The sequence below is a fragment of the Bombina bombina genome, chromosome 7, assembly GCF_027579735.1.
Source record: "Bombina bombina isolate aBomBom1 chromosome 7, aBomBom1.pri, whole genome shotgun sequence".
In the NCBI taxonomy this organism is placed as follows: domain Eukaryota; kingdom Metazoa; phylum Chordata; class Amphibia; order Anura; family Bombinatoridae; genus Bombina; species Bombina bombina.
The window spans coordinates 390,199,575-390,487,932 of record NC_069505.1 but is presented as its reverse complement, the minus strand read 5'-3'; the positions used below and the strand labels follow the sequence as shown (position 1 = coordinate 390,487,932).

At 37.8% G+C, this 288,358-nt stretch overlaps 2 protein-coding genes, 1 long non-coding RNA gene and 1 other non-coding gene across 4 annotated transcripts; 2 read left to right on the top strand and 2 right to left on the bottom strand.

Moving 5' to 3' along the window:
* Positions 1-63,003: 63,003 nt before the first annotated feature.
* On the bottom strand, positions 63,004-78,143 carry LOC128635937 (uncharacterized). Its single transcript, XR_008398625.1, has 3 exons — positions 78,053-78,143; positions 67,421-67,523; positions 63,004-63,427 (listed from the first exon to the last, which is right to left on the bottom strand). It is a non-coding gene; the product is annotated as an uncharacterized LOC128635937 (long non-coding RNA).
* A 20,170-nt stretch (positions 78,144-98,313) lies between these two features.
* Positions 98,314-202,405, top strand: LOC128666496 (uncharacterized). Its single transcript, XM_053721124.1, has 6 exons — positions 98,314-98,574; positions 117,691-118,044; positions 119,396-119,746; positions 190,319-190,672; positions 201,500-201,619; positions 201,707-202,405. The coding sequence occupies exons 1-6, from the start codon at positions 98,427-98,429 to the stop codon at positions 201,751-201,753; spliced, it is 1,374 nt and encodes a 457-aa protein (XP_053577099.1). The 5' UTR covers positions 98,314-98,426; the 3' UTR covers positions 201,754-202,405.
* Positions 202,406-209,759: 7,354 nt separating this feature from the next.
* LOC128666495 (galactosylgalactosylxylosylprotein 3-beta-glucuronosyltransferase 1-like) lies at positions 209,760-280,497 on the bottom strand. The gene is made up of 4 exons (XM_053721123.1): positions 280,343-280,497; positions 223,883-224,268; positions 213,773-214,066; positions 209,760-212,384 (listed from the first exon to the last, which is right to left on the bottom strand). The coding sequence occupies exons 1-4, from the start codon at positions 280,431-280,433 to the stop codon at positions 212,304-212,306; spliced, it is 852 nt and encodes a 283-aa protein (XP_053577098.1). The 5' UTR covers positions 280,434-280,497; the 3' UTR covers positions 209,760-212,303.
* Positions 280,498-283,812: 3,315 nt separating this feature from the next.
* Positions 283,813-284,003, top strand: LOC128636813 (U2 spliceosomal RNA). The gene has a single exon (XR_008398735.1). It is a non-coding gene; the product is annotated as a U2 spliceosomal RNA (small nuclear RNA).
* Positions 284,004-288,358: the final 4,355 nt, after the last annotated feature.

Here is a 288,358-nt window from a genome sequence, read left to right as displayed (position 1 = left end):
TTTCCTCCACAAACTTACCATCTACATTACGGGACCCACATATAACCATACCTATTTTCTACAGAGATTAAAACTTCGGGACTGCATACCCCACTCTGTAAGATCGGAGTTCCGACACGCCCACTGGCTGTCATCATCATCCTCTCTAGCCATCTATGGGTTTTCTCCCTATGTCATCTGCATCAGGGATCCTTGCTCAGCCATAGCTTTACCTACAGCCTTAGAGTCATCGGCAATCCTCACTCAGTCGCTCAATTACAAACAGCCTCAGACTGAACAGCTAATAACATGTGTTGGTTTCCCTGAGTATCTCTACTGAAGTACGTTACTAGCACTGTCATCCTTGAACTACTTAATCTCAAGTAAATTTAATACTGACTCAATTTATAAACAAGAAGTTGATACATGTTACACTCCTTGTTCAAATACTCACGTATCAAATTCACTTTAAGCAGCCAAAGATCTTGTGGATACATTTGATCTATTGCCAAGTGATACATTTAACCATTGCAAATCTGCAGTTGTGATCCACAAAAGCATAGGAGTTAAGAATAATAAAGACCTATACTGTACTTACAAAAGGAAAGAACCTACAACCCACCATGAGAACAGATATAATTACCTACACAGGAATAAGGACCTAACCACCTAAAATGAAGATCCATGACCCTGGGTTACACTTTAATAGGATGCCTAAACCTACCCTGGACATTATACCCTCCTCCTAAACCAGCAAACCTATTGACCACTCTTAGAAACTATCCGTTGCTCATAACCTGTTCCTGTTATAATGTTCAGTTCCACTTCAGATATATCTCCAACTTTGAACTATGCTTGGTGAGGACAACTGACCTCTCACAAGTTCCTCTATCCATGATCACCAAGCCACAAACTGGACGCTAAGTATCCTTTCTGCATATTTTCAAATGTTTATAAATTGTTGTAATTCTGGGGTTTATCATTGTATTGACTTTATTTGTAATCCTGAATTATCTACATATAGGTTCAATGTACCTTAAGTAACGGAAACCTCGTCTATTACACAACATATAATAATCTAGTGAGGCCTTTCTCATATAACAACTCACCACCAAACCCAAACTATATTTACTCAACACCTATAACCTCACACTAGGCAGTACACACATTTTACAAAAAGCCCAGACCCGAACATCGACAAACATAAGAGACATTTACATTTCTAACATCTCTCATACAGAGGAAGACAGGAGAGGTTACTCCTTTTGATGCAGATACACACTCATCAGACAATTACAACTTTTAGCTCCAGTGTTATCCTAAAAGGATTCACTAACTTACAGGACCTTCAAACACATATCTCACCTCTGCTTAGCCCACACTGGTAAGCACATTCTCTTTATGATATTGATAATAATAACCCACTCCATTCACAGGATTCTGTTGCTCTTTGGTTAGCAGGTCTCATACTGCCTCATTGTTGTCAAGGTTGTGTTTGCAATAACTTTAATATACATGTTTTCCAGTTTGTATGTATTCTTGTGATGCAACCTAATTAATGTCACTGTTAACCATAACATTTCTCTTGATCTAGTTAACCCTTGTTCCTATGAAAATACCGCCTCTCCTTGAACTTGATACACCCACACGCACTAACTCCCATCCCGTTCTCATAGCATATCTACAATCTAATTTCTAGTGGAGATACCCTGGCACCCCCTCCCTATGACCTAGCTAAATACTACCCGCCAGTTAAGAGATTCTATCTCTTACCCCACCTATCCATATAGTCCCCCCCAATACTGCCTACTTATTAGTAATGCATAGAACTTGAACTACCTTATTACTTAATATCTCATGAACTCTCATATACTTTTAATCTTTTATCTCTTTCAGAAGCTCCTTCCCCCCCCTACCCCTTATAAACCCTTATAATCTAAGAGCAGCTCTTGTCTGCTGAATACCCCCCCCGCTCTAGTTACCTGATACCTATTAACTGCTATTATTGTTACTAGCCCACCTATTTACAATTTTTTTTCTATAAATAGAGGCATTTCGACTAATACCCTACCAACTAAGCTTCAGAGAACCCTTTACACCTTTGCCCCCTCTCCCCCCTTTTTTACCCTACATCATGACGGAACTTCGCATTATGACACTTAACGCTAAAGGCCTTAATTCCCTCGACAAAACTTAGTCTCCTGATAAATCTCCTCCAACGCTCCAGAGTTGATGTGGCATTCCTACAGGAAACTCATTGGCTATCCCCTACATATACTCCCCATACTTATAAAAAAAATCCCAGTAATTGTAGAAGCCTCTTATGAGACCAAAGCCAGGGGAGTAGCTATCTTTATTAGCACCAAAATATTCAAATATGAACGCATATACATTGAATGTGATCCCCAAACACGCTTTATTGTTCTTATTTGCAAATTAGATGACAAACTTGTCACTTTAGTAAATGTGTATGCCCCGAACGCTAGACAAATTAAGTTCCTGAAGAAGCTCCTGGAGTCAGTGACGGCGGTAAAACAAGGTGAACTAATTCTTGGAAATTTAATTTGGATAGACTTTAATAATGGATAGACTTGGTCCTAGGATCCCCACTCTAGAACGATTTACTCATTCTCTTTCTCAATATGACCTCTACAATGTCTGGAGAGCTCTCCATCCCTCAGACAAAGAGTTCACCTTCTACTCTCATCCTCACAAATCCTATACTCGAATCGACTACCTGTTCATGAGCTCACGTGCATTACACCATATTTCTTATGCCAGAATATCCCCTGTCTCCTGGTCAGACCATTATTCCCTTTTAATTTTTATAGGTCCACACTTCAACACTCCACTACCACCTACTTGGCGCCTCAAAGACTGGCTAATCACTAATCCTATCCGAAAATTAGAAAACCAAGAAACCATCTCTGAATATTTGAGATTTAATGATACCTCACAGACCTCGGTAGAAAATTTTCTATCTGTTACTACCCCTATCACCATAGAAGAGGTTCAGACTAGCATTAAAGACCTTAAACTTGGTAAATCCCCGGGGCCTGATGGCTACACAGGTCACTTTTATAAAACATTTCTGCCTCTGGTCTCCCCCATCCTTTGCAGACTATTCAATGAAATAATGTGCAAGGGCTCTTTTTCCAAAGAATTTTTAAAAGCATCAATAACTACTATTCTAAAGCCTGGGAAGGACCCTAAAGAATGTGGCAGTTTTTTTATTTTTTTATTTTATATTTCTTTATTACAACATACAAAGAAAAAACAAAACTATGATAGAATCTTAAGTTATATAAATAGTAATATCAATCAATCAGTGCAATTGTCTCCTAATTCCTCTCTTCTCTCTAATATATTAAAATTACCATTTTTAATAATAATCCATATATAAGTGTATATCAAGTTCATAAATTGCCTACGAGAATTTTTTTTTTTTTTTTTTTTATCCTAATCTCCCCTTCCCTCAACCCAGCCTACCCCAGTGGAGATGGATAATTTTCTCTATCCGGGTTACAAAATTCACTCCCTGATATTGGTCAAAATCTCCCCAGATCTTGCTAAAGGAGCTCCCCGCCATCGTTGATCTAAAGTCATAGGAAGCTATTATTGCAGAATTTAACAAAAGATTTTTGCTTCACTAATTAAGGGAACTCTAGTTTTAATAAAATTACTAAAGTTTAGTTTTCTAAGAATCAAAATAGCTGTTAAAACAAAATTACTATCTTCAACCCAAGAGTCATGAAGTGCTTAAAAGAAGAATATATTCTTTTGATAGTTAAACTTTTTTTTTTATTATTTGAAAAAGAAAATGGCTACTCTTCAACCAGAATTGATTCAATTTTGGGCAAATCCCAAAACAGATGTCCTAAGTCTGGCTTGGCCTGAGAACATTTAATGCATAGATTTTTAACTTCTTTATTCCACTTGGCCACCCTTCGTGGTGTGAGGTAATCTCTGTGTAATAATCTGAACTGAGATTCCCTTAGATACATAGAGGAGAAAAATCTTAAACAGAGAGAACTATTCTGGATTTATACACTGGGTACTATGTGGCCAGGAGGTATGAATAGGGAGATGGATTGGAGTATCTTCTAAATGACTATCCCTTTAATTTATGTGAGAAAGATAGCATAAGGGTTAAAAAATGTTTTTAGTGATATAAAATCACTAGATACCCCTGTTTATTGGTGTCTATCCTGTGTATATATGATGATAAAGAGAAATGTGTTCTTGGTATCTGTATGAAAAAAATCTTTGGTTTATCTGTATAGTATAATGAACAATTGGTTTGTGCACACTAGAGGGAGCTAGTAGTAAAAATTGAAGTAGGTAGGTGAAGACAGGTGTTCTCTGTAATTAAATGGGAGGGGCTATGGGTATATTAAGCCTGTTTGTGTGAGTGTAATTTTATACATGATTAAGGACATTGGTCCGAAACGTTGTAGTAATTTTTGGGCTTAAATAAAACCTTTTTACACAGTGCTGCTGCAGCTTGGACTTTTTCATTTATTGTGGAGTTCTGGTATAGACCCTAGCAGCCTGCACGGATAAAAACCTCACTGAGTGCTGAACAGTAATTTGTTGTTATTAGATACATAGAAGGATATAATGATTGAGATCTCCTAAGGCTTTTTACCCAGTAGCTAATCAGTTCTGTTAATATTTTTTTCAGTTCTGTTGCCCTAAGAATTTTATAAATTGATGACAATGACCATTTTCAGGATTGATTACATTGATTAATGGACGATCTAACCATAATTGAGGAAAGTTCTGTATCAGATTGTGAATATAACTCTACAATTGAAGAAAGTAGAACATATGTTTTGTTTGAACTGTCGGTAAGGTATACATTTTCCTAGTCCGCTGATCATAAATATCTTCAATAATAAAGGATTTGGTAGGTGACCATTTATTAAATATATTCACTGTATTTCCTAAAGGAAACTTTTTATTGCCCTGTATTGGTAGCCATTTAGAAATATATGGTACAGTATTATTGTCCTGAAGAATATTGGAAATATTATCTCTATACTATCTTGCTGGGTTGACTGACATTTTCAAGCCCAGGTACTCCAAAGACAATCACCTAGATTACGAGTTTCGCGTTCGTGTTTTAACACTGAAAAATTTGTCATTTCAGCGTTAAAACAGCACCGCAGCCATTACAAGTCTTGTCAGTATAGCTGTACCGCAAGCCTTTTAGCCTGTAACGCAACGTCAGTCCCGCACTCGTAAAAATTAACGGCTAGATTACGAGTTGTGCGTTAGGGTAAAAAAAATCAGCGTTAAGAGGTCCTAACGCTGCTTTTTTACGCCCGCTGGTATTACGAGTCTTGAAGGTTTAGGGGCACCGCACACTTTTTTGGCCTTACCGCAAAACGACTTACGTAAACTTCGTAAAGTCTTTTTTCTATGGGACTTCCATAGCGCCAGAATTACGAGTCTGTCCTGGGAGGCCAAAAAGTGAGTGGTACACCCTCTCCTGTCAAGAGTCCTAACGCATTTAAAAGTCAGTAGTTAAGAGTTTTATGGTACAATGTTAGTGATAGGTTTTTTTAAGTTTTTTTTTGGGTGTTCTAGATTAGTTTTTTTATTTTGGGGTGTTTTTCTTTTTTAAATAGGTATTAGAATAGGAATAATTTTTATTATTTTTGATAATTTGTATGTTATTTTGTGTAATGCATTTTTTCGTTTTGGGGTGGGTTTTTATTTTTAGATTAGGGCTTGGGCATTTCATAAAAGAGTTGAATACCCTATTAAGGGCAGGAAAAAGAGCTAAATGCCATTTTAATGGCAATGGGTAGATTAGGTTTCACTTTATTTTTATTTTGTGGGTTTGGGGGATGGAGGGTTGTATACTGTTAGGGGGTGTTTGTTTTGTAGCAAAAGAGCTGTTAACTTTAGGGAAATGCCCTACAAAAGGCCCTTTTAAGGGCCCACAAAAGGCCCTTTTAAGGGCCCTTGGTAGTTTATTCTAGATTAGGTTTTTTTATTTTGGAGTGTTTTTTTTTTTAAAGGGTATTAGAATAGGAGTAATATTTATTGTTTTAGATAATTTCATTTGTTATTTTTTGTAATGGTAGTTTTTTTATTTTTTCAATTTTAGTGTTTTTTATTTTTTGTAATGTTAGGTTTTATTTCACAGGTAAGTTTGTATTTATTTTAACTAGGTAGTTAGCAAATAGTTAATAACTATTTACTAACTAGTCTACCTGGTTAAAATAAATACAAATTTACCTGTGAAATAAAAATAAATCCTAAGATAGCTACAATATAACTATTAGTTATATTGTAGCTAGCTTAGGTTTTATTTCACAGGTAAGTATGTATTTAGTTTTAAATAGGTATTATTTAGTTAATAAGTGTAACTTTAATTTAGCTCTATTTTAATAATATTAAAGTTAGGGTTAGGATTACGTTAGGGTTAGGTTTAGGTTTAGGGTTAGGTTTAGGGGTTAATAGTTTAATTTAGGTTGTTGCGATGTGGGGGGCTGGTGATTTAGGGGTTAATAGATTTATATAGTGGTATTGATGTGGGAGGCCAGAGGTTTAGGGGTTAGTAGCTTTATTTAGTGGTGGCGATGTCGGGGAGCAGCGGAATAGTGGTTAATAGATTTATTATAGTGTGGGCGATGTTGGGATGCAGGGGAATAGGGGTTAATAACTTTAGTATAGTGGCAGCGATATCGGGAGCAGCAGATTAGGGGTTAATAGATTTATTTAGGTGGCAGCGATATTGGGAGCAGCAGATTAGGGGTTAATAACATTATTTAGGTGTCAGCGATGTCAGGGGCAGCAATTACGGAATAAAAAGCGCCGTAATGCAGCCCCATTGATGTCTATGGGGGAAAAAAAGTAACGTTTAAACCTAACACCCTAACATAAACCCCACGTCTAAACACCAGGGGTCGTTTAGACGTGGGGTTTATGTTAGGGTGTTAGATTTAAATGTTACTTTTTTTTCCCCATAGACATCAATGGGGCTGCATTACGGCGCTTTTTATTCCGCAATTGCAGGTGTTAGGTTTTTTCAGACCCGCTCTCCCCATTGATGTCTATGGGGAAAGCGTGCACAAGCATGTCAAAACAGCACTTGTATTTTGTGCGGTATGGAGCTTAAAACCACTATATCGCACGCACAAGCCGGCTGTTTCAAAATAATAGTTGCGCTATAGATGGTTAAATAACGCAACTTTTGTTGTGTTAGTTTATTTCCCTATAGCGCGCATAACTTGTAATCTAGCTGAATGTTTCTATAAATTGATAAGATTGAAGATGATTTGTTTTTTTCAACCACAATATTTTAGATTTTGTTAAGTTAGTTTCATAGCTGGTTACTAAGCTGTAGTTTCCCAAAAGATTAAGAATACCTTCAATATAGTTCTTTGTATTGAGGATAAATAAAAGAAGGTCATCAGCAAATAAAGATGTTTTCAATGCCGTTTTACCTACTGTGATTCCTGGTAAAATCTCCCTCAGTTTAATGGCTAGTGGCTCCAATATCAGGTGAAATAAAAGGGGAGATAGGGGACAACCTTGGCGGGTGCCCCTGGACAATCTGAAAGAGTTTGAGATGCCAATTAAAAGAGATGCTTTAGTCTCAGAATAAATATTACCAATTAAACCCCGAAAATTGCCCTTGAATCCGAATTTCTTAAGAACCTCTATCATAAATAACCATTCTACTCTGTCAAAGGCCTTCTCTGCATCCAAAGAAGAATGTGGCAGTTACCGCCATATCTCTCTCCTTAACTTAGACACCAAACTATACGCCTCTATAAGTCCACCCTGATCAAGTGGGCTTTATCCCTTTGAGAGAAGGGCCTGCCACTAGGCACATATTTAACATTCTCACCAAAGCCTCAAAAGAGAAAGCACCCCTCCTTGCTCTGTCTTTAGATGCTGAGAAAGCCTTTGAGAAAGTAAGGTGGGAGTACCTCTGGGAGACCATGAAAGCATTTCATTTTAAGGCCCTGTACTCTTGCCCCTCAGCAAAAAATAAGAGGAGTAGGTTTTCAGTCCAATTCCTTAGAAATAGTGAATGGAACCAGACAGGGTTGTTCCTTATCACCGTTATTATTTGCACTCACAATAGAACCCCTAGCCTAGGCTATTAGATTAAAATTTGAGATCTCTGGCAACCAGGTAAAAGGCCCCAGCATAAAATATCACTCTATGCAGATGACATCACCCTCCTTTTAACCTCTCCATCCACTTCCATCCTGGCAGTCTTTAAATTACTCGCATACTTTGACTCCCTAAGTCACTATAAATTATATCTGACTAAAACTGAAGCCTTCCCTATCAATATTCCCACTAACGAGCTTTCCCAACTACAGAACATATAACCTCCACTGGTCTGCGCAATCTATTAATCTTCTAGGGATTCACATTAGAGCAAACATTTCACTGATTATTTCTAAGGACTTTTCAGATAGACTCCCAGAATTTAGAAAACTTCTTGAGTCATGGGACTTTAGGGAAGTGTCTTGGACAGAAAGGATTGCTGCCATTAAAATGTTCCTTCTACCCAAATTGACTTACTTATTCCGATGTATCCAATTTAACATAACAAATATTATTAAACCAATGAGCGCAGGGTGAGAAACACCAAACTCCTGAAAAAACCTATGTGTTCCCAAAAATAGGTAATAAGAAAATCAGAAAAGAAGAGTATATCAGGAGCGCTACAGCTAAAGGTGCTAGGAAATAATACTATATAAATGAAAATGGCAAAGACATTTAGCGTATCTTAAAAACTAGCATAAATTTAATGCACAGCAAAGAATACACAATTATGAATAAAAACGGACGTCTCCGTGAGTAAAAATCCTTAAGTTGCCGCCATATGATAATTATAATAGCAGAGAGAGTTCGTAGTACAAATAAATGATAGTCTTGTGTACACTTACAGTCTCCTTAATGGGTGTTGGTTTGCTAGCAAACAGGGGCTTACCCCAAACTTTCCACTCGATGTCCTCCGTGAACTGGCTACAGCCGTTAGCGTGATGACACCGCTAATGTGGGCGCTGTCTCAGATAGGCTCTTCTGATTGGTCCAAACTCGGACCCGGTCAGCAACAGACAGGGACTTACCCCAAAATTTCCACTTGGTGTCCTCCGTGAGTCGGTTAAAAGCCTTTAGCGTCATGACAACGTTAATGTGGGCGCTGTCTCAGATTGGCTTTTCTTATTGGTCCAAACTCGGACCCGGTCAGCAGCAGTAGTGGTGACTATTACAACTAAAGTGTAGCAATTGTCCAATGAATAATACCTGCTCTTAGTGCTAACTAGCACGCAGGTACAAAATAAAGATGAAAACAAGCTTGGTTATCCGATGAAAAGTTCAGAGAGTTAGTTGCAAGTCTTTCCAATCACTAGTTATTATAGCGATATTGCACAATCCTCAATGAACACTGTGGTAGCTCCAGCTTCAAATAGTAATCTCAGTAGTAGTTGCAGCACATTGACGCGTTTCCCCCTCTACAGGGCTTTCTCAAGATGATTAGACTGCAACAGGTATGTCTTTATTTGAAGGTGTAGTTTGCTTCTCATTGGTTGTGAAACACCTGGGAGTGTTATCCAAGGCGGTCTTAGTATTTAAGGTGGTATTGGCAAGTGACCATATAGCTTAGGTAGCTTCATATCTATCATCACTTATATAGTTGTAAGGTGGTTTCTATTACTAGATTTCACAGAACTCCCTTAAAAGTGATATTAAAAATTGATATTTTGAAATTGATACTTAAAATTAGTGTATCTATTTCTAAATCACTTATGTTAAAAATTATTAATCTATTTCTAAATCACTTATGTTAAAAATATTTAACATTTTAACACTTTAAAACTGTACACAAGGGTAATACTAAAGATCTAAAATATTGGGGGATTTTGCATGTGAAACAAAATTGGAGGGGGGGTAATATAGAAAAATTTCTAAAAATAAAAGAGGCAGAACTGATTTACAGACATAACACCCTGTTCCCTGCTGGTCTAAATTCGGAATTAGACATCTCTCCATTTTTATTTGACTAGACATTATTATGTAATGCACAATCTGTATCTCACTATATGACATACACAATATTAATTTAGATTCTTAACATGATTATTATTTTTAATTAGTTTTAATCATTTTTAAGCATTTATTCCTTTTTAGCAAATAATTTTTAACATAAGTGATTTAGAAATAGATACACTAATTTTAAGTATCAATTTCAAAATATAAATTTTTAATATCAGTTTTAAGGGAGTTCTGTGAAATAGTAATAGAAACCACCTTACAACTATATAAGTGATGATAGATATGAAGCTACCTAAGCTATATGGTCACTTGCCAATACCACCTTAAATACTAAGACCGCCTTGGATAACACTCCCAGGTGTTTCACAACCAATGAGAAGCAAACTACACCTTCAAATAAAAACATACCTGTTGCAGTCTAATCATCTTGAGAAAGCCCTGTAGAGGGGGAAACGCGTCGATGTGCTGCAACTACTACTGAGATTACTATTTGAAGCTGGAGCTACCACAGTGTTCATTGAGGATTGTGCAATATCGCTATAATAACTAGTGATTGGAAAGACTTGCAACTAACTCTCTGAACTTTTCATCGGATAACCAAGCTTGTTTTCATCTTTATTTTGTAACTGCGTGCTAGTTAGCACTAAGAGCAGGTACCATTCATTGGACAATTGCTACACTTTAGTTGTAATAGTCACCACTACTGCTGCTGACCGGGTTCGAGTTTGGACCAATAAGAAAAGCCAATCTGAGACAGCGCCAACATTAACGTTGTCATCACGCTAAAGGCTTTTAACCGACTCACGGAGGACACCAAGTGGAAATTTTGGGGTAAGCCCCTGTCTGTTGCTGACCGGGTCCGAGTTTGGACCAATCAGAAGAGCCTATCTGAGACAGCGCCCACATTAGCGGTGTCATCGCGCTATCGGCTGTAACCAGTTCACGGAGGACATCGAGTGGAAAGTTTGGGGTAAGCCCCTGTTTGCTAGCAAACCAACACCCATTAAGGAGACTGTAAGTGTACACAAGACTATCATTTATTTGTACTACGAACTCTCTCTGCTATTATAATTATCATATGGCGGTAACTTAAGGATTTTTACTCACGGAGACGTCCGTTTTTATTCATGATTGTGTATTCTTTGCTGTGCATTAATTTTATGCTAGTTTTTAAGATACGCTAAATGTCTTTGCCATTTTCATTTATATAGTATTATTTCCTAGCACCTTTAGCTGTAGCGCTCCTGATATACTCTTCTTTTCTGATCCAATTTAACATACCTCAACCGATCCTTAATACATTAGAAGGTATGATCTCTACCTATATTTGGAGAGGTAAAAAACCTAGAACATCTAGACAGACCATTCAAAGAACAGTCATCAAGGGGGGCCTAGCTTCACCTAACATAATCCTTTACCATAACGCGGCCCGCCTCTCTCATTTAATGAGTTGGAGCTGTGCAGATTACTCATCGCGCTGACGCAAAATTGAGGGATCGTCTCTATCAAAAGGCATTGAACTAACTGACCTACCATGGATACCTACACCATAGAAGGGACCTTGGGATTGACCACCCCATAATTCTAGAACTGTTACAGTTCAGGGATCAGATCAGACATGCCAATGAGATTTCCCCTCATCCTTCCCCTTTCCAGACAATAGTAAGCTCTATCCATTGCCTCCCATATTCACATACCTTATTATGGTGAAAAACTAAAGCTCTCTATGTCTCTGACTTTTATGAACACAAGAGATTGATGTCACACCCCAGACTGGGCATTAATTTCCAACTACCACATAGCTTTAGATTTGAAGCCTTCCGCCTCTGCTCTCTTCTGAGAGCATGGGGATTCCCAAACAGAAACCTAAGAGATCCCACACCCTGGGAACAAAGATGGTCGCAAACAAAAAGATTTAAAGGGACCCTCTCTTATCATTATAACCTATTTTTAGATTCACAAAGCTCTCATAAAATTCCCAAGTATTATGCGTGGGAGAGAGACCTGAGTTTTGCCGCTGACATTGACTCTTGTTACAGAGAGATAGCATTCACCATAAAAACAAAATGTATGCTTATCTGATAAATTTCTTTCTCTTGTGGTGTATCCAGTCCACGGGTTCATCCATTACTTGTGGGATATTCTCCTTCCCAACAGGAAGTTGCAAGAGGACACCCACAGCAGAGCTGTCTATATAGCTCCTCCCCTAACTGCCACCCCCAGTCATTCGACCGAAGACAAGCAAGAAAAAAGGAGAAACTATAGGGTGCAGTGGTGACTGTAGTTTAAAAATAAAAAACACCTGCCTTAAAGTGACAGGGCGGGCCGTGGACTGGATACACCACAAGAGAAAGAAATTTATCAGGTAAGCATAAATTTTGTTTTCTCTTGTAAGGTGTATCCAGTCCACGGGTTCATCCATTACTTGTGGGATACCAATACCAAAGCTTTAGGACACGGATGAAGGGAGGGACAAGGCAGGTACTTAAACAGAAGGCACCACTGCCTGTAAGACCTTTCTCCCAAAAATAGCCTCCGAAGAAGCAAAAGTATCAAATTTGTAAAATTTGGAAAAAGTATGAAGCGAAGACCAAGTTGCCACCTTACAAATTTGTTCAACAGAGGCCTCATTTTTAAAAGCCCATGTGGAAGCTACCGCTCTTGTAGAATGAGCTGTAATTCTTTCAGGAGGCTGCTGGCCAGCAGTCTCATAAGCCAAACGGATTATGCTTCTTAGCCAAAAAGAAAGAGAAGTTGCCGAAGCCTTTTGGCCTCTCCTCTTTCCAGAGTAGACAACAAACAATGCAGATGTTTGACGAAAATCCTTAGTAGCTTGCAAATAAAACTTTAAAGCACGAACCACGTCAAGATTGTGTAACAGACGTTCCTTCCTTGAAGAAGGATTAGGACACAGTGATGGAACAACAATTTCCTGATTGATATTCCTATTAGATACTACCTTAGGAAGAAACCCAGGTTTGGTACGCAAAACTACCTTATCTGCATGGAAGATCAGATAAGGGGAATCACACTGCAAGGCAGATAACTCTGAAACTCTTCGAGCCAAAGAGATAGCTACTAAAAACAGAACTTTCCAAGATAACATCTTGATATCTATGGAATGCAAGGGTTCAAATGGAACCCCTTGAAGAACCTTAAGAACTAAATTTAAACTCCATGGCGGAGCAACAGGTTTAAACACAGGCCTGATTCTAACCAAAGCCTGACAAAACGCCTGAACATCTGGAACATCAGCCAGGCGCTTGTGTAAAAGAATAGACAGAGCAGAAATCTGTCCCTTTAAGGAACTAGCCGATAATCCCTTTTCCAATCCTTCTTGGAGAAAAGATAGTATCCTAGGAATCCTGACCTTACTCCACGAGTAACCCTTGGATTCACACCAATGAAGATATTTACACCATATCTTATGATAGATTTTCCTGGTGACAGGCTTTCGAGCCTGAATCAAGGTATCAATGACCGACTCGGAGAAACCACGCTTTGATAAAATCAAGCGTTCAATCTCCAAGCAGTCAGACGCAGAGAAACTAGATTTGGATGTTTGAATGGACCTCGGAGTAAAAGGTCCTGCCTCAGCGGCAGAGTCCATGGTGGGAAGGATGACATGTCCACCAGATCTGCATACCAAGTCCTGCGTGGCCACGCAGGTGCTATCAAAATCACCGAAGCTCTCTCCTGCTTGATCTTGGCAATCAGACGAGGGAGGAGAGGAAATGGTGGAAACACATAAGCCAGGCTGAAGGACCAGGGCACTGCTATAGCATCTATCAGTGTTGCCTGGGGATCCCTTGACCTGGACCCGTAACGAGGAAGCTTGGCGTTCTGACGAGACACCATCAGATCCAGTTCTGGTTTGCCCCATAGTTGAATCAGCTGGACAAATACCTCCGGATGGAGCTCCCACTCCCCCGGATGAAAAGTCTGCCGATTTAGAAAATCCGCCTCCCAGTTCTCTACTCCTGGGATATGGATAGCTGAGAGATGGCAAGAGTGAACCTCTGCCCATAGAATTATCTTGGAAACCTCCATCATGGCCAGGGGACTCCTTGTTCCCCCCTGATGGTTGATATAGGCTACAGTCGTGATATTGTCCGACTGAAATCTGATGAACTTGGCCACAGCTAGTTGAGGCCAAGCCTGAAGAGCATTGAATATCGCTCTTAGTTCCAGAATGTTTATCGGAAGGAGGGCTCCCTCCTCAGTCCACGAACCCTGAGCCTTCAGGGAGTTCCAGACTGCACCCCAGCCCAGAAGGCTGGCATCTGTCGTCACTATAGTCCACTCTGGCCTGCGGAAACTCATTCCCCTGGACAGATGGACCCGAGATAACCACCAGAGAAGAGAATCCCTGGTCTCTTGATCCAGATCTAACAGAGGAGACAAATCTGTGTAGTCCCCATTCCACTGGTTGAGCATGCAAAGTTGCAGTGGTCTGAGATGTAGGTGGGCAAACGGAACTATGTCCATTGCCGCTACCATTAGGCCGATCATTTCCATACACTGAGCCACTGATGGCCGAGAAGTGGAATGAAGAGCACGGCAAGAGGTTAGAAGCTTTGATATCCTGACTTCTGTCAGAAAAATTTTCATTTCTACTGAATCTATTAGAGTTCCTAGGAAGGAAACTCTTGTGAGAGGAGAGAGAGAACTCTTTTCTTTGTTCACTTTCCACCCATGAGACCTCAGAAAGGCCAGAACAATGTCCGTATGGGACTTGGCGATTTGAAAAGTCGACGCCTGAATCAGACGGGGATAGTTGTACGCTTAGCTAGGGTAGAGACTGCTCCCTCAACCTTAGGGACCGTCTGCCACGAGTCCCGCATGGCGGCATCTATGGGAAACATCTTTTTGAAAGCAGGAGGGGGAGAGAACGGCACACCTGGTCTATCCCATTCCTTAGTAATAATTTCCGAAAACCTCTTAGGGACTGGAAAAACATCAGTGTAAACAGGCACTGCAAAGTATTTGTCCATTTTACACAATTTCTCTGGAACCACAATGGGGTCACAGTCATCCAGAGTCACTAAAACCTCCCTAAGCAATAAGCGGAGGTGTTCAAGCTTAAATTTAAACGCTGTCATTTCAGAATCAGACTGAAGTAACGCCTTCCCTGAGTCTGAAATGTCACCCACAGATAGAAGCTCACCTGCCTCGGCTTCTGAGTATTGTGAGGGTATATCGGACACAGGCATTAAAGCGTCAGAAAGCTCTGTATTAGTTCTAGCCCCAGAGCTGTCTCGCTTTCCTTGTAACCCTGGCAGTTTGGACAATACCTCTGTGAGGGTATTATTCATAACTGCCGCCATGTCCTGTAAGGTAAAAGAATTAGACGCGCTAGATGTACTTGGCGTCACTTGAGCGGGAGTTATAAGTTCTGACACATGGGGAGAGCTAGATAGCATAATCTCCCTTTTTTCAGTCAGAGAATCCCCTGAAGATAAATCTTTAAGCGCCATAATATGGTCTTTATAGTTTATAGAAATTTCAGTACATTTGGTACACATTCTAAGAGGGGGTTCCACCATGGCTTCTAAACATATTGAACAAGGAGTTTCCTCTATGTCAGACATGTTTAACAGACTAGTAATGAGACAAGCAAGCTTGGAAAACACTTTAATAAATGTGAAACAGCAATTAAACAAAAACGTTACTGTGCCTTTAAGAGAAAAAAACTAACACTTAAACTGCAAAACAGTGAAAAAATATAGTAAAGTCTTTGAAATTTTTACAGTGTGTGTAAGGGAGTAAAGCAGCATTGCACCCACTTGCAAATGGATGATTAACCCCTTAGGCCCCAAACCGGATTTAAAAAACATTAAAAAACGTTAAAAGTCAGTTGAGCATCCTCAACTGCTGAGGCTCCTACCTGCCCTCAAATACGATTTTGTGCAGAAATAAACCCCTTGTTATGGTCTTCAGGTGTCAGAGGATTCCTCTAGGGAAGCTGGATGTCTCAGTCTGAATTAAAACTGCGCATTTAGAGCGCTAAAATAGGCCCCTCCCACCATGTACTGGATGCCAGAGGGGCCTTTAGAAAGTACTCCTAGGAGTATCTGATTAGCCATGTGGAAACTAGGCCCCAAATAAAGAGTTATCTCCCTCAGAGAAAAAACGTCCTATTTATGAAGTCATGTAAACGTTTTGTCACTAAGTAATATAAGTAATAACATGAGTATTACCCTGTTTTGTAAGCATGATCCCAGTCGCTGTTAAATCACTGCATCAGGCTTACCTCAAATACACAAGGCTCTGTCAGCATTTTCTAGAACTTATTCATCGCTCTAGAAATAAAAATACTGAACATACCTCAAAGCAGGTAATCTGCAGACCGTTCCCCCAACTGAAGTTGTCCCATACTCTTCAGTTATGTGTGAGAACAGCAGTGGACCTTAGTTACAAACCGCTAAGATCATCAAACCTCCAGGCAGAACTCTTCTTCTAATTTCTGCCTGAGAGTAAAACAGTACAACGCCGGTACCGTTTAAAAATAACAAACTCTTGATTGAAGGTAAAAAACTACACTAAGTCACCACATATCTCTTGATACTTCCTTTCTTGTCGAGAGTTGCAAGAGAATGACTGGGGGTGGCAGTTAGGGGAGGAGCTATATAGACAGCTCTGCTGTGGGTGTCCTCTTGCAACTTCCTGTTGGGAAGGAGAATATCCCACAAGTAATGGATGAACCCGTGGACTGGATACACCTTACAAGAGAAACATCTACACTGTGCTACTCTCTGGGAACTACATTATAAAATTCTGTTTAGATGGCACTTGGTTCCCTCTATCCTACATAAGATTTTCAGTAACCATTCCCCCTTGTGATAGAGGGAATGCAATCAGATAGGTACCCCCTCCCATACTTGGTGGTTCTGCCCTAAGATCAATCCTCTTGATCTCTCGACTCTTCACTATCTTCGCTCAACTTAACATTAGAATTCCATTTAGCCCCCAAAACATTTTACTTCATCTAGATCTCCCAAAATTATCACCATGCATGTAAAACTCTCACTATTTACTTACTAACGTCTATCAAATTAGAAATAGCCAGAGCCTGGAAAAGCAAAACCCCCCATCCCTCTCACAAGTGATCTCCACGATAAAATATATCAAACAAATGGAATCTTACCCCCACTTAGCACTAGATAAAATGGACTTCCATAGAAACTTGGCAACCATGGACAGAACTATACCCTGACTGAGAATTTAGACTTCTGAAGACAGAGAATCCTCCTCCACCCCCATTTTTTTCTTTCCTTCCCCCCCTCTCTCCTTCCTGAAGCTTCTCGTATTGCTTTATAACACGTGTCCACCTTTACACCTCTCTCAAGGCTACATGTGTTCATTCAATGAGATTGGTATACTACAAGGTGTAAAATCAGATAATGATGACTATTTTTTTTCAACCCTAGGCATCACTTCTTCAGAATCTCCTTTTTTATAGATAATAATTATAGTTCATCACTCGAGTTTATTTGTTTATAAGTTTGTTACTTATCTTAGTGATGAATCCAATGCAACTTTTAGATTAAGATTTACCTTTCCTTATGGTTGAACACCTATTGCTATGTACTTATTACAATTTTCCCTGTAGGGAAACACTGTATCCTTTATTATGTTAATTTTTGTCTCTAATTACCTCAATAAAAAAAATAAAAAAGTAAAAAATGACATGCTCTGTCTGAATCATGAAAGAAAAAAATTGGGTTTAGTATATCTTTAAAGAGACAGTATACTGTAATATTTTTTCTCCTTAATCAGTTCCCAAATACTTGTTATACTAGCTGCAGAGTAATGAATGTATTGAAATTGCTCTTTAGCATAATTTTGGTATTTTAAATAGCTACTTTTGCTTACTAAACACAACTACCATTGTTCTAAACAACATGTCTCTTCTTATCGTATCTCACTCTATCTAGACACAAAGACAATACAGGTGGCCCTCGGTTTACAACGGTTCAATTTGCACAGTTTCCGAATAACAACCTTTTTTTTCAGTCATGTGACTGCTATTGAAAAGCATTGAGAAGCAGTGTATTGATTAAAATAGCCAGTAGGTGGAGCTGTCCGCTTGTGTTGCAGCAAAGAAATGCAAGCCAAGCAAGCTGAAATTAATCAGTTTAACCAGACCTGAGCTATCGAGCAGATTTCAAAGGAACAAGATCTTCCTGTCTATAAATCAGTCCAGATTGGAATGCATAGAAAGAACTGGTTGCAGAAAAATGCAAGTAAAGTCTGTGTTGTGTGATTATTTATTAGGTTTATAATGCTGTTTAGCAAATGTTTATATTCATTTAATTATATATTCTGTGTTGTGTGATTATTTTATTAGGTTTATAATGCTGTTCAGCATTTAAAGTCTTCATTTCAAAGCTTTAAAAATAATGTATTAGGTGTTACTTATGCCAATTTTGCGAGGGGCCTGGAACCTAACTCCCTCACTTCCCATTGACTTACATTATAAACTGGGTTTCAATTTACAACGGTTTTGATTTACAACCATTCCTTCTGGAACCTAACCCCGACGTAAACTGAGGGCTACCTGTACTTTAAATACTTTTTAAATGTTTAATTTATGTGTGGTTTCAATGAACACCCTGTGCTATCCAAAGAGCTCCACTTGTAATTTAGGTCTTTAACTTTAAACCCGCAACCACTGTTCCTTACATTCTCCAGTAATGTGCCTTCCCATCACTCTAGGCCACGCGCCCAAATAGCTATTCTCCTATCCTAAAAGGAGGTACCCACAAGCCCACCTCAGCTGTAATATAACCTGCACAGAATTACCTGGGTGGGAACTTCTCTTCACTATCTTGCTCCAGTTGGGAAAGAACTAGACCCTTTCATTTTGGGGGTTATAATCCCCTTCCCCTGCCCAACCCCTTGCCCTCTTGCCATAGAATAACGTATTAGCCAAATAGCCAGTTCTAAACATTAAAAAAAACAACAACACCCACCTCCTGCCTTATTTCAATGAGCCAATACATGCTTGATTCAGAAGACAACAAGGCTAGCTAAGTCAATATGTTAGAATAAAGTGCATTGTTTTGCTGTGCTTATCTGCTAAATCCAATTAGGGAAAAATATGTAGCAGGGTTAGCCTTGATAAGTTAGCAGGGTGTTTTTCCATCTCTGAGAATTAGAAAACCCACAATTTTCAGAGCTAAATTTAATGAAAAGGGGGCAAAATAAATAATGAAATATAGTGCAAAGCTGTTTTACCACGCATAACTAATAGCTCAAGTTTTAAAGCTATACTACAAAATTACACTAAAAAAATAGATCACCACAGCAATTATGCAAATGGAGGAGGTTGACAGAATACTGCAAGAAGTTATTTAGGGATAGGGAATAGTTACATTACTGACCATGTAGAGAGAAGTGAAAGAGGAAATTAAAGATAAAAGCTGAACACCTGTGGCCATTTAGTAGTGAGCTAAAAAAAAAACAACAGAATGAGTATAGAAATAATTATAATCATTAAAAAAAAATGCAGTAAATAGGGAGTAGAAATAAGTTCCTGGCTGTGATGATACATGTAAGTGCTTGTCTTATGCTTGTCTATCACCATTTGTGTTTTGGTATTAGGGACTCAGGTGGTTGAGGGGGATTGAAGGTGGGGAAATGTCAGGCGTGGCATTGTCATGTGTCAATAAAGGGTGGGATCGTGGAGGTGCCTGGTCAGTTAGTGGACGTTTCTGCGTAATTCATGAGCGTGTCTGAGTGGTCTGTGGGAGGGGAAAATGGAGATACTGCAAATACGGCTTTCTCAGAGGAACAGTGGGACAAATTTCAGAATTAGGGAATGTTCCTCTCAAATAGGGAAAGATGGCAGGTTCCAGAGTACCTTTAAAGATGCACTAGGCCAGAGGTTTCCAAACTTTTCATGTTGGTGACACACTTTTTCGCGACACAGTAATTTAGTTGTACTAGCAAAAAGGAGGTTAAACAGACACAAACATAAATTATATAATAATGAAATGTATTTACAAGTAACAGTATGTATGTGCAAGAATTAAAAAAAGTTTAATAACACCAATAGCTACTTACTATTAATTAATGGGATGTATGAGGTTGATGGGATGAACACAGTTTCGGAATATTTGGTGGAATATTAGATAAAGACACTCGCATTTCATCATCAAGCATTTTTAAGCTTCCACTTCCTATCCATATATCAAGAGCAGGAGCAGCAATGCACTACTGGGAGCTAGCTGCAAAAAAAACCTACTGACTTCAGCTCAGCGTTTAAGCTGCCGCCCTCAGAGCTCGGTGAGTTCGTTTGACTACTGCCCACGCTGCATACATACTGCTGTTCCACTCACTGACTATACATGCAGTCACAAGCCAATTAAGTAGACTACACGTGCAGTCAGGAGCCAATGTGCTGTCAATGGGAATAGTTTCAGTTCCCACTGAGCTGCGCCAATAGGTTAAGATGATCTATGTCCCCCTAGGTATCAATCACGTGTCAACCATGTGATATGCGTAGCAGGCAGGCGGAAAGTTAGAAACCAAAAAAAAATTAAAAAAAAAATTGTGCTGAAGCAGGGACACACCTACACACTGCTGCCGACACACTAGTGTGTCCCGACACACAGTTTGGAAAGCACTACACTAGGCAATAAGCCTGCCAAGCGGGAAAAATACAAACCCCCAAGCTAAATTTACCAAAAATAAAAAAGTAAAATGACAGAAAAAAATAAACAAAGCTATCTAAAATAAAAAATGTAAACCTAAACTAATACCCCTATAAAAATAAAAAATCCACCCCAAAATAAAAACACCCCCTAATCTAATATTAAACTACTAATAGCTCTTAAAAGGGCCTTTTGTTAAACAGCTCTTTCACCTATAAAAAATACTAAGTCCCCCCTAACAGTAAAAATCCCCAACCCACCAAACCCCCCAAAATAAAAACATAACACTAAAAAAAGTAAACTACCCATTGCCCTAAAGGGGCATTTGTATGGGTATTGCCCTTAAAAGGGCATTCAGCTCTTTTACTGCCCTTAAAAGCTCTTTTTCTAGCCCAAAAAAACCCTCATCTAAAAAGAAAACAAAGCAAAAATTAAAATAAAAAAGCCTAAACCTAAGCCCCAAATAGGTACTCACTGTTCCTGAAGTCCTGCGGAGAAGGTCTTCTTCCAGATGGATCCATCATCTTCATCTTCATCTGGAGTGAAGGTGCCTGGATCCTCAGCGGCGGTCCTCGGCAGCGGCGTTGCTCAGTAGCATGGAGGCTCCTCTTTATCCAATGTCCGTCGTAGACTGAAGATTGAATACAAGGTACCACAATCAATTTGGGGTACCTTACATACCTATTGGCTGAAATTTTGAAATCCGCCAATTAGATTAGAGCTACTGAAATCCTATTGGCTGTTCAAATCAGCTAATAAGATTTCAGAAGCTCTCATCCTATTGACTGATTTCAAAAATTTCAGCCAATAGGAATGCAAGGTACCACAATAAATACGGGGTACCTTGCATTCAATCTTCAGTGTGCGGAGGACGATGGCATGCAGAGGAGCCTCCACGCTGCCGAGGACCGCCGTCGCTGAGGACTGCCTAGGACCGCTGCAGAGGATCACCACATCTGGAAACACCGCTCTGCTCCTTCGCGCCGCCTTTGCTGTGGATGAAGATAGAAGATGATGGACCCTTGTATTCAATCTTTAGTCTACGACGGACATCAGATGAAGAGGAGCCTCCATGCCACCGAGGACCGCCGCTGAGGACCGCTGCTGAGGATCCAGGCACCTTCACTCCAGATAAAGATGAAGATGATGGATCCACCTGGAAAAAGACCTTCTCCGCCGGACTTCAGGAACCGTGAGTACCTATTTGGGGCTTTAGTGTTAGACTTTTCTTTTATTTTTTGAGGGTTTTTTTCAGATAATGTTTTTTTGGGGCAATTGAAAAATAACTGTAGGCTTTTTTAAGGCAATGAAAAAGAGCTGAATGCCCTTTTAAGGGCAATGCCCATACAAATGCCCCTTTAGGGGCGATGGGTAGTTTAGGTTTTTTAGTTTTTTTTTTTTTTTTTTTTTGGGAGGTTTAGTGGGTGGGGGGGTTTTACTGTTAGAGGGAGGACTTAATATTTTTTTAAGGAAAATAGCTGTTTAACTTAGGGCAATGCCCTACAAAAGGCATTTTAAGGGATATTGGTAGTTTATTCTTAGATTAGGGGTTTTATTATGGGGGGCTTTTTTATTTTCATAGGGATTAGGTTTATTTTTTTATTTTTTTTGGATAATGTGGTTCATTATTTTCTGTAATGTTAGCCTTTTTTATTTTGTGTAATTTTAGATTAATTTTAATTGTAATGTAGTATTTTATTATTTTATGTAATTAAGGCGTTAATTTAGGGGTTGTTAGGTTAGGGTGCTTAGTCATTAAATTAGTTATTCGCATTGTGGGGGTTGGCGATTTAGGAGTTAATAGGTAAATTAGGTTTAATATGTTGTGGGGGGTTGGCAGATTAGGGGTAATTATTAGGGATGGGCGAATGTGTTTATATCCGAATTCGAATGTTAGAACGAATGCTATTGTAGAAATTCGATTTACATAATAGAATGTTGATAAGATGAATATTCTTAAAAATTCGATTTTCGAATATTATTTACAGTTTTCCAATGTCACATTCGAATTCGAATGTCACATTCGAATTCGAATGTTACATTCGAATGTCACATTCGAATTCGAATATTACATTTATAAAACACAATTGTAGACTAGAAACACTATTTCGAATGTCACATTCGAATCAAATATCACATTCGAATCGAATGTCACATTCGAATTCGAATATTACATTTATAAAACACAGTATTAGACTAGAAATACTATTTTGAATTCGAATGTCACATTTGAATCGAATGTCACATTCGAATCAAATTTCACATTCGAATTCGAATATTACATTTAAAACACAGTATTAGACTAGAAATACTACTTCAAATTTGAATGTGACATTCGAATTCGAATGTAGCATTCGAATTCGAATATTACATTTAAAACAAAGTATTAGACTAGAAATACTACTTCAAATTTGAATGTGACATTCGAATTCGAATGTAGCATTCAAATTCGAATATTACATTTAAAACACAGTATTAGACTAGAAATACTACTTCAAATTCGAATGTGATTTTCGAATTCGAATGTCACATTCGAATTCGAATATTACATTTCGAAATTGAATGAATTACATAGCTAAACATTCTATTATTCGAACAAATATTTTCGAATTTTATTGAAAAATTTGAAAACGAAAATTCGAAAATAGAATGTTAGAATGTTATATAAACATTCAAAATTCGATTCGAACGAACAAATGTATCAAAATTCGTTTTAAAATTCGAATTTTTAGAAACATTCGCCCATCCCTAGTAATTATGTTTATTAAGTTTATTGCGTTGGTGGTGGATGGCGGTTTAGGGGTTAATAAAGTAATTATTTCATTTGTGATGTCGGGGAATGGCAGATTAGGGGTTAATAGATGTATTAGGTAGTTTGTGATGTTGTGGTTAGCGAATTTAGGTGTTAATAATTTTATTAGGTAGTTTGTTGTTTTTTTTCTTCTGAATACTTTGTGCGAGCGGGTTATTTTTTTTTTAATACTTATTGTGGGCAGTTAGCATTTTTTTTTAATACTTATTGCGGTCGGTTATTTTTTTTTTTTAATACTTATTGCGGGAGGTTAGTTTTTTTTTTAATACTTATTGCGGGCGGTTGTTTTTTTTTTTGTAATGCACCGTTTGCCTTCGCTGCATCCCGGCGCATTCCGAAAATGGCTTGTGTAAATGCCGCCCCTTGCAGATTCATGGCCAATCGTCTGCTAGCAGGGGTGTCAATTAGCCCGACCGTTCATGATCAGGCGGATTGCTGTACGCCGCCTCAGAGGCGGCATACGAGTTATTGAGCAGCGGTCTTAAGACTACTGCTTCTTAACTCCTGTTTCCAGCAAGCCTGAAGGCTCGCTAGGAAACAGGGCGGGTTGGCGCCATTCGGGGCATAGTAAATCAGCCCCTGTATCTCTAAAGATGTATATCTCTAAAGATGCATATTACTAAATATGTATGTCTCTAAAGATGTATGTCTCAGTAAATATGCATATTGTTAAGTATGTTGTCTCTACGACTGCAAATCTTTCAAGTTACATGTCTATATAATGTATGTCTCTATGTATTTCTCTAAACCATATCTTTAAACATACAGGTGCATATCTTTAAAATTGCATATCTCTATGAAGCATGTCTCTAAAGATGCCTATTTTTGAAAATATAATATGATTTTAAAGGTAATTTTGTAACATTTTAACTATAATTACAAGGATCAAGAACTTCCAGTTTTCTCAATATACATCTCCCTAGAGAAAGAATATAGCAAAATAATTCCAATTATTCTAGCTTTGTGAAGGAATAATCTAGATTTTATTAAAGAGGCAGAGACAAATATTTTGCTTAACCTTTTCTTTTTATTGCTCACAGCACTTAAAAGCAATTTAAACATTAACAGGAAAACACAGTAAACCAAGAACACAGATAATAGACCAATGAAAGAAAGCCTTGAGTGGTCAGACAAAAAAGTGACCAATGAGAGTAGTCCAAATATCCATAAAGAGTCCAGTATGTCTGTAATCCTTCTCTTTGATCTTTGATGCCGAACACAGAGAAAAGTTCCAATCAGAGAAAACTTGAAATCCAACAAAGAGAACTAATGAAGAACGAAGACTTGAGAGTAAAAGTGAAGAGTCGAGAAAAAAATCCAAACTGTTAAGATGATGCTCAGAAGATGAATGGAATTGTTGAATCAAATCAAGCCGATTCCGTGTCTTAGATTCCTGGATTGGGAAGAATGGAAGCTGAAAAATATGTTATAATAAATGTAAATATATGCATTACATTCTAGAAGGGAAAGGGAGGGAGGAAAAATATTAGTCTCTGTCTCTTTAAAAAAAAATCTAGATTATTCCTTCACAAAGCTAGGATAATCAGAATTTTATTACAAGGACAGAGACTTCATATTTTGCTAGTTCAAAGCCAAATAGGTCATGATATCAAAAGAGTAGTAATATTATTGAAAGCTTAAAATAAAATTGGCGACAAATAGAATCAGAGGACCAATCCACTGCATTCAAGATCTCTTGAAGAGAACACGAATTGGAAAAAGCTTTTGAAGCTGCAGCACCTCTGATAGAATTTAACCCACCTAGTGATGGTAGTAGAGGAAACAGGAAGATGAGGATGAGTAAATGAAATCAGAAGTTGAGAAGGTGTAGAATTTCTGAAAGAAGCAATTCTACGTTCATACTCCTTGAGGCACAAAACAACACATAATTTAGGAAAATGAGAAAAATAAGGATAGAATAAAGTAGAAGAAAAAGTTTTGGTTCTTCAAGACGGAGGGAAAATAACACCTTGAGCAGAGAACATATTATTATTGTAATCTATAGCTTTAACATCAGATACCCTTCTGCAAGAAAGTAAACATAAAAGCGTGGCTAATTTTCCTGAAAGCTGTTTAAGAGAGAGATTAGAATTTTCAGGCCATTTGTTGAAGAGGAAAAAAAAATAAGTTAACGTCCCAAAAATGAGGATATTTAGAAGATGGGGGAAGTTTAAGTTTAATATATTTCCTCAGACGACAAACAGATAAATGTTGTCCAATAGGAGAATTCTGAAATAGGTCATGACCTGCTGAAATAGCTGATCTAGCTATATTGATTGATCTGTATGCCAAATCAGCTCCTATAGTGAAGTCAAAAAATTCAGCACTTCATTTATAGGAACTGAAAAGGGATCCAGATGTCATTGATCTCACCAACCAGACCATTTTTTCCATAAAGAGAGGTAACACTTTTTAGTTCCTGGGGACCAAGAGTCCTGTAATAGATTTTTTGCTTCTGAAGAAAGTCCTTTGATTGACCAGGAACCCCTGAAATTTTCGATGCAATGAGATTGAGAGAACCTATTCTGACAGGATTGTGAAAATTTCCTACGGGATCTGAAAGAATGTCTATTTGATGAGGGAGCAGAAGAGGTGAAAGGTAGGACATCTCTAGAAGAGATGGGTACCAGGGTTGAGAAGTCCACCAAGGAGTTATCAGAACTTGGGAAATCTGTTCTCTCCTGATCTTGGCAATTGTTTGAGTAATCATGGAGAATGGGGGAAAGGCATAAGCTCCCTTGATTGGCCAAATCTGAAGAAAGGCATCTGTTGCTAGAGCTTCTGGACCCAGTCTCCAACTGTAAAAAGGTTTTAGCTGAAAGTTGAGACAAGATGCAAAAAGGTCCAGACAGAAGGGGCCCCCCAAAGTTAAAATATTGTGAAAAAGAAGAGGATTTCAGTCACTTGAATCCAGCAGGTATCTGGAACCCCAATCCGCTGCCACATTCGCGAGTCCTGGAATATTTTCCGCCTGAATGAAAATGTTCAGAGAAAGACAATAATATATGAATTCCTTGGCCAAATTTGAGAGGGATTTGGAATTGGTACCTCCTAATTTGTTGATGTAACGGACTGTAGATATATTGTCCATCCTGAGACAAATGGTCAAGGGAGTCTTCAACTTGGAGAAGCTCCTCACTGCAAAGGATCCTGCTAAAAGTTCAAAATTGTTGATGTGTAATTGTTGTTTCCCAGATAACCAATTGCCTCCATTGACAACAGAGCTGCTCCCCAACCTGTTTTGCTGGCATCGGATTCTATAATCAAATCCGGAGAATTGCCGGATTAGGATTTTTGTAAATGCCCATGGAGCAGAAGATAGGCCAAAGGGAAGACAGGTAAACTGCCAGCCTGATTCCTTCCAGAGGAAAAGAAGGAATTTTTTGAAAGACTGATGTTCAGGGATCGTCAAGTAAGCATCTGTCAAATCTAATTTTACCATCCAATCTCTGTCCAACAGGCAATCCCTGAGAAGGTGAATACCCTCCATTTTGAAATGATTGTATTCTAAAAATTGGTTTAGATTTCTTAAATTTATAACTGGTTGCATCGTTCCTTCTTTTTTCTTTACAGAGAACTTGTTGCTTAAGAATGAGTTTTCTATTGATAAAGCTAGTTCTATCGCATATTTTTGTGCTACATTGGAAAGCTCTGTGTCTAATAGGTTGGAACCCTGTAAGGAAAATCTAATTGGGTTGAGTCTTTTGTGTTGGGAGGGGGAATAAATACAATTTAAATGGAGACCTGAAATAGTCTGAAGGACCCAAGGATCGAAAGTAATTTCCCCCCAATTGTGAATAAAGTGTTTTACTCTTCCTCCCACTAAATGTGTGGTAGAATTGGTAAAGGGAAGAGAGGGATTTAACTTGAAAGGGTCTTCTTTGGGCTCTGGAGTGAAAACCTCTGAAGTTCCATGTCCGAGCTCTTGATGGAAAGAAGTTTGTGAGTTAGGTGGAAGGAGGGGGATTGTTTTGAAATTGAGATCTGGGGACAAATGTGCCACCGGGAAAGTGGCCTCTACCTTTACGGGCCCTGTCAAAAAAAATTTGAGGAGGGTAAAAAATCTTTTTTGTATTTAATTTAATTTTATTAAGAGAATTAAACAAATTCACATAATTATTTAATTGCTTAAGGCCTTGCTAAAAAGTAGGCCATTAGCCAAAGGGCCCCTCTCTCTCAGAGCAAAGACTTGAATTTTTGGGTCAATACGTCTTAGGACCAACCTTCGTCTCTGAGTGGCAATTGATGTATTTGCGTGACCAATCAAATACACAGTCCGTTGAAGCCATTCCCTAACAATATAAGGATATAGGGAAGCTTCTTTAGAGATAGCTTTCTCTGAGAGTTCAAATAATTTTGTAACTGGTCCTAAATTATCTAAAACTTTATACTGGCAGGATTTGAGAAATCTATCTAGGCCTTTTCAACAAATTAAAGTTTCTATTGCCTATAAATTTTAACAAGTTATCATAAATATTTGGAGTAACATGAGTATTATTAGGTAGCTCAGGTCTGGTGCACTCCCTATTTGAGGGTCTCCATAGTGAAGATCTAGGATGGAGAAGGTCATCTGGATCTAAATATAATTGACTTTGGCTATCTATGAGTTTAGGTTTGGATTTATCAAATTTTTTCCTCTTTTTAATTTTAGGAGAATCACCATCAGAGGATGAGTCAGAAAATTCTGGGGTATATAAAGAATCCTTTGAAGTCTCCGCTTCACAACCCATTTCCATATCGGAGTCAGATGACTCTATTGTAGAATCTGCGTCTAAGTGACTTCTGCTTTTAGTACAGGGTTGTATGTCAATTTCTTATTCAGAGTCTGAAGAGATAATTTGTCTAGATTTTGCAGAAGATTTTTTTCTGATCTAAGCAGACGTTTATTGTACATAATTAGGCCTTTAGAAGCCTTAACCTTAGATGGTTCAGATAAATGCTTCCTATTTTGAGCAGTTTTTTATGTACATCAAGTTGAATGTCAGAGACAGACTGCGTTACAGATTGTAATTGCATATTAGACTGCTGCTTTAAATTATTAATAGAACTTTGAATCATATTCTGTTCAGATTTCTCTGATAAAGAATTCTCTTCAGACATATTAAACAATAAAAAATATATAATAATATATATAATTAATATATATATATATATATATATATATATATACAACAAATAAATATAGAATTATTTGCTAAATTAAATTGCTTATTTTAAAAAAGAAATAAATTTAATGTAGCATTAAATCATTGATAAATTAATAATAAATAATTTAATAAAAATGACACCAGATAACTGAAAGTTAATAAATACTAAAGAAAAAACATAATTTATGTAAGAACTTACCTGATAAATTAATTTCTTTCATAGTGGCAAGAGTCGATGAGCTAGTGACGTATGGGATATATATTCCTACCAGGAGGGAGCAAAGTTTCCCAAACCTCAAAAAGCCTATAAATACACCTCCCACCTCACTCATACCTCAGTTTAACGTGTAGCCAAGAAGTGAGGTGTAAATGAAGGAGTAAAAAGCATACAAAAAGAGGAACTGGAAAAAATAAAGTGCTTTATACAAAAAATCATAACCACAAAAAAGGGTGGGTCTCATGGACTCTTGCCACTATGAAATAAATTAATTTATCAGGTAAGTTCTTACATAAATTATGTTTTCTTTCAAGTAGGTGGCAAGAGTCCATGATGTATTAGGATATAATCCTTAAAATGTGGAAATCCACGAGTCACTAGAGAGGGAGGGATAACAACAGCTAAATCCACTGAGAAATGAAATCCAAAATAATTGGTTTCTTAAAAAATTTCAAAAAAACTAAAATCAAAAGGCAATAGAATCAAACTGAGACAACTGCCTGAAGAACCTTTCTACCAAAGGCTGCTTCCGAGGAAGCAAACACATCAAAATTTAAAAATTTAGTAAAAGTATGAAAAGAAGACCAAGTTGCTGCTTTGCAAATTTGATCAACTGAAGCTTCATTCTTAAAAACCCAAGAAGTGGCAACTGATCTAGTAGAATGAGCTGTAATTCTCTGTGGCGGAGACTGCCCTGCCTCCAAATAAGCTTTGTGAATCAAAAGTTTCAACCAAGATGCCAAAGAAATAGCAGAGGCTTTCTGACCTTTCCTGGAACCAGAAAAAATAACAAATAGACTAGAAGTCTTTCTGAAATCTTTAGTTGCCTCAACATAATATTTCAAAGCTCTTATCATATCCAAAGAATGTAGAGACCTTTCAAGAGTATTCTTAGGATTAGGAAGGATCAACAGTTTCCCTATTGATGTTGTTAGAATTCACAACTTTAGGTAAAAATTTAAATGAGGTCCGCGAAACAGCTTTATCTTGATGGAAAATCAGATAAGGAGACTCACAAGAGAGAGCCGACAACTCAGAAACTCTTCTAGCAAAAGAGATAGCAAAAAGAAATAACACTTTCCAAGAAAGTAGTTTAATATCCAAGGAATGCATAGTGCTAATCACTGAGTCAGAGAATCCTCTATGATTAAGCACTAAGCGTTCAATTTCCGTGCCTTCAGATTTAGAGATTTGAGATCCTGATGGAAAAACGGTACTTGAGACAGAAGGTCTGGCTTTAAAGGAAGTGGCCAAGGCTGGCAACTGGACATCCGGAAAAGATCTGCATACCAAAACCTGTGAGGCCGGGGGGCGTGTCCAAGTCACTGAGATGGTCGGTCGCATTTTCTGAAGCTCTTCCAGAGATTTATGTAATCTATATATAAATATAACGTTTAGCCGACATATATCTACTCTAAATCCATGGACAGAATCTAGGACCCAAACTGCTCAGCTATATACGCACGCTGTGCTCTGGCAGTACAGAATTAATCTCGGATTGATCTGATCACAGTCTGCGGCCTACAGCAAAAATCTTCACCCCCCCCCCCCCAGGCCAGGGTAAAGTGCCACGCTATAATCATGCTTGCGAGCAGAGACTATTATGATTCAGTGAGCTCTCTTATTGAAGAAATTGAACAAAAGCTCCACCACAACTTAGCTGATATTATTGCGACCCTGCAAGGAGATGATCGGGAGGTTTCTTTGCCTACTGAGCGTGAAATAGAGCCCGCCGCACCAATCAGAGCCCGGTCATATGAGTCTAAAACATTGCAAGGTATTCCAGCAGCAGAACTCTCTCGATGTGGTGTGTTAGGTGTGGCGGAGGAGAGAGAAATACAACCGACAAGTAAAATATCTTTGGAATCATCAGAGACGCGCTGTGATGTCCCAGTGCACCATAAAATGCGCCAAGAAGTCAACACGCAAACATCTACTAGTCTGCTGGAGCGAGCTCACATGCCACAAAACGCAAATATCAGCCCAGTGTTGTCGGCAGGTGAAACAATACTCACCAAATGCAACCGGGTTATTAAGGAGGTCGTGCTCATGGTGACTCTCCGGGGTGTTGCGGCCGGACCCCTGGAGGCTGCTGTGGCTGTCGACTGCTGCTCAAAGGTGATGCCAGTAGCATCTTTAGATGCTCTTGGATACGAGAAATTTATAACTTTATCTACAGCATATCGCTTTGCAGCTTTGAAACTTGTCCTTGAGCCTGGACTGTCATGCCTGGGTATAGTTGCTTTTGACTTTCTCGCCGCAGTATTGCTTGTGACTATGGTCCCTTTGGGGTCCTGGCTATTTGAGTTTGAAATAGTGCTGCCACAGATGCAAATTGCCCCCCCTGATAGTACACTCCAACGTGGTATAGGTTAAGTTTCCTCAAATATCAGATAGGTGGGGGAACTCACTTCATGTTATATCCCAAACTTATTTCTTCTGTTCAGTTTGTTGTTTTACATACACTAATGTTGTTGGATTTATGTATTGGTAGCTTTCCACGGCTCCTAGCATTACTCTCATAAGCATATCCCCTAAATCATTTTTTTTTTTTTTTGGTATATATATATATGTCTTATTGAATGCTTATGTTCAAACTGAACTTAATTCCTTTTGTTTATAAGTCTAAATGGCTCTTTACTTTGTAACATGTTAGGATATGCTTAAAATTATAGGAGATATTGTAGTCCATTTTATGTGTCTTGAGTGTATTTCAGATGTGGTCAGCAATTGATATGTCACTTCTAGATCTGTGAATGTTAAGCTAATATCATTATACTGTTGCTTATTTCTCCTAAATAGGTGGGCTATTATTACTATTATCTACTCTCAGCCAATAGTTTGCTGAGGAGCAGAAATGGGTGCCCTCTTTTGAGAATCTAGGGTGTTTCAATGAGTATACGCTCCCAGAAATGCAGTTCAATACCTTATGCAACCTTCTCCTCTTTTTTTTTTTTTTTTTTTGTTTGTTTTTTTGTTAGTGGAAAAGAGCTATCATACATATTACTAGTATATAAATTCCTAAGTTCATATAAGAAAGATTTCTCTTTTTAAGAGCTCTGTGTAATTAGACTCACAAGCATGATCGGGTCCTGCAGGGACCATTTTCATCATAAGCTAATTTATTAATTTAATATTTACCCAATATGGTGAATTATTGAGCGGTATTAATCCGCTGTTTAATACTTATCAATTTGTTACTTAACCCTCCCCAGTTACATACTCAACCTTTAGGGTACAAGAGTAACCCAGTATGGTTCGGGAGGTTTAACAATTAGTTTTCTATATACTTCAGTACAAAATTGTACCTCTCAATTAAGGTAATCTGTTACTATGCTAAGCTTTTTAAGCTAAAGTATCATTATATTAAGCAGCACTACATGTTAAGGGGGTACTATAGAAACTCTATTTTGGGAAAAAGTACCTCTCAGTTGGATTATCTATTCTACATATGTCAGACGAAAGTATCCTACCAAAGGACAGAATGTTTCACTAAAGAGGTACTATAATAACATTCAGTAAAAAATAAAATAAGGTATCAATGCAAATCTTACCATGTATATATCCGAAGTATGTGAGTAATGAGCTAGGATATACTTGCTTTCAGAGAATTTATCATGATTTATTACTTTAGTCTGTTATACTCATCTTGAAATAATTTGATTTGCTGTTTATTTGTCAATATTGCTATTCTAAAATACCTTAATAAAAATCTTTGATTATAAAAAAAAAAACCTGTGAGGCCATGCTGGTGCTATCAGAAACATTTGAGATTCTTCCATTATAATTCACACTTGGAAGAAGAACCAGAGGCGGATAAGCAGGTTGTTAAAACCAAGGAACTGCTAAGGCATCAACCATCTCCGAGAAAAAACAGAAGCGCCACATGGCCCAATATTGTTTGTTCAGAGTTGAATAAATCTTAAGGTGATGAGTAAACTCACATTTACTAGAGCACCTCAATTAGTGCTAGATATACGGTCTGGGATCTATAGGGTCACCCAGAAGACCAACCTCCTGCACAGGAACTGATGTCTAAATAGGCGAGAGGAAGACACAGGTGCCAATATGGCCTAGTATTGCTGATGCAAAGGTTTCAATACAAGCAAAGAGAGGAATAATACTCACAAAGTGTGAAGCACCTCTTGTGGTGCTATAGAGGCATGAAGGGGTCAATTCAGTCACCCAACAGACTTCTAGCCAGAGATACAAATGGATCCAAAGGTACAAAGGATCCCACAGCTGGTCCAGATAAACGAATATTCCTCCAGAGAGGGATAAAAGATATATGTCCCAAAGAAAAATGCAGCAAGTGTTCAAAATATTAAAAGTTGATTTTAATAAAAATTATAAAATAATAACAGGCAACGCGTTTCTCAGCAGATAGCTGTTTCATCAGGCTTCATAAAATGTTTACTGAACACTTGCTAGATATACCCTAAACCTAAACTGGTTGATATTAAACAGGTGATGGTGGGATGGATCCACTTAATCAGTAATCAGGTCTTAGGTTAGGATTGGTTAAGACCTGATTACTGATTAAGTGGATCCCTCCCACCATCACCTGTTTAATATCAACCAGTTTAGGTTTAGGGTATATCTAGCAAGTGTTCAGTAAACATTTTATGAAGCCTGATGAAACAGCTATCTGCTGAGAAACGCGTTGCCTGTTATTATTTTATAATTTTTATTAAAATCAACTTTTAATATTTTGAACACTTGCTGCATTTTTCTTTGGGACATATATCTTTTATCCCTCTCTGGAGGAATATTCGTTTATCTGGACCAGCTGTGGGATCCTTTGTACCTTTGGATCCATTTGTATCTCTGGCTAGAAGTCTGTTGTGTGACTGAATTGACCCCTTCATGCCTCTATAGCACCACAAGAGGTGCTTCACACTTTGTGAGTATTATTCCTCTCTTTGCTTGTATTGAAACCTTTGCATCAGCAATACTAGGCCATATTGGCACCTGTGTCTTCCTCTCGCCTATTTAGACATCAGTTCCTGTGCAGGAGGTTGGTCTTCTGGGTGACCCTATAGATCCCAGACCGTATATCTAGCACTAATTGAGGTGCTCTACTAAATGTGAGTTTACTCATCACCTTAAGATTTATTCAACTCTGAACAAACAATATTGGGCCATGTGGCGCTTCTGTTTTTTCTTCTCATAGATTGCCGCTCCTGGATCCTGGCCTGGATCATCACAGATAGCTGCCTCCCATCCCAATAGAGACTTTTCACTTTATTACCATTGTGTTTGTATGATTGTATAATATTTGTTTCACTTTGTATTACATTGTCACTAATTTTTTATGCATAATATTGCACATTTTTTATTATTTACAACCCTTTATTCGCATTGATATTGGTATACACAGTATATTATATTGATATCCCACTATTATACTTAGATTTGTTAGCACTATATTTATAACACAGGTACTTAATATATAGACATATAAGTATAGATTTATGTGGTTACATTCCCTCTCTTACACTTAGGGCGCCCCCTCTCTATCTCTTTTTTTGGATCAACCATCTCCGCCTGAAGATCCCTGGACCTGGAAAGGTATCTGGGAAGCTTCTTATTTAGACAAGAGGCCATCAGATCTATTTCTGGAAGACCCCACATCTGTACAAGATGAAAAACACATCTGGATGGAGAGACCACTCCCCCGGATGTAAAGTCTGATGGCTGAGATAATCCGCTTCCCAATTGTCTACACCTGGGATATGAATCGCAGATATTTGACAAGATTTGGATTCTGTTCAAGAAAGTATCCGAAAAACTTCTTTCATTGCTGAAGGACTGCGAGTCCCTCCTTAATGATTGACATATGCCACTGTTGTGATATTGTCTGTTTGAAAACGAATGTAAAGTTCTGTCTTCAATAGAGGCCACACCTGAAGAGCTCTGAAAATAGCATGGAGTTCTAAAATATTGATTGGCAACCTCACTTGTGCTGTCAGATACCCCCAGACAGCTCCCCAACCTGTAAGACTTGCATCTGTTGTGGTCACAGTCCAGGTAGGACGAACAAATGAAGCCCCTTGAATAATAAGGTGATGGTCCAACCACCAAGTCAGAGAGAGTTGAGTGCTGGGATTTAAGTATATCAGTTGTGATATCTGAGTATAATCCCTGCACCATTGGTGCAACATGCAAAGCTGTAGAGGCCTCATATGAAAATGAGCAAAGGGGATCACATCTGATGCTGCAGTCATGAGACGTAAAACTTCCATGCACATAACCACTGAAGGGAATCATAGAGACTGAAGGTGTAGACAAGCTAAAACTAACTTCATTCGTCTCTTGTCTGTCAGAGAAAGAGTCATGGACACTAAATCTATCTGTAAACCTAAAAAAGGTGACCCTTGTCTGAGGAATCAAGAAACTCTATTGTAAATTGATCCTCCAACCATATCTTTGAAGAAACCACACTAGTTGTTTCATGTGAGATTCTGTTAAATAAAAAGATAGAGCTAGTACCAAGATATCATCCAAATAAGGAAACACTGCAATACCTTACTCTCTGATTACAGAGGCACCAATAACTTTTGAAAACATTCTTAGGGCTGTTACTAGGACAAACAGAAGAGTGACAAATTGGAAATGCTTGTTTAGAAAAGAGAATATCAGAAAACGATAGTGGACTGGATGAATCGGAATATGAAGATAAGTGTCCTGTAAGTCTATTGTGGACATGAAATGACCTTGCTGAACAAAAGGCAGAATAGTCCTTATAGTCACCATTTTGAAAGTTGGAACTCTTACAAAATGATTTAGAAATTTCAGATCCAGAATTGGTCTGAACGAATCTTTCTTTGGGACAATGAATAGATTTGAATAAAAACCCAAACCCCATTCCTGCGGAGGAACTGGAACAGTCACCCCTGAAAGCTCCAGTTCTGAAATGCATTTGTGAAGGTTTGTTAGAACATGAGAAAGAAAGAATCTTCCCAGGGAGGTCTTATTCTGAAATAAGCAATATTCGGAATTCACTGGTTCTGAACAGAGACTGTCCAAATGTGTTAAAAAAAATTCAATCTGCCCCCCCCCCCACCAGTTGAACTGGATTGAGGGCCGCACCTTCATGCAGTTTTAGGTGCTGGTTTAGGTTTTTGAAAGGTTTGGATTTATTCCAATTCGGAGATGGTCTCCAATTAGAGCCAGAGGCCTTAGAAAAAGGAGAGGTTTTTATTCTCTATTTTGACGAAACAAACAAAAACAATTGGAAGCTATAAATTTAACCTTAGATTTCTTATCTTGGGGCAAAAAAACCTACCTTTTCTCCGGTGATAGTGGAGATAATAGAATCCAATTGAGAACCAAATAAATTATTACCCTGAAATGATAAAGGTAGTAATCTAGATTTAGACACCGTGGGGGGTAGTTATCAAGCCGTCAACCTCAAATACGCTGGAATTCCACAGCGTATTTGTGGCGAGGCTGATTCGCCTTAGTTATCAAGCTCTAGATACCGCAAAAGTAGAATTTAGTGACGTAAGCTTCGATCCGCCGGACTCAGTCCGACACAGATCGATTCTTACGTCACTCCAGATGTGTGGCACAATCTGACTACTTTTGCTAGTTATCAAAAAACTAGCAGGTATCCTCGGCACTTTTCCGGCCCAGCGTACCTGGTTTTCAAACCGCCGCCCTGGAGGCGGCGGATCCTATAGGAATCAATGGGAGTCTGACCATAGTGAAAGTTCATGTTTGCTGCTGCCCGACATCCCATTGATTCCTATGGGAGCTGTCTATACCTAACACCCTAACATGTACCCCAAGTCTAAACACCCCTAATCTGTCCCCCCCTACTTTGCCGCAACTAAATAAATGTATTACCCCCTAAACCGCCGCTCCCGGAAACCGCCGCCACCTACATTATACCTAGTAACCACCCCCTATACCGTTGCCACCTATAATAAAGTTATTAACCCCTATCCTGACGATCCCGGACCTCGCCGCAACTAAATAAATAGTTTAACCCCTAAACCGCCACTCCCGGACTCCGCTGCAACCTATATTAAACTTATTAACCCCTAATCTGCTCCCCCTACACCATCGCCACCTATAATAAATGTATTAACCCCTATCCTGCCCCCCCTACACCGCCGCCACTGTAATAAAATTATTAACCCCTAAACCTAAGTCTAACACTAACCCTAAAACCCCCCTAACTTAAATATTAATTAAATAAATCTAAATAATATTTCTCTTATTAAATAAATTAATCCTATTTAACACTAAATACTTACCTTTAAAATAAACCCTAATATAGCTACAATATAAATAATAATTACATTGTAGCTATTTTAGGATTTATTTTTATTTTACAGGCATCTTTCAATTTATTTTAAATAGGTACAATAGCTATTAAATAGTTATTAACTATTTAATAGCTACCTAGTTAAAATAAAGAGAAATTTACCTGTAAAATAAAAACTAACCTAAGTTACAATTACACCTAACACTACACTATCATTAAATAAATGAATCCTATTTAAAACTAAATACTTACCTGTAAAATAAACCCTAAGATAGCTGCAATGTAATTAATAATTACATTGTAGCTATTTTAGGATTTATATTTATTTTACAGGTAACTTGGTATTTATTTTAGCTAGTTAGAATAGTTATTAAATAGTTATTAACTATTTAATAACTACCTAGCTAAAGAAATACAAAATTACCTGTAAAATAAATCCTAACCTAAGTTACAATTAAACCTAACACTACACTATCATTAAATTAATTAAATAAATTAGCTACAAATAACTAAAATTAAATTAAATTAAAAAAACTAAACTAAAGTACAAAAAATAAAAAAAGCTAAGTTACAAAAAATAAAAAATAAGTTACAAACATTTAAAACATATTACAACAATTTTAAGCTACTTACACCTAATCAAAGCCCCCTAATAAAATAACAAAGCCCCCCAAAATAAAAAAGGGTTAATACATTTATAAGAGTTGCGGCAGGGTCTAGGAGCGGTGGTTTGGGGGTTAATAACTTTATTGAGTTGCGGGGGTTTCCGGTATAGGGGGTAGAACAGTGTAGTTAGTGTGGGTGCTTAGTGACAAGCTAGCAATAAAGCTGGGAAAAAGCCGAAGAGCAGCGAGATCGGATGAGTGATAACTCTCACAGTCCGCTGCTCATCACCCCGTACTTGGTGCGCGGCTTTTTGACAGCTTTATTGATAACTTAGGCGAAATTTTGCAGGTCTGCGGCGGCGATGGTAGGCGAGCTTAGGCGGGCGTATTGAACCGGCGAAGGCAGGTAAAGTAGACGCGTTGATAACTACCCTCCCCCATATCAGCATTCCAAGATTTAAGCCATAAAGCTCTTCTAGTAAGAAAAGCTAAAGACATATATTTAATATCAATCTTAATGACATCAAATATAACATCACAAATAAAATGATTAGCATGTTGAAGTAAAAGAACAATGCTAGACAATTCAGGATCTATTAACTGTTGAGCTAAACTGTCCAACCAAAAAGTTGAAGCAGCAGCAACATCAGCCATAGAAATGGCAGGTCTAAGAATATAGCCAGTATGTAAATATGCTTTCCTAAGATAAGATTCAATCTTCCTATCTAAAGGATCCTTAAAAGAAGTACTATATTTCATAGGAATAGCAGTACGTTTGGCCAAAGTAGAAATAGTCCCATCAACCTTAGGGACTTTTTCCCAAAACTCTAAATTAGCCACAGGTAAAGGATATAACTTTTTAAATCTAGAAGAAGGGTTAAAAGAAGCACCAAGTTTAGAACATTCCTTAGTAATCATATGAAAAATAGCATCTGGAATAGGAAAAACTTCAGGAGCAACCTTAAAAGTTTTAAAAACAGAATTAAAATGTTTGCTATTACTAGATTCCTCAATACCCAAAGTAAACAATACTTCCTTTAATAAAGAACAAATATATTCAATCTTAAAAAGAAAGGTTGATTTATCAATTTCAGACTCTGAAGTAGGATCCTCTGAGCCAGAGAAATCCTCATCAGCAGAAGATACGTCAGTATGCTGACAATCAATACAGGCCTTAATCAGATTTATGAGAAGTAAGTAGAGACATCTTACGTTTATTTGAAGATGGAATAGCAGTCATAGCCTTCTCTATGGCTGCAGCAATATAATCTTTAATATCTACAGGAATGTCATGTACATTAGACTGTGAAGGTTTAACAGTAGATATATTTGTACTTATAGAAACATTATCAGCATGTAATAGTTTTTCATAACAAGGGCCACATATTTGAGCTGAAGAAGTAAGATCTGCTAATTTACAACATACACACTTAGCTTTCGTGTAATTGTATTCAGGCATCTTAGTTCCTATAGTAACATCAGAGGCAGGATCAGTCTGAGACATCTTGCAAAATGTAACAAAAAAGAAAAAATAACATTTAAACAAAATATCTAATTTCCTCAAATAGCAGTTTCAGGAATGGGAAAAAAAGGTTAGAATAAAATTTTTCAAACCGTTTTATCAAGTCTTGATAAAACGGTTTGATACCGTGAAACGTCGTGACTTCTTTGTTTTTAAATAAAGTCTTTTATTTTTTAGTAATATTTGACTAGCCACGGACTTTTATCTTTTCATATTCAGTTTTTTAACCAAGATATACACCACTTTTGTGTCTGTCGGATCATACCGACCTACAGAGGTATTTGTGGTTACACTAATATCCAAGAATATACCGCATACGTGTTTGTCAGATATACTTTACTGACATCCAGAGGAGTTTGCGGTTTTATTATATTCCGTATTTCCAACCTGGGGCTCCATGTACTAAGCAGTCAGCGAGCTACCCGCAACAAATCTCGCGTCAAAACTCGCAAACTGATATGTACAAAGCCGTCAATTATGTTAAAACTCGCATCTTTAAAATTGCGAGCGTACTTATCCGCCAAACTCGCTACCTCTCCATTTTTTACTGTAATTAGACACATTTGACCACCAACTCGCCAAAAACAAATGTTCTAAAAAATCTATTTGTCCGCTTGCGTCAATCTCCGCCCCCACCTCGTTATTTTTGCCTCGCCACCTTTTAGGTGGCGGGCAAGGTACAAAACAATAGGAAAGTCACTCTAGACGCCAGTCTAGACATATATAAAAGGCAGTAATATCAGCATTGTACTTACATTGTTCATTTCAGCAGCTATGGAGAGAATTCTGTTTTTGTTTATTCTCCATGTGATGCAAATCCGGGCTAGAAGACAGAATACTGGAAATGTAGCTAATCGTATCATTAGAAGAAGGAGAGTTCGTGTCCCCCGTGTATTCCTTCCACGGGTTGGTTTGCACTGCCTTTCTGACCGAGAGATCATACAAAGATTCCGGCTTGATCGTGAATCGATATTACACCTGTATCGAGAGATTGAAGATCATTTGGAGCCGATGACTGCTCGTTCACAAGCTATTCCGGGACTTCTGAAACTATTAGCTGCATTGCATTTTTTTGCAACAGGCTCCTTTCAGGCAGTTTCTAGCGTCATTATTGGAATGAGTCAATCTGCTTTTTCACGCCACTTATCCAAAGTAATAGGGGCTATGATGGATATTTTTCATCGATATGTTTGTTTGCCATCTACCCCTGAAGAATGGCAATCTATCAAGTCAAATTTCTATAGGATGGCTGGGATGCCCAATGTCCTAGATGCCATAGACTGTACCCATGTTGCTGTAAGACCACTTCAAGCTCGTGAGGAGATCTATAGGAATAGAAAGCATTTCCATTCCTTGAATGTCCAGATGGTCTGTGACCCCAACATGAGGATTATCAGTGTCCATTCTAACTTTCCTGGCTCCTGTCATGATTCTTACATCTTAAGGCAGACTGGGTTATACCGGAAGTTCGAGGACGGAAATATGCCTGAAGGATGGCTTCTAGGTAAGCATAACTGGCGTCTAATTTGTCTCTCATTTCAATGTACAAAAATTGCGCCCAATTTGTCGACTGTAATCTGTATAGTTTAAATTTGTATTGTATAGTTCTGAATCTTTATAATTATTCTTATATTAATATTTATATTTATTATATCTTCTATTAGGAGATGGAGGGTACTCATGTACAGAATGGCTGTTGACTCCCTATAACAACCCACAGACCAGAAGTCAAGTACGTTTCAATTAAGCTCACCGATCTACCAGGGGGATTATTGAGAGGACTTTCGGTCTTTTGAAAATGCGGTTTCGATGTCTTGATCGTTCTGGTGGTGCTATGCAGTATGCACCAGAGAAAGTTGCAAAAATTATATTGGTTTGCTGCATACTGCACAATATAGCAATTAAAAGAGGCTGTCCATTAGAAGATGAAGATCCAATAGATGCTGATGATTTACCAGAAGAAATATGTGTAGAACAAGCTAATAGGCGTGGAAATGCAACAAGGGACATGGTTTCAGAACAATATTTTGAAGATTAAAGTTTCAGTTGATCAATAAAAAACTTTTTTTTATTAACTTGTCTCCATTTTTTTTTAATAATTAAGGTTATTAAAAATCACTCATGATAAACAGTTAAATACATAACAGTTGTTGCTCTTCAATTATCAAAGGTTTCAAATAAATAAAGTTTATGATCAAAGTTATTACAGACAATATATTATAGGTAATACATTGTCTTTGTGACATCACACTAGTGTCTACAGCTGCTCTCACTCTTTTACATAATGTGATTAGTGTAATGTAATCCCTCCATAGCTGATGCTAATTCATTGTATTGTGTCATTGAATTGTAGCTGTAACAAGCGACAGTATATTCAACAGTGCTTTATGTTTTCAGATAGGATTTTTGAGTTAAAAAAGACTTGCTAATTTTATTTGTTTTATTCTAACCACAATTTTTAACAGCTACTAGGTTTTCCCATATTCAAATAAATACCTTAAGGGCTTACTCTTAACACTTATTTTCTTATCCTTAATAATATATTTTTCCATTCAAGATTTGTTAAAAGAATAGTGGCATATAGAAAATAATGGCAAATAAATTATTTTATTACAAAATTACAATCTTTAAACATTATATATTAACAACTGTAAACCAAAGTAACTTTTAATACATATAAACACATATGAAAAAAAAGAAAATGTTTAGAAACAAAATAACAATTGTAAACCAAAATAAATTTTAATACATATAAACACATATGAAACAAAGAAAATGTTTAGAAAAAAATAACAATTGTAAACCAAAGTACATTTTAATACATATAAACACATCTTAAAAAAATAAAATGTTTAGAAACAAAATAAAAATTGTAAACCAAAATAAATTTTAATACATATAAACACATCTGAAACAAAGAAAATGTTTAGAAACAAAATAACAATTGTAAACCAAAGTAAATTTTAATACATATCAACACATCTGAAACAAAGAAAATGTATAGAAACCAAATATAATTTGTAATAACTATAAACATCGATATTTACAAACCTTCATAAAATACATTAATCTACATATACATTATATTTTTTTCAATTTTTCGGGGATACATATCTATATCAATGCGCTAATGATTGACATAACGATTAATCACGTCATCGTCAAACATGTCGCGTCCTGAACCTTTTGGTGCTGGAGAATTGGTGATATTAGTTTATGCCATGGATAAATATTTCCCTAAACGGATTGGTGGTGTGAGGGGAGTGAGACAGGAATGCAGAGACAAAATTATATACGAGATGCTGAGAAGAATGCATCGTATTTCAAAAATTAAAAGAACAAGACGACAGTGTCTTAGAAAATATAGTGATTTGAAGAGAAGAGAACCAAAGTACTATAAATCGATTCGAAGATTGATAAGGACATGTAAGTTTTAAAATTATATATGAAATATTTTTTTATAATATAAAAAAAGGGTTTATTTTTGAACTGCGTCATCATTGACGAATCCAGGACAATATTATTTTCTGAGTGTTACTTTGACTATATTAGTATATACAATTGCAAAAAGTTACAAAAGTAAGCATGCAGAACTGAGTTAGTAGATTCAAATTTAACTATATTACTATATACACTTAAAAGGTTAGAAAAGTTAGCATACAAAAATGAGTTAGTAGAGTAAAATATAACTATATTAGTATATACCATTGAAACATGCAGAACTGATTTAGTAGAATAAAATATAAATATATTACTATATACCATTGAAACATGTTAGAAAAGTAAGCATGCAGAACTGAATGTTTTGAAAACAAAAAATTACTTGGAATAATTAAATTTATTTTTTTTATTCCAAATTTTTTATATATATATGTTTATAGATATGAGAAGTAGGAGAATGAAGTGTGAACACCCACCACACTACCTAAGGTCAATGTTGGTGTAAACACCCAGAAGTGAAGCTCTTTCTCCACCTTTGCCAATAACACTATTGGATATTGAATTATCTCCAAATCCATATGAAATTTTTCATAAAAAGACACAGACAGGTAATGACTTATTATTTAACTTTTAAATCATATATTTTAGGTTTTGGCTTAAAAAGTTTTAGCATGCAATATTAATCAAGTTGCTAATTTACTTCTATTATCATTTTTTTCCTCATTATCTTTCTATCTTTATTTGAAAAAGAAGGCATCTAAGCTAAGGAGCCAGCCAATTTTATGTTGAGCACCATGGACAGCACTTTTTGATTGGTTCTGTCCAATTAGCAAGTACAACACAGTTGGTTCACCAAAAATGGGCTGGCATCTAAACTTACATTCTTGCTTTTCAAATAAAGAGTCAAAAAGAATGAAGTAAAATAGAAAGTTTATTTAAATTGCATGCACTATCTGAATCATGAAACTTAGAAATTGGGTTCAATGTCCCTTTTAATGATTATTATTATAGTTTTAAATAATATATCCTAGGTTTTTGATTTAATAGTTTTCTATCTTTATCTTTGTAATTACGTTCATAGATATTACCATGGAAGACATGGAAAATAGTATGGAAATGGAAGAATTTCAAAATTCTGATAGTGTGCCAATATTTGAAGCCTTGAGTTCAGATGATACTCAACCAAGGATAGAAGTTTTACCAACAATGATGGTAGATAAAGGTATGTTTCATACTCAGTAATCTTAAATCTAAGAAAATCAAAGTTTTAACTAATACATATTGTATATTTCAAATAGGAGTTGGCTCAGATGAAAGCTTTAAAGGAGTGGACATAAGTGTAGAAGCTAATATAGTAGATAACCTAGATAACAGCACATCAGGAGGTAATATTTGTGATGAAAAACCCTATCATACATTGCATATGTATATGAAAATTGAATTAAAATTTGCTTTGCATTTATTTTTCTACAGATTTATCTTCAACATCAACTATTGAAACTGCAGACAAAAGTACTCAGAGTTGTCTTGAAGATCATGTTAAACAAAAAAAATTCTAAAATTAGGGCAACTTTGGGAATGTTAATGGAGCAAGTAGATTTTTTATACCGTAAATATGTTATTTGATTTCATTTTTTGTTTTGTCATGATGATTGTCAGGAGAATGACAATTAATAACTGAGAAAAACTTTTGTGTTGAAGAATCAAAAGTGATTTGGAATTTATGTAAATAAACTTTTTTTTTGGGCATAAAAAAATTTGTCTTTATTAAATAATAACATTTTAAACTTAAAGAACACAAAAACTAACTTATTAAACAATATATCGATGAAAAAAAATTAACAGTGACTAATATAGTGTTATAAATAATAAATTAAATGTTCACTCCAGACGTGGCCTCTTTGGGTCTGTTGTACCCTCCCTTTCACTGACAATAGCCAACAGAGATTGTAATGTCCTTTCACTGATGGTTAAAGCTCTGTTAATTTGCTGGTTTTTCTCTTCATCCATCCGCCTCTGCCACTGGAACATTTCTCTTTGCAGCTGTAATTTCTGCATTTCAATCTCATTCCTTTGCATTTCTAGTTCAACATTTTTTTCTGACAGAGCAGCCCAGTGGTCAATATTAGTGTTAATAATATTTTGCATTTCTCTGTGGTCCTCTCTGTATTGCCTTGCAAGTGTCAACATTTCCCTCAATCCAACATCGGCCAATAGTCCTTCTGCCGGTGTATTGTCAATATTTAGACCACCTGTTTGTAGTGCAATTGGTGGTGCCTGTGTTTCAACAGGTTCCTCAAGGTTTTCCGGTGTGTGAATTTCATCTGGTTGCGCATCTCCAAAATCTTCAAGAATATCTGGAGTCTCACTTCCATCAGGCCCTCCTGGTGGTTCATCTTGAATGGGATTTTCCACTATCGGCATGAGATTGATAGTGATCTCCCTTGATGAGTTTTCTTCTTCTAGATCAAGACATAACAAATTGTTAGTAAATAAAAATAAAATGTTCTAAAAACACTTGCAGAAATAGAATAGAAGGAGAGAGCAGATACAACCGTCATACACCAATTTAAGTTATATTATATATATATACATATATGATACATACCATCAAATAATGGAGATGAATGTCCAGTCAATCGCTGGAAAAGACGTCCCAAATCACCTATAAAAAAATAAATAAAATAAAAATAAATAAATAAATAAAATAAAAAGTTTTTTTAGTCAATGTAACCATATATTCAAACGCTATTACATTCAGTGAAATTTCTATTTGGAAAATTATTAATGGAAATGTACTTTACAATTAACTGGACACTGAAGCAAAAATAATATTTTTGAGAATAAGATATATAGCATGGAATTTCAATCAACTTTCTAATGTAATACTATGATCAATTCTCAAAAAGAAAATAATGATAACATTTAAACCCATTAGAAAGTTGCTTACAATTGCATGCATGCTCTACACAAATCCTCATTTAAAAAAAATTGTACAGTGTCCCTTTCATGAAAATCTATGATCATTGCTATTTGTCCTTCAAATTACATTGCATCTGTAAAAGATCTCGAACTAGAATATGTCAATAATGACATTTGACATTTAAAAAAAAAATAAAAAATAAAAAAAATTGATAGATGAAAGAGATAAAACACACAACATTGAAATTATTCATTTGTAAAGTACTTACCAGTTGCTCTACCAACACCAGTTTCTGGAGTGCTGGTCCTTACATCAGGAAGTGTGTCCGCCGAGGAAGTTGTGTGTGTAACATTAGATGTGGAGCGTATTAATTGTCCATGTGTAAAACTGGCCGAAGGTCTGGAAACAGCTGAACTGGGTGGTCTGTAAACCGCAGAAGATGAAGTAGAACAAGTGGGCACTTCGTTACTCCTCACAGGCTCTGCTTGTGTTGTTGGCTTTGCTTTAAAAAAACCCAAAAAAAACCCGTTAGGTTTATTTTTATTTCTAGTTGAAACTGAAAGCTAAAAGTGTTAATAATAATAATCACAGCAGTGAATGAAGGCTCAATCATTAAAGGGACATGCCACCCACCTTTTTTATTTTATGATTTAGAAAGATAATGCAGTTATAAACATATTTATAATTTACTTATATTATCTCATTTATTTTATTCTTTTGATATTCTTTGTTGAAAAGCATTTGATTGCTGCACAAAGAAGCCTCGTGTGATTGGCTCAACATGTGTATTTATTTTTCTTCAACTAAGAATATCTAGAAAATGAAGCCAAAGAAATAATGGAAGTAATTTGTAATGTTGTTTAAATTTCTATTCTCTATCTGAATCATTAAAAAAAGATTTTGGGTTTAGTGGCCCTTTAAAGGGACATGAACAAATAAAATTTCCTTTACAAATCGCATAAGAAAATGCTTTTTCAAAAATATTTAATTGTATTATGTTTTTGCCTTCATTGGATTTTTATACTTTGATGAAAAGCAAATCTATACAGGCACAGTAAATGATCATTGGTTGATGCACATAGATGGTTCATGTGACTCAGTCAACTATGTGCATAGCTATATCTGAAAAAAGTATATGTTTATAAAGCGGAGAACAATTTTGAAAGATGTTAAAAATAATATTCTATAGTCAAATAACGCAACATGGAAGTCAATAGATCAGAAATTTAAGAAGGCATGTGATCTGGGGTTAGTCTCATGATTAATGTCGGACATACCATGTTACACAACATCAATATTTTTTTAATAGTTTCAAATTACATTATTTCTATTGTCATTATCTCTTTAAGGTTTCTATGCAATACTGGTTTGAAAATAAACACATGGGTGTTATCTTTAGGGATCACTATATTAATAATCAACAAATCTATAGTTCCGTTAGACCTTTAAAAAAAAAAGGCAGTATAACAACCCTATTATTGTACAATCCCTTATACATATATGCAACATAAATGATTACAGTATTTGGGGCCTAAATGGCTTGTACAATCCCTTATACATATATGCAACATAAATGATTACAGTATTTGGGGCCTAAATGGCCTATATAGATTCAGATACTGAAGCGTAAGAAGTCAGATAATGTTATTTTAAAGAAATATATATTGGAGACAATGACCTATCATAATTTAAAAAAAAAACATTTGCGTCAATTATGCTGTACATTTACCTCTTAAATCACTGTCACAATCATCCGTTATGCCAGTGATGATCTCTGGTCCCAGACGCTGAACAAGCTTCTGCTCATAATCATTGAGGTCTGCCACATATGCTGGTCCACCTCCGGTAGCACGTGCCGAATTTTTTTCTCTGGCCAATTTAGATTTGGCGAAACGTTTAATGTCGTTGTAACGATTCTTCAGCTGATCGACATCCTTTTTTCCTGGACCCTGGGCACTAACAGCGTCGCTGATCCTTTGCCAGATCTGCTTCCTCCTAGAAAAATTTGTCTGTTTGACACGACATCCAAACAAATAATCATAAGAGTCAATAATCATGTCAATCAAAACGACGTTTTGCTGATGAGAAAAGTGAGGATTCTTGGATTTTGAAGCAGTTTCAGATCCAGATGAAGCCATATCGAATTTGTAAATAAAGATCACAAAAAAGAGCGCTCTGTAATTACTCTCCAAAAATTTTGGAACAATAATAAAGTTGTTTAGAAATGTTGTACATTTATAGGAGCAAAATTCTATTCCCGCGACTACTATGACGTTCATGACACCTTACATGTCACGTGTTAACAATTGGCCAGACAATTCAACTGAAAGTTAAGTACATCAGCTTAGTCGCGGCGAGCGAGGCGTCAAATTTATCAATATTCCGCCACTGCTCGCGGCGGGCTAGACGTGTCTATTTATTGTGGGATTATTAGTACATAGCAACAGCGGACACCATTTCGCCCGCGGCGAGTAACGGCGAGTTTAGCCGCGTCTAAAATGACGGATGAATTGACGGCTTAGTACATGGAGCCCCTGGTTTGGATACAGTGAAAATCTTGCCCAGAGGGCCCGGAGGAGCTGTATAAATACCCCTTGGAACAGTCGACTGGGTGACTGTGAGAACCCAGACTACACATATAGCACTTTAATAGTGCTTGGAAATCCTGTAAGTACAGGCATTTGAAGTGGGGAAAATATCTGATTACTTTTGACCCTACGCTATGGTGGCGCCTTCTCTTTTTATTTCATCTTTACATCTGTAGGAGTGTTACCCAACGAATTCCAGGAGAAGCAGCCTGCCACGATCTTCAGTTTTAATGAACCCTCACCTATACATTTTCCTCTGTCTATGAGACAACGGACTAATGGAGGATTCGTCAATTAGTTTAACATTGCTTGATTTCTATCAATATCGCATTTGTCAGTTTAACACCTGTTGGTCTATACTTGCCGCTTTTACTTAGGTGTTTTCTAGATCACGTTTGGTTTTAGGTGTTATACACCACATTATGCCGTTTTTTCATAGGTGGTTCATATATTTCCTTTGTTATTAGGTGCTACACACCACTTTATATATATATCTCATATATTACCATTGATATCATATATATAATTTATCACTTATATTATATGATCTTGAACTATACACTATAATTAATTATCACTTGGAGAGCACTCTCTTGGTAACCCAGTGTACACACTGATTTACACCAACACTAGGTGTAGTAGATTTGTTTATTATATATTTGTTAGGCGCATCCGATTTAACATTTTTGTTATTAGTAATATCAGCAGAGGTAATGGTAGAGGAGTATACTGTAATGTCAATCTGTAAAGGGAGGCAGAGATGAATCTCTGGGACCGATTACAGAGAGCCTTAGAATAGATTTCCCATAGGTGAAAACATGACATCATCAGGCAATACTCCCTTCACATCCCTCAGACAAACACTGTACTCAGAGACGAATTGGGCTTCAATATGCTTAGAAACGCCTATCATAGAAGAAAATCAAGCACAACTTGCTTCACCACCTCCACAAGGAGGCAAAGTTTGTAAAACCGAGGTATGAGTGAGGTGAGGGGTGTATTTATAGGCATTTTGAGGTTTGGGAAACTTTGCCCCCTCCTGGTAGGAATGTATATCCCATATGTCACTAGCTCATGGACTCTTGCCACTTACATCGAAGAAAATTAAATGTGAAACTTAAACCTAAGGGGAATTGAACCCAAGCCTATTAGGTCTGAGGCAAGTGACAAAACCACTAGGCTAACTTAGCTTTCTAACTAAAGTAGCATTTTAAGTTAAATATCTAAAATGTCTCAAATACAAAACATTATAATTTGGGAGTAATGGTCTGAGTCTGAGGCGGTCCGTGAGGTAACAGAGGGCGGCTAGAAGGCGGGAAAGAGGAAGTGTTGATGATGCAAACAGGGGGCGTGGCTAATGTCCGACACTGTAGTTGAAATGTCGGATAAATAATAGAAAGGTGAAGGATGATAACGGCCACCCCAATTATAGATAAAACGAACTTGTCAATGAAATATAACAGTACCGGCACAGCAATAAAAGAGGGGAAGACAGTAATACACATAAATGGGAAAAAAATTAGCATGCTATAATCTAAAGGAATAACTATACTGAAATTAAAATAAACCAAAGGATAATAAATAATAATAAACCAAATGATAAAACAAAGGCTATAACTAAAATATAAAGTTAACACAAAAGCTTAAATAAACTTTAATGTAACAAAATAATGAATACAGTATTATGAACTTATCTCTTGGAGCAGCAAAGAGAAAAAAGAAAGATTACAGACTTACTGGTCTCTTTATGGATATTTGGACTACTCTCATTGGTCACTTTTTTGTTTGACCACTCAAGGCTTTCTTTCATTGGTCTATTACCTGTGTTCTTGGTTTACTGTGTTTTTTCTGTTAATGTTTATATTGCTTTTAAGTGCTGTGAGCAATAAAAAGATAAGGTTAAGCAAAATATGAAGTCTCTGTCCTTGTAATAAAATCCAATATATAACATTCCGTTAATATTCCCATTCAAAAACAAGAACATTCACCTCAGTTATTTGTTTAATTGCTTTGCTTAAATGAGTTAGCTTGTCCTATTTCCACATTTTCTGTACTAAAATTGGGTAACTAGTCATAAACCTATGTATTTAAGGAAATGTTTTCAGAAATACAAGCAATACAAGGAAGCAAAAAAATAACCTGCCAATAAAAAATAAATTATGCAGAAATTGATTTATTATGTGTGTTTAGTTGAGTTTTCTTTTAGCTTTCATGAGATGTACCATAAACTTTGTCCTGTAATTTTGTGTTAATGTGTAATTAACATTTCTATAACATCCAAACAGTAAAGTCAAAAGGAAATGTTCATGGTTTAGATAGAGCATGCAATTATAAATAAGTTTTCAATTTACTTAAAGGGACACTCAAGTCAAAATAGACTTTTATGATTCAGATAAAGTACTTCCATTCAGTGGCGTCACTGGGGGGGGGGGGGGGCGGGCTGCACCCGGGTGACACCCTCCAGGGGGTGACACCAAAAAAAAAATATATATTTTTTTTTTTACATTTTATTGAAATTCAAAGAAATACAATGTTGAGATGCAAAGATTTTTTTTTTTATTAGAGGGGCTGGCATTTGTGAACATTGGTGGGACTGGGGAAGTTGTAGACACACAATTTTTTTGCCCCTTGAGCCAGTGCTGCAATTTCAACAAATAGTTTTCCCGGCTGCTTTTGCTTGTTTGTACTTTGCTTCTCCCCTGCCCAATTTCGCTATGAATGTTGTGGGCATGCCGTGGGGCTTGCAAAGTTGCGCTGCTAGCCTAAACCTTCCTGCCTATCTGTGCTCACTGCTCAGTGACATGTGGAGCAGTGGAGTCACTCACTGCTGTGCTGTCTCTCTAAACGGGAACTGGCAAATCATGAGGGGATGCCTGGCACCTGACCGCATGACTGTTTGACATTGTCTTTAAAGTGAAGGAGCCACGTATGATGCCCACCAGACCATTACGGTTACGGTACACTAAGTGCACACTGAACAGGTAGGAGGGCGGGCGGGGGTCTGGAGGTGGGCAGAGTGCAGAGGTGATTGGCCATAAGAAGCGGTAGGCACGCGGCCCGGGGCTGTGCACTGACAGACTTGGAACAGAGTCAGAGAGCAGAATTTTCATAGTTTGCGCCTAAACCTTTTCTTTAGTGATTTATTTTTAGAGTGCTCTGTTTATCTTTCATTTGATGCTCTGCTGAGCCAGGGAGCAGCTCTAGGCATGTGCTTTATAATTAATGCAGTGCAGTTTACATATTTTGTAAGTGTGTGTCTGAGTTTTTGTGTGTGTGTCTCAGTGTTTTTGTGTGTGTGTGTCTGAGTGTGTTTCCAAGTGTTTGTGTGTGCATCTGAGTATGTTTTTAAGTGTGTCTGAGTGTTTGTATGTGTGTGCCTGTGTTTTTGTGTGTGTCTGCTTTCTGGGGGGGGGGGGGTGACACCATAACTTACCGCACCGGGTGATATTTCACAGTCTTTTTATATTTACACTTTCTGGGGAACAAGATCCTATTGAGCATGTGCACAAGATCACAGGGTATATGTATACTAGTCTGTGATTGGCTGATGTCTGTCACATGATACAGGGGGCCGGAAAATGGGAGAAAACATAAATTTGTCAGAAAAAAATCTACTGCTTATTTGAAATTCAGAGTAGGGGGCCGATTTACCAATGTCTGGCGGGCATGATACACTGTAGCGCATCATGTCTGCCAGACATCGCTGAATGCCGACAGCATACGCGGTGGGCATTTAACATTGCACAAACAGTTCTGGCTTTCCAATTCCCTTAAGGTTTTATAAAGTAATGGGTGCTGCCATGTTGGAACCTAGGTTTCATTTATCTAATCTCTTTTGGTGAGGACAATTAGGGACATATAAACTTGGCAAACAATGGTTGCGTGTTATATATTAAACAAATATTAAATAGTTACCTTACTTTTGTTATATTGTATGTAGCCATTGTTTACACATTTAAAGGGACAGTCAACTCAAATTGTTTTATTGTTTTAAAAGATAGATAATCCCTTTATTACCCATTCCCCAGTTTTGCACAGAAAACATGGCTATATTAATACACTTTTTACCTCTGTGATTACCTTTTTTCTAAGCATCTTAGACTGCCCCCGGATCACATGACTTAAAATTTATTATCTATTGATTTGCATTTAAGCCAATTAGTGCTGTGTTTTTAGAATCCACGGGCGTCAGCACAATGTTATCTATATGGCTCACATGAACTAGCTTCTCCTGATATGAAAAGCAAATACAAAAGGATGTGATCATGGGGCTTAGAAACAGACAGAAATTTATGTATGTTAATATAACCATGTTTTTTGTGCAAAGCTACAATTTTTGTGTTGACTGTCCCTTTAAATCTTTACTTTATTGATTGCTAAAATACTTTAAAAAATGCTAAATCTTTGCACTTATATCTTTAGTATTTAACCCCATAATGACTACGACGTACCATGCATAATAGCGACTGGCAAGATGGCGCCTTACTCCTGCAAGCTTGCTAAAATAGCGCTGTCTCGCCGCTGGCAGCGAGAGCGCAACTGAAAAAGACACCTCCATAGAAAGACCAGTGACATACAGGGTACGTCGCTGGTCATTAAGGGGTTAAATAACTAATATCATTTTAAAAAATGTATCTGCATATTATTATAAGTCTAATCTTTGCTTTGTATACATCATCATATCTCACATTTGTTTACTGTTTAAGGCCCCTTTAAAAGAACAGGGAAGTCAAAATTACATTTTCATCATTTAGACAAGACAGCGTATACTTAAAAAAATAAACTAAAAAAACTTTCAAAATAACTTTTGTGATTTCTTTGGCCTAGATTTAGAGTTTGGCGTTAGCCGTGAAAACCAGCGTTAGAGGCTCCTAACGCTGGTTTTAGGCTACCGCCGGTATTTGGAGTCACTCAAAATAGGGTCTAACGCTCACTTTTCAGCCGCGACTTTTCCATACCGCAGATCCCCTTACGTCAATTGCGTATCCTATCTTTTCAATGGGATCTTTCTAACTCCGGTATATAGAGTCGTGTCTGAAGTGAGCGTTAGACATCTAACGACAAAACTCCAGCCGCAGGAAAAAAGTCAGTAGTTAAGAGCTTTCTGGGCTAACGCCGGTTTATAAAGCTCTTAACTACTGTACTCTAAAGTACACTAACACCCATAAACTACCTATGTACCCCTAAACCGAGGTCCCCCCACATCGCCGACACTCGAATACATTTTTTTTAACCCCTAATCTGCCGACCGCCACCTACGTTATCCTTATGTACCCCTAATCTGCTGCCCCTAACACCGCCGACCCCTATATTATATTTATTAACCCCTAATCTGCCCCCCACAACGTCGCCTCCACCTGCCTACACTTATTAACCCCTAATCTGCCGAGCGGACCTGAGCGCTACTATAATAAAGTTATTAACCCCTAATCCGCCTCACTAACCCTATAATAAATAGTATTAACCCCTAATCTGCCCTCCCTAACATCGCCGACACCTAACTTCAAGTATTAACCCCTAATCTGCCGACCGGAGCTCACCGCTATTCTAATAAATGGATTAACCCCTAAAGCTAAGTCTAACACTAACACCCCCCCTAAGTTAAATATAATTTAAATCTAACGAAATTAATTAACTCTTATTAAATAAATTATTCCTATTTAAAGCTAAATGCTTACCTGTAAAATAAATCCTAATATAGCTACAATATAAATTATAATTATATTGTAGCTATTTTAGGATTAATATTTATTTTACAGGTAACTTTGTATTTATTTTAACCAGGTACAATAGCTATTAAATAGTTAAGAACTATTTAATAGCTAAAATAGTTAAAATAATTACAAATTTAACTGTAAAAGAAATCCTAACCTAAGTTACAATTAAAACTAAAACTATACTATCAATAAATTAATTAAATAAAATACCTACAATTACCTACAATTAACCTAACACTACACTATCAATAAATTAATTAAATAAACTACCTACAATTAACCTAACACTACACTATCAATAAATTAATTAAATAAACTACCTACAATTAACCTAACACTACACTATCAATAAATTAATTAAATACAATTCCTACAAATAAATACAAATAAATAAACTTGCTAAAGTACAAAAAATAAAAAAATATCTACAAACATAAGAAAAATATTACAACAATTTTAAACTAATTACACCTACTCTAAGCCCCCTAATAAAACAACAAAGCCCCCCAAAATAAAAAATGCCCTACCCTATTCTAAATTACTAAAGTTAAAAGCTCTTTTACCTTACCAGCCCTGAACAGGGCCCTTTGTGGGGCATGCCCCAAGAAGTTCAGCTCTTTTGCCTGTAAAAAAAAAAATACAATACCCCCCCCCAACATTACAACCCACCACCCACATACCCCTAATCTAACCCAAACCCCCCTTAAATAAACCTAACACTAAGCCCCTGAAGATCATCCTACCTTGTCTTCACCTCACCAGGTATCACCGATCCGTCCTGGCTCCAAAATCTTCATCCAACCCAAGCGGGGGTTGGCGATCCATCATCCGGTGCCTGAAGAGGTCCAGAAGAGGCTCCAAAGTCTTCATCCTATCCGGGAAGAAGAGGCGATCCGGACCGGCAACCATCTTGATCCAAGCGGCATCTTCTATCTTCATCCGATGACGACCGGCTCCATCCTGAAGACCTCCACCGCGGACCCATCTTCTTCCGGCGATGTCCAACTGCAGAATGACGGTTCCTTTAAGGGACGTCATCCAAGATGGCGTCCCTCGAATTCCGATTGGCTGATAGGATTCTATCAGCCAATCGGAATTAAGGTAGGAATATTCTGATTGGCTGATGGAATGAGCCAATCAGAATCAAGTTCAATCCGATTGGCTGATCCAATCAGCCAATCAGATTGAGCTTGCATTCTATTAGCTGTTCCGATCAGCCAATAGAATGCGAGGTTAATTGTAGGTAATTGTAGGTATTTTATTTAATTAATTTATTGATAGTATAGTGTTAGTTTTAATTGTAACTTAGGTTAGGATTTATTTTACAGGTAAATTTGTAATTATTTTAGCTATTAAATAGTTCTTAACTATTTAATAGCTATTGTACCTGGTTAAAATAAATACAAAGTTGCCTGTAAAATAAATATTAATCCTAAAATAGCTACAATATAATTATAATTTATATTGTAGCTATATTAGGATTTATTTTACAGGTAAGTATTTAGCTTTAAATAGGAATAATTTATTTAATAAGAGTTAATTTATTTCGTTAGATTTAAATTATATTTAACTTAGGGGGGTGTTAGTGTTAGGGTTAGATTTAGCTTTAGGGGTTAATCCATTTATTAGAATAGTGGTGAGCTCCGGTCGGCAGATTAGGGGTTAATAATTGAAGTTAGGTGTCGGCGATGTTAGGGAGGGCAGATTAGGGGTTAATACTATTTAATATAGGGTTAGTGAGGCGGATTAGGGGTTAATAACTTTATTATAGTAGCGCTCAGGTCCGGTCGGCAGATTAGGGGTTAATTATTGTAGGTAGGTGGAGGCGACGTTGTGGGGGGCAGATTAGGGGTTAATAAATATAATATAGGGGTCGGCGATGTTAGGGAACCAGATTAGGGGTACATAGGGATAATGTAAGTAGCGGCGGTTTACGGAGCGGCAGATTAGGGGTTAAAAATAATATGCAGGGGTCAGCGATAGCGGGGGCGGCAGATTAGGGGTTAATAAGTGTAAGGTTAGGGGTGTTTAGACTCGGGGTACATGTTAGAGTGTTAAGTGCAGACGTAGGAAGGGTTACCGCATAGCAAACAATGGGGCTGCGTTAGGAGCTGAACGCGGCTTTTTTGCAGGTGTTAGGTTTTTTTTCAGCTCAAACAGCCCCATTGTTTCCTATGGGAGAATCGTGCACGAGCACGTTTTTGAGGCTGGCCGCGTCCGTAAGCAACTCTGGTATCGAGAGTTGAAGCTGTGTTAAAAATGCTCTACGCTCCTTTTTTGGAGCCTAACGCAGCCTTTATGTGGACTCTCGATACCAGAGTTATTTTTATGGTGCGGCCAGAAAAAAGCCGGCGTTAGTTTTTCGGGTCGTTACCGACAAAACTCCAAATCTAGGCCTTTATGTTTGTATAGTTATTGGGGTCTATTTATATATATGTGGACAGACATGATCTGCTATAGCGAACCATGTTCGCCGCACATCGATAAATGCCGACAGCATACGCTCTCTGCATTTACCATTGCACCAGCAGTTCTTGTGAACTGCTGGTGCAATACCGCCCACTGCAGATTGGCCGCTAGCAGGGGGTGTCAATCAGCCCGATCGTACATGATTGGGCGGATTGCTATACGCCGCCTCAGAGGCGGTATATAAGTTAAGGAGCAGCGGTCTTAAGACCGCTGCTTCTTAACTCCTGTTTCCGGGGAGCCTGAAGGTTCACGTGGAAACAAGGGGAACAGGGGCCATTTGGCCATTGTTAAATAGACCCTAATATCTGCAGTGAAGCATTAGATAGATTTTAAATTATTTGCACACAAATTATTTTCAGACAGATAGTTTTTTTTTTATAAAAAATTGCATTAGTTTGCAGTCCAGCGATGCATCTCTTGAAAAGTCTGTTAAGTATGTTTATGTTAACTGCTTTGCTGTGGGTATTTATGGGGCGAGCCTAAAACACTGGGTCTCCAAAACAACATTCGCTGCTTCACTAATGGAGCCCATAGACTCTCTTCTAAGGTAATAATTCAGCAAAGCAAAGGGGCATTTTAACACAAGATCCTGTTTTGAAAAGAGAATCTTATCATTATATAGCTGAACTAACAACAGAACACTTAAAAGAGAGGTCTGCTTATGAGGCTATAAACACATACGCCTAGATTTAGAGTTTGGCGTTAGCCGTCAAAACCAGCGTTAGAGGCTCCTAACGCTGGTTTTGGGCTACCGCTGGTATTTAGAGTCTTGTAGGTAAGGGTCTAACGCTCACTTTGCAGCTGCAACTTTTCCATACCGCAGATCCCCCTACGCCATTTGCGTATCTTATCTTTTCAATGGGATCTTTCTAACTCCGGTATTTAGAGTCGTGTCTGAAGTGAGCGTTAGACATCTAACGACAAAACTCCAGCCGCAGGAAAAAAGTCAGTAGTTAAGAGCTTTCTGGGCTAACGCCGGTTCATAAAGCTCTTAACTACTGTGCTCTAAAGTACACTAACACCCATAAACTACCTATTCACCCCTAAACCGAGGTCCCCCCACATCGCCTCCACTCTAATAAATTGTTTTAACCCTTAATATGCCGACCGCACACCGCCGCCACCTACGTTATCCCTATGTACCCCTAATCTGCTGCCCCTAACACCGCCGACCCCTATATTATATTTATTAACCCCTAATCTGCCGCCCCCAACGTCGCTGCTACCTTACCTACAATTATTAATCCCTAATCTGCCGACCGGACCTCACCGCTACTATAATAAAGTTATTAACCCCTAATCCGCCTCACTCCCGCCTCAATAACCCTATAATAAATAGTATTAACCCCTAATCTGCCCTCCCTAACATCCCCGACACCTAACTTCAAGTATTAACCCCTAATCTGCCGACCGGACCTCACCGCTACTATAATAAATTTATTAACCCCTAAAGCTAAGTCTAACCCTAACACTATCACCCCCTAAATTAAATATAATTTAAATCTAACGAAATAAATTAACTCTTATTAAATAAATTATTCCTATTTAAAGCTAAATACTTACCTGTAAAATAAACCCTAATATAGCTACAATATAACAAATAATTATATTGTAGCTATTTTAGGATTTATATTTATTTTATAGGCAACTTTGTATTTATTTTAACCAGGTACAATAGCTATTAAATAGTTAATACCTATTTAATAGCTACCTAGTTAAAATAATTACAAAATTACCCGTAAAATAAATCCTAACCTAAGTTACAATTAAACCTAACACTACACTATCAATGTGGGGTATTGTGTTTTTTTTTGCATGTAAAAGAGCTGAATTCTTTGGGGCATGCCCCGCAAAGGGCCCTTTTAAGGGCTGGTAAGGTAAGAGAGCTTTTCTATTTTAATTTTAGAATAGGGTAGGGCATTTTTTTATTTTGGGGGGCTTTGTTATTTTATTAGGGGGCTTAGAGTAGGTTTAATTAGCTTAAAATTCTTGTAATATTTTTATTATGTTTGTAATTAATTTTTTTATTTTTTGTAACTTAGCTTTTTTTATTTTTTGTACTTTAGTTAGTTTATTTAATTGTATTTATTTGTAGGTATTTCATGTAATTAATTTATTGATAGTGTAGTGTTAGATTTAATTGTAGGTATTTTATTTAATTAATTTATTGATAGTGTAGTGTTAGGTTTAATTGTAACTTAGGTTAGGATTTATTTTACAGGTAATTTTGTAATTATTTTATCTAGGTAGCTATTAAATAGTTATTAACTATTTAATAGCTATTGTACCTGGTTAAAATAATTACAAAGTTGCCTGTAAAATAAATATTAGTCCTAAAATAGCTACAATATAATTATAATTTATATTGTAGCTATATTAGGGTTTATTTTACAGGTAAGTATTTAGCTTTAAATAGGAATAATTTATTTAATAAGAGTTAATTTATTTCGTAGGATTTAAATTATATTTAACTTGGGGGGGTGTTAGTGTTAGGGTTAGACTTAGCTTTAGGGGTTAATACATTTATTAGAGTAGCGGTGAGGTCCGGTCGGCAGATTTGGGGTTAATACTTGAAGTTAGGTGTCAGCGATGTTAGGGAGGGCAGATTAGGGGTTAATACTATTTATTATAGGGTTAGTGAGGCGGATTAGGGGTTAATACATTTATTATAGTAGCGGTGAGGTCCGGTCGGCAGATTAGGGGTTAATTATTGTAGGTAGCTGTCGGCGACGTTGTGGGGGGCAGATTAGGGGTTAATAAATATAATATAGGGGTCGGCGGTGTTAGGGGCAGCAGATTAGAGGTACATAGGTATAATGTAGGTTGCGGCGGTGTACGGAGCGGCAGATTAGGGGTTAAAAAAAATATGCAGGGGTCAGCGATAGCGGGGTCGGCAGATTAGGGGTTAATAAGTGTAAGGTTAGGGGTGTTTAGACTCGGGGTACATGTTAGGGTGTTAGGTGCAGACTTAGGAAGTGTTTCCCCATAGTAAACAATGGGGCTGCGTTAGGTCTGTAAGCACCGCTGGTATTGAGAGTTGCAGTGGCGGTAAATATGCTCTATGCTCCCTTTTTGGAGCCTAACGCAGCCCTTCTGTGAACTCTAAATACCAGCGCTGTTTAAAAGAAAAAAAGCCAGCGTTAGCTACGTGGGTCGTTACTGACAAAACTTTAAATCTAGCCGATATTTTAGATGCCATAATGGCTCACTCAAGGTATAGATGCATTTGCATTTGATAACATTGTACAACCTTACTTTAATGGAACAGTATACACCAATTGTCATATAACTGCATGTAATAGACACTACTATAAATAATAAAATGCACAGATACTGATATAAAAATCCAGTATAAAACTGTTTAACCCCTTAAGGACCACAGCACTTTTCCATTTTCTGTTTTTTTGGGACCAAGGCTATTTTTACATTTTTGAGGTGTTTGTGTTTAGCTGCAATTTTCCTCTTACTCATTTAATGTACCCACACATATTATATACAGTTTTTCTCGCCATTAAATGGACTTTCTACAGATACCATTATTTTCATTATATCTTATAATTAACTATAAAAAAAATTATAAAATATGAGGAAAAAATGAAAAAAAACCACACTTTTTCTAACTTTGACCCCCAAAATCTGTTACACTTCTACAACCACCAAAAAACACCCATGCTAAATAGTTTCTAAATTTTGTCCAGAGTTAACCTACTATGTTTAAGTCCCATATAGACTCATAGCCTTTGAGGCTATCCCCTGTCTACTCTCCACTAAAAACACTGAACAATTTTACCAATGTGGCCACACTACATGCTGATCATAGGTGGGCAATCCTTTGCGGCCGTTCACTCCCCTTTCCCTTACCAATACTCAAACTTATTACTATAATTTCAATCTTTTTCACTTGCGACCACTCTCCTGGAAGAACATACATGATAGGCACTTAATGCCTCTCCCGAGTTCACACATACCCCCCCCATCCATATTGTGCTCCTCTTTTAGAGGAGACTACCCAAGCGGTTTATCTTGTCAATAACGCAACCCTATTAACCTAATACAAGAACTGTCCCTTTGTTTGGATAGGCACCGAATATCTTATACCTTACCCCCCCTTTTTTTTTCTTTCCCTCCCCCTTCTTTCTCTTCTTTGCTCTTTCCCCCTTACCCCCCCATTTTTTCTTTTCTCCCTCCTTCTTTACTACACACTTTCATAAACTATGGCACTATCATTCACTTCCCACAATGTTAGGGGCCTTAATACTCCTAGCAAACGAAGCAGACTCCTACGCTTCCTTAATCATACAAAATTCAAGGTGGCATTTTTGCAGGAGACCCACTGGGTGAAGGGCACCCCAGTCCCCCTCAAATTCAAACAGTACCCAGTGGTTGAGACTGCATCCTTCATGAGCAAATCCAGAGGGGTAGCGATACTAATACATAAGAGCATTCTCTTTGAAAAATTGAACATCCATGCAGACCCCCAGTGGCGATTCCTGATTGTAAACTGTAAGCTCGAGAGCACTTTATACACATTAGCATAGTATTATGGACCTAACTCTGGCCAGAACCAATCCCTCAGAAAGTTCCTATGCCTCTTAGATTCCCATAAGACAGGAAACCTATTACTTGCTGGGGACTTCAACATGGTCCTAGACACCCTATTAGATAGATACTTCTCTGGGATCCCCTTTGTTCAGAAGTAGCAGACATACATGGCTTTGGCATTGCTTTTTGGTAATTAGGAGGCCGCTAAATGCTGCTGCGCACCACACATGTATTATGCTCAGCAGTGCAGGGGTTAATTAGGGAGCTGGTAGGGAGCATGTAGGGTTAATTTTAGCTTTAGTGTAGTGTAGTAGACAACCCCAAATATTGATCTAGGCCCATTTTGGTATATTTCATGCCACCATTTCACCGCCAAATGCGATCAAATTAAAAAAGTCAACTTTTTCACAAACTTTAGGTTTCTCACTGAAATTATTTACAAACAGCTTGTGCAATTATGGCACAAATGGTTGTAAATGCTTCTCTGGGATCCCCTTTGTTCAGAGATAGCAGACATATATGGCTTTGATGTTGCTTTTTGGTAATTAGAAGGCCGCTAAATGCCACTGCGCACAACACGTGAATTATGCCCAGCAGTGAAGGAGTTCCACCCCCGATCCCGCCCCTCTCTTGGACTTAGAAGCCATCGATGGCTGCCCACCCGCCTCCCACTTCAGCTCCCACCCACCAACGAATGCAGCCATCGATGTCCGGTGCAGAGAGGGCCACAGAGTGGCTCTCTCTGCACCGGAGGGGTAAAAATTGTTATTGCAGGATGCCTCAATATCGAGGCATCCTGCAATAACTGGAAAGCAGCTGGAAGTGATCAGGATTGCTTCCAGCTGCTTTCCAGACCGAGGACGTGCAGGGTACGTCCTTGGTCGTTAACTGACTATTTTTAGAGGACGTACCCTGCATGTCCTCGGTTGTTAAGGGGTTAAAGAGACACTCAATCAAAATTAAACTTTCATTATTCAGATAGAGCATGCCATTTTAAACAACTTTCCAATTTTCTTCCATTAACTAAATGTGCACAGTCTTTTTATATTTAAACTTTTTGTGTCACCAGCTCCTACTGAGAATGTGCAAGAATAAGTGTGTATGCATTTGTGAATGGCTGATGGCTGTCACATGGTACGTGTATGCATTTGTGATTGGCTGATGGCTGTCACATGGTACATATGAAAAGACCCTTTACACAAACAAAAGCAAGCTGGTGTAGGTATACGTCGGTATTCTCCTAAAACTTTGAGGCTTGGTTAGGAGTCTGAAAATCAGAGCACTGTTATTTAAAAATAAGCAAAACTATACATGTTTTTATTACAAAACAAACAAACTGTAAGGTGTTGGTTTCAGAGGGGGAGTGTCAGTCAGGACTTGGGCCCACCGTACCACCTGGAGATGAATAGATTATTTGATAAGGACGTCCAGAGAACAGTAATTCACACCATGCAGCAATGATCTAACACTATTCTGTTTATTGAAAGATACAAAGCATGTTTTATAGGGCGACAGATACAGCGTATGGGGTTAACATAATGACACGTTATGGCAGCGTCATTTTACACAGTTTTACACAGTGTTTGTCAGGAAAAATACTAGCTCATAAACAATATTTCTATAGTCATAATAAGGAGTGCATCTAGAATGAAGACAAGGTTATTTGAACATCTTATAGAGATAGTACCCTCCAGGCGTTACACCAGGAACATCTACAAGGTTAACTAGCTTTGCAGAGAATAATAAGAAACATGTATTTCTCACTACAGAATAAACCACTATAATAAAGGTTATTCAGACAAGATGGATGCCAAAGACAAAATGGTGGCCAAGGACAAGATGACGCTACTCACGCTAACAATAATTCCTAACATACCACCCTTTTATTCTAACAGAATAACATAAAAATAGAAAGGCGCAGAAAATTAGTAAAGCCTTCAACAACAGTATAAGCCTGACACTACGGTAACAGGACTCTATGTGAGAATACTATAGAGAAAAATATTCACATGTTGTGGTTTAATTTGATAGGCTAATAGGGCACAATTTGTCACTGCACATAGTTGCGGCCTCTCCAATATGCTCTGTCTACCTCCCAGTAAAACCCCAAACTACTGGTCTACCTGCACAAAGACCCAACCAGCCCCCCTATCCCCAAACAATGCTGCATCTTTTATTTCTCCACCTGCATTGCTAGCACACCCCCCCACAATATGTCCAACAGTTCCTTGCTCTGTACACTCTCCACAGTGAAGCATGACATGGGAACAGCACAAATGTCTCTAGGTGGCTTCTGATCACTTTAAAAACAGTCTTTGTTTATTTAGAGCGCTCCACCTTCCTCAGACACTTTGCTTCAATACAGTTCATTTGCAGTAGGGGTGCTTATCCAGTGTTCTTCCGCAGGTAGATTCTGGAAGTCTGATGGTTTGTTCATGGGGTAGACAAGGTAGCCAGCTGATCCCCATAGCAAGCAAACACTCAAGTCAGAAGGAGTCTAAGAAGGAAATCAAACAGCACAAGATGAGTACACACCCCGATACAATCACAATTATGTCCAAATAAAACTTCTTTCATCTTTTTAGAAGCATAACAATTCCTTTAGCTTAACTCATCCTATGTCATTTAAAACCAAGAAAACATTGTTGATATATAATACAAACTAAATTGATACTTTTACAGAGAATAATTCACAGCTTCTCTATACAATTTAAATGATACTTCATGAATACTAAGCATTAGCAAGTGAAAACTGCTAGACTTCATCAAGAGGCTGAATGACTATGCTAAAACTTATGCTAAGGCCTGCCCTGTAACAAAAATGAAAAACATAAAACAGTCAATAAAAATATTTTCTTAAAAATTAGTTTCTTTACAATTTTTTCTTAGAACTACTAAAACAAATAACCTAGTGTTGCTTTATTCTGCACAGCTGCTATCTATAATGTTTATAATTCTCAAACTATGATCCTAATAGTCAACAATCTCATCTGATATAAACACTTCTAGTTTACTAATTATTTTATGCAACCTAAATTCTCTCACACTCCTGTATGAGGAAAGAATACAATCATAACATAATTTAAAACTACAAAATCTTTTAAAGGTAAACACATCCTTATGGTAAGATAATACCTTTCTTTGACAAACATCTGGAATTACCAAATTCAAATTGCAGATACCATACCAATTAATAAAAGGGAAAATACATTTGCTTTCATAACATAGCTCCAATAAGAGCCATGGTAGGTAGAAAATATACCATCAATATAACTATAATTATGGTACTCCCTAAACAAATATTTCTTTAAAATCTCAGATTTTATATCAGTTTGCCTGTATCCCTTTAAATATTTTCTCTCCTCTTTTTTTTCCTTTTCCGCTAGTCTCACAGATCACAACACCAAGATTGCAGGCAATTTATCAATTCAGCTTGCATTACAGAGAGAATTAACTTACACTGCATAAATATCTGCTATCTAAACGGCAGATTTAAAAAGAATAATACAAAGAAAGGTCTCAAAAAATATATTTCGCAAACTGCTAATACAGTGCTATTGCTGCTCATGAACTCCTTTCACATGAGTGAACTGGTCCTTTAAATAATAAAATGACAATTTTCCATTGCTCTGTCAAAGCCCTGAGCTCCGGTTTTAGAGACAAATATAAGATAAGGAACACAATAAAATATACTTATTATCCGAAATTCAAACCTTTGCAATTTACTTCATATATACACAAATAAACTTGCAAATGTAACTTCTCCTACATTTTACACTATTCAGCTTGTATAACAAGCCATTGAAAATACCTTAATATCAAAACTATGTTACAGTGTACTGTCCCTTTAAGGACTAACCATTTATCATGTAAATTACATATGTATACCCTTGCCAGGATTTAGGAAACGTGTATTATTTACCACAAAAATTCTACTTCTGTACTGTATCATGACCTGCATATTTAAATGAGAGCCATCACAACATACATAATATCCATTTCTATTAACACTTCTACTGCATTAATTTACTTGCAACAGAAACAGACCCAAATAATTTTAGATACATTTTAATGATATACAGCCTATAACCATATTTTATCTAGACATGTGCACGGCTAAACAATTCGGTTCGTTTTCGGTTTGGATTGATTCAGACTTTTCGAATTTTGGTTCGGATCGAATCGAATTCGGCAAAATTTAGTACACTAAGTCACTAACACCCATAAACTACCTATGAACCACTAAACCGTGGTCCCCCCACATCGCAAACCCTATAATAACATTATTTAACCCCTAATCTGCCGACTGTATATCGCCGCAACCTACATTATCCCTATGAACCCCTAATCTGCTGTCCCTAACATCGCCGACCCCTACATTATAGTTATTAACCCATAATCTGCCACCCCCAACGTCGCCGCAATCTAACTACAAGTATTAACCCCTAATCTGCTGACCGGATATCGCTGCCGCCTACATTATAGCTATTAACCCCTAATCTGCTGTCCTTAACATCGCTGACCCCTACATTATAGTTATTAACCCCTAATCTGCCCCCCCAACATCGCCGCAATCTAACTACAAGTATTAACCCCTAATCTGCCGACCGGATATCGCCGCCACCTACATTATAGCTATTAACCCCTAATCTGCTGTCCCTAACATCACCGACCCCTACATTATAGTTATTAACCCCTAATCTGCCCCCCCAACGTCGCCGCAATCTAACTACAAGTATTAACCCCTAATCTGCCGACCTGATATCGCCGCAACCTAAAATTATAGCTATTAACCCCTAAACTGCTGTCCCTAACATCGCCGACCCCTACATTATAGTTATTAACCCCTAATCTGCCCCCCCCCAACGTCGCCGCAATTTAACTACAAGTATTAACCCCTAATCTGCCGACCGGAAATCGCCGCCACTATAATAAATGTATTAACCCCTAAACCGCCACACTCCCGCCTCGCAAACACTATAATACGTTTTATTAACCCCTAATCTGCCCTCCCTAACATCGCCGCCACCTACCTACAATTATTAACCCCTAATCTCCCGCCCCCAACGTCGCCACTTCTATAATAAGGTTATTAACCCCTAAACCTAAATCTAACCCTAACCCTAACACCCCCTAAGTTAAATATAATTTAAATAAAACGAAATAAATTTATTATAGTTAAATAAATGAATCCTATTTAAAACTAAATACTTACCTGTAAAATAAACCCAAAGATAGCTACAATATAACTAATAGTTACATTGTAGCTATTTTAGGATTTATTTTTATTTTACAGGCAACTTTGTATTTATTTTAACTAGGTACAATAGCTATTAAATAGTTAATTACTATTGAATAGCTACCTAGCTAAAATAAATACAAATTTACCTGTAAAATAAATCCTAACCTAAGTTACAATTACGCCTAACACTACACTATCATTAAATTAATTAAATAAATGAATCCTATTTAAAACAAAATACTTACCTGTAAAATAAACCCTAATATAGCTGCAATATAACTAATAGTTACATTGTAGCTATTTTAGCATTTATATTTATTTTACAGGCAACTTTGTATTTATTTTAACTAGGTACAATAGCTATTAAATAGTTATTGACTATTTAATAGCTACCTAGTTAAAATAATTACAAAATTACCTGTAAAATAAATCCTAACCTAAGTTACAATTAAACCTAACACTACACTATCATTAAATAAATTAACTACAAGTACCTACAATTATCTACAATTAAATAAACTAAACTAAAGTACAAAAAACCCCCCCACTAAATTACAAAAAAAACCAAACACTAAATTACAAAAAATAAAAAAATATTACAAGAATTTTAAACTAATTACACCTAATCTAAGCCCCCTAATAAAATAACAAAGCCCCCCAAAATAAAAAAATGAGCTACCCTATACTAAATTACAAAAGTTAACAGCTCTATTACCTTACCAGCCCTTAAAAGGGCCTTTTGTGGGGCATGCCCCAAAGAAAACAGCTCTTTTGCCTGTAAAAAAAAAACACAATACCCCCCCACATTACAACCCACCACCCACATACCCCTACTCTAACCCAAACCCCCCTTAAATAAACCTAACACTACCCCCCTGAAGATCTCCCTACCTTGAGTCGTCTTCATCCAGCCGGGCCGAAGTCTTCATCCGATGGGGTGGAAGAGGACATCCAGACCGGCAATTTTAAACTAATTACAGCTAATCTAAGCCCCCTAATAAAATAACAAAGCCCCCCAAAATAAAAAAATGCCCTACCCTATACTAAATTACAAAAGTTAACAGCTCTATTACCTTACCAGCCCTTAAAAGGGCCTTTTGCGGGGCATGCCCCAAAAAAAACAGCTCTTTTGCCTGTAAAAAAAAAAACACCACCCCCCAACATTACAACCCACCATCCACATACCCCTACTCTAACCCAAACCCCCCTTAAATAAACCCTACACTACCCCCCTGAAGATCTCCCTACCTTGAGTCGTGTTCACCCAGCCGGGCCGAAGTCTTCATCCGATGGGGCAGAAGAGGACATCCAGTCTGGCAGAAGTCTTCATCCAAGCGGGGCAAGAAGAGGTCTTCCATCCATCAGAAAAGTACCAAAATACAAACAAACACTAAATTACCAAAAATAATAAAATATTACAAGAATTTTAAACTAATTACACCTAATCTAAGCCCCCTACCAGCTATTAATATAGCTACAATATAACTAATAGATACATTGTAGCTATTTTAGGATTTATATTTATTTTACAGGCAACTCTGCATTTATTTTAACTAGGTACAATAGCTATTAAATAGTTAATAACTATTTAATAACTACCTAGTTAAAATAAATACAAATTTACCTGTAAAATAAATCCTAACCTAAGTTACAATTACACCTAACACTACACTATCATTAAATTAATTAAATAAATGAATCCTATTTAAAACTAAATACTTACCTGTAAAATAAACCCTAATATAGCTGCAATATAACTAATAGTTACATTGTAGCTATTTTAGCATTTATATTTATTTTACAGGCAACTTTGTATTTATTTTAACTAGGTACAATAGCTATTAAATAGTTATTGACCATTTAATAGCTAAATAGTTAAAATAATTACAAAATTACCTGTAAAATAAATCCTAACCTAAGTTACAATTAAACCTAACACTACACTATCATTAAATAAATTAACTATAAGTACCTACAATTATCTATAATTAAATAAACTAAAGTACAAAAAAACCCCCACTAAATTATAAAAAACAAACAAACACTAAATTACAAAAAATAAAAAAATATTACAAGAATTTTAAACTAATTACACCTAATCTAAGCCCACTAATAAAATAACTAAGCCCCCCAAAATAAAAAAATGAGCTACCCTATACTAAATTACAAATGTTAACAGCTCTATTACCTTACCAGCCCTTAAAAGGGCCTTTTGTGGGGCATGCCCCAAAGAAAACAGCTCTTTTGCCTGTAAAAAAAAAACACAATACCCCCCCACATTACAACCCACCACCCACATACCCCTACTCTAACCCAAACCCCCCTTAAATAAACCTAACACTACCCCCCTGAAGATCTCCCTACCTTGAGTCGTCTTCATCCAGCCGGGCCGAAGTCTTCATCCGATGGGGCAGAAGAGGACATCCAGACCGGCAATTTTAAACTAATTACAGCTAATCTAAGCCCCCTAATAAAATAACAAAGCCCCCCAAAATAAAAAAATGCCCTACCCTATACTAAATTACAAAAGCTAACAGCTCTATTACCTTACCAGCCCTTAAAAGGGCCTTTTGCGGGGCATGCCCCCAAAAAAACATCTCTTTTGCCTGTAAAAAAAAAACACCACCCCCCAACATTATAACCCACCACCCACATACCCCTACTCTAACCCAAACCCCTCTTAAATAAACCTAACACTACCCCCCTGAAGATCTCCCTACCTTGAGTCGTGTTCACCCAGCCGGGCAGAAGTCTTCATCCAAGCGGGGCAAGAAGAGGTCTTCCATCCATCAGAAAAGTACCAAAATACAAACAAACACTAAATTACCAAAAATAATAAAATATTACAAGAATTTTAAACTAATTACACCTAATCTAAGCCCCTACCAGCTATTAATATAGCTACAATATAACTAATAGTTACATTGTAGCTATTTTAGGATTTATATTTATTTTACAGGCAACTTTGCATTTATTTTAACTAGGTACAATAGCTATTAAATAGTTAATAACTATTTAATAACTACCTAGCTAAAATAAATACAAATTTACCTGTAAAATAAATCCTAACCTAAGTTACAATTATACCTAACACTACACTATCATTAAATTAATTAAATAAATGAATCCTATTTAAAACTAAATACTTACCTGTAAAATAAACCCTAATATAGCTGCAATATAACTAATAGTTACATTGTAGCTATTTTAGGATTTATATTTATTTTACAGGCAACTTTGTATTTATTTTAACTAGGTACAATAGCTATTAAATAGTTATTGACTATTTAATAGCTACCTAGTTAAAATAATTACAAAATTACCTGTAAAATAAATCCTAACCTAAGTTACAATTAATCCTAACAATACACTATCATTAAATAAATTAACTACAAGTACCTACAATTAAATACAATTAAATAAACTAAACTAAAGTACAAAAAAACAAACACTAAATTACAAAAAATATAAAACATTACAAGAATTTTAAACTAATTACACCTAATCTAAGCCCCCTAATAAAATAACAAAGCCCCCCAAAATAAAAAAATGCCCTACCCTATACTAAATTACAAAAGTTAACAGCTCTATTACCTTACCAGCACTTAAAAGGGCCTTTTGCGGGGCATGCCCCAAAGAAAACAGCTCTTTTGCCTGTAAAAAAAACACAATACCCCCCCCCACATTACAACCCACCACCCACATACCCCTACTCTAACCCAAACCCCCCTTAAATAAACCTAACACTACCCCCCTGAAGATCTCCCTACCTTGAGTTGTGTTCACCCAGCCGGGCCGAAGTCTTCATCTAATGGGGCAGAAGAGGACATCCAGACGGGCAGAAGTCTTCATCCAAGCGGGGCAAGAAGAGGTCTTCCATCCATCAGAAAAGTACCAAAAAACAAACAAACACTATATTATCAAAAATAATAAAATATTACAATAATTTTAAACTAATTACACCTAATCTAAGCCCCCATACTAGCTAATAATATAGCTACACTATAACTAATAGTTACATTGTAGCTATTTTAGGATTTATATTTATTTTACAGGCAACTTTGTATTTATTTTAACTAGGTACAATAGTTATCAAATAGTTAATAACTATTTAATAACTACCTAGCTAAAATAAATACAAATTTACCTGTAAAATAAATCCTAACCTAAGTTACAATTACACCTAACACTACACTATCATTAAATTAGTTAAATAAATTAATCCTATTTAAAACTAAATACTTAACTGTAAAATAAACCCTAATATAGCTACAATATAACTAATAGTTACATTGTAGCTATTTTAGGATTTATATTTATTTTACAGGCAACTTTGTATTTATTTTAACTAGGTAAAATAGCTATTAAATAGATATTTACTGTTTTATAGCTACCTAGTTAAAATAATTACAAAATTACCTGTAAAATAAATCCTAACCTAAGTTACAATTAAACCTAACACTACTCTATCATGAAATAAATTAATTAAATTAACTACAAGTACCTACAATTAAATACAATGAAATAAACTAAACTAAAGTACAATAAAACAAACACTAAATTACAAAAAATAAAAAAATATTACAAGAATTTTAAACTAATTACACCTAATCTAAGCCCCCTAATAAAATAACAAAGCCCCCCAAAATAAAAAAAAATGCCCTACCCTATACTAAATTACAAAAGTTAACAGCTATATTACCTTAGCAGCCCTTAAAAGGGCCTTTTGCGGGGGCATGCCCCAAAGAAAACAGCTCTTTTGCCTGTAAAAAAAAAACACAATACCCCCCCCACATTACAACCCTCCACCCACATACCCCTACTCTAACCCAAAAACCCCTTAAGTAAACCTAACACTACCCCCCTGAAGATCTCCCTACCTTGAGTCGGGCGGGGCAGAAGAGGACATCCAGACCGGCAGAAGTCTTCATCCAAGCGGGGCAAGAAGAGGTCTTCCATCCGTCCATCAGAAGTCTTGATCCAGGCGGCAATCCAATCAGCCAATCAGATTGACCTTGCATTCTATTGGCTGTTCCGATAAGCCAATAGAATGCGAGGTCAATCTGATTGGCTGATTGGATCAGCCAATCCGATTGAACTTGAATCTGATTGGCTGATTGAATCAGCCAATCAGATTTTCCTACCTTAATTCTGATTGGCTGATAGAATCCTATCAGCCAATTGGAATTCAAGGGACGCCATCTTGGATGATGTCACTTAAAGGTACAGTCATTTAGTCGTCGAATCAAGAAAGAAGAGGATGCTCCGCGTCGGATGTCTTCAGGATGCTGCTGCTCCGCTCCGGATGGATGAACAGAGAAGATGCCGCCTGGATCAAGACTTCTGATAGATGGAAGACCTCTTCTTGCCCCGTTTGGATGAAGACTTCTGCCGGTCTGGATGTCCTCTTCTGCCCCATCGGATGAAGACATTGTCCCGGCTGGGTGAACACGACTCAAGGTAGGGAGAACTTCAGGGGGGTAGTGTTAGGTTTATTTAAGGGGGGGTTTGGGTTAGAGTAGGGGTATGTGGGTGGTGGGTTGTAATGTGGGGGGGTATTGTGTGTTTTTTTACACGCAAAAGAGCTGTTTTCTTTGGGGCATGCCCCCGCAATAGGCCCTTTTAAGGGCTGGTAAGGTAATAGAGCTGTTAACTTTTGTAATTTAGTATAGGGTAGGGCATTTTTTTTATTTTGGGGGGCTTTGTTATTTTATTAGGGGGCTTAGATTAGGTGTAATTAGTTTAAAATTCTTGTAATATTTTTTTATTTTTTGTAATTTAGTGTTTGTTTTTTTGTACTTTAGTTTAATTTATTTCATTGTATTTAATTGTAGGTACTTGTAGTTAATTTATTTAATTTATTTAATGATAGTGTAGTGTTAGGTTTAATTGTAACTTAGGTTAGGATTTATTTTACAGGTAATTTTGTAATTATTTTAACTAGGTAACTATTAAACAGTAAATATCTATTTAATAGCTATTTTACCTAGTTAAAATAAATACAAAGTTGCCTGTAAAATAAATATAAATCCTAAAAAAGCTGCAATGTAACTATTAGTTATATTGTAGCTATATTAGGGTTTATTTTACAGGTAAGTATTTAGTTTTAAATATGATTAATTTATTTAATTAATTTAATGATAGTGTAGTGTTAGGTGTAATTGTAACTTAGGTTAGGATTTATTTTACAGGTAAATTTGTATTTATTTTTGCTAGGTAGTTATTAAATAGTTATTAACTATTTAATAACTATTGTACCTAGTTAAAATAAATACAAAGTTGCCTGTAAAATAAATATAAATCCTAAAATAGCTACAATGTAACTATTAGTTATATTGTAGCTATATTAATAGCTAGTAGGGGGCTTAGATTAGGTGTAATTAGTTTAAAATTCTTGTAATATTTTTTTATTTTTTGAAATTTAGTGTTTGTTTTTTTGTACTTTAGTTTAATTTATTTCATTGTATTTAATTGTAGGTACTTGTAGTTAATTTATTTAATTTATTTCATGATAGTGTAGTGTTAGGTTTAATTGTAACTTAGGTTAGGATTTATTTTACAGGTAATTTTGTAATTATTTTAACTAGGTAGCTATTAAACAGTAAATATCTATTTAATAGCTATTTTACCTAGTTAAAATAAATACAAAGTTGCCTGTAAAATAAATATAAATCCTAAAATAGCTGCAATGTAACTATTAGTTATATTGTAGCTATATTAGGGTTTATTTTACAGGTAAGTATTTAGTTTTAAATATGATTAATTTATTTAATTAATTTAATGATAGTGTAGTGTTAGGTGTAATTGTAACTTAGGTTAGGATTTATTTTACAGGTAAATTTGTATTTATTTTTGCTAGGTAGTTATTAAATAGTTATTAACTATTTAATAACTATTGTACCTAGTTAAAATAAATACAAAGTTGCCTGTAAAATAAATATAAATCCTAAAATAGCTACAATGTAACTATTAGTTATATTGTAGCTATATTAATAGCTAGTAGGGGGCTTAGATTAGGTGTAATTAGTTTAAAATTCTTGTAATATTTTATTATTTTTGGTAATTTAGTGTTTGTTTGTATTTTGGTACTTTTCTGATGGATGGAAGACCTCTTCTTGCCCCGCTTGGATGAAGACTTCTGCCGGTCTGGATGTCCTCTTCTGCCCCATCGGATGAAGACTTCGGCCCGGCTGGGTGAACACGACTCAAGGTAGGGAGATCTTCAGGGGGGTAGTGTTAGGTTTATTTAAGGGGGGTTTGGGTTAGAGTAGGGGTACGTGGGTGGTGGGTTGTAATGTGGGGGGGAGGTATTGTGTTTTTTTTTACAGGCAAAAGAGATGTTTTCCTTGGGGCATGCCCCGCAAAAGGCCCTTTTAAGGGCTGGTAAGGTAATAGAGCTGTTAACTTTTGTAATTTAGTATAGGGTAGGGCATTTTTTTATTTTGGGGGGCTTTGTTATTTTATTAGGGGGCTTAGATTAGCTTTAATTAGTTTAAAATTGCCGGGCTGGATGTCCTCTTCTGCCCCATCGGATGAAGACTTCGGCCCGGCTGGGTGAACATGACTCAAGGTAGGGAGATCTTCAGGAGGGGGGTAGTGTTAGGTTTTTTTAAGGGGGTTTTGTGTTAGAGTAGGGGTATGTGGGTGGTGGGTTGTAATGTGGGGGGGTTTTGTGTTTTTTTTTACAGGCAAAAGAGCTGTTTTCTTTGGGGCATGCCCCGCAAAAGGCCCTTTTAAGGGCTGGTAAGGTAATAGAGCTGTTAACTTTTGTAAATTAGTATAGGGTAGGGCATTTTTTTATTTTGGGGGGCTTTGTTATTTTATTAGAGGGCTTAGATTAGGTGTAATTAGTTTAAAATTCTTGTAATATTTTTTTATTTTTTGTAATTTAGTGGGGGGTTTTGTACTTTAGTTTAGTTTATTTAATTGTATTTAATTGTAGGTACTTGTAGTTAATTTATTTAATGATAGTGTAGTGTTAGGTTTAATTGTAACTTAGGTTAGGATTTATTTTAAAGGTAATTTTGTAATTATTTTAACTAGGTAGCTATTAAATAGTCAATAACTATTTAATAGCTATTGTACCTAGTTAAAATAAATACAAAGTTGCCTGTAAAATAAATATAAATCCTAAAATAGCTACAATGTAACTATTAGTTATATTGCAGCTATATTAGGGTTTCTTTTACAGGTAAGTATTTAGTTTTATATAGGATTTATTTATTTAATTAATTTAATGATAGTGTAGTGTTAGGTGTAATTGTAACTTAGGTTAGGATTTATTTTACAGGTAAATTTGTATTTATTTTAGCTAGGTAGTTATTAAATAGTTATTAACTATTTAATAACTATTGTACCTAGTTAAAATAAATACAAAGTTGCCTGTAAAATAAATATAAATCCTAAAATAGCTACAATGTAACTATTAGTTATATTGTAGCTATATTAATAGCTAGTAGGGGGCTTAGATTAGGTGAAATTAGTTTAAAATTCTTGTAATATTTTATTATTTTTGGTAATTTAGTGTTTGTTTGTATTTTGGTACTTTTCTGATGGATGGAAGACCTCTTCTTGCCCCGCTTGGATGAAGACTTCTGCCGGTCTGGATGTCCTCTTCTGCCCCATCGGATGAAGACTTCGGCCCGGCTGGGTGAACACGACTCAAGGTAGGGAGATCTTCAGGGGGGTAGTGTTAGGTTTATTTAAGGGGGGTTTGGGTTAGAGTAGGGGTATGTGGGTGGTGGGTTGTAATGTGGGGGGAGGTATTGTGTTTTTTTTTACAGGCAAAAGAGAAGTTTTCTTTGGGGCATGCCCCGCAAAAGGCCCTTTTAAGGGCTGGTAAGGTAATAGAGCTGTTAACTTTTGTAATTTAATATAGGGTAGGGAATTTTTTTATTTTGGGGGGCTTTGTTATTTTATTAGGGGGCTTAGATTAGCTTTAATTAGTTTAAAATTGCCGGTCTGGATGTCCTCTTCTGCCCCATCGGATGAAGACTTCGGCCCGGCTGGGTGAACATGACTCAAGGTAGGGAGATCTTCAGGGGGGTAGTGTTAGGTTTATTTAAGGGGGGTTTGGGTTAGAGTAGGGCTATGTGGGTGGTGGGTTGTAATGTGGGGGGGTATTGTGTTTTTTTTTACAGGCAAAAGAGCTGTTTTCTTTGGGCATGCTCCGCAAAAGTTCCTTTTAAGGGCTGGTAAGGTAATAGAGCTGTTAACGTTTGTAATTTAGTATAGGGTAGGGCATTTTTTTATTTTGGGGGGCTTTGTTATTTTATTAGGGGGCTTAGATTAGGTGTAATTAGTTTAAAATTCTTGTAATATTTTTTATTTTTTGTAATTTAGTGTTTGTTTTTTGTCATTTAGTATTTTTTTTGTAGTTTAGTTTAGTTTATTTAATTGTAGATAATTGTAGGTACTTGTAGTTAATTTATTTAATTATAGTGTAGTGTTAGGTTTAATTGTAACTTAGGTTAGGATTTATTTTACAGGTAATTTTGTAATTATTTTAACTAGGTAATTATTAAATAGTCAATAACTATTTAATAGCTATTGTACCTAGTTAAAATAAATACAAAGTTGCCTGTAAAATAAATATAAATGCTAAAATAGCTACAATGTAACTATTAGTTATATTGTAGCTATGTTAGGGTTTATTTTACAGGTAAGTATTTAGTTTTAAATAGGATTCATTTATTTAACTATAGTAAATTTATTTAGTTTTATTAAAATTATATTTAAGTTAGGGGGTGTTAGGGTTAGGGTTAGACTTAGGTTTAGGGGTTAATAACCTTATTATAGTAGCGGCGACGTTGGGGGCGGGAGATTAGGGGTTAATAATTGTAGGTAGGTGGCGGTGATGTTAGGGAGGGCAGATTAGGGGTTAATAAAATGTATTATAGTGTTTGCGAGGCAGGAGTGCGGCGGTTTAGGGGTTAATACATTTATTATAGTGGTGGCGATTAACGGTCGGCAGATTAGGGGTTAATACTTGTAGTTAGATTGCGGCGACGTTGGGGGGGGGCAGATTAGGGGTTAATAACTATAATGTAGGGGTCGGCGATGTTAGGGATAGCAGATTAGGGGTTAATAGCTATAATTTTAGGTTGCAGCGATATCAGGTCGGCAGATTAGGGGTTAATACTTGTAGTTAGATAGTTTCCAATGTGAAGCAACAATTTGTTATTTTAGTTGTAATCCTTTGTGTTGGAGTGTGAAGGTTACGATGTTGTATATCCTTTGTTGGAGGTCCCACCGGGGGGTCTCACAGGGTCTTTCAGATGTATTTTATTGTTCAAAATACAATTTGGTCCTTTTTCTTGCTAATGTTCTAGCTCGATGTTATCCGACTTTGTTCTCTTCTCACCTTTGTTGAGCGGTCCGTCAGAAAGTTATAGCAGGTGTCAGAAGGTGGAGTATCGTAAACATATAGTTTTTTGGATCCATTTTTTGTATATGACAGTTAGAGGAAAAAAGGGTTATCGGAGGATTCATGCTCTAACAGAGTTCTGACTTGTTTTCAGATTTCTCCTTGTTAGCGGTCCTCTTTTGTTGTTTTACATTTGGTGTTATTCTGGGTATAATTATTTGATCATATCCTTAGTGCAGGGCTGCTGGATGTATTCCTTTATCCAGGGAGTGGGACTCGTAGCAGTATGGCACAGAAATTAGGCTCAGGCAGCAGCATGAATCCCTCCTTCTCAAGTTAAGTCATCACGTGGTGTAAACGTTAAGTCATCACGTGGTGTAAACAATAAAATACATCTGAAAGACCCTATGAGACCCCCCGGTGGGACCTCCAACAAAGGATATACAACATCGTAACCTTCACACTCCAACACAAAGGATTACAACTAAAATAACAAATTGTTGCTTCACATTGGAAACTATTTCAAGAGACCCCCTGGTGGGTTTCCAAGATTAACAAGTTTGCCTCAACAGATACGGCTTACAGAATAACTATACCGGTATAGTACACAGACTTGCGCTATTCTCCAGTTTTAAAGGTACCTTTTAAATTTAAGCAAAGCCCCGGGCAAATGTGCTTTTGCAATCTTTTCTATTTCTAAGTTGTTAAAACCAATAGATAAGGTATATGTATATGCATGAATTGAGTTCTTGTATCAAATAATAGTCTCTATGCTCTCTAGTCTCCACGATCTATATGTAAAATACATTGAGTTATAATTTACAACATACATATTTCTAGAAACGTAGCAATTTTCCAAACCAATTATTTTAGAACAATTAATTATATTATATACAGTTTTTTAATTCTTTTTTTAACACCGGATCCGGTTCAAAAAGGATATTAATATCTTTTAAATATCCGCTCATCTTTTTAATTGTCATATTGAATGTATACTTATTTATATAAAGAGTTATTGTAATTTTATTGAAAAATAAAAATTCTTTCTATTATTTATTCAATCCGATATTTGTCTTTTATACAATTAAACAAAAAAAATTATTACACTTCTAACAACATAGTTAACCCTACAATTGACAGTCATAACATAGTTTCACGTAAATATTGTTGTACTAGGCAATATTTAGACTAAGTTTCTCTTATCCAGAGCTACTCTAATCACACTGAAAATAAATTATGTTCCCATGTTCTAATAACTATCTTTTAGTTACAGGTGGTTTTTTTCTGAGGTGAAACCACCGTTTTTAGTGCTTTTTTGCCCTTAATAGTTTACACCAGTACCTAGGGTATATTTGGTAGTTACTCTTTCAGAGCAACTATCATAATTGTTTACTATGCCCACACAAGGTGCGAGTAGCTCTCTCATCGGTTCCACTGCAGGCTCTAACATCCGATATATATGTATGTATTAGGGCTGATCTTAAAGCAGATAAACACACCAAAGAATAAGGTACCTGATTTACATATAGATGGTGTCATAATTTGGGGATAAACAGTGGATAAACCTCTTTCAGCTCCAATGTAGCAAACTCTCATGGCTGCCGCACCAGCAGTTCTCCCATTAATACAATTTAGCCACCAATCAGCAAGCGCTACCCAGGTGCTGAACCAAAGATGGGCCGGCTCCTAATCTTATATTCCTGCTTTTCAAAAAAAAGACACCAAGAGAATGAAGAAAAATTGATAATAGGAGTAAATTAGAAAGTTGCTTAACATTGCTGCTATGTCTGAATCATGAAAAAAAACCATTTGTGTTTAGTATCCCTTTAATACTTTATTTTAATGTGTTATATATGAGTTTTGTGCAACTTTTTTTTAAACTCTTAGGGGTATATTTATTAATGTGCGAGCGGACATGATACAATGTAGCGTTTCATGTCCGCTGCACATTGCTAAATGCCGACAGCATACGCTGTCAACATTTATCATTGCACCAGCAGTTCTTGTGAACTGCTGGTGCAATGCCGCCCCCTGCAGATTCGCGGCCAATCGGCTGCTAGCAGGGGTGTCAATCAACCCGATCGTATTCAGTCGTGTTGATTTCAGAGCAGATGGACAAGTTATGGAGCAGCGCTCTTTATACGGAGCTTAATAAATCGTCCCCTTACACTTTACTTCAGGTCTGAAGTTGTGCTAAATATTCTAACACAGTTTCGGGGTTTTGTGTGAGTGCAAACTATAATTTTCAACTTGAATTACCATTGCAACGTTTTGTGGTCACTATATCCATCAAAAGTATAGGTCGTGCTCCAGCAAAGTTGGCCACGCTAATGAGAGCTTTACCATGGACTTGTAATATCAAAGTCATGCGCTAATGGTAGCGCGTAATAACCAATATCATTGGGCCGCACTACTTGTAATCTGGCCCTATGGATTTAATCAATGCAAAGGCATTAAAGGGACACTGAACCCAAATTTTTTCTTTCGTGATTCAGATAGAGCATCCAATTTTAAGCAACTTTCCAATTTACTTCTATTATCAAATTTTCTTCATTCTCTTGGTATCTTTATTTAAAAATCAAGAATGTAAGTTTAGATGCTGGCCCATTTTTGGTAAACAACCTTGGTTGTTCTTGCTGATTGGTGGATAAATTCAACAACCAATAAATAAGTGCTGTCCAGAGGTCTGAACCAAAAAAATAGCTTAGATGCCTACTTTTTCAAATATAGATAGCAAGAGAACGAAGAAAAAATTATAATAGGAGTAAATTAGAAAGTTGCTTTAAATTGCATGCTCTAACTGAATCATGAAAGAAAAAATTTGGCTCTGTCTGAATCATGAAAGAAACATTTTAAATGTATGTGTCTTTAAAGGGACATTACAACTAAATAAATAATTGATAGAACGATGTATTCAGAACAAAAATATATGCCTGAGAATAATTTATATACAGTATATGTATTTTTAAAATGACATTAGTTTTTTAAATATTGAAAAAATAAGGGTAACATTCTATTGTCTATAAAGCAGTGGGCGCCGCCATATTGTAACTTAGGTTCCTTTTTCTGCAAAGACCAATTAAAGAAAGTTATAAATGGCTTACTAGAGTGTGCAACCAATGACTGTGTAGAATATAGCAGTGTCTGCACTCCCACTTTTAACAAGAATTTGGAAAGTCCACAATATTCAGATTTAAATTACAGGAAAAGGGAACAATATGAATAATGAAAGTATATTGCAAAGTTGTTTTACTACATACAGTTGAACACTTTATATTTATTATCTCTAAGGCCTAGATTTGGAGTTTGGCGGTAAAAGGGCTGTTAACGCTCCGCGGGCTTTTTTCTGGCCGCACCATAAAACTCTGGTATCGAGAGTTCAAACAAATGCTGCGTTAGGCTCCAAAAAAGGAGCGTAGAGCATTTGTACCGCAAATGCAACTCTCGATACCAGAGTTGCTTACGGACGCGGCCAGCCTCAAAAACGTGCTCGTGCACGATTCTCCCATAGGAAACAATGGGGCTGTTTGAGCTGTAAAAAAACCTAACACCTGCAAAAAAGCAGCGTTCAGCTCCTAACGCAGCCCCATTGTTTCCTATGGGGAAACACTTCCTACGTCTGCACCTAACACTCTAACATGTACCCCGAGTCTAAACACCCCTAGCCTTACACTTATAAACCCCTAATCTGCCGTCCCCGCTATCGCTGACCCCTGCATATTTTTTTTAACCCCTAATCTGCCGCTCCGTAAACCGCCGCAACCTACGTTATCCCTATGTACCCCTAATCTGCTGCCCTAACATCGCCGACCCCTAGATTATATTTATTAACCCCTAATCTGCCCCCCTCAACGCCCCCCTCAACGTCGCCGACACCTGCCTACACTTATTAACCCCTAATCTGCCGAGCGGACCTGAGCGCTACTATAATAAAGTTATTAACCCCTAATCCGACCACTGAAAAAGCCAATCAGAAAATTCCTACCTTAATTCCGATTGGCTGATAGAATCCTATCAGCCAATCGGAATTCGAGGGACGCCATCTTGGATGACGTCCCTTAAAGGAACAGTCATTCGTCGTTCAGTCGTCGGTCCGGATGGATGTTCCGCGCTGGAGGTCTTCAGGATCCTGCCGCTTCGCTCCGGATGGAAGACCATAGAAGATGCCGCCTGGATGATGACTTCAATCGGATGGAAGATCCTCTTCTGCCCCGCTTGGATGAAGACTTTGACCGGATCATGGACCTCTTCAGCCCCCGCTTGGGCTTGGATCAGGACATCGGAGGAGCTCTTCAGGACGGATCGGTGAACCTGGTATGGTGAAGACAAGGTAGGAAGATCTTCAGGGGCTTAGTGTTAGGTTTATTTAAGGGGGGTTTGGGTTAGATTAGGGGTATGTGGGTGGTGGGTTGTAATGTTGGGGGGGGGGTATTGTATTTATTCTTTTACAGGCAAAAGAGCTGAAATTCTTGGGGCATGCCCCGCAAAGGGCCCTGTTCAGGGCTGGTAAGGTAAAAGAGCTTGTAAGTTTTTTAATTTAGAATAGGGTAGGGAATTTTTTATTTTGGGGGGCTTTGTTATTTTATTAGGGGGCTTAGAGTAGGTGTAATTAGTTTAATATTGTTGTAATATTTTTCTTATGTTTGTAAATATTTTTTTATTTTCTGTAACTTAGTTCTTTTTTATTTTTTTGTACTTTAGCTAGTTTATTTAATTGTATTTATTTGTAGGAATTGTGTTTAATTAATTTATTGATAGTGTAGTGTTAGGTTAATTGTAGGTAATTGTAGGTAGTTTATTTAATTATTTTATTGATAGGGTAGTGTTAGGTTTAATTATATCTTAGGTTAGGATTTATTTTACAGGTAAATTTGTTATTATTTTAACTAGGTAACTATTAAATAGTTCTTAACTATTTAATAGCTATTGTACCTGGTTAAAATAATTACAAAGTTGCCTGTAAAATAAATATTAATCCTAAAATAGCTATAATATAATTATAATTTATATTGTAGCTATATTAGGATTTATTTTACAGGTAAGTATTTAGCTTTAAATAGGAATCATTTATTTAATAAGAGTTAATTTATTTTGTTAGATAAAAATTATATTTAACTTAGGGGGGTGTTAGGGTTAGACTTAGCGTTAGGGGTTAATACATTTATTAGAATAGCGGTGAGGTCGGCAGATTAGGGGTTAATAATTGAAGTTAGGTGTCGGCGATGTTAGGGAGGGCAGATTAGGGGTTAATACTATTTATGATAGGGTTAGTGAGGCGGGTTAGGGGTTAATAACTTTATTATAGTAGCGCTCAGGTCCGCTCGGCAGATTAGGGGTTAATAAGTGTAGGCAGGTGTCGGCGACGTTGAGGGGGGCAGATTAGGGGTTAATAAATATAATATAGGGGTCGGCGATGTTAGGGCAGCAGATTAGGGGTACATAGGGATAACGTAGGTGGCGGCGATTTGCGGTCGGAAGATTAGGGGTTAATTATTTTAAGTAGCTGGTGGCGACGTTGTGGGGGGCAAGTTAGGGGTTAATAAATATAATATAGGGGTCGGCGGGGTTAGGGGCAGCAGATTAGGGGTACATAAGTATAACGTAGGTGGCGGTCGGCAGATTAGGGGTTAAAAATTTTAATCGAGTGGCGGCGATGTGGGGGGAGCTCGGTTTAGGGGTACATAGGTAGTTTATGGGTGTTAGTGTACTTTAGGGTAAAGTAGTTAAGAGCTTTATAAACCGGAGTTAGCCAGAAAGCTCTTAACTCCTGCTATTTTCAGGCGGCTGGAGTTTTGTCGTTAGAGCTCTAACGCTCACTTCAGAAACGACTCTAAATACCAGCGTTAGAAAGATCCCATTGAAAAGATAGGATACGCAAATGGCGTAGGGGGATCTGCGGTATGGAAAAGTCGCGGCTGAAAAGTGAGCGTTAGACCCTTTAATCACTGACTCCAAATACCGGCGGTAGCCTAAAACCAGCGTTAGGAGCCTCTAACGCTGGTTTTGACGGCTACCGCCGAACTCCAAATCTAGGCCTAAGTGTTTAATGTCCCTTTAAAGTCAGCTCCAGAGCAAAAATGCTCTACAGGGGCAAGATAAACTGGTCAACCAATGACAAGAGGCATATATGTGCAGCCACAAATTAGCAGCTAGCTCTCAGCAGTGCATTACTGCCCCTGAGCCTATCTAGGTATGCTTTTCAACCAATGTTACCAAGAGAAGAAAGCAAACTAGATAATAGAAAAAGCTTTGTAATATACTAAATGATCAAATTGACATCTTTTTCTTAGTATACTTTGTTACAAGTCAGGTATGCTTAGGAGCATGCATGTGTCTTGAGTAATATATGTATATAATTGCTTAATATTGTTGCAAACACTGCTGATCTATAGTGCTGAACATGTGACATGCTCCTGAGCCTACTGCAGTATCTGAATCATGAAAGTTTATTTGTGATGCTGACTATTTTTTTAATTAGCAGGGTCGCCTTGCATTTTGTACTAAATAAGACGGCCGGATAGGTGTTAATAATGAGCTTTTTTTAAACTCAGCTATCTCATCTGCAACTTCCTATTATTTCTGCATAACCACAAACCTGCACTTCAGTAATTAGTTACATTAACTATCTTGTGTTACGAATATGTATGTTTTACAGAACATATCTGCATAATGTTAGCTTCTGATGGAGACACAATACAGTGAAATACAAATATTATTTATAATTTCGAGTTCCTTGTGTTTACCAGAAACAGCAACATCATGAGACGTCTGTGGCTGCTGCTTATATTTGGAACACTGGACGGTAAGAGTTTTTGTGTGGGTCTGGGCAATAAGGCATCATAACCTCTTAGTTTAGGCTGCTGTAGGTTGTATTGCTCATTAACAGATGTCAAGCCAAGCACAGAGGCAGTTCTAGAACTTGGATTTGGGGGGGAGACACACACTTACCCAGAAAAGATCCATGCTCAGGATCAGGAGGTTTGGGACTAAGTCATGGAGTTATTGTGGGTGGAGTTTGGGTGTTCCATGAGTGGGGTCATTTTGGGTGGAGGCAGAGTAATTGGTGTTCCATGGGTGGAGTCATTGTGGGTAAAGGCAGAGTCATTGGCGTTCCATGGGTGGAATCAATGTGGGTGAAGGCACAGTAATTGGTGTTCCATGGGTGGAGTCAATGTGGGTAAAGGCAGAGTCATTGGTGTTTCATGGGTGGAGTCAATGTGGATAGAGGCATAGTAATTGGTGTTCCATTGGTGTTCCATGGGTTGAGTCAATGTGGGTAAAACAGAATTGTTAGTGTTTCATGGGTTGAGTCACTGTGACTAAAGGCAGATTCATTGGTGTGCCATGGGTGGAGTTATTGTTGGTGGAGGCAGAATTCTTGGTGTCCTATTGGTGGAGGTGGGTGTCTCATAGGCAGAACTGGGGTGGGGGGCAAATTTGGCAGTTTAGGAAGACAGGCAAAGTGTTGGGGAGATGCAGTTTTTTTCTTTCTCAGCCACTTACAATGGAGGTGCGACCTAAAGGATTGGGGTGATTTGCATTCTTCTGAACCCCTTAAAACCTCCACTGGTCAAGGCTTACAGGATAACCTAAGTGTATATTCCAATCTAAAAAAAATTGCACAGCTCTTAGCATTTGAGGTTGTTCCAGTCCATGATTTCAGCTTCAATTATTTGATTGTAGATTTAGCTGTTTCAGTAGGGGCTGTAACTTGGAACACAATTAATAGGACATAAAGGAAAAAAGACAATTCACTAATGTGTTGGAGCACTTTATTGTTACACTATTGCTAGCATGCCCTGTAAAGAGGTTAAACACATAGTTAAAATCAGAACAGCAATGCACTCCTAGCGGAGTTAGCACACAAGCAATAAATACCTCTCCAACATGGCCCTTAACGTATTGCAGCAAATTGCCTAAAACAGCTATTGATTTGCAGCATTTTATTATTTGCATTTTAGAACACAAAAACAAAAGTCACAGGCAGAGAAGATTGTGACTTACAGGCAAGAAAAAAAGTAATTTTTGATCATTTTATTTTTGGATTTGAGAATAAGTTTGGATTTTGGAATTCCAGATTTGGGGATTTTTTTTAGCTGTATTTGTAAAAAAAATAAAAAAATATTTGAACACCCTGCTTGAAAGAAGTCAATATTTTTTTTTTGTAGAAACTTCTAAATGATGTAAAAAGCAGCTTGAAAATATAATTTTAATGTATCAGATACCAGTGTTAGTTTCAGTCTAAAGTATTGGGAAAGTTTGCACAATGCAAAGCCACTCAAAAAATATGTTTTGTAAGAACTGAAAGACTCACTTTGAAAACCAGGACATTTACTCAAATTTACTTAAAATTCTACTGCCCTGCTACCATCCCAGGTTTTAGGTCTTTTTTAGCCATAATAATTTTTAGGTCAGGGTGTAACATGACTTTTTTTTTCCATGGTATTTCCAAAGTAAGTGAGAGGAGGGAAGAGAAGGAATGGAAGGAGGGGTGGGAAAGAAGAAAGGAAGGGAGATTTTTTATTATCATTTATTTGTATTGCGCCACCAAATTCGGTAGCGCTGGGTACAATGATAGGTGTATATAATGACAAGGATTTATAATAAAATACAAAAAATAACTAAACTAAATTAATCCAGTACAGGAGGAAGAGGGCCCTGCTCCGGAGAGCTCACAGTCTATAGGTTTAGGGTGCAGAGACATAAGGTTGGGGGTAGCTTGTTACATTGGCTGTACTTTCAGCAGTGAGTCAGGCAGTTCATGTACATGTATTAGTTTGGTTGGGATGAGGGATGGAGGAGAGATGGTAACCCTCTCTGAATAGGTGAGTTTTCAAGGAGCGTCTGAAGCTATACAAGGTTAGAGACAGTCTAATGGAGCGGGGTAGAGAGTTCCAGAGGACAGGAGCAGCACGTGAGAAGTCTTGGAGACGGGAGTGGGATTTAGAGATAAAAGGAGTGGAGAGAAGTAGGTCAGCGGTTGATCGAAGAGGACAGGATGAGGAATATTTCACGATGAGAGAGGAAATATAGTTGGGAGTTAGACTGTTGAGTGCTTTGTAAGTTTAATACTTTAAATTGTATTCTGGAGTGTATGGGGAGCCAGTGGAGAGACGGGCAGAGCGAAGCAGCTGATGTAGATTGTCGACTTAGGTGGATGAGTCTAGCAGAAGAATTCATAATAGATTGGAGGGAGGAGAGGCAGTGTTTTGGAAGGCCATTTAGAAGTAGATTGCAATAATCAATGCATGACAAAATGAGGGAATTAATTATTATTGCTGTACTTTTTTGAGTAAGGAAGGGACGAATTCTGTAAATGTTGCGTAGGTGTGAACGGCAAGATTTGGAAAGCGCTTGTATATGTGGGTTGAATGTGAGTTCCGAATCAAGTGTGACCCCAAGACAGCGGACCTGGGGTGAGGTGTTGAGAATAGAGTATCCAACCATCAGAGAAATGTCAGGTGTTGGATGTCTTGAAGAGGGAGGAATAAGAAGCAGCTCAGTTTTGGACAGATTGAGTTGGAGGTAGTGTGAAGACATCCAAGAGGAAATTGCAGAGAGGTAGTTGGAAATATTGAGTAAAGAAGGAGAGATATCAGGAGGAAAAGATAGATTTGGGTATCATTAGCATATAAGTTGTACTGGGATCCAAAGGAGGCTATAAGTTTTCCAAGGGAGGATGTATAGAGAGAGAAAAGCAAGGGACCCAAGACAGAGCCTTGCGTTACTCCAACTGAGGGAGGCATAGTTGTTAAAGGAAAATGAAAACGAGCGGTTTGAGAGATATGAGGCAAACCAGGAGAGGGCTGTGTCTCAGATGCCAAATGAATGTAGTATTTTTAGGAGGAGAGGAGAGGATGGTCAACTGTGTCAAAAGCAGAGGACAGGTCAAGAAGAATTAGTCAGGTCATTTGTTACTTTTGTGAGAGCGGTTTCTGTTGAGAGTTTAGGGCGGAAACCAGATTGTAGTGGATCAAGAATGGAGTTAGTTGTGAGAAATTGATTAAGCCGATTATAGACCAGTCGTTCCAATAATTTTTAAGAAATATGAAGTAAGGAGATAGTTAGAAGGGGTGGAGGGGTTAAGCGAGGATATTAGGATTGTTATGATTGACGCATGCTTGAATGTATCTGGAAAGGTGCCAGCAGTAAGAGATTGGTTAAAGAGATGAGTAAGGATAGGGGTTAGTGAAGTAGAGAGAGAGGGAAGAAGTTGTGAAGGAATAGGGTCAAGTGGGTAGGTTGGGAGATGAGTCAAAGATAGGAGTACAGAGACTTCTTCCTCTGTTACAGGAGGGAAGTAGCATAGAGTTTTGTTTATAGAAGGTGTGGGTAGGAGTGCTGAATTTGAAGGGTGTGAGGTGCAGATATCTTTTCTAATGGTGTCAATTTTCTTTTTGAAGTTATTAGCAATATATACACACACACAGTATACACACACACAGCATATTTTAATATTTGCAGAGAATATTGCAGAGGGATTTATGAAAAATAGGAAGGCTCAGTAACAATCAGCTCAACACAATGCAAATTTCTTTAGGCTTATTAACCAAACTGAATGACCTTATTTTTTACACATAAAAATGACCACAGAGGAAGTCCAAAGTGCAGTGGGGATTAAATGAAGAGTGACCCATTGCAGAGACTAAATATAGCAAAGCTTTTGTGTAAAGAGAAAGTCTTCATTTGGGAATAACAAAGGGGTTTAAGATAATGATAATTTAAAATTGTTTTATGAGACTTAGTTTACAATTTGTATTTGCTCAGAGATTTAAAGGGACATTGTAACTAGATTTTTCTTTGCATAAATGTTTTGTAGATGATCCATTTATATTATCTGGGAGTTTTTTTGTAAAAATGTATAGTTTTGCTCATTTGTAAATAACATTGTGCTGATTTTCAGACTCCTAACCAAGCCCCAAGGTTTAAAGTGTGATCATCCATCTGAGGACCTAATACACTGTTTTCGGGCTTGTCCAAAGAAATCTCAATTTTGTGGGAAAGAGAATTTTTGGTTAAACAAATGACTGAATAATTCCATTACACTCCAGGCCCGGGTCGGCTCCAAGGGGGGGCATTGGGGGGCAATGCCCACCCAAATGGAATGCTGTGCCCCCTCAAAAAATATTGATATGATCATACGCTTTAAAAATAATAAATAAAATAATGGATTGTTATGTAATGCTGCATGCTGGGGATGGAGTTTGCTGACGAATTGTGAGGTTGCATCACGCATCTGCAAGGAGCTCCATGCCTTAACCTTTTATTTGAAATTGGAAGTTTGAGACTTTTTAGACTTGTCTTTAACCCTATTAATTTTACCTAACTATCGTGAGTTACTCATTTTCTTAAATAATAGATCATGATAATAATATGATTGTATCATATAAAGATAAGTCTATAAATGGCTACCAGCTTCTATTCTATTAAGTAGCCTGATATTTGTTAGTTATTGCAAAACAGGTATAGCTAAATCTAATCTACAAAATTACCAGTATCCTCACTGCTATTGCAAACAAAGGGGTTAATTGCATTGGGGGGTTTGAGGTGCATAGCTGTTTAGGGGACATGATTGAGATTTGAGAATGAGTTTAAGGGTTTTGGATCATGGTGATTAAGGGGTGAATTGTTTAAAGGAACTATTGCACTGGGGGTCTCACTCAAGTTTAATAGCTCTGTTTTTGTGCACTGCATATGATTTAGACTTCATTCTTTTACCTACTGATTTAGCACATATTCTCCAAATGTTAAAGGGACACTCAAGTCAAAATTAAACTTTCATTATTCATATAGAGCATGCAATTTTAAACAACTTTCCAATTTACTTTAATTAAAAAAAAGTGCAGTCTTTTTATATTTAAAATTTTTGAGTCACCAGCTCCTACTGAGCATGTGCAAGAATTCACAGAATAAGTGTATATGCATTTGTGATTGGCTGATGGCTGTCACATGGTACGTGTATGCATTTGTGATTGGTTGATGGCTGTCACGTGGTACAGGGGGAGTGGAAATAGACATAACTTTTAAAATTGTCAGAAAAAAATCTACTATTCATTTGAAGTTCAGACTAAGTACTATTGCATTGTCTTGTTATCTTGCATTTGTTTATTATGCAAATCTACTGTGTTGACTGGTCCTTTAATAGTGGGGGATAAACCAGCCTGAGGCTACACTTTCCTGAAGAATATGTAGGTCTGCTCTTATTTTGACTCTCATACATGCTTTGTAAATGCGTGCCCCTTCGTGAAAAAAAATGCCCCCCCATTTCATTTGTTCTGTAGCCGACCCTGCTCCAGGCTGATCAAATTTTCTTTCTTATAAAATAAACAGATACTTTGTTTAATAATACATTTCTGAATACTGTCATTTACTTGGGCGTAACCCAGTGTTTATATGATATGATGTAGCGTATCATGTCCGCTGCACATTGATAAATGCCGACAGCATATGCTGTCGGCATTTATCATTGCACCAGCAGTTCTTGTGAACTGCTGGTGCAATGCCGCCCCCTGCAGATTTGCTAGCAGGGGATGTCAATCAACCCGATCATATTAGATCAGGTTGATTTCTGTCCGCCGCCTCAGAGCAGGTGGACAGGTTATGATGAAGCCAGCGCTCTTTAGACCGCAGCTTCATAACTTCTGTTTCCGGCAAGCCTTCAGGAGCTTGATAAATTGACCCCAGTATCTATCTTAGAATTTGTAAAATCAATTTCTTCCCAATTTATGCGCTAGATTACAAGTGGAGTACAAAATATCAATTTCGTGAGGGCGATATATGCGCTACACTTAGTAATACCAGCGCACGCAACTGTGCTCTGGTATTACAAGTTAGGTGCAATGCGAATGCAACCTCACGTTCACGTTGCACGGAAACATTGTGCTCACGAGAGCACGCTTCCATAGGCTCCAAAGTGTCTCACAGAATGAGAACTAGCGCATTAAAGGGGGTAAGTAGTGCGGTGATGGGTAGCAATTTTAAATATAGATGTATATGAATATACACATATTAACAAATAAATATATATGTATTTAAGCATATACCTAGATATTTACAGGTAACACACAGTCCCCATATACCATAACGTAAAGGCACTTTTCACTCCTGACAACTTTTAAACCCTTTTTACAGTTTTTTACAGCTTTTTTTATGGAACAACACCGGTGTTTTACAATTGTATAAGATACAGTGTTTTAACATGTGAATAGATCGCTATATGTGAATAGACCGCTATATCGATCTCATATATATAAAAATCTTTATTCAATAAATATCTATTTGTATTGTTGAAGTTGAGTTTAAAATTCTATTGTCCTGGAGGGACTTCACCTACTTTTCCACCTAAACATAGCTTATGTATAATGAGATCACTATTGGACCCACAGGGAGACTAAATTTACATTCATACCACTAATAGTCAGAACTGCATTAATTTGCGCCACCTATTTTTTGATCTAATTACACTCAAAACCGTTGGGATAAGTTTTTTAAGGTGAGCATAGTTCTGCCCAACTGAATAGATAATCATCATCGTCTATTACTTTAACTTTTAACCCTTAAAACTTCCTATTGCAGTATTTTTTATGTGAAAAATACCCTCTATTGGGGGCATTTGAGGCACTTTTAGAAAATTAATCAGAGATCTGATGGCTGGTTATTTATTGTGCGCAGCAAACGGGCAAATTTTCCCATTTGCGGGTGGGCGATAAATTAGCGCTCCACTTGTATTCTAGCCCTTAGTGTTTAATGTCCCTTTAAGTATCATTGACTGCGTCATATGGGTATTGTATATAGCCAGGGGACTGTATTCTAGTATGAAGAAAGAAAAGGCAATTATTCAGATTTTATCTCTGTGTTAGGAACAATCTATGCAATTTGACCTAGATTCCTGTCAGGGGTTGACTGGGCCAGAGGGCAGGGTGGCATCTATCTATAAACATGTGTACATAAACAAACATACATGTTTATATATGGTGTGTGTGTAGCAGATATCTGAGATGCAATTATTGGCATTAAATTCAATGAAGCTAACAAATGACATAGACGGCCAAGTTCCTCCGCAACTGACCTTTGTGACTACTTACACCCCTGATAGTCACTTGATTACCAAAGCTGTCAAAGAAGAATGGAAATTGATCGAAGCCGATCCCTCATTACCGTTCACTCTGTGGGATGCCCCAAGGATAGCATACAGGAGAGGACGAAGCCTGAGAGACTCTCTGATGAAGACCCAAATTATGTCTGAGACGGCTAAACAAACCTGGATCAAGAAGAAAAATGGGTGCTTCAGGTGTACCAGTTGCATTACCTGCAATGGCAAGTGGTACCCACTTCCAATACCCTGATTGTAAGAAGAAACATCGGATAAGATTTTTCCTCACATGCACCATGCAATATATAATCTATCTATTGAACTGCCCGTGTGGGAAATTCTATACAGGAAAAATGACCAATGATGTCAGAACGAGGGTGGCTAACCACTGTTCAAGCATCCGCACAGCCACCTCAACTGGCAAGTCCGATCAACCATTTCCTTAAGATTTGAGGCTTTGAATCATCGACCATGTACCTAGGTTGAAAAGGGGCGGAAAGAGAGCCAAGATCCTCCTACAGAAAGAGTCCAGGTGGATCTACAGACTTGGGACATTGTCACCTAGAGGACTGAATGTACACACTGGCTGGCAGTGTTATCTGTAATATTCCCTATTGGCCCATATCTGTAGAGACATGAGGTCCTACATGAGAGCCCACGATCCTCAGGCCTGTTTTCTGACACTCTTAACGTTTTGTTAAATATCCAGGTCTTGACGATGGGGGTGGCCCCTAAAGATTACAATTACTCTTTTGGTATAATCTATACCATATTATATTGAGCGTACACGATTCCATTCCTGTAGTAATGATTGGTGTATGTCCCTCACTATTTCTCTTCAACTATTTCTCTTCAACTGTTCCTGCAAGAGCATTAGAATGCTGTTATGGTGGCCCCTCTAAAACTTACATAGGGCATAAATAGCCCTTGTTGTCCCTTCGGCCTATACATCAGGGCCGCTACCCTCTGTAGCATAGTAACAAGTTGATACACTTTTAGTAAGTCTGTTGTGTTGTTTGTTTTATAGTATATATAGCTGTTTTTATTCACACTATGTATATTTCACCTGTATACACTAATACATCACACTCACAGTACAGATGGCTGTATTGGTGATATCCACATTCCGTCTCTGATCAGCTGAATACCTATGGGGGTGTGTACTCTCTGTGATAGTCGATGTGTTCTGTTTGTTTTTTCTGCTTTTTCTGTTTAACTTGGGAGATCCTTCCTTCCCTGATGGGTCTTGGGTGATTGGCTTGTGTTCTGATACGTGCAACTTGGGATACTTGTCTATGCTGTGATTGTTTCTGGTTGGTTACTTACCTTTGGGGTTTTTCGCCTACACAGGGTGTTGGGCAGCCCCATTGACATTGGTTTTGCTTTGTTTTTACTAGAAGTGATGGATACTATCTCTGAGTGACATACACTGTCAATCTTTCTGAGTGTTATATGTGTTGATGGTTCTTTACTAATGCTCCACGCTGTGAGAGTGTGTTGGCACAGCTTGTTTATTTAGATTTTTTATGTCTATTTTTTTTATGCCTATTCTTGATATTTACTATGATGATACAAGTTTTGAGGATTGTTTCCTTCTTTCTATTATGTGATTTTTGTTCTAGGCTTCACTTTGCACTGCCCATCACATGAACTTAATAGCTAGAGCAGGGATTTGCGTCTTTATTGTGGAAATTATCTGGATGATCTGTAGATATTATTTCACGCCCTTTTCTTATATTGTCATGGTCGGGTTACACTTAGGAGGCAGGTTTCCTGCTCTACTTATATCTATCGGTGAGTTTTAGTATGTGTGTCTATGGCTCTAGATGATGTACATTTGATACGTTGTCACAAGCTGTTGACATGCCTATTCTAAGTTGATTGGTAAGGGCAGTGATGTGTACACAGAAATAATTCTTATTTCATGCCCCCCACGCTTATGCACTTTACACTGTTTCGGCTGGGCCGCACTCTGGAGGTAAGTCTCCTGTTTGACCAATGACGAACTTTGTTGTTTTACAGCATGTGGCTTTTCGGCTACCTATGGGGAATTCCTGAGCTGTCCACATCATTTTGGTGACTATACTTTCTGTTCACGACCATTTTTATGGCAATTGGCCAGATTAGCCTAATGGGTGTTTCTGGGTGTGTATGTCTTTTCGTTGCGGTTAGTATGTTTTTGATTTTAGCTGATCGTTAGATACGTGGTGGTGGATAGACACCAATCGGCCCTATTTCACAGATGATGTTTTGTCACTTTATATGTTAACATATTTTCATGTTTTATACACTGTTGATTCTTAGACATATGGTCTAATTGATAGTTATAATTCTCTCATTGGAGTTTTTGCAGCTTTGATTGGTTGCCAGTAATGGGAGGGTGTTATAGTTCTTTAAATGTTTGTGTTTTTTCACATGTTGTTTGTCAGAGGAAGGGACAGTAATTTGGTCCCGAAACGTCACAAAATAAAACTTTTTTTTCACAGATGTCTGAAGACCAGCGAGTGCTTTATTATACGATATATATATACATACAGTATACAGTGGGGCGAAAAAATTATTTAGTCAGCCACCAATTGTGCAAGTTCTCCCACTTAAGAAGATGAGAGAGGCCTGTAATTTTCATAATAGGTATACCTCAACTATGAGAGACAAAATGTGGAAACAAATCCAGACAATCACATTGTCTGATTTGGAAATAATTTATTTGCAAATTATGGGGGAAAATAAGTATTTGGTCAATATCAAAAGTTCATCTCAATACTTTGTTATATATCCTTTGTTGGCAATGACAGAGGTCAAACGTTTTCTGTAAGTCTTCACAAGGTTGTCACACACTGTTGCTGGTATGTTGGCCCATTCCTGCATGCAGATCTCCTCTAGAGCAGTGATGTTTTGGGGCTGTCGCTGGGCAACACAGACTTTCAACTCCCTCCAAAGGTTTTCTATGGGGTTGAGATCTGGAGACTGGCTAGGCCACTCCAGGACCTTGAAATGCTTCTTACGAAGCTACTCCTTCATTGCCCGGGCTGTGTGTTTGGGATCTTTTTCATGCTGAAAGACCCAACCATGTTTCATCTTCAATGCCCTTGCTGATGGAAGGAGGTTTGCACTCAAAATCTCACGATACATGGCCCCAGTCATTCTTTCATGTACATGGATCAGTCATCCTGTTCCTTTTGCAGAGAAACAGCCCCAGAACATGATGTTGCCACCCCATGCTTCACAGTAGCTATGGTGTTCTTTGGTTGCAACTCAGCATTCTCTCTCCTCCAAACACGACAAGTTGTGTTTCTACCAAACAGTTCTACTTTGGTTTCATCTGACCATATGACATTCTCCCAATCCACTTCTGGATCATCCAAATGCTCTCTAGCATACTTCAGATGGGCCCAGACATGTACTGGCTTAAGCAGGGGGACACGTCTGGCACTGCAGGATCTGAGTCCCTGGTGGCGTAGTGTGTTACTGATGTTAGCCTTTGTTATATTTGTCCCAGCTCTCTGCAGGTCATTCACTAGGTCCCCCCATGTGGTTCTGGGATGTTTGCTCACCGTTCTTGTGATCATTTTTACCCCACGGGGTGAGATCTTGCGTGGGATCGAGGGAGATTATCAGTGGTCTTGTATGTCTTCCATTTTCTAATTATTGCTCCCACAGTTGATTTCTTCACACCAAGCTGCTGGCCTATTGCAGATTCAGTCTTCCCAGCCTGGTGCAGGTCTACAATTTTGTTTCTGGTGTCTTTCGACAGCTCTTTGGTCTTCACCATAGTGGAGTTTGGAGTGTGACTGTTTGAGGTTGTGGACAGGTGTCTTTTATACTCATAACAAGTTCAAACAGGTGCCATTAATACAGGTAATGAGTGGAGGACAGAGGAGTCTCTTAAAGAAGAAGATACAGGTCTGTGAGAGCCAGAAATCTTGCTTATTGGTAGGGGACCAAATACAAATTTTCCACCATAATATGCAAATAAATTCTTTCCAAATTAGACAATGTGATTGTCTGGATTTGTTTCCACATTTTGTCTCTCATAGTTGAGGTATACCTATGATGAACATTACAGGCCTCTCTCATCTTCTTAAGTGGGAGAACTTGCACAATTGGTGGCTGACTAAATACTTTTTTGCCCCATTGTATATATACAGGACAGATATTAGGATACTGCTGCAGAAACTCCCCTATCTTCCAGGCCGTAGCACCATACAGAACTAATACTAACACAGTCTCCTGCTGTCTAATGTTGCTACAGAGCATATCTTATATATTACATTTCAGGAACCACAGCTTATTTTTTCAGCAAAAAAAACACCTACTACAAGACATGATCTTCTTCATATCATAAAGCTTGTTGTGACATATATCTTTAGTTAACCATTCTTAATGTGAAGGAACGAGGATGAGTACTCTGTTTTGTCTCGTACAATTTACTTAACATTTTCATTCACTGGGGTAACCACAAAAAAAACATTACAAAGCCTTTAAATTCTGAAGTTAACCCCTTAAGGACCGGGCACTTCAGACACAAACTTCCCCAAAAGACCAGAGCATTTTTTGAATTTTTGCCATTACCAAATTTAAAGGGACACTGAACCCAATTTTTTTCTTTCTTGATTCATATAGAGCATGCAATTTTAAGCAACTTTCTAATTTACTCCTATTATCAATTTTTCTTCGTTCTCTTGCTATCTTTATTTTAAAAAGAAGGCATCTAAGCTAAGGAGCCAGACAATTGTTATTTCAGAACCCTGGAGAGCGCATGTTTATTGGTGCTGTACAATCAGCAAGGACAACCCAGGTTGTTCACCAAAAATGGGCCGGCATCTAAACTTACATTCTTGCTTTTCAAATGAAGATACCAAGAGAATGAAGACAATTTGATAGTAGGAGTAACTTAGAAAGTTGCTTAAAATGGCATGCTCTATCTAAATCACAAAAGAAAAAATTTGGGTACAGTGTCCCTTTAAACAAAAAAAGAGCCTTTTTTTTTTTTTAACCATTCAAAACTATATATTTTTTTTAGTAGGCAACCCAAAGTTTTGATCTAGGTCCATTTTGGTATATTTCATGCCACCATTTCACCGCCAAATGCGATCAAATAAAAAAAATTGTTAACTTTTTCAAAATTTTAGATTTCTCACTGAAATGATTTACAAACAGTTTGTGCAATCATGGCACAAATGGTTGTAAATGCTTCTCTGGGATCCCCTTTGTTCAGAAATAGCAGACATATATGACTTTAGCATTGCTAGTTTTAGGTAATTAGAAGGTCACTAAATGCCGCTGCGCACCACACTTGTATTATGCCCAGCAGTGAAGGGGCTAATTAGGTATCTTATAGGGTTAATTTTTAGTGTAGCGATCAGCCTCCCACCTGACACACCCCACCCATGATCCCTCCCTGACCCCTCTCAAACAGCTCTCTTCCCTCCCCCACCCCCCAAAGGTCAACCCCATCTTAAGAACTGCCAGAAAGCCTGTCAGTAGAAAAATAAAAGTTTTTTTTTCCATTTAATATGTTTTACTTTTTTTTAAAAAATTATATATTTTCTGCAGGGTAGTATTCCCCCCTTACCTCCCAACCTCCCTGAACCCCCCCCAAACAGCTATCTAACCCTCCCCCCTCTATCTATTTGCGGCCATCTTAGGTACTGGCAACTGTCTGCCAGACAGTACTCAGTTTGCTGCAAAATATGCAATTTAAAAAAAATATATATTTATAATACTCATTTTTCTGTAGTGTAGCTGCCCCCCCTCAATACTCAACCCCCCCTCCCAGATCCCTTTTTCTCAAATTATCCCACATCATTGCCCCTCCTCCCTCCTTCCTCCTCAATCACGCAGCTGGAGTTGTTTTTTTTTTCTTCCTGTAGCGCGGCCGAGCGGACCCGCCCACTTCCGCCCTCCTCCCGCCTCCTTCAGCAATGAGCCGCCCACCCGCCTCCCTTCTTATGCTCCCACCCACCATCGATCAGTTCCACCGCTGTCTAATGCAGTGAGGGCCACAGAGTGGCCCTCTCTACTTCGGTAACTCTGCAACTCTATTTCTCTCGTGGGGTATGCAGAAATAGTGCAATCTCGCAATTTTGAGCGAGATTGCGGCAGAGAGAAGACCAGTACTGTAGCAACCTATAGGGTACGTCGCTGGTCCTTAAGGGCATAACGACCAGCGTCGTACAGGGTACGGTGCTGGTCGTTAAGGGGTTAAATGGACAGTCTACTCCAGAATTTTTATTGTTTAAAAAGATAGATAATCCCTTTGTTATCCATTCCCCATTTTTGCATAACCAACACGGTTATATTAATATACGTTTTACCTCTGTGAGTTCCTTGTATCTAAGCCTCTGCAGACTTCCCCTTATCGCAGTTCTTTTGACAGACTTGCATTTTAGCCAATTTTAGCATTTGAGGCTACCTAGGTTTAGCTTTTAACAAAGAATACCAAGAGAACAAAGCACATTTGATGATAAAGTAAGTTGTAAAGGTGTTTAAAATTGCATGCCCTATCTGAATCATGAAAGTTTAATTTTGACTAGACTTTCCTTTTAAATCCTGCGTTCATAATGTTCATGCTTTTTAACATTTGACCTAAAATTAAACTCTACTGTTATGTAAATTGATGCTGATTAATTTGCTGGATTTGTTTAATATATATATATGCAAAACAGAATGAGAAGCAGTCTGCCAGGAACGAACAGCAGCATCAATAGCTTGTTCTATGGCCCGGTTGCCACCTCGTAGTAGCTTCTTTCTGCCCAATTGTGCTTTTCACAGAGGAAAACTTTCCTGTAGTATATCAGTCTGATCCCGCCGACATGGTCAGTCCAGCCCCGAAATACCAGGCAATTCTCCTCTGAACAAGGAACATGACAACCCCAGATGATCGTTTCGGCCTCCTTTGGGCCTCGTCAGTGAGGTGCAGCCATATCCCTCTAAGCACATTGGGCAAGGAGTCCACGTCTGGTTTCCCCCATCACCCTTAGGGAGACTATCCCCAGGGTCATATTTACATATGCAAAACAGAATGAGAAGCAGTCTGCCAGGAATGAACAGCAGCATCAATAGCTTGTTCTATGGCCCGGTTGCCACCTGGTAGTAGCTTCTTTCTGCCCAATTGTGCTTTTCACAGAGGAAAACTTTCCTGTAGTATATCAGTCTGATCCCGCCGACATGGTCAGTCCAGCCCCGAAATACCAGGCAATTCTCCTCTGAACAAGGAACATGACAACCCCAGGCGATCGTTTCGGCCTCCTTTGGGCCTCGTCAGTGAGGTGCAGCCATATCCCTCTAAGCACATTGGGCAAGGAGTCCACGTCTGGTTTCCCCCATCACCCTTAGGGAGACTATCCCCAGGTGCACATTTGCGGCCAATCGGCAGCTAGCAGGGGGTGTCAATCAACCCGATCGTATCCAACCGAGCTGATTGCTGTCCGCCACCTCAGAGGCAGTGGACGAGTTAAGGAGCAGCGGTCTCATGACCGCTGCTTCTTAACTTATATTTACGGCAAGCCGGAAAGTACGGGGGTAGATAGCAGCATCCACAGCTTAGTAAATCTACCCCCAAGGATTTTCCTTCTATGATAATTCAGGTTTATCAGCAACTTACAATTTCTCTCACTATGATAAATTGCAGCCACCTGTACTGTAGGCTTGCATTTCTCATATCCCATCGTGTTCTAGCGTGATTGGCTGTGTAAAAGCATTAGGAATGCAAGGTATCTCATATTTAAACAGGTACCTTGCATTCAATAGTAAGTGTACGGCAGCGATCATACGAAGAGGATCCTCTACGTTCCATGGCTCCACGGTCGCCAGTCCTGTCTCCACTCCACGCTGGCTTGGTCCTGGATGAAGAAAGAAGAGGCTCCCACTTGGAAGATGTCAGCCTCTTGGAAGAAGACTTCACCGCCTGGAAGAAGACTTCACAGCCGGACTTCAGGAACCGTGAGTACCTATTTGGGGTTTAGACTTTATTTTTTTTATTTTTTTTTTATTTTTTAGATAAGGGATTTCATGGGTACTTGTAAAAGAGCTGAATGCCCTTTTCAGGGCAATGCCCATGCAGTTTAGGTTTTTTATTTTAGGGGGTTTGGTGGTTGGGGGGGTTTTTACTGTTAGGAGGGACTTTTTTTATTTTTATTATTTTTTATTTTTTAGAGGTAAAAGAGCTGTTTAACTTAGGGCAATGCCATAAAAAAGGCCCTTTTAAGGGCTATTGGTAGTTAAGATTAGATTAGGAAGTGTTTTTATTTTTGAGGGCTTTTTTATTTTCATAGGGATTAAGTTTCATTTTTTAAATTTTTGATAATTTGGTTTATTTTCTGTAATGTTAGACTTTTTTTATTTTTTGTAATTTTAGATTAATTTAATCTTATTCTTTTTTATTTTGAAAGTAATGTTAGTTTTTTTAGTTTTAATTGTAGATAAGTATTTTTAATTTAATGTAATTGGGGTTAATTTAGGGGTAGTTAGGTTAGGGATTTAGTAATTTAATTAAATATTTGCGTTGTGGGGGGTTGGCGGATTAGGAGTTAATAGGTTAATTAGGCTTAATGCGTTGTGGGGGGTTGGCGGATTAGGGGTTAATGGGTTAATTAAGTTTATTCTGTTGGTGGGGGATGTTGGTTTAGGGGTTAATCACTTTATTAGGTATATAGCGTTGTGGGGGGTTGGCGGATTAGGGGTTAATATACTTTATTAGTTATTGCGGTGGGGGTTGGTGGTTGACAGGTAGATAGATATTGCGCATGCGTTAGGTGTTAGTTATTATTTTCAGGGAGTTACGATGCTCACATTTTCAGCGCAAGGCTTGCTGCGCCTGCCTATGTGTGGCGAGGGGAAAATGGAGTAAAATGTATCCAATTTCGCTGCATAAGTCCTTGCACTGAATTTGTGATACCGATTTGCGATGCGGTTCTATGTTAGCGTGTGGGAGTAAAAATAGCGAGCGACGGGTGAAATATACACGCCGCATTTATATGGGGCACCGTATATGTGATAGCAAAACCGGACTAAAAACCAGTGGCACCAGCTTTTGCGAGCAACGACGCACATGTTATCTTGCCCCAGCTTTTAAATTCAATTATTAATTAGAAATATGTTTTTATTTGCTTAACAGTCTGTATTAAAGGGACATTAAACACTAAATAAATGCTAGATAGAATGATGCATCCAAGGAAAAGATTAGTCTGAGAATAAGATGTAGATGTGTTTTTTAAAGTTTCATTAGTTGTTTAAATTTTCACTAAATAAGTGTAAAGTTTTAGTATCTATAAAACAATGGGAGCTGCCATGTTGTAACTTAGGTTACCGTCTCTGCTTTGGCCAATGGCTGTGTGGTATATAACAGTGTTCTGCACAACCATTTCTAAAAGGAACTTAAAAGCTCATAATTTCAGAATGGAATTACAGGAAAAGGGGACAAAATAAATAATGAAAGTATATTGCAGAGTTTTTTTTATACATAAGCTTTATCATTTTATATTACCATCCCAACGTGTTTAATGTCCCTTTAAGAAATGTTGCCTGGCCAGCAATAGACATGATGGAATTTACAAATTATGACTAAAACACCTTAAAGGTAGGAAGTGATATAGTGAAATGTATAGTTATATGAGTACAGAAAGTAAGAAGAGGATGAAATTATATCACTTTGCTTCCTTTTAGCACTTCTCTGTGTTTTTAGCCATAATTATACATTTTACCATTTTGGGCGGCATTGCTTCTGCTTGTAGAAGAGAGAGAACTCTTTAAAGATTAAAGCTTGTCTGTTATTTTTTGCTTCTAGTAGCAGCAATAATAAAGGTATTCCTACATACTACTTGCTGATTTATTTGGCATCTTAATCACTGGATAGTGTCAACCACACAGACACACACACACACACGCATACACTCACACATACACACACGCGCATACACTCACACATACACACACGCGCATACACTCACACATACACACACGCGCATACACTCACACATACACACACGCGCATACACTCACACATACACACACGCGCATACACTCACACATACACACACGCGCATACACTCACACATACACACACGCGCATACACTCACACATACACACACACGCATACACTCACACATACACACACACGCATACACTCACACATACACACACACACACGCATACACTCACACATACACACACGCGCATACACTCACACATACACACACGCGCATACACTCACACATACACACACGCGCATACACTCACACATACACACACGCGCATACACTCACACATACACACACGCGCATACACTCACACATACACACACGCGCATACACTCACACATACACACACGTGCATACACTCACACATACACACACGCGCATACACTCACACATACACACACGCGCATACACTCACACATACACACACACGCATACACTGACACATACACACACACACATATACACACACACATATACACTCACACACATACACTCACACATACACACACACGCATACACTCACACATGCACACACACGCATACACTGACACATACACACACACACATACACTCACACATACACACACATACACTGACACATACACACACACCCATACACTCACACATACACACACGCATACACTGACACATACACACACACGCATACACTAACACATACACACACACACATATACACACACACATATACACTCACACACATACACTCACACATACACACACACGCATACACTCACACATACACACACACGCATACACTGACACATACACACACACGCATACACTCACACATACACTCACACACATACACTCACACATACACACACACGCATTCACTCACACATACACACACACGCATACACTCACACATACACACACACGCATACACTCACACATACACACACACGCATACACTGACACATACACACACACGCATACACTCACACATACACTCACACACATACACTCACACATACACACGCACGCATACACTCACACATACACACACACGCATACACTGACACATACACACACGCGCATACACTCACACATACACACACACGCATACACTGACACATACACACACACGCATACACTGACACATACACACACACGCATACACTCACACATACACACACGCATACACTGACACATACACACACACGCATACACTGACACATACACACACGCGCATACACTGACACATACACACACGCGCATACACTCACACATACACACACACGCATACACTGACACATACACACACACGCATACACTCACACATACACACACATGCATACACTCACACATACACACACACGCATACACTGACACATACACACACACGCATACACTGACACATACACACACACGCATAAACTCACACATACACACACACGCATACACTGACACATACACACACACGCATACACTGACACATACACACACGCACATACACTGACACATACACACACGCGCATACACTCACACATACACACACGCATACACTCACACATACACACACACGCATACACTCACACATACACACACACGCATACACACACACATATACACTCACACACATACACTCACACATACACACGCGCATACACTCACACACATACACACACACACATACACTGACACATACACACACACGCATACACTGACACATACACACACACGCATACACTCACACATACACACACACGCATACACTGACACATACACACGCATTCACTGACACATACACACATGCGCATACACTGACACATACACACACACGCATACACTCACACATACACACACACGCATACACTCACACATACACACACGCGCATACACACACACATATACACTCACACACATACACTCACACATACACACGCACATACACTCACACATACACACACACGCATACACTCACACATACACACACGCGCATAGACTGACACATACACACACGCGCATACACTCACACATACACACACACGCATACACTCACACATACACACACACACATATACACTCACACACATACACTCACACATACACACACACGCATACACTCACACATACACACACACACATACACACGCACATACACACGCACATACACACACACATACGCACGCACATACACACACAAGCATACACTCACACATACACACACATGCATACACACGCATACACACACATACACACACATACACACACACATACACACACGCGCATACACTCACACACATACACACACGCATACACTCACACATACACACACACATACACACACACATACACACGCACATACACACACACACACACACATACACACGCACATACACACACAAGCATACACTCACACATACACACACACGCATAGACTCACACACATACACACACGCATACACACATGCATAAACACACGCATAAATACACTCACACACATACACACATGCATACTCAAACATGCATACACACACGCATACACTCACACATACACACACACATACACACACACACATACACTCACACATACACACACATACACATGCATACACTCACACATACACGCACATACACACACATACACTCACACATACACACACGCATACACACACATGCACACATACACACACGCATACATACACATAAACACATACACACACACACGCATACAGTCACACATACACACGCACATACACACACACACGCATACACTCACACACATACACACACGCATACACTCACACATACACACACATGCATACACACACGCGCATACACTCACACACATACACACACGCATACACTCACACATATACACACACGCATACACACACACACATACACACGCACATACATACACATGCATACACACATGCATACATTCACACACATACACACACGCATACACTCACACATACACACACATGCATACACACACACATACACTCACACACATACACACACAAACACACACATACATTCACACACATACACACATGCATACACTCACACATACACACACATGCATACACACGCATACACTCACACACATACACACACACATACACACACATGCATACACACACGCATACACTCACACATACACACACACACACATACACACACACGCATACACTCACACATACACACGCATACACTCACACATACACACACGTATACACACACATGCACACATACACACACGCATACATACACATGCACACATACACACACACACGCATACACTCACACATACACACACGCATACATACACATGCACACATACACACACGCCTACATACACATACACACACGCATACACACACATATACATACACACACATACACACATGCACAAACACGCATACATACACATACACACACACATGCACACACACATGCCCACACACACATACACAAACACGCATACACACACACACAAACACACACACATACACTCACACTCATACACACAAGCATACACACAAATACTCACAAGCATACTTAAACAAACACAGACATATACACACACACACGCATATATATACACACACATATGCATACCCACACGCACACACATAAACAGACACACACATATACACACGCACACACATAAGCAAACACACACACACACATAAACAAACACTCACACACATACATAAGCAAACACATATACACACATACACACGCTCATAAACAAACACACATATGCACATAAATATGCACATACACACATATATTATTTTATTATTATCATACTTATATATTTATAAAGCACCAACAAATTCTGCAGCGCTACCCATGGTTACAAATGATAAAAGTACAAAGATGATACAATATTTGTAAGAGAAGACACATTTTATCAAACAAATACAGAAGGAATTGTAAACCTTTACAATCTAGAATGGTGGGAGGGTGAGAAACAGGAGGTGAGGAGGGTGAGAATGACACATACACACACACGCATACACACACACATATACACTCACACACATACACTCACACATACACACACACGCATACACTCACACATACACACACGCGCATAGACTGACACATACACACACGCGCATACACTCACACATACACACACACGCATACACTCACACATACACACACACGCATACACACACACATATACACTCATACACATACACTCACACATACACACACACGCATACACTCACACATACACACACACACATACACACACACACATACACACGCACATACACACACACACATACACAGGCACATACACACACATGCATACACACGCATACACACACATACACACACACACATACACACACATACACACACACGCATACACTCACACACATACACACATACACATACACACACACATACACACACATGCACACATACACACATGCATACATACACATGCACACACACACACATACACTCACACATACACACGCACATACACACACGCATACACTCACACACATACACACACGCATACACTCACACATATACACACACGCATACACACACACACATACACACACATACACACGCACATACATACACATGCATACACACATGCATACATTCACACACATACACACACGCATACACTCACACACATACACACACGCATACACTCACACATACACACACATGCATACACACACACATACACTCACACACATACACACACAAACACACACATACACACATGCATACACTCACGCATACACACACATGCATACACACGCATACACTCACACACATACACACACGCATACACACACATGCATACACACACGCATACACTCACACATAAACACACACACATACACATACACGCATACACTCACACATATACACGCATACACACACATGCACACATACACACACATACATACACATGCACACATACACACACACACGCATACACTCACACACATTTTATCAAACAAATACAGAAGGAATTGTAAACCTTTACAATCTAGAATGGTGGGAGGATGAGAAACAGGAGGTGAGGACTGCAAGGGTGAGAATGATGTTAGTACAGACTTATATGAGGGCAATTATTAGGTAAGTGGAATTAATTTGTTGCTGAGTTGGTTGGTAGGTTTCCTTGAAAAGAAATGTCTTTAGAGAGCATTTAAAGGAGGACAGAAATGGGGAAAGTCTGACAGTCCAGGGAAGTGTGTTCCAGTGGGTTGGTACTGCACAACAAAAGTCCTGAAGTATAGTATGGTAAGATTTAATAATAGAAAATGCAAGGCGCAGGTCGTTGTTGGACTTCGTAGGTCAGGGTGAGAATTTTAATTTAATTCTGCTGTGATTGGGGAGCCAGTGAAGGGACTCACAGAAAGGTGCAGCAGATACAGAGGGGACGGAAAGGTGGATTAGCCTGGCAGAGGAAATTAGGATGGATTGAAGGGGGGAGAGGTGGGATAGTGGAAGGCCAGTTAGCAAGTTATTGCAGTAGTCAAGTCAGGAAATTACCAGGGAGTGGATTAGTTGCTTAGTGGTGTCAGCACTCATAAACAGATACATTTTGGCGACATTGCATAGGTGGTTGAGGCAGGATAAAGAGAGTAATTGGATGTGAGGGATGAAGGACGAATTGGACTCAAGTGTAACTCCGAGGCACCAAACTTTGGGTGATAGGGAGATAGGTATGCCGCAGACAGTGATAGAGAAGTCAAAAATCGGAGTAGAGCTAGATAGGAGAATTAGAAGAAGCTCAGTCTTGGACATGTTAATCTTTAGATGGTGAGAGGCCCTCCGGGAAGAAATGACAGCTAAGCAGTTGCTGAGATGAGAAAGCTCAGAGGGAGAGAGAGCAGGGGTGGAGAGGTAGATCTCAGTGTCATGAGCCTAGAATAAAGTAGTATAAATAGAGAAGAGTAGAGGACCCAGGACAGAGCCTTGAGGTAATCCAACCGACAGAGACATTGGAGAGGAGGAGTTGCCAGCAAATGACACAGAAAAAGAACAGTTAGAGAGATAAAAGTGGATCCAAGAAAGGGCAACGTCAACAAGACCAAGTGAGCTGAGAGTCTGTAGCAGGATGGCGGGGTCAACAGTTTTGAAGACATAGGAAAAGTAAGTAAGAAAAGTATAAAGCATTGGATGTTGCTATAAGCAGAAAGAAGTTTGTTAGTAACCTTGGTTAGGACAGTCTCAGTTGAATGTTGGGGATGGAAGTCAGATTTCAAGGGGTCAAGCAAGGAGTTGAAGGAAAGGAAGTGGATTAAGATGGGAAAGAATCGGTTGAAAGGGATAGGTTGAAGATGTAAGTAAGATCTGGAGTAAGGGTGGAAAACAGAGAAGGTATTAGATGTGAATGTATAGGGTAGAGTGGGCAGATAGGGAGGTGTGAGGAAGACTGTAAGGAGCCTACTTCATTCTCAGGGGCTGGGGGAAGATGCATAGAGTGGCAGACGGGGTGACCAGGGGTTAGAGATGTTGCTTCAGATATTATACGTTTTGTTTAAAAAGTAGTCTGCCAGGTCTTGAGCACTAAAGGCACAGGGTTGGAGGAGAGCGTTGAAAGTAGAGAAGACTCATTTAAGGTTTAAGCAAAGGGAGGATATAAGAGTGCGCAATATGCTAAGTTAGACTTTTTACACTCATCAGGTTAACAAGCGAGTGAAAACAGTTTACTTTCAACTGAAAATAGGAGCACAACCCGACACATGAAAAAACGTACTTCTAGTGCAGTTAACGCTCGAACGGGAAGGTAAAATAGCACTCCACTTGTAATCTGGCCCTTAATGGCGTATGGGGTTAGTGTATAGTAAATTTCTGTGTTTTCTCTGAATGTAAGGAAACCATATAGCTAGAGCACCTTAGCATGCTTATTAATAGCAAGTATGGAATGTGCACATATAGAAAGAAAGATAGATTGATAGATAGAAAGAACACATAAAAAGTCTGATACTCTCTTGTAAGCACACAGTTAGATTAAAGACAAAAAAATAGTTAGTTACAGCATTTGGCCAAATGATGATAGGCCCAGGACCTCCTCCCTTGGTGCCTAACCTACAGCCACACAATGCAGCCTTCAACCAAACACACTGAGATACAAACAAGCGTCACACAAGCAATTTTTTAAATTTCCCTAGACACACACAAAAACAAGAAAATGGGCTGCACTCTCAAACCAGACTGGGTACACATCCTATGACCCTGAAAAACTCAAAGCCTTAGGTGCTCACCAGCACTCACAGACAGCTGCACAGCTTTCAGAGACTTAGGCAGTTAACCCCAGACAAGCCTGGGTGCAAAGCCCATAGGGAAAATTACAAAACAAAATTATTAACACAACACATTGAAAGTCTAGCACTCACTTGCAAGTACACAGCTAGATTAAAAAGCAAAATGTAAGAGTTAGTTACAGCATTTTGCAAATTGAATGATGATAGGTCCAGGACCACGTCAAGGTCTCTTCCTTCCTGGGTCTCTAACCTACAGCCACACAATTCATGCCTTCAACCAAACACACTGAGATACAAACAAGGGTGACACATTTTCCACAGACACATACAACACGAAAATGGACTGCACTCCCAAACCAGAACTTGTTACACATCTTGAAATTTCCAGTGGTCTACTAGTCCCAGATGAAAATAAAATTTCAGTGGACAACTTAGAAATTTGAACTTTTTCCCTATATTTAACATTGGGTGAACTAGTAACTTTTCCCCTCTGGGCTAGTAGCTTTTAACCCCTGACTAGTAAACCATAGTGATATTTTTCCACCCTATATATATGAATATATATATATATATATATATATATATATATATAAGGAATATATATGCTAGATCACTGGTTCCTTAGGCATCCCCAACAGGCCAGGTTTTCAGGATGAGAGCAGGTAAAATGAACCATGTTTACTAATCAGCTGATCATTTCACCTGTGCTCTAGTTCAGATATCCTCAAAATGTGACCTTTTAGAGATGCCTGAAGACAGGTGTGTAAACCAGTGTGCTTGATTAACAGCGATGAATGCCATCCTACAGACATCCACCTGGGTGCTCATGATGCAATACAAATTAATACACAGACTGGCATAAATAATGAATACTGTATATTTGTACTATATATATGTATAAGCAGACCTAGAAAAAGTTCAGAGAAGGACCACAAAGCTAATAAGGAGAATGGAGAATTTAAGCTATGACGGGAGGTTAACCAAACTGGGTCTGTTTTCTCTAGAAAAAAGGCACTTGAGAGGTGACATGATTACTTTCTATAAATATATTCAATGCCCATATACAGAGATGGCAGAAGCTCTGTTTATTCTAAGAAAATTGTTTGTGACACAAGGTCACAATTTAAGGCTGAAGGAAAGGAGATCCTGTTTTCACTGTAAGAGCAATAAAATTGTGGAACTCATTACCAAAGGAGGTAGATATATTTAAAAATGGTTTGGATACATTTCTACCTAGAAACTGAATCCAGGGATATGATTGCTTGTCTTAAATGGGTCACTTTTTTAGTGGGATTAATTTAAGCTCAACTGGAGCTTTTTTTTTAGTTTATTAGATTTGTGTAGGTTGAATTCAATGACCTTCTGTCTTTTTTCAACCTCATCAACTATGTACTATGTACTTGCTACATAAAACTCGGCGAGATTACAAGTTTTGCGTTAGAGGCTATGCGGTGCTAACAAGCTGTTTTCTCTTACCGCTCACTTACCTACAGCGCTGGTATTACGGGTTTTTACAAACCCGGCTTTAAAAGAAAAAAAGTGAGTGTAGAGCAAAATTTTGCTCCACACCTCACTTCAATACCAGCGCTGCTTAAGTCAGTCTTGAGCTGATTGTCCGTGCTCGTGCACGATTTCCCCAAAGGGATCAACGGGGAGAGCCAGCTGACAAAAAGTCTAACACCTGCAAAAAAGCAGCGTATAACTCAGTAACGCAGCCTCATTGATTCCTATGGGGAAACACATTTTATGTTTACACCTAATACCCTAACATGAACCCCGAGTCTAAACACCACTAATCTTACACTTATTAACCCCTAATCTACCGCCCCTGACATCGCTGACACCTACATTATATTTATGAACCCCTAATCTGCTGCTCCGGACACCGCCGCCACCTACATTATACTTATTAACCCCTAATCTACTGCCCCCAACATCGCCGACACCTACATTATTTTTATTAACCCCTAATCTGCCGCCCCCGACATCATCGCCACCTACCTACACTTACTAACCCCTAATCTACTGCTCCAGACATCGCCGACACTGCAATAAACATATTAACCCCTAAAACGCCGCACTCCCGCCTCGCAAAAATTAGTTTAATATTATTAACTCCTAATCTGCCGTCCCCTAACATCGCCGCCACCTACCTACATTTATTAGTGCCAAATCTGCCGCCCCCAACATCGCCACCACTTTACTAAATGTATTAACCCCTAAACCTAAGCCTAACCCTAACCCTAACACCCCCTAACTTAAATATAATTTAAATAAATCTAAATAAAAATTATTATTATTACCTAAATTATTCCTATTTAAAACTAAATACTTACCTATAAAATAAACCCTAAGATAGCTACAATATAACTAATAGTTACATTGTAGCTAGCTTAGGGTTTATTTTTATTTTACAGGCAAGTTTGTATTTATTTTAACTAGGTAGAATAGTTACTAAATAGTTATTAACTATTTACTAACTACCTAGCTAAAATAAATACAAATTGACCTTTAAAATAAAACCCAACCTAAGTTACACTAACACCTAACACTACACTACAATTAAATAAATTAACTAAATTAAAAAACAATTAAATAAATTAAATATAATTAGCTAAAGTACAAATAAAAACAAACACTAAATTACAGAAAATAATAAACAAATTATAAGAAATTTAAACTAATTACACCTAATCTAATAGCCCTATCAAAATAAAAAACCCTAGCCTAAACTAAACTACCAATAGCCCGTAAAAGGACCTTTTGCGGGGCATTGCCCCAAAGAAATCAGCTCTTTTACCTGTAAAAAAAATACAAACAACCCTCCAACAGTAAAACCCACCACCCACACAACCAACTCCCCAAATAAAATACTATCTAAAAAAACCTAAGCACCCCATTTCCCTGAAAAGGGCAGTTTGATGGGCATTGCCCTTAAAAAGGCAGTTAGCTCTTTTGTGGCCCAAACCCTAATCTAAAAAATAAAACCCACCCAATACACCCTTAAACAAACCTAACACTAACCCCCTGAAGATCGACTTACTGTTCTGAAGACCGGACATCCATCCTCAAGGAAGCGGCAGAAGTCTTCATCCAAACGGGCCAAAGTCCTCAACAAAGCCGGGAGAAGTCTTCATCCAAGCCGGGCGAAGTGGTCCTCCAGATGGGCAGAAGTCTTCATCCAGACGGCATCTTCTAGCTTCATCCATCCGACGTGGAGCAGCTCAATCTTCAAGACATCCGACGCAGAGCATCCTCTTCATCCGGAGTCTTCTTACTGAATGACGGTTCCTTTAAGTGACGTCATCCAAGATGGCGTCCCTTAGATTCCAATTGCCTGATCCAATCGGAATAAGGTAGGAAAAATACTATTGGCTGATGCAATCAGCCAATAGGATTGAACTACAATCCTATTGGCTGATCCAATCAGCCAATAGGATTGAGCTCGCATTCTATTGGCTGATTGGAACAGCCAATGGAATGCGAGCTCAATCCTATTGGCTGATTGCATCAGCCAATAGGATTTTTTCTACCTTAATTCCAATTGGCTGATAGAATTCCATCAGCCAATCAGAATCTAAGGGACGCCATCTTGGATGACGTCACTTAAAGGAACCGTCATTCAGTAAGAAGACTCCGGATGAAGAGGATGCTATGCGTCGGATGTCTTGAAGAGGGAGCCGTTCCACGTCGGATGGATGAAGATAGAAGATGCCATCTGGATGAAGACTTCTGCCTGTCTGGAGGACCACTTTGCCTGGCTTGGATGAAGACTTCTCCAGGCTTTGTTGAGGACTTCGGTCCAGTTGGATGAAGACTTCTGCCGCTTCCTTGAGGATGGATGTCCGGTCTTCAGAACAGTAAGTCGATCTTCAGGGGGTTAATGTTAGGTTTTTTTAAGGGTGTATTGGGTGGGTTTTATTTTTTAGATTAGGGTTTGGGCTGCAAAAGAGCTAACTGCCCTTTTAAGGGCAATGCCCATCGAAATGCCCTTTTCAGGGCAATGGGGAGCTTAGGTTTTTTTAGATAGTATTTTATTTGGGGGGTTGGTTGTGTGGGTGGTGGGTTTTACTGTTGGGGGGTTGTATGCATTTTTTTTTACAGGTAAAAGAGCTAATTTCTTTGGGGCAATGCCCCGCAAAAGGCCCTTTTAAGGGCTATTGGCAGTTTAGTTTAGGCTAGGGTTTTTTTTTTTATTTTGTGGGGGCTTTTTTTATTTTGATAGGGCTATTAGATTAAATGTAATTAGTTTAAATATCTTGTAATTTGTTTATTATTTTTGTAATTTAGTGTTTTTTTTGTACTTTAGCTAATTGTATTTAATTTATTTAATTGTTTTTAATTTAGTTAATTTATTTAATTGTAGTGTAGTGTTGTGTTAGTGTAACTTAGGTTAGGTTTTATTTTACAGGTACTTTAGTATTTATTTTAGCTAGGTAGTTATTAAATAGTTAATAACTATTTAATAACTATTCTACCTAGTTAAAATAAATACAAACTGTAAAATAAAAATAAACCCTAAGCTAGCTACAATGTAATTATTCGTTATATTGTAGCTAGCATGTTTTTATTTTATAGGTATTTAGTTTTAAACAGGAATAATTTAGTTAATGATAGGAATTTTATTTAGATTTATTTAAATTATATTTAAGTTAGGGGGTGTTAGGGTTAGACTTAGGTTTAGGGGTTAATAAATTTAATATAGTTGCGGCGACGTTGGGGATGGCAGATTAGGGGTTAATAAGTGTAGGTAGATAGCGGCGACATTGGGGGCGGCAGATTAGGGGTTAATAAGTATAATGTAGGTGGCGGCGATGTCCGGAGCGGCATATTAGGGGTTAATAAATGTAGGTAGGTGGCGGCGATGTTAGGGGCGGCAGATTAGGGGTTAATAAAATTTAGCTAGTGTTTGCAAGGTGGGAGTGCGGCGGTTTAGGGGTTAATATGTTTATTCTATTGGTGTCGATGTCCGGATCAGCAGATTAGGGGTTACAATTTTTATTTTAGTGTTTGCAATGCAGGAGGGTCTCGGTTTAGGGGTTAATAGGTAGTTTATGGGTGTTAGTGTACGTTTTAACACATTAGTTATGAGTTTTATGCTACGGCGTTAGCCCATAAAACTCAACTACCGACTTTAGAATGCGTTAGGACTCTTGACGGGGTAGGGTGTACCGCCCACTTTTTGGCCTCCCAGGACAGACTCGTAATATCAGCGCTATGGGAGTCCCATAGAATAAAGACTTCACAAAGTTTACGTAAGTCGTTTTGCGGTAAGGCCAAAAAAGTGTGCGGTGCCCCTAAACCTGCAAGACTCGTAATACCAGCGGTAGTGAAAAAGCAGCGTTAGGACCTGTTAACGCTGCTTTTTCAGCTTACCGCAAAACTCGTAATCTAGCCATTTTTTACTTGTAATATAAACAAATACTACATGTGTTCAGCGTGTGTGGGAGCACAATGCATATCTCACTTGCACTAATTCTTGGGTAACAGGTTCAGTGAATTTCATGAGGGCTGCTATTCATAAATTCCTTCAGGCTTTTCCTTTCAAAGAGTTCATATACTTTACTTACCTTACATTTCCCTTTTAGATTTGCCTGTGTTTATCTCAGTGCAGTCTTTACAAGGTTATCTGGTCTAGCGTTATCTTCCACAGTTGGTCAGTATATGCTCACATAGATGGGTGGATAGTCAGTCGGACCTGTTTCATTTCCTCAGGGCAAAACATATACTGGAATTTCCCCTCATTCCTGTGTATACTTAAACAACAAAGCTCTCCTATTGCATACTGTAGGTTTTTAAAAATCCACTTAACCCCTTAGTATACTGATTTCATATGGAAAATGGAGGTTCAGAAAAAATACTCTAGGAATTCTGACTTCCTATAAAAAAAAATCAATAAACGAACAGTGCTTAAAATATAATATTTTTTATATAAGTATAAAAACTCAAATGTGTATAATAAATCCAAAAAAACAATAAAACATTTAAAATTATACTTCCACTGGTAAAAAAATGTGCATTTAAGACCTATGCCTCTTCCATGCAGATATAAAATATTTTCTTATATATTTTTTGGTTTCTTTTCCAATATTTTTTCTAATGTAAATGTGTATTCTGTAAAATCAAAACATAAGAACAAAACATTTATTTTTCAGCATACAGGCATACTTAAAAAATAATAATAATGAAAGGAGTATGGTTGGTGCGCCAAATCTTTGCGAGTTTTTGTAAATCACTTTATATTATTTGCCTTGTCAAATTGAGAAAAAAATCTAGTACAAAAATATATTGTGAAACAGAAGCGTTTTTAATCAAATATTATTGCTTCAATTTAAACAAACAGATTTTTTTGTCATCATAAGAAGAGTAGCGAATTGTCATATAATATGTTACTGTAAACGGATGAAATGTTGATATTTGTTCTTTGATATCAATTAAGTCATATAATAGATGTCAAGCTTAAAGGGACAGTCTAGTAAAAATTAAACTTTCATAATTCAGATAGGGCATGCAATTTGAAACAACTTTCCAATTTACTTTTATCATCAAATTTGTTTTGTTCTCTTGGAGGCATATTTAAGAAATGTCTTGCGGACCTGATCCGACAGTGCAGATCAGGTCAGCAAGACATCGCTGAATGCGGAGAGCAATACGCTCTCCGCTTTAACATTGCACCAGCAGCTCACAAGAGCTGCTGGTGCAACGCCACCCCCTGCAGACTCTCAGCCAATGGGCCACCAGCAGGGGGTGTCAATCAACCCGATCGTACTCGATCGGGTTGTATTGCTGCGATTCCTGTCCGCCTGCTCAGAGCAGGCGGACAGGGTTATGGAGCAGCGGTCTTTGTGACCGCTGCTTCATAACTGCTGTTTCTGGCGAGTCTGAAGATAGATAGGCCCCTATGTATTCTTAGTTGAAAGCTAAACCTAGGTAAGCTCAAACACTAATTTATAAGCCTTTGAAGGCCGCCTCTTATCTGAATGCATTTGACAGTTTTCACAGCAGTTAGTTCATGTGTGCCATATAGACAACATTGTGCTCACGCCCGTGGAGTTACTTATAAGAGGGCACTGATTGGCTAAAATGCAAGTCTGTCAAAAGAACTGAAATAAGGGGGCTGTCTGCAGAGGCTTAGATACAAGGTAATCACAGATGTAAGAAGTATATTAATATAATAGTGTTGGTTATGCAAAACAGGGGAATTGGTAATAAAGGGATTTGTTTTATATAATTTTTATTACGTTTGTATACATAGCACCATCAGTACTGTACAGTAATCAGAAAGGTAATAGTTGTTTTACATTTTAGAACACAAAAACAAACCAAAAACTCTGGCAGAGCAATAAAATTGTCTTGCTACTTCAAATGTTTCAAGATTTCCATGTGAAGACATGTGCAAGCCTGTGTGATGGGTTTTTCTGTGTGTTTTGTTTTTCTAAACTATTCCAATCCATTTGAAAAGGTGCAATTTGATTTAATTAAACCAAAGGAATTATGTATAGAATGCAACTGAAAAATATTATTTTAGGGGCAGTAAACACTTTGACATTGTAACGTAAAATGATTTACCGGGACAGTAAACACTAGCAATGGGCATTCAGGTATCGCACAAATAAAAATTATGCTAATTCATTGATTCTTCTGCTATACGAGCAGACAAACACATTATAAGATGAAAATGTACATAAAATAAAGAATTGCTTGACCAAATCGAATTGTTCATTCATTTCTACTATTGTTTGCCACCAAAAAAGGTACAGGAAGTGGCAGGAAAGTGGGAGAGGCGCTTTATAAGTTTAGGTAATCAGGTACTTAGTTTGTAATTATGTACAGGAAGTCTGACTATTCAGGTGTTCATGTCCCCTGTCCAATCCTGACATAGGCCCCTATTTAACAAAGGTCTGTCGGACCTGATCCGACAGTGCGGATCAGGTCTGACAGACCGCGCTGAATGCGGAGAGCAATACGCTCTCCGTATTCAGCATTGCACCAGCAGCTCTTGTGAGCTGCTGGTGCAACGCCGCCCCCTGCAGATTCGCAGCCAATGGGCCGCCAGCAGGGGGGTGTCAATCAACCCGATCATACTCGATCGGGTTAAATTGCGGCAATGTCTGTCCGTCTGCTCAGGCTCGCCAGAAACACAGGCTCACAAGCTCCATCTGGAGCTTGATAAATGGGCCCGATGTATTACTAATGATTGATGCTTCAGGACAGGTAATTAGGCAGTTAATGTAGTTCTTAGTCATACAGGCTTATCCAATCAAGCCTTGACCTGTCATAGGGAGGTGGGAGACTAGGGGATGCTCAGTCAATTTGAATAAATATGTCCAAAGCAAATCACAAAATCCGGAGGTCCAGAGAGGTCAAAGTAGGCTGCAATAAATCTGCAAGTTATAGGGGAGATCATTAGAAAAGCTTATCAAATCATTTAGTTGCAAACATCCCCGTAGACTTTACACATGTATTATGAACATAAAAAGGTCACAGTGCATACATAAAAAAGTTACAAAAACAGAATTACACCAGACAAACAGATTTAAAAATAACAGAAAATCCTATATACTCACTACTAGCAAGATAAAATGTATTTCCTGCCCCAAGAGAGCTTTGATGAAGAGAAGGATATCCATTACAACACAGGTTGGCTCCCCACTTAACAACAACATTATTTTGCTGAAATCAAAATTAAATAATTTTTTTCTGACCAGGTTCCTTCCAGAGTGGGTAAGGAAGGTAGCCACCCTATTTTAAAAAAAATTTTTTTCAGGTTTTTATATTTCTTCAATATTTTGTCATCATATATTGCTGATCAGTGTGAAAAATTGGCGGGTCAACACAAGAGTTGAGACCCGTTCTTAACATATACAATAAAAGCAGTAACATTTCTGAAAGTCATTTTGTACAATCAGGAAGTGTTCCTGTAATAGTATTTAAACACTCTTACAGTAAAGAGAAAAGAGGGAGAAAAAAGGGGGGGGGGCAATTATTGTTATATTAGGAGAGTAAGTAGTAAGCATTAAGTTAAGAGGGAAGTAAACTTTTTGCGTGCGTCAGGTTGCGCCCGTATTACAAGTTGAAAGTAAAAAGTTACCGCTTGGGCGCTAACCCGATGCGAACAAAAAAACGAAGTTGGAATGTTGCGTGTGTGATAACCTAATTCCCCCATAGAAGTCAACAGAGAAAAAAAGTGGAAAAAAACACTCCATTGACTACTGTGGAGGAATACGTGAATGCGCACCCAATATTATAAGTTCTGCTTTTTGTGCTCGTCGGGTTAGCAATGAGCGAAATCTGTTTAATTTCTACTCTTAATACAAGTGTAACCCAGCACGCAAAAAAAGCTTACTTCTAGCGCAGTTAACGCTCGAGCGGGAACATTCATTTGCGCTTTACTTTTAATTTGGCCCTAAATTTGTTTAAAATTATATTGCTATTTCAAGGTATTTGACTGGGTTATAAATTTGGGAGAGCACAAATATACCACTAGCGAGAGATTGCTCAACACTGATTCAATGTGGGAAGAGTTTTGGGTATATAAGAATTGAAATTTACATTTATAATTTGTCTGAGGAAGCATAAGCTTTGTACCCGAAACATCACAAATAAAGTGAAGATTAGAGTGAGTGCTGGGTCCAGTATACTTCATTAGATGTTTTTCCCTAAGCAACCTCGAGTTGTTGATTGGAGTGAGAGTACACTTATCAGGATTTATATATATATATATATATATATATATATATATATATATATAGACAGATATATGTGTGTGTGTGTGTATGCTTGAATTCACGTTCAGTTATAAATGAAATCTTTAATACATTGATGACTGTTTTTTGTATTTTTTGTCAAGGGGCTTTCCAACAGTTTATTGACGTATCTCAGATCCCTGTATTGACTGCTACAGTGGGCAGCACAGTTACGTTACAGTGCAACTACACCTCTAAAGGTAGACAGCTGGCAATGGGAAGCTGGTTCAGATGGTACAAACATTTACTGAATGGGCCTGAGGTCTCTAATAGTAATCCGGAATACATGAGCAGGATCTCCAGAATAAGTCAGGAGGATTTTATCAATAAACAATCAGCTGATATTCAACTGCACAGAGTGGGCCCCACGGACAGTGGGATATATATATGCCAAGTTGGTTTAAAGCAGGATGATAAAGGTTCCGGACATGGCAATGGGACATTCCTCAAAGTGACAGGTGGGTACTTAGGAACTGTGACCCCTATTTGTATCTATCTGCATTGCCCCAAATAAATCAGCTCTTTTACCTGTAAAAAAAAATACAAACAACCCCCCAACAGTAGAACCCACCACCCACACAACCAACCCCCCAAACAAAAACCTATCTAAATAAACCTAAGCTCCCCATTGCCCTGAAAAGGGCATTTGTATGGGCATTGCCCTTAAAAGGGCATTTAGCTCTTTTACATTGCCCAAAACCCTAAGCTAAAAATAAAACCCACCAATAAACCCTTAAAAAAACCTAACACTAACCCCCGAAGATCCACTTACAGTTTTTGAAGACCGGACATCCATCCTCATCCAGCCGGGAGAAGTCTTTATCCAAGCGGCAAGAAGTCCTCAATGAAGCCGGGAGAAGTCTTTCTCTTGATATCTTTATTTAAATAAGCTTAGGAGTCGGCCCATTTTTTGTTAAGAACCTGGGTAGCACTTGCTGATTTAATGACTACAAGATATCAAGAGAACGAAGAAAAAAAATGATAATAGGAGTAAATTAGAAAGTTTCTTAAAATTGCATGCTCTTTCTGAATCATGAAAGTGTCATTTTGACTATACTATCCCTTTAAAAATCGAAGTGGTATGGATTTAGTATGAAAATTAGCACTTAATATTGCTTGCAAATTTGTGTTCCATTTATAATCTGAATGAAAAAATTACAAATTAGAGTATGACATTTTCACATTAGAATTTCACTTTAAAGAAATATTATTTATATTTTGTGTAAAATAGTCTAAATTCTGTCGTATGTCTTAAAAATGTAATGTTTTTAACATAATTTAATTTAAGGAAAAACATTTAAACTAGTGAAATGGAGCATTTTAATTTTACGTTTCATAGAAATATACTGAATTAAGAGTTAGGGGCCGATTTATGATACTGCAAATGCAGCAGTTTCCGCGCAAGCCTTAAGGCTTGCCGGAAACATAAGTTAAGAAGTAGCGGTCTTAAGATTGCATACCATCGGGATGATTGACGCCACCTGCTAGCAGCCGATTGGCCGCGAATGTGCAGGGGGCGGCATTGCACAAGCATTTCACACAAAATGCTTGTGCAATGATAAATGCTGACAGCGTATGCTGTCGCCATTTATCAATATCGGGCAAACATGATCCGCTACAGCAAGTCATGTCCGCCCGAACATGATAAATCGGCCCCTTAGTCAATGGGAATCAACATTTTAATATTGCATTTCTTTATTTTGAATGTTTTTTTCCAGCATTAAATTCAAGTTGTGGCATTTGACATAGTAAAATAAACAATATTAACATAAAATAATTATTGTTTCTTCTTTCTGTGTTTCATATTAGGGTCTCTTTCTCAGATAATTCATGTATCACAGATCCCTGCTGTGCAATCCATCTCTGGAGGAACAGTCACTTTACCGTGTAGTTTTACTCTCAGTGATACAGAAGTGCCAGTGATTGGCTGGTTCACATGGTACCGGCATGCGCTGAATGGACCAGAGGTCACTGATAACAATCCAGATTTTATAGACAGAGTCTCCAGAGCAAGCCAGATTGATTTCATCACTAATAGATCAGCAAATATTGTTTTGCACAGAGTGGATCCCAAAGACACCGGGATGTATATTTGTCAGATTGTATTACAAAATGAGATGATAACTGGACATGGTGAAGGGACACTGCTTACTGTGACAGGTGAGATATGTTCATGTCTTACAGATTACATTTTTTTAACCTAGAACAAGGAAGATGGAGCTATGGAGATTTTGTGGTTAAAGTAAAGGTAAAGTTAACTGGATCCGCATACCCACAATCATTGTTCAATAGTAATTAAAGGCAGTCGCTAACTTTATTTTAATGTACATGCCACACTTCGGAAGATATTTATTTTTTAATTTTATCACCGTTTCCTTGCTGACTCCTCCAAGCATCTACTTCCGTATTCCCCTTCATCTTGCTTCATCTCAGAGAGCGGTCACACCCGCGTGCACGACGATATTTTGAACTGCGCATGCGCAACTTTTCATTTATACAAACGAAATATTTGGATTATTAAAAGTGAGAATGCACTATAAAAATAATATTAAAGATGTTAAACATACTTGGACCGCGATCAATGTCGACTTGGCTTCTGTAAGAAGAATTTGAAGACTAATAACACTGAGCATGCGCGTCTCATGAACAAGCATGGTGAAGAAGTAGGAGGGTTTTTCTTTAATGCATGTGCTTTGAAATTGCATGACGTTGTAATGGACGGACTGAACACCCCGGGGGGGGGGGGGGGGGGACGATGATTGGAGGCTCAAATATAGCTAGATTGGCAATCAAATTTAACAAAATGGCGAGTGGAGGAAATATTTTATCAACGGATTACTAAAAGGTAATAAAGCACTTTTTTTAATAACATCAGACAAAATGGTGAATGAAACTGGGGCTATTTTTCAATGAAATTGTATATGGCGTTATTCGAGTGTGCTTAACTTTACCTTACTTTTAAGCAGCCCAGGACTAGAGTCAAGGTGGTCTCTTGGTAGTACAGGGACATGGCCAGGCAACTCATGGGTGTGGCTTCACATTTCTGAGCAAGATATAAATGAGATATAGAAATAAGGATTCCAGCCTTTAAAGGTTGAAATTGACCTTTATTTTCTTACTGGTTCAGAGTCCAAAGAAACAAGAAGACAGTGTTTTAGGCTATTGGCCCTTAGTCATGACTAAAGCCTGAAATCCTGAAATGTCTCTTTTTATTTTTTTAACATAGCCAGATTTCATGCTTAGAAACATTGTAGGAACTGTCTTATTTCAGGATTTAAATAAGAAAAGGAGAGATAGAGGGATGGAGTTACCAAACCAATATCTACTCATATTTTGTTGCAAGCTCTGTTTATTTCAGGCAATAACCAACATTGGGCAAGATTACAAGTTGTGGGTTGCAGCTGTAGCACTTAAAAAATACTGATTCGGTATTATAAGTCACGCGTTATTGCTTTAACGCCATCTTTATGACCTATACCGCAATGATCCATTCCACAATCAAAGACCAGTAGTTATGGATTTTGCGAAACAAAAATGTTTCACAAAACTCATAAAAAATTTAACGTATACTAACACCCATAAACTACTTATTAACCCCTAAACCACCACCCCCGCATTGCAAATTCTACAATACACCTATTAACCCCTAATCTACCACCCACATCACAACAAACTAAATTAAAGTATTAACCCCTAATCCGCCATCCCTAAGCATTGCTAACCCCTAATCATGTTTTTAACCACTAAACCGCCATCCCCCCACATTGCAAATACTAAAAAAAAACTATTAACCCTTAAACCGCCGTCCCCCCACATTGCAACAAACTAAATTAAACTATTAACCTCTAAACCTAACACCCCCTAACTTTAAATTACAGTTACAATATAACTACTTTAAAATATATAATTTCGTTATCTTATATTATTTAATTTTAGCGTTTTTTTATTTTTTGTAATGTTAGGCTTTATTTTTTTTCTTAGTGTTAGGATTTTTATATTTTGTAAAAAATTTTAGGTTTATTTATAGTTTAAGCTTAGGTTTTTTTTTTATTTCACAGGTAAGTTGCTATATATTTTAAGGTAGTTATATTGTAACTGTAATTTAAAGTTAGGGGGTGTTAGGTTTAGGAGTTAATAGTTTAATTTAGTTTATCGCGATGTGGGGGCCGGCGGATTAGGGGTTAATAGGGTTATTTAGGGAGTCGTGATGTGGGGGGATGGCGGATTAGGGGTTAATAGGTTTATTTAGTGAAGGTGATGTGAGGGACGGTGGTTTAGGGTTTAATAGGTTTATTTAGAGTTGGTGAAGTAAGGGGACGGCGGTTTAGGGGTTAATAGCTTTATTTAGTGTTGACGATGTAGGGGGATGGTGGTTTAGGGGTTATTAGACTAGGGGTTTATGTTAGGGTTTTAGGTTTTTACAAATCAGTATTTTCTCCATAGTGTTCAATGGGGAATGCGTTAATGTGATCACCATTTTGCAATTGCAGATGTTGGTTTTTTCTTATATTTTTTCTTCATTGAACTTTGTTATTGTGTGGTATGCAGCTTACCCCACCATATCGCACAACAAAAAGTTTTATGGTGACTTGTAATACCGGCGGTATAGAAATAGCGTAACAGACCTATTTTGCGCTGTGTTTACGCTACGACTATACCGCACAACTTGTAATCTGGGTCATTGTTTTTAGAGCCTTTGAAATAATATTTGTGTTATATTTGAGTGTAATTATCTGTATTGAGCTTATAACAGGCAGGTAACAAACCAGGGGACACTACCCATTATATCACAGTAATTGGTGACAGACTGCAAGGATGTTTCTTGATCATATGGAAGAATGTTTTACATTGCTATTTTCAAAAACTTTCTAATTAAAGAAAGTTCTAATTAAAGAAATTTCTAATTAAAGAAAGTTCTAATTAAAGAAAGTTAAATTAAGTTAAAAGAAAGTTAAAAGAAATTAAATTCTTTTTTTATGATGCAGACAGCGCATACAATTTTAAATAACTTTAACATTTATTTATTTTATCTAATTTGATTTATTCTCTTTATCTCCTTTGTTGAAAAGCTGCTGATTGATAGCTGCACCTATATGCCTCTTGTCATTGGCTTTCAGCTAGCTCCCAGAACTGCATTACTGTTCCTTCAACAAATAATAGCAAGAGAATGAAGCATATTATATAACAGAAGTAAATTGGAAAGTTGTTTAAAATTGTATGCTCTTTCTGAATCAAGAAATAAACCTTTTGGGTCTCATGTCCCTTTTAGTCATTTGCAGTTTGATAGTTCTTAAAGGGACACTAAACCTAATTTTTTTCTTCCATGATTAAGATAGAGTAGCAATTTTAAGCAACTTGCTAATTTACTCCTAATATCAATTTTTCTTTGTTCTCTTGCTATCTTTATTTAAAAAGCAAGAATGTAAGTTTAGGAGCCGGCCCATTTTTGGTTCAGAACCTGGGTTGTTCTTTCTGATTGGTGGCTAAACGTAGCCACCAATCAGCAAGAGTTAACCAGGGTTCTGAACCAAAAATGAGACGGCTACTTAGCTTAGATTCCTGATTTTTCAAATACATATAGCAAGTGAATGGAAAAAAATGATAATAGGAGTAAAATAGAAAGTTGCTTAAAATTACATGCTCTATCTGAATCATGAAAGAAAAAAATTGGGTTTAGTGTCCCTTTAAATGTAATCTGCATCATATAAAGCCTGTACACAAAGCTACTATTTGCTGTTGTTGAACTGGACCCAGTATGCAGTGCACCTGGGTGGTCTTCCAATACTTAGTAGATGGTCTATTGCACAGTTTTCAAATTATATTCAATGACAATCCTTTTATCAACATTGTGATAAGCCATTTTCTAATGTTTTTTAATGCAAATATTGCCTAAAACACCCTTTATTCATTGCATGGGGATTATATCACACAAGTATTCCAATCACTCAGAAAACACTCGGCTAGATTACGAGTTAGGTAAAAAAGCAGCGTTAAGAGGTCCTATCGCTGCTTTTTTACGCCCGCTGCTATTACGAATATTGCAGGTATAGGTGTACCGCACACTTCTTTGGCCTTACTGCAAAACGACTTACGTAAACTTCATAAAGCCTTTTTTCTATGGGACTTCCATAGCGCCGGTATTACGAGTTTGTCCTGGAAGGCCAAAAAGGGAGCGGTACACCCTACCCCGTCAAGAGTCCTAACGCATAAAAGTCAGTAGTTAAGAGTTTTATGGTACAACGCTGTAACATAAAACTCATAACTAAAGTGCTAAAAAGTACACTAACACCCATAAACTACCTATTAACCCCTAAACCGAGGCCCTCCCGCATCGCAAACACTAAAATTAAATTTTTAACCCCTAATCTGCCACTCTGGACACCGCCGCCACCTACATTATATTTATGAACCCCTAATCTGCTGCCCCCAACATCGCCGACACCTACATTATATTTATTAACCCCTAATCTGCCGTCCCCAATGTCGCCGCAACCTACCTACACTTATTAACCCCTAATCTGTCGCCCCAACGTCGCCGTGACTATAATAAACATATTAACCCCTAAACCGCTGCACACCCGCCTCGCAAACATTAGTTAAATATTATTAACCCCTAATCTGCCGTCCCTAGCATCGCCGCCACCTACCTACATTTATTAACCCCTAATCTGCCGTCCCCAACATCGCCGCCACTATACTAAATGTATTAACCCCTAAACCTAAGTCTAACCCTAACCCTAACACCCCCTAACTTAAATATAATTTAAATAAATCTAAATAAAAATTCCTATCATTACCTAAATAATTCCTATTTAAAACTAAATACTTACCTATAAAATAAACCCTAAACTAGCTACAATATAACTAATAATTACATTGTATCTAGCATAGGGTTTATTTTTATTTTACATGCAAGTTTGTATTTATTTTAACTAGGTAGAATAGTTATTAAATAGTTATTAACTATTTAATAACTACCTAGCTAAAATAAATACAAAAGTACCTGTAAAATAAAACCTAAGTTACAATAACACCTAACACTACACTATAATTAAATAAATTAACTAAATTAAATACAATTACCTAAATTATATTAAATTAGCTAAAGTACAAAAAAAAAAAACCCTAAATTACAGAAAATAATAAACAAATTACAAGATATTTAAACTAATTTCACCTAATCTAATAGCCCTATCAAAATAATAAAAGCCCCCCCAAAATAAAAAAAAACCCTAGCCTAAACTAAACTACCAATAGCCCTTAAAAAAGCCTTTTGCGGGGCATTGCCCCAAAGTAATCAGCTCTTTTACCTGTAAAAAAAAATACAAACAACCCCCCCAACAGAAAAAAACCACCACCCACACAACCAACCCCCCAAATAAAATACTATCTAAAAAAACCTAAGCTCCCCATTGCCCTGAAAATGGCATTTGGATGGGCATTGCCCTGAAAAGGGCAGTTATCTCTTTTGCGGCCCAAAGTCCCTAACCTAAAAATAAAACCCACCCAATACATCCTTAAAAAAACCTAACACTAACCCCCTGAAGATCGACTTACTGTTCTGAAGATCCGACATCCATCCTCAAGGAAGCGGCAGAAGTCTTCATCCAACCGGGCCAAAGTCCTCAACGAAGCCGGGAGAAGTCTTCATCCAAGCGGGGCGAAGTGGTCCTCCAGACGGGCAGAAGTCTTCATCCAGACGGCATCTTCTATCTTCAACCGACGCGGAGCGGCTCCATCTTCAAGACATCCGACGCGGAGCATCCTCTTCATCTGACGGACTAACGACGAATGAAGGTACCTTTAAGTGATGTCATCCAAGATGGCGTCCCTTAGATTCCGATTGGCTGATAGAATTCTATAAGCCAATCAGAATTATGGTAGAAAAATCCTATTGGCTAATGCAATCAGCCAATAGGATTGAAGTTCAATCTTACTGGCTGATCCAATCAGCCAATAGGATTGAGCTTGCATTCTATTGGCTGATTGGAACAGCCAATAGAATGTAAGCTCAATCCTATTGGCTGATTGAACTTCAATCCTATTGGCTGATTGTATCAGCCAATAGGATTTTTTCTACCTTAATTCCGATTGGCTGATAGAATTCTATCAGCCAATCGGAATCTAAGGGACGCCATCTTGGATGACATCACTTAAAGGTACCTTCATTCGTCGTTAGTCCGTCGGATGAAGAGGATGCTCCTCGTCGGATGTCTTGAAGATGGACCTGCTCCGCGTCAGATGGATGAAGATAGAAGATGTCGTCTGGATGAAGACTTCTGCCCGTCTGGAGGACCAATTTGTCCGTCTTGGATGAAGACTTCTGCCGCTTCCTTGAGGATGGATGTCGGATCTTCAGAACAGTAAGTCAATCTTCAGAGGGTTAGTGTTAGGTTTTTTTAAGGGTGTATTGGGTGGATTTTATTTTTAAGTTAGGGACTTCAGGGCAATGGGGAGCTTAGGTTTTTTTAGATAGTATTTTATTTGGGGGGTTGGTTGTGTGGGTGCTGGGTTTTACTGTTGGGGGGGTTGTTTGTATTTTTTTTACAGGTAAAAGAGCTGATTACTTTGGGGCAATGCCCCGCAAAAGGCCCTTTGAAGGGCTATTGGTAGTTTAGTTTAGGCTAGGGTTTTTTTTATTTTGGGGGGGCTTTTTATTTTGATAGGGCTATTAGATTAGGTGTAATTAGTTTAAATATCTTGTAATTTGTTTATTAACTTAGTGGGTTTTTTTTGTACTTTAGCTAATTTAATTTAATTTAGTTAATTTAGTTAATTTATTTAATTGTATTTAATTTAGTTAATTTATTTAATTATAGTGTAGTGTTAGGTGTTATTGTAACTTAGGTTAGGTTTTATTTTACAGGTAATATTTGTATTTATTTTAGCTAGGTAGTTATTAAATAGTTAATAACTATTTAATAACTATTCTACCTAGTTAAAATAAATACAAACTTGCTTGTAAAATAAAAATAAACCCCAAGATAGCTACAATGTAACTATTAGTTATATTGTAGCTATGTTAGGATTTATTTTATAGGTAAATATTTAGTTTTAAATAGGAATAATTTAGCTAATTATAGTAATTTATATTTAAATTTATTTAAATTATATTTAAGTTAGGGGGTGTTAGGGTTAGGGTTAGACTTAGGTTTAGGGGTTAATACATTTAGTATAGCGGCGGTGACATTGGGGGCAGCAGATTAGGGGTTAATAAATGTAGTTAGGTGGCGGCGATGTTAGGGATGGCAGATTATGGGTTAATAATATTTAACTAATGTTTGCGAGGCAGGAGTGTGGCGGTTTAGGGGTTAATATGTTTATTATAGTGGCGGCGACGTTGGGGCGGCAGATTAGGGGTTAATAAGTGTAGGTAGGTTGCAGCGACATTGTGGGCGGGAGATTAGGGGTTAATAAATACAATGTAGATGTCGGCGATGTTGGGGGCGGCAGATTAGGGATTAATAAGTATAATGTAGGTGGCGGCGGTGTCCGGAGCGATAGATTAGGGGTTAATAAATATAATGTAGGTGTCGGGGGTGGCAGATTAGGGGTTAATAAGTGTAAGATTAGGGGTGTTTAGACTTGGGGTTCATGTTAATGTGTTAGGTGTAGACATCATTTTTTCCTCCACATAGGAATCAATGGGGTTGCGTTACTGAGTTTTACGCTTCTTTTTGGCAGGTGTTAGACTTTTTCTCAGCCGGCTCTCCCCGTTGATTCCTATGGGGAAATCGTGCACGAGAACGTACGACCAGCTCACCGCTGACTTAAGCAGTGCTGGTATTGGAGTGCGGTAAGGAGCACAATTTTGCTTAACGCTCACTTCTTGCCTTTTAACGCCGGGTTTGTAAAAACCTGTAATACGAGCGCTGCATGTAAGTGAGCGGTGAGTGAAAACTACTCGTTAGCACCGCACAGCTCAAAACGAAAAACTCGTAATCTAGCCAACTGTTTTTCAAGAATTGATGGACTTCAATATATATGGGACTTGATAAAAACACATTTTAATGTGTTTTAGTGGACATAGATGGTCTATTGCACAATTTTCCAATTATATCCAATGACAATCATTTTATCAACATTGTGATAAGCCATTTTCTAATGTTTTTTAATGCAAATATTCCATAAAACATCCTTTATTCATTGCATGGGGATTATATCACACGGGTATTACAATCAAACAGAAAACACTGTTTTTCAAGAATTGATGGACTTCAATATATATTGGACTTGATAAAAACACATTTTAATGTGTTTTAGTGGACATAGGTGGCAATAACATGTATATGAACCCTTTGGAATTAGTTGGTTTTCTATATGAATTTGTAATAAAATGTCATCTCATGTTAATCCAAGTCACAAGTATAGACAAACGCAATGTGCTTAAGTTAACAATGAACAAACCATTATAATATGGTATGTCTTTATTGAACACATCCCATTAAACATTCACAGTGCTGTGGAAAAAGTAAGTGAACACTTGGGGGCCGATTTATTAAGCTGCAAATGCAGCTGTTTCTGCGCGCTCCTTCAGGCTCACCGGAAAAAAAAGTTAAGAAGCAGCGGTCCTAAGATCGCTACTCCTTAACTCATCCACCACCTCTGAGGTGGTGGACTTCAATCATCCCGATCGGATATGTCGCCATTTAGCGATGTCGGTTGGACATGATCTGCTACAGCGGATCATGTCCGCCTGACATATGATAAATCTACCCTTTGGATTTAATAGCTAGTTGATCCTCCTTTGGCAGTAATAACCTCAACCTAGCATTTCCGGTAACTGCGGATTAGACCTGTACAACATTCAGGAGGAATTTTGGACCACTCTTCCTCACAGAACTTCTTCAGCTCAGCCATATTCATAGGCTGTCTGCTGTGAACAGCTCTCTTGAGGTCATTCCACAGCATCTCTATGGGTTTAAGGTCTGGGCTCTTTTTTTAAACTATGTAGTAGATTTACTTTGATGTTTAGGATCATTGTCCTGCTGCATCACCCAACTTAAACTAAGCTTCAGCTGTCACACAGCCACCCTGATATTATCCTGTAGGATATCTTGTTAAACTTGGGAATTCATTTTTCCCTCATTAATGGTAAGTGGTCCAGGCCCAAAGTAACAAAGCAGCCCCAAATCATGATGCTCCCTCCACCATACTTACTGTAACTGTTGTGATGCTGTTTTCATGTTGGTATGCGGTGCCCATTTTATGCTATACATAGTGCTGCGTGTTTTTCCCAAACAACTCAACTTTAGCTTCATCAATCCACAAAACATTTTCCTAGTAGCGTTGTGGAGTGTCAAGGTGGTCTTTGGCGCAACAATGATTTGCCTATTCAATGTTTTACCAAAAATTGTAGACTCATGAACAGAGATGTTAACCAGTTCCAATGATTTCTTCAATTTTTTAGTTGTCACTCTAGGAATATTTTTTACCTCATTGAGATCTCTAAAAAAAATCTCTCTGGAAACCTACTTAAAAAATACATGATACCCCTGTTTCTTAATTTATTTATTTTTTGCATGTATTTACCTACTTAGGAGAAAAAAATAGCTGAAGCCCAAAAATATCACAATACACCTTGGGTGTTTTTTCCAATTGATTATGTATTTTCACTGATTGAAAATACATTAAAATTAAGAAAAATAAAAGGAAAACAAAAAGGACGCTTTGCGTGTGGTTTGTTAAAAAGATTGAAATGTAGGCTCCACACAGCTCCTTCCTGAGTTCCCCCATGCACCAACCACAGTACACCAACCTCATCTATGCGCCAACCACACCACACCAACCTCTCCTATGAACCAACCACAGCACACCAGCCTCACCCATATGCCGACCACAGCACAATAACCTCATCAATACGCTGACCAAAACACACTAACATCACCCATGCACCGATTGCAGCACACACAGCCTCACCAATGCACCGATCACAGCACATCAATCTCACCCATGCGGAGACCACAGCACACCAATCTTACCCATTTACAGGTCACAGCCCACCAACCTTACTCATGTGCCGACCACAGCACACCAGCCTCACTCATGTGCCAACCACAGCACAAAAACCTTACTCATGCCCTGACCACAGCACACCAACCTCACCCATGCGCCAACCACAGTACCCCAACCTCACCCATGCATTTTAGCTCTGCACTCAAGTCTTCCTAACCACCCAGTCCTAAAATACGTTCAGAAAATATTGGGAAAAGTTGCAACCCTGGAACACAGCCTTTTTGCTCCAGATTATGATGGGGCCAGTGACTGGACTATATACAGGTATGCATTTCACCAGCTGTCTCCTCATCTGGCGTGGTACAGGAGCAAAACCATGACTATGTATTTAAACCATTTGCAGGGATTAAACATATAGTAAAATTGAATGCTAAATATTATCTTTAAATTAGATTGTCCTTTAGCTAAGCCACTCATATCACCTATGTGATATATTCAGACCTCAGTGCTTGCCCTGAAAATACTTTATTCTGATCTTCTCTTCTGAATTGTATCACTGACTTTTTCCAGCATGTCTCCCTAAATGGTCTGACACCAGTTCATAATCAATTCCCAAAAGACACAAAGTTTAATTGATCCCTCATTTTAACTCTATAACTCCATACACTTACCTCACTGTCAAAAAATTTGCACCAGCATCCCAAGTTTGTTGTCTCTGTGTAGTAGGGTTGGCTTTTTTCTTCCTCCGTGACCTTCACTCTCTCACCAAAATTTTGACCTCTCACATAACACAGCAAAAATTGTAATTCACGTAGTTATAGTCAACTGCCTTGAATTCTCCTGCCTTTGCAACTAGTCAACCTCTGAACAACCACAACTCCAATTAACTCCTCCACATCACCCAAAGATCCAACATCACCCAAAGATCCAACTCTGCTTCTCATATTATTATTTTTCATTAGCCTTCAGTATGAACTGCAAAATTCTAGTCCTCTACAAATTCCTTCCCCTGGGTATCTCACCATTGCCTGAGTGGGTTTTTTGTTGTTGTTTTTATACATTTTATAAAATGTAACTGTTACGGTATAACCCTGATATCGAGGGTTAATACCAGATGAAAGATGCCCTTAATACGGGAATAGCAACACACGAACCCAGTTAATACACTGAACGGGGAAAATACACAAAATCCTTCTCTCCTGGAACAGGCAAAAGAATAATTCAAAGTAGCACTTCCCCCCAAACACGAGACCAAGCTCCGTCTTGAGGGTAAAACATTGAACCGCAAGACCTGTGGGTTTATTGTTTTTATATACACATTCTTACACATTAGTACCACCCACAGGGTTTTGTAAAACAACCAATAAACACATACAATACTCTCAGACACTCCCACACAAAATCCTCCCCTCTGCCTGTGATACAATTACCTTATACAATGGGTTACAAAATCCTCCCCTCTGCCTGGGATACAATTACCTTACACAATGGGTTACAAAATCCTCCCCTCTGCCTGTGATACAATTACCTTACACAATGGGTTACAAAATCCTCCCTTCTGCCTGGGATACAATTACCTTACACAATGGTTGATACAATTACCTTACACAATGGTTGATGTAATTATCACAGGCAGAGAAATACAGTTCAATTGCCATGGAGCCAAAGTCTTTCACATAGTCTTTCATTATACAAATGGGCTACATGGCATAACTATCTGGGTATCACTGTTCAAATAGGGCAAGTACTGAATGACCCGGCTTTCGTGTCTTTGCAGGGGAAAAGTAAGCATTTCAACATGGGGCCATAGTCTAAAGGCAGCAGGCGGGCAACCAGGCTCCTCCAATGCACAGTGACGAGATTGGTCTCATCACAGTAGCTTTCATGTTGCAGACACAGCATGTCATTTTAAGAGTAATAGTTACTAAGTAACAATAAGGGTGCGCACTGGCAAAAAAACAATATGCGTATGTATATATATATATATATATATATATATATATATATATATATGTACAGAATGTATCAGTATAAAACTTCAGAGAGTCAGGATCCAAATAAAGTATTTTAGACAATAGAAGTCCTTTGAAGTCTTCAAAGAAAAGTAAGAATCCACAGGGCAGCTCTCTGCCACTGTTCTGGCAATCCCATAAAATTGAAAAATACAAATGACAAAAGGCGCCTCATAGGGTAGTAATGTTTACCATGGGTCAGACGAACAAGAAACCAACCCAGATGCACTCATGTGAAATTAAGCCCCCTTGGTGCTTGTGGGGTGTACTGGAAGATTAGAGCTTCCCAGCTAAACTCAGCGTGACAATGCTGGAACAGCGATCATCCTCCTTGAACTTGAAATTCCAATGAAAAATTCACATAAGGATGGACTGGAGGTGCTTGTTTCTAAATATCACAGTAAATGACCCTTAATTATGCTTCCTGACTATGCCTATCTCAGCCTTATTCAAATTCAAGCATAAGGGAAATCCAAATATGGGCACCTGCTTTTCATATGCATGTATCTTGGCCACACAAATATCTATCAAATCACACTACAAAATTTCTCCGTCTGATTGCTTGAAAACTCAATTTTAAGCAATGGGACAAAAAAAGATCACACACAAAACGTATCTATGTTTCTTTTATTGAGAAACAAGCAACATTTATATACACATATGTTAACACTGTCATATACTTTTTTAATTTGTCACTTTTTTTCCTCTACGGTAGGTTACGTGTCATCCTTCTTGTCGACATAGCCTTGTTGCAGTCAATTCTAGATTTTTTATCAGTTGTTAAGTTTTCTATATGAATGTAATAAGACATCCATTTTCTGACATCCTTGTTTAAAGTTTAGGAACAATCAGCTAGATTATGAGTTTTGCAGTACAAAATATACCACTGAAAAATTGGCTATTGTGTGTGGAATGGCCGAGAACGCATATTACGAGTTGTGGCTGGTATAGTTATACCGCAAGAATTTTAGCCTTTGACGTAACGTCCATTCCTCACTCAAAAAAAATGACGTTTGAGTGCGGGATTTTCATAGTGCCTGTATTACAGGTTGTGCTGTCCTGCTAAAATGCTTGCGTTACAGCCTATACGGACACAATCCAAACTGCCACCTGAGAGCAGTAGTTATGGATTTTTTGTAACAAAAATGTTTCACAAAACTCATAATTAAACAGTTACAAAGTACACTAACACCCATAAACTACCTATGAACCCCTAAACTGCCACCCTCCTGCATCGCAAGCACTATATTTAACTTATTAACCCCTAATCTGGAGCCCACCCACATTGCGACTATTAAATAAACCTATTAACCCCTAATCCGCCGCCCCTGACATCGCTGACACTAAATAAACCTATTAACCCCTAATCCACCACTCCCCGACATCGGCGACCCTTAAATAAACTTATTAACTCCTAAACTGCCAGCCCCCCACATCTCCAACACTATAATAAAGTATTAACTCCTAAACCTCCAGCCCCAAAATCGTAACTACTAAACTAAACCTATTAACCCCTAAACCGCCCCCCCCCCACATCGCAAAACACTAAATCAAACTATTATCCCCTAAACCTAACACCCCCTAACTTTAAAATAAAATTACAATATAACTATCCTTAACAAAATTAAAACTTACCTATGAAATAAAAAAAACTAAGTTTAAACTATAAATGAACCTAACATAACTATTCTAATAAAATAAAAAAAACTACCAATTAAAAACCTAAATTTAAAATTTAAAAAACTAACACTACATTTTTTTTTTTTTTAAATCTAACATTACAAAAAATAATAAACACTAAATTACGAAAAATAAAAAACTAAATTATCAAAAATAAAAACAACTACACCTAATCTGATAGCCCTATAAAAATAAAAAAAGCCCCCACAAAATAAAAACACCCCCTAACCTACAATAAACTACCAACCTTTTGTAGGGCATTGCCCTAAGTTAAACAGCCCTTTTTCTTCCTAATGGGAAAGAGTCCACAGCCGCATTAATTTCTTGTGGGAAATAAGAACCTGGCCACCAGGAGGAGGCAAAGACACCCCAGCCAAAGGCTTAAATACTCCTCCCACTTCCCCTATCCCCCAGTCATTCTTTGCCTTTCGTCTCAGGAGGTTGGCAGAAAAGTGTCAGAAGTTGTATTTTTTTAAAGAAAATACTTTTATTTATTTTTACGTAAAGTGTGTCTCTTATGGAGGGTAGTACTCTTCGCAATTTTACAGGAATTTTAAGTAGTCCTGTTAGTCTCTCAGAGAGGTTACAATGGTGTATAACTTGCTGCTACTTATAGACCCTTTTGCTTTGAGTTAATGGCACCTAGCTGCCAAAATTGTAAATCAAATCAAAAAGAGGAGTATGGCCAAAGCTCCTACCTATTGGAGGCTGGGTCTAACTTGGATAAAATGGATTGGTCTATTCATATATTTAAGTATATTTATTTAAAGTTGAGCGTTAACAAAACTTCATACAATTAACAGAACTTTTTACAACGCAGTAAAGTTTATACATACATTGACATAAACCATGGATTCATGTACTAAATAAAATGTTCGAAATACTCAATACAGTATTCCAAATGCTTGATACAATATAAAACAATGTTGAAACGATACTGGGAGTGATATGTTATGCAAGAATAATTGTTGACAAATATATTTTCAATGCTTGATACAATTTAAATTTATGCTTGGCTAATAAATGGTAACATCTTTTGTATTTGGGATGTGCTGATGCTCATCTAATTGTATAAGAAATATGTGAGAGAATGTTTAAGGTGGTGTTAAAGAATCAAAGAATTAGGTATAGATCAAATAATAATGTGTTCTGTGCCCTGCACCTAAGTGTGCTCAGTTTTCCACCTTTGTATTTCGATATAGGTATGTTTGAGGTAAAGAACAAAAACCTGTTTCAGTTAGAGTTAGACTCAAAAATGCTAATGCGGTGATAGATATAAATCCAGTGGCAAAAATTAGTGACAAAGAAATGAAAAATATAATGATTTTTTTTTAAATAGTGTAGAGAAATTATAAAAATATGAAAAAAAATGTGAAAAAATATATAAAAATATAAAAAATATAAAAAATCCACTCCGTGATATGTAGACAGTGTCAGTGATCTCTTAAGTGTGAGAAAAGGTCTCTGGGGCAGCGTGATGGCGCTGAGTGCTTTATAAGGCCTTATTGTACAAGTCGCTTGAAGCAGCATATTGATGCTGTAGTTTGGATGTACAACCCCCAATCCTTATTACTTAGTGTCGAATTTGTATACAGAAAAACTGATAGTGTCGAGTTCCCTTGAGGGTTGTATAGGAAGTCCCTCTGTATTCCCTTGTAGAATATATAAGAAATCCCTCTGTAGAGTCTATGGGTAATCTCCCTGTAAAAGATAAATATGATGGTGTAGATCGTTTAGACTATAATGAATCGATGAAATATAGCTTACCATTGTCGACGCGTTTTGGCCTCTCAAAGGCCTTTATCAAGACTGGTTTAGTTGTGTATCTGGTGGCTTTATATACCGGATGATTTATGACCATTTGATTACAACCGGAAGTCTCTTTCAGTGCTTCCGGTGTTTACTGTAAAAGTTTCTCAATAAAATAAATAAAAAAGTTTTTAAATTGTCAAATTATTTCTGAAGACATTTCTAAAAATATTTCTGAAATAACCCTCTCTTGATTTCCACTTAGGAATATCCTTACTGACCCAGCCTCTTACGGCATTGATGTCATGTCCGTTATTTCTTAAAGTCGTTCCCTTTCTTTTCTTTTTAAATTGGTTTCTAATTTAGCCGTTATGACCAACTACTGTTTTGATCTAGGTACTTTCTATTGGACATGATGTCACACCCTGGTTTTAGGTGTTGGCTGTGAAACAGTGCGCGATTGGTTAATATTATAGGTGTGTGTGAATTTTTCTTTTGATTGGACCTCATATACTTGTTTACTAAATATAGCTATATTGCATGTTATAATTTTTCGTAGTATAATGGCAAAAGGTCGTTATACTAATGTAAAATTTCTTTTTTATAATAAACTAAGATTAGAGAATAGAGATTTTGATTGTATGACATTTGATTATTTAAAGCTGCTATTTGTACATATGATCTTCTCCCAAACTAAAAGGGGAAATGAGGAGAAATTTCTTATTCAGATGGACTAAGTTTAGAAACATGGGAAATAGTCATATTGAGGCTATTTTAGGTTGCTACTAACTGATTTCTTCTTATTTGTATTTAAGAATAAGATCGATTTAAAGCTAATAAGGGGAGTTGTTTTACCGTCTCCACTGTCTAAGATGGCTATGTTAGAACCTGCTTTCCACTACGATTAGTATGATCGTCGAAGGCACTGGTTTTTCTAAACTGGTTCCATCTCCCTTAATGTGACTAAGTGTGACAAACTCTAGTGTATAATTCAGAGTAATATATTGGCTCAACTATGTATGATAGCTGTGTTAAACCAGCTTTTCACTACTTTTTGTGTGATCATCAAAAGTACAGGTTATATCTCCCCTAACTCGATATAATGAAGTGTTACAGTTCTAATGTATTAATCAAAGTAATAATAATAATACTAATAATACACTGGCTGATAAGGATTGGACAAGGATTATAATTGACACAAATATGTTTGGTAGAAGCACATCACTATAATACATATTAAATGGTGTATACTTGATGAACACTCAATAAGTGGACTCTCAATCTAACTATCAATGATCAAAGTCTCTTATTAGATTGTCTTGTTTCTCTCTTGTGTAATAGCTAGATGAAAATTAATATGTTATAATAGTTTTGTGTAATAGCTAAGTTAGGATGATTGATTAAGTGGGGCACTTAGGAACTTGGGTTGTATCCATCTAGAGAAATAACTTCAGTAGTTTCAATAGTTTTTTTGCCCTTGTAAACAACTAATGTTTAATGTTTAGAATGAAATACTATGTTTTAGGATTTAACTAATAGATGTGAGTTATGAATATAGATAAATGAATAAATAAATGACTGCATAAATCTGACCCTTATTAGGTCCTGAATTGTGAAGAAACGGATAGAGAAGTTCTAATATGAGGAAGTGGTTATCCAGGAAGTAGTTATCCTTTCATATTTGGGCCTATATTAGTATACAGAGACTAGTAGGATTAAACATGTCTCTGTATTCCATATATAGAGCTCACATAAATCTGAAAACAAATCTAAGGGAGAGTCTACTGGTTCCATATATAGAGTTCACATACATTTGAGGGATTTGATGACTTCAGGTCAGATTCAAGAGATGGGACAGGTCTTCTCTGTTGTTTAGCCCTCTGTGGTACAGGCAACCTTGGTGAAAAATCCATTTGGATTCTGCCGTCAGTAATTTCTTCTCGTAATTGCCTCCTCTCCAGTTCTTAATGACTTTCTGTATCCCCATGAATTTAAGGTCCTTAATGTTCCCGTTGTGTATCGTAAAAAAGTACAGATATAAGGCTGTATCCTTATTTAATTTCTCAATCAGTAGGAGATGTTCTTGTATCCTGTCTTTCAATGTACTTGAGGTTTGTCCTACATATTGGAGGCCACAAGAAAATTGCAACAGGTACACTACTCCTTTGTCATGACATCTGATGAGATTTTGAATCGTATGTTTCTCTTTTGTGTTATACGACTGAAATTCCGTGGTTTTAACTCTGCATTTACATGCCTTACAGGTGTGGCAGGGGTAGAAACCTTTAATCTCTTTTCCAAAAACATCCTTTACTCCAGATGTTTTATTTCTCTGTATACTCAGGGCTAGTTTGCTCTTCAAATTATCAGTTTTCCTGTATACAAACTCGACACTAAGTAATAAGGATTGGGGGTTGTACATCCAAACTATAGCATCAATACGCTGCTTCAAGCGACTTATAAAGCACTCAGCGCCATCACGCTGCCCCAGAAACCTTTTCTCACACTTGAGATATCACTGACACTGTCTACATATCACGGAGTGGATTTTTTATATTTTTTATATTTTTATATATTTTTTCACATTTTTTTTTTCATATTTCTATAATTTCTCTTCACTTTTTTATAAAAAAAATCACTATATTTTTCATTTCTTTGTCACTATATTTTTGCCACTGGATTTATATCTATCACCGCATTAGCATTTTTGAGTCTAACTCTAACTGAAACAGGTTTTTGTTCTTTACCTCAAAAATACCTATATCGAAATACAAAGGTGGAAAACTGAGCACACTTAGGTGCAGGACACAGAACACACTAATACAGTGGGGCAAAAAAGTATTTAGTCAGCCACCAATTGTGCAAGTTCTCCCACTTAAGAAGATGAGAGAGGCCTGTAATTTTCATTATAGGTATACCTCAACTATGAGAGACAAAATGTGGAAACAAATCCAGACAATCACATTGTCTGATTTGGAAAGAATTTATTTGCCTATTATGGTGGAAAATAAGTATTTGGTCACCTACAAACAAGCAAGATTTCTGGCTCTCACAGACCTGTATCTTCTTCTTTAAGAGGCTCCTCTGTCCTCCACTCATTACCTGTATTAATGGCACCTGTTTGAACTTGTTATCAGTATAAAAGACACCTGTCCACAACCTCAAACAGTCACACTCCAAACTCCACTATGGTGAAGACCAAAGAGCTGTCAAAGGACACCAGAAACAAAATTGTAGACCTGCACCAGGCTGGGAAGACTGAATCTACAATAGGCAAGCAGCTTGGTGTGAAGAAATCAACCGTGGGAGCAATAATTAGAAAATGGAAGACATACAAGACCACTGATAATCTCCCTCAATCTGGGGCTCCACGCAAGATCTTACCCCGTGGAGTCAAAATGATCACAAGAACGGTGAGCAAACATCCCAGAACCACATGGGGGGGGACCTAGTGAATGACCTGCAGAGAGCTGGGACCAACATAACAAAGGCTACCATCAGTAACACACTATGCTGCCAGGGACTCAGATCCTGCAGTGCCAGACGTGTCCCCCTGCTTATGCCAGTACATGTCCGGACCCGTCTGAATTATGCTAGAGAGCATTTGGATGATCCAGAAGCGGATTGGGAGAATGTCATATGGTCAGATGAAACCAAAGTAGAACTGTTTGGTAGAAACACAACTCGTCGTGTTTGGAGGAGAGAGAATGCTGAGTTGCAACCAAAGAACACCATACCTACTGTGAAGCATGGGGGTGGCAACATCATGCTTTGGGGCTGTTTCTCTGCAAAGGGAACAGGACGACTGATCCGTGTACATGAAAGAATGAATGGGGCCATGTATCGTGAGATTTTGAGTGCAAACCTCCTTCCATCAGCAAGGGCATTGAAGATGAAACGTGGCTGGGTCTTTCAGCATGACAATGATCCCAAACACACCGCCCGGGCAACAAAGGAATGGCTTCGTAAGAAGCATTTCAAGGTCCTGGAGTGGCCTAGCTAGTCTCCAGATCTCAACCCCATAGAAAACCTTTGGAGGGAGTTGAAAGTCCGTGTTGCCCAGCGACAGCCCCAAAACATCACTGCTCTAGAGGAGATCTGCATGCAGGAATGGGCCAACATTACAGCAACAGTGTGTGGCAACCTTGTGAAGACTTACAGAAAATGTTTGACCTCTGTCATAGCCAACAAAGGATATATAACAAAGTATTGAGATGAACTTTTGATATTGACCAAATACTTATTTTCCACCATAATTTGCAAATAAATTCTTTACAAATCAGACAATGTGATTGTCTGGATTTGTTTCCACATTTTGTCTCTCATAGTTGAGGTATACCTATGATGAAAATTATAGGCCTCTCTCATCTTCTAAAGTGGGAGAACTTGCACAATTGGTGGCTGACTAAATACTTTTTTGCCCCACTGTATATGATCTATACCTAATTCTTTGATTCATTAACACCACCTTAAACATTCTCTCACATATTTCTTATACAATTAGATGAGCATCAGCACACCCCAAATACAAAAGATGTTACCATTTATTAGCCAAGCATAAATTTAAATTGTATCAAGCATTGAAAATATATTTGTCAACAATTATTCTTGCATAACTTATCACTGCCAGTATCGTTTCAACATTGTTTTAACATTGTTTTATATTGTATCAAGCATTTGGAATACTGTATTGAGTATTTGGAACATTTTATTTAGTACATGAATCCATGGTTTTATGTCAATGTATGTATAAACGTTACTGTGTTGTAAAAGGTTCTATTAATTGTATGAAGTTTTGTTAACGCTCAACTTTATATAAATATACTTAAATATATGAATAGACCAATCCATTTTATCCAAGTTAGACCCAGCCTCCAATAGTTTGGTGCTTTGGCCATACTCCTCTTTTTGAGTCTCTCAGTGAGGACCTGGGCGAATGTTAGAGTCCGTAGATGCAGTGGGAGTTCTCTCTGTGACACCATCCCGATTCAAATTAACAACTGCTTTAGCATTTGGCTTAGCCAACCCTTTGCTTCGCTACCTGCTGTCTTCTCTCAAGTCCATGACGGAGGCGATGCTACTATCAGACACTTGAAGGGCCGTGTTTCTGTTCCACGGCGTATATTCCGGTAAGATCGTTTCATTTTATCAATATGAATGTTATGTTGTTATGTGACAGATAAGGTATGGGTCTCAGTGAGACTCCTCTGTTCAGATCTGGGAATCGTGGGATAATTCCTTCCTTTGGGGGGATTTGTGAACAGGGTGGGGTTCCTTAATCATGTTTCTTATGTGATCTCCCTGCTTGTGTATTGGGTATTGGCTCTGTGGCTGAGACGGGATAATTGCTTGAAGAATTTAGTGGGGCCTAGTTGCCATCTTTTCTGGCACTTTTTTTGGACTTACGGTTCACCTTCTGACTGGGCATTGTTACGCTGGGTTTGTTACACTTCTGCATTCCTTACCGTGTGGCGACGAAGATTTTCTGCTTCATTTAGATCTTGTCATAGGAGGTGGTGAGTGCCCCAGCCATTGTTGGTGTCAGGTGCCATTTGTTTTTTTCATATTGTCCTTATTTTCTCTTGGTTTTAACCATGGAGGATTCTGAAGCTGAGACTGTCGTTGTTTCTGATTCTGATTCTTCCTCTTGTGAGGAAGGTGCTTTGGCCCCACTGACGCAGGTTTATCAGTCCTCTCTCTTGTGCCTTCTTAGTGCGCCTTGTTCCTCGGGCTCAGGGAACCAGAGGCCTATTGAGCCATCAGCCTCTGGGGGCTCTGTTCCTCAAGCGGCGGATTCCCAGCTGCACCCTTCCTCTACATTTGCGGGTAACCCTTATTTCTCCCACCGCACAAGGTGGTTTGTTTCTTGGGGTCGCCTTGTTCATTTCGGTTCTGATTCTATTTTTTCCCCCAGAGATTTCTCCACCCTCTTAGGGTCGGGAGATGACGTGGGACCCTAGTTTCTGCATGTCATGGAGGTTAGCTCGGTGTCGTGGGTTCTATCACCTTGAGATCGGTTCTGTGTTTTTTCGCAGTCCTTTCCTAGGGTTTTGCTACATTTCCCGTTTTTTTCGGGTTCCTTCCTTGGGTGAGGAGTGTCTGACCGGAATTTTGGCCAGGGTCCTCTTCTTCAGTTTTATTCATGGATCTGAGATTGGGCTGGGGTTCCGGGTGGTGTTGGTATAGTTCTGTCTATGCTTGTCCCAGTTTTTCCCTCGGGTGGTCGGGTTGTGTCCGGAAGGGTTTTTTCCTTTTCTCTATTTAGAGAGTTTGGTCCTCTTCTTATGGCTGCTTGGGGCTTTTGTTTTCTGTGCAGGAATGTGTTCTCAACTACCTTTGGGGTCCATTGTTCTGGTGCTCTGACCATGCATCAGCATTCCTGTGTAGTGTCTTGGTGCGGGTCACTTTGTCCTCAATTCTTCCCCACCAGTATCTGCTGTGGGGAACCGAGATTCTACCTCAGGTACTCTCTGCACCTTTGGAGGCTGGCTCGTTTTTGGTTCATTTTGACCCCTGTGTCGAGTTTTGTGTGGGGCATGGTTTTCCTTTGTCCTCCGTCTTCCCTTGGGAGACTTTTGTCTCTGGGGGTGTGTTCCTTTTGTCCCTGGTTCAGGGATGGAGATGCCTTTGGGAATGGACATCTGGGTTTGGTGTTCCTCTAGTTCTGGTGGGACTCTGCCCGTGTTTCTGGTCACACTCTTTTGAGGTGGCTGGTGGTGTTCCTCCCTCTCGTTCAAGGGGGGGGCATGGGACTCTGTCCCTGGACTTTTCACTGTCTTTGACAGGTTGTTTTTTTGCGTGTGTGCGGTCCTCGTTGCGGCGGTTCTGCGGTTGTGGAGGACATCCCTGTTTATCTCAGGATCCTAGGCTGTGGTTCTGGTCATCTCTTGACTTTTCAGCTGTCTCTGTTTCTTTTGGATGCAGTGGGTCCCTGTTGAGGTGCTCTCTGAGCTCTCGGGGGGGTTTGGATCTCTGATTTTTTCCTCCATGGGGTGTTTGTCTAGGAACTTGGTTTCTTCTGGTTCTGTTTCTCTTTGGTTCCCTCCAGCTGGGGAGCTGGACAAAGGTTTTTTTCCCTTTATCTGTGACTGCACTATAACGTGCTACTTAGTCGTCTGTGTGTTTTTTGTTCTCGAGATACTTTTTGTTCTCTTTCGGTCTCCGGCTTGGTCATGTTTGACTGATGATCCCCTTTTTTTCGGCATTCATGAGGTTTTCTGGAAGTCTCCCGAGCTAGTTTGATCTGTCTTTTGAAGGACAGGGTTCTGGTTAGTTATCCTCCTACCTTGCTTCTTCCTTTGGGGAGTTCTTGGTCAGCGTTCCCTTAGGGGGGCGTGTGTATGGGATCTGCCTTTGGGCAATTCGAGTCCTGTTGGCTCGATGATGTTGCAAGTGGTTTTTGCCCAGGCTTGCGACTGTCGTTTGTGTCCTTGGGGCCATTTTTTCTTCATGTTTTTGCACCCTGCTTTTGGATGAAGCTGGACTTTTTTATTTATGGGTGTGGTTCAGTCCTGGTGCACTCAGTTTGGGCCGCCTCTTACCCTCCCATTCTTGGCATTCAGTGAATGCGGCTTTGGACTATTTCCCATTAGGAAGAAAAACATAAATTATGCTTACCTGATAATTTCATTTTCTTCCATGGGAAAGAGTCCACAGCCCCCCGCACCATTTTTTATGCGTTTTTCGTGTATAGTCTTCTGGCACCCTTTCACCTTGATATTTCTTCCACTGATCCTTGTTCCTTGGGGGATAGGGGAAGTGGAAGGAGTATTTAAGACTTTGGCTGGTGTGTCTTTGCCTCCTCTTGGTGACCAGTTTCTTATTTCCCACAAGTAATGAATGCGGCTGTGGACTCTTTCCCACGGAAAAAAAATAAATTATCAGGTAAGCATAATTTATGTTTTTCTATTAAAAAATTACTAAGTCCCCACTAAAAGTAAAAAACCAACACGCAAACCAACCCCCCAAAATAAAAAACCTAACTTGCCCTAAAGGGGAAATTGTATGGGCATTTCCATTAAAAGGGCATTCAGCTCTTTTACTGCCCTTAAAAGGGCATTCAGCTCTTTTACAAGTGCCCAAAGCCCTAATCTAAAAAAAAAACTCCACATAAAAATTGTTTAAAAAAGACCTAACACTAACCCCATAAAATCTACTCACGGTTCCTGAAGTCCGGACATCCATCTTCATCCATGCGGCAAGAAGTCTTCATCTAGGCGGCGACACCTTCATCCATCTCAGGGACATCTTCTATCTTCATCCCCGTGGCGCAGAGCGGAGCTATCCTGGAGGGAGATGACATCCTGCACTGAGCGTCCTCTTTATACGATCACCTCCGTACACTGAAGTTGAATGCAAGGTACCCATTTCAAAATGGCGTACCTTGCATTCCTATTGGCTGATTTGATTCTTGAAATTCAAATCAGCCAATAAGATGAGAGCTTCTGAAATCCTAATGGCTGACGGCAATCACCATTCAGCGATCACAGGTGTTAGTTTTTTTTTCTAACAGTTTCTCCCTATTGATGTCTATGGGGGAAAGAGTGCACGAGTAAGTAAACTCAGCCCTTGGCTTTAGTGCGGTATGGAGCTTAACGTACCATAACGCACAGCAAATGGAGGCTTTTCAGTAACTCGTAATGGCAGCGCTATGTAGAGTGCAGTAACGCAAATTTATTGGAGTTATGTTTGCACCCTGTTTAGCGCAAAACTCGTAATCTAGGTGAATGTAACTTATTAAATCTTAAATCAGATGGCTATACTGAGTTATTGAGGATATTAAGTAGATTAGTATTCATATTAGTCGATTCTGCCTTTATAGAAGGTGATGATTTGGTATAACCTTTTCTATTTAATCTATCCCCAGTTTGCTGGGAAAATTCAAGGTCTTAGGTGGAAGGGAAGATGACCTCATACTACCCCCCTCTGCGGTAACACTCCTGGAGCCGCCAAGCAAGCAGTGCTATCTTTCTTTTCACTGCATTTTCCCAATTAGTGTTTTAGTGCCGCTGTGCCATTTATGGATCCTCAACTTACTTTGCTTTCCACCACCGTAAAATGATGGAGTACACGTGGCTTACTTTTCAGCAAAGTGTAACAAAGCTTCTTGATGATCACTTCACTAAATTATGTAAGACTTTTTCTCAGCAGTGTGCCCTGAGCCCTGTCACTGCAAATAGGAATCTGGATATTTCGGCACCACAGAATATACACCCGCTACCAGAGACGCAGCCTGACGATATTAGGTGCACTAATAATACTAATCTAAGGTCAGATCCTTCAATATAATTCTGTTATTATAGAAGATTGTCCAGCTACTGGCTTAAAAAGTATGGAAGATGTCACAAAGGAGCACTTTTCTCACTTCGAGCCACAATGGGAGAGATATGCGGCAGTTTATCCAGTGGTCACCACCACAGACAGAGCTCCTTTCATGGATATGCAGTGGTTGTTGCATATCGACTGGTAGAAGGAATTCTTTTGTGGTAAGCCAAGATGTCCTGGATCAAGCATCTTTTCATAACAACATTGGGACTGTGGCAAAGCAGAATAATCCACGGTGTTCTTAATCGCCAGTTATGAGGACATAGATATTTTCTGCAAGGATTAGGTTAACTAAGTTATTGATATTTGTACCATATTCTAGAGCAGGATATCATGACCGCTTTTCTGAAAAACTATGGTTTGCAAAGTTTGAGACAATAACAGCTTTTCTGATTTGCCTGTAATGCCAGTGCTTTTTTTCCTCTTGTTTATTTTACAGGTTTATATATTCTATAATATTGATCATCTATTATTAGGAGTTTGTGTTTTCCTACAATGAATATAGCTCAATATGATGATAGTAGCAGTTTAATTTGATATATTATGTTGCGCTTATTAGTTAGTAGCTGTGTATTTTGTCCTTATTTACCCTTTCAGATCTAGGCACTTTCTTTTCCTATTAAAAACGGAGACATACTGTATGCCTTATGATCGGATAGTGTTTGTCTTATCATGCCTCCTACACCACTTTATGATGGCTAATATCCCTAAGATCTGTGGACATTGGGAGTGTTGATAAATACAAGAATGTTAGATTGAATATATAAATATGATGTTAACTTCTGTGTGAGTTGCCAAAGTCTTTATTTTGTCCTGGGTAATTATTGCCTAATGTTTTATTATGACTATAGCTTTAATCAATAGCTAATATCTCCTTTGCCTGACTGTAATCTATTAGACTGCATTTAATTTATCAGTTTTGTATTATAATAGTTTAGTTACACCTAAGATAGTAGCAAGGTTTCTGTTTATGATGTTAAACCTGCATTTACCACTCATAATATTGTGCGTTGCCATATCTATCTGTTTGATGTTAAAATTACCTTCTGCTGTGATAACATAATCCACGTCAATTCTGCTATCTGCAATTAGGTTTTCCTAGTGAAACATTTTCTGCTGATCATTTTGAAATAAAATTACATTTTAAATTAGTCAGTTACACTAAATTACCATTTCAATATTGCAATGTGTTGATTAATTGTAGAATAAAGCAATTTTTAAAGTTTTATAATATAGTGCAGCAGTTGAAAATTATTTGGATTGCAAATTAGCTGCAAAGAAAAAAAGAAAGTTTTTTAAAAGGAATCATGAAAAAATCCCTGAGAGACAGTCACTGCCACTTTGCAGTGCTACTCCATATTTGACTGATATCTTCAAACAGCACTTTGTTCTAGATGCACTATATTAAGGAAAACTTACACAGTGCAGCCAGAGCACATTGCTGTTTGAAAAACAGCCTGATGCAGAGCAGCGCTGCAAAGCAGAAAAGCCAACAGTTCCTGCATATTTCCCATTCTTTCTAGCAAACAGAACACTTGAGATAAAACTCAAGAGGTATAGCAGCGCTCGCACATAAGTATACAACGCGTTTCTCCCAGAGTACGCCCAGACTTTTTCAAGAGCGATATTGAACTGCAGGATGTCACTTCATTTAAACATCATCCTCGTTCCTAATTGGTGTATTCTGTTACTGGTAAATCTCTGTGCTCAGCTGAGATTCCCGTGTCCATCTGAACCATAACTAAAATTCGTACATATTTAACAGTCATTAATCAGAAACCAAATGAGTCTATATTAAAAAATTAAAAACACAATTGATAACAGAACTAATAACACAATTAATGACTATTTAAGAATTCATCTACGGCATCTGTAATAATTATTAAAAAACACATCAAGAAATATTTTAATTTCATATGGTTTACAAGTGCCTGCTCAGATATCTTTTACTACAATATACTAATAATATTAATAGAATTTCATATAAGGTAAGGGAAGTAATATACAAAAAGGAAGGAAGTTGAAAGGGATACATTCATCCATAGAGACTTCATTACAGGAATGCTTGCACATTTAGATCAACATTGAGACCTAGTGGAGTCAGACTCTTAAGTGTAAAAATCCACTCTGTCTCTTTTTGTCTCAAATATCTAAGTATGTTCTTATTCTCAGAGGGTATCCAATTTATTACCTGTATTTGTAATCCCCTGGGATCACTACCATGTACAGTCCTGAAATGATTTGGTACACTATGTTTGTCAAAATTATTTTTGATGTTATAGAGATTTTTATTAAATCTTGTCCTAATCTTTCTTTAGATGTGTCCAATATAGATTAAATCACATTTACACTTTAAAAGATACACTGTGTAGGTTGATTCACAATTGCATCTATGTTTAATTGTTAAGTGTTCAGTGTTATTATAATTTGCAAATGTATTTCTCTTCTTAACATGTCGACACATGTTACATTTGCCCTTATTGCATCTATAGATACCCATAGGGATGGAAAGCCAGTTACTCAAATTATTTGTTTGTGTGGTACTTCTAGTTTCATCTTTCCTTAGTTTACTGGGTGCCAAAAAACTCTTTGCATTTTTATTTTTCTTAAAGGTAATGACTGGTTTGTCCCCTATTACTTCCCCCAGTAGGGGATCTGTCTTTAATAAACCCCAGTGTTTGTTAAGTACTTTTCTAATTATATGTGCCCCCTCATTATATGTGGTAATAAACCTCACTTGTTCAGTGCCTTTTGTTGTATCTTGGGTACATCTTTCTTTATTTCCATGCAGAAGGGTTTGTCTATCTATATTGGTGGCCTTATTTTTGGCTTTTTCCAGAGTAGTTCTATCATACCCTTTGTTAACAAATTTTGTATCTAGGACCTCTGCCTCTTTTTCAAAATCTTGAGCAATTCCGTCTTATCCTAGTATACTGACTTGTCTGAATATTAGATTTCCAACTCTTAAGGTGTGCACTCTTTGCATCCACAAAGCTGTTTTTATCAACCAACTTCCTATGGTTACATACAATTATCTTATTATCAGTAGTGTCTCTTAACATATGTATATCCAAAAATTTGATACTGTCTCTTGAACTAGTGCCACTGAATTTTAAATCATATCTATTCTTATTAATATACTCAGAGAAGCTGGATAAGGTCTCTTCTGGGCCCCTCCAGAGGATAATGACATCATCAATGTACCTATAGTATTTTACCAAATTGTTTTTAAATGGGTTATCATTATAGATGTATCCTCTCTCAAAACTATCCATATACAAATTTTGAGAGAGGATACAATTAATATAATCTATCTTTAAATAATATTTTTTATTGAGAAATTTTCAGAAAAAACATAACATTCAAGGCATCATAAAACATAAAACTCTGTAAGAAAATGTTCAGCCTAATGCCAAATCTTGGCCATCCTACCAGGTTGTTTGTAATAGTTTTTCAAATGTCCAGAACATAACTTCTCGTCTAGATGCCACATTGAGTCTATTGTTGAGTCCTTTTGGCTCATGAGGTGTGGCGGCTTTTTACAATACAGCCATAGAAAAGAAAAACAAGAAAGAAAAAAACATATGCAAAACAAATAATTTGAATGACATTAATTACATATTTATGTCTCAGATCATATGTGAAGTGGTGTAAAAACCTAGGTTCTACCTCTCATCCCGATCTATAGTATCAGTCATTAGCAGGGGCTCTGAGATTCTCTGGGCGTTACTTGCTCATGGCCCATCTCTCCAGCATATGTTCATGTACCTCAACTGTTCCCTGTTTGACATGATGATATCTTTCTAGGTTTAGGAGCATGTCCACCTGTCCCTGCCATTCCGCTACTGTGGGGACAACTCTGGATTTCCAGTGTTGTGGTATTAATAATTTAGCGCTGTTCAGCATGACTAGCAGTAAGGCTTTGTTCGCTTTGCATTCTAGTTTGGGCAGTGACATGTATAATAGTGTTGGTGGATTGTTTTGCAGTGATTTTCCTACGACATGTTCAATGTGAGTAAGTATTTTCACCCAGTAGTTGTCTAATTTTGGGCAGTTCCACCAAATGTGTGTTAACGTGCCCTCACCTCTACAATCTCTCCAGCACCTACCCGAAGCATGTTTGTATATGCGCTTCAATCTACTAGGGGTTAGGTACCACCTTGACAGAAAATTGTAACTCGACTCCTGTACCCTCAAAGATATTGATGTTGTTTTGGTTGCTTGAAAGGCTATTTGCCATTCCTTGTGTGAGATCTCTATTTGTAATTCCTTCTCCCATGCTTTTGTATATGAAGGAAGTGTTTGTGGTTCCTCAGTGAGAAGGAGTTTATATGTTAGGAAATTGCATGTGCCGTAGGTGAGTCTCGCATGCACAAGTTTTCAAATGAGGTAGGTTGTCTTGTGAAGTCCTTTTTGTGCTTGTGTGTCATTAGAAAATCACTTCGTTTTGTATAGGAGAACCAGTTCATGTTTATATCAGGCAACTCATCTACTATATCGGAATGTGTTTTAAGTTTGCCTCCTGAGATTAATGCAGCGAGGGTGCATTCTTTGAAAGGTGTATTATACTCTGTCTCCCTTTCTGAGCGGTTCCATGGAACTGCTGCGTTTTGATATATTGGCATCAGTGGGGATTGTTTAGTGGACACATTTGTTGTGGTGTTGATTATCCTATCCCAGTATGTGTAGAAGTCAACTAGCAAAGGGTAGTTTGTTATTACTGCCGGTCTATCTTTCTTGAGGGTCCAGGCAATGAGACCTGCATTTTTGGTGTTCATAATGTCACAGTCCAGCTGTACCCACACTTTATTTGGGTCCCCAAGGTACCAGTCAATAAGTCTGTGTAGGGTAATCACCTGCTTGTAGATTTGGATGTTTGGTACCCCAAATCCTCCTCTGTCCCTGGGCATATAGAGTGTTTTCCTGGCTACTCTAGGTCTTATACCTCCCCATATGTATTGTTCCATCAATGTTTGTAGCTTATGCATGTAGTTACTAGGGAGTGGGATAGGTGTAGTTTGAAGTAGGTATAACAGTCTGGGGAGTATATTCATTTTTACCACGTTAATTCTTCCCACCCAAGAAATTGACTTGTTCTTCCAACTGGACAGATCTGCAATTAGAGTGCGTTCTAGGGCTTTATAATTTTCTTGAAATATGATGTGGTGATCTGGAGAGAGATTTATCCCTAGATATTTCATTTTATTCTTTTGCTGTCTCAGGGGGCAGCCTCGTAGGGCCTCTTCTAGCTCCTCTTGATTATATGTGATATTTAAGAGTTCTGATTTAGTTATATTAAGGTGGAAGTTAGAAAAATATCTGTATTCCTTAAAGGTAGTCAGGGCCTTGTCAAGTGATTTGTCAGCTTTGGTCAATGTCAGAAGCACGTCATCTGCATATAATGCCAGTTTGTATTCACATGTTTTTGTGAGTATTCCTGAAATGTGTACGTCTTCGCGTATCCTCTGCGCCAAGACCTCTATAGTCACGGCGAAGAGGAGCGGAGACAAGGGGCACCCTTGTCTTGTACCATTTCTAATTGTGAAGCAGTTGGACAATAGGCCATTTACCTTTACTCTTGCAGTGGGGTTTCTATATAATGTAAATATTTGTTCTATGGAGGTCTTGCTAAATTTCATTTTGGTCAGTACCGCTTTTAGAAATGGCCAATGTACCCGGTCGAACACTTTTTCGGTCGTATGTGGAAACAAGTACCAGGGGGATGCAATGATGTTGGGCGTGTCCCACCAGTTGTAGTGCTTTTAGCATGTTGTCTTGCGCTTCTCTTCCCGGTACGAACCCCACTTGGTCTGGGTGTATTAATTTGGGGAGGAACCTGTTTATTCTGTTAGCTAAGATCTTAGCATAGATTTTGATGTCCGAATTCAGGAGTGATATGGGGCGGATATTTTCTGGCCTATCTGGGTTTTTTCCCGACTTGGGGAGTACAGTGATGTTTGCCTCTAACATTTGATCTGTGAACCCACCCTCCTTCAGCAGTGAGTTGAAAAGGGATGTCAATGGTACTAGCAAGTGATGAAGATAAGTTTTGTATTATTTTATTCCTAAGCCATCTGGGCCCGGGCTTTTGCCATTTGGCATACTTTGTATGGCTATTTTGACTTCATCCCTCGTGATTGGCCTGTCCAAGGATTCAGTTTCCTCTGGTGTGAGTGTGCATAGTTTGACTCCCTCTAGATAGCTGTCCAGTTCTGTCTGTGTGCTGTCATTACTAATGTTGTAGAGTTCCCCATAATAACTCCTGAATGCCTCTGCTATTTTCTCGCTATCATTCTGCCTTTCCCCATCTGCGTCTGTTAGCGCATATATGTGTGTGTTTAACTGTTTTCGTCGCAGTGCTTTAACTAGGGATGGCCCTATCTTGTCATTTATGTCAAAGTACTTTTGCTGCAAGATTGATGCCTTTCGTTGGTACTCTTTAATGTAGTATTTGTTTAGATCGGCCTTGACCTTAGTCAGTGATTGCAGTGTATTAGCAGAGGAGGGTTTTTTTTTCAATTCCGTTTCCCAGTATCTAATTTGGGATAGTGATGAGTTTACGAACTGGCGGCATTCCCTAACCTCTCTTGCCCTGTGCTTTATGAACTCACCTTGTACTAAGCATTTGTGAGCTTCCCATGTTGTGCTAGTGGGCATAGCGTCCAGTGTGTTGTCTTCAAAGTAATGTCTCAGGTCCGTGTCTACTGCTAGCTTGATTAGTGGGCTCTCTAGTGTGTAGTCATCCATTCTCCATAGAAAGGGGCGCATGGGCATTTCCAGCCAGATTATGGTGCATTGTACTGGTGCGTGGTCGGACCATGTAATAGGAAGTATACTAGAGCTCTCGATCAGTGATAGCCCTGCCTGGTCCGCTATCAAATAATCTATCCTAGTGTAGACCTGATGTGAGTGTGAATAGAAAGTGTAGTCCTGTATCCCAGGGTTCAATGATCTCCATATGTCATGTAGCTTAAGGTGGTGTAGCTGTGTGTTTATGGCTTTTATGACCTTCTGTGGTGTGCTTTTCGTGCCCGTGGAAGTATCCCGTGTGGGATCTAGCGGTAAATTGAAATCTCCTGCCAGGTATATTATGCCTTTTGCATGTTCCAGTAGTATTTGCGATATTTGTTTAAAAACTATCGCCTAGATTTAGAGTTCTGCATTAGCCATCAAAACCAGTGTTAAAGGGGTCCTAACGCTGGTTTTGGCCGCCCGCTGGTATTTAGAGTCAGTCAGGAAAGGGTCTAATGCTCACTTTCCAGCCGCGACTTTTCCATACCGCAGACAGGGCCGGCGCTTGCATACAGGCAAGCTAGGCAACCGCTTTAGGGCGCATTAGTATTGGGGCGCAAAACTGCCGGTGACAAGTTCAACATGCAGGCTGCAGCAGCAACTTTTTTTTAATTTTTTTATTTTTTTTTACACTTACAGTCCGACCCCACCCAGACATCCTTGAATTTCCTTTGCGCGACTTGGGAAAATGGGGTGCCAACGCCGTGCTACCTATGACACTGTCTGTTCTATATTGAGCTTCAATTTTTAAAAAGGCAGCGTCTGAAAATATTTCCCGCGCGCACAGGCTGCAGCTGTTCAGTGCACGCAGTGGCAGCAGGCTTCTGTAGGGAAAGGAGGAGGGGTGGAGCAGCTATGTAGGAGCCGCGCTACTTCTGGCTGGAAATGGAATTGAGTTCCCCTGACCTCAGTGACAGTTAGTTCTGATGGCAGCAGTCACAGGTAAGCAGCTGCCTTTCTAAAATTATCTTCTACTACACTGTTTCTGAGTTTGTGTCTGACTGTCTGTTAGCTCCTATAATGTAATTGCCCATGCCCAAAAGTTGCCAGTTCTCCCCTGCACGCTGATTTAGCAGCCTTTTCATTGTTATTTCCACCTTTGCTCTGCTAGCAGCCAGAGACATAAATGTGTAAGTGGGTTTTATTTCTGTTACTGTAGGGGACGGATAAAACCGCAGTGTGTGCAAAAAAGATTGAATTTCCAGCGTCTATTTTCCAAATATTTAGGGCCCCAGAAAAAAAATCAGCAGTTTTCTTTTGAACCAGACTGAAGAGTCATTTTTCGGTTAAAAGGTAAAACAAAGCCTTTACATAGATAAAAATTAATTTATTTACTATAGAAAAAAACAAAGCCTGTTCTTTAAAAGAAAGTGTTTATTTAAGAATAAGCAAACAGTTCAGAAACTGCAACACGGAAAATAGCTCAGACAGTTGATTACAAGTTTACTTTTACTTAACTTTCTGAGCTATTTTCCATGCTGCACGTTGTCAACTGTTTTTAAATGCTTCGAGGCTTCGTTTTTTAGCTATATCTTTTTTTCTGATTTATGGGGATTTAAGCGCTCTGTTTTTGACTTTAGTGCCATTTGTGGGAGTACCTGCTTAATGCAGCCCGAGCCCTGTGCAGAGAGATACTGTGCTACCACATAATTGAGCAAGGGGGCTGTTCATGCAGAGGGAGGTCACCATGTATTGTAACTGGGAACACAGTCTAGTGCCTAGGTGCCCTTATCTAAATGTGTTTTTGAATATGTCTTTGCATTTGTGTGTGTGTGTGTGTGTGTAAATGTGTGTAAATGTGTGTGTGTGTGTTTGTGTAAGTGTGTGTAAATGTGTTTGTGTGTGTGTGTATGTGTTTGTGTAAGTGTGTGTAAATGTGTGTGTGTAAATGTGTGTAAATGTGTGTTTGTGTGTGTGTGTGTGTGTGTGTGTGTGTAAATGTGTGTGTGTGTGTGTGTGTGTGTGTGTGTAAATGTGTGTGTTTGTGTGTGTGTGTTTGTGTAAGTGCGTGTAAATGTGTGTGTGTGTGTGTTTGTTTGTGTAAGTGTGTGTAAATGTGTTTGTGTGTGTATGTGTTTGTGTAAGTGTGTGTAAATGTGTGTGTGTTTGTGTAAGTGTTTGTGTAAGTGTGTGTAAATGTGTGTGTGTTTGTGTAAGTGTGTGTAAATGTGTGTTTGTGTGTGTTTGTGTAAGTGTGTAAATGTGTGTGTTTGTGTAAGTGTGTGTGTGTGTGTTTGTGTAAGTGTGTGTGTGTGTTTGTGTAAGTGTGTTTGTGTAAGTGTGTGTAAATGTGTGTTTGTGTGTGTGTAAATGTGTGTGTGTGTGTGTGTTTGTGTAAGTGTGTGTGTGTGTGTGTTTGTGTAAGTGTGTGTGTTTGTGTAAGTGTGTGTGTTTGTGTAAGTGTGTGTAAATGTGTGTGTGTTTGTGTAAGTGTTTGTGTAAGTGTGTGTAAATGTGTTTGTGTGTATGTGTGTGTGTGTGTGTTTGTGTAAGAATGTGTGTGTGTGTTTGTGTAAGTGTGTGTAAATGTTTGTGTAAGTATGTGTGTGTGTTTGTGTAAGTGTGTGTGTGTGTAATGGTGTGTAAATGTGTATGTGTGTATGTGTAAGTGTGTAAATGTGTGTGGGTGAGAATTTTCACCCACAACAGTAATCCATAACTTTCCTTCTTATGCTGGGACATTAACTTTTTCAATGTAAAATTTCTCTACTCCCCTAGTGCTACAAATTATATATATATATATATATATATATATATATATATATATATATATATATATAATTTGTCATGCAGCACAACCACTGTCTGATTTGCTATGTATTAAGCAAGATGCTGAAACAAGCAAAAATGGTCCAGCTCCATAGCTTACATTCCAGCTTTTAAAATACAGATACCAAGAGAATGAAGAAAAAATAATAACAGGAGTTAATTTTAAAGTTGCTTAAAATGTCATGCTCTAAAAAACTTGGATTCAATATCCCTTTTAACTAGCAATAGGATGGTATAAAATCGGGGGGGGGGGGGGCGGCAAAATGTATCCTCGCCTGTGTGGACAAAAATCCTAGCACCGGCCCTGACCGCAGATCCCCCTACGCCAATTGCGTATCTTATCTTTTCAATGGGATCTTTCTAACGCTGGTATTTAGAGTCTTGGCTGAAGTGAGCGTTAGAAATCTAACGACAAAACTCCAGCCGCAGAGAAAAGCCAGGAGTTAAGAGCTTTCTGGGCTAACGCCGGTTCATAAAGCTCTTAACTACTGTGCTCTAAAGTACACTAACACCCATAAACTACCTATGCACCCCTAAACCGAGGTCCCCCCACATCGCTGCCACTATAATACATTTTTTTAACCCCTAATCTGCCGACCGCACACCACCACCACCTACATTATCCCTATGTACCCCTAATCTGCTGCCCCTAACACCGCCGACACCTACATAATATTTATTAACCCCTAATCTGCCCCCCCCAACGTCGCCACTACCTTACCTACAATTATTAACCCCTAATCTGCCGACCGGACCTCACCGCTACTCTAATAAATGTATTAACCCCTAAGCTAATGCTACCCCTAACCCTAACACCCCCTAAGTTAAATATAATTTAAATCTAACAAAATAAAATAAATCTTATTAAATAAATTATTCCTATTTAAAGCTAAATACTTACCTGTAAAATAAACCCTAATATAGCTACAATATAAATAATAATTATATTGTAGCTATTTTAGGGTTTATATTTATTTTACAGGCAACTTTGTATTTATTTTAACTAGGTACAATAACTATTAAATAGTTAATAACTATTTAATAGCTACCTAGTTAAAATAATTACAAAATTACCTGTAAAATAAATCCTAACCTAAGTTACAATTAAACCTAACACTACACTATCAATAAATTAAATACAAATACCTACAAATAAATACACTAACTAAAGTACAAAAAATAAAAAAAGAACTAAGTTACAAAAAATAAAAAAATAATTTACAAACATTATAAAAATATTACAACAATTTTAAGCTAATTACACCTACTCTAAGCCCCCTAATAAAATAACAAAGCCCCCCAAAATAAAAAAAATGCCTTACCCTATTCTAAAATAAAAATTGAAAAGCTCTTTTACCTTACCAGCCATTAAAAGGGCCTTTTGCGGGGCATGCCCCAAAGAATTCTGCTCTTTTGCCTGTAAAAAAAAACCTACAATACCCCCCCCCCAACATTACAACCCACCACCCACATACCCCTAATCTAACCCAAACCCCCCTTAAATAAACCTAACACTAAGCCCCTGAAGATCTTCCTACCTTATCTTCACCACGCCGGGTATCACTGATTCGTTCAGAAGAGGGTCCGAAGTCTTCCTCCTATCCGGTTGATGTCTTCATCCAAGCGGGGGCTGAAGAGGTCCATCATCTGGCTGAAGTCTTCATCCAAGCTGGGGCTGAAGAGGTCCATCATCCGGCTGAAGTCTTCAATCAAGCGGCATCTTCAATCTTCTTTCTTCCGGCTCTATCTTCATCCCGCCGCCGACGATCAGCCAATTGGAAGCTCGCATTCTATTGGCTGTGCCGATCAGCCAATAGAATGCGAGCTCAATCGGATTGGCTGATCCAATCAGCCAATCGGATTGAACTTGAATCTGATTGGCTGATTCAATCAGCCAATCAGAATTTTCCTACCTTAATTCCGATTGGCTGATAGAATCCTATCAGCCAATCGGAATTCGAGGGACGCCATCTTGGATGACGTCCCTTAAAGGAACCTTCATTCGTCGGGAGTTTGTTGTGGAGAAAGGATGTTCCACGTCGGCGGGATGAAGATGGAGCCGGAAGAAAGAAGATTGAAGATGCCGCTTGATAGAAGACTTCAGCCGGATGATGGACCTCTTCAGCCCCCGCTTGGATGAAGACTTCAGCCGGATGATGGACCTCTTCAGTCCCCGCTTGGATGAAGACATCGCCCGGATAGGAGGAAGACTTCGGACACTCTTCTGGACGGATCGGTGATACCCGGCGTGGTGAAGATAAGGTAGGAAGATCTTCAGGGGCTTAGTGTTAGGTTTATTTAAGGGGGGTTTGGGTTAGATTAGGGGTATGTGGGTGGTGGGTTGTAATGTTGGGGGGGGTATTGTATGTTTTTTTTTACAGGCAAAAGAGCAGAATTCTTTGGGGCATGCCCGCAAAAGGCCCTTTTAAGGGCTGGTAACGTAAAAGAGCTTTTTAATTTTTATTTTAGAATAGGGTAGGGCATTTTTTTTATTTTGGGGGGCTTTGTTATTTTATTAGGGGGCTTAGAGTAGGTTTAATTAGCTTAAAATTGTTGTAATATTTTTATAATGTTTGTAAATTATTTTTTTATTTTCTGTAACTTAGTTCTTTTTTAATTTTTTGTACTTTAGTTAGTGTATTTATTTGTATTTATTTGTAGGTATTTGTATTTAATTTATTTATTGATAGTGTAGTGTTAGGTTTAATTGTAACTTAGGTTAGGATTTATTTTATAGGTAATTTTGTAATTATTTTAACTAGGTAGCTATTAAATAGTTATTAACTATTTAATAGCTATTGTACCTAGTTAAAATAAATACAAAGTTGACTGTAAAATAAATATAAATTCTAAAATAGCTACAATATAATTATTATTTATATTGTAGCTATATTAGGGTTTATTTTACAGGTAAGCATTTAGCTTTAAATAGGAATAATTTATTTAAGAAGATTTATTTTATTTTGTTAGATAAAAATTATATTTAACTTAGGGGGGTGTTACCAGCGGTATTTAAAAGGTGCGGGGGGGAAAAAAGCATGCATAGCTAATGCACCCCTTTGGCCGCAGAACTCTAAATCTAGGCGCAAGTGTTGTCCTTGGTTAGGTAAGTAGATGTTAGCCAACGTTATGTGTGAGTTATGTAGAGATAGGTAGATAGGAGTGCCACAAATAGGCAAGGTCTTTTAAAGTCCTAGTAATAGGTTTAATGCTAGACCATGGGTTAGAATAGCGTGTAGTAAATGTATGGAAAAAAATCTCTCGATGAGAATATATAGCACAGGGATAGGCTCAGGTGTTTGATATAAAATTGTTATAAAATTTATTACATTCAGCACAAAGTATCATATAATTAAAAACAATTAGGTACATGGATCCATGTTGGCAAAATCCTATATTAAATAAATATGTCCTAAATAGTTTAAAACAAATTTTGCTGTTAGAGTATTGAAATACGTATGAGTCTCACACATATAATGGTGTGGTCACTCTGGTATGTGACCTCCCTAATGTGGTCTATACAGAAATTATAAAACCAAAGAAACAACAATAAATGTCATATAGGGATGGAAACAATAAATTGGATAATGGACAAAGATGTGAACGTTGTGTTCAAAATGTTAAAAACAGGTGTCAAAAATGAAATCTACAAAGATAGTGGAAACAAACATATAGATATAAATACAAATACAAATGTGATCCACAAAAATGTATATATACTCAGTCCAAAGTTGTGAGAGCAAATCGCAAAATATATAAAAAAGTGAAAAAATATGAAAAAAATGAAAAAAATATATTGAAAAATGTGAAAAAAAGTCTTTTGTGAGCAACTAGTGTGTACACAAACTAGTAAATGTGATTATAAAGTCCTTTTTAAAAAATGATAGAGAGTTTGAAGATTCCTGGACTTTACTCCATTAGTTGGAATGTCCCTTTAGTTGTAATCCTAGAAGTTGGAAAATGCTTGGAGATCAAATATGAAAAATGTAAAAATGTGAAGATAAAAATGTGAACGATGTGTAGTAAAAATAAAAATAAATCTGGGAATTCCTCAAGACCTGTAAATGAAAAATAGTGACATAGTGTAATACTGTTTAGGTATTTTGGAATTGAAAGGAATAGAACTCACCATATATCTGTCAACGCGTTTCGGCCTGCCAAGGAGGCCTTTTTCAAGACTAATATATGGTATGGGTGAGCCAAGACATATATACCCTTGTCTGACCAATCATCTCTACACTGATTGCGCCAAAATTTTGCGCCAAAACCGTTAAACCGGAAGTGGTAAACCGGAAATGGTTATTTGTTCAACCGGATGTTGTTCAATTATAAACATCCGTCTCGGCAAATTACTGATCTGAGATATTCGTATCTAATTGTCCCACATTGTTTAACTATTAGATTCGGTTTCCCATTGATGTATATTTATCACCTATCTGGTATTTGTTTATTGGGCTTCCTATATGTTATCATGTACCGTAACTCCGAAAAAAACGGAAGTGTGTGGGGCAATTAACTTCCGGTATAATTCTCTAAAACCGGAAGTGAGAGAGAGAGGACATCCGGTTGTTCCCGGATGTTTACATTGTGTCTAATTTCGTAATCTATTTGTCCCACATTGTCTAGATTTTAGATTTGGGTTCCCATTAATGTATCTTAATCACCTATCTGGTGTTTGCTTATTGGGCTTCTGATATGTTTCATCCGGTACCGTAACTCCGAAAAAACGGAAGTGTGTGGGGCAATTAACTTCCTGTATGATTTTCTAAAACCGGAAGTGAAAGAGAAGACATCCGGTTTTACCCGGATGTTTACTTTATGTTAATATAGTATGAGATCGATTGGTTAAGACAAGGATCAATGGTTCCAGAGTTCATATGTGTGTGAGACATACAAATCTGAAATACGTTATATTTTGTCATAAATTGATTATTGTATATCGTTCTAGATTGTCATAATAAACACATACTTTTGATTACATGTAAATCAAGGGCAAATCTCACATATGGAATTCATGTGATATATATATATCCTTCTAGATTCGTATAATTCTATAGAATGGATATTTTTATGTGTGATGTATTGCTTAGATTAGGAGTAGAAAATTGTGGACTGGTGCGTATTTTATGTCAATCAAGGAAAAGGTAAATTATTCGAATTAAATTATAACCCCTCTAGGTTATCCTACTATTGTTAATACAAAAGGCAAGAAGAAAACTGGAGTAAAATGGAAATATTTAACACAAGATGGATTGTCCTATGTATATTACATACATTATATAGAAATTGGAGCGAAAGAGAGACTTTTCTACCAATCTTGAAAGTATGTTAAAGACATGTTAAATGGATTGGTGACTATATGGAGGATTGACCTATACATACTATTACTTTATATAACCCAAAAATAAAAGCATATTGGAGCAAGAAAGAGTTGTCAACCAGTAGATTATGTTTTGATCACTTGTTGGTAATGCTTTTGGTGGAGTGTGGGACATTGCATGAAAGGGTATATTTATATGACCCAAGAATAAAAACACACACTGGAGCAGGAAGGAGACTTGTCAAATAATGAATATTGTTTTGATCACTTGTTGGTGATGCTTTAGATGGAATATGGGACATTACAAAAAGTATAGTGAGGGCTCAGATAGGGAATTTAGTTAATTTAGCAAAACATGCTATCTATCTTAAGTGGGATCACTACATCTTATAGTGGACTGGTAGTTATGATCTATGTCATCCCTTAATAAGTCTGGTTTGGGTCTGTTTTAGAATTTCTTCTTTGTCTTTGAAGTGAAGCAATTTCAGTATCACGTCCCGAGGTGGAGCCTTTGGTGGGGGTTTGGTCCTTAAAGCTTGATGTGCTCGCTCTATAATAACGTCTGGAGCACTATTATTCCCTTTTATTGTGCGGAATAAGTCTTGGAGGCAGCCTTCCAAAGCACCTGGTTGTATAGATTCCGGGATTCCTCGTACTCTGAGGTTGTTCCTCCTTCCTCTATTGTCTAAATCACCCACTTTTTCTAGTAAGTTGTATATAGTTTCCTCCTGGTCATACACCAGACGGGACATATGCTGTATTTCATTGTATGCTGTGTTGTGATTTTCTTCTAAATTTGTGACCCTTTGTGTCACTCTTGTCAAGTCTCTCTTTAAGTCGCTATACCAGCTTTTTACTTCAGATATGATTTCTCTGAGATCATCTTTAGTGCACAATGATTTTAGTTTGTGCCCAGTTAGATATTTAGGGTGCCCTGTATTCTGCTCTGTGCTGCGTGTGTGTCTGTTCACCTCTCAGTAGGCCGTTTATTTATGGGCCTGTCACGTGGTGTGCGTGTTGTGCAGAGCGTTCGTTGACCCAACAGGTCCGCTTACCCGTTTGTGCAGCTGCCGAAGCGATAATCTGCTGTCTCGAGGGCTCCGCTTCTACCACCGTTATTTTCCTCTGCTGCCGTTCCTCAGGTATTCAGGCCTTTCTATGGGGTCCGGCCCGCCCTGATCCTGTCGTGAGCCATATGTGCAGCAGTTGCGAGTCTGTCCGGTCTTTTGCTGTGTGCAGGGGTTATGTGTGTATTCCACCAGGCACTGGTGTATATTTTGATTCCCAGGTCGTTTATAACTGCTGGTGTTAGGTAGCGTGGGCCTAGGAGCTGTTTCTCTATGCGGCCATATTCCTGAACGGCCAAGCTCCGCCCCCCAATCTAATATAAGTTTTAAGTGAACATCTGGAATGTCATACCCCCTAAAGGCTTGATCAATTGCTTCATTTCCTTTATCATGAGGTATATTTGTGTACAAAGAAGACACATCATAAGTAACCCACCAAAAATCATCCTCTCAATTTAACCCTTCGAAAATATTGATGACCTCAGCAGTATCTTTCAGAAATTCCCTTGTCTTTTTTACAAGTGGCTGGAGAAAGTAATCAACATATTTCCAAATGATAGGTCTTCTAGGGGGGTTTTTCCAGATTTTTATGAACCTTTGGGAGGTGAAAAGGTAGGTTCTTTTGGGGAATTCTGGGAGATAAAATTAAATTTATTATGTTTTTAATAATTTTTACAAATGCTGTAGATTAATTTTTAAATATTAATTAATGTGTCATTAATTGTGTTATCAATTGTGTTTTTAATTTTTTAATATAGAAGAAATGGGTTTCTTATTAAGATTAATGAACTGTTAAATATGTACGGATTTTAGTTATGGTTCACATGAACACAGGAATCTCAGCTGAGCACAGAGATTTACTAGTAACAGAATACACCAATTAGAAACGAGGAGGATGTTTAAATGAAGTGACTTCCTACAGTTCAATATCACTCTTGAAAAAGTCCGGGCGTACTCCGGGAGAAATGCGTTGAGATTGGTATGTCCAGCACTAGGACCCGTAGTTGATTTCTGCAACAGGTGTTCCATCGGGTGTTAACGGTGATCGTGACCGACCATCTGGAGTTGCGGTAAGCAGTTGGACTACTATTGGGCAGTTGCTTTGGACATGCGATAAAGAACTTCTGTTTAGTAAGCGTGTTTTTATTTGTGCAAATACAAGTGTTAATAAAATCACCTTGACTCTGGGTCACGCTGTCTCTTTTATGTTTCACATCTCCGAGATTTTCACTCCCTCTCATGGAGGAGGAACCCACAGGAATAGAAATGGCAGCACCCTATACTGGAAGTCCACTCAGGTGAGCACAGAGATTTACCAGTAACAAAATACACCAATTAGGAATGAGGAAGCTGTTTAAATGAAGTGACGTCCTACAGTTCAATATCGCTCTTGAAAAAGCCCGGGCATACCCCGGGAGAAACGCGTTGAGCTTGGTATATCCAGCACGAGGACCCGTAGTTGATTTCTGCAACAGGTGTTCCATCGGGTGCTAACGGTGATCGTAACCGACCATCTGGAGTTGCAGCAAGCAGTTGGACTACTATTGGGCAGTTGCTTTGGACATGCGATAAAGAACTTACGTTTAGTAAGTGTGTTTAAAAACACCTTGAATCTGGGTATAGCTGTCTCTTTTATGTTTCACATCTCCCAGATTCCCATTCTTTCTGCAGACATGCTGCATTTTCTGCAATGACATCTTAGATCAGTGCATGTTCTGCCTTGGGGGTCATAGGTAAAGCCTACAACTGGTATGATATCTCCTGTGGTCATAAACAGGTGCTAGAGTTCAGCCCTTTATGTGAGTTCTCAATTATATATCTTACTAATTCCTGTTCAAACAGTGTAGGGAAGTATTCATTCTTCTAATGCTTTTTTCACTGTAATTTGGGGATTACCTTATTGCCTATTTAAGATGAGAGTTGTTTACAGTATGGGCTAGATTACAAGTGGAGCTCAAATGATTTCCCAATGGTTTCAGGATCGTTTGTGCTCTGTTTAAATTGCGCTATTACAAGTTGAGCAAAATCGCGATTACACTAGCACAATCGGGATTTACACTGGAATCATTACTGCATTTTCAGAGCTGCAGTTAACTGTTTTGCAAAGCAAAAAAGTTGCACTTCAAAAATATCCTAATACATTGAGTTCCTCAGTGACTAGTTGGCCTTCTAGCTTAGCCAGGGTCTTACAGTCTAGTGGGTAATAGCTCTTTGCTCTTCTTTCACCTTTTTTTTTTGCACTAAGCAGTTGCCTGGGTCCCCTTTGATAATGAAGGGGTGCTGTGGTTTTGTCATAACTATTTACTAGTAAGACCTAGAATAGCTTAACTTCTTTGGAGTTCTCCATTAACCTCTATAATTTATTTTTTAACTTGTGAATACACCCTTCTTGATCTACCTTAGTTATAATAGTTTCGTAAAAAAATAAATAAAATAAGATAATATCCTGTCATCTGAGTAATGGTAGACACATTCCGATCAGCTATCTAAATATAAAAACTGCACACCTAGTTGCGACTGCAAATTTCCCACTTACTTTAGCCTATTAAAAGGTGATACAGTTGCATATCTAATTCTATATTTCATTCATTATGCTGATATGTATGGATTATATTTGTTTCTAGACATATAATGGGTCGAACAGTGGCCCATTTGTTTTGCTTTATTATTTTTACTTTTTTTCCCCACTATGCCCCTTGCCATGTTTCTTTCGATTAGGTGGGTTAAAACTGGCCACCAATTTTCATTAAAGGTTCTCTGAACCCAAATTTTTTTCTTTCATGATTCAGATAGAGCATGACATTTTAAGTAACTTTTTAATTTACGCCTATTATCAATTTTTCTTCGTTCTTTTGCTATCTTTATTTTAAAAGCAGGAATGTAAATCTTAGCAGCCAGCCCATTTTAGGTTCAGAACCATGGATAGCGCTTGCTTATTGGAGGCTTACATCTACCCACCAATAAGCAAGCATATCCCAGGTTCTCAACCAAAAGTGGGTCAGCTCCTATGGATCACATTCCTGCTTTTTAAATAAATATAGCAAGAGAACAAAGAAAAATTGATAATAGAAGTTAATTAGAAAGTTGCTTAAAATGTTATGCTCTGTCTGAATCATGAAAGAAAATGATTGGGTTCAGTATCCTTTTAAGGGAGTGTGATAATTTTTACTCTAGCATATTTTAGGGGGTAATTGAGTATTTCCCTAAGAAAATCTGAGGTTATCATTTCCTATGATTTTTGCTGCATTCTCTATGTACAAAAAAAATAATTAAAATGTTCCCTAAAAAATAAATTTAAATTAAATTTTGTTACCATTGGAAATTTTAAGCTAAGTAAAAAACGCAAAGCCTTTAAAATAAAAAGTTTAAATCAAACTTTATATTCAAACCCAGAGGATGTAACATTTTTAAATTATAAATAAACTCAGCTTTCTGGCATAATAATTTACTTCCATATTACCTCCTCTTTTATCCGGATGCCCCAATATTTCAAAAGGGTTGAGTTCCCCATATGTAAATCTTTAAAATGTTTGTATAATACAGTGTCAGAGGTTTTGTGTTCTTTTTTTTTTTTTTTTTTTTTAAATATATTTTTATTGAGATTTACAAATAAATACAAACAAACAATTTGTCCACATACAAGAACTGAAGAAAGGAAGGGAAAAGAGAACGGCAGAGCACGAATATATATATAATATTCAGGTTAATATAGTGCATCGTATACATTACAATTTAAAAACCAAACGAGAAGAAAAAAAAACAAACACAAAAAAAAAAAAAACAGAAAATATAATCATCTTGAGTCCTAGTGAAAAACAGTGCATATTGTGCTTATAAAAACTAAAAACAGAGAAGACCCTATGTCCATAAATACATATGTCTGTATATTACAATATGAATAAACATTTGAGGTTAAAAAGATTACCTTCCTTCTAAAGCTAAGGGTAATACAAAACAGTACATATACACAAGTCCGTATACTGTTGAATCAAGATGAACCAAATCAGTGGATTAATAATATCTGTGACAAAAAGGAAAAAAAGAAAAGGAGAATAAAAAAGAAATCTCTTGCTACTATCTATTAATGTAAACATCCAAAATTGGTTAGAAATCATATAGTGTAGTCAGGTGGTACTGAGTAAAGTCCCTATACTTTCTTCGACTCAATTCTTTTCTCGCCAATATTCCCCACATTATGTGTGCGCTACCCAATGTAGAATAAGACCTGGCTCCCTCATTATATGTACATAGCCAGGTAGACATTGTGACCGAACCACCCAAAACATAAAACAATAAAAACACAAAAACTCACAAACGAAACAAACCAAGGAAAAAAGAGAAGAAAAAAGAAAAAAAAACCCTCCTCTCGTCCCCCCAACCTCCCCCCCCCCCCACACACACTCACTCCCCGTCTACTGCCCATTCGCCAGGGAAGTGGCCTGCCAAAATGTTTATCTGTAGATATTCCGAGTTAATGATTGGTTTGATTAATTTTTTTTGATGCATGAGGGGCAAAGATCTTACAAAAATCTCCCATTTCTTAAGAAATACTGCTAAGTGTATATCCTGTGGGTAGGGTATGTTAGTCTGTTCTATTATGAACTGATCAGTCAATGCCCTTTTAAATTGTACCATCGTAGGTAGAGCAGATGCTTTCCATGCCTTAAAAATAAGGTTCCGCGCAGTCAGGATAATGGTATTTATCAGGTTATAATTCTTAATTGTATGCTGATATTTTACTAAGAAAAAGATCTCAATAGGAGATATCTTATAGTCCATCTTAAGAACAGCCATCATCCAATATATAATTTTCCCCCAGTATTGACGTGCCTTTGGGCAACTCCATAAACAATGAAATAGATCAGCATCTGTAGTTGAGCATCTAGGGCATAGAGCCTTTGTTTTATACCATTTGGCTAAGACAGCAGGCGTAAGATACCTCTGGAGCCCGACTTTTATCTGTGACTCCCTCCAAGATGTCGGAACCCAGGACTGTTGCGCTATTTTGAAACTCTCTATGATAGTCTGCTCATCTATATCCGGAAATAAATTTGCCCATTTAACAACCATCTCGTCTATTTGTGCTTTGGATGGTTTCTGAATTACTAGTAGATATAAAGGGGAGATTGCGTAAATTCCTGCCGCGTACATTGTAATCCTGGTCTGCAGCTCACCCAATGACCAGTCATTCCCGTATTTCGCGAGCATCTCTTGAAGAAAGTGCCTAACTTGCAGGTAAGCGTAGAAATCCCGTGTCCCTATATCAAACCGAGATACAATATCTTGAAATAATACGGTAAGTCCTCCCGCATCTCGCAACTGACATAAATTTTGGAGACCTTTGGATTCCCAAACTGAGAATAACCGGTTCGAGAGGCCAGGACTGAATTCTGGGTTGCCCACTATAGGTAGATATTGTGAAACATACGGCGAATTCCCCGTTTCTATACATAAACTTTGCCATGCGATAATGACATTCTTCAGAGTATTCAAATAGAATACATTGGATGGAATGGAGGTAAGTGGGCAGTGCAAGAGAGCTTTCAAATTAAATGGCGCCACAATCTGTGATTCCCAGGTGAGAGACGTAATTTGCTCCTTCCCAGTAAGCCAATCAAGTGCAAATCTAGCTATTATAACCTGATTATATGACTGAATGTTGGGGAGCGCCAAGCCTGCTGATGTCTTGGAATTCATGAGCCTATGTGCGGCAATCCGTGGTCTTTTGCCATTCCATAGGAATTTGGAACAGGCTTTATTATAGATAGTGATATCTTTCTTGTGTAGAAACCATGGGCTATTCTGCATAATGTAGAGGAGCTTTGGGAAGATGACTGCTTTAATCAAAGTCACCCGAGCCGTTAATGAGATAGGTAGCCTGGTCCATTCCTCCAGTTTACTCTTGCAAGAGTCCATTACTGTTCTGTAGTTTAATCCATACCAATCCTCTGGGTTTCTAGATAATCGTAAGCCCAGATATGTAATCTGAAGGACCTCTCTATAGGGGTGATTCACCTGCAGTGCCGGATTCTTATCTATCCACATGAGTTCAGATTTAGATGTATTAATCTTGAACCCTGAGATCTCTCTGAACTCTTGAGTAATACTCTGTAGGATAGGTAATGACACTTCAAGATTAGATAGAAATAGAAGAAGATCATCCGCATAGAGAAGAAGAATCAGCTTCTCACCCGCTAGTGAGATCCCCTCAAGTTCATGCCGTAATTGAATGGCCAAGGGTTCTATACTAAGATTGAACAAGAAGGGAGATAGTGGGCAGCCCTGTCTAGTCCCTCTGAACAGATTAAAACGTTGAGTAGAGGTGTTGTTGATAATTACAGCGGAGGAGGGGTTACTATAAATTAAATGAATATAGTTGTGGAAAGGACCCGAAAACCCGAATTCGTCTAGCGTGGTGAACAAATGGTCCCAACTGACCCTATCGAAAGCCTTTTCTGCGTCAACTGTCAAAATAGCCTTATTTATGTTACCATGAGATTCCTTAGTTTTATATATGTTCCAAAAAGATTCAATCAAAATTAGCAATTTCCTTATATTCTTTGTCGGCTTACGTCCATGCATGAAACCAGATTGGTTCTCGTGAATTAGGTCGCCCATGTACGGTTTTAACCGTAAGGCCAAGATAGATGCGAGCAGCTTATAGTCGGTATTTAAAACCGAGATAGGCCTGAAAGAACTTGGTAGTTCAGGATTTTTCCCCTTTTTTAGGATCAGCGAAATATTTGTGGACGTAAAGGATGCAGAACAGCTCGTATTCTCAGAAAAATAGAAGTTGAACAGCTTGACTAGAATAGGTAATACCTGGGGTTGAAGGATCTTGTAATATTCTGTAGGGAGAGCATCTGGACCAGCTGCTTTATTGAGTTTCGCGTTTTTAATTGCCCAAATTATTTCTTCTTCCATAATAGGAGCGTTGATAGCCGTTCTGGCTTCTGTAGATATGCGAGGAACTTTAATCTTTCCCCAGAATGACTCCTTTTTATGTAGTTCAGTAGGCTCTTGGGTATATAAATCCTGGAAGAAATTAAAAAATACTTTTTCTATGTCGGAGTGGTTTGTGAATCTAGAGGTTCCTTGTTTGATAGAGGTAATTGTATATCTAGGTGAAGATTTAACTAGCCTTGCTAAAAACTTCGCTGATCTGCCCATAAACCCTCCATATCTTGCTTTCATTTTAAGTTCTTCCTGGGCACTGATCTGTTTCAAGAATGAATCACGGAGCGTCTTTGCTGTGACATAAGCGTCCCAGCACTCTCTCGTTCGTCTAATAAGATACGCTCTATATGTATTCTTAACACGGTTGGCTAATTGCCTGGCCCCTGAACTGCTGTTTTTTGACAAGTGAAATGTATACGACTTAATCTCTCCTCGCAAAACGGCTTTAGAAGCCTCCCAAAACATCTCGATTTTGTTCAAATAATTATAATTATTATTGAGGTATTCTGCCCACTTCAATCGAAGGTGGTTCTGAAATTTGATATTATTGCTCAGATATCTAGGGAAGAAGATATAATTCTTACCAGGCCGCCTACTAACGGCACTAAGTCCCAATACAATCACCGCGTGGTCAGAAATAGTTATGTCTTCAATTCTGGTGGTCCAGTTCTGAGCTAACATGGTTTCTGAAACCAGGAAATAGTCGAGACGGGAGAAAGACCGTTGAGCATGCGAAATACACGTATAAGCGCGAACATCAGGGTTCTGAACTCGCCATAAATCAACCACCCCCAGGTGGGAACATACTCTCTGAAAGATCCTCAATTTTCTGTCTCTACTGTTTCGCATCCTATTGTTAGAGTTATCTAAGATGGGGTCTGCTAATAGGTTAAGATCGCCTGCAATGATTAAGTTTGATCCTATGTAACTATGTAGTTTTACAAGAAGAGCAGACCAGAAATTATTGTCAACTTGATTAGGGCCATATATGTTACAGAGTGTATATCTAATGCCTTTAATTTCCAACTCCAATATTAAAAATCTCCCTTCAGTATCGAGTTCAGTCTTACTTATCCTATATTCTAGCTTACGGTTCAACAATATTGCCACCCCCCTCTTTCTAGAGGTAAATGGAGCCGCCACAACTTCCCCCACCCACTTAGATTTGAGTTTGGGTATTTCACTAGCGTTAAGATGTAATTCTTGTAAAAGAACTATGTCAGGATTTGTGTTCTATATTCCACAAATGCTCACATATTCTATCCTGTAAGGTTCCGCTTGTTCCACCAATATATTGTAAATTACATGAGCATCTACTCACCTTTTTCACGTTATCTGTGGAATTTGATTTAACTTCTTTTATTTTAACTTCTTAACTTCTTTTAGATTACAAGGGGCTTTTTGATTATTGTCAGGGATACCAGACAGCTAAGGCTACCTCCAACCCCCCTACAACCTCACCCCTGTTGTTTCTCAGTGGTTTTTGGCTCCTCAGAGCAACCACAATCTCTGGAAGCTTTAGTTTGCTTGTTTTGTGAAGAGCTGGTGTATGACCAGGAAAACCCTCCTAGGCTGGCCGGGCTCCTGGAACTCCTGGTCGGCCACAGAACAGCAGAACACCCGCTAACTTTACCCCATGTTGCTCCAGCAGCCCTGTGCCCCAGAGCTCCGCTCTTTTGGGGATTGGTATTCCCTAGGGAGGACAAGAGCGGTGGCAATTATCAGAGGGGAGTGCTTTTGGGAACTGGGGGTTTTGGACACCCCTAAAAAAGTGTTTTCTTTAAAATGTTTTGACTTCATACAGCTAGATTACGAGTTTGGCATTAGCTTTAAAAAGCAGCGTTAAGGGGTCCTAACACTGCTTTTTAACGCCCGCTGGTATTATGAGTCAGGCAGGAAAGGGTCTACCGCTCACTTTTCTTCCACGACTTTTCCATACCGCAAATCCCCTTACGTCAATTGCGTATCCTATCTTTTTAATGGGATTTGCCTAACGCTGGTATTACAAGTCTTGGAAGAAGTGAGCGGTACAGCCTCTACCTCCAAGACTCCTACCGCATATAAAAGTCAGTAGTTAAGAGTTTTATGGGCTAACGTCCGAACATAAAGCTCTTAACTACAGTGCTAAAAAGTACACTAACACCCATAAACTACCTATTAACCCCTAAACCGAGGCCCCCCACATCGCAAACACTATAATAAAATGATTTAACCCCTAATCTGCCGACCGGACATCGCCGCCACCTACATTATACCTATGAACCCCTAATCTGCTGGCCCTAACATCGCCGACACCTACAATATATTTATTAACCCCTAATCTGCCGCCCCCAACGTCGCTGCCACCTAACTACAATTATTAACCCCTAATCTGCCGACCGGACATCGCCGCCACTATAATAAATGTATTAACCCCTAAACCTAAATCTAACCCTAACCCTAACATCCCCCTAAATTAAATCTATTTTTAATAAATCTAAATAAAATTACTATAATTAAATAAATTATTCCTATTTAAAAATAAATACCTATAAAATAAACAATAAGATAGCTACAATATAACTAATAATTACATTGTAGCTATTTTAGGATTTATATTTATTTAAAGGCAACTTTGTATTTATTTTAACTAGGTAAAAATAGCTATTAAATAGTTAATAACTATTTAATAGCTACCTAGTTAAAATAATTACAAAATTACCTGTAAAATAAATCCTAACCTAAGTTACAAATACACCTAACACTACACTATCAATAAATTAATTAAATAAATTAACTACAATTATCTAAAATAAAATACAATTAAATAAACTAAACTATAGTACAAAAAAAACAAACTAAATTAAAAAAAAAATATTACAAGAAGTTTAATCTAATTACATTTTATCGAATCCCCCTAATAAAATAAAAAAGCCCCCCAAAATAATAAAATCACTATCCAAAACTAAATTACAAATAGCCCTTAAAAGGGCCTTTTGCGGGGCAATGCCCCAAAGTAACCAGCTCTTTTACCTGTAAAAACAGAAATACAATACCCCCCCAACATTACAACCCACCACCCACACACCCCAACTCTAAAACCCACCCGATCCCCCCTTAAAAAAACCTAACACTACCCTATTGAAGATCACCCTACCTTGAGCTGTCTTCAGCCAGCCGGGCACCAATGGGGCAGAAGAGGACATCTGGACCGGCACAAGTCTTCATCCTATCCAGCCAGAAGTCTTCATCCGATCGGGGCAGAAGAGGTCCTCCATCCAGCAGAAGTCTTCATCAAAGCGGCATCTTCTATCTTCATCCATCTGGCACGGAGCAGGTCCATCTTCAAGACATCCAACGTGGAGCATCCTCTTCTTTCCCCAATCGGATGAAGACTTCTGGCTGGATAGGATGAAGACTTGTGCCGGTCCGGATGTCCTCTTCTGCCCCATCGGTGCCCGGCTGGCTGAAGACTACTCAAGGTAGGGTGATCTTCAATGGGGTAGTGTTAGGTTTTTTATGGGGGGATCGGGTGGGTTTTAGAGTAGGAGTGTGTGGGTGGTGGGTTGTAATGTTGGGGGGTATTGTATTTCTTTTTTTTACAGGTAAAAGAGCTGATTACTTTTGGGCAATGCCCCGCAAAAAGCCCTTTTAAGGGCTATTTGTAATTTAGTTTACGATAGGGAATTTTGGGGGGCTTTTTTATTTTATAGGTATTTATTTTTAAATAGGAATAATTTATTTAATTATAGTAATTTTATTTAGATTTATTAAAAATAGATTTAAGTTAGGGGGGTGTTAGGGTTAGGGTTAGACTTAGGTTTAGAGGTTAATACATTAATTATAGTGTCCGGTCAGCAGATTAGGGGTTAATAATTGTAGTTAGGTGGCGGTGACATTGGGGCGGCAGATTAGGGGTTAATAACTGCAATGTAGCTGTCGGCGATGTTGGGGGCAGCAGATTAGGGGTTCATAAGTATAATGTAGGTGGCGGCGGTTTACGGAGCGGCAGATTAGGGGTTAATAATATTATGCAGGTGTCGGCGATGTCAGGGGTGGCAGATTAGGGGTTAATAAGTGTAAGGGTAGGGGTGTTTAGACTCAGGTTCATGTTAGGGTGTTAGGTGTAGACTTAGAAAGTGTTTTCCCATAGGAAACAATGGGGCTGCGTTAAGAGCTGAACGCTGCTTTTTTGAAGGTGTTAGGTTTTTTTTCAGCCGATTCTGCCTCATTGTTTCCTATGGGGAAATCGTGCACGAGCACGTTTTGCCAGCTTACCGCTGCCGTAAGCAATGCTGGTATTACAGGTAGAAGTGGCGCTAAATTTGCTCAATGCTCACTTTTCTGAGGCTAACGCAGCCATTCAGAAAACTTGTAATACCAGCGTTGTTTAAAGTGAGCGCAGTAAAAAAAAGCGTTAGCAATGCTAGTCTTTTTCTTTGCATTATTTGGATTTATAACATCTCTATATATCTGTCTAATCTCATGGTTAATGTAATTAACCCTTTCTGTGTCATATCCATTTATTTTTAAACGGTTAGATAATATTTCTTACTGTGCTTCAAAACAATTTAAATTGGATTTTTTTTTCTAATTCATAGAAATTGGCCACTTGTTATATTAGATATGGATATAGTTATTAGCATCTATTTGTTTAAAGTAGGTTCTTATTTTAATTAGTCTCAATGATTTCAATTTCTATATCCAGATAATGTATCTTATTGCTACTAAATGAATGTGTGAAAGTGAAGTCTAAATTATTTGTGTTCATATTTTCCATGAATAACTCTAGTAATTTCACTTTCCCTTCTACAGATAATACATATGTCCTCTATAAAGTGATTACATAGCACCAGGTTCCCTTCCCAAGAGCCATTTCCAATGAATTTTTCTTCAAAATATCCCATGAATAAATGATCATATCTGGGAGCGAATCTTGTGCCCATCACTGTAGTTTTAATTTGCAAATAGAAATCTTCATTGACTAAAAAAACTTGTCGTATTTTTCAATATAAATTAAATACATATCAGTAAGAATGTACTCTGTTCTTTAGATATGTCCTGATCTTTATCCAGAAAATGTTTAACTGCTTTAAGACCTAAATTATAATTGATATTTGTGTACAGTAAATTTACATCACATGCTACTAGCACAAAATTATTTCCCCATGTGATGTTATTTAAGATATTCAAAAAATGTGTGAAGTCTTTAAGTTATGCTGGTAGTTTTGTAGTATAACTTTGGAGAAAATATTCCACTTATTGTTAGTGACTAAATGCCTAAAATTTGGATAGATTATGAATGGAGCGCTAACTGTTGCGCACAAGCAATAAGAGGTATATCAGTGCTCTTTGTGCAGGTTGGAACTATTGCACATATTTTGAGTTCAAAGTAAACGCATTCGCTTGAGTGCAATCTAATTTAATGCTTGTCGGGTTAGTGCGACGTCAGAGCTCTGGTTAACTGTTACGCGAAACAAAATAGTTGCACAAAAAAACATTAATAAATACTTTTAAAAGTACAGTTACACTCATATTGAGACTGTCTGATATAAAAATGATTCAAAACAAAATGCATTAAAAAGTTAGAAGCGCTCAAAAAAATTGGGTCTCATGTATTAGGGAATAAAAAGGCATGGAAAGGAGTAAAGGAAAAAAGTTGGGTTAGCGCTCTGCTAGAGAGCAAAACTGACTGATATGGGAAAAAATGCCCTACTGCGACGGAACGAAGCAAAAAAATGCACTAGGGATATATATAGCACCTATATGATAAAAAATAAGAAAATTCAAGAAAAATATATATTGCAATAAGGTTAGATAAAAATTTAAACAAATTTATTCAAGGATAAAATATCAACATAATCAACAGATTTAGTGCCGGCACTGTTTAAAACAAAAAAATAAAAAGCAAGTATTATGCATAAATATTCAACATATTTGTATTAATCATAAACACATATACAGGTGGCCCTCGGTTTACAATGGTTCAATTTGCACCGTTTCAGAATAACAACCTTTTTTCAGTCATGTGACTGCTATTTAAAAGCATTGAGAAGCAGTGCATTGATTAAAATAGCCAGTAGGTGGAGCTGTCCGCTTGTGTTGCAGCAAAGATATGCAAGCCAAGCACACAAGCAGGCTGAAATTAATTGGTGTAGCTAGCTAGACCTGAGCTATCGAGCAACTTTCAAAGGAACACTATCTTCCTGTCTATAAATCAGTCCAGATTGGAATGCATAGAAAGAACTGTTTGCAAAAAAATGAAAGTAAAGTCTGTGTTGTGTGAATATTTTATTAGGTTTATAAAGCTGTTTAGCAAAGGTTTTTGTTCATTTAACGTTTAATTATATATTATGTGTTGTGTGATTATTTTATTAGGTTTATAATGCTGTTTAACATTTAAAGTCTTCATTTCAAAGCTTTAAAAATAATGTATTAGGTGTTGCTTATGACAATTTTGAGAGGGGCCTGGAACCTAACTCCCTCACTTCCCATTGACTTACATTGTAAACTGGGTTTCAATTTACCACGGTTTTGATTTACAACCATTCCTTCTGGAACCTAACCCCGGCGTAAACTGAGGGCTATCTGTAATTGTATCTAAGAAAGGGGTTGTACCCACTGTATATATATCCTCAATACAGGATGGAAAATAAGCAGCATCAAAGATAAAAAGTCTCAGATGTGGCTGCTTATAGCAGCGTACCTTATGGATCGTTGGTGTCTCGTTTTGCTGAAAGTTTGTTGAAAAATTACTGTTGTTTTAACAGCTATATTGTATCAAGTTGTACCCCTGATACAGATGATAAGATAAAGATACCCAAAATGCGTTTCAAAGGGACAAATGTAAACCAAATCAAACATGGTGTTTGAATGCTCGTGCACAAAACCCCCACAGCAGATATGTGTATAATTTAGTAATAACTTTTACTAGAAGGAGTTTAGCTAATGGAAGTATATTACAAAAATGTTTGTATTTAAAACTGAAATGTACCCATGCAAATATCAAATTTGACCTTTCTATCCCTTTAATACTTCTATATTCCACACAGACACTGATTGCACATTAAAGGGACATTAAACACTAAGGGCAAGATTACAAGTCGCACATTAGGAGTTTTCCGCATGGGATATGGTCTTTTCGCAATCAATTTTGAATGCGCAGATATTAAGTCTTGAAAAATCGTGATTGCTCGCACGCATTTTGCATTTTACGCAACAATCTTTTCCACGCCCGAAGAGTTGTAGTTAACAGTTTTGCGCAGCATAAAAGTTTCACGAAACACTTCCAAAATACATTACAAAGTCTTGGGTGTTAGAAAAAAAAAAGCTGACAGGAGTTTCCGGTGGGAAGGTGGAGCGACAAGACAGGTGCTCCTACTCGGCGTTCTGGCCGACAGCTGCTATCTCAGCCTTCACTTCATGCCCGTTGTACCTGCTTGGGCTAGGGCTTACAGCTTGACTTATCATCGCAAGCTAAAGGGAAACTTCTTGTTGCAGTACCTGCAGCGGTAAATCCGCATTCTTTTTTTACCTACCCTGAACTTTTGAGGAGATTATTTTCACCTACCTTCCTTGGCTGTGGCATAGCGAGTTGCCGGACCCGCGGCCCCCCGGTGGGGTTCGCGTGTGGTGGAGCAGAAGGTGAGAGGAGGCGAAGTGGGGCTCCGTGAGTGACGGGCGATTCGATCCTGCCTGTAGCCAGTCCCAGAGGGATATCCCAGGAGAGCCCGCCCCACTGCAGAGAAAGTAGTGCCGGACGTAGAGGTGGGCTCTTTACCGGTGGCGGAGTGCCGCAATGGTATGAGTGAGAGTCCGCAGAGTGTGCACTGCTCCGGGTTATGTTAGGCGAGGCTGCAGTGATATCCGGCTGAGCTGCAGCGGCTGGCTTTCTGACGGATCAGGTATTTGGCACCGGGGTTCCACAACTCAATTTTCCTGTGGTCTGGCTGCATCGCTCCTCCGGGTAGGAGTGCCCCCGGTCGGTTGTCAGTCTCCTCCAGGTGTAGCCTACATTCTTGGACACACTGTAAGTAATACAGGACTTTGACTTTTCACGCTATTTTCCTTTGGTTTGAAGGAGCACAGAGCGGATTCTAACGGACATAGTATTTCCCCTAGCTGTGCTTGCTAAGAACCTTAGAATTGAAGCTACTGAATCAGGAGCGAATGATATAAGGCCCCTAACTTCAAAGGGCTCTCTGACTTGTTAAAAGCCTCAGCTTGGGGTTCATCCAGACTGGGGTTAGTTTTCTAGTCTCTAGTCTCAACTCAACATTCTATACCCTATTTGTCTTCCTGGAGGATCTAGCAGGACAATGTTCATCTACTTATATGTTTATTTTTCTGTCTGCATGCGATTATAATGGGTTGTTTTGGATTTTGTCCCCAAATTCTGATCATTTTTTGGTTGCTCAAAGTATAAAAATGCAGGCATTTGTCTAAGGGCTTTTTGCCCAAGTCACTTCACTTTCACAGAATACACAATCAATGTTTTTTTTTCTTTTTCAGGCTTTAGTATGTAAAGTCTATATATTATGGTCTTTTTTCTTTTGTGTTAGTCTCCTATGAATGGTATTATATACACCATATTCACGTTCGAGCACTATTGTCAGTGTACACTTAAAGGAGTAAGTAGGTAAGGGAGAGAGTAGGGAGGAAAAAAGGAAAAAGGAAAAGGGGAAGGAAAGGAAAAGAAAGAGAAGGAGGAGAGAAGGGAAAAGAAGGAAAAAGAAGGAAAGAAAAAAAAAGGAAAGGAAAGGAAAGGAAAAGAGGGAGAGGGGAAGAAAGGGAGGGAAAAAAAAAACAAAAAACAAAAAAAAAAACAGAGTTAAACATATTTTGCTGTGGTTGATTTTTACCTCACTAAGGCCTAGATTTAGAGTTCGGCGGTAGCCGTCAAAACCAGCGTTAGAGGCTCCTAACGCTGGTTTTGGGCGCCCGCTGGTATTTGGAGTCAGTGATTAAAGGGTCTAACGCTCACTTTACAGCCGCGACTTTTCCATACCGCAGATCCCCCTACGCCATTTGCGTAGCCTATCTTTTCAATGGGATCTTTCTAACGCCGGTATTTAGAGTCGTTTCTGCAGTGAGCGTTAGAGCTCTAACGACAAGATTCCAGCCGCCTGAAAATAGCAGGAGTTAAGAGCTTTCTGGCTAACGCCGGTTTATAAAGCTCTTAACTACTGTACCCTAAAGTACACTAACACCCATAAACTACCTATGTACCCCTAAACCGAGGTCCCCCCACACCGCCGCCACTCGATTAAAATTTTTAACCCCTAATCTGCCGACCGCCACCTACGTTATATTTATGTACCCCTAATCTGCTGCCCCTAACCCCGCCGACCCCTGTATTATATTTATTCACCCCTAACCTGCCCCCCACAACGTCGCCGCCAGCTACTTAAAATAATTAACCCCTAATCTTCCGACCGCAAATCGCCGCCACCTACGTTATCCCTATGTACCCCTAATCTGCTGCCCCTAACACCGCCGACCCCTATATTATATTTATTAACCCCTAATCTGCCCCCCACAACGTCGCCGACACCTACCTACACTTATTAACCCCTAATCTGCCGAGCGGACCTGAGCGCTACTATAATAAAGTTATTAACCCCTAATCCGCCTCACTAACCCTATCATAAATAGTATTAACCCCTAATCTGCCCTCCCTAACATCGCCGACACCTACCTTCAATTATTAACCCCTAAACTTCCGATCGGAGCTCACCGCTATTCTAATAAATGGATTAACCCCTAAAGCTAAGTCTAACCCTAACACTAACACCCCCCTAAGTTAAATATAATTTTTATCTAACGAAATAAATTAACTCTTATTAAATAACTTATTCCTATTTAAAGCTAAATACTTACCTGTAAAATAAATCCTAATATAGCTACAATATAAATTATAATTATATTATAGCTATTTTAGGATTAATATTTATTTTACAGGCAACTTTGTAATTATTTTAACCAGGTACAATAGCTATTAAATAGTTAAGAACTATTTAATAGTTACCTAGTTAAAATAATAACAAATTTACCTGTAAAATAAATCCTAACCTAAGATATAATTAAACCTAACACTACCCTATCAATAAATTAATTAAATAAACTACCTACAATTACCTACAATTAACCTAACACTACACTATCAATAAATAAATTAAACACAATTGCTACAAATAAATACAATTAAATAAACTAGCTAAAGTACAAAAAATAAAAAAGAACTAAGTTACAGAAAATAAAAAAATATTTACAAACATAAGAAAAATATTACAACAATTTTAAACTAATTACACCTACTCTAAGCCCCCTAATAAAATAACAAAGCCCCCCAAAATAAAAAATTCCCTACCCTATTCTAAATTAAAAAAGTTACAAGCTCTTTTACCTTACCAGCCCTGAACAGGGCCCTTTGCGGGGCATGCCCCAAGAATTTCAGCTCTTTTGCCTGTAAAAGAATAAATACAATACCCCCCCCCCCCAACATTACAACCCACCACCCACATACCCCTAATCTAACCCAAACCCCCCTTAAATAAACCTAACACTAAGCCCCTGAAGATCTTCCTACCTTGTCTTCACCATACCAGGTTCACCGATCCGTCCTGGCTCCAAGATCTTCATCCAACCCAAGCGGGGGTTGGCGATCCATAATCCGGTGCTCCAAAGTCTTCCTCCTATCCGGCAAGAAGAGGACATCCGGACCGGCAAACATCTTCTCCAAGCGGCATCTTCGATCTTCTTCCATCCGGTGCGGAGAGGGTCCATCTTGAAGCAGGCGACGCGGATCCATCCTCTTCTTCCGATGTCTCCCGACTAATGACGGTTCCTTTAAGGGACGTCATCCAAGATGGCGTCCCTCGAATTCCGATTGGCTGATAGGATTCTATCAGCCAATCGGAATTAAGGTAGGAATTTTCTGATTGGCTGATGGAATCAGCCAATCAGAATCAAGTTCAATCCGATTGGCCGATCCCATCAGCCAATCAGATTGAGCTCGCATTCTATTGGCTGATCGGAACAGCCAATAGAATGCGAGCTCAATCTGATTGGCTGATTGGATCAGCCAATCGGATTGAACTTGATTCTGATTGGCTGATTCCATCAGCCAATCAGAAAATTCCTACCTTAATTCCGATTGGCTGATAGAATCCTATCAGCCAATCGGAATTCGAGGGACGCCATCTTGGATGACGTCCCTTAAAGGAACCGTCATTAGTCGGGAGACATCGGAAGAAGAGGATGGATCCGCGTCGCCTGCTTCAAGATGGACCCTCTCCGCACCGGATGGAAGAAGATCGAAGATGCCGCTTGGAGAAGATGTTTGCCGGTCCGGATGTCCTCTTCTTGCCGGATAGGAGGAAGACTTTGGAGCACCGGATTATGGATCGCCAACCCCCGCTTGGGTTGGATGAAGATCTTGGAGCCAGGACGGATCGGTGAACCTGGTATGGTGAAGACAAGGTAGGAAGATCTTCAGGGGCTTAGTGTTAGGTTTATTTAAGGGGGGTTTGGGTTAGATTAGGGGTATGTGGGTGGTGGGTTGTAATGTTGGGGGGGGGGGTATTGTATTTATTCTTTTACAGGCAAAAGAGCTGAAATTCTTGGGGCATGCCCCGCAAAGGGCCCTGTTCAGGGCTGGTAAGGTAAAAGAGCTTGTAACTTTTTTAATTTAGAATAGGGTAGGGAATTTTTTATTTTGGGGGGCTTTGTTATTTTATTAGGGGGCTTAGAGTAGGTGTAATTAGTTTAAAATTGTTGTAATATTTTTCTTATGTTTGTAAATATTTTTTTATTTTCTGTAACTTAGTTCTTTTTTATTTTTTGTACTTTAGCTAGTTTATTTAATTGTATTTATTTGTAGCAATTGTGTTTAATTTATTTATTGATAGTGTAGTGTTAGGTTAATTGTAGGTAATTGTAGGTAGTTTATTTAATTAATTTATTGATAGGGTAGTGTTAGGTTTAATTATAACTTAGGTTAGGATTTATTTTACAGGTAAATTTGTTATTATTTTAACTAGGTAACTATTAAATAGTTCTTAACTATTTAATAGCTATTGTACCTGGTTAAAATAATTACAAAGTTGCCTGTAAAATAAATATTAATCCTAAAATAGCTATAATATAATTATAATTTATATTGTAGCTATATTAGGATTTATTTTACAGGTAAGTATTTAGCTTTAAATAGGAATAAGTTATTTAATAAGAGTTAATTTATTTCGTTAGATAAAAATTATATTTAACTTAGGGGGGTGTTAGTGTTAGGGTTAGACTTAGCTTTAGGGGTTAATCCATTTATTAGAATAGCGGTGAGCTCCGATCGGAAGTTTAGGGGTTAATAATTGAAGGTAGGTGTCGGCGATGTTAGGGAGGGCAGATTAGGGGTTAATACTATTTATGATAGGGTTAGTGAGGCGGATTAGGGGTTAATAACTTTATTATAGTAGCGCTCAGGTCCGCTCGGCAGATTAGGGGTTAATAAGTGTAGGTAGGTGTCGGCGACGTTGTGGGGGGCAGATTAGGGGTTAATAAATATAACATAGGGGTCGGCGATGTTAGGGCAGCAGATTAGGGGTACATAGGGATAACGTAGGTGGCGGCGTTTTACGGAGCGGCAGATTAGGGGTTAAAAGTGTAATGCAGGGGTCAGCGATAGCGTGGGCGGCAGATTAGGGGTTAATAAGTGTAAGGCTAGGGGTGTTTAGACTCGGGGTACATGTTAGGGTGTTAGGTGCAGACGTAGGAAGTGTTTCCCCATAGGAAACAATGGGTCTGCGTTAGGAGCTGAACGCTGCTTTTTTGCAGGTGTTAGGTTTTTTTTCAGCTCAAACAGCCCCATTGTTTCCTATGGGAGAATCGTGCACGAGCACGTTTTTGATGCCGGCCGCGTCCGTAAGCAGCTCTGGTATCGAGAGTTGCATTTGCGGTAAAAATGCTCTACGCTCCTTTTTTGGAGCCTAACGCAGCATTTGTTTGAACTCTCGATACCAGAGTTAAATTTATGGTGCGGCCAGAAAAAAACCCGCGGAGCGTTAGCAGCCCTTTTACCGCCGAACTCTAAATCTAGGCCTAATTGTGGTCTCACTATTGTTTCTCCCCCATAACGGGGACCAACTTTTTATTCACTCTGCACAGTATTTATTTATGTCATTATTTTGTATTTTTCACTATTCATGGAAAAATTTATAACGCACGCTAATAATATTTCACCCAAAATGCCTGCTAAACCCAGGGATAAAAAAAATACCAAAGGTGGCGACACGAGTATAGATATATCCTCAGAAGGTGTATCTACAGTAATTGATACCCAGGTGCTGATCACTCAACTAACAGCAATTTTCTCTACCCAGTTTGAGGGAATTAAAAAAGACCTGGGAGGTATTTCTGCTGAACTAACTATACTTTCAACAGAAGTCAAACAGTTTTCACAGAGAATTGGGGAAGCAGAAAATAGAATTTCTGCCGTAGAAGATAGGCTGACAGCCCAAGAGGCTACTATTCAGGCCCAGGAAGTTAAACTTAATAGTATGCAGTTGCGCCTGGAGGATCTTGAAGATCGCTCCAGGCGCAACAACATTAGGGTTATAGGTTTACCTGAAACACTAGAATTTGAGGACCTGGTTAAATTTACTTCCTCCACCCTTCCCCTTGCTATCGGGTTTCCATCTCAGCTCCTCCCCCTAGCAATCGAGAGAGCCCACAGAGTGGGTCCCAGAAGGGACTCAGCTGGTGGTTTGGGTAAACCTAGGATGTGTATTTTTAAGTTGTTGAAATTTCAGGATAAGCTTGAGATCCTGAAGTTGGCAAAGAAAGCTGGTTCATTAGAATTCGGGAACAGCAAGATTTTGCTGTTCCAGGACTTCTCGGCGGAAACTTCCGCTCGCAGAAGACTTATGGCACCGTATTGTTCACAGCTGATCTCTAAGGGTATTAAAGCTAGTCTATTCTATCCTGCTAAAATTATAGGGGAAAATAAGGGAGCCAAATTTATTTTTAACGAAGTCCTGGAGGTTAAAGAGTTCATGAGAACCTTAGAGTCTTAAATTTAAGTCCATTGTCAAGTCAGGGTTTCCCCTTTTTTTTTTTTTTTTTTTTTAGAAGGTGTGATTGTTCAGGTCTTGGTTTATTTCGTGATTTTTTAGGTTTTGGTTTATCTTGTGATTTTTAGCTGCTGTTTTTATTTCTGCAATGTGTATTACGAATATCTTGATAGTGTATGAGAAATATGCATATGTTAAAATGTGTCTTGCAAAAATGGCTGAAACCCCATTGTGTTCTTTCTTTATAATTTTTTTTTTTTCCTTATCTCTTGTTTCCTTTCTCTTCTTCTCGCCTCCTCTTCCCGTCCCTCCCCCACCCCTCGGATGTTATTGCCAGTTGTGTATCCCCTTTAGGGCTTAGGCGTGTTAATGAGAAGGGAGAATAATATCAGTGGGCTGTAGAATTCTTTCGTGGAATGTGGGGGGGATATCCTCTCCCGCTAAGGGCAAATTGGTTATTAAAACACTGGCTGTAGAAAAGCCAGATGTGGTTTTTCTGCAAGAGACTCATTTAGATGCAATAGAAGCGGCGAAGCTTAAAATGAGGTGGGTTGGTGAGGTTTTGGCCTCATCTTCTCCAACCAAAAAGCGAGGAGTTGCGGTTCTTTTTCATAAAGATTTGGATTATCAAGTTACGAAAGTCGAGTTTGATTCTTCTGCCCGTTATATGTTGTTACAGGTATTGATAAAATACGTTAAATATGTATTTTGTAACATTTATGCCCCCAATATATTCTCAGTAAAATTTTGGGACCGGATCCAAAACATAATTTATCCCTTCATAAAGGAGAATTTAATTATCTGTGGAGACTTTAATGCCACTCTGAGTCCAGAACTAGATCGTTTTTCAAGAAAGAACGACGTTAAATATAAGTATCACGCCAATTACTTTAAAAAAAATTGTATTAAATTAACATTGACTGATATTTGGCGGTTGCAAAATCCTTTAATCAGAGCCTACACATGCGAATCCAAGTCGTTCAGGACATTCTCGCGGATAGATCTCTTTTTAATCGCGGAAGCACTGACAGTTTTTTAGCTTAAAACGGGAATTGGGGAATTTTTGGTATCAGATCATGCTATAATCTCTTTATCTATTCTTGATACTTATGACGCACGGTCACATACTCGGGTCTTTGGGTTCCCTCGTTTCTTATATCCTAACCCAAGTTTTTCATCATGGATTAAGACTACCTGGCATGAGTATGTTTTGTTTAACTCGAACTTCAGTCATAAGACAGAGGTTTATTGGGAGGCAGCTAAGGCGGTGATTCGAGGTAAAATAATAGCTTACTTGAGCTTGCATGCAAAAAAAATTAAGGAACAGGGGAGTTCCCTTGTTGCAAGATCCAGAGCCGCCTACAGGGATTTTCAGTCGGATCCCTCCCCATTAAACTGGGCAGTGTATCTTGAGGCCAGGAAGGAAAGGGAGATCTATATAAAGCAGATATCGTTGGAGGAAGAAGCAAGATTGAATCTTAAATATAGGAGTTTTCACGGGTGTTCGGCGAAACATCTGTCCCGCTTGACTAAGAACAGAAAAAAAAGAAATTTTATCGCTGTTATAAAAAATGGCGAGGACAGGTTTTTTAAGCCGGCAGAGATCTCCCAGGATTTTTTTAAGTATTATCAAGAACTATATTCGGCCGTTGCAGCCGACCACATTAACCAAGAGTCCTTTTGGTCGACCATAAGTATTCCTAAGATTCAAGCAGAAGAGTTGGCTGTGCTGAATCAGCCGATATCGCGTGAGGAGATTGGTACAGCTATTGATAATCTTAAGCTTAATAAGGCTGCCGGCCCTGACGGGCTCCCGGCCGAATTTTACAAATTGCTCAAGGAAGAATTGCTGCCTACATTAGAGGCTATTTTCAATAATTATTATCTTTCTGAAAACGGGATCTCGGAAAATTTTGCTGCGGCCAATATTTCACTCATTGCGAAAAAAAATAAAAATCCAGAGAACATGGCCTCATATAGGCCAATATCAGTGCTCAATACTGATTACAAGCTTCTGGCTGGTATTATCGCTTCAAGACTGAATCACTGTCTGCAGAACTTGATCCATCAGGATCAGACCGGTTTTATGACCGCTAGGAACTCGTCACGGAATATTCGAAGGGTTATTACGTTTTTGGACTACATGTCGAATTTGGAACCAGAGTCTTGTAATGTCGGAATTCTTGATTCTGCAGTCTTAACCCTTGACGCAGTCAAGGCTTTTGACTCCATTGTCTGGGAGCATTTATTTTCCTCATTACAGAAGTTTGGTTTCTCTGGCAACTTTATTCTCTTTATTCATAAAATTTATTGTAAACCAATTTCTTTTCTCCTGGTTAATGGGATTCGCTCACAGGGGATTGTTTTACATCGAGGTACTAGGCAGGGGTGCCCATTATCTCCCCTCCTGTTTAATGTGGCTCTGGAACCCTTAGCGGTCAGATTTCGCGATGTATTGACAGGAATTTCATTGGGCTCTCACCGTTTAAAAACCCTTCTCTATGCTGACGATATGCTGATTTTTGTAGATAAGCCCTTTCAATCGATTCCAATCATTCTCCAACTCCTCTCTCAGTTTAGCTCTTTCTCCGGCTACTTGGTGAATTTAGAAAAGAGTGAACTCATGTATATGGGCAATAACTCGTCGGGTTTGGAAAATTTCCCATTTAAGGTTGTCAATGCAATTAGTTTTTTGGGACTCGAGTTGCATAAAAATCCGAAAGTATGGTATGTTTCAAACTTTGTTCCCTTATTGAAAAAAATTAAAATAGATCTGCAGTTATGGGCTTCATTTCCGCTGTCAATTTCGGCAAAGGTAAACCTAATAAAAACGATTGTTTTCCCTCGTCTTCTCTATGTGCTACAGAATCTTCCTCTCTTTATTTCCAGTTCAGATATTAGAAAGTTATACAGTGATTTTTCTAAATTTATCTGGAAAGATAAGAGACCTAGGATTGCACTAGCTAAACTTATGCAAAAGACAAACCGTGCCGGATTGGCTCTGCCTGATGTCAGGTTTTATAATACGGCTGCTTTGGTGAAATTTGCCGTGGATTGGGTGGCGGAAACTAACAGGTTAGCAGTTAGTCAAGAGGAAGCCTTTTATACTCGTCCTTTCGCACTTGGTGCGCTCTTACATTGTAATACAAAGCAGCTACCATCCAATATCAGTAAATTGGTATCCTTTAAAAATGTTGTGATTGCGTGGCAGAAGTTCTGTATTTGTCTAGGAGTGGATCCTTCTGTTTCAGAATATCTTCCTATTCAGGGAAACCCCAATTTTATCCCGGGTATTTATCATAAGGTGTTTAAATCCTGGGGGGACAAGGGGCTGTTGTTTGTCAAGCAATTATTGGGGGCCGATAATTTGGTTCAGACTGCTGAGTCTCTGTTTCAAATTTATGATCTTCCCAGGTCTGACCTGTTTGCGTATTTCCAGATCCGCCATTTTATGCGGGAGCAAAATTGGGAGAATAGTATGTTATCGGAATGGTCTGTCATTAGAATTTTAGTTAAGAAATTCAGTATGGGAAGTTCCTCTATCTCCTTAATATATGATATTATGCTTTCTAAACAATCTGATAAGCATTTGCACAGCATAAGTACTTGGTTGCTTCCGGTTATTACCGATATCACTGGGGAGAAGATCATTCAGAGTTGTAATATGGTCCATAAGTGTAGGGTTTCGGTGTCTTGGAAGGAATCGCATTGGAAGCTCCTGAATAATTTTTATTTGCACCCGCTTAAATTACAAAAAATTTCGGATACTGGATCAAATAATTGTCCCAGGTGCTCAAACTCTAGGGCTGACCTATTCCATATGTTTTGGTTCTGTCCCAAAATCAACCAGTTATGGCATAAAGTGGTTCATTGGTTTAACACATTATACGGGGCAAATTTTGTTCTTACACTTCAAGATGTGGTTCTACTTATCACGGAAGCACATAGAAACTCGGCAGCAATGACTTATACGTTGAATATGATTATTCTAGCAGTACGTCATCTTGTTCTGCTAAATTGGAAAGCTAAGAGAGCACCGAGCCTTGAGAGGTCTTGTAAAGAAATCCAAGGCCAAATTGTATTTGAGTCATATCATCTCTCGGAGGCTTCTGAGAAGAGAACCAAGGAGTTTTTACAGGGATGGTTACCAATCATTTTGTCATATCCCCTCCAGATTCAAAAGCAGATTCTTGCCCCGGTCCGAACTACGGTCTGCTTCGCTGAATTAGTTATATTAGGGGTATTTCCGGTATCCTGGATAAACACGGCTGTGTAATTCGGTATCTTTCGGTAGTTGTGTTTTGGACGCGTTGGCAGCGGTAAGGTATTATGTTGTTGAAGGGCTAGGGAGGGAGGGCGGGGGAGTTAGGGGGGCTTTCCTCTTTTCTTTTTTTTTTCTTCTTTTTTTATGTTTAGTATGTCTAATCAATCACACGGAAACTTATAATGTAGAGGTTTGTTTTTTCTTTAGTATTGATACAGATCGAATATGTGTCTGATACATTTCTGTTGTGTTAAGTTTGTTTGAAGAATTGTATTGTTTTTATTTTGATGAATAAAAGAAAAAAGAGAATTAAAAAAAAAAAAAAAAAAAAAAAAAGAAAAAAGGGGAAAATGAGGAGGGATTTTTCTTTTATTTTTAGGTACACTTCAATATGCCAAAGATGATATTAATACTTTAAGCCTTGTTTGTTAAATATGATGCATAAAATTAACACTTGAGGCCTTGCATGTACCTCATACAATTTTATCTGTATGTATATTTTATTTTCCTCAATAAAAATGTATTAAAAATAAAATAAGTAAATGACATATAGTAACTATATTTCAAAATTGGTTGGCTTTCAGGGACAGGAAGTCAGAGACTGTAAGGAAATAGCAGACACTTTTCGTACATATTATGAAAAGTTATATAATATTCCTAATCAAAAAAAAAAGAAAAAAAAAAGCTAACATAGGGATTTTACATTGGCACACATACACATACATAAAGAAACATGGATTTATATGTATGGAGAAATGTTTAAAGGGACACTGAACCCAAATTTTTTCTTTTGTGATTCAGATAGAGCATGCAATTTTAAGCAACTTTCTAATTTACTCCTATTATCAATTTTTCTTCATTCTCTTGCTATCTTTATTTGAATATGATAGCATCTAAGATTATTTTTGGTTCCGCACTGTGGACGGCACTTTTTTATTTGTGGATGAATTTATCCACCAATCAGCAAGAACAACCCAGGTTGTTCACAAAAAATGGGCCGGCATCTAAACTTACATTCTTGCATTTCAAATAAAGATACCAAGAGAATGAAGAAAATTTGATAATTGGAGTAAATTAGAAAGTTGCTTAAAATTGCATGCTCTATCTGATTCACGAATGAAAAAATTTGGGTTCAGTGTCCCTTTAACTATGGCGATAATGAAAAGAATTTACATTACAATCTTATGCACATTAAACAATATCTCAGAGTGATTTTCAAACAGATAATTGCATATAGATCTTGAGATATATAGATATATATACAGTATATTCATATACATATCTTGCTACAAATAAATATATCTGTCCAAAAAGTATCACATATATAGAGAAATATTTATTTAGTAATAAATAGAACATATTCCGTTACATTTTCACAATATGAAATAGTCCCATTTTCAGGTACACTTTTTGAGGAAAATACGTTAAGGGCTTTGCGCAACATTTTAGGGTTTTTGTGGGGGTTTTTTGTCTTCTCTATTGACTTCTATGGGGCATACGTGAATGCACACGTAATTTGGCTGTTTGGATTACGCGACTTAACGCGTGCGCAAAATAAGTAATTTTGCAACTTGTAATAGCTGCACAACCCCAAATGCGAAGAAGCCATAATGTGCGCAGTGTTTTTGCAACTGATTTGCCACTCAACTTGTAATCTTGCCCTAAATAAATAACATGTAGATAAACATTAGCTGTTTAAATATTTTAAAAATAAGTGTACATTTTTACACCAACATTACGAGTTTTGCGGTAACATGGGGTGTGTTGCTAACGAGCCTTTTTTTTTTCACTGCTCCCTTAAGACAACGCTGGTATTCCAGGTTTTTTAAACCTGGCGTTAGCCGCAAAATGGTGAGCGTAGAGCAAAATTTAGCTCCACATCTCACCTCAATACCAGCGTTGCTTACGGTAGCGGTAAGCTGGCTAAACGTGCTCGTGCACGATTTCCCCATAGCAAACAATGAGGCAGATTCAGCTGGAAAAAAACCTAACACCTGCAAAAAAGCAGCGTTCAGCTTCTAAAGCAGCCCTATTGATTTCTATGGGGAAATAAAATTTATGTCTACACCTAACACCCTAACATGAACCCCGAGTCTAAACACCACTAATATTACACTTATTAACCCCTAATCTGCTGTCCCGACATCGCCGACACCTGCATTATATTATTAACACCTAATCTGCCGCTCCGGACACCGCCACCACCAACATTATTCCTATGAACCCCTAATCTGCTGCCCCCAACATCACCGCCACCTACATTATATTTATTAACCCCTAATCTGCCCCCCCAACGTCATCGCAACCTAACTGCACTTATTAACCCCTAATCTGCCGCCCCCATCGTCGCCGCTACTATATTAAATTTATTAACCCCTAAACCTAAGTCTAAACCTAAGTCTAACACCCCCCTATTATAAATATATAATTTAAATAAATCTAAATAAAATAACTACAATTAAATACATTATTCCTATTTAAAACTAAATACTTACCTATAAAATAAACCATAAGATAGCTACAATATAACTAATAGTTAAATTTGTATCGATCTTAGGGTTTATTTTTATTTTACAGGCAACTTTGTATTTATTTTAACTAGGTAGAATAATTATTAAATAGCTATTAACTATTTAATAAATTCCTAGTTAAAATAAAAACAAATTTACCTGTAAAATAAATCCTAATCTAAGTTACAATTACACCTAACACTACACTATCATTAAATAAATTACCTAAACTAATTACAATTAACTACAATTAAATTAAATAAACTAAAATACAAAAACAATCAAACACTAAATTACATAAAATAAAAAATAATTACAAGACTTTTAAACTATTTACACCTAATCTAATCCCCCTAATAAAATAAAAAAGCCCCCCAAAATAATAAAATTCCCTACCCTATACTAAATTACAAATAGCTCTTAAAAGGGCTTTTTGCGGGGCATTGCCCCAAAGTAATCAGCTCTTTTACCTGTAAAAAAAAATACAATACCCCCCCACAGTAAAACCCACCACCCACACTGCCAACCCTACTCTAAAACCCACCCAATCCCCCCTTAATAAAACCTAACACTACCCCCTTGAAGATCACCCTACCTTGAGCCGTCTTCACCCAGCCGGGCACAAGTGGTCCTCCAGAGGGGCAGAAGTCTTCATCCGATCGGAATTAAGGTAGAAAAAATCCTATTGGCTGATGCAATAAGCCAATAGAATTGAGCTTGCATTCTATTGGCTAATTGGAACAGCCAATAGAATGCGAGCTCAATCCTATTGATCAGCCAATAGGATTGAAGTTCAATCCTATTGGCTGATTGCATCAGCCAATAGGATTTTTCCTACCTTAATTCCGATTGGCTGATAGAATCCAATCGGAGTACAAGGGACACCATCTTGGATGATGTCATTTAAAGGAACCTTCATTCAGTCTTAGCCGTCGGAAAAAGAGGATGCTCCGCGTCGGATGGCTTCCAGATGGACCCGCTCCACTCCGGATGGATGAAGATAGAAGATGCCGCCTGGATAAAGCCTTCTGCCCATCTGGAGGTCCTCTTCTGCCCGGATCGGATGAAGACTTCTGCCCCTCTGGAGGACCACTTGTGCCCGACTGGGTTAAGACGGCTCAAGGTAGGGTGATCTTCAAGGGGGTAGTCTTAGGTTTTATTAAGGGGGGATTGGGTGGGTTTTAGAGTAGGGTTGGGAGTGTGGGTGGTGGGTTTTAATGTTGGGGGGGCATTGTATTTTTTTATATAGATAAAAGAGCCGATTAATAAAATTTAACTAGTGTTTGCGAGGCGGGGGTGAGGCGGTTTAGGGGTTAATATATTTATTACAGTGGCAGTGATGTCCGGTCGGCAGATTAGGGGTTAAGAACTTTATTTAAGCGTTTCAGATGTGGGGGGGGGGGCCTCGGTTTAGGGGTTAATAGGTAGTTTATGGGTGTTAGTGTACTTTGTAGCACTTTAGTTAAGAGTTTTATGTTACGGCTTTAGCCCATAAAACTCTTAACTACTGACTTTTAAATGCGGTAGGAGTCTTGACAGGAGAGGGTCTACCGCTCGCTTCTTCCAAGACTCATAATACCGGCGTTAGGCAAGTCCCATTAAAAAGATAGGATACGCAATTGACGTAAGGGGATTTGCGGTAAGCTTGAGTCACGGAAGAAAAGTGAGCGGTAGACCCTCTCCTGCCAGACTCGTAATACCAGCGGCCGTTAAAAAGCAGCGTTGGGACCTCTCTAATCTAGCCGTTAGTGTCTATAAAACAATGGGAGCTGCCATGTTGTAACTTAGGTTACCTTCTCTGCTGTGGCCAATTAGGGACAGTTATAAATAGGTCACTAGAGTGTGCAACCAATGGCTGAGTGGGATATAACATTGTTCTGCATTTCCATTTCTAACAGAAACTGAAAAGCTCACAATTTCAGAATGGAATTACAGGAAAAGGGGACAAAATAAAAAATGAAAGTATATTGCAGAATTTTATTTATATATATGATTTATAATTTTATATTACCATATCAAAGTATTTAAAATCCTAGAGATGGAAACCTAGGTTACAACATTTATTTTTAATATTTAAACAACTGTTTTAAATGCTTATATTTGCATGTTATTCCAAGCTAATCTTTGTTTTAAATGCATCTTTTTTTATCTAGTGTTTATTTCATGATTAGTGTCCCCTTTAAAGGGTAATTTATTTCAGTGGTGAAAAGTCTATGCTTTATAGGGGAATCAGAAATAAATGTAATAATCTGAGTTTTACTATTTTTTTTCCTTATGTTTGTATTTCTCAGGTTCTCTCTCTCAGGCTGTTTATGTATCTCAGATCCCTGTTGTGACCATGACAGCAGGCAGCTCGGTCACCCTACAGTGTAACTACACGCTCAGCAGTGATAATATGACGGGCACTGGCTGGTTTAAGTGGTATAGACATACCCTGAATGGGCCTGAGGTCTCTAATAACAACCCAGATTACAAGGGTAGAGTGTCAAGAGTGGGTCAGAGTGATTTTGTAAATAAGGGATCCGCCAATATTGTGCTGCACAGAGTGGAACCTAAGGATACTGGGAAATATATCTGTCATGTGATGTTACAAGATGAGAATGAGGCTTCAGGACATGGCACTGGAACATTCCTTAATGTGACAGGTGAGATCTCTATCATGCTGACAATTTGACACACCTTGAAACTATAATTGAGGAAATAGCAATAATTATATTAACAAAACATAACCCTATGAATTATGCTTTGTCTTCATGTACTTATCCCACATAACCATAAGTTTCCCTATTAAACAGACAGAAAAAGGTCAGTATTGAACTTTTGTGATTTAGATAGGGTATGTAATTTGAATTGTAAATTCACTCCTATTAGCAAATCAACTTTGTATTCTTGGTATTCTTTGTTGAAGAGCATATATATATATATATATATATATTATATATATATATATATATATATATATATATATATATACAGTATATTAAATATATATATATATATATATATATATATATATATATATATATATATATCCTCAATTGTAGCAAATCCACTACTGGGAGCTAGTTGTTGATTGGTAACTACCAAATAAGACTCTTGTCATTGGCTCATTGGATGTGTTCAGCTAGCTTTTAGTTGAGAACTGCTACTCTGGAGTTGACTTTAACTATGTGTTTAACCCATTATCCCTTTACAGGGGTGAAAATCATAATTATATGCTAGCAATAGTACAATCATAATAAGTTCTTCTGTCCCTTTAAAATCATTCAACACTTCTATCAGTGTGTACAACATACTAATCATGAGAAATGAATAAATAGCCATTTTGCATAGTCTACTTAGGTCTAGATTACGAGTGGAGCACTATTTAGCGCTCCTGCTCAAGCAGAAACTTTTCTAGATGGAGGCTTTTTGCGCATGTCTGGTAGCACATGTATTACAAGTTGAAAGTAAAAAGTTTGTTGCACAAGCGAAACCTGATGCGCTCCAACCCCATATTTTGTATATATATATATGTGTGTGTGTGTGTGTAAAGAAAATGAGTGAGCCTTGAAGAATATATATACAATAAGTATCAAAAATGAGACATTGGGCTCCATTTATTAAACAGCGGATGCTGCTATCTACCCCGTAGTTTCAGGTTCCACTCCTTAACTTGTCCGCCACCCTTTAGGTGGCGGACTGAATTCATCTTGATCAAATACGATCGGGATGACTGACAGCTCCTGCTAGCGGCTGATTGGCTGCCAGTAAGCAGGGGGCGGCATTGCACAAGCATTTCACCAGAAATGCTTGTGCTATGATAAATGCAGACAGCGTATGCTGTCGCCATTTAGCGAGGTCGAGCGGACATGATTCCATACAGTGACTTATGTCCGCTCGACTGTTGTTTAATCTACCCCCTTTATATTGAGGCTGCTGTCTTAATAACTGAAATAAAGCCTTAGAAATGTATAATAAAAGACAGCGCCAACAAATATAGGTTAAAATAAAATATATTTAAATTAAATTAAATGTAGCATAGTATCATATTATCATATTATCATAAAGCATATGCAAATATACAGAAGACATAATAAAAGCAGAATCCCTACACTAAGCTTTAAACAATAAAAAAGTTATTTAAAAAGCATTTAAAGGGACAGGGAACTTACAATAGTATGTTATATAATACTGCACATAGTGCAAAATTATAAAACATTATCTTAGCAAGAGCTTTTAAAATAAAAAGATTTTCGCGATTTGAGTGCTGAAAGCTGCTTTTACCTAGTCTCCTTCCCTGGCTCTTATAATCTAGTCTTCGTGCAGTGATTAGACAGCGCTTTCAGCGCTCAAATCGCAAAAATCATTTGATTTTAAAAATGTGCAGAATTATATAACATTATTTTGTAAGTTTACTATCCCTTTAAGTGGAGAGGCAAAAAAACTGCTTGCCTGGCTAGGTCTGTAATTCTCATTAAATGTTTCAGGGCTCCTCAACTTCCCCAGGTGAAACCAGATTGCAGTATATATATATATATATATATATATATATATATACCTATAACTATATATCTATTCCTATGGATATATAGGTAACATAGTAACAAAGTAGATGGGGTTGAAAAAAGACCAAAGTCCATCAAGTTCAACATGTACAAATCTAAAATACTTACAAAAAACTACAGTTAAGATTAAATAATCCCACCAAAAGGTGACCCATTTAATACTAGCAATCATATCCATGAATTTTGTTTCTAGACAGAAATGTATCTAAACAATTTTTAAATGTATCTAGGGTATTGGCATTCACTACCTCCTTTGTTAATGAGTTCCACAATTTTAGTGCTCTTACAGTAAAAAAAAAATTCCGTTGCTGGAGATTAAATCTTCTTTCCTCCAACCTTAAATTGTGATCTCTTGTCACAAACAATTTTCTTGGAATAAACAGAGTTTCTGCCATCTCTGTATATGGGCCTTGAATATATTTATATGAAGAAATCATGTCACCTCTCAAGCGCCTTTTTTCTAAAGAAAACAGACCCAGTTTGGCTAGCCTATCTTCATAGCTTAAATTCTCCATTCCCCTTATTAGCTTTGTGGTCCTTCTCTGAACTTTTTCTAGTTCTGCAATATCTTTTTTGCGATCGGTCCCCAGGACTGCACTCCATACTCAATGACTCTTTTAATATATGCTAATATCTTATTAGCCTTAGAAGCCGCTGCCCTGCATTGTGCTCCCACCTTTAGCTTGTTATCTATTACTACTCCCAAATCCCTTTCCTCCTCTGTCTGGCTAAGTCTTGTCCCATTTAAAAAATAAATTGCCTGTTTATTTTTGCTTCCCAAATGTAGAACCTTGCATTTTCCTGTATTAAATCTCATTTTCCATTTACCTGTCCATACTTCTAATTTTTACAGATCCCTTTGTAACGAAAGTGTATCCTGCGCTGACCTAATGACCTTACTTAACTTAGTATCATCTGCAAAAATAGAGATGTTGCTATTTAATCCTTGCTCCAAGTCATCTATAAAAATATTAAAAAGAACAGGGCCCAGTACTGATCCCTGGGGGACTTCACTTATTACCTTTGTCCAATCTGAGTATGATCCATTCACTACTACTCGTTGCTCCCTATCTTTTATCCAGTTATTTATCCATGAGCTAACATTTTCAGCTATTCCCAGTCCCTTCATTTTGTGCATTAATCTCGTATGTGACTCTGTATCTGCAAAATCTAAGTATATCACATCAACTGATTCCCCTTTATCTATATTTTTACTTACTTCCTCATAGAATCTGAATAGATTAGTTTGACATGATCTATTTCTCATAAAACCATGCTGATTTGAACTCATAATCCTGTTTACACGAATGTGCTTATCAATTTAATCCCTTATAATCCCTTCAAATATTTTCCCCACTATTGATGTCAGACTAACTGTTCTATAGCTTCCTGGATCATCCCTGCTTCCCTTTTTGAAGAGTGGCACCCCAACAGCTTTACGCCAATCCTGGGGTACCATGCCTGAGGATAATGAGTCTTGAAAAATTAAGAGTAGAGGTTTGTCTATAGCAGTGCTAAATTTCCGTAACACCCTTGGGTGTATTCCATATGGGCCTGGAGTTTTATTTACCTTAATATTATCCCGTTTTTTCCTGATATCCTCTATACATAACCCAGTTAATGGTATGGCCTGGCATGTTCTAGTTTGTTCCAAAGTATCATCCAATGGTTCCTCTCTTGTGTATACTGAAGAAAAAAACTGGTTTAGTACCTCAGCCTTCTCCCTGTCACTGTTAACCATGCTATCCTCCATGCATTTTAATGTACCTATATTGTCCTTCTTCGATTTTTTGCTATTTAGGTACTTAAAGAACCTTTTAGGGTTAGACTTAGAATCCTTTGCAATTAATTTTTCATTTTCAATTTTGGCTAATTTGATTGCTTTTTTGCATGCTTTGTTATATTCCTTATAAATATGGTATGTTGAATCTGTACTATTTTCTTTGAATAATTTAAATGCCCTACATTTTTCCTAATTTCTCTTAACACGTTTTTATTTAGCTACATTGGGTTGGATTTTTTATTTTTATAAATATATGGTATTTGTTGATATGTATATTTATTTAACAAAGTTTTAAATGTTATCCATTTATCCTCTGTATTTTTATTAGAGAATACTTTGTCCCAATGTATGTTATTTAATGATTTCCTTAAAACATTTAATTTTGCTTCTTGAAATTAAAAGTCTTAGTTAAACCTTTAAGACACTGCTTATGAAAAGAGATTTCAAATGTGACCATGTTATGATCACTGTTACCCAAATGTTCTTTAACTTCTATGTTTGATATTATGGGGTCAATTTATTAATGTGTGAGCGGACATGATACAATATAGCGTATCATGTCCGCTGCACACCGATAAATGCTGACAGCATACGCTGTCGGCATTTATCATTGCACCAGCAGTTTTAGTTAACTGCTGGTGCAATGCCGCCCCCTGCAGATTCTGTGTCAGGGGGTGTCAATCAACCCGATTGTATTCGATTGTGTTGATTTCTGTCCTCCGCCTCAGAGCAACCAGACAGGTTATGAAGCAGCGGAAACACGGGGCATCAAGCTCCATACGGAGCTTGATAAATTGGCCCCTATATCTGTATTGTTTGATAGCACTAAATCCAATATAGCTTTACTCCTAGTTGGCTCCTCTATTAATTGTGACAAGAAGTTAACCCTGGAGAAAATTTAAAAATCTATCCCCCTTAGCTGAATTAGTAGTTTCATTGGCCCAGTTTATATCAGGTTAGTTCAAATCTCCCATAATTACAGCACTGTTATTTTCAGCCTTACCTATTTGTATTAGTAGTTGAGTTTCCTCCAGGTCACTAATGTTAGGGGGCTTGTAGCATATTCTAAGTAATATTTCTTTATGATGTTTCCCCCCACTCTTTATTTCAACCCACAGGGTCTCTACATTGTCACTTGTCTCATAAATATCTTCCCTTATTGTAGGTTTAAGGTTAGGTTTAATATGCATGCAGATTCATCCACCCCTTTTATTATTCCTGCCTCTCCTAAATAATGTATACCCCTCTAAGTTAACTGCCCAGTCATGTGAATTATCCCACCAAGTTTCAGTTATGCTGATAACATCATAGTCCTCTTCTGCAACTAAGAGCGTCAGCTCCCCCATTTTACCTGTCATGCTTCTTGCATTATTTGTCATACATTTAATTTTCATGTGCTTTCTGCTGCTACTTGGTGTGCTTTCCTCTATACTTTCTAATGTGACATTTCTTAAGTCATCCCTTCCTTGAGATATTATAGGAGTGACAGATTCACAGACTGATCTCTCTGTTCTATTGTGTTATAACTGACCCTCCCCCTTTGACTCGTTTAAAAGATTCTTTAAACTTGCTACCATCCTTTCCCCCAACACACCTACACCCATGTTATTTAGGTGCAATCCATCCTTACTGTACAAATTGTACCCAAGTGAAAAGTCAGCCCAGTGCTCTAAAAAGTCAAACCCCTCATTTTTACACCATGTTTTTAACCATGAATTAACAGACCTTAGCTCCTTCTGCCTTACTGAGTTAGCACACGGCACTGGAAATAGCTCTGAAAATATTACTGTGGAGGTCCTTGCTTTAAGCTTGCTACCTAACCCCCTGAAGTCATTTTTTAGGACTCTCCATCTCCCGCTGATTCCTTCATTAGTACCAGTATGTACCATGACTGCTGGATAAGACCCACATCCTTCTAACAATCTATCAATACGCTCCACAATATGCCTAACATGAGCTCCTGAAAGACAAATTACCCTATCTACCTTCCTAATAATAGAGGCTCCTACCACCAACATCTCCTCAGGCCCTGACTTGTATACCCCTCTTCCATGACTGAAGGACTGTTAACTATAGTATGCCCCTCTACCATATCTGAGGGACTGCCCACCATAGTATGCTCTAACTGACTAAAGGACTGTTCACTATACTAGGCAAAACAGCTCTCTCTGACACTGACACCCCATAACTGATATCCCCAACATCTTCACTTAATCTGTCAAATCTGTTGGGGTGTACCAGCTCAGAACTGGCCTATCTGTTCCGCTTACCTTTACTTCACCCTCTAACTGTGACCCAGCTACATTCTGGAGTCTTCGCCTCTGAATCCTCCCTATTCCCCCTGAACCATTAACAACCAGATCAGTCCTATTTATTTCCCTTTCAAGTGTCTGAGTTTCATGAAGTGTTGCAATTCATTCCTCCAGAACTCCAATACGAGTTTCTAAAGAGAAAATGTGATCACACTTGCCACAAACATATAATCCCAGAAGCGGGTGCTCCAGTGATACAAACATGTGGCAAACTGTACACTGAATGAGATAATTCTATTTCCTCTTGGTAACACCAAATCCTTGTTTACCTAACTACCTTGGTTAGCTCACTGCTTACTTAGACAGACAATCTTACTGTAACAGATAATCAATGCAGCAGACCCTCTCAGAGCAGACTCACAGAGTTACTATGCTAGATTTATAGAGTAGGTAGGCCCACACAGGTGAAAATAATCCCTCCCCTAATTACCCACACAGGAAACTACAAAAAATTAAGGGTATAAACAAACAAAAACAGTTATAGATATGTATTTTAAATTAACATTATTTTATATATATATATATATATATATATATATATTTAATAATAAAAGGTACATTATTTTCTATCAGATAGATTACGAGTTTGGTGTTAAGAGTGAAAAAGCAGCATTATGGCCCATAATGCTTCATTTTCCCTAACGCTGCTATTACAAGTCTTGTCGGTACCTTTTTGGCCGTAACCCAACGTAACTACCGCAACTTTCAAAAAGTCCTTTTTCAATGGGACTTCCACAGCGCCGGTATTACGAGTTTTGCCTGGGAGGCCAAAAAGTGAGCGGTACACCCTATACCGTCAAGATTCGTTCCGCCATCTAAAGTCAGTAGTTATGGGTTTTACGCTACAAAGCTGTTCCATAAAACTCATAACTAAAGTGTTACAAAGTACACTAACACCCATAAACTACCTATTAACCCCTAAACCGAGGCCCTCCCGCATTGCAAACACTATAATAAATGTATTAACCCCTAATCTGCCGCTCCCGACATTGCCACCACTATTAAAATGTATTAACCCCTATCCCGCCACTCCCCGTCATCGTCGCCACTATAATAAAGTTATTAACCCCTAAACCACCCCTAAAACCACTATTTAAATATTATTATTAACCCCTAATCTGCCGTCTGCCAACACCGCCGCTATAATAAACCTATTAATCCCTAAACCGCAAGCCCCTCACAACGAGATATACTTAAATAAACTATTAACCCCTAAACCGAAAGCCCCCCACAACGAAATATACTAAAATAAACTATTAACCCCTAAACCTAACAAACCCCTAACTTTATATTAAAATTACAATTTCCCTATCTTAAATTAAATCTTACCTGTCAAATTAAATAAATTAATTTTAAACTAACAATTAAACTAAGATAATTATTAAACTACAATTAAACTAACTACCAATTAAATTAAACTAAACTACACATTAAAAAAATCTTTACACTACTCTAAAAATTACAAAAAGTATCCAATTACCAAAAAAAAAAAAAATATCTAAATTACAAAAAAAACAAAACACTAAATTACGAAAAATAAGAAACAAATTACCAAAAATAAAAAAGAATTACACCTAATCTAATAGCCCTATCAAAATAAAAAAGCCCCCTTTATGAAGGATCCATCCAGCCGGTGAAGTCATCATCCATGCGGCAAGAAGTCTTCATCCAGGCATCCTCTTCTATCTTCATCCATCCAGCGAAGTCCTCATCCAGACGGGATCCTCTATCTTCATCCATTCGGCGCGGATCCATCCTGAAGACATCCGGCGCGGAGCATCCTCTTCAGTCTCCGCCGTACACTGGAACTTCAATGCAAGTGACATCATCCAAGAGGGCGTCCCTTGCATTCCTATTGGCTGAAAGATTTTAATCAGCCAATAGGATTAGAGCTGCTAAAATCCTATTGGCTGTTCCAATCAGCCAATAGGATTGAGCTCTCATTTTATTGGCTGATTGGAACAACCAATATGATTTTAGCAGCTCTAATCCAATTGGATGATTGAAATCTTTCAGCTAATAGGAATGGAAGGGACGCCATCTTGGATGACATCACTTGCATTGAAGTTCTAGTGTACGGCAGAGACCGTATGAAGAGGATGCTCCGCACAGATGTCTTTAGGATGGACCCGCTCCGGATGGATGAAGATAGACGATGCCATCTGGATGAAGACTTCTTGCCGCCTGGTTGAGGACTTTGCCGGATGGATGAAGATAGAAGAGGCCATCTGGATGAAGACTTCTTGCCGCATGGATGATGACTTTGCAAGCTGGATGGATCCTTCAAGTGGGACTTCAAGAACTGTAAGTGGATCGTCGGGGGTTAGTGTTAGGTTTTTTTTAAGGTTTTTTTTGGGTGGGTTTTATTTATTTATTTAGTTTAGGGTCTGGGCATGTAAAAGAGATAAATGTCCTTTTAAGGGCAATACCCATACAAATGCCATTTTCAGGGCAATGGGGAGCTTAGTTTTTTTTAGATAGTTATTTTATTTGGGTGGGTTGGTTGTGGGGGTGGTGGATTTTACTGTTGGAGGGGGGTGTTTGTATTTTTTTACATGTAAAAGAGCTGATATCTTTGGGGCAATGCCCCACAAAAGGCTCTTTTAAGGGCCATTGGTAGTTTATTGTACGCTAGGTTTTTTTTTTATTTTGGGGGGCTTTTTTATTTTGATAGGGCTATTAGATTAGGTGTAATTCTTTTTTATTTTTGATCATTTGTTTCTCATTTTTTGTAATTTAGTGTTTTTTTTTTATGTAATATAGTTATTTTTATTTTTATTAATTTTAGTGTTTATTTTTTTGTAATGTTAGGTTTTAGTGTAAGGCAGGTTAGGTTTTATTTCACAGGTAAGTTTGTATTTATTTTAACTATGTAGTTAGTAAATAGTAAACTATTTACTAACTACTCTACCTAGTTAAAATAAATACAAACTTACTTGTGAAATAAAAATAAAACCTAAGCTAACCAGCAACATCGGTGGTGGCAGATTGGGGTTAATAGTTTTATGTAGGTGGCGGCGATGTTGGGGCGGCAGATTAGGGGTTAATAACTGTATGTAGGTGACGGCGATGTTGGGGGCAGCAGATTATGGGTTAATAACTGTATGTAGGTGGCGGCGATGTTGGGGGCAGCAGATTAGGGGTGTTTAGACTCGGGGTTTATGTAAGGGTGTTAGGTTTAAACATTAGTTTTATATTCCCCATAGACATCAATGGGGCTGCACTACAGAGCTTTTCATTCCGCGATCGCAGGTGTTAGGCTTTTTTTTTTTTATGGCTCTCCCCATTGATGTCTATGGGGAAATCGTGCACGAGCACGTCAAAGCAGCGCTTATTTTCGGTGCGGTATGGAGCTCAACACAACCATTTCGCCGCTTTTGTGGTGGTTGTTAAAATCCCTATAGCATGCAAAACTTGTAATCTAGCTGATTGTGAAGAACATAGGAATGTAAAATATGAGAAACGCGCAGCGGGGTCTGAAATTTAGGACTAACGTAGTCAGGTTAGCGCACATGAAGAATGTTAGAGTGACTTTTTTTAGCTTGACCTTTATTTTCAATGAATAGTTCTGGGAGCGCTAACATCTCTCATTTTACAAGTGGTGAGTTATGTGTTGTTTGCAAGCCTAGCACACCTTCGGATTAGCACTTGAGCGAAAGCCAGTGCCTGAGTTTGTAGCATGCCTCACAGAAGTCTTTTAAAGGGACAGTCAACAGAACTTTTTTGTTATTTAAAGATAGATAATCCCTTTATTACCCATTCCCCAGTTTTGCATAACCAACACAGTTATATTAATGCACATTTTACCTCTGTGATTACATTGTATCTAAACCTATGCAAACTGCCCCCTTATTTCAGTTCTTTTGAAAGACTTGGATTTAAGCCAATCAGTGCTTACTCCTAGGCAACTTCCCGTGTGTGAGCTCAATGTTATCTGACACACATGAACTAACACCCTCTAGTGGTGAAAACTAGAATGCATTCACATAAGAGGCGGCCTTCAAGATCTAAGAAACTAGCATATGAGCCTACCTAGGTTTAGCTTTCAACTAAGAATACCATGAGAACAAAGCAAAATTGGTGATAAAAGTAAATTTGAAAGTTGCTTAAAATGATATGCTCTATTTTAATCATGAAAGTTTATTTTAGACTTGACTGTCCCTTTAAGTATGGGATTTAGCACAGCCGTACTATCTGACTTCTAGGTTTTAGCGTGCCCAAGGCGTTCTCTTGGTTGCTATAATTTTACTTTCCACTTTTAATATGGCAAATGTGACGACTATGGATTGGGTTCCGTGATGTTAGCGAACCATAGTGCTGCCATTTTTGTGCTCCACTTATGATCTAGGGCTCTGTGAGCAAGTTCCATAATTTGAAGGGAAACTAAAGAAGTGTTATAGCATATTGCACTATTGCTTGTGTATAACTACGTGCATTTAACCCCTGCTTTATTTATCACAGGGACATCTGGTGTTCAGAAAACTAAAGCACATTCATCCATTCTGAAATATTATATTTTAAATGGAAAGTAAAGATTTGAGTACCATATGCCTGTAACAAGAATGTATTAATTTGTCATAAGATCCTATGTTTATATCTATATCTATCTGTCTGTATGTCTGTCTACCTCTATCTCTACTTGACAATGCAAGAAAGGAGAATGAATGATGAATCTTATTGTATTGTCTGACTTTTTGCCTAAACGCCAGAATATACATTGTTGCAAGTTAACTTTATGTTCTGATATTTTAGCAAAATATATTCTGTACTTCCCCTTTATCCTGTATCTTTTTGTACCCGTTCTAATAATTTTACCTCCTTATCTTCCAGATATCCCAGAAATTATAGAAAATCAATACGCCACCAAAGTGGAGAATGTAATCAGGATTATACTCGGTGTATTGATTATAGTTTCTATTGCACCAATTATCTTATGTTGTGACAAGAAAGGTGAGATACACTTAAGTTTTACTCATTTTACCTCTTTGCTCTATATAATGTAAAGTGGACCGTCAAATTAATTTTCTTGTTCCGTAGGGTCCCAATGCCCAGCGCAGGAACAATGCAAGAAACATAACGTTTAATTTTCGCCTCTTCTTCGTCTACATTTCTCTTATAAACCGCTTTCAACAGATCGCAATCCAGGGAAATACATTTCAAGATTATCAAGAAACTATACTATGGTAGCAAATGTTTTACCATGAATGTGAAGGCCAGTTCAGTACTAAAGGTTATTACTTTTACGTATCGCAAAATATTTTCACTTTTAAAAAGGACCGGCTCTACAATAGGGCAAAGAGGAACCACAATACCCAGGCAGCATGTGACAGGGGCAGCACATAGAAAGAGTATATTCTTCATAATAGTGATTTTAAAGAGAAATTAGTCTTATATGATACTTGTCTGTTCACATATGAATTTTTAATTTGCTGATCTTTAATCTTTGAGGCAACTGACTCTGGTTGGGTTTAGACTGTAGTGCGCAGAGACTTGAGAGGTGTTATTTGATTCGTGGACCCAGGGAGGACAATTTCTTGAGCTGGTCCTGCTTTAAAACCCCTGAACAGGCAATAAGGGAATGGGTGACTTTATTTAGTATATTACAGTATTTTGTTCTCTGCTCTAGTACTGTAACCAAATTAAAACAACTTTTTTCTAACTTTCAATCCAGTATGATACCCCTGGGCACTAGATCACATTTAAACACTACTATAAGTAATTTTTCAGTGAAAAAACTCACACATATATATATATATAATATATATATATATATATATATATATATATTTATTTTTTCAGCAGATCGAGCATATGAAAAGTATGTATACTGTATATCATCATGACATATGAGAATGATACAAAAAGTGTGAAAAAATGCAATTTTTTTAAAATAAAATTGTAATAAATAATAAACTCTATGGTAAAATAAAATTAGATCTTATAATTATATTCGGTAAACTTTATAAAATAAGCAAAAATGGGGAATAATTCACTGTAGAAAAGCATTTTTAAAGGCCCAGGTAAATACAGTCGATTTGCATAAACAACAAATGTATGATAAAAAACAATGTAATAGCACTTGGTCTGAACTTTATTTATTTTATTTTTTTTTTAAAGATTTTTATTGAGGTTGTGCATAAACCAATACAGCTTATGTAGAGTAATATATCACAAGACAAACATAGATGATACATTTCAAATATACTGTTTCCATATTAATGGATAAAATTTATAACACAGATAATACTATGGGCAAGACTGGAACCTCTTTTTTCATTGTTATATGAGCTAAACACAAAACATAAGATATATGATGTTTCCTCATTGAATGCTGGGGACAACACTTGTACCTCTAGGTACGTAAATATAAATATGGTATGATGAATAGGTATGGTATGATATCTAGGGTGCGGTATAGGCAAGAGAAACCGCAAAGTTATCCCTCCTAGAAAGGGGGGTACATTATGGAGGGGAGGGGGAGAGGAGGAGGAGGTGAAAATTTGGGTATAACAAATGGAATATATCTGATATGTTGGGAGTTGTAAGATCAATGGCTGCAATGGGAACACTGATGGAGGCCTATGTTATGTATACGCAGTAACCTGTCTCAAAGGTCCCAATAACAGATGAGAGCTCACACTCCACTAAAATCATGCAAGAGGGGATCTTGCTGCCCCGGCCGCAGGCAGCCCGACCCCTATATAGTAAGATTATTAGTAAGATCAATGTTAAACAGAAAAAAAACAGGGTAATGCAAAGACTTAATTATATGTTAGTAGTTATCTCTCATCACAATGAATAGAGACACTCCACAGTAAACATACACACCAGTTGCAGCATAGTTTAAAATACTTCAGGTTAACTCATGCAGCAAAAATATAATAGACCTAATAACTGTCTATAAGAGCTGCTTGTGACATATAGGATCATTAACAAATTGTTTATATACAGGCTCACAAACTGCCCTATGCTCATACAAACCATTTAGTCGCTATCTGGAGCAGCAAAAGCCATTGTCACAAATGGGGAGTCTATATAAGTATGTACATGAAAAACTAGAGGTCCATAGCTCTAATGTATCACTGCTAAAATATCAGTGCAAATATTAACTGGTTGTAGTACATATGTAAGAAATGGGAAATAATGTGTCATAAATCTGCAGCGTGGGGTTAAACATATGTGTGCTCATACGTAACCAGGGGTTGACAACTCAGGTATACCACATATAGAAACTCTGTATGAGAGAAAGGATATGGATATATAATATAACAACCGGTTTGCACCTCTGAAAAACGTTATGAAAAATAACGCTGCCTATATTAAAATACCAACAAACACTTGCATGAAAAAGGTATAGCATCAGTCACCGTCATAAAATCCTGTTTCTGCAATATAAAATATATGGAGCCCAAGTTAGAGTTATAGTAGACTGTGTTCTCGGTTACAGTTCAATGGAAGTCGCAACTAGGGTAGTCACTCAATTATACAGCAACACCTTAAGTTTATCCAACGCCTGAGCGTTTATGCTGCGAGGTGTGATAGAATAGGCAGTGTTGTAGATGCAGGACTCCCCCCCATTGAAAATCCTGCAGAAAATGTGTAATCCTCTTCGTGTTGTCTTGCAGTTGGTGCCACATTTTCAGGTATATAGAGTCCTTTGTTTTCGACCACAGCTTGAGAATGTGGGAAGGTACTTCTTGAATGCGTTCACTGTGATGAGTCTTCCCATATGAAGGCCCTTGCAGGTCACGGGATGGTGGTAGTTGTGGTCCCTGCAGTAGTGACTACGCCACCAGCCGAGGATAACCCTTGGCTACCGTTATTTGGATGCTGAGGGATTCTATTTAAATAGTAGGGTTTGTTTCTTCTTTTACTCCGTGCGTGGTGGACTGAATAGAGAAGCCCTCTTCTCTGTGCTTCTCGATCTCCTCGCCTAGGCTATTAATGTAATATACTGTGTCAGCAGGTTGGGACGCCATTTTGAGCGAACGGTCAAACGCAGTCTGATACTCATCAAGGAGGTTACCCATCTCCGCAATGAGATAAGCTGCCATATCCATGTTAAGGTTCTTCTGAGGTTACAGTCCCTATATTCGTTGAGGCAGCAAATAGTTGATTTCTCTTCTTACTCTAGTCTTCTCACAGAGAAAAAAATGGCTGTTCCAACGATCACTGATCAATAGAGTAGATATCAGAGCGGTATAGTTACAATCTCAGAGCGAGCTTCCACTGCAGCCACTAAATGCTTACAGCACCTTAGCTTGTTGGTTCACATAAGTATAATATTACAGTGTTATAGAGGTCAGAGAGGTCGCCAAATTAAACTTTTATGTAGATAATAGCTGGAGCATATATTCTATGAATTCTTGCACATGCTCAGTAGGAGCTGGTAACTCAAAAAGTGTAAATATAAAAAAAACTGCACATTTTGTTAATAGAAGTAAATTGGAAAGTTGTTTATAATTACTGCTCTATCTGACTTATGAAAGTTTAATTTTGACTTGTTTCCTTTTAATGGCACCACTGAGCCCTCCAAGGATACCTCAATACAACGTTCACTTCCAAGCTCTATAACGGTATACTCAAAAGTGCCTCAAAAGGGAAGGAAGAGACAATAGTGCGTTACCGTTATATACATATAAAAAGCTACTCACTGACATATTACCCTTCTAAATCAAGGAGGGACACACACACTTACCTTGCAGAGCCAGGAAGCTTGGGACTAAGTAAGGTAGGCCTGTGGGAGGAGCCTCTGTATTCCATGGAAAAGGCAGATCAGGTGGAGTTAGAGTTACAAGCTAACCTCCACAAAATTACTGAAAGTAGATATTCCAGAGCTTATACAAACAGCTTACAAAGTAATATGCATTATGTACAAAACAATTGTCAGTGTTTAGTGCTTATTGAATCTTTAAATTGTTGTAGCAAAACAAACAAGAATAAAATTAAAGCCAAAAAAGGTCTCTGTTTTCTGTACTTACTTCAAAAATTCTCAATGAAACAGTAAACAATATTTGAGTGATCCATATATAAAAAATCAACATATGATTTAATAATAATAATGAGTGTACACTGCAATGCTACTTTGATTTCTTTAAAGGGATAGTAAACTACACACTCCTTTGATACAAGTTTTGATTATTATTATTTTTTTATTATTTATTTTGGGCTAGATTATGAATGAAGCACAAATTAACGTTCCCGATTTAGTGTTCATTGCGCTTGAAGTAAGATTTTTGCGCTCATCGGGTTACGCTAGTATTATGATTTGAAAGTAAATTGTGTTTGCTCTAGCAATAAGCCAACTTGCGCAAAAATCTGAATTTAGAATATCGCATGCACATTCACGTATTCCCCTATAGAAGCGAATGGAGAAAAGAAAAACCTAACACCTCACTCTCGTGCAAACACAAACGCATTTACTCATTTGCACTTACCCAACATATAGGCACTCTGCTCAATAGCATTGCCTTTTGTGATTGGATGCCATATGCAGCCCAGATCATGATGTCATTAGTGGGCGGAGCTTGGCAGGCATTTCAAAGGGGCGAGAAACAATATTCATTTTAAAATAACTTTTTTACCATTCCTGCTGCTTGATATAGAAAGGGTACAGGCTATTTGTCTTTTTAAAGACAAAGGGCTCCAATGTACACATATATATATATAACAAAAATAGTAAATATAAAGATATGAGAGGATATCTATATCCTCTTATAAAGAAAGGGAATTCAGCACTCATAAAAATTTCAAAACAATTTCGTTTTATTGTTAATCAAACATGATTCAAAGAGCTTTTTTGTGACACACCCAATAAAAGAAGCACAGTATACCTATACATATACATTACATTCCTGAAAACAATATGTAACCACTTCAGTTTATAATAGCTGCAATCCTTGGCCACAAGTTAAGAGACATACATAAGTGATATACAGAGGGCCTGCGTTCTTGCCGGCTCTGCACTATAGTTGGTACACAACAGTATTGCTGCGAAAACAAGGCTGTTGATATCAATTAGACTAAAGTCCAGAATAATTTTCCTGGTAAGTGATCGCGGCTTTTACCACACTTTAGGTCGAACCAAAGGGAGTCCCAGGAGGGGAATGTAAGCCGCTCCACACAGGATCATGACTCCAGTCCGGACACAATTTTCCTATGCCTATACCTACCTGGACATTCATAGGTGTGAGGTATGGAGCGCTCTATTTCAAGCTGAGTCCCTTTGGTTCCTGTAGCGAAGGCTGACACAAAGCCGGTTGCGGCACTTGCTGCGGATCTCTTTGATATGATTTGAGGAAGATATTTTGTGGGAAGGAGATTGCTGCTTTTTCCCTGAAGTTAATTGCCCCAATGTATCAGTGATAGTAAAAGTGGTCTAAAACAAGATACCTCTATCGCTGGAGTAAGCACAGTGACGTCAGAGGAGTAGGAGGGTTTACAGGACTCTAACATGCTACTCATTTGTATACGAGATCTCACCAAAGGGAGTCCCAGGAGGGGAATGTAAGCCGCTCCACACAGGATCAAGTAAGCATATTGTATACCGACATTGAAAATGTGTCTATAGCCAAGGATTAATTTCCAGTCCGGTTCGACCTAGAGTGCGGCAAAAGCCACAGTCACTTACCGGGAAAATTATTCTGGACTTTAGTCTAATTGATATTTCGCAGCAATACAGTTGTGTACAAACTATAGTGCAGAGGCGGCCCTCTGTATATCACTTATGTATGTCTCTTAACTTGTGGCCAAGGATTGCAGCTATTATAAGCTGAAGTGGTTACATATTGTTTTCCGGAATGTGATGTATATGTATAGGTATACTGTGTTTATTTTATTGGGTGTGTCACACAGAAGCTCTTTGAATCATGTTTGATTAACAATAAAACAAAATTGTTTTGAAATTTTAAGAGTGCTGAATTTCCTTTCTTTTCCCTTTCTTTACAAGAGGATATAGATATCCTCTCATATCTTTCTATTTACTATTTTTGTTATTTTTAAGGCACAAAACAATCATCAGGTTTATCATACCTGACATGGGAAAAAGTTGTTTCTCTCACTTTTGTACATATATATATATATATATATATATATATATATATATATATATATATATATGTAAAAATGTATATTTATGTGTTTATGTCTGTAAATACATATATACACATATAAATACATAAACACATCTATACACATATATAGACATATGTATATTTATATCTTTAGACATGTATATGTATGCAATCTCAATTTTAAAGCCCTGTGTAGACATTTCTCTCTCTAACACCTGATATCTCATATCGTTGAGCTTTTATAACTTTTGTGTGTAATATTTTTTTAAATAATTTTATTAGCTACTGTTATTATGAGTGTTACTATACATTTTAATGTATTTTTGATGTGTTTGGTGCAACTTCTAGTTTCAGGAAACAGTTAATCAGAGCTCTGAAGATGCGGTAATGATTCTAGCGTAAATCGCAATTGCGCTCCCGCGATCGCATTTACTTTCAACTCGTAATACAAGCGGTAAACGATGAGCACAAACCTTCGTGATATACCCTATATAGCTCTGGCGCAAATGTTTGCGCTCCACTCATAATCTATCCATATATTTTTCCTTATAAATGTATTTAGTAGTCACAGGGCTATCTGCTTTAATGTTGTCTTGATGAGGTAACATACTGTCTGCATCTGGTATGCACTCATGGCTAGCTGTTTCGAAGCTAGTGGTATCTTCTGGTAAAGTCACAGGTTTATCGGATGGCTTTAAAAAAGGCATTTGAGACTGGGGAGTAGACCAAGTTGGATTTTGCTAAATTGTCTGGTTTATTTTACTTACATAAAGACGTCTTGAGGGTTTTATTAATATATCTGACAATACTGAAATATATTATAACTCCATTGTTAATCATTATAAAGGAATAATAATAAAAGTGAAATGTTCCAGGTAGTAACTTAGATATCATTGTTCTCTTAAAATAGAATAACTTTAAAAAAATTGTGTATATCACAGTAACAATTAGCTATTTATTGCATGCAGCAGCTCAGCTTGTAAAATGGAGGCAGCATGCTAATAAAATGGAGGCAGTTCAGAGTGCATGCATTTTAAGGGATAGGAAAGTAAACATTTAACTTGCGAGATTTAAGACACTTTTAAATTCAATTCTATTTTCAAACATGCTTTGTTCACTTCGTATCCCTTGTTGAAGAAGAATATGCAGTCACATATCCTACACTAGCGGGATCTAGCTGCTGCAGATTTGTCTCTTGTGATTGGCTAACTAGATGTGTTCAGCTAGCTGCCAATAGTGCAATGCTGTTCCTTCAGCAATGAATAACAAGAGAATGAAGCAAATTTAATTACGGAAATAAATAGGGAAATTGTTTAAAATTGTATGTTCTATCCAAATCATGAAATTTTGTTTGGCATTTCCTATCCTTTTAAAGAAAAGCAGAGTTGTGTCCTGAAAAATAGGGCCCATATTCAGGTATGGAATATATATAAGGTAAATTTCACGGAAAAGGGGGCTTATTCATTAATTCTGTATATAGAGCTGTCATTAGGCTAGGCAAGGAAGAGAGCAAATGGAGGTACAGTCTAGCCTGTAAGTATTTTTTTCTGCCTGCAGCTATTCCATGTAGTGAATGAAGCATGGCGTTTCAGTGCGTTGGTGCCTCATGTTGTTAAGTCGTATGTGCCAACAGGTGTTCCTAATTGGTGAAGAGGCGTTATGAGGCTGAGGTACAGTTGCTTGTAATGGAGCAGTTGTCGATCTTATATCAGCGGGGTTCTAGAACTTAAGCTCCCCACGCACTTTAAGATGCTATGCTGCTTGTTTCTTTCCTATAGGGTTTCAGAGTGTTCTATAGAGAAGGCATCTGCACTCCACTGCTCTCGGAGCTCCACATTATTGAGGCCATTTAAGTGCCCACTATGCTCCTCTCCCCAGTTTGTGTTATTTTTTTATTGACCGTTTTTTTATTTTGTTTTTAATACTTTCTTACGCATTTATTTTTTTGAGAGCACCTACATTTTGGTTTCTGGAAAAGGAAAATAGAAAATCAGGAAAGAAAACATGCAGGCATCATATAAAAAAATCTTAAAGGTTTTATTATTTCTACATGAAGACAACAGACATATTGATGAACAAGGATGTAGCGTGGTTGATGATGGAGTTTAAATATAATTAATGGCAGCCTTGTGCTAGGCCAATCATGTACTTATTCCAAGGTCCAAACCTCCAGGTTACATTATCTTAGAATAGAATGACCTCACAATTGGGGCAGAGTAGAGCTATTTGTTGAGTAAAGAAATAATACATTTTTCCTAATATTAAATTAGGATAAATACAATCAAACAACAGTTTCTTAATGGCAGGAACCAAAATATAAGCAAATTCTAATAGCATACACAAATGTAAAAACTACTTCCCTTACATCCCTTTAAAAAAAGTAAACATTTTATACTCTCTCCCATATCACTACATTAAAAAGATTTCTATAATTGTTATGAAAAAGCAGCATTTAAACATGGGCATTATCAAGAAGTACCTGTCAACTATCTTTATCAGGAAGTTCCTTTCAGCCAATCATCATTAACAGGAAGTTCCTATCAGCCAATCAGCATTTACAGGAAGTATATATCAGCCAATCAGCATTAAGAAGTACTTATAACCCTATAAGCATTATTAGGCAATATGCAACTGATACTGATTTATTAATTTCAAAATCAATTCAAATACTTTCATAATTGGCATTTTTTCTGGGAAAAATTAATTTAAACAATGCTGTTCTTTTTATACACATATTCATATACATATATATTTAAAATTGCTGTCCATTGCTGCGCTACTTACCCACTATATTCAATATGGGCGTTAAATCATTGCACTGAACTATGTGGGTTACTGGCACTATACATGTTAAACGACTGCTTTGTCAGTGCAACATGATCAAAAAAAAAACTAACTACACATTGTGGAGGGACTGACAACAAGGGGTTAAGTATTTGCCATGTGTGTTACAGGCAATATGAGTGTTACGTGAATGCATTGTGTGGGTTACTTGTGATAAGGAAGAGCTGATCCAAAATCACTTATCTAAGTCCTCATAGGATTAAAATAACTTACTAATGGTTATGTAGTACTGTAGAGCTTATTCACTCTTATTTATAAAGGTCTTACACATTTTAGTTAAAAGGACATTGTACACTAGAGTTTTCTTTGTATAAATGTTTTGTAGGTGATCCATACATATAGCCCATCTGGGAGTGTTTTTGTAACAATGTATAGTTTTGCTTATTTTTAATAACATTGTGCTGATTTTCAGACTCCTAACCAAGCCCCAAAGAATCATATGTAGACTGAAGTCTACAGATTTATGCTTCCTACTGTTTGTGTAATGTGTCTTCTCTTATGCAGGGGTGGGGGCTGCTCTTCCTGCCTTGTCAGTCCCTATCACTGGGTGTCCCAGCCTAACCTCATCAACAGCGCTAAACTGGGAGCTTCTAAGTAAGTTTCTAAAAGATTTGATACTGGATTTTTAGATCAGTATCTGTGCATATTCTTCTATATATTAGTGACTATAACATGCAGTTATATGAAAATGTGTGTATACTTTCCCTTTAACCTTTCAAACATAGGAATTGACAAGCATATTAATATCAGAAAGTTTAGGAACCACTTAGTGATTCTTTCTTACTTAGAAATAAATAAACATTAAAAGCAACAAATATTAATTTAACCATTCAAATCATTTAAATGGAATATTCAATAGATTAAAAAAATATAAAAATAACAGTAAAACTATACATTTTATAAAGGTACATAGTGTTTTCAATATTTTCTGAATCTTCAACCCATTTGGGAAGCTGTTGCATCATGGGAGGGCCAACGACATATGAATTAACAACAAATCACGGTGAAATTTTTTTTATAATATGAGTTTTGTCTTTGCTCCTTGTAAAATCATTGCTAGTAGAAATATATATGATCAAATTCCATTGTTGAGATTTCCCTCTAAGAGTAATGTATCAGTTTTGAACTGTGCAATCACATTGGTATTTAATCCATCTGTCTTAATCTTGCAGGTATTGTCTCGTATAGTCACAAACAAGAGAATCTCTTTGGAAGGATAAATGTCTCCAGTTCCTATGATATTCTGTAAGGCCTATTTATTAAAATATAAACAATTTTCTCAACCGTTAGCGACCAGGCCTTAGAGAATAAAATAGTAAGTGAAGAATTCTCTCGTACTGGAGGAAATGTGAATATAGCCCACTGAGTCAATGTACTTTCAATGCTTAATACATCAGTGATGCATCAGTTTACTTTATAAATTAATAGTTCTGTTGTCTTTCATTGGGGTTTTTCATCACATATGTCCATTGGTATGGAGTCTTAGCTTATGTGTCTTAAACAGAATCAACATGAGTTAACTCTTCAATGTCTGACATATATGTCTAATCTCAATTGTAGAAAAGTTGTTAGTTCACTGGCCTCTGATTGGTAGAAAAAACCTTCACCACTCTGATATGAGCATCCGGATGCAGAAATATTGGAGTTTAGGGTCAGTGACATATGTCTCCACAGTAAATCTTCAACAGAATAGCAAATAAGTTCTTTGTCCATTTGCTTCAAACCTCAACAGTCAAACTTGTAAAATTCTTGTCTTTTTTTACATTTGGAATCTGTGTTTTTGTGTGCCACACCAGAACCTATAGGACAGAGAGATCAGAGGTTTCACTTTAAAACAGTATCAAAAGGGAAATTAAACTATTAAACCTTCCCTGCTAATACATTTCACATCGCTGCGCTAAAGTCATTGTATCTATTTGCACTAATTGTGTTTAAATATCAATATCAGTGTTTTCATCTATAAACATCCCAACACAAACCATTCTAGTGGAGCGTAAAAATGCTAGAGCTATAGTTCACTACCGTCGCTAGAGCACAATCTATATTGCCCCCATTTTTAAACTATATTTTAATATTATGTGTGTGTATATATATATATATATATATATATATATATATATATTATCGGTTATTTGTAGAGCACCGACAGATTACGCAGCGTATATATATATATATATATATATACACACATATATATTATATACTGTAGATAGATACATACATGAATACATATGATTCAGAAAGAGCCTGAAATTTTATAGTTTCCTATTTACATTATAAAGTTTTGCATAGTCTTTTCATATACTCATTTTCGGAGAGGCACCAACTCCTACTGAGCATGTGCACAAGGTATCAGTGTTTACATATACTAGTCTATGATTGGCTGATGGCTGTCACATGATACAGGGGGTTGGCAAATGGGGGAAAAATAAACTTGTCAGAAAAAAATCTACTGCTTATTTGAAATTCAAAGTAAGTGCTATTGCTTTTTCATTTTTTTTATTATGCACTTATTGATTATGCAATTCTACTATTGTTTGCACAAAATGAATGCTCCCCTGCGTTATCACTTGCATTCAACTTGTAATCGAAGCCAGTGTTTCTCAACCGCAGTCCTCAAGTATCCCCAACAGGCCAGGTTTTCATTATAGCTGAGCTAGAGCACAGGTGAAATAATCAGCTGATCAGTAACCATGGTAACTAACCTGCTCTCACCCATCAGCTGATTGTTTCACCTGTGCTCTAGTTCAGCTATAATGAAAACCTGGCCTGTTGGGGGAACTTGAGGACCGCAGTTGAGAAACAATGATCTAAGCCATTATTTCTCCCTTGGTCACTCTCACAATTTTTTAAGAGCAATTGGTGTATGATTGATTTATATTATTAGTGCTCAATATAAACCATTCATAAACAATGAAAAAATTGTCTTGCCAAAACATCAGAGTACTAACTACATGTAAATAATAAATTGAAATGGGAAAAACTTTCTTGGTTTTAGTAGATATAATAACAGAATAACCTGAGAATTCATATTTGAAGATTTGAACACCCATTTAATATTAGGTCCTGGGGACATAGAGAAGGGATAGTGGAGCGTGAAAAGCTCCAAAACTGTGTTGATCCTGCAAAATGTGTGATGGTTGGAAGCGCTGTACAACTAACATACTACAGAAAAGTAACTTCCTACCTTAGTGCAGTTGGCCGCTTTGGGCTCCAGTTCTTTAACTTTGACAAGGTCCTGAAGCAAACTTGTCTCTTGATATCCAGGTTTCACATCTAGACGGAACACAGCTCTGGGCTTATCTAGAATCAGTTTCACGTTGATGGCAAAACCCGCCATGTCTATGGCAAATGGTCTAGCAAGAGAATGATTTACAAGAAATCCTTGAACCTTCCCTTCGGAATCTACCTTTAATGACTCGTAGCGTAATTCACCAGCAAATGCTACAGGCCAGGCTGAAACTTTTTTAGTGTATCGCATCTGTGGGAAACAAGGCAGGAGGATCAGAATAAATTATATGGGATATAGGATTAATATATACACATATACACACACACGTACAGTAGGGATGTGAATTTGATTATTTCGGTAGCAAACAAATGCCAACAATGGTATAGTTTACAAGTTGAGCGCTAAATTATTTGCTCATTTGCGGACACGCGATAATTAACCAGCCATTGCAAGTGGTAGCAATTAGCAGTGGCAATTATTGCTTCGAAAATTAACCAGAGATTAAATCTATGGTTAATTTTTTAAAAGAGCCTCATATGCCCTCAAAATAGAGGGCATTATAGTTTGTTATTAAAAAAAATAGCAATAAATAGCAAATAAAAAATAGCTGCACTAGGCAGTTTTGGGACTTTAAGTTGGTGGAACTGAGGTGAAAAGTGCCTTTACATTGCAGTCTATTGGAAATGTGTGTTCCCAGTTAATATGTATGTATATAAGCATACACATTTATATTTATTTGTTAATATGTGTATAAGCACATATTAACACATAAATATATATGTATATAATCATATACATATATATTTAAAAATGCTGCCCATCACTGCGCAACTTACCCCCTTTACTGCGCAAGGTTCTGATGCTGTCTCTGACGGCATCAGAACGACACTCTTATAGGAGCCGATGGAAGCACAGTCTTGTGAGCGCAATGCTTCCTAGCAATGCGAATGCGAGCTTGCGTTCCCATTTCAACACACTTGTAATACCAGCACACGATAATGGTTGTCATCAAATATAAAAAGACTCACTAAAAAATTTGAACAGCTGTTGGTATTTGAAGATGTCTTTGGAAACTAGCTGTATTTTGTAATATTTGTACTACCGAGGGCTGGACTGGGAAATCAGACCGGCCCTGGAACTTTGTATAGACCGGCCTTGCCCCCTCCCCCCCAACAGGCCCAGCCCTGCCCTCACCTTACCGGCCCAGCCAACTCCGCCTCCTGGTATAAGCTCATACCTGCATAATGCAGCAGCCAATCTCCCTTGAACCCCTAACAGCGGTGCTTCTAACCTTAAGCTCCATGTGCTTAACAGCGGTGCTCCAGCTCGCCTCTCTCCTTGTCATGATATCCCCTGCTCCCCCCTCCCCGCTATTAGAGTGGAGCGACTGCCTCACTATGCAAGCTCTAAAAGCACTGCGGGGGGGGGGGATATCATAACAAGGAAAAAGGCAAGCTGGAGGCCACATGGACCGGCACACTGGGAGCATGAGCACAAGGAGCTCAAGTAGGTTAGTAGCCTCTGTGTGCTCGACAAGCTCAGAATGCTTTCTCAGCTGCTCACTATCTTCCAATAGCCGGGAGGCCCACCAGGATTTTTCCCGGTATCCCGTCAGGCCAATCCGGTCCTGGTACTAGTTGGCAGTATCAGGGCAATTAATTGAAGCTTCACAACTAAACAATTAGTTTAAAAAAAAAAAATATGAATTACCCCAAAGTTTCTAATTAGAATATGAATATAAACAGACATGTATGTTAGTCTGTTGTCAGTAAATTCCTTATTTTATTAAAAAAAACACTACATATAAGAATTAAAAAACATGTTAAACCCCTTACCAGATTGAATAACTGGACTTAAGCTAAGAACTGTGTAAGCATAAAGCAGCTGAGTTAACCTCTTCACTACTTGATCTAAATGTCTTTTTAGGTTATTCAGTAATCACTAACCTTGGCACCCCAGATGTTTTGAAACTACATTTCCCATGATGCTTAGGCACTCTGCAGTCTAGTTGAGGATCATGGGAAATGAAATTCCAAATTTCTATTGATAACATTTTTCTATTTCATAATAATGTCACTCACAAAACGGTGAATCCTACATTTACATACATTATTTTCAAGTGAGAGCTTTTTATGCAAATGACTTTATAGCTTTTTAAATAATAGGAAACAATTTGTTAAAGTGAATGGGCTGATTTCTGATCGTGTCTTTCTCAATACTGGTGTCCCACAGGGTAGTGTTTTGTCTCACTTGCTCTATTCCTTATATACCTATATATATATATATATATATATATATATATATATATATATATATATATATATATACACATATATATATATAACGGTTGTACTTCTGCCAATGAATCTGGGAAGTTATTGAAATTTGCAGACGACACTACTCTGATTGGGCTAATTTTAGATGAATTGATCTGTAAGTGATGGAGTGAAGCAAATTAAATGTTCATAAAACCAAAAAGATGGTAATTGATTTTAGACACTGTTGATTGCGGGCCAGATTACAAGTGGAGCACTAACAGTTACGCACAAGCGAAAAGGGGTTTATCGTGGATGTTCGCACGAGTCCTCAGAGCTCTGGTTGATTGTTTTGCAAAACCAAAATATGTCACAAAACACATAAAAAATACATTTAAAAGTGCAATTACACTCATAATAACATCATTTTATAAAAATTATTTATAAAAATATAGCACAAAAGAAATTCTAAGGACTCAAAGGTATGAGGTCTCAGGTGTTAGAAAAAAATGGTAGGCAAATGGCTTTAAAGGGCTCTAAATAAATATATATATATATATATATATATATATATGTATATATACATACATACACACTCCTTATGTTACTGCATATTTATATATATACAGTATGTGTATGTGTATATATGTGTGTACATTTGTATTTATATGTGTGTGTGTATATGTATTTACAGACATATATTCACAAATAAACACACACACACACACACATATATATATATATATATATATATATATATATATGTATGTGTGTGTCCATATGTGTGTACATATATATTTAAGTGCATTGGAGCCCTTTGCAGTCAAGTAGATGAAAACATATAAAAGCATATTTATGCAATATTTATATTTAATAGTGTTATACTGTGCATTTATTGTAAATATTTAACATTCAAATGTTCTGCACATAAGGGAATATGCTCTAAGTATTTATAAATATATATATATATATATATATATATATATATGTTTGTATATATCTATACCTACATATAATTTGTGCAAAAAAAAAATTCATATATATATATATATATATATATATATATATATATATAAATATGTATTTCTGAATAAATAGAACATATTTTGCTATGTGAAGAACATTGTAATATGAAATATTAATATTTTTAGTGTCAGGTTAGCGCACTTGAGAATATGCAATCAGGTTTTGCGCAGGAGTAGGGTGTTATTCCCACCCTTTTTTTGCTCCATTGACTTCTAGGAGGATTAAGTTCGGGTTTTACGCTCGTTGGGTTAGCACACGAGTGAAAATTTAACTTTCTACCCGACACACGCAAAAAGCATACTTCTAGCAGAGTTAACGCTCAAACGGGAGCGTTAAAATACTGCTTCACGTGTAATCTGGCCCAGTATTTGTTTGTTCATTGCCATCCGATACCTTTGCACCAGGAAGAATTCATTGTTTAATTTTCTTTTTTTATACTTTATAAAAAAAAAAAAAAAAATGTGGCTTGCTTGCAACTACCTTTCAGAGAAAGTAAATTTTTCATGATTTTGAAGTTTACCTGTTTAAAAGCTCTAATGATCTTCTGAGGGGTGCTGAAATGAATTTTAAGACATTTGTTTGTTTGTTTTCAAATTTCAAATGTGTGTACATCATTCTAACATTCATTGTATGTAATTGTATTTATTATGCTATCTTTAAATGTATTATTCAATTAAAAATTTTCTAATTTGAATAGTGCATAATTTGGATCGAATTATGCAGTATTCAAATTAGAACATTTTGACTTGATATATTTGTAATAATATGTCTAATGATGTCTTTAAATGTAATATTCAAATTATGCTAGTATATATGAAATAGAAATATTTGAATTGATACATATGTCATTGTCCCCAGAACAGTCCCAAAGTAAAAGAGATGAACGTTAAAAAACGTAATAAAACTTTCTGAAAAATCCCTCTGATGAAGAATGTCGAAACGCGTAATGGCACAACATTTGCGACTCAAAGCCTTTATTACGTTTTTTAAAGTTCATCTGTTTTACTTTGGGACTATTCTGGGGACTTTATAATGAACTGTAAGAACTATAACTACCACCTTAAGCATTACCTGTAAGAACTCTACAGACCACCTTAAGCATTGCTCCTCCTTTTCCTTGTATAGCCCTTTTAAAGGTAACTTCCTTCTTCCTTTTACTGCTTGAATATTTTGTTGCAATCTCTAAGTTTTAGATGATCCTTGTCTAAAGTTATTTCAAGCTTCCTGCTTTTTCTTTGGAGATTCTATTACCAACTGCAGCTCAACCACCAGCTGACACTCATCATATCTGGATACCTTTCAGCTATCTACAACGGACCTGCAAGCTCCTCTCTGCTACTCTGTTACTAACAGCCATCACTGGACTAGCTGCATTCACAGCTTTGCTTCCTTTAAACAACTTAAACGCAAGCATATGTGTCAGCTCTGAACTTTAACGACTTATTACTGCTGCTACATAAGCTGTCTGCTGCTTCATTAACTGTTTGCTGCTTCATAAACTGTCTGCTCATAAGAATACCTTTTGCTGTTAAGAAACAAACACCTCTAACTGCTTGCTGCATTAACCCTTGAAGTGCATATTTGCCCTATCATGTTACTACTTTGCTAACTAACGTTTGCTGCAGTAAAATCTACTTTCCACAAAGTAAAACTAAGGCTTTGTCTAAATCAAACTGCTGTGCTTAGACTGTTAACCTTGTATATTTATTGGAGATCTTATTTTAACCCCATCTGTTTTGCATGTGCTTGCTTTGTACACTGAACTGCAGTCTTCATTTATAACTGCTCATATGTCAGCCCTTTACTCCTGAAACAGAGTTCTTTTTGCTTTTCATAACCTGTTATTCTATAAAAAGGATAAACAAGGTAAATTACAAGCTCAATTGTAATAACTGCTATTTAACTAATTTGCCCATTTTATTCACCTATGTAATCTGGGTTCAAGGTTTATATCTACAAAAACACTATTTAATCAGGGTTCCATTACAGAACCTTACATGAACTTTTGGAGACAGTCATGCACTTCCTGAGGGACATTTTGAAATGCTTCTCTAGTGCTCAAACACACCTGTTGTTATACTGTTTAGCACAAACCTATTTAGGATCCTATTGGAACTCATTTGTTACTCCAGTTTCATGCAGATTAAGGAGCTTATTTGTGCTATCATTGATTGTTTTAGCGCATCCTGCACATCTTGCATACAACCTAAGGGTTGGATTCTTTCAATTCTAAGTTTGGGGTATTCTACTTTCACTACACACGCACACACACACACACACACACACACACACATATATATATATATATATATATATATATATATTACACACATGCACTGATAATGAGTGTCATGGATACCAGGCTCCAAGGGTTAAACCCCTACCACCTACTACCTCACCCCTTCTTGTTTCTTGGTGGTTTTGGACTCCTCAGAGCAACCACAATCTCCCCAACCTTTCCTCTGACCGATCTATCCCTCTCCAACCGGCCGGACCCCTGGAACTACCAGCTGGCCCTGCATCCAACACCCTTTACACTTTACCTCCGGCCGCTTCGAAGTCCCCTTGCCCAGAGCTCCTCTATTTTGGAAATTAGTTCCCCATGGGAAGGGCAAGAGGCCGGGTGATTGCCGGAAGGGAGATCCCTTGGGAACCGGGGGTCCTGGACCACCCTTCAACACCCCTTTCCCAGTGGCCTTCCCGGTGTACGTTTGGTCACCCCTAACTTTTGAACCCCACCATAGATCAAGTCACTTTTTGGAATGTAACAGCTTGAGACCCAGGGCTTTCAAACGACACCCTGGAAGTGCCACCACTCCCCGGTATCACCCTGGATACACCATCCTTCTACTGCTGGACACTGGGGAGCAATGGACACAATGAAGGCACCAGCCTGTCTAGAGGAGCGGGAATGGCTGGAGATGCGAGGGACTGATAAGGCTCTTATCAAGATCAGTTTCTGTATAAATGTTGTGTGTGTTTCCCAAAATTTTTTTATTCATTGTTCACCTGAATGCTGGTATGTCTAGTTATTTGGGTGGGCTCTAGCTGAGGATCATTGTCTTCGCTACATAGCAGCTTGTTCCAGGGGTAGAAAGGACCCGTTGGCTGAGCTACCCAGTCGGGGTAACTGGAGATCAGTCACATTGATGGCAGTGGTGGGATGTTTTCATCTACCTGGAACCTCCAAACCACCACCTGAAGACACCTTCATATGGAGCAGTACTCTGTGCTCCAGAAAATTTGAGCTGAAGGCCTTGTTGGAGGCTAGAGGGAAAATTTTTGGCAACAAAACCAAAGAAGCAATCATAACCGAGCTAATGGGTGGTGACCGGTCTGATGAGTCGACTGGAAGGTCCCCTAGAGACTGAAGGCAGTGGGTGGCCCAGCACGGCGTCCACCGCAGGGACTTCCATGTCTGATGTACAGAGGGAAATTGAGTGGTGGATAGCGCTTTATGATACCAGACCATCCAAGGAGGTAATCAGCAAAATAGTCTCTGTGGTTTCCCAGCTCTAGCTGGCCGAAATCCACTAGTCCATGTTGGGTGCCCCACAGGTCTCCCCAGAGCAGGTTCCCTGTGCCCCAAAGTTACCATATGGGGCTTTCCAAGTCTTCAAGGAGGAGGAGGAGGACATCAACATTTTTTTAAGAAGTCTTTGAAACCCAGTTTGAGCTGCAGGAGGTTGCCAGGACCAACTGGGTTTCCATTCTGCTTGGCAAGTTGTCTGGCCGAGCCTTGGATACTTTCCACACCATCCCTCCTGGAGATCAAAGGGACTATGATAAGATCAAGGAGCGCATCCTGGGCCGAAGTATGCGCCCCGGAGGCACACCGACAGAAGTTCCAGGAGCTTAGGAGACAAATGGGGCAACCTTACACAGAGTGGACACACCGGTTCACCCATGCCATGGACTCTTGGTTCACTGGCTGCAAGGTCACTACCCTGGCTGAAGCCTCACAACTAATCCTCCTGGAACACTTTTATAACTCTGTCCCAGTGGAAGTTAAATAGTGGGTCCGTGATCAGAGACCTGAAACAGCCGATCAAGCAGCTATTCTGGCAGATCAAAATACCGATGCCTGGAGGCAGGCTGCCCCAGAACCCAGGGCAAGCCCCCGATTTGTCCCCGTGGCTGCCCATTTCTCAGTGATTCTTTGGCTGCTCCAGTCACCCTCGGCTCCTCAAGCCAGGTCCGGTACATTCCAAAAATGCTTCTTGTGAGGACAGATAGGCCACGTCCAGCACAACTTCCCGGCATGAACAGCAAGAACTCCCTCTACTCCACAGCCAAAAAATGCCCCGCTGGCCCAATGGGCGAGGGCTCCTGTCAGGACCTACCAAGATGCTGCTCACTGCACGTATGCAGAGGACCCTACCGGGTGGCCAGATGAAGAGGTTGGGGTGATACATGCAGTCCATACTACCACTATGGATAATCGTCACCACCATCAACAGGATGTCTGGGTCAATGGCCAGGCTGCCCAGGGATTGAGAGACACTGGCACTACAATCACCTTGATCCAACCACACTTGGCCCCCACCTCCAGCTAAGCAGGGGGGAACGTGAATGTTCGGGTGGCAGGAGGTGCCACCCTACAGGTGACCACAGCCCACTGACACTTGCACTGGGGCACTGGCTCCCGTGACATGGAGGTGGGCATTATGCACCAACTTCGTGAAAAGGTCATGCTAGGAAATTACCTCAGTCCTCTGGTATCTGCCTTTGTAGGAGATACACCCCCGGAGATTTGCCCAGTGATTACACGCCAGCAAACCAGATGCCCAGCTGCTACACCTTCTCCGGGGACCCAGATGCATCCATGTTAAGGTTGGGAGCAGTCCTAAGCCAGACAGATGAAGGAGGACAAGACCACCCCGTAGTCTACATAAGCCATAAACTGTTGCCAAGAGAAATCGGCTACGCGGCAGTGGAAAAAGAATGTCTAGCTCTGGTGAGGGCCCTGAAAAACCTACAGCCCTACCTGTTTGGAAGACCTTTTACCATCCTAACCGATCACAACCCCCTCGTCTGGCTTAACCGAGTTCCGGGAGACAATGAAAGATTGTTAAGGTGGAGTTTAGCCCTGCAGACCTTTAACTTTGACATTAAGTACAGGCCGGGAAAGAACAATGGAAACGCAGATGGCCTTTCCCAGCAAACTGCAGTGGCATAGTTCCTCGGACAGCCCCAGGCCGACCCATGTTAGGATCTAGCTGGGTCTACCAAACTGGAAGGGGGAAGCTGTCATGGATACCGGGCTGCAAGGGTTAAACCCTTACCCCCTACTACCTCACCCCCCTCTTGTTTCTTGGAAGTTTTGGGCTCCTCAGAGCAACCACAATCTCCCCAACCTTTCCTTTTGAGAGATTTTGTGAACCTGTCCTTGGAAGAGCTGGTCTCTGACCGAGCTATCCCTCTCCGACCGGCTGAGCCCCTGGAACTACCAGCCAGCCCCGTATCCAGCATCTGCCGGAACCCTTTACTTACAGCTGCTTCGAAGGCCCCTTGACCAGAGCTCTCTTGGGGATTGGAACCCCTTGGGGAGGGCAAGAGATGGGCCAGTTGCCGGAGGTGAGCTTGAGTGAGAATCAGGGTTTCAGAGCCCTATTCAGCAGACCGCACTTCGGCTGGCTTGCCTCATGGAACCACCGGCCGGCCGCATCAGCTCGGATTCCCGGTTTTCTTTTAACCCAGGTCGCTCCAGTGGTCCTTTGCCCCAGAGCTCTGCTCTTTTGGAAATTAGTTCCCAATGGGAAGGGCAAGAGGCCGGGTGATTGCCGGAAGGGAGCTCCCTTGGAAACCAGGGGTCCTGGACCCCCCTTCAACATCCCTTTCCCAGTGGCCTTCCCTGTGTACTTTAGGTCGCCCCTAACTTTCAAGCCACGCCATGGATCAAGACACTTTTTGGAATGTAACAGCTCGAGACCCAGGGCTTTCCAACGACACCCTGGAAGTGCTGCCGCTCCCCCAGGATCACACCGGATACACCGGGTGGGAAGTACCCATTGGCGGAGCTACCCAGTCGGGGTAGCCGAAGATCTGTCACAATGAGCATGCAGCAATTTATAATGACTGAATATTTATACACTGGCTCACAGTGCTGTATAATGATGTGAGTTTCTATACACTGTACCCTGTATAAGTACAAGTACACTGCTCTGTATAAATATTATGAATATTTACTCTGACGAATATGCTGTGCAATATAATGGCGGAAAATATATACATAAATAATGAACACGCTGCACAATATGATTATATGAATAAAAGTATCTATACACAGATGAGTATGCTGCGCAGTTTCATGAGTTGAGTTGCTATACGCATATAATGATAACATAGGTTCATTCCTATGTATAGACTGGCTGCTATGGCCACTGCACCTGCTGCCCCAATGGTAGTTCCGCCCCTGAAAATGTGTAAAAATATGTCACTTGATAATATGCAGCATTTCTCTTTTAATAAAGCCCAAAAAATATAAAAAAAATTAATAAAAGTAGGAATATATTATAAGAACCATTATCAATATCTCCTGTACTCTTGATAGCTTTGAGAAGCATTTTATCACATTTTAATGTCTAGAACAGCGATATCTAACCTTAGTACCCCAGATGTTTTTGGAACTACATTTCCCATGATGCTTATGCATTCTGCAGTCTAGTTGAGCATCATGGAATATGTAGTTCCAAAACATCAGTGGTGCCTTGGCTAGATATTGCTGAGCTAGAACCGTCTATGTAGCAGATAAGAAGTTTTAGTAGAATATAAAAACACTCACCTCTTCAAAGATTTCCAAGCTGTAGGTGTTGTCATCATCAGCAAAATACACAACTCCTTCTGGTGCTTCATCAGGATAGAAGGTTTCTCGTAACCAGGTCATACCCAGATTTCTCTGCAATGTTCCTCTTGCTCTCCTAATACCCTTTGGAGACATTATGTTGAGGTGTGTATACTGAATGCCACAAGTCTTTAAGAAGTTTTTCACTAGCAGCGTCTTTTTTATGGAGTCCTCCACTACAATCCAATGTAACGCCGGCACTTGGCGCAAAGTGTTAGACATGCGCGTGAGTTCTGCCTTCTGCACAAGTCGGGTGTATGTTGGGGTAATAACAAAGATTGTGGGTAGCGAGGATGACAGAGATTTCTTTTTTGGCTTCCATGGCACTACCGGAAGAAAAAGAAAAAAAAAATTATAAAATGATTTATCCCATGCCATATTTTGCTCAGATGGATCATTTCCAAAAGGGTCAAGAGAGGCAGTTATGTTGATTTATTAAAGTTTTATGGGGTAATAATGGGAGGCATTAAAGGGACATTCAGGTGTAAAAAGAAATTAATGTATTTGTGCTGTAAAATTGTTTCTCCCTTAAAAGGACGCTCAACCCAAAATAAACTTTTATGATTCAGAAAGAGCAGCAGTTTTAAGACACTTTCCAATTTACTTCCATCATCAAACTTTACAGTTTTATTATATTCACATTTTCTGGAGAACAAGATCCTACTGAGCATGTGCACAAGCTCACAGTGTATACTTATACAAGTCTGTGATTGGCTAATGTCTGTCACATGATACAAGGAGCGGAAAATGGGAGAAAAAAAATTGTCAGAAAAAATCTACTGCTTATTTGAAATTCAGAGTAGGTGTTAAATTATTGTCTTTTTATTGTGCAATTCTACTGCATTGAGTGGTCCTTATAATGTGTTCTCAATGACTTGTTAAACAGCTGTAGAGCCTAAAATGTAGGAGAAATTGCTTCTTTAGTCTTTTGTATACAAACATTATTATTTTTTTCTGTGAAATTTTAAAATGTACTTTAATTTGTCAGCCCCTGTATCATGTGACAGCCACCAGCCAATTACAGACTGATATATGTATATGATGTGAACTCTTGCACATGCTTAAAGGGACAGTATACTGTAAAATAGTTTTTCCTTTATTGTGTTTACAATTGCTTTTTTACCAACTGCAGAGTAAAAAATGTATGAAAATTAGCTTTTTAAGGCTTATTTGTGTATATTAAAGCTCTGATTTTGTGTTTTAAAGCCACAACCTAATAAAATGGGTTGAGCTTGTAGGTATAATCAGATCTCATTACTGTATCACATTGTGTACATATACATGCTTCTTTATCTTATATCTGTCCATAAAACAATCACCAGTACTTTGAGAGAACAATGGAAAATCAACATTGTATTACCTTATCTCTACTATATCCGACTGGGAGTGTAATTTCTTCTGCTGGCTGTGTTTACAAAGCTTATCTATAGCTGGTACGCGGGGCCACAAACTTTCAGAATAGGTGGGGATACCACATGCTAAATCAACTATTTCAAATGCCAATATAAGGGTAAAGGAGCTACTTGTAAACAATTTAATACACTCCAGCAGGTAAAGTGGATCATTGGGAACAAATTAAAGGGGAGAAATTTTTTGAGTAAACTGTCCCTTTAATAGGACCTTGTGCCTCAGACTAAGAGCAAAGAGATAATTAAAGTAAATTAGAAGGTTGTTTAAAATCTGAATTATGAAAGTTTAATTTTGTCTTTAATGCCCCTTTAATTCTGAAAATGTTGAGCTTTCCAATTCTTGATAAAAGTGGAATTGTAGGCACCAAACCTAGCACTGCTATATTCCCCACCATCTAGGTTACAACATGGACACTAAAACTTTGCAGTTCTTCCCCTTTTGTGACGTCACTAAGTAAAATATTCTCCCATTCCTGGTGATCTATTTTACCAGCTGGAGTACATTAAATTGTTTAAAAATAACTCTTTACCTTTATTTTGGTATTTGAAATAACTGATTTTGTCAATTGAGACTGCCACCTATACTGAACGTATCTGTATAGAAAAGCTATTTAAACAAGAGGCAGGGGAAAAAACATCTTCTCAATGTGTGAGGAGTGAAAAAGCAGACCATTTGAATGGGTGTTCCTGCATCAGCTCTGAATATAGTGAACTCCAATCAACTGCTTGCTTGAGTACATGGTCTCTTTAACTTTGAAAATTGTGGGCTTTCCAATTCCAAAAACAATTGGCAGAGTATACTACAGATTTCAAATTCGAAGGAAATGAAGAATGAGCTGATGTTCCTCCTCATGTGGGCACAAGTTTGGAAATTAAAGGGACAGTATACACCAATTTTCATATAACTGCATGTAATAGACACTACTATAAAGAGGAATATGCACAGATACTGATCTAAAATCCAGTATAAAACATTATAAAAACTTCCTTAGAAGCTCCCAGTTTATCACTGTTGATGAGGTTAGGCTGGGACACCCAGTGAAAGGGGCTGAGAAAGCAGGAAGAGCAAACACTCCCCTCCTACCCTGCATATGAAAAGATTAATTAAACAAACAGGAACAAGCAGAAATCTGTAGACTTTGGTCTACATCTGATACTTTGGGGCTCGGTTAGGAGTCTGAAAATCAGCACAATGTTATTAAACAAAATAAGAAAAAAGATACATTGTTGCAAAACCACTCCCAGACAGGCTATATAAATGGATCATCTACAAAACATTTATGCAAAGAAAAATCTAGTGTACAATGTCCCTTTAAACCCTACTATAATCTACATCAGGGGTGTCCAAACTTTGCTCTCCAGAGGTTTTGGAACTACATTTCCGATGATGCTCAGCCAGCATTTTATCTAGCTGAGCATCATGGGAAATGTAGTTCCAAAACCTCTGGAGAGCAAAGTTTGGACACCCCTGATCTACATAGTCAACTTAAAATGCATAAAATGCATTTGAAAAACGCTTAGTTTTTGAATACAAGAAAAAAAATCCCTATGATGCACATGAATAAAACATTTAAAAATGTTTAAAATACATTTCTATTCTATTAGTTCTATTGGTATGCAGCATCAATCAATCTCTAATACATTAGCTCTATTAGTAGACAGCAACTATCAATCGCTAATCCAGTGGTTCCCAAACTGTGCGCTGCAGCACCCTGGTACGCCGTGACTGGCCTACAGGGGTGCCGCAAAATATTTTTCTTTTGCAACCGTAAAAGTGCTCATTAATGGTGCGCCACTGACAAGACCACTGATGAGATTGTATTGTTTCAAAAATAGACCCGAATGTACTCACCAAGATGCGACATGCGTAGATGGGTACGATGTACAATGTTATCACATAAATATATGACTTAATCTGCGAGTACATAGTGATTATACGCTTAAAAATGGACAAGTTTTTATTTAAAAAGTACACTAGGACTGAAAATGAAGAGGATACACCACAAAATAGTGGCGGGTGTGTGAAGAAACGGAAATATTGTAAATATGATGATAATTATTTGGATTTTGGCTTTACATCAACAAATGTCAATGGTGAAGAAAGACCGCAGTATGTTCTGTGTTTGAAGATTTTAGCTCCAGAAAACAAGATTCCAAGTAAGCTAAAATGCCATTTCGAAAAAAAACAATCATTCAAACATGGTTGGTAAATCTCGTGACTTCTTTCCCAGAAAGGTAAAAATAAAAACATGGTACTTCTTTTCAGCATATGTCAATACCAAACAATGCTCTGCTAGCCTTATATAAGGTAATGTGCATTTAATATTAATCGCACCAAGCCACCAACTGCACGCTGCAACTGTCAGGTATAAATATAGATTATTAAAATATGGTTTGACTTGGGGTGCCTTGAAACATTAAGACTACCGTGAACCGATAAAGATTGGGAGCCATTGCTCTAATCTATTGTTTCTATTGGTAGACAGCAACACTCCATCTTTATTCTATTGGTAGAAAACAACATTCCGTCACTAATCTATTGGTTCTATTGGTAGACAGCAACAAACTATAACTAATCTATTGGTTTTATTGGTAGACAGCAACAATCCATCACTAATCTATTGGTTCTATTGGTAGACAACAACAATCCATAACTAATCTATTGGTTTAATTGGTAGACAGCAACAATCCATCACTAATCTATTGGTTCTATTGGTAGACAACAACAATCCATCACTAATCTATTGGTTCTATTGGTAGACAGCAGCAATCCATCTCTAATATATAAGCTATATTGGTGGACAGCACCAATCCATCTTTATTCTATTAGTTCTATTGGTAGAAAACAACATTCCGTCACCATTCTATTGGTAGACAGCAACACTCCATCACTATTCTATTGGTTCTATTGCTAGACAGCAACTATCCATCACTATTCTATTGGTTCTATTGGTAGACAGCAACAATCCATCTCTAATCTGTTGATTCTATTGGAAGACAGTAACAATCTATCACTAATCTATTGGTTCTTTTGTTAGACAGCAACAATCCATCACTAATCTATTGGTTTTATTGGTAGACAGCAACAGTCCATCACTAAATCTATTGGTAGACAGCAACAACCCATCTCTATTAAATAAGCTATATTGGGGGACAGCAACAATGCATCTTTATTCTATTAGTTCTATTGGTAGACAGCAACAATCCATTTTTATTTTATTGGTTCTATTGGTAGACAGCAACAATCCATCCCTCTTCTATTGGTTCTATTGGTAGACAGCAACAATCCATCTCTAATCTGTTGATTCTATTGGAAGACAGCAACAATCCATCACTAATCTTTTGGTTCTTTTGGTAGACAGCAACAATCCATATTTATCGTATTGGTTCTATTGGTAGACATCAACATTCCATCAATACTCTATTGGTTCTATTGGTAGACAGCAGCAATCCTTCTCTAATCTGTTGATTCTATTGGAAGACAGCAACAATCCATAACTAATCTATTGGTAGACTGCAACAATCCATCACAAATCTATTGGTTCTATTGGTAGACAGCAACAATCTATCTTTATTCTATTGGTTCTATTGGTAGACATCAACATTCCATCACTAATCTATTGGTTCTATTGCTAGACAGCAACACTCCATCTTCATTATATTGGTTCTATTGGTAGACATCAACAATCCATAACTAATCTATTGGTTCTATTGGTAGAAAGCAACAATACATCTCTAATCTGTTAATTCTATTGGAAGACAGCAACAATCCATCACTAATCTATTGGTTCTATTGGTAGACAGCAACAATCCATCTTTATTCTATTGGTTCTATTGGTAGAAAACAATATTCTGTTACTATTCTATTGGTAGACAGCAACACTCCATCTTTATTCTATTGTTTCTATTGGTAGACATCAACAATCTATCACTAATCTAATTCTAATGGTTCTATTAGTAGACAGAACCAATAGATTAGTGTTGGAATGTTGCTGTCTACCAATAGAACCAGTAAATTAGTGATAGATAATTGCTGTCAATAAAACTGATAAAATAAAGATTGCTTGTTGCTGTCCACCAATATAGCTAATATATTAGAGATGGATTGTTGTGTCTACCAAAAGAACCAATAGATTAGCTATGGATTGTTGCTGTCTATCTATTGGTTCTATTGGTAGACACAACAATCCATCTCTAATAAATTAGCTATATTGGTGGACAGCAACAATCCATCTTTATTCTATTAGTTTTATTGGTGGACAGCAATAATCCATCTCTAATATATTAGCAATATTGGTGGACAGCAACAATCCATCTTTATTCTATTGGTCCTACTGATAGACATCAACAATCCATCTTTATTCTATTGGTAGACAGCAACATTCCATCCCTAATCTATTGGTTCTATTGGTAGACAGTAACATTCCATCTCTAATCTATAGGTTCTATTGGTAGACAGTAACAATCCATCTCTAATCTATTGGATATAGTGGTAGACAGTAACAATCCATCTCTAATCTATTGGTTCTATTAGTAGACAGCAACAATCCATCACTAATCAATTGGATACAATAGTAGGCAGCAACAATCCATCACTAATCTATTGGTTCTTTTGGTAGACAGAAACAATCCATCTCTCATCTGTTGGCTCTTTTGGTAGACAGCAACAATCCATCACTAATCTGTTGGTTCTATTGGAAGACAGCAACAATCCATAACTAATCTATTGGTTCTATTGGTAGACAGCAATAATCCATAAGTAATCTATTGGTTCTATTGGTAGACAGCAATAATCCATAAGTAATCTATTGGTTCTATTGGTAGACAGCAACAATCCATCATGAATTTGTGCACATACGTTTTATATGCAAACTTTTTGTGGCATCTACTGAGCATGCACAAGAGGTCACAGTACATACACTAACAAGTCTTTGGCTGATGTCTGTCACATGATACCTGGCCCAGGAATATGGTTGCCAGCTGTGCTCTATACAAATTCTGGATGACCAGACAACCGAAAATGGTTGTACAATACAATACAATACCTGGGGTCACACAATGTTCCCACAAAAGCTCAACCTTAGGCCCCAGCAGTCATTTTATCCCCTTGGTTGCCAGTAACACAGATATGCAGTAGTGATTTGACCCCTTTCACTGCCAGTAGCACACATCCAGCAATGATTTAACTCCCCTCTGTGTTTCCGATAACACATATAATAGAAAATACACAGTTTAACTTATTTTTTAGCCATATTTGTAGTGCATAGAAGCCTAGAATAGCCTTTACATTTCGCTGACAGGGGACTTCAAAGATACTGGATATTTAATTGTCCAGTACTTTTGTATATATTTTACTGGACATCCTGCTAAAATACTGGACTGTCCAGTTGAATACTGGATACCTGGCATAGTTACCCAGGGAAATAAAAGGATACATATCTAGTGCTTATCTGAATATTTACTTTTTGAAGTTCTTTTATGTTTGTGGAAGACAGATGGATGGCGTTTAGCTTTGAGAGATATACTGTGAAATGGCAAGGGTATATATGACGTGTGAAGAAGCTGTTGCAATAGATGTTATAAATCTTATGCTTAATATCTCCATTTATCATTAGAATGTTGATAAGAATATGGGTGTTACAAAGAACACTTACTTAGAACAAGTATTTTTACTAGGATATCTTTAATAAGGTAATTCAAAATGATTTACTTGTAAGAGTGAGATAAGGCTTAAGGTAAAAATAAATTCCTTTATCACTAGGTGTGTGTAGAAAACTTTACTGCAAATCATAAAAGGATTATAAGTGCTTGAAGGTGGATACACCTCTGTATTGCTTAATCCTTTGTGCTAATACTTTGAATGGCAGCAAATGAGTATTTAAAGGGACATAAAACAGTTCTCTAGTAAAAACAAATATGGTAAAGGGATATTATACACTAGCTTTTTCTTTGCATAAATGTTTTGTAGATGATCCATTTATATAGCCCATACAAGGGGGGGGGGGGGGTATAAAAAAAAGTATAGTTTTGCTTATTTTAAATAACATTGCTCTGATTTTCAGACTCCTAACCAAGCCCCAAAGTTTTAGGAGAATACTGACGTATACCTACTTCAGCTTGCTCCTGTTTGTGTAAAGGGTCTTTGCATATGCAAAGGAAGGGGGAGGGGGGCTGTCTGCTATTCCCCCCTTGCAGTGGGTGTTCCAGCTACCTTTTTAACAGAGCTAAACTGGAAGCTTCTAAGTAAGTTTTTAAAAAGGTTTTATACTGGATTTTTAGATCAGTATCTGTGCATATTTTTCTTTTTAGTAGTGTCTATTACATGCAGTTATATGAAAATTGGAGTATACTGTCCATTCAAATTAACGTAAACATAAATGAGGGAGGCTTAAAAGGACCTGAAACCTGGTTTCTTCTTTCAGGATTCCTTCACTTGATATCCTTTGCTGAAAGAAGCAGCAATGCACCACTGAGAGCTAGCTGAACACATCTAGTCAGCCAATCATGAGACAAATGTGTGCAGGCACCAATCACCATGTACTGTAGCTCTTACTAGTGTAGGATAGGATATGTACATATTTTTCAACAATGGATACCAAGAGAACAAAGTAGATTTGAAGATAGACGTAAATTTAAAAGTGTCTTAAAGGGACAGTCAACACCAGAATTTTTGTTGTTTAAAAAGAAAGATAATCCCTTAATTACCCGTTCCCCAGTTTTGCATATCCAACACAGTTATAATAATACACGTTTTACCTCTGTAATTATCTTGTATCTAAGCCTCTGCTGACTGCCCCCTTATTTCAGTTCTTTTGACAGACATGCAGTTTAGCCAATCAGTGCTCAGTCCTAGGTCACTTTACGTGCATGAGCTCAATGCTATCTATATGAAAAATGTGAACTAATGCCCTCTAGTGGTCAAAATGTATTCAGATTAGAGGCAGTCTTCAAGGTCTAAGAGATTAGCATATGAACCTCCTAGGTTTAGCTTTCAACTAAGAATACCAAGAGAACAAAGCAAAATTTGTGATAAAAGTAATTTGGGAAGTTGTTTAAAATTGCATGCCCTATTTAAATCATGAACGTTTTTTTTGGGCTTGACTGTCCCTTTAAGAAAGTAAAAATCCTTTTGTAAGAAAATAACAAAATTGATGTACAGGTGATACCTTTACAGAGATATTAAACACTAAATAAATCATTGTTTGAATGTTGTATTGTACTCAGAGCAAAAATTATACTGAAAATAATTTGTACATGTTTATTTAAAATTTATAATAGTTAATGTCCATAAACCAGTGGGCGCCACCATATTTTAACTTAAGTTACCTTTTCTGCTGAGACCAATTAGGAATGGTTATAAATGGCTTACTAGATTGTGCAACCAATGAAAGCTAAGGAATACAGCTACAGTATGTCTGCACTTCCATGTTTTACATGAATTGGAAAGTCCACAATATTTAGAATTAAATTACAGGAAAGGGGAACAAAATAAATAATAAAAGTATATTGCAAAGTTATTTTAATTCATGTAAATAAACCATTTATATTAATATTTGAGTTACTTTACTAATAGTGGATACAATTGTAAGCCTTTAGGACACTAAGGGTCCCTTTGTCAGGCATCTTGGACCTCAATGCAACTGTATTCACTATAAGTAAACTATTAAAGGTATTACCTGCACATCACTTTTGTTCTTTTCTTACTTTCCTTGGTTAACACTGTACTACCCTTTTTCTGCATAAAAGTATCCTAAAATTACATGCTGTATTTGAATCAAACAAGATTAATTTTGACCTTCCTATTCCTTTAAAAGGGACACTGAACCCATTTTTTTCTTTTGTGATTCAGATAGAGCATGGAATTTTAAGCAACTTTCTGATTTACTCCTATTATCAATTATTCTTCGTTTCTCTTGCTATCTTTATTTGAAAAAGAAGGCATCTAAGCTATTATTTTGGTTCAGTACACTGGACAGCACTTGTTTATTGGTGGATGAATTTATCCACCAATCGGCAAGAACAACCCAGGTTGTTCATCAAAAATGGGCCAGCATCTAAACTTACATGCTTGGGTTCAGTGTCCCTTTAAGTTGCATTCTGCCTATTCTGAGCATGAGCAAAACAGTCTTACTATCTCCCTAGAATAATCTGAATAGTAAACCAGCTCAAGTTAATCTAGAAGATTTATGAATCAAGCTAGATAAGACTTCCTATAGAGACACAAGCCTCCTTGTAGGGCTGTGACAGTACGTAATGGACAGAGCACAAATTAAGTAATAAAAATAAAAAATAATAATAAATGCACTTTATATTACTGTGGCTAGCCTTGCCCTCTGCAGATGCAAGCCCGCACCAGCTCCTTCAAATAAGGCAAGAGGTAGGTAGGTAGAATTTAGCTACTGAAAACAATTGCAGCAAACAAGATATATATATATTTTCTTCTAAAAAATGTTTAGACTTGGCTAATATGTTATTCTATGGCAATGAGAAATGTCTTGTAATTACAAGGTGTTTACTGTCACTTTAACTTGACTCCTTCATGTGACTCTGTATTTAGCTGCCTGATCATTACTTGTCACATTACCCCATTGCTCTCAGATGACGCTCCTGAGATTACACTTTCCTGTTCTTCTTTGGCTGCGTGACTAAAGCTGGCTAAATGGCACTGCATTCATCTGATTTATCATTTCACCTTTGTCCCTTGCTCTAGCTATGGTGCTGGAATTTATGCTTTTTTTCCTACTATTTTATCACTTGTATAAGTCAGGGTGAGAAATACCTATAGATCTTATTTAAAGGGACAGTCTACTCCAAATGTTTTATTGTTTAATTAGATAGATAATGCATTTACTACCCATTATGCAGCTTTGCACAAACCAACACTGTTAAAGGGACAGTCTAGTACAAATTAAACTTTCATTATTCAGATAGGACTTTTAATTTTAATCAACTTTCCAATTTACTTTTATCATCAAATTTGCTTTTTTCTCTTGGTATTCTTAGTTTAAACTAAACATAGGTAGGCTCATATGCTAATTTCTAAGCCTTTGAGGGCTGCCTCTTATCACAGGCTTTTTAAATCTCTTTTCAACACAAAGAGACAGAAAGTACACGTGGGCCATATAGATAACACTGTGTTCAGGCACAGGGGGTTATTTAAGATTTAGCACAAAACAATGCTAAATTTAAGACAATAGATAATAAACAGTCACAGTCATGTGATCAGGGGGCTGGAAGAAGGTTCCTAGATACAAGGTAATCACAGATGTAAAAAGTATATTTATATAACTGTGTTGGTTATGCAAAACTGCGGAATGGGTAATAAAGGGATTATCTATCTTTTAAAACAATAACAATTCTATGGTAGACTGTTCCTTTAATTTAATATGCTTTTAAAGGGGCAGTCTAGTCAAAATTAAACTTTCATTATTCAGATAGAACTTCTTTCCAATTTACTTTTATCATCAAATTTGCTTTGTTCTCTTGGTATTCTTAGGGAAGCCTGATAAAACAGACAGAGATCTGAGAAACGCGTTGCTTTCTGTGTTTTAAATACCAGGGTCATTTATTTGACCTCTGTTTTTATATGCTTTTTATTAATGTTGGATTAATATATCTATATGTAAGAGTCTGAGCTTCTTTCTTTCATTGAGAACACCTGGGATTCCAGTATTCACGCTGGGCCAGTAAGCTGGTACAAAGCAAGTTTCCAATTTGCCTTACTTAGCACAAATGGGTGCTGTTTTACTTGTGAGTATTCACTTGTGTTTTCTTTTCCTATATTGTCTCTACTTTATCAAACTCTGAGGTGCCCTTGTCTTATGATTTTCTTCACAGAAAAAGCTTAGTTGAAACTAAACCTAGGTAGGCTCATATGCTAATTTCTAAGCCTTTGAAGGCTGCCTCTTATCACATGTTTTTTTTATTGCTTTTCACAACAAGAGACTGTTAGCTCATGTGGGCCATATAGATAACACTGTGTTCAGGCTAGGACCTCTAGTTATGAAGCCGTCTACTTACCTGCATTCGCCGGCTCAATACGCTCGCCTAAGCTCCCCTACCATCGCCGCCGCGGACCTGAATACGTTCGCCAAAGTTATCAAAAAAGCTGTCAAGAAGCCACGCACCAAGTACGGAGTGATGAGCAGCGGACTGTTGTTAACTGACAGTCATCGATCTTGTTGCTCATCGGCTTCTTCGCAGCTTTCTTGCTATACTGTCACTAAGCACCCACACTAAACTACACTGTGTTACCCCCTAAACCGCCACTCCTGGAGCCCCCCTGTACCTAAATAAAGTTATTACCCCCTAAAACGCCGCTCCTGGACCCCGCCGCAACTATAATAAATGTATTAACCCCTAAACCGCCGCTCCCAGACCCTGCCGCCACCTACATTATACCTTTTAACCCCTATCCTGCCCCCACTACACCGCCGCCACCTATATTCAAGTTATTAACCCCTATCCTGCGGATCCCGGACCCTGCCGCAACTAAATAAATTGTTTAACCCCTAATCCGCCGCACCCGGAGCCCACCGCCACCTATATTAAAGTTATTAACCCTTATCCTGCCCCCCACTACACCGCTGCAACCTACATTAAACTCATTAACCCCTAAACCGCCGTTCCCGGACCCCGCCGCAACTAAATTAAATGTTTAACCCCTAAACCACCGCTCCTGGACCCCTCCGCCACCTATATTTAACTTATTAACCCCTAAACCTAAGTCTAACACTAACGCTAACACCCCCTAACTTTAATATTATTTTAATAAATCTAAATAAAACTTACTATTATTAACCAAATTATTCCTATTTAAAACTAAATACTTACCAATAAAATAAACCCTAAGATAGCTACAATATAACTAATAATTATATTGTAGCTATTTTAGGATTTATTTTTATTTTACAGGCAACTTTGTATTTATTTTAATTAGGTACAATAGTTATTAAATAGTTATTAACTATTTAATAACTACCTAGCTAAAATACTTACAAAATTACTTGTAAAATAAATCCTAACCTAAGTTACAATTAAACCTAACACTACACTATAATTAAATTAATCTTCAGGGGGTTAGTGTTAGGTTTTTTTAAGGGGGGTTTGGGTGGGTTAGAGTAGGGGTATGTGGGTGGTGGGTTTTAATGTTGGGGGGGTTGTATTTTTTTTTACAGGTAAAAGAGCTGATTACTTTGGGGCAATGCCCCGCAAAAAGCCCTGGTAAAAGAGCTGGTTACTTTGTAATTTAGAATAGGGCAGGGCATTTTTTTTTTTTTGGTGGGCTTTATTATTTTATTAGGGGGCTTAGATTAGGTGTAATTAGTTTAAACTTCTTGTAATTCTTTTTTTATTTTCTGTAATTTAGTGTTTTTTTTGTACTATAGTTTAGTTTATTTAATTTAATTTTAGGTAATTGTAGTTAATTTATTTAATTAATTTAATGATAGTGTAGTGTTAGGTTTAATTGTAACTTAGGTTAGGATTTATTTTACAGGTAATTTTGTAAGTATTTTAGCTAGGTAGTTATTAAATAGTTAATAACTATTTAATAACTATTGTACCTAGTTAAAATAAATACAAAGTTGCCTGTAAAATAAAAATAAATCCTAAAATAGCTACAATATAATTATTAGTTATATTGTAGCTATCTTAGGGTTTATTTTACAGGTAAGTATTTAGTTTTAAATAGGATTAATTTAGTTAATATGAGTAATATTATTTAGATTTATTAAAATAATATTTAAGTTAGGGGGAGGTTAGGGTTAGTGTTAGACTTAGGTTTAGGGGTTAATAATTTTAATATAGGTGGCAGCGGTATAGGGGGGGCAGGATAGGGGTTAATCATTTTAATATAGGTGGTGGCGGTATAGGGGGGGCAGGATAGGGGTTAATAACTTTAATATAGGTGGCGGTGGGGTCCGGGAGTGGCGGTTTAGGGGTTAAACAATTTATTTAGTTGCGGCGGGGTCCGGGATCCGCAGGATAGGGGTTAATAAGTTTATGTAGGTGGCGGTGGTATAGGGGGCGGCAGATTAGGGGTTAATATGTATAATGTAGGTGGCAGCGGGGTCCGGGAGCGGCGGTTTAGGGGTTAACATGTTTATTATAGTTGCGGCGGGGTCCGGGAGCGGTGGTTTAGGGGTTAACAAATTTATTTAGTTGCGATGGTGTAGGGGGGGCAGATTAGGGGTGTTTAGACTCGGGGTACATGTTAGGGTGTTAGGTGCAGACGTTCCCATAGGAATCAATGGGATATCGGGCAGCAGCGAACATGAGCTTTCGCTATGGTCAGACTCCCATTGATTCCTAGGGGGGCGGATTGAAATCCAGGTACGCTGGCCCGGAATAGTGGCGAGCGTTCCTCGTAGTAGTTTGATAACTACCAAAAGTAGTCAGATTTTGCCAAACTTGCGTTCGGAACATCTGTAGTGACGTAACCAATACCATCGATCTGTGTCAGACTGAGTCCGGCGGGTCGTAGGTTACGTCACTATATTCTACTTTTGCCGGGCAGTAGGGCTTGATAACTAAGGCAAATCAACCTCGCCACAAATACGCTGCGGAATTCCAGCGTATTTGCGGTTGACGGCTTGATAACTAGAGGCCATGGGGAGTTATTTAAGATTTAGCACAACACAGTACTAAATGCAAGTCAATAGATAATAAATAAAAAGTCATGTGATCAGGGGGTTGTCAGAAGATGCTTAGATACAAAGTAATCAAAGAGGTAAAAAGTAAATTTCTATAACAGTGTTGGTTATGCAAAACTGGGGAATGGGTAATAAAGGGATTATGTATCTTTTAAAATAATAACAATTCTATTGTAGACTGTCCCTTTAAACCTCAAAATGTTTGCCTGTTTCTAAGCCACTACAGACAGCCTCTTATCTCATATGTGCCTTACATATAAAATTGTGCTCATTTTCATAGAGTTATTTATGATTCAGCACTAATTGGCTAAAATGCAAGTCTGTCAAAAGAACTGAGATAAGGGGCAGTCTGCAGAGGCTTAGATACAAGGTAATCACAGAGGTAAAATGTATATTAATATAACTAGACATGTGCATTTCATAAATTTGGATGAATTCACCAAATTTGGAGATTCAAATCGATTCGAATTTCCAAATTACCCTAGCAACGAAACAAAACTAATTTGAATGCATTTGTAACGAATAGATCCAAATTATTTCGGATTTATTCGTTACATTCGAATGGCCATGGACTAATAACAATTCAGTATAAAAATTAAATTTAGTGAGATTTAGTGAGATAGAACAGTGAAATAATTCCGTTTTTGTAACTTGGAACCATCTGAATCAACATAACACATACCGAACTTCCGATTTACGAATCAAATCCGAAACGAATACATACGAATTTATTAGAATCCCAAACGAATACATTCAAATGTATCGATCCGAAATTCGCAAAAATCTAGATCGGTCCGAAACTAACCGAAACAAATTTTTCCGGTGTGCACATGTCTAAATATAACAGTGTTGTTTATGCAAAACTGGGGAATGGGGGAGCTAGCCGCCAAGGGAACAGGACGTGTTATGTAGTAGCTCCTGGCTACATATATTTCATAATAGCCTTTATCCACATAAATTTCCACAAAGTACTCCGGAGACTAAGATTTTGAAGAGACAACCCTAATTCATGACTCAAGAGATAGCTAGAGACACTGAAATTCAAAAGAGGTTTGACTTCTCTGTTCGAGGACACACACGCGGCACTATACACCATCATCTGGGGAGCTGTGTAACAGCATGGTTTACGAGCTGCAGTAATATCATTAAGGAACAATTTTATTTTTATCCTCTGCTATAATACTCTGTGTGACAACCTATAAGACTCATTACCCGGTCGATTAGCTGTTCTGCCTGAAGCCGCCTCATACCGAAAATGGCGGAGTTAATGCTAGTGCTCAGGAGGCTGGGGGAGAGGCTTGATACCCACTTCCTTATTCTACGGGCTGAACTTTTCTCTGACCGGACTCCCACAGGAGAAGATTGCGAGCCTAGCACGAGGAGGTCTCAGAGATTGAATAGCCCGCCAACCAGCTCTTTTTTTAATACATCGCAGAGACCCGATAGTGACCACAGTCTTTATTACCCACACACAGGCGCTTACCAACCTGTCTCCTTGGAGGGTAATGCCCAGCCACCACAGCACACATATGATTCAGCGGAGATAACGGCTTCCTATGCTGGCGGAGGTAGGCACCCTGATGAGAAGGGAGAGGCAGCTAATCTGGTGGTCTGTAGCGACAACAGAGGTGTCCCCGCCATTCCCCCGGCTATTGGAGTGAACGCATTAGAGGCCGGGCAGAGCCCATCAGAGAATGTTACTTTTGGAGTCAATGGACACACAAGAAGGGTGACATTAGATAACAGTAGATGCTTGGGAACTGTGGAGCCTTCCTTGTACAACGGAGCTCTTCTAGCCTCCACATATAAAAGATCTATAATGAGTCCTCTTCGAGTTCAGAGTTTACAGCTCATTTCTCCCCATCTAGGTCTTCTGGCAACAGGAGTTGGATAAAAGATCATGCCATTTATAAGCTCCTCTACTATGGTGCATTTTATAGAAGTTGTGCAGGCTAGTTTCATAGTTTATAATTACTTAGACGCTGTGTTAGTCTTATATCAGGTTTGTTATCATGGAATTGTCCTGTTTTTCATGTGTTTATTATTACTCCTTTTCCTGTATTTCTCTGCTATTAACCAACTTGTCATACCAATTGTGTTTGCTTAACCTCCAAATAGAATGCTTTCTCATATAGAAAGACTTATACCTCCTTCCTTAATCAAACAGTTCCCAATTGTTATAATAGATCTCTATCTTATTCTAGTTAGCTCTTTAGAGGATGAATAATTATCCTGTACCTTAGGGAAATATATTTTATTTCATGGGATTATCTAATGCTATCATGTTTTCTTTGTTGTACCTCACATTAATCTATTGTCACTTGCTATCTTAGCATGTTTAAATATGTTTCATTGTTCTCTCTACCTAGGTACAAAAGTTCAGTTAAACGTGTCCACATCCATCTCAATATATGGCTGTCTAATACTAACTACACTAAACCCTAGTGACATACTGCTAACTGCTTATCATTTACTAGCATTTAATATTTACTTTAAGTCAGCATGATGTTTACTTACTCATTTGTTCTAATACTCTGCAGAACAGTTCCTACTACATCTATACTGTCCTCCACAATGCTTTCTGTTTTTATTGTTTGGTGTATGAGTAGTGCTGTCTAGCTTTACGTAGACGTTTCTTGTTATGGGGTCTGCAATGGTACATCTAGAGTAATGTGAGCCTTCCTGGGTATCCACTTGCTCAGATTACTTGTTACTGCACAGGTTATATTGCCCTCTAAATTATATAAGATTGCAGGATAGCTATGGATCCCGTTGACTAGTCCCTTACGTCTAATCCATAACAGTTAATGGTAGATGTCTCTAGTACCCCTCATTACCTATATAAGTTATAGCAAAACAACGTAATCACAATCCCCAACTTAAGTATTATATAGCTGGAAAGTACCTACCTTTCCCCTAACATTCGCATTAGCCGCCTACAACTAGCGGCACAATATATTCACATCCCACCTACCCACTGGCCCAAGAAAGATGACCATAGGCTACTGACATCCAACATACTTGATGACCCAGATATGTGGCTTAGGCCGATGTTTCTTGTCTTTATATAAATACTTGTGCAGGGGTGTCGAAGCCTGAGTTAGTCTTATATTAAGTGTGTTTATTATAGATAGATTCTTATTTCTGTGAAAATGCAGGTGTTGTAGACCCTTGCCCATATAACCTATATATAGATCTTTCCTAAGGACTCCCTAGCTGTATTGATGTTACTCTGGTATATACTTTCAAATCTTTCTAAGTCAGAAAGTCAGGATGTTACAGTGTATATGGATAATGTATGTTTATTTAGAGGGGTTCTGTATGCTAATCTAAGCTTGTTCTGCTGGTTGCGGCCGGGCCAGTGGAATTGGCATTATACATAAAAGATACAGAAGGGACTCCTCTCCTCCCTTTCCCGCCGGTACTTGTTGCCTGCGGGTCATATCCCTACTCCCTTTTCCCATGTCGCCGGTAGATGGCATCTCCCCAGGAGAGGGGCTCACCCAACATAACTTATGGCTCCGCCCCCCCACCCTCACTTTTAGCTACTGTCCACTCTTGCTTTAGGTGGACAAATAAGCGGTATTTATCCGCTGTTGATATCTTTTTGTCATAAGTTGCTCTGAGCTTCTGTCTATTGAGAAAATGAGGCACTTTGCCCTCCATTTACGTATATCCAGTAGGAGCAACTTGTTATGACTCCCTATAATTTGTAAATTTTAGATAATAAATACACTTATCTTATAATTAACGTATCACTCTATAAGAAGTATAAGTTTTTTGGGTTGTTTAAATTCTATCACTTTCTTATGCGTTTATATAGGAAACAAAAGGAAAAAAGAGGTAATGCTTGATTATATGTATTTGATTTTGTACTTGCACACAATGTCCTCTACATTCATTATGTTCTTTTGGTGAGATACACATATAATATTTGAATTACGATTTCTTTATTATCTTCTATGTAGAGGTTTCATTGTCCAATGGATAAACAATGTCTTGTATGCAAAATTTCCCAAATTGACACAAAATGTAAATTATGTTCATGTTCATTCTTTTTCTTGTATTGCCTCAATAAAAATCTTTTATTTTAAAAAAAAACTGGGGAATGGGTAATAAGGGGATTATCTATATTTTTAAACAGACGATTCTCATTACGAATTTACATTAAAGGGACACTGAACCCAATTTTTTATTTTGTAATTCAGAAAGAGCATGCAATTTTAAGCAACTTTCTAATTTACTCCTATTATCAAATTTTCTTCGTTCTCTTGCTATCATTATTTGAAAAAGAAGGCATCTAAGCTTTTTTTTGGTTTCAGTACTCTGGACAGCACTTTTTTATTGGTGGATGAATTTATCCACCAATCAGCAAGGACAACCCAGGTTGTTCACCAAAAATGGGCCGGCATCTAAACTTACCTTCTTGCATTTCAAATAAAGATACCAAGAGAATGAAGAAAATTTGATAATAGGAGTAAATTAGAAAGTTGCTTAAAATTTCATGCTCAATCTGAATCACGAAAGAAATTTTTTGGGTACAGTGTCCCTTTAATAATAAAACGAATGCACATCTCCATAAAATACAGTATATTTGCAACAAGTTCATAATAAAATACAATGTAATAGCTCTTAGCATGAATTTCAAATGAGTAGTATTTTTTTTCTGACAAATTTCGTTAGTTCAATTTTCCTTCTCCCTTTATCACGTGACAGTTATCAGCCAATCACAAAATGCATGCGCGTATATACTGTAAATTATTGCGCATGCTCAGTGCTGGTGCCTCGGAAAGTACTCATATAAAACACTGCACAATTTGAAAATAGAAGTAAATTGAAAAATCTCTTAAAACTGCATGTTTTCTTTGGATCATGAAAGTTTAATTTTGACTATAGTGTCCTTTTAAAGGGACGCTATACACAAATATTTTCATATAACTGCATGTAAAAGATACTACTATGAAGAAGAATATGCACAGATACTGATCTAAAAATCCAGTATAAAACCTTTTTAAAAACTTACTTAGAAGTTGCCAATTTAACACTGTTGATGAGGTTAGGCCGGGACACCCACTGAAAGAGGCTGAAAAAGCAAGAAGAGAAGACCCCCCCCCCCCTTCCCTGCATATAAGAAGACCCATTGCACAATCTGGAGTCTTATTTAAAAATAAGCAAAACTATACATTGCTGCAAAATCACTCCCAGATGGGCTATATAAATGGATCATCTACAAAATATGTATGCACAGAAGAATTTAGTGTACAGTGTCCCCTTAAAATGCTATAAACGCTGTCTGCTTACGTTAGTAGCTCCACAGCTTGCTGAGGCTAGTTTCAGGTTTTTCCCCCTGTTTAATTATTAACAAACTGGGTTATACAACTACCCTAGTGTCACTGTCAGCACAATAAAATAAGTTACCAGTTGTAATGTATGTGAACCACACTATAGCTCACATGGGGCCACTGTGTATTACCTGAACTTATGAACTAAACTTTGAGCCTGGATATGGGCAGTTTGCAGAGACATATAATGTTTACATGAAATGTATCACACCGCGCATCATATTTTTTAAACCCTTAAAGGGACATGAAACCCAATTTTTTTCTTTCATGATTTAGAAAGAGCATGTCATTTTAAACAACTTTCTAATTTACTTCTATTATCTAATTTGCTTCATTCTCTTGATATCACTTGCTGAAAAGCATATCTAGATATGCTCAGTAGCTGCTGATTGGTTGCTGCACATAAAGGCCTTGTGCGATTGGCTCACACATGTACATTGCTATTTCTTCAACAAAGGATATCTAAAGAATTGAGCAAATTAGATAATAGAAGTAAATTGGAAAGTTGTTTAAAATTGCATGCCCTATCTGAATCATGAAAGTTTAATTTTGACTAGACTGTCCCTTTAAGGACCAGGCCATTTTTCAATTTCTACCAGGGCTATTTTCACATTTCTGCGGTGTTTGTGTTTAGCTGTAATTTACCTCTTACTCATTTACTGTACCCATACATATTATATATATTATTATATACCATTTTTCTCGCCATTAAATGGAATGGACTTTCTAAACATATCCTTATTTTCATCATATTTTATAATTTATTATAAAAAAAAAAATATAAAATATGATGGAAAAATGAAAAAAAAAAACACACACTTTTTCTAACTTTCACCCCCAAAATCTGTTACACATCTACAACCACCAAAAAACACCCATGCTAAATAGTTTCTACATTTTGTCCTGAGTTTAAAAATACCCAATGTTTACATGTTCTGCGCTTTTTTTGCAAGTTATAGGGCAATAAGTACAAGTAACACGTTGCTATTTCCAAACCATTTTTTTTTTCAAACTTAGTTACATTTTAACACTGATTATCTGTCAGGAATCCCTGAATAACCTTTCACATGTATATATATATATTTTTTTAGTAGACAACCCAAAGTATTGATCTAGGCCCATTTTGGTATACTTCATGCCACCATTTCACCGCCAAATGCGATCAAATAAAAAAGATGTTTTCACAAACTTTAGGTTTCTCACTGAAATTATTTACAAACAGCTTGTGCTATTATGGCAAAAATGGTTGTAAATGCTTCTATGGGATCCCCTTTGTTCAGAAATAGCAGACATTTATGGCTTTGGCATTCATTTTTGGCTGCGCACCACACTTGTATTATGCCCAGCAGTGAAGGGGTTAAGTAGCTTGTAAGGTTAATTTTAGCTTTAGTGTAGAGCTCAGCCTCCCACCTGACGAATCCCACCCCCTGATCCCTTCCTGACCCCCCTAAACAGGTATCTGCCCTCCCCCACCCCACAATTGTCACTGCCATCTTAAGTACTGGCTGAAAGTCTGCCAGTACTAAAATAAAAGGCATATTATTTTGCAGTGTTGGATCCCCCTTAGCCCCTAACCTCCCTGATCCCCCCCAAACAGCTCTCTAACCCCCCCCCCCCACACCTATTTGCCACCATCTTGGGTACTGGCAGCTGTCTGCCAGTACCCACTTTGAAATAAAATGTTTTACCCCATCCTTTTTAATCCCTATCATTTAGGTTGGCTCCCTCAATACCCCCCTCCCTCCCTTCCAGATCCCTTTCCCAACCTTTATTTCTTCTTTATTCCCCCTCCCTCTCCCACCTTCCCTTATACTTGATCACTTGTTCTGATCTGAAGCGGGCACGCGTGCTCCTGTGCATGACCATAACTTAGATCCCCGGCATTACCGGAACAGCTCCAGCGATGGGTCGCCCACCCACCCAGCTCCCTGCTATGGCTCCCACCCACCAACGATCTGCAGCACCGCTGTCCGATGCAGAGAGGACCACAGAGTGGCTCTCTCTGCATCAGTATCTCTACAAATCTATTTCTGCAGTGCCCCACTCATGGGGCATGCAGAAATAGTGCAATCTCGCTATTTTTAGCAAGATCGCAGTAAAGAAAAGCCCAGGACTGCAGCGACGTACAGGGTACATTGCTGGTCCTTAAGGGGTTAAAAAGTATTTTTGAAATCATATTAAAGTTAATATAACTTTATAATTAGAAATAGAAAATGCTCTAATATGTTAAAAAATATTAATGCATTTTGGCTTGCAGATGACTATGGGCAAGACCTCAAGTGGCGCAATATCGTTAGCGCGCACACAATATTCCAATGTCACACCTCTGTTAACTTGCGCTCATATTAACAAGTTGAAAGTAAATGCGACCGCACAAGCGCAAACTGAATTTGCACATATAAACACATATAAATGTGCAGACAGAGAGATAAGTTCTCTGCCAGGAACAAACAACAGTTACCACATAGGAGCTGTTTCTTTTAGTCCAATTGTGCTTTTTACAGAGGAAAACTTTCCTGAAGTATATCAGTCTGATCCTGCCTAACAAGGTCAGTCCAGCCCCAAAATACCAGGCAATTCTATTCTGAACAAGGAACATGACAACCCCAGACCATCGTTTCAGCCTTCTGTGGGCCTCGTCAGTGAGCTGCAGCAATATTCCTCTAAGCACATTGGGCAAGGAGTCCATGTCTGGTTTCCCCATCACCCTTAGGGAGACTTTCTCTAGGGTCATAATACAAATACAAACAGAAAGAGAAGCATTCTGCCAGGAACAAACAATTGCTTAGTAGATTGTTCTATGGCAAGTTACCACCTAGGAGCAGTCGCTTTTAGCCCAGTTGTGGAATCCTTGCCCAATATGAATAGAGAGATATGGCTGCACCTCACTGACGAGGCCCAAAGGAGGCTGAAACGATCATCTGGTGTTGCCATTTCCCTTGTTCAGAGAAGAAATACCTAATATTTCAGGGCTGGACTGACCTTGTTAGGCTGAATCAGAGTGATGTACTTCAGGAATGTTTTCCTGTGTAAAGCACAATTGGGCTAAAAGAAGCTGCTCCAAGGAGGTAACAGGTATTGAACAAGCCAATGAGCTGTTGTTCGTTCTTGGCAGACTGCTTCTATTTCTGTATGTACATATATATACATGAATACACATATATTCATATGTTTATATACTTTAGAACCCTCTCCACTAAAATACCTGAAAAATAGAAAAATAATTTTTATTGAATATTAATAAGAATTATGTTTTTTGATATATATATATATATATATATATATATATATATACATACACACACATACACACACATTTTTATAAATAAAAATAACATTGTATCCTATGTGAAAAACATAGGAATGTAATAATTTATTACTCAGTTCAGGTTAGCGCAGTTAGTCTAATGCGTGTTGGGTTAAAGAGCGAACAATAGGGGTTCGTATTTTTTAATGTTGCGTTCTCCATTGAAATCTTTGGGGAGAAGACGTTAAGGCGGTCCCAATATCTGAAGTCCTACAGATAGCGCATGTTGGAATTTGCTCGCATTCTAACGTTTTACTTTCAACTTTAATACGTTGAAAAATTTGCATATAATTATAATTTACTATGGTGCCCATACGCATGCATATTCGGTCAGCCTCATTTGCGCATGCGCAGTCATAACCTTTGGAGAGGAGCCTGCCAGCTTCACTAAATAGAATAGAGCATGCACAATTTTCTCCTCATTGATGTTATAAAACGGGTCTACAGCTCGCTGAATGCTCAAGCAGGAGATCTGTGACATCAGTGGCTATGTCAGGGAAGGACTGTGCATGCGCATAAGGAGTTTCCAGCTCCATATTCCAACTCAGGTAGACCCCCCCCGATTGGATTCCACATGCAAGGTATTTACAAGACTAAAAGCATTGGAACATTCTAAGATAAACTCATCTGATAAAAACTGAAAGACCATTAAAGGGTCATGAAACCCCAAAATAGTCCTTCTTGATTAAGATAGAGAAAACTATTTTTTTTGCAATTATTTTTAAATATCCAAACTCCTCTCACCATTTGCCTTATTTGGAGAAGCCAGTCTGAGCTTTAGTCTGCAGACAACAAGGCTAGCCACTGCCAGTCATAAAGTATAAAATGAATTGTTTTGCATTTGTTATCTGATGGAGCCAATTAGGGATATATATGTAGCAGAGTTAGCCTTGAGATGTCAGCAGGGTTCATTTCAAGTTCCGAGAATTAAAAATTGTCACACAAAAAGGGGCAAAATATATTAAGGGATAGCAAAACCAACATTAAAATGTCATGATTCAGATAAAGCATGTCATTTTAAACGATTTTCTAATTTACTTCTATTATCAAATTGGTTTAGTTCTCTATCTATCCTTTGTTGAGAGTAAACCCAGGTAGGAGCAGGAGCATCAAAGCACTGCTGGGAGTTAACTAGTGATTGGTGGCTGCACATATATGCCTCTTGTCATAGGCTCAACTGATGTGCACGTGTTCAGCTAGCTCCCAGTAGCTCCTTCAACAAAGGATACCAGGAGAATAAAACAAATTAGATATTAGAAATAAATTGGAATGTATTCAATTTTAACAGAATGTATTTTATAATTGCATGTTTCGTCCAAGATAGATAATCCCTTTATTACCCATTCCCCAGATTTGCATAACCAACACGGTTATATTTATATATATGTTTTACCTCTGTGATTATCTTGTATCTAAGTCTCTGCAAACTGCCCCTTTATTTCAGTTCTTTTGACAGATTTGCAGTTTAGCCAATCAGTGCTGGCTCCCAGGTAACTTCACGTGCATGAGCACAGTGTTTTCTATATGAAACACATGAACTAACTCCCTCTAGTGGTGAAAAACTGTTAAAATGCATTCTGAAAAGAGGCGGCCTTCAAGGTCTAAGAAATTAGCATAGGAACCTCCTAGGTTAAGCTTTCAACTAAGAATACCAAGAGAACAAAGCAAAATTGGTGATAAAGTAAATTGGAAAATTGTTTAAAATGACATGCCCTATCTGAATCGTGAAAGTTTATTTTGGACTAGACTATCCCTTTAAATACACTTTTGAAACAGCTGTAGCTTTTATTAGAAGCATAACTGAAATGCATCCATGTGGATTCCAATTTTGACTGGAATGTCAGTTTCATTTTTAATTTGCAGTCAGCTAAATATTCAGACACACAGATAAAGTTTGTCATTCAAATTTCAGAATTCTGAAATGTGAAATGTGCTTATCCATATTAGTTCATTGCAATATTCAGTAAACATTATTATTATTATCGGTTATTTGTAGAGCGCCAACAGATTCCGCAGCGCTATTAACAAAGACGGAGTACAACAAAACAATTATAGGGATCAAATGGGTAGAGGGCCCTGCCAAGAGTTGCACTGTTGTAGTCAGCTCTTGAGAAGGTGATCAACAAACAGCTGGACTCTTAGGCTTACATGCTAAGGGGGTTCAGGGGATAGCAATGGAGGAGAGGAACTGGTATAAAGAAAGGTTAGCGTAGGTTGTATGCATCCCTGAACAGTAGAGTCTTTAGGGAGCACTTGAAACTTTTAAAACTAGAAGAGAGTCTTGTAGAGCGAGGCAGAGAGTTCCACAAGATGGGAGCCAGTCTGGTGAAGTCCTGTAAACGGGAGTGTGATGAGGTGACAAGAGAGGAGGAGAGTAGGAGGTCATGAGCAAAGCGAAGATTATGGGAGGGAGAGTATCTGGAGACCAAGGTCTGAGAAGCAGTGCAGTTGAGGGCTTTGTATGTCAGAATGAGAATTTTGTATTTGATCCTATAGGCAAGAGGAAGCCAGTGAAGAGATTGGCAGAGAGGTGCAGCAGATGAAGAGCGACTTGTAAGGAAGATGAGTCTGGCAGAGGCATTCATTAAGGATTGTAAAGGAGCTAGGCGGCAGGTGGGGAGACCAGAGAGGACAGAGTTGCAGTAATCGAGGCGAGAGAGAATGAGAGAGTGGATTAAAATCTTAGTTGTGTCTTGTGTAAGTAAGTGTCTAATTTTAGAGATGTTTTTAAGGTGGAAGCGGCAGGCTTTAGCCAATGACTGAATGTGAGGAGTGAAAGAAAGATCTGAGTCAAATGTGACCCCGAGACATTAGGCATGCAGGGTAGGGGTAATGATGGAGTTGTCAACAGTTATAGAGAGATTGGGGGTGGAGAGTTTAGAAGAAGGGGGGGAAATAAGGAGCTCAGTTTTGGAGAGATTTAGCTTGAGGTAGTGAGAGGACATCCAGTTGGAGATGTGAGAAAGACAGTTAGTGACACGGGTTAGCAAGGAAGGAGAAAGGTCTGGTCCAGAGAAGTAGATTTGGGTGTCATCAACATACAAATGATATTGTAAACCGTGGGACTTTATTAGGGAACCTAGTGATGACGTGTAGATTGAGAAGAGAAGGGGCCCGAGGACAGAGCCTTGCGGTACTGCGACAGAAAGTGGTGACGGGGCAGAGGAGGCCCCAGAGAAGGTTACACTAAAGGTACGGTTTGACAAGTAGGAAGAGAGCCACGAAAGGGCTGTGTCACATATGCCGAAGGATTGGAGGGTTTGGAGCAAGAGAGGGTGGTCAACAGTGTCAAAGGCTGCGGACAGATCAAGGAGGATAAGCAGAAAGAAGTGGCCTTTTGATTTTGCTGTAAGTAGGTCGTTGGTAACCTTAACAATTGCTGCCTCTGTGGAGTGATGGGGACGAAATCCAGATTGCAATGGGTCAAGGAGGGAGTTTATTGTAAGGAAATGGGATAGGTGTGCATAAGCTAGTTTTTCGAGAAGCTTTGATGCAAGAGGGAGGAGGGAAATAGGGCGGAAGTTGGATGGGGAGATTAGGAGTGTGACCAGTGCATGTTTCAGCGATGAGGGAAATATACACACATCAAACATTAACTAGGTCAAATCTTGTCACTTCAGGTTTCTGTAGAAAGGCACATTTTTTTCCTACATAATTTAAGTGTTTTCTAAGGTCACCTATGTTGCAATAATTACTGGTGTATTCAAGAAAGAAGTATGTACACTATGCATAAGGGTAGGGAGGTGGTTTTGTAGGATGAACACATGAATTTTATAGTAGGAAATAAAAGACCAGATGCTTTGTGGCTATGTATCTGCTGATGCATTACACAGCTGATGCATTTAAAATAATGCTTTTATATTTGCCAAGGTCAGTTTATCTTTGGGGCGCCAGTCATTTAAAGCACTCTCAGATCCATAAAAATGCATCAATATATGAAAATGTATTTGAGTTGGCAAACACAAACAGGTGAAATTCCAATTAACTCTTTAAAACAGGGTTCTTCAAGCATTTATCCTAAGATCCAGTGCAATGATACAACAGACCCTATTTATATGCTTGGTCTGAAAAATTCTGAAGTACAACAAGATATCTGCAATGTTTGGCAAAGTGACTAAAACTTGAAAGTGGTGTTTTAAAAAGTAATAACACACTCACATTCACATACAACACATACACACTCTTTTACAAGACATACAAACCACACACACTCTCATATAACACACCACACAACGAACACACTCTCATACTCCACACACACCAAACACACTCATATAGCACACACACACTCTCATATAACACACCACACAACGAACACACTCTCATACTCTACACACACCAAACACACTCATATAGCACACACACACTTGCATATATAATACACCACACAACGAACACACTCTCATACGCCACACACACCAAACACACTCATATAGCACATACACACTCGCATATAATACACCACACAACGAACACACTCTAATATGCCACACACACCAAACACACTCATATAGCACACACACACTCGCATATAATACACCACTCTCATATGCCACACACACCAAACACACTCATATAGCACACACACACTCTCATATAACACACCACACAACGAACACACTCTCATACGCCACACACACCAAACACACTCATATAGCACACACACACTCGCATATAACACACTACACAACAAACACACTCTCATATGCCACACACACCAAACACACTCATATAGCACACACACACTCTCATATAACACACCACACAACGAACACACTCTCATACGCCACACACACCAAACACGCTCATATAGCACACACACACACACACTCTCATATAACACACCACACAAGGAACACACTCTCATACACCACACACACCAAACACACTCATATAGCACACACACACACTCTCATAGAACACACCACACAACGAACACACTCTCATACACCACACACACCAAACACACTCATATAGCACACACACACACACCACACAACGAACACACTCTCTTATACGCCACACACACCAAACACACTCATATAACACACACACACACTCTCATAGAACACACACACTCATACCCCCCAACTGTCCCAATTTTCGTGGGACAGTCCCAATTTTAGGGGTCTGTCCCTCTGTCCCAGGTTGCTAGCCACCTGTCCCGCATTGCCCCATGAATTTAAATTTTTTTTTAATTCTATTGGACACATACTCAGAAGCAGCTGGCTTTTCTCTCCCAGGGTTATATACCTGTTAGATTCCTTGTGGAAAAGTAATGGTGTGTGGGTTAAGCAAGAGTAGGAAGGCTGTATACACTCTGACCTCAGGTAATGATGACCTCTAACCCCTGGTAGTGATGACATCTACCCCTGTTGATAATTCAGTTTTATACGATGAGCAGTGCTAACACCAGGGTAATGAACAGTGCAGCCTTAGCCTGCCAACTAATGTGCTTGCCAACTCCAGGACCCCATACAATGAGTTAGAGATACCAATATATGATGTAGTGTGTGTGTCTATCTGTGTCTATAAGTGTGTATGTGTGTGTATCTGCATGTATAAGTGTATGCTGTGTAGTGTGTGTATCTGCATGTATAAGTGTAAGCTATGAAGTGAGTGTATCTGCATGTATAAGTGTATATTTTGTAGTGTGTGTGTATCTGTATGTGTAAGTGTATACTATGTAGTGTGTGTGTGTATCTGCATGTATAAGTGTATGCTATATAGTGTGTGTGTGTATCTGTATGTATAAGTGTATGCTATGTAGTGTGTGTGTATCTGCCTGTATAAGTGTTTAATATGTAGTTTGTGTCTGCATGTGTAAGTGTATGCAATGTAGTGTGTATATCTGCATGTATAAGTGTATGCTATGTAGTGTGTGTGTATGTGCATGTGTAAGTGTATGGTATTTAGTGTGTGTGTATGTGCATGTGTAAGTGTATGCTATGTAGTGTGTTACTGTGCATTTTTGCTAACTTTAAAGGCCAGAATCTAGAATATTAATGAGGAAAGCAGAGAGCAGTTTTAAAGAATCTATTATTAAATGTCCAATTAAGATAAAAATATTTAGCACTGTCTCTGCAAAGGTTAATTAAATACAGAGCTCACATAGCTATACCAGTGGTTTGAGCTTGTGTTTGATTTGCTGCCTAAGAGTATTAAAAGATATGACTTTATTTAGAATTTTATTTATATTACTTTGGTCTTATGATTTTTTTAAGAACCGCCCCCGCTCCTGCCCACCACATTTCACATTTTTGCCGCGGGGAGGGGGGTGTTCCTCTTTTGAATTTTGAAATGTTGGGAGGTATGCACACTCTTATATAACACACCACACAACGAACACACTCTCATACGCCACAAACACCAGACACACTCATATAACACACACAATCTCATAGAACACACAAACTCTTATATAATATTTCAATGTTCTTTACGTAACGGAATATGTTCTAATTATTTATAAATACATATATCTACATATATTGATGTTTTTCAAACAAATATATATATATATATATATATATATATATATATATATTATAAAATCCACTGAAATAAGTGCACTCCCACGAACAGTAAATTTCAGCTTTGCCAGGGTGCTATAGAACAGTGTTTTTCAACCAGTGTGCCGTGGCACACTAGTGTGCCATGAGAGATCCTCAGGTGTGCCACGGCAGACTGACAACAGTGTGACATATTTTTTAAACTTTGCTTGTTTTTTATTCCCAGTGCAGGGGTAGTTTGTAGGAGGCATGGCATAACAGCACAATACATACAGTATGTGTGTGTTTGTGTGTATGTGTATATATATATGCTGTATTAGGCTACAATGTGTGATTTTTTTTAAATTTTGGGATGGTGGTGTGCCACAGGATTTTTTAATGTAAAAAAGTGTGCCACGGCAAAAAAAAGGTTAAAAATCACTGCTATAGAAAGTTCAAATATCCAAGATATAACACAAGCACTCACTGGACTTGATACAGGTGAAATAAAAAGTATTTTATTCCATATAAACAAGTTGGAATAAAACCATTTTTAATTCACCTGTATCAAGTCCAGTGAGTGCTTGTGTTATAACTATATATATATATCACTCGCCGGACTTCAGTCAACTGTGCATACAAGAGTTTATTAAAGTGATGTTTCGGGCTAGAACCCCTTCTACCCCGAAACGTTACTTTAATAAACTCTTATGTACAGTTGACTGAGGTCCGGAGGGTGCTTTATATTCATGAGAGCGAGAAAGAGAGTGAGACAGAAAGAGAGAGAGAGAGAGAGTGGGTGAGAGAGAGTGAGAGAGAGGGTGAGAGAGAGTGAGAGAGTGTGTGTGTGAGAGAGAGAGAGAGAGAGAGAGAGTGAGAGAGTGAGGGAGAGTGAGGGAGAGTGAGGGAGAGTGAAGGAGAGTGAAGGAGAGAGGATTATATATAGGTAAAGATATATACAGATATACTTAGAAACACTTAAAACATATTCTGCTATGTACAGAACATTGGAATGTGAAAAATTTACTGCAGTTGAGAATTTAAATAAATATGAATATTGCACAAATATGTTCTACTCAACGGATAAAGGTTCTAATACACTTTTATATACACTTCTATATATGTATACATATACAGTATATTTATGTGTTTATATGTGTATATATGTCTGTAAATACAAATATACACATATAAATACATAAATACTAATGTGTATATATATATATATATATATATATATATATATATATATATATATATATATGTGTGTGTGTGTGTGTGTGTATACATTAGTATTTATATGTGTATATTTGTATTTATAGACATACTGTATAACACATAAATACTCATGTACACACATACATATAAACACATAAATACATATATACGTACATATACATATATATATATATATATATATATATATATATATATATATATATACACACACACACACTCCATCTTTAGGTATATGTATGCATATCTATGTTAAATTCCTTTGGTTTTTTTTTTTCTTTCTTTCTTCTAACACCCAAGATCTCATATCTTTGAGCCCTTATAACTTTTGCGTGAAGTATTTTTTTGAAATCATTTTTATTAGACAGTCTTATTATGCGTGTAACTGTACTTTGTAATTGTTTTGTGACACTTTTTATTTTCGCAAAACTGTTAACCACAGCTCTGAAATTGCAGTAATGATTCTAGCATTAAATCGTGATTGCACTCAACTTGTAATATCAGCGCAATTTAAACAGAGAGCAAACGATCCCCTTTAAAATGAACAGTATTTTTTTTTTTTAAATTAACAGTAAAGGAAAGAGGACAAAGATATTTGCTGGTGAGTCACTGTTTGTTGTCACCCATATAGGAGATGATGGACAGGAGAGATAGGCGCATGAGCTTACATTCTAAAGGCACACCTCCCTGCATTTCTTTTTCTGGGATGGGGGAAGTTAAAAGGACACTCAAGTCAAAATAAACTTTTATGATTCAGATAGAATTTACTTCCATTATCAAATTTTGCACAGTCTTTTAATATTCACACTTTCTGGGTAACAGATTCTACTGAGCATGTGCACAAGCTTACATGGTATATGTATACTTGTCTGTGATTGGCTGATATCTGTCACATGTTACAAGGAAAATGGGAGAAAAAATAAATTTGTCAGAAAAAAAAAAATCTACTGCTCATATAATATTCAGAGTAAGGGGCCGAATTATCAAGGTCTGAATGGCCCCTGATTACCCTGTTTCCGTGCGAGCCTTCAGGCTCGCCGGAAACAGCAGTTAAGAAGCAGCGGTCTTAAGACTGCTGCTCATTAACTCGTCCGCTGCCTCTGATGTTGCGGACAGCAATCAACTCGATCAGATACGATCGGGTTGATTGACACCCCTGCTAGGGGGCGGCATTGCACAAGCAGTAAACCAGAACTGCTTGTGCAATGTTAAATGCCGACAGCCTATGCTGTCGGCATTCAGCGATGTCGGGCGGACATGATTTGCTACAGTGTACCACCTGCCATTTGGTAAATTGGCCCCTACGTGTTAAATCATTGTATTTTTATTCTGCACCTGTTAATTATGCAATTCTACTGCATTGAGTGGTCTTTTAAAGAGGTTGTGGACCTTTTTTGTGTGGGAGTTGTCTGCACAGGAGGGGGGGTCATGATTGGGTCGTGGGCATGACTGGGCATGCAGTGGGCACGGTTGGGTGGGTGATAGGTTTGGTTGTGCAGGCCTTGGGCATGGTTCAGGCAGTCTCTCAAAACCTGGACTCTGAGAGGATGAAGGAGGAACATGGAAACAGTCCTCCTAGCCTGAAGGATGAGGGAAATGTGTGTGGGGGGGGGGGGGGTATGTAAAGGTTACCAGAGGTCAACCTTCTTCATAGCCACTGTATGCTCACATCACAAGAAATTGACCCAAAAATGTGTTTGGAAACTTTGAATATTTTAAAAGGACAGTGAAATCAAAATCATTTTTTTATGATCCTTGGAATTTTAAACAATTTTACAATGTACTTTTATCATCAAATTTGCTTTGTTCTCTTGGTATTCTTTGTTGAAGGCTAAACCTAGGTTGACTGATAGGCTGATTTCTAAGCCCCTGCAGGCTGCCTCTTATCTTAGTGCATTTTATTAGCTTTTCACAGCCAGACAGTGCTAGTTTATGTGTGAAATATAGATAACATTGTGCTCACTTCTGTGGAGTTACTCATGAACCAGCACTATCTAAAATGCAAGTTTGTAAATAGCACTGAGATAAAGGGGCAGTCTGCAGAGGCTTAGATACAAGGTAATCGCAGAGGTAAAATGTGTATTAATATAACTGTGTTGGTTATGCAAAACTGGGGAGTTCCAATCTACCAGATGACCTATAAGAAATCTTTGTATGCAAGCTAGAGTTTTGTCTTTCTTCTCTAAATTATCCTAAATAATTACACAAACCACTTTCAGCAAACCAGCTTGAATTGCATAGACAATAAACCAGGAAAATCTGGTTGCACATGCAACAATCTTTAAGGAACATCCGCATTGCAGATTTTTCAGAGTTTTTTTTTAAAGGGTTTTACAGAAACAACATATCCATGACATAGCAAAAAGTAAAGCATGACAGTTTACTAATCATGTATTGAAGATTACTGCCTAGTGTGTTTGAATATGTTTTTCTAATTCATCTCGTCAATTTATGACGTGTACTAATATCTAGACTTTTATTTATTGCACAAAAACTTACTTTTGTTTCATCCCCTATACACTCAAGGGGTTTATCCAAATTTACTTATGGGAAACGTATTCAGTGCAGCAGAGAAGCAGTTGGACAGCAGCTTAAATTAAAATAAAGTTATAGCAGTAGCTAGTGCTAGTAATAAATGCAAGCAGCAGCACAAAAAAGGTCTTTTTTTATCATGATTTTTTTTTTTTTAATAGGGTCAGGATTAGCCGAGAACAAAAAGAAAGATTACAATCGCCTAGAATTAGAGTTTTGTCTGTAAAGACCCGCGTAGCTAACGCAGCTTTTTTTTCCCAACGCACCCTTAAGACAACGCTGGTATTTAGAGTTGTCTGAAGGGCTATGTTAGGCTCCAAAAAGGGTGAGTTGAGCCTAATGTACCGCCACTTCAACCCTCAATACCAGCATTGCTTACGGTAGCGGTAAGCTGGCAAAACGTGCTCATGCACGATTCCCCCATAGGAAACAATGGGGCAGTTTGGGATGAAAAAAAACCTAACACCTGCAAAAAAGCAGCGTTAAGCTCCCAACGCAGCCCCATTGTTTCCTATGGGGAACACTTTCTAAGTCTGCACCCTAACATGAACCCCGAGTCTAAACACCCCTAACCTTACACTTATTAACCCCTAATCTGCTGCCCCGCTATCGCTGACACCTGCATTATATTATTAACCCCTAATCTGCCGCTCCGTACACCGCCGCAACCTACATTATCCCTATGAACCCCTAATCTGCTGCCCCTAACATCGCCGACACCTATATTATATTTATTACCACCTAATATGCCCCCCCCCAACGTCGCCGCTACCTAACTACACTTATTAACCCCTAATCTGCCGACCGGACCTCGCCGCCACTATAATAAATGTATTAACCCCTAAACCGACGCACTCCCATCTCACAAACACTAGAATAAATGTTATTAACCCCTAATCTGCCCTCCCTAACATAAACGCCACCTAACTTCAAGTATTAACCCCTAATATGCCTACCGGACCTCGCCGCTACTATAATAAATGTATTAACCCCTAAAGCTAAGTCTAACCCTAACCCTAACACCCCCCCTAAGTTAAATATAATTTTAATCTAACGAAATAAATTAAATCTTATTAACTAAAGTATTCCTATTTAAAACTAAATACTTACCTGTAAAATAAACCCTAATAAAGCTACAATATACTAATAGTTATATTGTAGCTATTTTAGGATTTATATTTATTTTACAGGCAACTTTGTATTTATTTTAACTAGGTGCAATAGCTATTAAATAGTTATTTACTATTTAATAGCTACCTAGTTAAAATAATTACAAAATTACCTGTAAAATAATTCCTAACCTAAGTTACAATTAAACCTAACACTACACTATCAATAAATTAATTAAATAAATTACCTACAATTACATACAATTAAATAAAATAAACTAAATTACAAAAAAACCCACTAAATTACAAAAAATAAAAAAAGATTACAAGAATATTAGGCTAATTACACCTACTCTAAGCCCCCTAATAAAATAAAAAAGCCCCCCAAAATAATAATGGTCCCTACCCTATTCTAAATTAAAAAGTAATCAGCTCTTTTACCAGCCCTTAAAAGGGCTTTTTGTGGGGCATGCCCCAAAGTAATCAGCTCTTTTGCCTTTTAAAAAAAATACAACCCCCCCAACATTAAAACCCACCACCCACATACTCCTACTCTAACCCAAACCCCCCTTAAATAAACCTAACACTACCCCCCTGAAGATCTCCCTACCTTGAGTCGTCTTCACCCAGCCGGGCCGAAGTCTTCATCCGATGGGGCAGAAAAGGACATCCAGACCGGCAGAAGTCTTCATCCTATCCGGGGCAGAAGATGACATCCGGACCGGCAGACATCTATATCCAAGCGGCATCTTCTATCTTCATCCATCCAATGAGGAGCGGCTCCATCTTCAAGACCTCCGGCGCGGAACATCCTTCTTGACCGACGACTACCCGACGAATGAAGGTTCCTTTAAGTGAAGTTCCGATCAGCCAATAGAATGCAAGCTCAATCTGATTGGCTGATTGGATCAGCCAATCAGATTGAACTTGAATCTGATTGGCTGATTCAATCAGCCAATCAGATTTTTCCTACATTAATTCCGATTGGCTGATAGAATCCTATCAGCTAATTGGAATTCGAGGGACGCCACTTAAAGGAACCTTCATTAGTCGGGTAGTCGTCGGTCAAGAAGGATGTTCCGTGCCGGAGGTCTTTAAGATGGAGCCGCTCCTCGTCGGATGGATGAAGATAGAAGATGCCGCTTGGATGAAGATGTCTGCCGGTCCGGATGTCCTCTTCTGCCCGGATAGGATGAAGACTTCTGCCGGTCTGGATGTCCTTTTCTGCCCCATCGGATGAAGACTTCGGCCCGGCTGGGTGAAGACGACTCAAGGTAGGGAGATCTTCAGGGGGGTAGTGTTAGGTTTATTTAAGGGGGGCTTGGGTTAGAGAAGGGGTATGTGGGTTTTGGGTTTTAATGTTGGGGGGTTGTATTTTTTTTTACAGGCAAAAGAGCTGATTTGGGGCATGCCCCGCAAAAAGCCCTTTTAAGGGCTGGTAAAAGAGCTGATTACTTTTTAATTTAGAATAGGGTAGGGACCTTTATTATTATTATTTTTTTTATTATTAGGGGGCTTAGAGTAGGTGTAATTAGTATAATATTCTTGTAATCTTTATTAATTTTTTGTAATTTAGTTTAGTTTATTTAATTGTATGTAATTGTAGGTAGTTTATTTAATTAATTTATTGATAGTGTAGTGTTAGGTTTAATTGTAACTTAGGTTAGGATTTATTTTACAGGTAATTTTGTAATTATTTTAACTAGGTAGCTATTAAATAGTAAATAATTATTTAATAGCTATTGTACCTAGTTAAAATAAATACAAAGTTGCCTGTAAAATAAATATAAATCCTAAAATAGCTACAATATAACTATTAGTTATATTGTAGCTATATTAGGGTTTATTTTACAGGTAAGTATTTAGTTTTAAATAGGAATACTTTAGTTAATAAGATTTAATTTATTTCGTTAGATTAAAATTATATTTAATTTAGGGGGGTGTTAGGGTTAGGGTTAGACTTAGCTTTAGGGGTTAATACATTTATTATAGTAGCAGTGAGGTCCGGTCGGCAGATTAGGGGTTAATACTTGAAGTTAGGTGGCGTCGATGTTAGGGAGGGCAGATTAGGGGTTAATAACATTTATTCTAGTGTTTGTGAGACGGGAGTGCGGCGGTTTAGGGGTTAATACATTTATTATAGTGGCGGTGAGGTCCGGTCGGCAGATTAGGGGTTAATAAGTGTAGTTAGGTAGCGGCGACGTTGGGGGGGCAGATTAGGGGTTAATAAGTATTATATAGGGGTCAGCAGTGTTAGGGGCAGCAGATTAGGGGTTCATAGGGATAATATAGGTTGCGGCGGTGTGCGGTCGGCAGATTAGGGGTTACAATTTTTTTATTAGAATGGCGGCGATGTGGGGGGCCTCGGTTTAGGGGTGCATAGGTAGTTTATGGGTGTTAGTGTACTTTGGAGCACAGTAGTTAAGAGCTTTATAAACCGGTGTAAGCCCATAAAGCTCTTAACTACTGACTTTTTTAGGCGTTAGGAGTCTTGTCGGTAGAGGGTGTACCGCTCACTTCAGCCAAGACTCCAAATACCAGCGTTAGGAAGATCCCATTGAAAAGATAGGATACGCAATTGGCGTAAGGGGATCTGCGGTATGGAAAAGTTGCGGCTTGAGAGTGAGCGTTAGACCCTTTCCTGCCTGACTCTAAATACCAGCGGGCGGCCAAAATCAGCGTTAGGTCCCCTTAACGCTGCTTTTGATGGCTAACGCAGAACTCTAAATCTAGGTGATAGTTTTTAGTTGACACAGATATCAATCAACTGACTATCACACGGCTGGATCATCATTGAATAGTGTAAAAAGAGAAAGCTTCCTGGGTGCACAAAAAACCTTTTCTATCAGAGTAATGGTCTTAACCTGGTTTAAGAAATGAACTTTTTTTTTGGTTGCACCTTAATATCTGAGAAGAATTTTTCAATGCATCTTTACTTTGTCAGATGAGTACATTGTTTATGATTTTTTACTTTTCACAAATTTCTTGCCCCCTACAACAAAACAACCCTTGTAAACCAATCATAAACTAGTACACATATATAGGGTTTGAGCCATGAATCGCTGTTTGAACATGATCAGTTAACAAGAGATTAACCAACTCTTTTCTTCTGGAATCAAAAAGCTTCCCATCCTCCATCTCATTTTGTTTTGTTGTTGCTGCATTCGGTTAAGGCGTTTTAGGGAGCCCTTACTGTGTCTTAGGCCCATGGAGTAGGGTGACCACATATCCAAACTGCCATTCAGGGACGCCCCCCCTTGTCATACCACTGAGGGACACTATTTAGCTGTGGAATTGGGATATACCTCCATAAATTGGATATAATGGGAGACATTAACGCTAGGACTAGAGAGAGAGAAAAGACAGGGGTTTATACAGCACTCATGCTTACTTGAAAATTAAACAAAAGTTAAAAGGTAATACTAATAACTAGTTAAAATAGGGAAAACATCCCTAGCTACATTACTTAATAACCCACAACAATCTGTGCAAATAAGTGTGCCGTAAGTCACCCCTCTGTTTCCTGGCCGATAGCAGGAAACGTCGGCTTTATGTGGCTGGAGTGACTATACGGTTCTTAAAGTTGAAAACAAATGCGTTTCAGCTATTTAAAGGCCTTTCTCAATGTTAACTTCACAGCGTGAAAATGAATAAACCGAGGCACAGAGATACGCAGTCTTTTAAACTCACTCCCCAAATGGTAAGGCCTATCAGGCCGCCACTCCTCCTTCTTAAAGGGCCATAATACCCAAATGTTTAAACACTTGAAAGTGATGCAGCATAGCTGTAAAAAGCTGACTAGAAAATATCTCCTGAACATCTCTTTGTAAAAAAGTAAGATATTTTACCTCAAAAGTTCCTCAGTAGCCACCTCCCATTGTAAAGGATTTCAAAGCAGCATTTTAGTGTGTCTGTCCTGGGACAGCTGAAAGGATGAGCATCGTGCACTCTCATATTATTTCACCAATCAGGTAAAGGAAGCTTACTATGAAATCTCATGAGAGTTAAGTCAAATCTCATGAGATCACAGTAAGAGTTCATGACCTCAGCACTGCTGATGCTGATTGGCTGCTGTTCATTTCTTCATTTATTTTTTATTTTTACATGCAGCTGGGAGCAGGTGAAGTATAACTTTTTACACAGAACTAACTCTGCTGAGCTGAGGAGATTGTGAGGTAAAATATCTTCCTTTTTTACATAGAGATGCTCAGGTGATATTTTCCTGTCAGCTTTTTACAGTTATACTGCATCAGTTTCAAGTGATTTAGCATATGAGTATTATGTCCCTTTAACCAATTAGATACTGTAGAATGTTGCTGCCATTGTTACAAGCTGTGTGTGTTAACGGCTGGGATGTGAGTAAAAGTGACTCGATCTCTGATAGGGTATATGCGGTCATGACCTAATCTATATATTTATATTCTCTTTCCATTTTGAGAATCATAGCATAATAGATATCTATCTAAAAGACTGAGCATTATGAGTAACAAAAATATACTACTTACAAGCATGTTTCATGTGACCACTAGGTCCTCTGTTTAGGTATAATTTGATGTGACTTGTACATTTTTTTTAATTTCATACATTGGTATTTTATGTGGTTTTGTAAAAAGAAAAAGGTGTGCACTGTAACTCTCTCTCTCTTCATTGTAGTGACAAAAAACACTAAGCAGTGGCTTATACCAACTAGAAATCATTGCAACATGTATTATTCATCATTTTAAAATGATTTTACCTTTAAATCCTTTTTTAAACTTTATTTCTGCAGTGTCCTTTACTTCCTGCCCCAGCCCCTCAAGGAGGAGTAGGCCACAACAGGAAGCCAAAGGTATAGTGTTTCTTTTGAAGTGTTGCTAGGAGACACCATAAAATAGCTCCAGTCAGTTTATTGTCCACGATCAATATAGGACTTCTGCTGCAAAAATCATGTGACCTAAAACTTAAGTTTTGCCATGTCTGCTTTTTTCATTGAGCTGAGGGCAGGGACTAGACTCATTTTGCAAGAAAACAAATAAGAGGTTTGTGTTTAATTTAACACAATTTTCTTTAGGTTTACTTTTATTTAAAGTAAAGTAATAGTAATTGTCACAAAAGAAGTACCGTTTTATATTCCTTTATATGAATATTTAGCTAGTTTATTGCCATATGCCATACATATTACTTTGTACTACACCTGTGTATTAAAAAAAAAAAAAAAAATGTTGGCTAGATATCAGCAGAATCATCATACATAAAATAAAACAAGCACATTAATAGCTACTGCAATTAACTAGCCTTTCATGGGTTTTTTGCCTCATGGCACTTACATTTTTAACACATACTAAAAGATGACAAAACTTAAAAGCATTAAAACAATGCTGTATTGCTAGCTAGGTGGATTGTAGTATATTAGGTTAGAATGTACTAAAGGATATTTGAACTCATAGAATATATCAGCAAGTAAGCAGTGCATTACTGAAAGAAATGTTTTAAAATCACCGGCCGCATTAAGTCTCCTATTAGTGCAAGCAGACCACAAATACACCCACGCATATGCATGCACACCACACATACAACCACACCACACATACAACCACACCACACATACAACCACACCACACATACAACCACGCATATGCATGCACACCACACATACAACCACTCATATGCATGCACACCACACATACAACCACACCACACATACAACCAGGCATATGCATGCACACCACACATACAACCACACCACACATACAACCACGCATATGCATGCACACCACACATACAACCACACCACACATACAACCACGCATATGCATGCACACTACACATACAACCACACCACACATACAACCAGGCATATGCATGCACACCACACATACAACCACTCATATGCATGCACACCACACATACAACCACACCACACATACAACCACGCATATGCATGCACACCACACATACAACCACGCATATGCATGCACACCACACATACAACCACACCACACATACAACCAGGCATATGCATGCACACCACACATACAACCACACCACACATACAACCACGCATATGCATGCACACCACACATACAACCACACCACACATACAACCAGGCATATGCATGCACACCACACATACAACCACGCATATGCATGCACACCACACATACAACCACGCATATGCATGCACACCCCACATACAACCACTCATATGCATGCACACCACACATACAACCACTCATATGCATGCACACCACACATACAACCACGCATATGCATGCACACCACACATACAACCACGCATATGCATGCACACCCCACATACAACCACTCATATGCATGCACACCACACATACAACCACTCATATGCATGCACACCACACATACAACCACTCATATGCATGCACACCACACATACAACCACGCATATGCATGCACACCACACATACAACCACTCATATGCATGCACACCACACATACAACCACACCACACATACAACCACGCATATGCATGCACACCACACATACAACCACTCATATGCATGCACACCACACATACAACCACACCACACATACAACCACGCATATGCATGCACACCACACATACAACCACGCATATGCATGCACACCACACATACAACCACTCATATGCATGCACACCACACATACACCCACATAGAGAGAAGAGAGAGAGAGCGATAGAGAGAGAGAGAGAGAGAGAGATTATGTTCTTCTGATAATATTGCACTGTAGCAAACATGTTCTATATTAATATTAAACTCTTAACGACTCTACCATGCACAGCTCCAGTGGTTAAGGGTTTTCTTGTTTATAATAGCGCGGGTCCCTACGCTTGTTATTAAACCCTCCCTCCTCGTCACCAGAAATAGTTCTCTCTCTGGCAAACCCCATAGAAAGACCAGCCTACATAGCAGCTTAGTGGTGATGTCGGCGGACTTTTGCTGAAGTTGCAATCCCCATTATATCCTATGGGTAACACATTGTCACTTGTCCGCACAATGAGGTTGAGCCCACTTTTTTAGAACATTTAGACAGACCGGCAAACTGCGAGCCTGGTGAACCCAAACAGGCAACTTCTCGTTGTGTTGAATATCAGAGCTAGAGAGACAGAGAGAGACTTTTATCGAGCACTTGACAAATGGCCAAGCATATTTAAAGAAATATAAAACAATAACATATCTTGCTTTAGTGTAAAATAAATACTAGTTCCATGTGCTAGAGAAGCCAAAAAGCTAATTTTCTTTAAAATGACAAGTGACACAATTTCTCTGTTTAATGCCACAAAACAGCTGCAAATAAACCCCACACCCTTTTATTGCCATAATTCACCCTCATCCACTCACACAGTGAACAGTAATCATAGACAATAAAAAGGCAGGTTAGTCCTGATCCCTTAGGCCTACGTATTTGGTCATTTGAATGACACTGACTGCTCTCAGTCATTTAATTTGACTTTTCTTAATGGAAAAGTTGCATGCTCTGATTCACTAGACCAATGGTTAAATACACAGATAAAGTCCCACTCAGGAGCTACAAGAATTGCAGCTCCCAAACAGATCATGGATAGTGAGACAATCAAGAGTAACAGTCACATGACCTGCAAATTAGCATAGTCTTACTGATTGGATGCAGCAATGCTGGTGGCTCCCAGGTATGACTTAACATATGTGTTTAACCTATTTGATGTGATAAAACACATAGCTAACTAGGTTCAGTAATGCAAATATTGAATGCAACAATGAAAGAGTATTTTAATCTTGCTATATAATATCTCTTTAATGCCTGCTACTTTTGTATAATGGAATAATATTAATAGAACATTGTATGAAAACATTTAATATCTTCATATAAAAGAATGTAAAACACCATATATACAAACACGCTCCAGATATACCCAAAAACACACACAACAAAATTACTGGAGTATTGATATGATACCTTTTATTGGATTAACAATATATAAAAGGGACACTGAACCCAAATTTTTTCTTTTGTGATTCAGATAGAGCATGAAATTTTAAGCAACTTTCTAATTTACTCCTATTATCAAATTTTCTTCATTCTCTTGGTATCTTTATTTGAAATGCAAGAATGTAAGTTTAGATGCTGGCCCATTTTTGAGCAACCTGGGTTGTTCTTGCCGATTGGTGGATAAATTCATCCACCAATAAAAAAGTGTTGTCCAGAGAACTGAACCAAAAAAAAAAACCTTAGATGCCTTCTTTTTCAAATAAAGATAGCAAGAGAACGAAGAAAATTTGATAATAGGAGTAAATTAGAAAGTTGCTTAAAATTGCATGTTCTATCTGAATCACGAAAGAAGAAAAAAATGGGTTCAGTGTCCCTTTAAGCAATTAAATAAGTTAAAAAAAACTTTAGAGTTTCCTGTCTTGCTTAGGTTTGAAGCAATAATGATAAATGAGAAGGAATTTGTAGATTATATCTTAAAACACAGGATGTTTAAAAGGAACTAAAGTGATACAAAGGTCTGAGTCTAGGGTGTGGATTTTCATAAAATCCTGTTGGAGTCAGAGGGGAAATGTGCAATTTGACTGACAGGGGCCAAATTATCCCCCTGTTTCTGCGCGAGCCTTCAGGTTCGCCGGAAACAGCAGTTATGAAGCAGCGTTCTAAAGACCGCTGCTCCATAACTTGCCCGCCTGCTCTGATGCTGCGGACATCAATCTGCCCGATCCTATACGATCAGGCTGATTGACACCCCCTGCTAACGCCCGTTTGCCCGTGAATCTGCAGGGGGTGGCATTGCACAAGCAGTTCACAAGAACTGCTTGTGCAATGATAAATACAGTCGGCATTTATTGATGTGCGGCAGACATGATACACTACATCGTATCATGTCCGTCTGCACTTTATTAAATCGGCCCCACAGTCTCCAGTATGGGAGAACAAACAGGGGAGAGACATGCATATGCTTAAAGGATATACTAACATACCAATATATATCTATCTGCATCAACATCAGGAGACAGAGAGGCAGACAGACATAGAAATAGATAGATAGATAGATAGATAGATAGATAGATAGATAGATAGATAGAGTTGCAGATCACACAGGGCTTCGGATGAATGCAACATTTTTACATTCATACCTACTGCAATTAACTAGCCTTACATGTTTTTTTTTTGCCTCATGGCACTTACATTTTTAACACAATGACGACAGAACTTTAAAGCATGAAAACAATGCTGTATTGCTAGCTAGGTGAATTTTAATATATTAGGTTAGAATGTTCTAAATGATATTTGAACGCCTTGAACTCATAGAATATGCAATTAAGCAGTGCATTACTAAAAGAAATGTTTTAAAATCACTTTTGGGCTAGAATATATGTGGAGTGCAAAATATCGCTTTTGCGAGGGTGATATTTGCGCTCCACTTAGTAATACACGTTAGGTGTAATGCGAAGACTGGCCTTTAAGTAGTGTTTTTGGTTTTTAAATATTACTGCACGTGAGCAACTTTGTTTTAACATGTCCTAATAAAGAGAACTTTTATCTTAAGCAGTACCATTTCTTGGAATCTAGGTAATGCGAATGTGGCCTCGCATTACACACAAGAGCTCGCTTCCATAGGCGCCGATGGGAGCCTAGTTCTCATGCCATCAGACACTGCATGAGAACCTAGCGCAGTGAAGGGGGTAAGTCGTATAGCGATGGGCAGCAAATGTTAAATATATATGTTTATGATTATATACCTATATATTTATGTGTGTATATACAGTACACATATAAAAACATAAATATATATTTATACATTAGGAGAGAGAGAGACTATGAAAATAATTTTGCAATATCTTACACATTACATAAAAACCTTTTGTTTTGTTTTTTTACAAATGCATAATCAAATTTAGATTTAAACGATTCTAAATCATGAATCTTACAAAATTGATAATCAATCTTTACTCTAGATGCTACTAATAAACTAAGCACATGTAATACATTAGTCATACCAACACCAGTTATCTTACATTATCTACTTTTAAGAATAGACAACTTTGCCTGCCCTAACAAAAAGTTAGCTAAATTAATATAATGCCTTTTAACAAAATGGTATTGAATTCCAAAGATAATAGTACCTGAAAAGTTAAAATGCAATTTTACAAATAAATTAAAGAGACCACCTAACCTAGGACAGAAAAGAAACATATGATAAATAGTTTCCCTCACTGACGTACAAAAGGGGCAATATTCAGTTTTTTTAGTATTAATATGACTTAAAAAATAATTAGTAGCTATTATGCCATGAATTATTCGCCACTGTAGATCTCCAGAACGTTTTAGAATTGGAGGTTTATATAAAGTCCTCCAATCAGGTCTAACAATTGTGAAACATCAAGTTGTTCCCTCCACTTTGTGTCAGTAAATGTTTTGAGCTGGTGAAAATGACAAATCTTTACGCACATGATATACATTCATTTCTTATTTAAAATATTAAAACAAATTATAGAAAGATTTAAAACAAAGAAGTTTTTCAGAAAAATCTATATTATAATCAACAGCAGGAATAACTTGTAAAGATGTTCTTGAACATCAGACAAACGGTTTTCAACAAAACTCCTTTCTAATGCATATAAAGTGCTTTTAGGAAGAATAGACTTTACCATTTCCACCAGCTGAGAAACAAACCTAACTGACTGAATTTGAACTTTTCTTGCCAAATCAGAAGCTAAAACCCATTTAAAACAAGTAAAGTCTACTAAATGTTTAAATTTAGTAACTCCAGCCTTTACAAAAATAGAAACCAAACTCTTAGAACTAAAATGTTCAATGTTAAAAAGATGGATTATAAAACAAAGGCTCCTCCAAAATCCAGGGAAAACTTAGATTCCTCATTCCGTAAAAGTTTTAAAAAATGTCCAAGCATTTATAACACTGCTATAAAAAGGGGTAACATTGGTTACATCTATTTGACCCAAATCTATTAGAAACAATTGCTGATCATACCACAAACCACCTACTCTATGAAGCAGCGTAAAACCAAGGTATCTCCAAGGGGCATAGCCATCATAAAACAATAGTCTCTGCAAGAACAAAACACTTTGCTTAAGCCAATGATTAGAATCCCCAAAAAAATTACAGTAATTTTTTCTGAATATTTTCTAAAAGTAGAGGTGCGGATTCAGAACAATCAATCTATGCCACATCATAGAGGCAATTAAGTTATTATTAACTAAAACTCTCCCTTAATATTTATAATAACTGTGACAATAGCCATTTCCATTTTTGCAACCTCTTCTCTATCCTGTCCAAAACTCCCTCCCAATTCAAATGCATAACTTCATCTGAGCCTAAATAAACTCCTAGAATCTTAAAACCAGATCTGTTCCACTCTAGTTTTTCAGGAAGACTTGGTGCAAATCCTCACTCCATTCCCCAAGCAAGAGAGTGTTACATTTATGTCAGTTTATTTTTGCTCCTGAGGCAATTTCATACATTTTTGCCAATTACAGAGCACACTAACATATTGTTTATTACGCACAAACACATATACATCATCAGCATATGCAGATACTTTTATAGAAATAGGAACCTGTATGTGAGGTAAACTTAAACCAACTAGATGATCTCTTAATTTAATCAGTTATGGCTCAATTGCAAGAGAATACAGCATTCCAGAAAGTGGACATCCCTGCCTAATACTTGTTTGAACAGGGAAAGGAATACTAAGTTCACCATTAATCTTAAGAACACTAAATATATTGTTATATAAAAGTTGTATATCAGAAATAAATTGAGGACCAAAACCATAAGCATGCAAAGCACTGAAGAGGTAATCATGCTCAACTCTAGTCAAAAGCCTTCTGTTGATCTAGTGAAATTATACCCACATTAATATTAAACAATTTGGAAACTGCTATAGAATCCGTTAATAAAGAAATATTATCATTAATACACCTATTAGGAACACTGTTGGTTTGATCAAGGTGCCCTACAGAACCTATAACTTCTCTCAAGCGCGTTGCCAAAGTCTGCATTGCCAACAGAGAGACTGGTCTCCAATTTCTTATGTCAGTCAAATCTCCTTTTTTAGGCAACAGAGTTATCACTGCACGCCAACAACTTAAGGGCAGCTCTCTGACCTATAAGGATTCCTTAAAGTGAATGTCAAGTTTGATGAATCAGTGCCCGGTTTTTAAAAACCTTATTAAAAAAAAATAAAGGAGCAATTTCATTCAAACTTTACATTTCACTTGTTTTGTTAAAATACTTACCTTTTAATCTTGAAAGCCACTCCAGCGATTCCCCCTCCTGCCGCTCGTCACTTTATACGTCAGCAATGACGAATACGGCATCCTCCAATCCCGGCTTCTCCCCCAGGAGAATCATTGCCTGAGGCAACGCCGTGATTGGAGGAAGCCGGATTTGTCATTTTTGACATATGAAGAGGCTTGCGACAGACGGGGAAGCGATGGAGCGTCTTTCAAGATTAAAAGGTAAGTATTTTAGCAAAACGAGTGAAATGTAAAGTTTGATGAATGAAAGTGCACCTGTTTTTAATAGGGTTTTTAAAAACCGGGCACTGAATCATCAAACTTGACATTTACTTTAAGGATCAAGTGAACATCTTCACCAATTATAGTGCAGAAATGCTTCCATAGGAAGCTCATCAATTCCAGGGGCCTTGCCACTGTGCAAACTGTTTATCAAATGTTAAACGTTTTTCAAGGTCCTCCACATCCTGATCCTTGATCTTTGGGAGAGAACAGAGGAGCTGCTGTGTAGCAGAATCTGATCCATTACAGACTTTTCTCCTGAACATCTCTGTATAGAAATTCACAGCAAAGTTTCTCATCTCCTTTTGCTCAGTGAGCTCCAAAACATTTGAGTCCTTTAGACAATGTATCACTTTCTTTTGTCCATTTTTCTTCTCAAGTCCAAAGAAATACTGTGATGACAGATCCATCTCTGTTGAAACTTGAAAGCGAGATCTTACTAGCGCACCCTGAATAGGGTCGCCACCTCGGCCATGTTTTCCTGGACACTTATGAGTTGCACATGCTGCAGGGTGTGCAGAGAGGAAGATGAATTGCACCCCTGGACAGCACACAAATAATGATCCTGGACAGCACTATTCATGTTCCTCCCTGCAGCATGTGTAACTCATATGTGTCCAGGAAAATATGGCCGAGGTGGCAACCCTAACCCTGAACCCTACTATCCAATAGGTTAGCTAGCAACTGTTTTTGTGACTTTAAATCTTCATACAACACAACATTAAAAGAGCTATCAAATGCTTTTTGAAGTTGCAAAATGTCCTGCTCCAGAACTCTCATGCCATTATTTACACTTGCAGACATTTGCTGACTATACTGTTGACAAAAATACTTTTATTTGTAGTTTTCCTATATCCCACCATTGCCTTAATGTTGCAAAATCATTTTTTCTTTCTTACCATTGTTTCCAAAAAAGGCAAAACATTCTAAAAATTGCATATCCTTTAAAAGCTGACAATTAAAATGGCAATATGGGTGAAAGTTGATGGCAGAACTAAATTACAAAGAACCATTGCATGATCAGAAAAAAGCATTGTCCGGTTGAGCAGCAGAAATACAATTTTCACATAAACTGACCCAAGTGTATTGTCTAATTTTGGGTTAAACACTCTCCAAACATCAACTAAATCATTAACATTTAAAACAGAAAGCAGTTCTTTAGCAGACATTGGGGAAGGCTCCAAATGATTTCTGTCCATTTTAAAATCTACAGTACAATTAAAATCTCCCCCTAGCAGCAGCACAGTCCCTATCTAACTCTGTAGCAACACAAGGTGCATAAACATTTATAAAACAAAATTTAACCCCTCCAAATACAGCTTCAACCTTTAGAATCAGCTCTCTTCTCACTGCCTCTACTCTCATTAAAGGGACACTGAACCCAATTTTTTTCTTTCATGACTCAGATAGAGCATGAATTTTTAAGCAACTTTCTAATTTACTCCTATTATCAATTTTTTTTTTCTTTATTTTAAAAGCAGGAATGAAAATCTTAGCAACCAGCCCATTTTAGGTTCAGCACTATGGATAGCACTTGCTTATTGGAGGCTTACATTTAGACACCAACAAGCAAGCATAACCCAGGTTCTCAACCAAAAATGGGCTGGCTCCTATGCATCACATTCCTGCTTTTTAAATAAAGATAGCAAGAGAATGAAGAAAACTTGATAATAGGAGTAAGTTAGAAAGTTGCTTCAAATTGCATGCTCTATCCAAATCATGAACGAAAAAAAAATGGGTTTAGTGTCCCTTTAACATTTTAATGTCCCACAGGACATCTTATTCACATTTTTACACATCACAAAGCAAACAGAGGGAAGAGTAAAAAACAAAAAAATGCATACTAATTATCATTACTCTTTAGGGAAAGACAAACCTTTTGTAACAATTTTTTTAAACCATCCTTTTTTTTTACTGAGCTCGTTCTCACTAGCGCGTTTAAAATAAAACTCTACAGAATCTACAAACTTCACAAGATCAGGAAATGAATTCTGTATTCCCACATTCTTTTTCCCTTTAGTAATAACTAAAAATCTGAAATTTCAACATCTTCCTCACTCTATGAAAATGCTGCAAGAGCAACTGGGGAATCATTAGCCACAGGTGTTCCTTCAGTAGTCTGCAAAACTGGGGGATTGACACTTTGTGAACTGGGCTCATCAGCTAATTATCACTTACTTTTACTGAATTAGTTACAGAATTATTAGTGCACCCAGCTTTTTTCTCCTTATCAACACCTGCATTTCCTATCCTCTTATTTAAAACATCCTCTTTATTCCTTTCCACAACTGATTTTTCTTCTATTTGATTCCCACTTGTTTCATTAAATCTTTTAACCTTTTCTCTCCCTGCCTGAATGAGCTCAGATTTAAAAGGTCTTTTCTTACTCTGCGCTTTATTATTTACAGCTAAATCTTTTTCCGGCAGTTTAGAAAGAGAAACTACAACTTCCTGCTCCATTTTCTGAAGCCAAATTCTCTTGCTCATTTGCAGCAATTTCAGATGCTGCTTTAGCTCAGGGCAGTCCTTAATTAGATGTTCAGAACTTTTACAACTAAAATAGCGCATTTGCTCAGTGCTAGCAAAAACAATATAGTCACATTCATCCAACGTGTACCTTAAAGCAACATTTAAAGTTATGTTACTGTCCTTGAGTATCATAATAACCTACCTTCTAAAGGACATCACATGCTTAATCTCATGTGCTTTACATGCTAAAGGACATAACATGCTTATTTTCATGTGCTTTACATGCTAAAGGATATAACATGCTTAATCTCATGTGCTTTACATGCTAAAGTATATAACATGCTTAATCTCATGTGCTTTACATGCTAAAGGATATAACATGCCTAATCTCATGTGCTTTACATGCTAAAGGACATAACATGCTTATTTTCATGTGCTTTACATGCTAAAGGATATAACATGCTTAATTTAATGTGCTTTACATGCTAAAGTATATAACATGCTTAATCTCATGTGCTTTACATGCTAAAGGATATAACATGCCTAATCTCATGTGCTTTACATGCTAAAGGGCATCACATGCTTAATCTCATTTGCTTTACATGCTAAAGGACATCACATGCTTAATCTGATGTGCTTTACATGCTAAAGGTTATAACATGCTTATTTTCATGTGCTTTACATGCTAAAGGATATAACATGCTTAATTTCATGTGCTTTACATGCTAAAGTATATAACATGCTTAATCTCATGTGCTTTACATGCTAAAGGATATAACATGCCTAATCTCATGTGCTTTACATGCTAAAGGATATAACATGCCTAATCTCGTGTGCTTTACATGCTAAAGGATATAACATGCTTAATCTCATGTGCTTTACATGCTAAAGGGCATCACATGCTTAATCTCATTTGCTTTACATGCTAAAGGACATCACATGCTTAATCTGATGGGCTTTACATGCTAAAGGTTATAACATGCTTAATAGCATGTGCTTTACATGCTAAAGGATATAATATGCTTAATCTCATGTGGTTTACATGCTAAAGGACATGACATGCTTAATCTCATGTGCTTTACATGCTAAAGGATATAACATGCTTAATCTCATGTAGTCTACATGCTAAAGGACATAACATGCTTATTTCCATGTGCTTTACATGCTAAAGGATATAACATGCTTAATCTCATGTGCTTTACATGCAAAAGGATATAACATGCTTAATCTCATATGCTTTACATGCTAAAGGGCATCACATGCTTAATCTAATTTGCTTTACATGCTAAAGGACATTGCATGCTTAATCTCATGTGCTTTACATGCTAAATGACATAACATGCTTAATCTAATTTGCTTTACATGTTAAAGGACATAACATGCTTAATCTCATTTGCTTTACATGCTAAAGGACATAACATGCTTAACCTCATATGCTCTACATGCTAAAGGACATCACATGCCTAATCTCATGTGCTTTACATGCTAAATGATATAACATGCTTAATCTCATGTGCTTTACATGCTAAAGGATATAACATGCTTAATCTCACGTGCTTTACATGCTAAAGGACATCACATGCTTATTCTCATGCGCTTTACATGCTAAAGGATATAACATGCTTAATCTCATGTGCTTTACATGCTAAAGGACATAACATGCTTATTCTCATGTGATTTACATGCTAAATGACATACCATGCTTAATCTCATTTGCTTTACATGCTAAAGGGTATAACATGCTTAATCTCATGTGCTTTACATGCTAAAGGAAATCACATGCTTAATCTCATTTGCTTTACATGCTAAAGGACATCACATGCATAATCTCATTTGCTTTACATGCTAAAGGACATCACATGCTTAATCTCATGTGCTTTACATGCTAAAGGACATCACATGCTTAATCTCATGTGCTCTACATGCTAAATGACATAACATGCTTAATCTAATTTGCTTTACATGCTAAAGGACATAACATGCTTAATCTCATTTGCTTTACATGCTAAATGACATAACATGCTTAATCTAATTTACTTTACATGCTAAAGGACATAACATGCTTAATCTCATTTGCTTTACATGCTAAAGGACATAACATGCTTAACCTCATGTGCTCTACATGCTAAAGGACATCACATGCCTAATCTCATGTGCTTACATGCTAAATGATATAACATGCTTAATCTAATGTGCTTTACATGCTAAAGGATATAACATGCTTAATCTCATGTGCTTTACATGCTAAAGGAAATCACATGCTTAATCTCATTTGCTTTACATGCTAAAGGACATCACATGCTTAATCTCATGTGCTTTACATGCTAAAGGACATCACATGCTTAATCTCATGTGCTCTACATGCTAAATGACATAACATGCTTAATCTAATTTGCTTTACATGCTAAAGGACATAACATGCTTAATCTCATTTGCTTTACATGCTAAATGACATAACATGCTTAATCTAATTTACTTTACATGCTAAAGGACATAACATGATTAATCTCATTTGCTTTACATGCTAAAGGACATAACATGCTTAACCTCATGTGCTCTACATGCTAAAGGACATCACATGCCTAATCTCATGTGCTTACATGCTAAATGATATAACATGCTTAATCTCATGTGCTTTACATGCTAAATGATATAACATGCTTAATCTCATGTGCTTTACATGCTAAAGGACATAACATGATTAATCTCATTTGCTTTACATGCTAAAGGACATAACATGCTTAACCTCATGTGCTCTACATGCTAAAGGACATCACATGCCTAATCTCATGTGCTTACATGCTAAATGATATAACATGCTTAATCTCATGTGCTTTACATGCTAAAGGATATAACATGCTTATTCTCATGAGCTTTACAAGCTAAAGGATATAACATGCTTAATCTCATGTGCTTTACATGCTAAAGGACATAACATGCGTATTCTCATGTGATTTACATGCTAAAGGACATCACATGCTTATTCTCATGCGCTTTACAAGCTAAAGGATATAACATGCTTAATCTCATGTGATTTACATGCTAAAGGGTATAACATGCTTAATCTCATTTGCTTTACATGCTAAAGGGTATAACATGCTTAATCTCATGTGCTTTACATGCCAAAGGACATCACATGCTTAATCTCATGTGCTTTACATGCTAAAGGACATCACATGCTTAATATCATGTGCTTTACATGCTAAAGGACATCACATGCTTAATCTCATGTGCTTTACATGCCTAAGGACATCACATGCTTAATCCCATGTGCTTTACATGCTAAAGGACATCACATGCTTAACCTCATGTGCTTTACATGCTAAAGGACATAACGTGCTTTATGCTGCTTTTTTGCAGGTGTTAGTTTTTTTTTTCAGCCGGCTCTCCCCCATTGTTTCCTATGGGGAAATTGTGCACGAGCACGGTTTACCTGCTTACCGCTAACGTAAGCAGCGCTGGTATTGAGATGAGATGTGGAGCTAAATTTTGCTCTTCACTTACTTTTTTGCGGTTAACACGGAGTTTGTAAAAACCCGTAATACCAGCGCTGTCTGCAAGTGAGCGGTGAGCATAAACTGCTCGTTAGCACCGCACCCCTGTTAACGCAAAACTCGTAATCTAGGTGTTTGTTAGCTATAGCTGTTCAGTGCTCACAAAAACAACCACTGATTTATTCATTCTTGATGCAGACTTAATATTACTGCAACCAACAACTTTCCCCACAGCTAACACACAATTCTCAACATTAACATCATTTCCAGGGCTGATTCTGACCCCATGCCTTCTGGTCAAATTTTCAAACCTAAATACATTGGGACAGCTTCCCTCTAAAGTAGAAGCCATTCTAGGCTAACCCCAGAAAAAAAAAACCTAACCAACAGCAAAACCAGAAAGCTAAACCAAGCTACCCTGCAACACACAGCCTCAGTCAGTGCTCTCACGCCAAGCTCTTCCTTTAGAGAGAGAGAAAGATAGAGAGCAAAAAAAGAAAGAGAGAGAGAGAAGAGAGAGATAGAGAGAGAGAGGAAGAGAGAAGAAAGAGAGAGAAAGAGAGAGAAAGAGAGAGAGAGTGAAAGAGAAAGAGGGAGAAAGAAATAGAGCGATAGAGAGAGAGAAAGTGTGAGAGAGAGAGCGAAAGTGTGAGAGAAAAAGAGGGAGAAAGAGAGAGAGAGAGAGAGAGAGAGAGAGAGAGAGAGAGAGAGAGAAAGAGAGAGAGAGATTATGTTCTTCTTATAATATTGTGATTGCACTGTAGCAAACGTGTTCTATATTAATTTTAAACCCTTAACGACTGTGATGTACCATGTATAATAGCGCGGGTCCCTACGCTTGCTATTAAACGCTTTCTTCTCCGTTCTGGTCACCAGAAATAGCTCTGTCTCTGGCAAACCCCATAGAAAGACCAGCCTACATAGCAGCTTAGTGGTGATGTCGGCGGACTTTTGCTGAAGTTGCAACCCTCATTATATTCTATGGGTAACACATTGTCACTCATCCGCAAATTGAGGTTGAGCCCACTTTTTTAGAACATTTAGACAGACCGGCAAACTGCGAGCCTGGTGAACCCAAACAGGCAACTTCTCGTTGTGTTGAATATCAGAGCTAGAGAGACAGAGAGAGACTTTTATCGAGCACTTGACAAATGGCCAAGCATATTTCAAGAAATATAAAACAATAACATATCTTGCTTTAGTGTAAAATAAATACTAGTTCCATGTGCTAGAGAAGCCAAAAAGCTAATTTTCTTTAAAATGACAAGTGACACAATTTCTCTGTTTAATGCCACAAAACAGCTGCAAATAAACCCCACACCCTTTTATTGCCATAATTCACCCTCATCCACTCACACAGTGAACAGTAAGCATACACAATAAAAAGGCAGGTTAGTCCTGATCCCTCGGGTCTACGTATTAGGTCATTTGAATGACGCTGACTGCTCTCACTCATTTAATTTGACTTTTTTGCAAAAGTTACATGCTCTGATTCACTAGAGCAAGGGTAAATACACAGATAAAGTCCCACTCAGGAGCTACAAGCATTGCAGCTCCCAAACAGAACATGGCCGGTGAGACAATCAAGATTAACAGTCACATGACCAACAAATTGACATAGTCTTACTGATTAGAAGCAGCAATGCTGTTGGCTCCCAGGTATGACATAATCTATGTGTTTAACCTCTTTGATGGGATAAAACACATAGCTAACTAGGTTCAGAACTGCAAATATTGAATGCAACAATGAAATAGAGTATTTTATTCTTGCTATAGAATATCCCTTTAATGCCTGCTTTTGTATAATGGAATAATATTAAGAGGATATTGCATGAGCACATTTAATATTTTCATATAAAAGAATGTAAAACACCATATGTATATAGACACTCAGATATACACACACACACACACACACACTCAGATATATACACACACACTCAGATATACACACACACACACTCAGATATATACACACACACTCAGATACATACACACATACACACTCAGATACATACACACATACACACTCAGATACATACACACTCAGATACACAAACACTCAGATATACACAAAAACACACATTCAGATATATACACACACACAAACACACACAACAAAATAACAGGAGTATTGATATAGTGATACCTTTTATTGGATTAACAATATATTAAGCAATAAAATAAGTTAAAAAAACTTTAAAGAGTTTCCTGTCTCGCTTAGGTTTGAAGCAATACTGATAAATGAGATGAATTTATAGATTATATATTATATACAGATGTCTAAGTCTAGGGTGTGGACATGTGGTCGTAAAATCCTGTTGGAGTCAGAGGTGAAATGTGCAATTAGACTGACCGTCTCCAGTATGGGAAAACAAACAGGGGAGAGACATGCTTATGCGCATATACTAACATACCAATATATATCTATCTGCATCACCATATAGAGACAGAGAGACAGACAAACATAGAGATAAATAGATGATAGATAGATAGATATAGAATTTCTGAACTTTATTGATCTATCAAGTCATTTGATATACAAACAGTTAAATTCATTATCAAACAAAATGGACAAAAAAAAACAACAAATGATTGCTTGACAAAATTGATTTGTTCATTCATTCATGCAGTTTGTCACCAAAAAAGATGCATGAATGGGGGGAAGGAGTTGTATTGTTTGGTAAATAAACTCCTTTGTTTGTAATGCTGTAAAAGGGTCATACCATTCAATTGTCCATTGTCCCCTGTTCAACTCAGCTATAGTATTACTATTGGCTAATGTTAGGGACATTTGGTCAGGCACTAAATGCTGGATTGTAGTCACACAGGAGTTGTATGTTCTTTTAACATTAAAAAATAGGTTCTTTTAATTCAAATCCTATTATGTAAGATTTTGTTGTTGATATTAATGGTCTATATTTGCTGTTCCCATTGGAAATACCTGTTACAAATCCAAATCCAATATTCGTCCAAACCAAATGCCTGCATGGAAGAAATTCAGCCGAACTGAACGTTTAAAAAAAAATCCAAAATTAATCTTTTGGATGAACAAATGATTTATCTGTGCACATGTCTAATTTCACAACTAATACTAGTTTGCATTGCTAACATGGACAAACATAGCATCTAGTAAGCAGATTAAAAAAACTAGAATACAAAATAAGTGCACTTTCCCTTTAATATCCATGATAATATACAGGAATTGTTACCAAAGTGTTACCAACTAAAGCAACTATATTGCCTGCTGCAAGTTACTACATAACTTCTTAAATCAATATTTACCATACTTTACAAATAAGGACTGTATAACATGTGTCTTATTCCTTTAAACAAAATAAAGAATGGTTAATCTAACCCAAACTGTGTCAAAATCCATCAATTTTGAAAGCAGACTTTTTTAAAAAAAATAAAAAATCAATATGACAAGGAGAGTGAAAATCAAGGATTAAATGATACAAAATATATGTTTAAACTGGACAAAACTATAACCCCCCCATAACCATTTTGTTAGCTTTGTGATATCCCAAATTTATATGATGCACCACGGACAGCCAAAACACTTAGAATATATATTTTTTTCCAAATTACTGCATTATATACACACATGAAAATTTGGATGCAGAGAAAATTCAGATTAACAATAATTTACATAAATTCATTTTCCAGTATATTTACATCACTGTGACATCAATAAAATACAGTAATATTTTACTATTTCTCAAGATCCCCTTGTCAATGTTGTTATTAATTGCTGATTTTAACCCATATACTTCATAGTAAAGGAGCAGTGTAAAAATAGAATTTAACAAAACAAATTTATATAAATAACAATAGTCTACTTACATGAATTTGTTTCTCTGTATTGCGAAGAGAAATAAAGTAAAAATATACAAAATACCATAAAAAATAAACTGATAATATATTTCTGTCTCATGCTGGAAGATGGATTGCAGTACAAATGCTCACTCTAGGATTCCTCTACCTGTAAAACACGACAATTAGATAAGTGCATTTATCTCATGGGTGTGGAAAAAGGAGAGTCAGTAAGTTTGAAAACCTTTTGCAATTTTTTAGTAATTAGCATAGTCAGTTGACAGTGGTGTTACAACAGAATAAGTTCACATGGCGATTACTCACTATGATTGTGTAAACTGTTTATATATATATATATATATATATATATATATATATATATATATATTATATTTACAGTATATATATATACAGTATATAAAAATGTATTTTAAAAAACTATTGTTAAGTCACAATCTTCTCTGCCCGTGTCTTTGTTTTTTTTTTATGTTTTAAAATGTGAATACTAATCAAAATGTATATAAAAAAAAACAAATATTACCTTTCTGATTACAGTACTGTAGAGTCTTTCTGATAGTACTATGTATACAAAAGTATTAAATATTATCTAAAACTAGCTTTAGGTTGACATGTACATTTTGCCTAAATGAAAATTGTTATTAGGCCAGTTCACATGTGGCGTGCTATTTAGCGATTTTGCTTGCTCGTAAACACCACCACTTTTAACGCGCATAGGTAAGTGCGCATATTACAAATGGAAAGTATATGTATTTATATATAAATTATAGCCCTTTTCATTCAAATGCCTTCTCATATACCATATACCTTTTTAACCCTTATCACTTTTTTTGTATGTAAATGAATAATATTTGATTAGATTGTGTTTATATGAGTGGAACTGTTCATTTTAATGTATTTATGTTATGTTTAATACAACTTTTTTTCAGCCCTAACCCTTTATGCAAAGTCTTCAGTCGCACTAATCTGAAGAGCGCCAATTTAGTTTTACATTCAACTTGTAATACGTGCGCAAGTTAACGCAGTCACGATATTTTAATATTGCGTGCACACTAGCCCATTATGGTTTATACTCAAACCCATCCACTCTCCAAGATGTCCTATTTTACAGAAGCAAATATGCAAATATTCCGAAATCCAAACCTTTTCGAGTTCCAAGCAGTTTGGATAAAGGGTTTTCTAGCTGTATACAGTATATATATATTAGCAAAGAAAACTACTGACTTATCAGAAAAAAACATATACACTAATCTTTTGTTTGTTTTCAGCTGATAACAATTTCTGAACTTTGGCCAGTATTGTGTGATTTCCTCAGTGACCCCTATCCTAGAATGCTTTAGCTGTTAAAGGGACATTCCGGTCAAAATTTAAAGACACATAGATTAATTACATCTTTGAATAGAAACATATTTACAACATAAATGTATTGGCAAAAATGCTTCTAGTAAACGTTATCACTGTTTTATAGTTAACATTTTTCTCTGCACGTGCATGTAAAGCATAGCTAGATATTCTCAGTGCACCTGCATTTTATATACTGCAGCTGCACAGAGCATCAGTGGGGCTTGTATCATGTCAGCAATTAACAAACTGAATCGCTACCAGATGGTACAATCACCTTAGGCTCTCTGAACAAGTGCTCTGTTTAAAAGCTGGTGCACGTGCATACTTAAATACACTTTTAAAACAGCTATAGTTTTTATTACAAGCATTTTTGCTAATGCATGTATATTACAAAAAAATTCTGTTCAGTACTGAAATGCACCCATGTGGTTTCCAATTTTAGGTGGAATATCCCTTTAATACCCCTAAAGTTCTAAATTGTTCTCTCACAAAAATACAACACAGATTTTTTTTTATTTGTATCCTGATGAAATGGCTGTGTGTTTTAGCCGAAAAATGCATTACCTTTTAAATATATATATATTTTTTTTATCAATCTCTGATGTGGATTTTCTATTATTGCTAGGGTGACCATATTGCCGCTTTAAAACAGGACACTTATAAAAAAATACATATGCCAGGGCTGTTTAAAGGAATGTTTTGAATAATGTTCCATTATAAGAACCCTGACATATGTATTTTTCATGTGTCCTGTTTTAAAGCGGCAATATGGCCACCCTAATTATAGCTCCTTGTGTGTTAACTGATTACCGCTACACTAACCGGCCACTGAGTTGTTATTTATATCAGTTTAGCTATTTTACACTAGTTCTGCGACTAGTGGGATTTGTGTGTTTTTAGGGATTCCGTACTAGCTAATGCACTCTTAGTCATGCATGTAATTTTTTTTTTTATTATTCCATGTATTTCCCAGTTACCTAGATCAGTCAGCAGGGCGGCTGACAATTGTTACAGCCTGCACATTTGGTTCCTGGTTAGGGGTAATATCTGTGTGAGCAGAGGCGTAACTAGAAACCACAGGGCCCAGGTGCAAGAATAACAGAAGCCCCCCCCCCCCCCAAAAAAAAGGTGAATTTGATACATATCATTTTTTTTTCTTTTTAAAGCTGGGCCCCCACCCTCAGGGGGGGCGGTCGCAGTTGCGCACTCTGCACCCCCTGTAGTTCCGTCCCTGTGTCTTTCCTGAGGCTTTTTCACATTAGGTTTCTCCGATAAAGCACCATTAGGGAACTTTCTTCGCTTTTGTTTTCATAGATTATTTAACACAGAATGATTATTTTCCATTTTAGTGTTTCAGTTTCAAAATTAAAGGGACATGCCACCCACATTTTTTCTTTTATGATTTAGAACGAGAATGCAATTTTAAACATCTTTCTAATTTACTTATATTATCTAATTTGTTTTATTCTCTTGATATTCTTTGATGAAAAGCATATCTAGATATGCTCACTAGCTGCTGATTGGTTGCTGCACATAGAAGCCTCGTGTGATTGGCTCACCATGTGCATTGCTTTTTCTTCAACTAAAAAAATTGAAAAAATGAAGCAAAATAAATAATGGAAGTAAATTGTAATGTTGTTTAAATTTCTATTCTCTATCTGAATCATGAAAGAAAGATTTTGGGTTTAGTGGCCCTTTAAGGGCCAGATTATGAATGGATTGCAAAACTGCGCTTTCACTAGGACGATATTTGCACTCCACTTGTAATACCAGCGCATGCAAATGTGCGCTGGTATTTTAAGTGGCTCGCAATGCAAAATCAACCTCGCATTCGCATCGCTTGGAAGCCCTGCTCTCAATAGAGCGTGTTTCCATAGGCTCAAATGGAAGCCTCTCTCTCATATCGCGAGACACAACATGAGAACTAGAGCAGCGAAGGGGGTAAGTTGTGCAGCGATGGCAGAAAATTATATATATATGTAGCTTACCTAGATAAACAATTCAGCAAAGGATATGAAGAGAAGGTAGCAAATTAAATAATATAAAAAGATTGGAAAGTTGTTTAAAAAAACCTTAGAAAATATTAGCACCCAGGTGGGAAAGTGCTTAGCACTCAAAGGGTTAAAATTATATGCTCTATCGCTTCTCTGCCTTTTGGCTAAGATCATGTGTAGTATCTGTTCTTATCAGTTTAATATCTGATACGCGCCCTATCTGGGTGCCATATATTAAATGGATTTTTGAAACAGGGAGATGGAAGAAGAGCTTGCTCTGTCCACTCCACGCATTGACCTGGTATTGCAGTACCTCCAGGACCGGTGCAAAAAAAAAAAATTATATGCTCTGCCTAAATCATGAATGTCTAATTATGACTTTACTGTCCCTTTAATTGCCGCCCCAGAATAACAATGCACTACTGGGACCTAACAACACAAAAGGCAAATGTGTGCAGCCCCTAATCTCCAACTAGATCCCAGCAGTGCATTTCTCATTCTAAACCTATTATTTTTTACATGTCTGTTTTTAAAGTGGATAAGCACATATTCTGCTCAGTTTATTTATATTTATTAACTTTTTTTTTTTTAAACAGAGAAACTCAAATATATGTATAATCTCCACTCTTTTACTACATTTACAGTTATGTACACAAATTAAAGGAACACTCAAGTAAAAATTAAACTTTCATTATTCAGATAGAGCATACAATTTTAAACAACTTTCCAATTTACTTCCATTAACAAAATGTGCACAGTCTTTTTATATTTAGACTTGTTTGAGTCACCAGCTCCTACTGAGCATGTGCAAAAATTCACAGAATAAGTGTGTATGCATTTGTGATTGACTGATGGCTGTCACATGGTACGTGTATGCATTTGTAATTGGCTAATGGCTGTCACATGGTACAAGGGGAGTGGAAATAGACAAAACTTTTAAAATTGTCAGAAAAAAATCTATTACTCATTTGAAGTTCAGACTAAGTGCTATTGCATTGTCTTGTTATCTTGCGTTTGTTGATTATGCAAATCTACTGTGTTGACTGGTCCTTTAAAGTACTCATAACCCAGGTTTATATTTTTTATAAGCCTGCGGCTCTTACATTGTGAAAAGCTAGTAGGCTGCTGTATTTTATTGTGTGAGCAAATATTGCTGCTGATTTATGACCTGCAATTATCTGCACCTATCCTTTTCCCGGGTATTGTAAACAATGAGCTTGCTTGTCATAAGAAGTAACTGATAATTCAACTTAAAGGGACATAGTACTTTAAAAATGTTTCTCCTTTAATATATTCCAAATGGCCCATTTCACCTGCTGGAGTGTATTTTATTGTTTGCAAAAAGCATATTTACCTTTATTTTATTATTTGAAATAGGTAATTTTGCCTGTTGTATTCCACCTTTACTAAAATGTTTTGTTTTTCTGTAGAATAGACATGTAAGCAGGGAACATTAGCATTAATTCATCCCAGTGGTGGATAGGAAGGAGAGAGAGAGAGATTTTGTATCTGAGATAGCTGCTTGTGCTCATTCAACCCCCAGTCATAACTAACATTTCAACATAGATAACATTAGCAGGTCTGCTTTACTTGCAGACTCAGCCCCTTGTTATCGGCATGTGATGGAGAACAACAGGTGGTGTGTTTAATGAGCAAAAATCAGCTACTTCAAATGCAAAAATAAACATGAATGAACAATGTCCCATACATATAATATTCTGCAGTAGGTATGACAAATCAATTGAAATACATTAAGCGGAACCCCATTTTATAGTACAGTGTCCATTTAAAGGGGCATAAAATACTTCCTATTCTTAGCACAAATACATACTGTATAATTGATTACTTAGACATGAACCTGTGGTATATTTATGTTTTGTGCTGCCCTAGGCACTTAGAAATATGCTGCTCGTACGTCCCACCGCCTCTTATTTTAGTTCATATTTGCTTCAAACATTTTGAATCTGAATAATCTTTAAAACTGTGCCCACTGTGACGTCAATAATTACTGGTGTTAAAGGGACAGTAAAATCCAAATTAAACGTTCATGATTCAGATAGGGCATGTCATTTTAAAAAAAACTTTCCAATTTACTTTTAGCATCACATTTGCTTTTTTATCTTGGTACTCTGTGTTAAAGTCTAAACCTAGGGAGGCTTATAGACTAATCTCTAAGATTCTGCAGTTAACCTCTTATCTCCCTGTCTGGCTGTGAATAGCTAATAACATACTCACTCTAGTGGAGTTATTCAAGAGTCAGCACTAACTGCCTGAAATGCAAGTCTGTCAAAAGATCTGAGATAAGGGGGCTTAGATACAAGGTAATCATATAGGTTATAAGTATATTAATAGTATAGTGTTGGCTATGCAAAACTGGTAAAGGAAATGGATTACCTATCTTTTTTTTTTACCCTTTTTGGCTTTTAAAAAAATTAACACAAACTAACTAAAAGCTCTTTGCTTTGCTTTACCAAATTATGGCAGTTTATATATATATATATATATATATATATATATATATATATATATATACAGGTAGCCCTCAGTTTACGCCGGGGTTAGGTTCCAGAAGGAATGGTTGTAAATCGAAACCGTTGTAAATTGAAACCCAGTTTATAATGTAAGTCAATGGGAAGTGAGGGAGATAGGTTCCAGGTCCCTCTCAAAATTGTCATAAGTAACACCTAATATATTATTTTTAAAGCTTTGAAATTAAGACTTTACATGCTAAACAGCATTATAAACCTAATAAAATAACCACACAACACAAAATATATCATTAAACTAAGTTAAATGAACAAAAACATTTGCTAAACAGCATTATAAACCTAATAAAATAATCACACAACACAGCCTTCACTTGCATTTTTCTGCATACAGTTCTTTCTATGCATTCCAATCTGGACTGAGTTATAGACAGGAAGATCTTGTTCCTTTGAAATCTGCTCGATAGCTCAGGTCTGGTTAAACTGATTAATTTCAGCTTGCTTGGCTTTGCTGCAACACAAGCGGACAGCTCCACCTACTGGCTATTTTAATAAATGCACTGCTTCTGAATGCTTTTTAATAGCAGTCACATGACTGGAACAAAAGGTTGTTATTCTGAAACGGTGTAAATTGAACCGTTGTAAAACGAGGGCCACCTGTATATATATATATATATATATATATATATATATATATATATATATATATATATATATATTAAAGTGGCAATAAACTCCATAAATTGGTATTGTTTAACCCTTTGGCTGCTAAGCCATTTCCCACCTGGGTGCTAATATTTTTTTTTATTATTATTATTTTTGAAAACATTTTTTTTTTACTTTTTTTTTTTTTTACAGACCCCCAATACTTACTGTTGGAAAGGTTAGGCGATTACCTTTCCAACAATGGGTCTTGGGGGTCTGTAGCTGCTTAGATGCCTGAGATACAGGCTTCTAAGCAGCATGTCCCCTCCTCCTATACTTAACATTGTTAAGTATAAATAAAGTTGCGCGGTGACGTCATCACGTAATTGCACGTGACGTCACCGCACATCACGTGAAGCCTTTCACTCTACAGGCATGATCGCCGGGGGTAGGAGCAGTAAGGAGCCCCCAGATCTCCCTCAAGGTGGGAGAGTGCTCATGACGGCTCTGAGCCGTCATTAGCACCAGAATGAGAAACTCTGTGACGGCTCAGAGCCGTCATTAGCACTCAAAGGGTTAAAAAGATAGATAATACCTTTATTACCCATTCCCCAGGTTTGCATAACCAACACTGTTATATTAATACACTTTTTACCTCTGTGATTACCTTGTATCTAAGCTTCTGCAGACTGCACCCTGAACACATGACTTTTATTTATTATCTATTGACTTGCATTTTAGCCAATTAGTGCAGTGTCATGCACAACTCCATGTTTCTTGTTGTGTAAAAGTTAATAAAAAAAAGCTTGTGATTAGAGGCTGTCTGCAGGGGCTTAGAAACAGGCAGAAATTTAGAGGTTTAAATGTTATAAAGTGTATTAATATAACAATGTTGGTTGTGCAAAGCTGGGGAATGGGTAAACAATAACAATGTTGGTGCTGACTGTCCCTTTAATATAGGGGGCTCTAACACTCAGTCCACTAAAAAATAGGAGAAATCAAAGAACTATAGAGATCATTTATGAAGCTTAAAGGGACACTGTATCCAAATTATTTTATTTGTAATTTAGAAATAGCATTCAATTTTAAGCAACTTTCTAATTTACTCCTATTATCAATTTTTCTTCGTTCTCTTGATATCATTATTTGAAAAAGAAGGCATCTAAGCTTTTTTTTGGGTTCAGTACTCTGGAAAGCACTTTTTGATTGGTGGTTGAATTTATCCACCAATCAGCAAGGACAACCCAGGTTGTTCACCACAAATGGGCCGGCATCTAAACTTACATTCTTGCATTTCAAATAAAGATACCAAGAGAATGAAGAAAATTTGATAATAGGAGTAAATTAGAAAGTTGCTTAAAATTTCATGCTCAATCTGAATCACGAAAGAAAAATTTTGGGTACAGTGTCCCTTTAATCTAAAGCTTTGGACACCTTGAAAATCTGCAACTGCAATTTAAAGGGACATGAAATCCAAACTTTTTCTTTCATGATTCAGACAGAGCATACATTTACAGACAACGTTCCTATCTACTTCTATTATCAATTTTGCTTAATTC

Bases quoted from the DNA above. Each gene is read 5' to 3' on its own strand.
- LOC128666496 (XM_053721124.1), top strand. From the start codon at position 98,427: ATGGCTCCACGGTCGCCAGTCCTGTCTCCACTCCACGCTGGCTTGGTC. The intron at 119,747-190,318 runs GTGAGATATGTT...TGTATTTCTCAG, and splicing joins GACACTGCTTACTGTGACAG to GTTCTCTCTCTCAGGCTGTT. The intron at 190,673-201,499 runs GTGAGATCTCTA...CTTATCTTCCAG, and splicing joins AACATTCCTTAATGTGACAG to ATATCCCAGAAATTATAGAA.
- LOC128666495 (XM_053721123.1), bottom strand. From the start codon at position 280,433: ATGAGACAGAAATATATTATCAGTTTATTTTTTATGGTATTTTGTATA. The intron at 224,269-280,342 runs GTAAGTAGACTA...TTCTTCCGGTAG, and splicing joins ATACAGAGAAACAAATTCAT to TGCCATGGAAGCCAAAAAAG. The intron at 212,385-213,772 runs GTAGGAAGTTAC...TCTGTCCTATAG, and splicing joins AAGCGGCCAACTGCACTAAG to GTTCTGGTGTGGCACACAAA.